The sequence below is a fragment of the Ambystoma mexicanum genome, chromosome 7q, assembly GCF_040938575.1.
Source record: "Ambystoma mexicanum isolate Mex_15411 chromosome 7q, UKY_AmexF1_1, whole genome shotgun sequence".
Lineage (NCBI taxonomy): Eukaryota > Metazoa > Chordata > Amphibia > Caudata > Ambystomatidae > Ambystoma > Ambystoma mexicanum.
Window position 1 is genome coordinate 973,215,040 of NC_090941.1, and position 283,641 is coordinate 973,498,680.

General features: G+C 46.4%; 1 protein-coding gene across 3 annotated transcripts; it reads left to right on the forward strand.

Annotated features, from left to right (window-relative positions):
• The first annotated feature begins 13,980 nt into the window (after nt 1-13,980).
• On the forward strand, nt 13,981-215,367 carry MAP6 (microtubule associated protein 6). Of its 3 annotated transcripts, none has more exons than XM_069640060.1 (4): nt 13,981-15,724; nt 148,506-148,719; nt 211,642-211,838; nt 213,740-215,367. In XM_069640060.1, exons 1-4 carry the CDS (start codon nt 14,424-14,426, stop codon nt 213,828-213,830), a joined length of 1,803 nt encoding a protein of 600 aa, XP_069496161.1. In that variant the 5' UTR covers nt 13,981-14,423; the 3' UTR covers nt 213,831-215,367. The 3 variants fall into 3 exon arrangements, 2 of the variants coding, with proteins under 2 accessions (XP_069496161.1, XP_069496160.1); XM_069640059.1 differs by lacking the exon at nt 13,981-15,724 and adding an exon at nt 45,042-46,790; XR_011284140.1 differs by lacking the exon at nt 13,981-15,724 and adding an exon at nt 45,043-46,790 and having other exon boundaries at nt 211,642-212,028.
• Nucleotides 215,368-283,641: the final 68,274 nt, after the last annotated feature.

The window sequence follows — 283,641 nt, forward strand, 5'->3', positions numbered from 1 at the left end:
AGAGGTGCGAGCCAGGCACATTCCGGGGGTGCAGAACACGGCAGCTGATGTTCTTTCTCATTTACAGTGGGAGAAATTTCGAGAGAGTTGCTCGGGAGCAGAGAAGGTGATGTCCCCGTTCAAAACTCAATGGTGGGACACGATTGGGGTAATTTGAGTACCCTCATTCAGACGGCACTGGCACCAGGCACAACAAGGAGGTATAAGGCATGCTGGGAGCGGTACCTGAATTTCAAACGAAAGGTGCTAGGAGAAAACCAGCAGGAGTCACCGGTGAGGGCCTTCGTGGGTTGGGGCTGGCGTGAGGGGAAAACCAGGTCATGGATGGCTCACCATCTAGCAGCTATCGCCCATTTCTGTAAACTGAAGGGGGAGAATGATCCTACTAAAGAGCACTATATTGGTATGGCAATGAAAGGGTGGGCCAAACAAGTAAAGTCTAGAGGGGATGAAAGGAGGCCCATTGAAGTGGTCAAGCTGCAGAAGGTGGTGTATTGCCTTGAACAAATCTGCCACAGGGATTATGAAGCGGCATTGTTCAGAGCTGCTTTCACGTTAGCTTTCTTTGGGGCATTCAGTGTGAGTGAACTGGTACCAGAGAACAAAGGTACAAAGTGGGCGAGATTTTTACAAATGCAGGATGTGCACTGTTCGGAGCTACAGGTGACATTGTGGCTGATAAGCTCAAAGACGGATCAGGAAGGCAAAGGGTGCACGGTGTCTTTACAGATCATCACAGGGAGCACGATATGTCCAGTCAGGGCGGTGTCAGGATACCTCAATTTGAGACCTCCTCCGGTAAAGGAGGCTCCGCTACTCATCCACCAGGATGGTTCGGCGCTCAATCGCTTCCAGTTTAGGAGAGTGATGGAGCTGGCGTTAGAAGGAATTGGGAGATGGAAGGGGTGTTTGGGACACACTCATTCCGGATTGGGGCTGCTACATCCGCAGCAGCTGTTGGCATGGGGGAGGTGGCAATCAGACAGATTGGAAGGTGGAAATCTGGTTGTTTCAAGAGATATATCAGGCCCGAAAAAATTTAAGGTTTACGTGTTTCCTTCTTTTTCCACCAGCCTGAAGAAGGAAGAGATCAGTATGGGTGTTAGGACGCTCTTTTGTGTCTAGGGCAGGGGCAAGCTGGACAGATGAACAAGAAAAGCTGACAGCGGGCAGGTTCAGGATGGGTTGGCACGGGCTGCTGGGGATGAAATGGGCGCAATTGCAGGGGCAGGTGCGCAGATTGTTGAACATTGAGCAAAAACCAGACATACTGGTTAACCACTTGGGGGGTAACGATTTGACAAGTTTGGGGAGGGGGGCTCCGATGCGTGAAATGATGTTCCCATTGCAGGAACTGGCAGGACAACTGGGGGAAACAGAAATTGTTTGGTCAGAGATCATCCCGAGGCCTGAATGGAGAGGTGCAGAGAATCACGCAGCAGTGGAGAAGTCCAGGCGGAAGCTAAACTGCGCAATGGCAAAGTTCTGCAGAGGCAGGGGCTTTGGGCAGATCAGGCACGGCCTGATTAATCTGAAATCTCCAGAGTACTTCCTCAAGGATGGGGTGCACTTATTCCCAGTGGGTATGGATCTGTTCTTTTGGAATATCTGCACAAAAATCCTGGAAATGTAAGAGGAGGAGCAAGGGGGGAGCCACGGTGGGTGATAACCCACTCGTGGCGTGGCGTTGTTTGGCCGAACAAACACATGAGACAGACTCTGGATGAGCCAGGAGAAAGCAAGAAGGGTCTTCGCTCTTCTCAGACCCAGCACCCCTTGGGAGCCTAAGCAGCAGGGGCGTCTGGGAGGAACAACTAGGGTTCAGCTTCCCCCAATGAAATGGCACTCTCCCTGCCCAGGAGCGCCTGCAGGGGCAGGAGAGGCTCGGACGCAAAGGTTGGGAGAGCTGGGCCTATTCTGGACGCTTGGGGAAGGAAAGGGGTAAGCAGGTTATTTTGGACACAGCGCAGTCGCCGCATTTTATGAGTATTTTTCCACAAATGTGTGCAGTGTGGTTTTGGTTTGGTGTTATTATGAAATAAATCTGCGGCCTTTTGTGCCAAAAAATAAACAGGTCTCATTCTACACTTTCCTGGGGGGAAAGGGGAATGAGCTATGGATATGTGTTGAATACAAATGGATGGATGCCAGGGTTATGAAGGTGACGACAAACACAAAAAGCACCGCAAAATGGAGGAGGCACTCCCCATAACCCGGGCAGTGTCCCCCTCCGGACCTTCCCTTCTCGGGAAAAAGGGGAGGCGCCACACTCAGCGCGGCAAAAGGCAAGGAAAGCCCGCGAAACAAGAAAGCGCAGCGAAACTTGGGGAAAGCCCGCGAAGGGCAGACAAAGGAAAGGGGAGGGGTTTCCCCCTTTATAACGGGCAGGGTCTGTAAGGAAGGCAGCATCCAGCTGCTGCGAAGGACGCCCGCCTAGGAGTCTCGGAAGGAGCTTTTCGTTTTTCCCACCCACCAACCCTATGAACAGACGACAAGGCGGTGTGGCAGTGTTTGGCCGAACAAACACATGAGACAGACTCCGGATGAGCCAGTAGAAAGCAAGAAGGGTCTTCGCTCTTCTCTGAACCAGCACCTCTTGGGAGCCTAAGCGGCAGGGGCGTCTGGGAGGAACAACTAGGGCTCAGTTTCCCCCAAGGAAACATCACTCTCCCAGCCCACGTGCGCCTGTAGCGGCAGGAGAGGCTCGGCTGCAAACCTTGGGAGAGTTGGGCCTATTCTGGACACTTGGGGAAGGAAAGGGGGAAGAAGGTTATTTTGGACACGGAGCAGTCGCCGCATCTTAAGAGTATTTTTCCACAAATGTGTGCAGTGTGGTTTTGGTTTGGTGTTGTCAGGTCGTCTCCTCTGCAAGGGCTTGCAGCCCGCCCACATCGTTGTGTGGGCAGACCGCCGTTGCGGTCTCATCTTCCCCTGTGACGGGAAGTGACGTTGGGCTAGGGTGGGGGCGAGGAGAAGTCCGGCAGTTACTGCCTGGTTAAATAAAGAGAAGGTTGAGAGTGGCCTGGCTCCCGCGTGATAAGTTCTTTACTTGGTTACGGGGTCCGAGCAAAACCCGACACTGGCGACGAAGGGGTACATGGTACCCGCTCGTGCCGACTGGAGGACCGCAGTCGAGCGGTGTCGGCGCACCTCCGCTCCCAGAACCCGGGAGACACGCAGAGGACCGCGGCCAAGCGGCACAGGTGCGTCGGCGCTCCTCTATAACCGGCAAGAACCCGCCGCTGAAGCCGGGCGCACCTGCAGAGGCCGCCGGCACCCGCGATTGATGCGGAAGGCCCACGGCGAGCACAGGCTGTACGCGTGTGCGCAACCAGCCGGCGGGGAGGGCTCAGCTGGCCCGCACGTGTCGCAGGCAGCGACCCCGCCATCTCTCTCTCCTCTCTCCACCCGGCAAGCCATGGGGGGCCATGCAAGGATCGTCTCAAGAAGACACAGGAGGCACGTTATACAGCACATTAACCCCCAAGGCCACCAGGACGTCAAGACAGGACGAGGCCTCGCAGAGACACATCAGGCCCCAACCAGAGCGTGCCTATCACCGAGGTCATGTCCGCCCCAACAAGCCCAGCAGCGTCCTCGTCCGGTGGATCGGGAGCCGCAGCAGTTGACCAGCAACAGGCACAAGGGTCAGGTACTGCTTCTCAAAACCTGCCCATACCTGGCCCGTTCGATGTCAGGGACACCTCCAACCTGGGACCCAGATGGGTCATATGGCTCAGAGATTTCAAATTTTACACGGGGGCAATCGGCCTCACCGATGACGCAATGTTAAAAAACACGCTCTTCATGACGGTAGGCTCGGCCGTCAGGGACATAGCTGGTGAACTGATGAATGTAGACACTGTCACGTATGGAGAACTTCATGGGAAGCTTTCGGAATACTTCACACCCCACACAAACATCGACTACGAGCGCCATGTGTTCCATACCACAAGACAAGAAAAAGGGGAGTCGCTAGACAACTTTGTGATGCGCCTACGCATCAAGCTCAAGTACTGTGAATTTCACAAATACTCCAACGGGGAAGCACTACGATCCCAGGTCATAGCTGGCTGCATATCGCAACAGTTCAGAAAGCAACTCCTACAAAAGCAAAGGTCCCTCGAGGAAATCCTCGCCCTTGCCAGAATGGAAGCAGCAGTTGAGTCGCAGCTGGACAGCCTCGGCAAGGTCACCATCCAACATCAGACGCCCAGTGCCGACACAATTAATAAACCATATGCCGCCCCTGTACAAGGCGTGAAACACTCGGACTCCACGTGCTACCGCTGTGGGTATGAGTATCCACACGTGGGCGAGTGCCCAGCAGTTGGACAGAAGTACGCCGCCTGTGGCGGAATGGACCACTATAGAGCAGTCTGCAAGAATGCACCCGGCCCAGGGCCCAGTAGAACGAGGCAAAAGGAAAGAAGAAGAAGCTCGCGGCACAGCTCACCCGCAGGGAGAGGAGCGGCAGACCAGACAGGTCCACAGAGAGAAGACAGGACCAGGAAGAGCTCATATGCAAGGGATGACCGGAAGATGTCGGACGGCTCTAGACGATCCCAAAGGAGGAGATTCGTCCGATACATCGAGATGCGCTCCCCATCAGGCAGCGAATTCCAGTCATTAGAGGACGACCAATGGAAAAAGGGGTATGTGTGGGCACTCAACAACGCCACAGCCACCCAACACAGTCCGACGCTCACACTACAAGTCAACAACACGCCCCTAGAATTTCTTATTGATACGGGGGCGACAGTCAACATAATAAGTGAACAAGCGTACGACTCACTCACCAACCCGCCAAAAATCCGAAAGGCAACAGTGGACATTTATCCATACAGGGCCACGACCCCACTACCCTGCAAAGGAACCATCTCTGCGTTGTGTGTACACAAATCGCACGCGGTAAAGATTCCCCTACACATTCTGAAGACAGAAGCCAACAGCGGATGTATCCTCAGCTTTAAGACCGCGGTCGAGATGGGCCTGGTGCACATCCTGTACCAACTGATGGCCCACAAGTATTTCGCCAGACCGGACGCAATAGAACAGACCTTCCCGAACTTATTCAAGGGTCTGGGAAAATTGAAACACAGAAAAGTACAGCTGCATATAAACACGGACATACCACCTGTCGCCCAACACTATCGCGGGATCCCCGTGAACATACAGCGCCAAGTCGAAGAAGAACTAGACAAGCTCATCAAACTCAACGTCATCGAACCAGTCTCAGGGCCCACTCCATGGGTATCCCCTATCGTCCCCGTCCCCAAAAAGTCACCCGACGGATCAATACGCCTGTGCGTAGACATGAGGAGAGCCAACGCAGCAATCGAAAGGGAGAGACATCAGGCTCCCAGGATCACTGACATGATCCACCTTCTCCATGGGGCGCAGGTGTTCTCTAAACTGGACCTCACAAAGGGATATCATCAGATCGAGATCGCCATCGAGTCCAGGTACATCACGACTTTCGTCACACACCTGGGTTTATTCCAGTATAAGAGACTCAGTTTCGGGATATCTTCCGTGGCTGAAATTTTCCAGGAGGAATTCACCGCGTAATCAGGCACGTGCCAAATTGTCTGAACTACTCGAATGATGTCCTGGTATTTGGCAAGACCAAGGAAGAGCATGACACAGCTCTTCACAGGGTGTCTGAAGCACTACAAGCAGCGGGACTAACCCTGAACAAGGCAAAATGCGAATTCGGAAAAGGCTCATTACGATTTTTCGGCCACATCTTCTCCAGCAAAGGAATGCGCCCGGACCCGGAGAAAGTAGCCGTGCTCAACTCAGCCACACCCCCGACAAACACGACAGAGCTCCGGTCTTTCCTGGGTCTGGCCAGCTACTGTTCCAGGTATCTGATGGACTACGCGACGATCAGTAACCCTCTGCGCTTGCTAACGCGCAAAGATCAACCCTATACTTGGTTCATGGACTGCCAGAGAGCATTCGAGGCAATTCGGGACGCCATCACGAACGCCGAGGACATGGCCTACTTCGACGCCAAGAGACACACCGAAGTGATCGTGGATGCTAGCCCTGTTGGCCTGGGCACCATATTGACGCAAGTGGACCCGCAAGACCCCACGAACGTGTACGTGGTGGCGTATGCCAGCAGGAGCCTGACCCCCACAGAACAAGCCTATTCCCAGGCTGAAAAGGAAAGCCTGGCAGTGGTGTGGGCATGCAAATACTTTCATTTGTTCTTATATGGCAAGGAGTTCACCATCATTACGGATCACCAGGCCCTACTCACAATCTACGGGGACCCCAAATCAAGGATGCCACCGAGAATAGCCCGCTGGCGTTTATGCCTGCAGGATTACAAGTTCGTCAACAAGCACCGCCCCGGAAAGGAAGACAACCCAGCAGACTACCTGTCCCGCCACCCCACCGGCCCGTCCAACACACAACCATCCATCGCCGATGAATACCTCAACTACCTTGTTCACCACTTGCAGCCACTGCCTGTGGGGTTGGCGGACATCATCACCCAGGATCCTGCACTGCGAATCGTATGTCACTGCATACAAGAAGACAGGAGAGCACTTATGCGTCAGCAAGCGAGACAGGAACCGGAGGAGATCCAAGAGGACATCAAGCACATAGATCAGATCCGAGACGAACTCTCCATAGTCGATGATCATGTCATACTAAAGGGGTGCAAGGTCCTCCTCCCCAAATCGCTATGCACCAGAACGATCCAAATTGCACATGAAAGCCACCGAGGAGTGGTCGCCACCAAGCGATTACTAAGGCAGAAGGTATGGTTCCCCAGACTAGATGCAATGGTGGAAGAAATGATAGGCCAATGCGTGACGTGTGCACAATTAGCACCCCCGCCGCACCCAAACCCTCTCCACATGTCACCACTACCAGGACACGTGTGGGAGGAGCTGGCGGTGAACTTCTTCGGACCCCTGAGAGATGGCACGTATGTGCTAGTGCTCATAGATGAACATTCCAGATTTCCCGAGGCACAAATCATTGACAGCACTGCAGCCTCCAGCGTCATCCCAGCATTGGACCGCATGCTGACTATATACGGAATACCCAAGGTCATTAAATCGGATAACGGAGCGCCGTTCATGAGTAAAGATTTCGAGAACTTCTCAAGATACATGGGGTTCCAGCACAGGAGAATAATGCCACGATGGCCACAGGCCAACGGCATGGTCGAGAGATTCATGGCCAACATCAAAAGGACACTACAAATAGCGGCTGTACTCAACAAACCTTTCAAACAAGCCCTCTATCAGTTCCTCAGAGATTATCGTCATACGCCCCACAGCACGATGGGCATATGCCCGGCTGACTTAATGTTCCGCAGACCGATCCAGACGCGACTGCCGGAAGACACGCACTCGGCAGAAGCAACGCCACTCGAACAGGAGGCAAGAGACAAGAACGAGGCTGCAAAAGCCAAAATGAAAGAGACAGCGACCACAAGAGGAAAGCGCAGGAGTCACACATTGAACTTGGAGACCAAGTGTGGTTGCGGCAACCCAAACAAAGAAAAGAGGACGCCACGTTCGCACAAGACCCCCTGACCGTCACGCAAAGGAAAGGGACAACGATCACGGCACAGCGGACGGACCAATCCTCAGTCACTCGTAACGTGTCGCACTTCAAGCCCTGGAGGAACCACACAGAGCAAATGCCAGTCAGATTTGGGTACAGAGATGAGGACCTCAGTCAAGACAACCCCTACCTGGGGGAGTGGGAGGCCTCGGAAAGTGACGACAATCAGGTGTCACAGGGACAGACAGAGAGGACACCGTGCAATCGTGGCCGACCCCAGAGAAGCCGCATAAAACCCCACAGACTCATAGAAGAGATGGAATGAGAAGGGACCAGTATCTTACTTGTTAAAAAGGAGGGAGATGTCAGGTCGTCTCCTCTGCAAGGGCTTGCAGCCCGCCCACATCGTTGTGTGGGCAGACCGCCGTTGCGGTCTCATCTTCCCCTGTGACCGGAAGTGACGTTGGGCTAGGGTGGGGGCGAGGGGAAGTTCGGCAGTTTCTGCCTGGTTGAATAAAGAGAAGGTTGAGAGTGGCCTGGCTCCCGCGTGATAAGTTCTTTACTCGGTTACGGGTTCCGAGCAAAACCCGACAGGTGTTATTGTGGAATAAATCTGCAGCCGTTTATGCCAAAAAACAAATAGGTCTCATTCTACACTTTCCTGGGGGGAAAGGGGAATGAGCTATGGATATGTGTTGGATACAAATGGACGGATGCCAGGGTTATGTTGGTGACAGTGTGCTATATAAATGCCTTTAACATTAACACGTTGATAACAGCCATTGTTCTTCAACTTGAAGAATCCCGCTATGCTCTGCCACTATGCTAGCATCTGCAAATTCTATGTCAAGACCGGAGGCTCTGATTATGCTTACTCTTCAACTTTACTGATCAGCAGCAAAGAAAATATTTCCAAAGAACATGAATACAAATTTGTAAAAACTACAATAACCATGTTTTTTGAACATTTGTAGTTCATTTCTATTGGTCTCTAACTGACCACGTGACAAACTTTAAACCAATAAGACAGTCCTCCTTGAACTAAATCTCTTGTCCTCTTTCCCTTCTCCCTCTTTCTTTGCTGCTCGGCAGCGAGTTAAGTACTTTCTTCTATATTCATTTCGAAAGCTATTATATGTATGTTTGTGTAATCTGGGTAACGCGTGGTGTTTACTTTAACAGGCGGAACATTTCCGCGACGGAAAGGCGGCTCTAGGGAGCAGCGACCGCGACGGGGCTGGTGCTCCGGCGGCCGCAACGCCGGCGATCCGTCATAGAGGGCACTATTATAACGGAAGAGAGAGCGCGACGGGACCGCGTAGTTCCGGCGCTCTTTCCTTCGTTATAATTCGTGTGAGTGGAGTCAATTCAAACCGACCATTGTGTGATCGCGGAGACTCTCGGATATATATACATTATCTGTAAGAGCAGCAACAACACGCATCGCTCGAGCGTAGCGTCCTGTTAACAGCTCTACAGCGCCCCTGCAGGCAATACGCCTTCACCGCACCAAAATCGGGCACAGTCCCAGGTAAAACCTGTAAATCTGAGATCTTACTCATATATATTTGGATAAGATATACCCAAGGGTATATATACTTATATATATTGATTATATATATATATATATTATATTTAGATATCATATCATATTTTTGCCCCAGGGCCTGGGAATCATGAGTTCCTCTAGTGATGAGGGAAAGGCTGGGGTCAGCCAAAAGAGGAATCATTCAGAAATGAATGTTGTCTTCCAGAAAGCCTTGGGGGCTTCTCTGGGACATAATCCGCAGCAGATAGCGCTGATGGAGGATTGGCTCAGACTATCCCAGGGCCTGGAGGCGGATAAGAGCATTAAGGCTCGAATGAAGACAAAAGGGGGCAGTAAATCAGCTCGCAGGGCAGATGAAGCCCATACCCCCCCGAGCACACCACCCAAAAAGAAAGGTGGCAAAAGAAAGAGAAAGGGTAAGACGGTGACTCGCAGGGGACGAGTATCATCCTCAGATTCCTCAGAAGAGGGCGAGAATGATTGGGAGGAGGAATACCCCGATGAAGAGGAAGTGTTATCTATATCCTCCTCAGACGATGATCAGGAAGCGTTAAAGAAAAAGAAGAAAGAGGAGGAGGAGATAGCAGAGGAAGGGGATTTCGATCCAGAAACCCTGATACATCCCAGATCCTCAGAATGGGAACCTCCCAAGAGGATTTCAGCATATCTGAAGAAGCGCCTGAGAGCGCCATTAGCCAAAGAGGCGAGAAGCAAGATGAGGGCGGAATGCCCCAGACCTCTTCTCCCTGAGGGAGCGGCGGACACGCCGGTTATAGATGAAAAAATGATAACCTTTATGAGTAAGTTTACCAAAGATGTGAGGAAGGGCCTAGACAGATCCTGGCGTTCGTGTCAGGACAAGATGTTAGATATGACGGGGCCCCTCACAAAAATTCTCCAGATGGGAGAAGAAGCGAAAACGAAAGGAGAGCCAATTGACCCGGCAATCCTTATCGGATGGACACAGAGGGCGATATGCATGTTAGGAAACGCTAATCATGCTATTACGACAGAAAGGAGGAGATCGTTACTAGTGAAGATCGATCCAAAATTGAGTGAATTGGCCTCCTCAGAATCTGCCACTTCGGCAAAAGGGAAATTGTTTGGAGATTCCTTCATCAAGGAGCTCACAAAATTCGTAAATTCATACGCAGCTTTAGACAAAGCTCAAGCTTCCCTTAAAAGAGTATTTGGGAGACAGATTTTTGGACGGGCCAGCAGAGGGAGGGGTCGTTCGGCTGGCCGGTTCCAATACAATCGATCCTATCACGACAGATCTCAATGGAGAGATTATGAGGAACGCAAACAAACACCGTTCTTCCCTTCGAGAGGTAGAGGAAGAGGCAGAAACTGGCGAGGTGAACGTCAGCAGAACAATCCAGGTGAGACCACCAATGCCAGGCGTAAATACCATAGAAGTGGGTGGGAGAACCGCCCAATTTTTACAGAATTGGTTGAACATATCAGGAGATACCTGGGTGATTCAAACTGCGCAGGGTTTTTATATAGATTTTCTAGACACACCCCAGCAGGAGAAACCACCAAAGGGAATAGTTTTGAACAGAGAGGACAAAATATCGTTAGAAAGAGAGTTGAGAGGTTTGGTAAACAAAAAAGCCATACGCCCAGTCTTAGATCAGTCAATAGGTTACATAAGCAATATGTTTCTAGTAAAAGGGAAACACAAGACAAGACCTATAATAAACCTGAGAGGTCTAAACAGTTACGTGGTATACAGACACTTCAAAATGGAAGGGATACACCTACTAAGGGATATTCTAATTCAGGGAGACTGGCTAGCCAGGATAGACTTGAAGGATGCATACCTGACTATTCCCATAGCAGAGGAACACTGCAGATTTCTGAGATTCATCTGGGGAGGAACGACATGGGAGTTTCGATGTCTCCCTTTCGGACTGGCATCAGCCCCATGGTGTTTCACCAAGATGATGAAACCAGTAGTATCGCACCTCAGAGCTCTAGGGATACGACTTATAATTTATCTAGACGATATATGTCTGATGAGCCAAGAGAAAGAAACACTGGTAGGACAAGTGCAATTAACAATAGAATTATTAGAGTCCCTGGGCTTCATTATAAATTGGGAGAAATCCAGCTTAATCCCAACACAGAAGATAGAATTCCTAGGGTTCATAGTGGACTCGGATCAGGGAACTCTCAGTCTACCCATTCACAAAGTGAACGAGATCAAGAAACAATTGAAACACACACTAGCAAAGGGTGAAATATCACTGAGGGACATAGCGAGATTGGTGGGACGCCTTGCGGCTTCGATTCAAGCAATCTTCCCGGGGCCATTACATTACAGGGCACTCCAGAGATTGAAGATATATCACCTCAGAAAGGGCGCTTCATACGAATTAAAAGTGAACATCTCAACAGAAGTGAGGGAAGAGTTGGAATGGTGGCTCATTCATATGGATGCATGGAACGGGAGAGCCATATTTGGCTCATCCCCGGACCTGATCATAGAATCAGACGCCAGCAGATGGGGCTGGGGAGCCCGTTGCGGGAATCTATCGACAGGGGGCAGATGGTCGGATCAGGAGACGAAGCTCCATATAAACTGTCTAGAATTACTGGCAGGATCGTTTGCAGTCAAATGCTGGACACAAGAGAGAGTACAATGTTGTGTCCTTCTAAAGATGGACAATATCTCAGCAGTCAGATACATCAACAGGCTGGGAGGGACAAAATCCAGAATTCTTGCGGAACTAGCGAAGGAATTTTGGGAACTTTGTCTGGAAAGAAGAGTTTCAGTAAGAGCAGAATATCTGCCGGGACAACAGAATGTAGTGGCCGACTGGAATTCCAGATACCTCAGAGACTCCAGCGATTGGAAACTGGACGAGAGGGTGTTCCAGGAACTAATGTCCCGGTGGGGTCCATGCCAGATCGATCTTTTTGCATCGAGGTTGAACAGACAATTACCCCGATTTTTCAGCTGGAGACCAGACCCGGAGGCAGAGGCGATAGATGCTTTCCTGCAAGTCTGGGGCCATCAGAGGAATTATGCATTTCCCCCGTTCTCCATGATAATGAGGACCCTTGCTCAGGTGAGACGTCAGAGGGCATCACTAATCCTAGTAACGCCAGATTGGAGAGGTCAAGTATGGTTTCCCAGTCTTCTGGAGATGTCTTATCAAAATCCACTGACTTTACCCAAGGGAGAACTAATAATACGAGATCCCAGAGGTCTCAGTCACCCTTTGGTGAGGTCAGGAGGAATCAACCTGGTAGCGTGGGCGATTTCAGGGGATCTTGGATTAGGCCAGGACTATCGAATGAGGCTGAGAACATTATCAACGAATCCTGGGCCCCCGGAACACACAAGGCTTATAGATCAGCATGGGCTAGATGGTGTAGCTGGTGTTTGGAGAGGAACATACATCCCGATGGAACGGATGTAGTACATGTAGCAAATTTTTTAGCTCAGATGGCAGCACAAGGTAAAGCTTATAGAACCATTAACACGGCCAGGACTGCGATATCGGCTGGACATCCTAGAGTTGATGGTCTAGCGATTGGGGAACACCCATTAGTTTGTAGACTATTAAGAGGAGTAAAAATGATTAAACCTCCTAACGAGAAATATAGTGAATTATGGGATGTTGATAAGGTCCTGAGACTATTTTTGACATGGCCAGATAATCAAGATTTGACACGTAAAGCAATTTCAGGTAAATTAGCTATGATTTTATGTCTGCTAGCATGTAAAAGATCGTCTGATATCAGAGCACTGGAGATTAATAGGCAGAGTATGTCCCCCAATGGAGTGACTTTCCTCATTTCAAAGAGGACTAAGACAGGTTTGAAATCTGTTTCATATGAAGCTTTTCCAAATCAACCAAAATTATGTCCAGTTAGATGCATAAAGGCATACGAAGATATGACGAGGGAAATAAGACCCCAGGGGGTAACTCAACTATTAATAGCGATTTGTAAACCTTTTAAAGCGGTTAGACCGGCGACCATAGCCAGATGGCTTAGGTGGGTGATGGCAGAAGCAGGCATAAATATTGAGAAATATGGCGCTCATTCAGTCAGAGGAGCGATAGCTACTAAGGCATATAACATAGGAGCTAGAGTAGAAGACATTATGAAATCGGCGGATTGGTCGAATGAATCGATTTTTAAGACTTTCTATTTTAAACCTTTAGAAAGTGCAACATCGTTAGTGGTAAGTAAGCTTTGAACAAGCATAATCAGAGCCTCCGGTCTTGACATAGAACTCATCCTCGCAGAATCAAAGAAAGAGGAAGAAGGGAAAGAGGACAAGAGATTTAGTTCAAGGAGGACTGTCTTATTGGTTTAAAGTTTGTCACGTGGTCAGTTAGAGACCAATAGAAATGAACTACAAATGTTCAAAAAACATGGTTATTGTAGTTTTTACAAATTTGTATTCATGTTCTTTGGAAATATTTTCTTTGCTGCTGATCAGTAAAGTTGAAGAGTAAGCATAATCCTTCGCCTCCGTGTCTTTAATAGAATTATGACTTTCTGTAACGAATGTGTGGAAAATCTGAATTCTACTGCATTTGAAAAGCTTAGCTTCCAGTGCAGATTTATGCTGTTTCCCGCATTCGTTTTTTTGTTCTCAAACTTAGAAACAAACCGAGCCACCCTGATGGGCAGAACGACTAAGAGTGCCGTCTAATTTCCTTCTGTATATGGAAAAAGTTCCACTATTTAAGTGGTTAACCCGTCCTGGGAAAATGTGTATCTTTCATCTGATTGAGTCGATGCTCATAGACTGGACACGTCCTTGCAAATCAAAGAAACAAAGGACGGACGACGTCCCATCCCACGTTCCCCCTCCTTCCTGTGGCCCCGCCCCCCTCACACCCTGTGCGCGCTGACGCAGGCTGGTGCTGGGTACCGCTCCTCAGCATCCCCCTCCCTCCCTGTGCCCGGGATGATGCTGCTGCTGCTGTAGCATTAGAGTGGGTGGGGTCTCTTCCTGCAGCAGCTGCGAAGCTCAACTCTCATCTTCCTTGCTCCGTTGGATTCTCCTGCAGCCAGTGAATCCTTTCCAGCGCCGGGGACGGAGCGGCAGACGCCCTTGCCTGTTATGGCTTAAAGCAGGGCTTCTGGCTCCTACGAACAGCAACAAATCCCCTGCCCGTCCTCTGGCGTTAATGATCTGGAACATTTTCAAGGGCAGTAAGATCGCATCCTTGCACAGGATTTCGTTGTATTTTTTGTTGTTGGGTTGCAGGATGTTTGAGCTTTTATTTTGATACGTTTATCCTGCATGCTGCTCCTTTATCTTGTTCATAACCTGGCTGGCTGACACTGCACCCTCACCCTGGAGAGCATGGCATGGCCCTGTATAACCAGGGCCTGCTGCATTGCCCGCTTTTGGAACCAACTCGACAAGGCGGACATTGCTGTGCCCCTGGTCTTCACCAAGTATTCAGAAGCAACTGATGTACAGCCGCTGGCATACCACCACCAGGTGCCCGTTCAGCACGGGCACCGTGCCACTGTAAGTGCCATTGAGACCCAGCCCTCCTTAGTGGGAGGAGGAGGGGAGCCAGATGTGGCAGCTGCAGGTCTACCCACAGAGTTTTCCAGCAGTCAGGGGGCAGTGAGGTCAGGAGGAGGGGCTGGCAGCGGCAATGCCCCCGCAACACCTGGCTCAGTAATGCGCCAGGACTACAAGCCCTGGAGGGTTAAACCAGAGCCCAGTTGCAAGCCCAAAAGTGAATACTCGCCCTCAGAAACTCCTTTTGAGAAGGAGACCCAGTACCAGAAGGATTTTAAAGCTTGGCCTATCCCCCGCCGTGGGGATCACCCATGGATCCCGAAGCCATCCCCTGCACCATCTACTGCAGGGGACCGGAGTACAGCTGAGGCTAAAAAGAAAGGGGTGGCCTATGAGAGGAAAGCCCCCGAGGAGGTCAAAGGGAATGAAAGGCCCGCCGCTGGCGAAAAGGGTGAGCGGGCAAAGGCAGAAGATAGGGATCCTCAGATGCCCACAAAGGGTAAGGGAGGTCCACATGAGGCCAAGGGTCTAGAAAAAGTGGCAGCAGGTGAAAGGATGGTGAGTGACAAAGATCCTCAGATGGCCAGCAAGGGTAAGGGAGGACCAGCGGAAAGTAAAGGGGCAGAGAAAGCAGCAGCTGTTGACAGAGCAGCTGTGGATGGCCGTGATCCACAAATGGACAGCAAGGGTAAGGGAGGGCCAGTAGAGAGTAAAGGGCTGGAAAAACCTGCTGCCGGTGAGAGGAACCCAGGAGGGGACAAGGATCCCCAGATGGACGCCAAGGGCAAGAGCCAACCCACAGAAGGAAAGGGTGGGGAAAAAGCAGCAGCTGGTGAGAGGGCTTGGGTTGATGACAAGGAACCACACCTATCGGCAAAAGGAAAAGGTGGACCGATCGAAAGCAAGGGTCAGGAGAAGCCGGCGGCAGGCGAGAGGACTGCCGCAAGTGACAAGGAACCCTTGCTGCCTTCCAAGGGCAAGGTTGCCATTTCAACACCTGGAGAGACAACAGAGAAGAAAACATCAGTGGTGGAGGCGACCACAGGCTCCCTTGAAAGAAGAGGCCGTGCTGTGGTTGATGCACTTAACAGGCAGATCAAGGAGGAAATTGGACCTGGCACCTCTTATAGGTAAAGATGCTTTACTCTCTTTCTTGTGAGCATTCACTTGTGGTTTCTTTGCACGTTGTCGCGTCACAACTTTTCATGTTATTCTGATAGGATGTGGTTTTCCTGATTACGTATGGATCAAGTTTACATGAAAAACCATGACAACGCAAATGCAATTCAATATTAATAAGCATAACCCCCGACCAAACAAATGGAAAGGGACAGGGGTCGTTGTAAGTTTAGTGCAGGTCGTAACGGGTGTGGCGTTGGAGTAAATAAGTGGCCTCTGGGAGAGCCCCGATTACAAGAAGAAAGAAATAACTTTTTCTAGAATAATTTTGCTGATCATTGTTTCATGTGTTTCCATTTGGCAGGAAGGCTGCAGTTCACTTGAGCCTCACAGGCTTCAACACTGTCATTATCATACAATATTTGATGCTCTAGAACAGGGGTCTCCACTGTTAATGCTAGCAAGAGCTACTTGTAGTTAATGGCCAAAAGGCGAGAGCTACTTGGGTGGTGATGTCCATGAGTACGAGAATTTGTACCAAGATTTCTTTGGACATTTGATTTGCTATTTATATAAACAAGGAATTATATGTGCATTAACCATGATATTAATAGCTTCAAAACATCGTTATTTCATTCTTTTGTATTCTCCTAAAAATTGTCAAGCATATCGAAATGTAGTAACCCAGTCGGAGCATTCATTGGGAAGGCTGACACTGCACTCAGTAATGTAGTGTGTAGCTTGAAACACAGCAATTGCACTCAGATGCTGTCAGATGGGATTAAAGTGAAAAAAGGCAGTTTCCCCGAGAGTGGCAATCCCGTTGGCCAAAACCCTCCTTGCCATAGTGTTTGCACCTAACTGCACACTTGACATGGAAGACATGAATTCAGGTCCGTTTTTAAAATCTCTTACAACAGACTCTGCCATCGGACGGGAGTCACTGCGCTCTTCACAATTGCACATCTGTAAAAGTACATTTGTTTTTCATCAAGTAATGAGTAACTTTAAAGGATGCTTCTGCAACAGCCTTTGCATTGCAGCATTAAGATGACCTACTTTTGAGGGTCACAGCTTCCTTTGGAAACCTTTTTTTCATAATGTGTGCGTAGTATTGCAAAATGCCTCTCAAAGTTACTCTTGTTCCCACTAAAACTTGGGCACTGTAGATGCACATTTGCTTTTTATGCTGCAAAAATAGATGTAAATCGTACATCTTTTGCTTTTGGATGGTTTGTGTATCTGCATCCAGGATTTCAGCAAGGGTAGTTTATTGGTTTCTTTTGGAGGCGCATGTGCAAAAGCAATCTGATGAGTATTTCAATCGATGTGTCATACAGTTTTTAAGAAATTCAGCATATACCATCTTCTGCTTTGTCAAAAAATGAAATCCACTTCCAGTTTATCAGATCCCCACGCCAAAGCCTACTTTGTTGACTGCTCTTAAAAGTTTTTGTGTCAAAATAATTGCCAAAGATGGAAACATTAACAATTGGAAACAATGTGATAAAGTTATATGAAAAAAGGTGTAAATCACAGAGCTAGAATAACATTCTGTTCTAAATCATATAACAACCCATCCAGTCAATTATATGAATCGTTATATTAACATTTTGAGCAAAGAGAGTATGGTTGTGGTGAGAGGCAACATATTCATAATGGGTGGCGAGCTGCCACCAGTTTTCCCTATATGGAGGCAGCATCAGAGAACAGCTCACAGTAGCGCTGCCTCTTCCTGCAGGAATCATGCAGGTCGTTCAAGGCCGATGGACCATAGCTGGCTTGCACGTACAGCTCTCTGACATACTGAGGGCTCCTGCATCACAAACATTGTTTAAAATGACAATGCTGGCATATTGTTTACAATGGCATCAACGTGTGTTTTACATTGGGAGTGCCAGCAAAGTGCTGGCATATCCTGTGTATTGTTGGTGACCAGGCATCTCTTTTTATTTTCTATGTGGTGGAGAATTACTTGTACATTTTATGGTTTTTTGCAGAATTTTTCGCTAAAACAGTGCTCGTAAATTGCACCACATTAACCCAGTATTGAAAGGCTGTATATTCCCTTCCAGAATTTGAACATCTGCATACAGGTTCCCCACCAATCTCTGCAGATCTCCCAGTTTGTGTACATGGGCAAAGAGGATCAACGCTATTGTTTTTCTAGCCCATGGCTCTCCTCAGTATTCTCTCCTTGTATTTTCTACTTTGTTTTGTACAGTGCTCTGTTACTTAGGTTCAGCTATATTAATCCTATACATATCAAAATATACACCACTGCTCACTTTTTTCCCTTAATTGCTTAATTCATAACCTTGTTTCATAAAACATATGCTGAAACAGAACTCTCAAATATTGTTCTTTAAGTCCTGGCATTGATAGCATATGTAATTTTCCATTCCCGTTTAATATAATAAATGTAAGTGGATAAGCACCAGAATGCAGTGCAGCTAGTAGTTTTCCACATTTACATAAATGTAAAATTGCCATTAGCGCTTGGATTCCTGCATTAGGTCAAGCAGAAAGGTGAGCTCCTCCATATCACAGCAAATTCCATCTCAACCTTAATACAATTGGGGTACTACTTGCTTTAAACGAAGGACTCATTATCTTCAAATAAAAAAAAAAAACAGCTTTACCATAAACAGCCACACACCGAAAACTGATTACTGCGGTAAAGCCTACAGTTCCTAGCATGCAAAGTAATGCTAGCCGAAATAAATCTAAAGAAATACATTGAGACTGAAACGATCACATCCCAGCTTTGTTTCACATGGCATGCAGATTTATGCACCCTTCCATTTCTAGTCAGCCAGCATTTTGAGTGTGGTCTGCTGGCTCTGTGGACTAATGCATCCACTACATGGGCCTGTGTTTGACCTCATGGTCACAGGTTCGAATCCAGGCTGGTCCACTTAGCCCTTCATACTTCCGAGGTCCATACAATGAGTACCATTAAGTTGGGTAACAATAAACATCTGTTATCCTGTTATCTGTCAATTGTGCCAAGATACCCCTTTGGTGGTGAACGTGCGCCACACAAATGCACCTGTTATGCTGTGTGACACCTCTTGTGATCATTTTTTTTGTTATTGATAGTTAACCCCTTGTTGGGACACTGCCTTGAGCCCTTCAAGACCAAATACAGCTTCTCCTCTTAACGTGTACACAGCTTTTGACTGTTTGCTTTGCAGGAAGAGGAGAGGGAGGGGAAGAAGCCCAGGGACTTCAGACCTCTAAATAAACAAACAGTCCTCATTTTGGTGTCTGACGTGAGGAGCTACTGGGAAGCCTCACGTGAGCTTCCAGTGGCCCCCCAATTTACTGGTTGGAGGCAATGGTCTCCCTTACTGCAAAGTAAGGTGCCACAATTTGAAGGCGAGAATGCATGGCAAGTGGCATCCTTCAAATCCCATGGCAAAGATCACTAAACCACTGTGCTGTCTAAAGTTATCTTTTTCGTTCTTATTCAGGCAATAGAAAGGTGTGCGTTGTGCTCGGTTGCGACAATTTCTGCATTCCCTCGCATGTTGTAAATGCATCGTCTGGGAGGGCGGGGAAGAGGTTTTGATGTTATCTAGAATGAAAAGCCATTACATTACATTAGATGGGGCAGATTCTCAAAACCTTTTTTGGTGAAAGTGAGATGTGCTTGCACCCAAAAAAAGATGCACCCAATCCACAATGGCATTTCAATGTACACATTCAGATACCCCTTTTCGCTCCCTTTGTGCTTTTATGCCAATATGGGGGTATTTTTGTGCATTTCAGTATGCATCATGAAACCACAAATAAGATGCCCATTGTAATGCATTAAAGCAAAGCCGTTCTCTGAGTCAGTCAGTTTATCTTTATTTTGGTCAACAGACCAAAAAAGTGTTAAAAATACAAAACACACAATTTCACAGTGCATTATCAAAAGGCAATTTGCAAAATACATTTCTCAACTTTACATTTTGTTAAAACATTAATTAAAAATGATCATCGCACAGTTTCATTTGTTTCCTATAAAGTTTGTAAGATACAAATTAAAAAAAAGTGCATGTCATTATAAAATGTGTATACCTAGTGGTAGCATAAAACTGGTGTGCTAGGAATCTTGTATACAGAAAAACGAGCAAATGCAAAACGGCCAAATATCGCCCCTATTTCCGAGCAAACGGCTAAATTCAAGTAAAACAGTGTGATCTTCCCCTCCATGCAATCATAAGGTAGTTCACCACCAAATGGACAGCTAAATTATCTTTTGAATTGACACATAGTGCTAGGGCATCACTCACAGTCCTAACTAATCTGGGTCTAAATAATGGCCCTTCCCTTGTGTCTGATTGGACCAGGCGCAGGGGAAGGTCCAATGCATGAGAGGTTCATGTCTGAACCTCTCATGCATTTCATTTTCTTTGATGTGGGGGTGCAGTGGTCTGGACCCCTGCCTTCACACTTGCATTTCTATCCCTCAAAGAAGGATAGAAAGGCATTTGTCTTCTTTACCGCATTTCCCATTGACAGGCCCTCTAAAGAAATTTCCAGGCCCTGTCATCATGAAATTCGCTCTTAGCAACCACTCGCTTGCTAGGATCCAGTCATACATTTTTGTTGGGACTACACTGCCGACACTAATTTGTGCAAGAAAGCTGGCCAGCTCTGCTTTACGATACTCTCCTGCCCCACTGAAATCCACAGGTTACATTTGAGAATAAGGTGACCTGCACATTTCTTCATTGAGCGTGAATTAAAAAGAAGCGCGTCATGGGCGCTTTTTTCTTTTGCGCTCGTTTTTGAGAATCTGCCCCATGATCTTTTTCCAAGCTGCGTGTGGTCGTCAGAAGCCCCCACGTTGTGTGATGGCTCTACTGTGATGAGGTGGAGTGCAACACAAGCCACATGATGGGAAATGCCTGCCCTAGACTGGGTGCACATCTCTTGGCTTCATCTGTGTATCACATCTCAAAAGCAATCATATTCTACCACGGGTGCAGGCATTACCTTCCAAGGCAAGTTTGAGTCTGAGAGGAGCATTTGTTTTGTTTCTAGGTGGACCCTCTTAACTTATAGGGAAACCTAATACACCTGAAGGCTCATCAATCTGGGTGGGCTGGTATAAGGCCAGAGAAGGCCAAAGTGACTCCCCGCTGTACACATCAGGGTTCGACATTTATAGGAGCTGGGAGCTATTTAGCTCCTGGTTATACCCTAGGAGATTCTGGATGGCAACGCCAACAGCTTCCAGGAGCTACATTTGGCTCCCCATGTCAAGTGGTAATATGGAAAAGTACCTATGTGACATTAACTCTTGTGTGTTTGTGAAAGTGTATAGATGAGCAATAGGACACACCATTTAAAGTACAGAAGGTCATATATAATGGACACAGTTCCAGTTTTCATCTTAGATCGCATTTAGGAATTACATTTGCGGGACGCTATATTGCAGCCCATGGTTCCCCAGAGTTAGCTCCTGCTTACTGTTTAATGCCAAACGCCAAGGAATTGCTTTCAGCTCCTGTTAGTCAAATCCTTATTTCGATCCCTAATACATTTTCACGACTTCAATCTAAAGACCAGAATTGTTCAACCCTTCCAATTCAAGTGAATGTGGATAATTTTCAAACCTTCAAAAATACTAAATTCGCTTCCCCATTATGGAGAACATACTGTTAAGACGTATAGTACGGGTAATTTATATTTTATAATTTGATGTTGGTTCTTTCACACTGCTGATAGCGTGGTACATTGAAAACCACAGACTGAGGTGTTAGTGTAGTGGGGCTAATTTTTTATAAGAAATGGTAATTGCACGCAGGCGACCACCACCGGTAGCATGTGCTGTTTGGTCCCTTGCATGCAATTTTCCACATTTACAAATGTGTGGAAAATTGAAGTGGAAAAAACAGGCGAAATCGCTTTACTCTTGCCTTTTACTGTATTTTCTGCAAAAAAAGTAAAGGCTCAGGTTCTTTTTACAAGAGGTGGAATTGCATGTTGGGGACTACCAACAGTAGCACCTATGTGTCGTTGGGGTCCCTGCATGCAATTTTAAAGTTCCATGAAGTGGAGTGGACAAGGAACGAGTTAAGTGAGGCAAACTCACTTTTACCCTTCCATTTTCTAGTCTGTGACATGGAAAAGCAAACGCTGCCTACAAATAGGCTTTGCCTGAAGTGTTTACTAATGGATTCCTATGGAATCCGCTGACCATGTGCAAAACTGAGGTGGATTCCATAGGAATGCATTCGTATTATGCCAGCATGAAAATCTTATGCAGGCGTGAAACAAAGTGCTCTCACGAGACAGAGGGGCTGAGCAGGGCAGAGATCTTATCGCCACTCCAGGTCGCTCCCTTGCCTTCTGTCAGCAGTAAAATGGAACTAGAAATGGAAGTTTAAATCCACTATTCCTCGCATTTACGCCTATATTTCCTGCTCTTCTCTCATTTAAAATGAGGGTGGCTTCAAATTGCACTTTGCAGACGGCATATGTATGGATTTCTATGTAATCCACCTGCTTTTAGAAGGTGCGTATTGCAGGCAGATTTCATAGGAATCCATTAGTTTTACGCAGTGGTCGAAGTGTATAAAAATAAGTAGTGGAACTATGTTCCCTGCTGGCCTGCCCCTGCTCCCCTCAAACCCCATTGATACGCACGCTCCCACACACAATACATACCTCCAAACAGATGTGCCTTCTATTTAAGGGAACATTGAGTTCGATGCACTGAAGTGCAAGTTTTAACTTCGTTCTACACTTTTATTTGAAAACAAAACCATTTCGGAACAGAGTCTTTTTAAAATAAAAGTATGGGCACAGTAAAACCTAATTTAAAAAAGTAGAGGAGCACCGCTCCGAACTGCTCCCGCCCACTTCGACCACTGGTTTTACGTTGTCATGAAAATATCATGTAGGCTTAAAACAGAGAGGATTTGCAGGCAGAGATGGAAATTCGAGGCAGGTGCGTAGATCCCCCTCCCCTCTCCAACTCCACCCGCAAAACGTTTGTAAAATCTAAAGAGCGGTACGGCAAGGCACAAACCGCTTTAAAAAGGACCAGGCCAGATGTTCAGATCTTCTAGTTTTAGTTCTATACCGACAATAGCAGGTGCTATTACAGCCCCCATATCTATGCAAGCCGTGGGCCAGGCTGAATTATTAAAGGAAGGGTCTGGGGCAAGGGTCAAACATGATATCGGACCCAGCATGGCATGCTCTCCCCCTTTGCTTCTCACACCTTCTACTTTGGACAACCTTTTAGCCCAGCAGGCTGGGGGTGATCCAGCAATGTTAAGCCACCCAGCTTCCATAGAGTCAAACCTAGTGGAGATTAAAGATCTACTGTGGCCCCTTATCATAGGGAAAAGTAAAGTAGATTCCCTGATTGGTGATATTATTGGATGTTCGGTTAATCCACCTGGCTTGGGGTCAGCAAAAGGAAGATATTTTGAATCATCTGAGGCAAGCCCAGCATATATCACCCAGGCGGTTCCCAGCCCTGCCCAGCAAGAAGAACACTATGGCTCCCAAAGATTCAAGCAGAATACACCAGGAGTGGCACGTGAAGCGTTAAAACAACAGGCTGCATGGTCCTACAAACCTTCTGGAGGACAAGCCCCTATGGAGAGTTTGGGGTATCAGCGGATCCCCTGGAAGGATGGAGAAAGACTAATTTAATTTGCACATTTAGGGGATTGTCTCATGGGAATAAGAACTCCTATAAGAGGGCTCTCTCAAATGCATTACATAAGATTTTGGGAATTAGTGACATATCTTTTAAAATGTTCTCCTCTGTATGAATTGTATCTGATATATATTTTTTTTATACTGTGGTGGGTGCAACGTACAGATTGGTTTAACAATCCGCATTTGAGGGCATGTCTTATCCATTGTAGAGAGGCGTTTGCATCAATGGGCATTGAAGTTTATCTGGATAGAAACGCTAAGATTTTTCATTTACATGATTCATGGCATGATTCCCTATTGTCTGTTAAGGTATTCAGAGACTAATGGCATTCTTTGGAGAAGAGTAATGATAGGGAAACCCTCAATAATGCTCCGATAGCCAGGGCCGGGTCCGTAGCAGAAGGGAGTAGAGATGCACAAAACTAGTGCAGATATTGAAGCCCTCATTGCGCACTCAAGAACCAGTTTATGGTTGCATGGCTTTTATCCCACCTCCTAGTCTCTAGTATGGAGAGATAAAGGAAAGACCTACCAGATAGAAGTGATATCCTGGAATGTGTCAGGAATTAAAGGGAAGCTAGAGGATGGGGAGTGGATATCCTTTTTAGAAACCCATGATATAATTTGTCGACAAGAGACATGATCCCAGGGTGAGCTTCCTCTTGGTGGCTATAACAGCTATTCTAACTATGCCAAGAAGGGGCACAGGGAAGGCCTACCGGGGTATCTCAACGTTGATATGAAGCTCCCGCCATCCTAAGCCAGAGAGAGTAAAAGTGGGGTCTATGTTGAATGTTTATTCCCCCCCCCCCTCCCCGAACAAGGGAAAATCGATTTTAGAAGTTTTAAAGAAATTGACTGAGGCCATTTCCAATTATAGGATGAGCCTTACTCTTATAATTATGGGGATTATTGCTAAGCTTGGAAATTTCAGTGGGGGACATGAGGAGAGATATTTAATTGAAAGTATATGTAATAGATCCCCCCCACCCCCCGGAATCCTAAAAACCAAAGACGAGATCGTAGGCCGGTCAAGCTTTTCACTCCTTTATGGTCTATCACTGTCTTATGAAGCTCAATGATAGAAGTAAAGGGGGTAATCCTCCTAGCCGTACAGTTGAGAGGGTGACATCTCACCTTTCATAGATTATAGCTTGGAAGTTTGCTGTTCCTTTCAGAGGATAAGGGATTTTAAGGTAATCAAACACCCTGACAGCCCTGACAATGACCACTTCCCCCTTAGCATTGCGATACATCTGCTACAAGGTTAGTTCCCACCCTCCCTCACCCCCCCCCAACCAGTGCAGTCACATTGGATGTCCAGAAACATAGAATCATCATTTTCTGAGAATATTAACCTCCAAGCTATGAGGGCTAAAGTTATGGGCCTTCCAGAAGATGAATACCAGGGTGCAGAAGTTCTTGTGCAATTCCAATCCCCGATGGAGGACATCCAGGGGAGTTGTCTAGCCCCTCAGGCTAATAAGGGGCAACCCTGGTCGAGGATGCAAACACGCTCCCCATGGTTTGACAAGGACTGTAGAGCATTTATGTCTCAGTTAAATCAGTTAAATAATATTGTAAGAAGGGTGTGGATGAGAGGTATGAAAAATTATAAACTTACAAAAAGAGTATAAAACTCCTTTGAAGGACAAGAAAAGATTGCATATCATTACATTATGGAACCTGCTGGAGGAGGCAGTTTTAAATAAAGATGGTAAAAGATTTTAGAAATTGGTGGGTGAATATTTTGGTGCACCACGGGGAGACCCAAGGGGGAATCATCTGATCGGACGCTTGGGTTAAACATTTCCAAAAAGTCTTTTTCCAACCTGAATAAGAAAAAGATGGACAAGTTAGTACTTCTAGGGGAGGGGATATCATTTCTGAGGGGGGGAGGTGCCCTTTCTAATAAAACCATGTCATTGGCAAAGCTGCTGGTCCCGATGGTTTTTGTTCAGATGTGTACAAATGGGGTTGGTAATGGTGGACAACCATTCTTACTCTGCTTTTTAATGCAATTTCTTTAGTTGGAGTCGCACCTAAATCCTGGAGGTGGAACCTAATTATCTCGATATTCAAGAAGGGTTTGACTGCTGACCCTAATTGTTATTGTCCAATATTCCTTCTAGATACAACTAATACACTTTTTAATGAATGTTTAATGTATAGGCTTCACGAGTGGGCCAAGAGTAACAATATATGAAGTGCCACTCAAGCGGGGAAAAGGATTTTCCACCCTAGATCAATGTTTTATTTTGAATGCTTTAATTGAGAAGTCTGCAAGGTTAGAGGCAGTAAGCTGAATATGTCATTCATGGACATTGAAAAGGCTGTCGATTCCATAGACAGGAACTCCTATGGAGGAAGTTGGAAGCACTCAAGGTCCCTACTGGCCTTTTAACCGCATACATGTCTGTTATTCTGATGCTTATGCAGTCGCTTATTCCTCTACAAGGGTGGTGTAACACAGAATTTTAGAACTAATAAGGGAGTTAAACAAGGATGCTCACTGGTTTCACTTTTATTCATTCTTTTTCGCTCTGATTTTATCCCTCAGGAAAGCGGGTCTAGAATAGTCCCTCCAATACTTCAAAAATTGTCCTATAAATCCCTTCTATTTGTGGATGATACTGCGTTATTAGATCTTACCCCGGGGAGGCGGGCTCCAGAGAAGCTTGGAGTATGCCGATAATTATTTTTGTATTAACGGCTTAAAACGTAACATGGGGCGGGGGGAAAGAAAATAATGGTATTTGGGAAAAGAAAAACCAACTATTGCTGAAGTCTAAACGGCCAAACAATTGAAGAGGTGAGGTCTCTTTGCTATTTGGGTCTCACCTTTGATAAGTTTGGAAATTTGGCCTCATATGTATAAAATACATAGCAAAATTAGATCAATGCTATGGTAGACAATAGACAATGCACCCGTTACACAGCTGCAATCATAAACAATGACAAAGATCTGTTCCCTGCTATTAACAATGATGTATGCATATGTAACCCGCTACATGTAACTTGCCATCTGCTATTAACAATGATGTATGTAGATGTTACTCGCTATATGTAACTTGCTGTCAACAAAGATGTATGTAACTGCAACCCTCAAACAAAGATGTATATATGTAACTACGCCGTGATACCCAAGGGTCTGGCCGTATAACCAAATGCAATAAATAAATAAAATAAATAATATATCAAAGTAGAAGCTGCAAAACTGTAGCCAAGGGTGGCAGGCCTGATGAGGTTCTATTATAAATATGGGACCCACTCTTCTGCACTCAACATAGGAGTGGTAATTGTAGCACACCAGAATGTACGACAGGGGAAGGGATATGGGCCACAGCAATTCGAAACATAGGGGGTAGGATAGGGCACTGCCACTATTTATTTATTTATTTATTTATTTATTTATTCATTTGTAAAGTATGCTAAATCCGCAGGCATCAATGCACTGGTTACAAACTAACCAACCATACTAAAAACTCATCCTTCTGCATTCACCACTCAAACTCTGAACTAAAAACAACCATACCTCTACAGCACAACAAAACGCACACATTTTACTACACCACAACATCGAAACAAACCTCGCATAGCCTCCCCCGACAGCACATGGCGTCTACCAACCAAAAAACACACCTACGCTCAGTGAATAGTGTCAACCGAAATGAAGCTGCCAACAATACATCACAGCTCTCTTGCTCCCACTCAGTCCTACTAACTTACCCCCACAGCTCTTGGCAGATCCACCAGAGCGCCAAGGCTGTGATGACGGTGCGCAGTATAAGAACCTTTAACATAAGATAGCCTATATAAGGCTATAGTGGGGACAATGCTCCATTATGGGAGCGAGATTTGGGGGTACACAAAGTGCGAAAAGTTGGGGGTGGCCCAGAATAAGAAGTTAACTGGCCTTCCCCCAGGTGCACCCAATAGTGCCGTTAGGTTGGATCTAGGGATCCCAAACATAGCCACTTTGGCAAAACCTAGAATGGCAGCTTTTCTATTAAAGAAGTATGTGTTGGGCCTGAGGAACCCCGATATACAGCGGAAAAAGTGGCTTAGGCTCTATTTCCGAAAGGTGAAAATTGGAACCTGTAAGGAGGCTCTAATTTTTATAATGAACTGCAATGAGATGATTTTATTTTTAATCTTTATTATTATGTACGTGAAGCCTTCCTTATTATTGATGTTCTAATGAAAATCTGTATTTATTAATTTTACTTGGTTTTAATCTTTTCAGGAACAGACCGTTTTAAGGATGTTTTTATTACTCTTTGATGGGTCAATTGGATTGTTGGGAGAGTCGGTTTATCTTATGTGCTGTATTGTGTAACCATTGTTTTAGATTTAATAGAGAATTCTGCATAAAGATATTCGCCTTTTAAGTCAAGCGTCACAGCACACAATGGTGTTACTGTATCAGTTACTTGGAAAGCTCCTGTTATAAGTACATTTTCTTCACAATTGTATTTTCCCTTTTTTGTCATGTGTGTATTATTGCAAAAACAATTGTTTAACATAGATGCATTGTAGTGCTACTTGGTGTGGTGCGTCGGTCCTGCACATATCAGCTGTGTCATACCCTGATGGGAATCTCGGGGTTCCATGGATGCTCTAGCATTTTCTAAGGGCGTTTCCCTTTGGGAAGGAGCAGACCATCTGTGTATTGTTCTCAGCAGCCGCTTTCGTGGTTAAACCTCGAAGCTTTGAAGTTGTAGGAAAGATTATACGTCTCTAATCAAACAATGTACTTGACATTGTGCTCTGATGATGAATTGTGGTGCATTAGAGATGATGCATTTAGCCATCCATTAATTAATTCACCCATCCATCTATGCCTTTCTTCCAGTGCCATACATCCATCCCCTGTTCACCAGGCGCCTCTCAACCTGCATCGAACAAACCCTCCCTTCTTCCATTCCTCCCTCCCTTCCTTCCTCCATTCCTCCCTCCCTTCCTCCCTTCTTCCCTCCTTCCCTCCCTCCCGCAAGGTTTTCCTACGTTACTCGTTCCTGATTTGGCAGATGCTACTTTGTGATACTGTAAATGCAGTTTAAAGCAAGCATTGCTGTCTCATTTACATGAAAATATGTTCACGCCGTCGCTGAAATGTGCATGATGCTGTGTTTATCGAATAAATGGCTTTGTGCAAAGTCGTCTTGGAACCCAGTTGGCTGCCCATTAGTGGCGCGTGCTTGTCAAAGGTCTCTCACCTAGGAAATCGTCCCCGCCCCCATTATTTAGACTGACTGCTCAAGCTTGACCTGCTTACTGTGTTGTGTGCAGGGAACGGCTAGTGCGGGCTATAGCCTTCACATGCATCCAGGCCCTTCAGTAGAAAGTACAAAATGTCTTTCTCTAAAAGACCTTGGGCCTGATTCTGAGGTGCGTGTAATAATGGAAAAGTGCTGTGAGTAGGGTGACCGGACGTGCCGGTTTTGCTGGGACTGTCCCAGAAATTGGTCCTCCTGGCCAGACGCATCAGAGTCTTCTTCATCCCCTTGATAAGGATCATCTGATATGTAGTCCTCGGGTATTTCCACTCTTCCACTGAGTCTCCTCGATCCCGGCAGGGGAACTCTCTTGAAATGTGAGGAATTTTGCGTGGTCGGTCCCTTGTCCCCTTGCACTGTCATCATGGAGCCTTTCTTTTCCCGGATAATCAGGGGTTGCTCTTGAAAAGCTCCTGTGTGCTTGTGAGTCTGCGGTTGCATTACCGCGACTACATCCCCTACCTCCATTTGTGGATCTCGGGCCTTCCGGCGATCATCCTCATATTCCTTCATGCGACTTTTAGCAGCCTGATCTTGTTCCCTTATCTCCTTGTCCATTGTCTGTCGGTCCTCAGGTGGACTGGCCTCTGGCAGCTGGGTCCTGATGTCTCTTCCAAACATTACCTCCACCATTATTTTCCCGGTGGAACTATGTGGCATACTTCGGTAGTCTCTCAGCATATGGTTGCCTGGTGAGCAGGGCCACCTCCAATGCTCTTTTCAGGTTGCCCATGAACCGTTCAATCATGACATTGGCCTGCAGCCATAATGGTGTGATTTTGTGATGGTAAATCCCCATGTACTCGATTAATTATGCAAAGCTTTGTCCATTGAACGGAGGGCTGTTATCTGTCTTCACTTTCTTGGGGATGCCGTATGCCGTGAATATGGGGTCCATCAACGGCATGACGTGGTGAGCTGCTGTTGATTATATGGTTTGAGCTTCTGGATACCTGGAATATTCATCCATGATGGCCAGTACTTCTTCTCCCCCCTTCAATAGGTCCAAAGAAGTCAGCTGCCACCGCCTCCCATATGCCTCCTAGCAACTCGGACATTCTCAACGGCTCTGGATGACGATTTGGTGTGAGGAGACAGCATGTGGGCTACTGCTTCAGGAGCTCCTGCACCATGGCATCTAGCTGTGGGAATCACACCTTCTGGCGCAGAATGCATTTTGTGGAGACCATTCCTCGATGCCCCTCATGGGCCAACTCTACCACCTTCTTTTTTAGAGATTCTGGAATCACCACTTTGTGACCCTTCAATAATAGGTTGTCCTCTGAGAGAGCTAGCTCCTCCTTCACCTGCAACAGCCTGTCCACCTCCTGCCGTACCTCTTCGATGCCAGGCGACCCCTTTCTTTGGCTCTCCTCCACTGACCTGATCTGAGCCCCTCGCACACTATTTGGCATGCCTGGTCTGATTCCATTTTGTGGGCTCGGTGAGTTGGTTCAATGCCTTTGGGTATAGCCTGCTGGATCAGGTATCAGAGGTACCTGTCTGCCACTGATGGTTCAGGGGTGCAGCCACTTCTTGGATGTCTAGATAATGTCAGCACGGTTTTCCTCCTTCCCCGGCCGGTCTATGCACAATCTCAAATGAATAGTCCTGCAGCCGAAGACCCCACCTCGCGATGCGGGGCGCCATTTTGGCCTGGGGATTTCCATAGAGGAATAAGAGTGCCTGATGGGCGGTCACTACTCGAAATGGCTTACCGTAGAGAAAGAGGTGAAAAGGCACACACCCCCACACCACTGCAAGACTTTCTTGCTCTGCCTGAGAATAAGCCTACTCTGTGGCTGAGAGACTTCTGCTTGCATATGGAACAATGAGGGTTTGCGTCGGGTCTTCCGAGTCAATTTGAGCAAAAATGGTGCCTAGTCCCACTGGGCTTGCATCAACGGTTAGCTATGTTTTGTGATCCGAGCCATAGTATGACATGTTTTCGGCTCGCGCCTCTCTTTCTCGAATAGTTTTGAAGGCACGTTGGCAGTCCTCCAACCAGTTGTATACCACATTCTGCTTAGTTAACGCTCTGAGTGGCTCGCTGACTGTGACAAAGTCCTTTATATACCTTGTGCAGTAACTGGCGAGGCCCAGGAAAGATCTATGTTCAGAGATGTTGGCCGGTGGTGGTGTCTCGTTGAGGGCGGCGACTTGGTCAGGGTCTGCATTCATTCTGTTTTCTGAAAACACGTGGCTGAAAATCTCAGTGTGCCTTTTCTAAACTCTAATTTTTCCTGGTTGAGCCTTAGGTTAGCAGCCACAAGTGCCATGCACACTTCTGCTAGTGTCTCATGTTTTCCCTCATCGGTCCCGAACACCAGGATATCATCGCTGTAGTTTATGCAGTTCGAGATGTGCTTAATCCCGTTGTGGTTTTCCACCTGAAACATCTCTGCCGCAGAAGAGACCCCAAAGCTCAACCTCTCATACCTGTACAGTCCCAGGTGTGTGATGAAAGTCGTGATGTTCCGGCTCTCAGGACTTAATACCGACTGGTGGTAGCCCTTTTTCAGGCCCAGTTTTCTGATCCATTTAGTAAGTGTATCATATCAGGGATCCGTGGTGCCATGTGCCTTTCTCTTCGAATGGCTTGATAGGGTCTCCTCTTGTCCACACATAGTCAGATGGCATTGGAGCCTTTCTTCGGCACTGTGGTGATGGGTGAAACCCACATGGTGGGGCCTGTGGCCGGTTCTATGACATCCTGTTCTATGAGTTTATGCAGCTCATACTCCACCTTCTTCTGAATATTCACCGGTATGCCTCTATAGTGTTGCGCTATTGGGCGCACCTCCTCGTCAATGTGCAGCTTGACTTGCCTGTTTCACGGTTTCCCTATGCCTCTAAATAGGTTGGGGTATAGGTCCTTTATAATGAGTTCTGGATCAATGTACTTGTGCACCATGATTTTATATAGCATGTGTATTAGACCCATGTCAATGGCTGTTTTAAAGCTGAGTACACAGCCACTTTCGCTCCCTGTTGCCGGCGCATGCAGCAGCACTCTTTTCTCTTGCCCCTTGTAGCGGCACAATCCCTCGAACTATCTCCGACACTTGAGGGGCGTTGTGGCTCTGTATGGATATATGTCGACACTTGCTGGGCTTAGCTTTGGGACTTGTGGCAGCTCCTTGAATACTTGCTCGCTGACCACGTTCACCGTAGCCCCGGTGTCTATGAGAAATTCGATGGGTCTTTCGTTCAATTTCATTATCGGTGTTGTGCTGTGCTCAGTGGCCGGCGAGTTGCCATGGGCGTATACGTAGCCCTTTTTTCGCTGTTCGCTCCCTGAGGAGCTGACTTCGGATACAGACGGGGACTGTTCCACCAGGTAGCGCACGTGGCGTCTGGATCTGCGTGGGTCTCATGCGAATGACATCTCTTCTCTCCCTCCAATCTCTCCTGTGTCTCTTCATCACCGGATTCTTGCTCCTTCGGCTCAAGGTCCTTGTGTCTCGGCAGGGGATGCGATGTTGCCCCCGATGGTTGCAGCGCTGGGGGAAGAGGTCTGTGTTTATATCTGGGAAATGATTCCTTGCCTCTGCCTCGCCCCCTCTCTGGTCAGTCGACATACCGCTTTAAAGTGTCCTTCTTCGCCACACGTGGTGCATCGTTGGCCAATGGCAGGGAATATTCCTTCATGTGGGTATTTGAATCCACATCTGAAACAGAATGGCTCTTCTTGTCTCCTATCCTGCTGTAGTCGATGCACTGCCTCTATGGGTTCTGTAGTGTTAAAGCTTTCCACCTGCGAGTCCACTGCTCTTTCTGCCCCGGCAAGAATCAATATTTTGTCCAAAGTGCAGGCTTTCTGTAGAAACTTCCACCTGAAAGTTTGGGACTCACATCCTGCAATAATTTGGCACTGCAGTGCCTCAATGTTGGAGTAGTTTGCGAAGTCACAGTGTTTCATTTTGATTCTTAACCTCATGACATAGGCTTCCGTGGTCTTCCTCTTCACCTGTTTGGTGCTGTGGAATAAGTGGCGCTCATAGTCCACGGTGTGCGGGGTGAAATATGCTGATAAAGCCCCTTTTAGATCTTGTATGGAATCAATAGTTGTCGCAGCCATCTCATCTGTAATGTCACGTGTTGCCGGGCCTACTGCCAGCTTGAGAAGACACTTATGTCTATCTTCATCGATGGGCCCCTTTGCCCCATGTACAAATCGAAATCCCTTATCCATCTGGCCCACCTCGGCCCCATGTTGCTCGTATCTGTTACATTAAAAGCTTCTGGCATCTGTACTGCCAGGGAATCTGGCAGTCTGTAAGGGGCTTGCTCTTGTTGAGCATTTGGCCCTTGAGCCTGTGAATCCTGGCCTGCATCCTGGGCAGACATTGCCTCTTGCTGATTTGTAGCCATTCACTGGGGAACTGGCCTCTTGTATTCCTGTTAGCCCACAGGACTGCCGGTTAGGCACGAGCACTGTGTTATTTTAAGTCTCTATGGGGTCTCAAAGGAGTGAGCAGATGCTCAGATGGCTTCCTCCTGGTACGAGCACCATGACGTGGCTCTTCTCCCCGCTCCCACTCATTGTGTCATTGTTCGTATCACCGCCGCGGCCCGGTAATCTCAGCCGCTCAATCACAAACATTTGACTGTGGGCGGGGCACTATTTTCACCATGTGGGACCCGGGTCAGTCTGAATCTGCCTTGCTGTGATGTCTCACCACTCTCCCGTTAGTGGACTGGGTGTGCCTCAGCCGTGCGGCTTGGCTTCCGCTCCTCACCCCGCCTCTATAGGGGTCCACGCGCCAACAGTGCAACCCCCTCATCGTAAGTGTCGTGGTCTTATGATTCTGGGTAGCCAGCGCACACGCACCTCGCTGCGCATCAAGAATTAGACAGACATGGAGGGTGCTATCTAACGTCTGTCTTTATTCTCATTCCAACTGAACCTAGCCCGCCCTCCCGCGTCACTTCCCTTCCTGCCTCCCGCCTCCCTGAAGCCCCAGAAGTGATGTGTCAACATGACATGGGGCCTCATTACGACCCTGGCGGAAAGGGGTTTGCGGCAGCGTTAGCTGCGCCAACCCCTTTCCGCCAATTACGAGTTCCCTTTCCGCCATGGCGGTTTTTACACCTGCTTTTAGCGGGTGTAAAAAACCATGGCGGTAAGGGAACTTGGTGTTAATTACGCCACCGTAAATTACGGTGGCGTAATTAACGCCTTCCCCACTCCCATTATGCCCTATGGGGCAAAAATGGGAATGGGGGAAGGGTAAATGGGGATTGGGGATTTACCGCCCCGCCAAGGTCGGAATGGGGCGGTAAATCCCCTTACCGCCATGGCGTAAATGTAGTTTGCGCCATGGCGGTAAAGTCACGGCCCTGGCGGTAACTTACCGCCAGGGTCGTGATGAGGCCCATGGTCTCCATCGCTGGCAGACACAGCTTGCACAGAAGAAGTGCTGCCTGTTACAGCTTAATATAGTGCTAGTTTGTGATAAATTAGTGATACATTAATTATAATATGTGTTTATTTGAACAGTAACACTTCAACCCCCTTTCTCCTCCAACCGCTACTAAAGTGTAGTGCCTTGACAGCCACTTTCAAGAGTTAGACCTACTTGTATTTTAGTTGCCCTGTCCCTTTTTTTTACTTTTTAAATCGGGTCACCCTAGCCATGAGACACTCTTCCATGAAGTCATGCATTGTGGTAGGGGCGGCAATAAGCAAAGTCTGCCACTCCTTCAAAGCCGTGATTTATGGCATTGCAACAGCCTTGGCAACCACCTTGCATGCAATGGGCTGGCAAGGATTGTATTCAGAGGCCAGAACACACTTCCTGAACCAGCCAAAAGAGGTGTACATTAACGGTACCCCGGGAGGTGCCATTAAACTCCACAGCACACTTTCTCCCATTATGTACATAGCATTTCTCAGACTACAGCACCACTTTTCTAGTTCAATGAAATTTTAAGAAAACGTCCTTGAATTGGAAAAGTGGCAGTCGTTTGAGAAATGGTAGCTCAGCTACTGGAGCACGTTTGCACGTTTCTCACACAAAAATAGATTTGAGCAACTTTTACTGCTTGAAAGGACCCCATTTTCCCTCCAATATATACACCCATCTCAGAATGATGGTGCTGGAACCTGCAAGGGAGAATGTCTGCTTTCCTCGCTATATTTAGAACTGCCTCTGAATCAGGCCCCTTGTCGCTGTGATCCCATTTCATTGTAAAGCACAGTACCCCTATGTGAAAGTGCTTTCTGCTTAATAGTTTAACATTTATTTAATTTAAACATGTCATGGCATACTTCCACCTAGGTGTCCTTCACATCAGTCATTAGCATTTAGCAGTCACTTATTTTTATTATTGATTTTGTCCTATACTTATAGATACATGCATAGTGAAATGTTTCGCTTTTTACACTTGATGTTTAGGTGGTTCATTTGTTAAGTTCCCTGCTGCATGCTAAATAAGTACCAGAGGCGTCATGTTCAGCCATGTGGGCGTCCTGTCCTTTGGTGCATAAGGGAATGGAGCCAACATTCTCGCGTGCAGTCATCGAGCTGACACGAGCAGTGTGTCCAGCCTCTGCAGTAGCAGCCAAATAGCCAGAAAGTAAAAGTGACCTTGGGAATAGTGTTAGCTGACCCTGTCTAGAGTCAAACGTTATGCTAATGTTCTGTATAGTGCATGTCATTATAAGTATTGTGGGGCCGGCTGTGGGCACACGGCCGGCCTCACAGGTTCTGGGGGGCACAGCACCCTGTTGTGTTGCCAGGGTCACCCGGATTTACAGTCAATGCAGGGCGGAAGCTTGATAGGCCATGGGGGCACGGCCTGGGTGCCGGGAGCCCCAGCCGAAGAAAAAGATCTACCACCAACTTGTTGCTTGGCGAAGCGACTGACCCTGAGGGAGTTGGAGGTGGAGGAGCGAAGAGCTTGAGTAGGAAGATATTTCCGTAGAGAAAGTTGGAGGTAAAGAGGCCCCAGGAAGGCCTTGTGGACAATGCAGAGGTTCTTGAACTTGATCCTTGCAGCCACTGGGAGCCAATGAAGAGATTTCAGGACTGAAGAGATACGATTCCCTGGGCTTGAGACCAAGGACAAGTCTTGCAGTCCTGCTCTGGATGAGGGCGGAGAGTAGAAGCAGGCAGATTTAAAAGAGGATGTTGCAGTAGTCCAGCCTATAGAGAAATGTTACTCTCTGTTTACCAGCAGCAGCTTCCAGCGGAAAACACAAACATACACAGGGCAAACGAAAGCTATGGAAAGCATGAATACTACACGCCACATAATAAACCAACCTGACAAATATATAGGTTCTCATGCAATATGTTAAGCAAAAAAATAGTCACTTTAAAGGTACCACAAACAGTGATAATGCAGAGTAATGTGAGAAGAATGCAAAGTAAAGTGGCACTAAACATTCTCTGGGTTTTGCAACTACTTTCACGACTTAAAGTGACACAACAAAATAAAGTGTGTTACGGGCATCTCCTTGCAGTCATTGTTTGACACAGATCTGCCGTCTATCACGCACGACGGAAAGCTTTCACCATGTATTTCCGGTGACAGTCCATGTTTCACTGAAATGTGGATCTTTCTATGTATGCATTTTCGGATCAATGCCAAACAAATGCGACCAGATTAAAACCTAGAAAAACTTTTTTTCTCGTGGGGTTGAGGATAGGTGAGCATTTGCAGTCGGTGCAAGTAAACTCTTCAGTGAAATGAAGACTTGACCCCTATGTCTTTGCCGTCTCGAGCACATCTGGCTGGAGTCAATTGCTGAGAGTGAGATGGGAGAAGGGGCTGCTAGCGCAGATGTGAAGTGATTGGAATTCAGCACCTGTCAGCCCCCGTCGCTGCGTCTTTTAAGAGGACTGTAAATGAGCCTGGGCTCGGCGGAAGGTTGGAGCAGAGGCCGCGTGTGAGATCCCTTGTAGAAATGCGCGCGACTCGGAGCTCTCCACGGCTTGTAGTGCTGAAAGCAGGCGGGAAGGTCTGGACACGCCCCATGAACAGGCCGAACTCCCGGTTAGAAATACCCTGGAGAAGGCCAGACGTGCCCTGCCGTGTGCTCTGGTGTGTCCATGGCTGCTAAGGCATCTACAATCGGTTATTGATTTCTCTTTGAGACCATCCATTTTTGGAGTAAAAAACGTGGTTTTACTTGCAATCGACGCTAGATCACACCATGGTCTGCCTCTCTCTCTTATTTGCGTGATGACGTCACACTGTACCATGGGCGAAATTGTAGGGGGCACAGGGGTATTTGTCCACCCATCTTTGGTGGCAGGCCAATGAATCCCCCTCATATCATGAGGCAAGGATGTGTGCCAGCCGCCCGGCCCAGTGCCCAGGCTCCAAGTCCCATGGGGCACAGGGTGCAGCACCAGCCTTTTCAGGTCCTGCACCTCGACACTCAGCATGACTGGCCTGACTGAAGTCAGAAGCCAGTTGCTGGAATTGGTGGTGGCAGGCCGGGCCCACTGCAGCCGACTGTGCCGCTGTGCTGCCACATGTGTGGCGGGCTCGCGGAATGTGACACTCCCTGGCTGCGCAGCAGCGCTGCAGCGCTTGTGGGCCAGGAACCAAGGAGCTCTCCTGCACATCATCATGGTTTGGTCTGCATGGAGCGCATACATTGCGGAACTGGGGAGAACAGGCCAAGAAAGACGGAGCCTTGAGGCGCCGGCACTGGAAACACAGGTATGTTTTTTATTTAAATGTGTAAAAATGTGTGTGTGTGTTAAAAAAATATATTTTTATGAATATAAATATGCATGTATTAAGTGCACAGTGCATGTGAATGGCGTGTATGGTCGTGAGTGTGTGGCACATATGTGTGTTGTGTCTGTGTGAATGAATGAGAATGCATTATGTTTGTTTGTATGTTCTGGGTGTGCAGACAGTGCATGGAAAATCTAGTGTGTGAATGCTATGTTGCAGCTTCTGGGTGCATATATGAGAGTCAGGAAATATCATACTTGGGTGTGACTGGGTGAATGGGTATGAATGGTGGTTGTGTGTGTGTGTATGCAAGCAGTGCTGGGGACTCGGGGGGGGGGGGGGGTGAGGGGTGGGCGTTCTACAGGCATGCCAATTTGTATGGGCATTATGATAAAGCAAGCATGATAAATGTTATTACATGGCTAGACTGGCACTTTGGTGCAGCCAGTCTCTAGCCAGTCTTATTTTGGCATGACATTTCATTCTAGGAATCAATGATAAAGCTAGACTGCCATTTTGGTGCAGCCAGCCCAGCAATACCTACTACCGCATGACATTTTATACTAGGCATCTATGATAAAGCGAGCATGATATGTGTTATGTGGCTTGATTGGTATTTTAGTGCAGTCCGTCAAGCAATTCTTACGGTCGCATAACATTTTATAATGGGCATCTGTGATAAAGCAAGCATGTTACATGTTATTATGTGGCTAGACTGGCATTTTGGTGCAGCCCGTCTGTAGCCATTCTTACTGTGGCGTGGTGACATTTTATAGAGTCATCTATGATAAAGCAAGCATGATACACATTATTATGTTGCTCGATTGGCATTTTGGTGCAGCCAGTCTAGTAATTCTTACTGTGGCAAGACATTTTATAGTGAGCATCTACAATAAAGCAAGCATGATGCATGTTTTTATGCAGCTGGACTGTCATTTTGTCGCAGCCAGTCTAGCCATTCTTACTGTGTCACTGTCTGTCATGACATTTTGTAGTGGGCATCATCAGTCAGCAACTCTTGGGAGCAAGGGGGTGCAGTGCTCTACCTTAAAGTGCTGGGTTGGGGGGACACTACTTCTTCAAAGTAGACCTCAGCATGGCAGCTCGCTCGTGGATTGTTAAAATTATCTCCTTGCAACTGATATCACTACATTAAGCAATATTATGTTACTGACAATCCTTTTCAGATCTTGATCGAAGTGTGTACTGACTGGCTGCACACTGCATGGTTCTTCTTGTTCAGTTTATTCTTTTTAAGTAGGAGTTCAAAGCGTAGCTATTTTATGTTTTCTTGTGCTCCTCTGTTCTCCCAAGACAGAGATTCTTTTTCACCAGATAATGGGCTTTCCCATTATCCGCATTCCACATAAAAAGGGTGCAGTAGCTTTTATTCAGCATCTGGGTTCATTTGGTTTGAAAATGCATTTCAAATTGCTTTTCTTACATAACCTATTCTTGTGACCTGAGCTTTGAGTCCCATGCAGAGACAAAGGAACTGAGGACACCTCCCACCTCCTGCTATCAGCATATATGTTCTGTTTAGCTGAATGCACGTAGCTATGCTGGACTGGTTTGTCATGTATAGCTGAATTTCTACTAAACTGGGCATATTTGCCGTGCCTTTAGAATTGAACTCTAAAGGCACAACGTTGTTATCATTTTCATAAGACTGGGTGCCGTCTTTTATGCCAGTCTTATGAAAGTTATAACTTGTGTGGTCTAGTGGTTAAGTGTTATCTCTCACAGCCACACTCCGCCCTTCCTCCACCCCGCCGCTTCCCTTCGTATGTCCTGTCCCCCAGCCCCAACATTTTCGTCAGTTACTGCACTGCAGGGCACCTTCCTGCAGCTGTTGCTTTCCCACTGTCATGTTGACGTCTCTGTGGTTAAGTGGGGGCGGGTGTTCAGTAAAGGGAAGTACATCAGGAGAATGGGAAGTGAAGGGCGGCGGGAGGCGGGACTAGTGCAGACTTTCTGTAATGTGAAATAAAGAGGACGTGTGAAGCATCGCTCCGTCTCATGTAATTCTTTGCTGCGCCACGCAAGTTCACCAGGCCTCACCCCAAGCCTTCACATTGGGGACAAGGCGGGTCCCCTTCCGACAGGGAAGGGAACAACGGAGCAGAGAGGCCGCTCGCGTGTGGCCCAGTGGAACGTTGCAACTCGACATGCAGAAGAGGATGCTCCGGACCGCAGCGATGGTACGTTGCATGCAGAAAGGACATCAGATCGGAGAGGCCGCTCGCGGAGGCGCCGGAGTGCCTAGCAGAATGTTGGAGGCTCCATGTGGGATGGAGGAGGATCGGGACCGCAGTGGGAAGACGTTGCTGAGTGCCTGGTTGAGAAGGCAGCACGGCAAGCACGGTGGTGAGGCAACTCGCGCCCCAGCACTCCGGAAGCAAGGCTATATACATATATCAAGGCAAGGCAAGAGCCCACCACCACGAGCCTTCCAATGTAGGAAGATCCAGGTACCCTGCTAATTCTATGGATGGTGCTCGTGCCCATGGGAGGCGGCCATCCAGGTCCACAAGGGGCAGAGGGACATCCAAAAGAGACACTGTCCAACGCTGATGGTGCTCGTGCCTAAGAAGGCGGCCATCAAGCGCAAAGGGACACCACTGATTATTTACATCACACCCATTGTAGGTATTAAAACAGCCAGGATCTGTTCAGGACAATGTCAGGCCAAGATAATGATCAAGGTGCGCAGGCACAGGCTCAAGGACAGCAAGGGCAGGGCCCCCAAGTGGTGGATCAGGCTCTATATAGGCTCCCGGACACACTAGCGGCACAAATGCCAGGGGCTTTTGATGTCTCGGACACGAGCCACATGGGTCCCAGATGGACCAAATGGATCAGAGACTTTGAACTGTTCATGGGGGCCACAGGGCCCGTAGAAGATGCACGTCAGAAATGCCTGTTGAAGTTGGCAGTGGGCTCCACGACATGTGACATCATCGACGAGTTGCCCCCCGACTCCATTGACTTCAAGACCTAAAAGATGTGCTGGCTGCATACTTCACTCCCCACACCAACATGGATTACAAGAGGCATCCCTTCCAAAGTACCAAGGAAAGTAAGGATGAGACCATGGACGCCTATGTCATGCCGCTCCGCACCATAATGAAACATTGCGACTTTGCCAACTACTCCAACACGGAGGTACTCTGATCCCAAATTATAGCAGGGTGCGAGTCGCAGACGTTTCGCAAGAAACTGCTCCAGAAACAACGCACTCTGGATGAAATCCTTGCATTAGCCAGGGCTGAAAGGGCCATAGACTCCCAGGTAGAGAGTTTCAACAACCTGACTCCAGGGGAGAACATCCCCAGGTTGCAGCAGGAGAGAAGGTCGGAGGAACTCTTTTGCTCCAAATGCGGGTTCGAATACCCCCATGAAGGGACCTGCCCAGCCATCGGCCAGCGTTGCGCCACGTGTGGTGAAGAGGACCACTTCAAAGCACTGTGCAGGCTATTCCGAGACAAAGGAGGGAACGGACCAGGGAGACACTGTCCCGACCCAAAACAAAAGCTAGCTCCTCCTCTGGGAACCACCCCAACATGGCTCCACAAGGGCCAGCTAACCAAACACTCCCGGATTCAGTGGAAAGGGATTCAGGGGAGGAGAGGCAAAAAAGGGATATGAGAGACAGAAGGAGATACGTGATGCTTGCGAGGCCCGAGCGCAGATCAAGATGCCATGTGCGCTATCTTGTTGAACAGTCGCCATCTGACTCCGATCGCAGCTCATCAGGGAGCGATCAAAAGAGGAAGGCCTACATATATGCCCTGGGCAATCCCATCGCTACGGCACACAGCCCTACCCTAATCATCAAACTAAATGAGCAGCCTATAGAGTTCCTCATTGACACTGGGGCCACGGTCAATGTTGTTAGTGAAACCATCTTCAAGGAACTGCCCACACCGCCAAAACTGTGCCCTGCCACAGTAGACATTTATGCTTATGGAGCCAAGACACCCCTCAAGTGCTTAGGACAGTTTGAGGGCACCTGCAGATACAAAGGGCATGTGAAAAAAATCCCCATTCATGTCCTAGCAACCGAAACTGACAGCGGGTGTGTTCTAAGTTTCAAGGCAGCAGCCGAATGGGACTCATTCACATCCTGTATAACATCATGGTCCACAAGTACATTGACCCGGTTGACATGATCAATAACCTCTATCCACGTATATTCAGAGGCATCGGAAAACTAAAGAATCGACCCATAAAGATGCACATTGACAACGCCATCCGTCCGGTAGCCCAACACTATCTGGGGATCCCAGTCAACATCCAAAAGAAGGTGGAGGATGAACTACAAAAGCTGCTCGAGCAACACATCATTGAGCTAGCCACCGGCCCCACCACGTGGGTGTCCCCTATAGTGCCAGTGCCAAAAAAAGGGTTGGAAGCCATTTGACTGTGTGTCGACATGAGGCGCCCCAACCAAGCCATACGGAGAGAAAGGCACCTGGCCCTACGTATCTCGGCCATGATTCATCTTCTAAATGGGGCCATGGTGTTCTCCAAGTTAGAACTGCAGAAAGGATACCATCAACTCGTACTGAGCCCAGAAAGCCGGAACATCGCCACCTTCGTCACGCATCTGGGCCTCTTTCGCTATAAAAGGCTGAGCTTCGGTGTGTCCTCGGCCGCTGAGATTTTCCAGGCTGAGGTGCACTATGTCATCAAGCACATACCGAACTGCCTCAATTACAGCAATGACATCCTGGTCTTCGGCTCGGATGTCAATAAGCACGATGAGGCTCTAATGAAAGTGTGCAAAGCGTTAGAGGCAGCAAATCTCACGCTCAATAGGGACAAGTGCGAGTTCTGGAAGAGTACGCTAAAGTTCTTCGGGCACATATTTTCAGAAGCTGGCATGACCCCTAATCTGGACAAGGTCGCTGCACTAAATGACACCACACCCCCAGCCAATGTCTCAGAGTTGAGGTCTTTTCTGGGGGCTCGCCAGCTACTGCACATGTTATATCAAGGACTTTGCAACGGTAGGTGAACCCCTAAGACTCCTCAGAAAACAAGATGCCACATTCTGTTGGACGGACGAGTGCCAAAAGGCCTTTGAGATCATCTGGGAAAGGGTCATCAAGGCAGAGAACATGTCATATTATGACCCGAATCGCCAAACTGAACTGACGGTAGATGCCAGTCCTGTAGGACTGGGAGCCATCCTAGCTCAGGTGGACCCGAGGGACCACGCGAGAACGCATGTCGTTGCGTATGCCAGCAGAAGCCTCTATGCCACCAAACAGGCATATTCACAGGCAGAGAAGGAAGGTCTTGCCGTGGCTTAGGCATGCAAACACTTTCACTTGTTCTTCTATGGCAAGCCGTTTCTCGTCATCGCAGACCATCATTGCTGTTCCTGTATGGGAACCCTCAGGCAAAGATGCCTCTGAGGATAGCCAGCTGGGTGCTACGGCTGCAAGACTATGCGTTCAAAGTTGTGCCCTGGCAAGGGAAAGGAGAAAATCCACCAGACTTTTTGTCCAGAAGGCCTCGAGAGGGGTGCACACCAGAACCCTCGGCAGCAGACAGATACCTCCAATACCTGATACACCAGACCACTCCAGAAGGGATCGACATTGGGACCATAGCCCGAGAGACAGAAAATGATCCAGCGTGTCAAATCATCTGTGAGGGCCTCGAATCGGGCATGTGGAGGAGAGCCCGAGAGGGGGGCGAGCAGCCGGGGACCAGGTGCAGGGTGAAGTAGATCGACTGATCCAGGTGAAGGACGAACTAGCCCTATCTGACGAACACCTTCTTCTAAAAGACTGCAAGCTAGTGATCCCACATCCCTACGGGCCAAAGTCATTGAGATCGCCCATGAGAACCACTGAGGGATGGTGTCAACTAAACGTATGCTACGCCAAAAACTTTGGTTTCCCGGCATGGACTCCCTAGTGGAGGAAGCCCTGAAGTCTTGTCTCACCTGCAGCCTCATCACACCCTACCACCATCCGGAACCCTTGAAGATGTCAGAGCTCCCACAAGGAATATGGGAAGCTGTTGCCGCCGATTTCTTTGGGCCCATTGAAGGAGGGAAATACGTACTGGCGGTGATGAATGAATACTCCCGTTACCCGGAAATACAAAGCATAACCTCCATCGCTGCCCATCATGTGGTGCCTGCCCTTGACTGCATATTCTCTGCCTACGGCATCCCAAGAGTGCTCAAGACACACAATGGGCCCCCATTCAGTGGACATCAGTTCGCACAATTTGCAAACTATCTCGGCTTCCATCACCGGAAGATAACATCTCTCTGGCCACAGGCGAATGGCATTATAAAATGATTTATGGGCAACCTGAAGCGGGCCATTCAAATCGCCAAGCTCACGGGGCAGCCCTTTGAGCAAGTACTAAATCAGCTGATGCGAGACTACCGGGGCACTCCTCACAGCGCCACGGGAAAACGCCTGCCGGACAATCTGAAGACTGTGGCAGACACATGAGGGAACGTGATGGCACCACCAAAGAGCGCATAAAAGAGTATGCGGGCCAACGTAGAGGGGCGAGAGAACCCCAGATCGAAGTGGCTGATATTGTCGCAGTGAAACAGCCTCAGACTCATAAACACACCTCAGTCTTTCAAGAAGAGCCGTTGTTAGCCATGCAGAAGAAGGGATCCATGATCACGGCGCAAGGTGTGGAAGGGTCCGTCACTCGGAACTCTTCACATTTCAAGAGAATTCCTTCTCTGGGATCTTGCCGACTGAGTGGCCGAGTGGTTGTTCCTCTTGACAATGACTCCGATGAACCATATCTGGGGGACCAAGGAAAAACTGAGGAATCGGACATGGAAGGTGCTCCGGAGACGAGGTTAGTGGAAGCCCACAAGGGTTTGCAAGTGCCCGTCCTCAAAGGGCTCGGAACAAGCCCCACCGGTGGATTGAGGAGATGGGTTAGCAAACCCCATCAGACACTCACCTGTTGTGAGGGATTAAAAAGGGGGGAGATGTCATGTTGACGTCTCTGTGGTTATGTGGGGGGCAAGTGTTCAGTAAAGGGAAGTACATCAGGAGAATGGGAAGTGAAGGGCGGCAGGAGGTGGAACTAGGGCAGACTTTCTGTAATGTGAAATAAAGAGGACGTGTGAAGCATCGCTCCAGCTCATAATTCTTTGCTGCGCCACGCGCGTTCACCAGGCCTCACCCCACGCCTTCGCACCCACGTGGACGTAATACCGTCACCCAAGAAGAGATGATCATCCGTCCATGTGTAAATAAAGGGAGTCAGACCCCCTCTTCATGACTAACACATGTATGCCGCTTTGGAAACTTCCAAAACGACCTTTTGTTAAATTGAAATGTTTCACTGCAAGCACTTTGGTTTGTTGCACTTCTGGGCAGAACATCCAATTTAATTCTGTAAATGGAAATGGCCCCTTTTATTAAGCTTGTCATTCACAAAAAAAGCGACCCTTCACCCCTCTACCATTGGATAAACCTGTCCAGGGAAAATACGTAGCTTTCATCTGATTACGTCAAAGAGCAAACACTCGATGCAGAAAGGCGAAAGGATAGCATCCTTGCAAATCAAAGAAACAAAGGACGGACGAGGTCCCATCCCACGTTCCCCCTCCTTCCTGTGGCCCCGCCCCCCCTCACACCCTGTGCGCGCTGACGCAGGCTGGTGCTGGGTACCGCTCCTCAGCATCCCCCTCCCTCCCTGTGCCCGGGATGATGATGATGATGCTGCTGCTGCTGCTGCTGTAGCATTAGAGTGGGTGGGGTCGATTCCTGCAGCAGCTGCGAAGCTCGACTCTCATCTTCCTTGCTCCGTTGGATTCTCCTGCAGCCAGTGAATCCTTTCCAGCGCCGGGGAAGGAGCGGCAGACGCCCTTCCCTGTTATGGCTTAAAGCAGGGCTTCTGGCTCCTACGAACAGCAACACATCCCCTGCCCGTCCTCTGGCGTTAATGATCTGGAACGTTTTCAAGAGCAGTAGGATCGCATCCTTGCACAGGATTTCGTTGTATTTTTTTTTGTTGTGCTGCAGGATGTTTGACGCGTTATTTTAATACGTTTATCCTGCATGCTGCTTCTTTAATCTTTTTCATAGGCTGGCTGACACTCCACCCTCACCCTGGAGAGCATGGCATGGCCCTGTATCACCAGGGCCTGCTGCGTCGATCGCTATTGGCAGCAACTCGACAAGGCGGATATCGCAGTGCCCCTGGTCTTCGCCAGGTATTCGGAAGCCACTGATGCACAGCCGCTGGCATACCACCACCACCAGCTGCCCGTTCAGCACGGGCCCCGTGCCACTTTAAGTGCCATTGAGACCCAGCCCTCCTTAATGGGAGGAGGGGAGCCAGATGTGGCAGCTGCAGGTCTACCCACAGAGTTTGCCAGCAGTCAGGGGGCAGCGAGGTCAGGAGGAGGGGCAGGCAGCGGCAATGCCCCCGCGACACCTGGCTCAGTAATGCGCCAGGACTTCAAGGTCTGGAGGGTTAAACCAGAGCCCAGTTGCAAGCCCAAAAGCGAATACTCGCCCTCAGAAACTCCTTTTGAGAAGGAGACCCAGTACCAGAAGGATTTTAAAGCTTGGCCTACTCCTGGTCGTGGGGATCACCCATGGATCCCGAAGCCATCCCCGGCGCCATCTACTGCAGGGGACCGCAGTACAGCTGAGGCTAAAAAGAAAGGGGAGGCCTATGAGAGAAAAGCCCCCGAGGAGGTCAAAGGGAATGAAAGGCCTGCTGCTGGCGAAAAGGGTGAGCGGGCCAAGGCAGAAGATGGGGATACACAGATGCCCACAAAGGGTAAGGGAGGTCCACATGAGGCCAAGGGTCTAGAAAAAGTGGCAGCAGGTGAAAGGATGCTGAGTGACAAAGATCCTCAGATGGCCAGCAAGGGTAAGGGTGGGCCAGCGGAAAGTAAAGGGGCAGAGAAAGCAGCAGCTGGTGACAGAGCAGCTGTGGAGGGCCGTGATCCCCAAATGGACAGCAAGGGTAAGGGAGGGCCAGTAGAGAGTAAAGGGCTGGAAAAACCTGCTGCCGGTGAGAGGAACCCAGCAGGGGACAAGGATCCCCAGATGGACGCCAAGGGCAAGAGCCAACCCACAGAAGGAAAGGGTGTGGAAAAGGCAGCAGCTGGTGAGAGGGCTTGGGCTGATGACAAAGAACCACAGATACTGGTCAAAGGAAAAGGTGGACCGATTGAAAGCAAGAGTCCGGACAAGCCGGCAGCAGGCGAGAGGACTGCCGCAAGTGACAAGGAGCCCATGCTGCCTTCCAAGGGCAAGGTTGCCATTTCAACACCTGGAGAGACAACAGAGAAGAAAACATCAGTGGTGGAGTCGACCACAGGCTTCCATGAAAGAAGAGGCCGTGCTGTGGTTGATGCCCTTAACATGCAGATCAAGGAGGAAATTGGACCTGGCACCTCTTATAGGTAAAGATGCTTTACTTTCTTTTTTGTGAGTATTCACTTGTGGTTTGTTTATATTTTATACATCACAACTTTTTGATGTTATCCTGGTAGGATGTAATTTTACCGATTTCGTGTGCACCAATTTTACATGAAAAGCCATGACAACGCAAATGCAATTCATTATTAATAAGGACAATTCCCCACCAAACAAAAGGAAAGGGACAGGGGTCGTTGTAGTTCAGTGCAGGTCGTAGGGGGTGTGGTGTGGTAATAAATAGGTGGCCTGAGGTGGTTTCCCCATTACAAGAAGAGAGAAACACCTAACCATTGTACCAAATGAGGGTATACAAAAATTGGTTAAGTGTACTTCTCGGGCCCACATATCTCCATTAATCAAGAATCATTTTGCTGAGGGTTGTTTCGTGTTTTTCAATTTGTCTGCAAGGCTGCAGTTCACTTGAGCCTCACAGGCTGTAACACTGTGATTATGCTCTAGAAATCTGCCACAAGTTGAAGGCGAGAATGCACGACAAGTGGCACCCTTCAAATCCCGTGCAAAGACCACCTTACTGGATCTACGTTGAAAAACCGAATCACAAAAGCTTGAGTTACGAAATTGCAAAGCCCCTCTTGTTCGCATGTTGTAACTCAAACTGATGATTTTGGTTGTTTATTCCCCACTGTGAATTTAATGTATGCGGGGCAGATCCCCGCAACCCCTGCTCCCCTTGTTTGGTATTATGGGCTTCAGTCTTTTTTACCATGCCGAATACTCACCAGATGTGCATTTGGCTTTTTTTCTGACTTTTTCGGCCGAAACATACTTGACCACTGTCCTGATTGCAAGTGAACTGTCAGAGAGTTTGACGATTTCTCTAGTGCGACAATCTCTACGTTCCATTGCAAGTTGTAAATGTATCATTGGGAGGGTGGGGCAGAGGTTTTGATGTTATCTGGAGTGAAAAGCCATACACGATTACATGGGGCAGAGTCTCAAAACCTTTTTTTGCACCACAAAAGGTGCACTCCAGTCCACAATGACATTTCAATGTACGCCTCTTATAGGTGCACATTCAGATGCCCCTTTTCTCCAATAAAGGGGCGTTTCTGCGCATTTCAATATGCATCCTGAATTCGCAAGTGAGACGCCCTTTGAAATCTGCAAAAATCCAAGCCCTTCGCTTGCGTCTGATTGGACTATGCGCAGGGGGAGGTGCAATGCATGAGAGGTTCATGTCTGAACCTTTAATTCATTTTCTTTGAAGTGGGAGTGCAGTGGTCTTAATCCCTGCTCTCCCCCTTGCATTTCTATCCCCCAAAGAAGGATAGAAATGCATTTTCCTCTTTACCACATTTCGAAATGACAGACCCTCTAAGGACCCTTTCATTGTGAAATGCACTCCTAGCAACCACTCGGTTGCTAGGAGCCAGTCATACATTCGTGTTGGGGCTGTACTTGCGACTCTAATTTATGCAAGAAGGCTGGCCACTCTGCTTTATGCTACTCTTCTGCCCCACTGAAATCCACAGGTTACTTTTTAGAATAAGGTGACCTGCACATTTCTTCATTGAGCGTGAATTAAAAAGAAGCGCGTCGTGGGCACTTTTTTCTTTTGTGCTCGTTTTTGAGAATCTGCCCCATGATCTTTTTCCAAGCTGCGTGTGGTCGTCAGAAGCCCCCACGTTGTGTGATGGCCCTACCGTGATGAGGTGGAGTGCAGCACAAGCCACATGATGGGAAATGCCTGCCCTAGACTGGGTGCACATCTCTTGGCTTCATCTGTGTATCACATCTCAAAAGCAATCACATTGCACCACGGGTGCAGGCAACCCTTCTCAAGGCCGGTTTGAGTCTGAGAGGAGAATTCGTTTTGTTGCCAGGTGGACCCTTTCAACTTAACATTGAATACGCCTGAGGCTCTTTGATCTGGGTGGGCTGCGGCCGGGGAAAGTCAGTGACCCACCTCTCCACACATGTGCACGACTTCAATACAAGGAACATAAATGTTCACCCCTTTACAAGCAATGTGAAGTTGGATGATTTTCAAACCTCAGAAAATACTGAATCGCTTCTCCATCATGGAGACCATACTGTTATGATGTAGACTATGTGCCATTATTATTTTATATATTGATGTTGGTTCTTGCACACTGCTGATAGCGTGGTACATTGAAAACCACAGACTGAGGTGTAAGTGGGGTTCATTTTTGATAAGAAATGGTAATTGCATGCAGGAGACCGCCAACAGTAGCACGTATGCATTATTGGGGTCACTGCATGCATTGTTAAAGGTCCACGAAGTGGAGTGGACAAGGAAAGAGTTAAGCGAGGCAAACTCGATTTTACCCTTCCATTTTGTACTCTGTGTCGTGGAAAAGTAAACGCTGCATGTAAATGGGCTTTTCTAGAAGTGTTTACTAATGGATTCCTATGGAATCCCACTGGTGTTGACCAGGTGCAAAGCTGAGTTGGATTCCATCGGAATGCATTTATATTATGCCAGCATGAAAATCCTTATGCTGTTGTAAAACAAAGTGCCCACAGGAGACAGAGGGGCTGATCAGGGCGGAGGTCTTATCTCCACTCGAGGCCCCTCCCTTGCCTTCTGTCGGCAGTAAAATGGCACAGAGCTGGAAATGGCAGCGTAAATCCACTGTGCCTCGCATTTACATCTTCATTTCCCGTTCTTCCCTCATTTAGAATGAGGGTGGCTTACTTCAAATTGCACTTTGCAGACGACATTTGTATGGATTCCTATGTAATCCACCTTCTTTTAGAAGGTGCGTATTGCAGGCAGATTTCCTAGGAATCCATTAGTTTTAGGCTGTCATGAAAATCTCATGTAGGCTTAAAACAGAGCGGTTTTGCAGGCGGACATGGAAATACGAGGCAGAAGCGTATATCCCCTCCCCTCTCCAACTCCACCCGCAAAACCTTTGTCAAATCTAACAGAGCGGTACAGCAAGGCATACAAGGCTTGACACCTTGTTTTTACGCCTTGCTTTGCCGCTCCACCTGATTTGAAAGTAACCTCGCTGAGTTGGGCAAGGCGATAAATGTGAACAGGGAGCATCCTTCTTGCCAAAGCATTCTTTGACTGTATTTCCAGTGGCTGCCTCTTTCTCCTTCCATGATTGGGCATTGTACTTTTTTCTCCTATGTGAAGATTTCAATAGCGCTGCCTGCAGCTTTCATGTGAAGCATTGACACCCCCGACTCTATAGTGATCACTTTATGTGACCATCTCAGGTGCACATTTTTTACGATTACTTATCCTTCTGATTAATTTTTCAGGGCAAATTTTCTTGAACACATTTTTTGATGTTACATTTTTCCTAATCATCTGTAAGTCAAGCTACCCAGCACATAAGCGAGCTACTTTATGAGTTACTTGGAAAGGTCCTATTATAAGTACATTTTCTTCAATATTGCATTTTCCCTTTTTTCATATGTATTATTGTAAAAACCATTGTTGTGTACCATAGAGGTGTTTGCGAATGCCAACGGCATTGTAGTGCCACTTGGTGCAGTGCATCGGTCCTGCACATATCAGCTGTGTCATATTCTGATGGCAATCTCGGGGAGATTGATCAGTCTCCTGGGGTTCTGCAGCTCGACTGGATGCTCTAGCATTTTCTAAGGGCGTTTCCCTTTGGGAAGGAGCAGACCATCTGTGTATTGTTCTCAGCAGCCCCTTTCTTTGTAAAACCTCAACGCTTTGAAGTTGTAGGAAAGAATACACGCCTCTAATCAAACAATTTACTTGACATTGTGCTCTGATGATAAATTGTGAAGTTAGTGGTGCATTAGAGATGATGCATTTAGCCGTCCATTAATTAATTCACCCATCCATCTATGCCTTTCTTCCAGTGTCATCTGTCTCCTGTCCATGAGGCGCCTCTCCATCTGCATCGAACGATTCCTTCCTTCCTTCCTTCCTTCCTTCCTTCCTTCCTTCCTTCCTTCCTTCCTTCCTTCCTTCCTTCCTTCCTTCCTTCCTTCCTTCCTTCCTTCCTTCCTTCCTTCCTTCCTTCCTTCCTTCCTTCCTTCCTTCCTTCCTTCCTTCCTTCCTTCCTTCCTTCCTTCCTTCCTTCCTTCCTTCCTTCCTTCCTTCCTTCCTTCCTTCCTTCCTTCCTTCCTTCCTTCCTTCCTTCCTTCCTTCCTTCCTTCCTTCCTTCCTTCCTTCCTTCCTTCCTTCCTTCCTTCCTTCCTTCCTTCCTTCCTTCCTTCCTTCCTTCCTTCCTTCCTTCCTTCCTTCCTTCCTTCCCTCCCTCCCTCCCTCCAATTTGCTTGTATCTGCCGATAGGGCGGTGAGCTAGGCACAATGCGTACGGGTTTCCTATGTTGTTCGTCCCAGATTTTGGCAGATGCTACTTTGTGATACTACACATGCAGGTTAAAGCAAGCATTGCTGCCTTATTACATGTTACGCGGTCGCTGAAATGTGCATAGTGCTGGTTTATCGTATAAATGGCTTTGTGCAAACTGATCTTGGAACCCAGTTGGCTGCCCTTTAGTGGCGCGTGCTTGTCAAAAGCCTCTCACCCAGGAAATCGACCCCTCCCCCATTATTTAGACAGACTGCTCAAGCTTGACCTGCTTACTCTGTTGTGTGCTGAGCCGGCTAGTGTGGTCTATAGCCTTCACATTAATTCCTTTAATTGTGCTCAATAGCTATATACACACAGCCTTGGTCCTATACTGGAATGCACAAAATGACTTTCTCTAAAGGGCCTTGCCCCTCTGATCCCGTTTCGTTGTGATGCACAGTGCCCTTATATGGAAGTGCTTTCTGCTTAATAGTTTAACATTTCTTTACTTTAGACATGCTATGGTATACTTACACCTAGGTGTCCTTCACATCAGTCATTAGCATTTAGCAATCACTTATTTGTATTATTGATTTTGTCCTATACTTATAGATACATGCATATTGAAATGTTTCGCTTTTTACACTTGATGTTTAGGTGGTTCATTTGTTAAGTTCCCCGCTGCATGCTAAATAAGTACCAGGGGCGTCATGTTCAGCCATGTGGGCTTCCTGTCCTTTGGTGCATAAGGGAATGGAGCCAACATTCTCGCGTGCAGTCATCGAGCTGACACGAGCAGTGTGTCCAGCCTCTGCAGTAGCAGCCAAATAGCCAGAAAGTAAAAGTGACCTTGGTAGTAGCGTTAGCTAACCTTGTATAGAGTCAAACATTATGCTAATTCCTCTACAGTGCATGTTTTATATGTATGCAAACCTTCCCATTTTCCAACCGCAATGATTTCGCCAGAGACTGGTGACAGCTGATCATGATAGGTGGGTGGCAAGTGTTATTTTTGGGAGGCAGATGAATACATCTGTAGCTTGTGCCCCTCTCCTGGTCAATTAGCGCATAGGTAAGAAACGTTACTCGCTGAAGCAGCCGTACCGCCCTTATCCCAGGCAGCTACAGTAGGACATAGAGACAATTTAGGCTGAAGATGGCAAAAGAGTCAAACTATTGTTGTAACAGTAAAAAGGGCATACATTTGACACAAAGCAGATGTGCACTTAACATGAAGTGCGATTTCTTGAAATTAGAAACATGAGTATTCCTAAATGTTGTGTTACCAAAAATACATAAATCTATGAGCAACCCACCTGGGCGTCCCATTGTTGCAGGTGTAGGCTTGATATTTGAACCACTCTGTAAATTCACTGATTTTCACCTGAAACCTTATGTTATGGAAATTACCTTTTTTTTTTTTTTAACAAGCCACTACAGAGGTCACTAATTTGACGGAGGATTATTCCTTTGATACGGATACACAACTATTAGTGGGACTTGATATCGTCTCCTACTCATATTCCACAGTTGGCAACCCTGAATATGTTTGAAGAATTGCTTCTAACTAGACAAAACGGTGGTGCTACTCCTAACAGCTTCATTCCTTGGTGTACCTAAATGGCAATGATTGAGAATTATTTTGTATTTAACAACAAAATGTTTCATCACATCCATGGCACTGCCATGGGGCCAGCTGTAGCCCTTACAGTTGCTAACCTGTATGTTGAATCTGTTGAAGTACAACAAATCTTGTCTGAATTTAATCCATTCTTTGGGAACATCAATTGTGGAAGCTATATATAGACAATATCCTTGTAGCGTGGAGGTGATGCAACCTCTTTTGAAGAATTTCTACTGTGGCTTAATGATCAGGAGCCATCCTTGGATTTCACTGCTAGTCATAGCTCCTTAGAAATTAATTTCCTCAACATAACTATTTGGGCAGACCAGGCAGATAAGACTTTAAAGGTGAAGCTGTATCATAAATCAACGGACAGGAACTCATTGTTAATGTTCTCTAGCTGTCACTCATGTCACACCAGGAAGAATTTACCTCTAGGACAGTTTTTAAGACTCAAGTGCAACAGTTGAACCAGATTGGTCTTTGAGATAGACGCTACCAACTTTAGTACCACATTGACAGCGAAGGTTATCCTAAACCTATTGTCAAGAAAGCATGCATGAGAGCAAGTAATAATCCCAGGGAAGCTCTCTTGAATACAAGGGTAAAACAGTTAAAAATGAAAACATTGTATGTGTGAGTATTTATAATCATCTGTCCAATAAGGTGAAGTCCCACCCACAGGCGTACCCACAACATACGGTCGTTGGGAAAGCTCCAGCCAGTCTGGTCGGCACTTCCCCCACACTACCATATATGGAACTTTCACCCAAAAGCCAGTCAGGGGGAGGGGACAGAGTCAGGGACCCGGAAGTATGCCTTTATGGGGTACACATATTGCTAGAATGGCTTCCCTGAATACGAGACAAATTATTGAAGTTACCCAAAGAATTCTTGTATTGACCTGAAGTACCCACAGACGTGGAAGAAGGACCGATAATTACAACTGAGCTAGAAGCAGCCATAGCAAGGGAAGATGTTATGTTATGTTATAAGTTCCTGTAAAGCGCAAGGTCACCCAAAGGCATCATGGCGCTGGGAGAGAGGGAGACAGCCTCATAATAATTAAAATAGGAACGTTTTGACCTGTCTTCTGAACTCCAGATAATTAGGAGTTTTGTTTATGATAAGTGGAAGATTATTCCACAGAACTGCTGCAGCAATAGAGAAGGCCCGACCACCAACCTGGTCTCTGTCGTGCTTTTGAACAACCAGTTGTTCGGAGGTGGCTGAGCGCAGATGACGAGTGGGGCAATAACGCATGAACTTAGCTTGAAGGTATTCTGCACCCTGACCATGAATGGCCCTGTGTACAATTCACAAGGTCTTAAATTCAACCCTTTGAGCCACAGGGAGCCAATGCAGGTTCTGTAATACGAGGGAGATGTGCGCTCCAATAGGGAAGCCAGTGGCGACCCTTGCGGCCAGATTTTGCAACTGCTGCAACCGTTTAATCAGGCCTATAGGTTGGGCCAGGTACAGCGAGTTGCAATAATCTATATGTGATAAAAACATAGCGACAAGCACGGGAGGGTGTAGCGAGGCCGGGATCAGAGGTAGTACTCTTCTCAAAATCTTCAACTGAAAATGACCAGCCTGACAGACCGCAGAGACTTGTTGGTCCGTAGAAAAGGATGCGGATAAAACCACACCCAAGTTTTTCACTTTTTTAACTGGAGTCGGTAAGGGCCCCAGGGAGGAAGGCCAGAAAGAGGACACCCAGAGTGTAGGATAAGGAGGATAGCCCACCACCATCACCTCAGTCTTGTCCCCATTCAGTTTGAGCCCATTGTGGTTCATCCAATATCCAACCGCAGTCAGGCATCCCCGCAAGCATGACGACACCTCAGCCTGATCCAGGTATAATCTGATAAGTATCTGGGTGTCGTCGGCATAGGAGTAACACCTGACGCCGAAGGAGCGTATAAGACGCACCAGGGCCCATACACAGATATTAAACAGAATAGGCGACATGGAGGAGCCTTGGGCCACTCCACAACTGAGGTGACAAGGAGCAGAAAGAAGAGGAGGCATCGAGAGGGTCCGAGTACGATCTGCAAGGAACAAACTGAACCAGGCAAGTACCTGTCCAGATGTGCCAAACTGGAAGAGATGAAACAGCAAGATGGAGTGGTCGACAGTGTTGAATGCCGCTGACAGATCTAACAAAATAAGGGCACCCACTCCACCTGCATCCACCAGTCTGGTCATATCGTCCAGAACGGCGACCAAGATACTCTCCATGCCACGACCAGGACGGAACCTGGACTGGACATGGTCAAGGAAATTAGAAGATTCTAGAAAGGTAGATAGAAGGGGGGGGTCACCAGTGATTCCAAAAGTTTAACCAAGAAAGGGAGGAGCGAGATTGGCCAGAAGTTAGATGGAATAGTAGGGTCCAAATTAGGTTTTTTCAGAAGGGGGATCACCCTGGCAGACTTCAACTCCTAAGGGACGGATCCTGTTTGAAATGAGTCGTTAATTGCTTTGGTAATTTCTGATTTCTGAAGATAGAGTGATTTTACATGGAGTAGACGATGAGGGGCAAGTTGGCGCACAGTAATAGCACTTGATGAAGCACAGGGACTGACTGACTTGACGGATGACAAATTCCTTACAGATGAGGACTCTGATGACAAAGTGATGTTTTCCATCAGTCTTACATATCGGCTAAACCTGAGAGCAGGGAAATGCCCCATATAATCTCATTAGTGAGGAAAGTAAAGTCCTTTCTCCAGGAGCATTTGGCACACATACCAAACACACTGTGGACCAACAGTCCATATGACGTCTGTCTACTAAAAGGAGTAGGGGCAGTTAAAATTAAACTAAAGAAGGGGCTATTTTACCACAAGTGAGACAGTATCCCATGGTTAAGGAAGCGGACAAGGGTATCTATGAAACCATTGCTGCCTTAGTGCAACAAGGGATATTAGTTCCTTCAGAATCCCCATGTAACACGGCTGTGTACTTGATAAAAAAAAAAGCAACAGGGTGTCGTGGGGAGTTATTCAGAATTCACACCCCTGAACAATATTGTTGAGGCAGAATTCCCATTAGTGCCAAAACCAGCCATGATATTGTGTAACATCCCATCCAAAGCTAAATATTTTATCGTGATTGTTTTAAATAATGCTTTCTTTTCAATCCCCTTGCATGTAGAGTCATAGGGGGTCATTCTGAGTTGGGCGGTAAGGTTTACCGGGCACCGGCAAAGAGACCAGTGCCGGTAAACCCTTACCGCCCAATTCCGAGGTCCCTTAGTCTGACCACACGTCCTTCGCGGGCCCGTAATTAGCGCCTTCCCCATTCCCATTGAGCCCTATGGGGGCTCAAATGGGAATGGGGAATGGTTGGCTGAATGGGGAATTACCGGGTCCTCACAGGTTGGAATGTCCCGGTAAGTCCCCGTTCAACCAGACCGGTGCCGGACCGGGTTTTGGAGGCAGCAAACTCAGAATGAGGCCCATAGTATTTGGCCTTGTTTACTTACTGCAGAATTAAGTTGAAACATACAAGTGTACCCCAGGGGTACTGTGAATCACCCTCGGTATTCAACTGAGTGTTGCAGATGGACTTGGAGAAAGTACAGCTTGACAGTGCAGTCATCCTATATGTAAACGACAAATTGGTGTGTAACGCCACGGAAGACAAGTGCAGGAGAGACTCAGTGAAACTAATGACAGTATTGGCAGAGAAGGAGTACAAAGTCGACAAAGAGAAAATGCAATATTTCCAAGAAGAAGTCCTATACATAGGTCAGCTGATATCGAAGGGACGAGACGCCTGAGAGAGCAGAAGCCTTAATGAAGACACACAGGCCAGAGGCAGTGAAGAAATTACAGCAATTTCTAGGCCTTTACAATTAGTGTAGGGAATGGGTCTTTAATTACAGCACATATGTCAGGCCGCTCTAAAAGGACTCGAGGAAGCACAGAAAGACAACAGTGATATGGCCTGGACAGGTGAAGTGATACATGCCTTTGATGAGCTGAAGTTAGCAATTAGCACAGCTCCAGTATTAGGGATCCCCAATTACAATGAAGAATTCTTTCTATTTTCCCATTCAAATGGAATAGTGATGAAGGCCCTCCTCGCACAGAAAACTAACATAGGACACAAACTATTAGCATTTTACAGTGGGATATTAGGCCATTAGCTATGTGAGAAAACATTGGCTGCAGCATCCTTTTCAATTGAGAAGTGAGCCAGCATAGCAATGGGCTGTTCACTCACGTTATACATTGAGCATGGTTTATTTGCCATCCTTGAAAAGCCCACAAAGACATTAACTACCCAGAGAGCATCAGGCTATGAGGTAATTATATCAAATCCAGCAATCAAAATTGTCAGGTGTCGAGTGGTAAACTGAGCCAGATGTGCACGATTGCACTAACCACACTGAATGTCATGATAAAATACCCCATGTCAAAGAAAATGACGTAGGAGGGGGATCATTCTCTTTATTGGCTGGTCATCATCAATATAACGGGTGAGAGGCATAGTGGCACCGCTGTGGTGAAGGCAGGAGAGTTACCGCTTTGAGACTGTGACAAGTGCGATATTGCCAGCACAAGCGGCAGAGTTGTTAGCATTGATATTGGAGCTGGAGGCGCTTGAAGATGAGGCGGTAACGGTGTACTCGGACTCCGCCTACGTAACTTCAATAGTACACGAAGGACTGTCACATTGGAAAAGGAGGGGCTTCCTGCATGCACACAGCACACCCATGCAGCATGCACCATTGTTAGACAGGCTCATAGAAGCACTCGAGTATCCATCGGCTATTGCCGTGGTGAAGTGTGCAGTGCACACCAGCGGTGCAGAATTGATTTCTCGCTGCAACAAAGCCGCTGAACTAAAAGCAAAAAGAGCAGCATATTTTCCAGAAGTATCTGACATACCGACTGCACCAAACAAACATACAGATGCACGCAACATGGTGATGATGAGGTTTTAATATGTTACCCATAGCACACATTTTCATATTAGAGGAGGGCACCGGAGGAAGAGCAGGAGCTATGGAAAAGAAGGGGGTGCTCATTGTCCCCACATATGCAATGTGGTTGCAGGACAGCACCAGGAAACCTGTGATGCCCATAGGGCTGCTCACAGGAGCATTACAGCAGCTGCACTACCCGGTACACACATCGAGAGAGTGTTGTGCAGTACTCGTTTTGGAGGACTGGTTTGTCCCTAATTTGGCAGAGCACATTGTTAAATTTGTTGTCAATTGTTTGATATGTCAGAAATTCACAGTGGGGCCTACTCAACAAACAGTGAAAGGAGCAATATCCTGTCCTATGGGACCTTTTAAGCATTTGTATATCGACTATGTTGATATGCTCAACATTTGTAATGGCTTCAGGCATATGCTAGTGGTTGTATTTCCCTTTTCCCGTTGGATCAAAGCAGGTCGAAGCACATATCAAGATGCCACATGTCCTGCAAAGTTCCTCGTACATGTGGTATTTCCAATGTGGTAAGTGTGCGATGTGCTATGTTCCGACAACAGACCACACTTTGTAAATGAGGTGTTCAAGCACATCACTATCCTTTTGGGTATAAAGCATAAATTCTCATCGGCCTACCACCCACAAGCAAACTACATTTGTGAGTGTCTCAACGGCATTTGAAAGAAAGAATTACCAAGCTGAAAGATATGTTGAAAAGGGGTGGTATAATTGCCTCCCTTTAGCCCTTTTTGCATTGTGTATTCAGCCAGGCCCTGACCATCAGCTGACTCGACATGAGCTGGTGATGGGACACTGAATGCATACGCCCGTTGCTCCTCCCACACAGGCTCATACTGATGCAGAGAATGCTGCTATTGTGGTAGTAAGGAAATGCACAACTGTTTGACAGCTATGACAGGACGGCCTCTGGTATCTCCGATACACAATGCAGGATTCTTTAGCCTGGTTTCCTGGCCTTACATTTTCTGATCTACAAGGTTTTTGAAAGTAACGGTTTCCTGTCACAAAGGTTAAGGGTATGTCCCTCCTTGCGAACCCTTCCTGGTTTGCCATCTTTCTCCCCTCGTTCAGTTGTCTTCTCGAAATTGCTGCTCCTTTGGGTGCTTTGCCTTGCTCAGAGTGTGCTCTTGTGCTCCGCCTTTTATCCATGTGGGGACGTTTAATGGAAGTCAGTTGTGAGTGATTGTCACTAGTTGCCTGACTTCACCTGACCATAGTAGCGGGACATGCTGGGTACACTGCTCCGGTATCAGTCTGTTTTCTCCCAGAGCAGGCTGTCAATGTGGAAGTGTTAGCAAAGGGAAAGGGGGTAAAGTTCCCATTTATCCTACCTGGTAGGATGGGGTAAAGGTGTTACAGGGGGAGGAATAGCTTGTCTCGCCATACGGTGTCCCACTCCTTGAAGACCCCTCACCGAGGGGATTCTCCTGCACTGTTCCACCCCCAGGGTCTGGATCCAAAGGCGTTGGCCGTGCCCTGGTCACCTGAGTGAGAGAGAGAGAACCCCAGGACTAGTGGGTGAGACAGCTTCTGGTTTCTCACATACACTTCCCCTATGCGATGTAGCTGCATCTGTTTAACTGGGAAAGGAAATCGACGTTCCCCTGGTCTTTGCCTTTTTGGTGTTCCACAGTGAAACAGTAGGGTTGCAGGTCTAAGAACCATTGCATGACTTAAGGGTTAGAATCCTTTCGTTGGCTTATCCATACTAAAGGTGAGTGGTCTGTGACAAGGGTGAACTTCCTTCCCAAAAGATAGTATCTTAGATGGGTGATTACCCATTTGATAGCAAGGGCCTCCAAGTCCAACACAGAGTAGCTCTTTTCATGTCGGAAGAGTTATCAACTAGTGAACAGGAAAGGGTGTTCTAATCCATCACAAATTTGTGATAGGACTGCTCATAATCCTATGAGAGAGGCGTCAGTTTGTAACCCAAACTCCTTTGAAAAGTCTACCACCTTTATGGTCGGTTCTGGCACAAGGTTATTTTTAAGTTGTTGTACCAGATATCGTCCTCATCAGTCCAATGAATCTTCTGGGGTTCAGCGTTCTTTAATTTGTCAGTTAACCTAGCTGTTTTATCCAAGAAATTAGGGATAAACCTATGGGATAAACCTATGGTAATAACCTATCAATCCTTGGAACGTCCTTAGGTCTCTCTTGGTTTTAGGCGTGGGGATATCTAGGACGGCTTTCACTTTTTCCCATTGGGGCTGGACACTGCCATTCCCTATAAAGAAGCCGAGGAATTTCACAGCTGATTAGGCCAGTTTACATTTGGATGGTTTCTCTGAGGGTTCTCATAATAGTAAAGAGATGGAAAAGATGGCCTTCCCAAGTCTTGCTATAAATTACTATGTTGTCAATATAAGCCCCACAGAAATCAGAATAGGGCTGTAATATCCTGTCCATGAGCCGTCGGAAAGTGGCTGGGACCCCATGTAGGCCAAAAGGGAGGAATTTAAACTGGAATAGTCACAGGGGCGTTGAGAAAGCTGTCTTTTCCTTATCAGGTCCATGTGCAGGGACCTGCCAATATCCCTTGGTGAAGTCTAGTGTCGATAGAAAGATGGCGCTTCGGAGTTTATCTATTAACCCATCGATGTGTGGAATAGGATAGGCATTGAAGGTGGAAATTGGATTAACCTGTCCGAAGTCTATGCAAAACCTCCAAGAATTATCAGGTTTTGTTACCAATACAATAGCAGAGGAGCATGGGCTGGAAGAAGGCCCGATAATGTTTGCTTTCAGCATTGTTTTCACTTCCTCTACCAATATTTGTTTTCGGCCTTGTGGGAGTCTTTAGGGTTTTAAATGGACCACTATTCCCTTTGGAGATCTGATATATTGATAATTACCATGTACTCTTCCTGCTTTTGCACAGATTACATCAGGAATGCCATGACCAGGTTGTTTAAATCTTCTTGCTTCTGTCCATATAGTTCTTGGGGAATAAGCTCTGAATTGTCCATCTCCTATGGTATCACACAAGACAATATTGAGGTTGAGGCAGCAGAAGGATTTTCTTTCCACTCCTTTAAGAGATGTACATGGTAAAGGTGGGTTATTTGCTTCTTATCAGGTTGGTCTCTTTAATGGGTACAGGTCCCTGTTTGCTCTAGTACCTCATATGGCTCATGCCACTTTGAAATAAGTTTATTTTTCAGAGATAGGTAAGAGGACTAATACATTTTGTCCTACTGAAAAAGGATCTTACATTTATTTTCTTGTCATAGGTGGACTTCTGTTGGGCTTGGTCTTTTTCCATGTGAGTGTAGACTAGATTTCGAACGAGGTTCCTATGCTCTCGTAATCAGGTAGCTGTTTGTGAAAGGAGAATAGGTGCCTCTTCCCTTTTTTCCCAGAGCATGTCTAAGACATCACTTGGTTCTTTACCGTAAAGTAGTTCAAAAGGAGGAAAAACAGTGGATGTTTGAGGGGTCTTTCTTACTGCATATGGGGCGCAGGGGATGAAGCTATTCTAGTCCTTTCCATCCTGATCTACCAATGTTCTCAAAATCATCTTGGGGTTTCATTACATTTCTCGATCAATCCACCCGTTTGGGGGTGGTAAACTGAGGTTCATAAGGTGGAGATAAGTAGTAATTCCTTAACTTGACCCATTAACTTGCTCATAAAATTGGATCCCTGATCCGTTAGAATTTCCTTGAGGAAACCAACCATAGGAAAGAATGGTAGTAGATATTTTAAGATCTGTTGGGTTGTATTGTTCCGCATGGGGAACGCCTCCGGTATCAGGTAGCGTAATCAGCGATTACAAGGACATATTTATTACCCAGTCTACAGGTTTCCAACAGCCCAATGATATCCATCCCAATTCGGGAGAAAAGGACTTCTTTGATTGGTAAGCGGTATAGAGGGACAGGTAAGGAATATGTGCACTGGGTCTTTGGCGCATTTCACATGTCTGGATGCAGTTCTTTATGTCTGCATGGATACCAGGCCAGTAGAATTTTCCAATGATGTGAGGTTGGGATTTAGATTGTCTTAAATGTTCCCCTGTCAAATGAGAATGTGCAATCTCTAACACGAATTTATGATGGGTTTTGGGATTACTAATTGAACTTTACTTAGGCCTTCTCTGGAGGTTTCCTTTCTATATAGTAATCTCTGTTTCTGGAAGAAAAAAGGGGTTCCCGTTTCTCATGCTTCTCCCTCAGGAATCACTTGTACGAAAGCCTCTGCGAGTGCTGGATCATTTCGCTGGGCAAAGGATAAATCGGGAAGGATGGTAGGTTCTTCTTCCCTCTTTGCCTCAATGATGGGTGGTTTGTCAGCCTCTCAAAAGGCTAAGCTACCTCTCTGCTTCTTCTGGTTCACTCTCTTCCTTAAAACAGGGAAATAGAGCCTTCTCAAGAATTCCCTGTGCGATTTTTGTCACTGCAACGTATTCTAAATGGAGTTTCGCCATGATTCTGCAGGAGAACCTTTATGGCTCCCCAGAAGTCAGACATCTATGATGCCTAGTAGGACATCCAGACCAAACTTCCAGCAGGTTAGGTCAGATTATGGGGCCAGTCTTATATAACAGCCCTCGGGGGTATTGGGACTAAGTCTGTTGGAACCATCCCTCTCTTCACTGGATGGATAGTAGTGTCTCTACTGCTACAAATGTCAAATCCTATGGATTGTTTTGTGGTGATCGAGGGATTTGATGCTCTGTGACTAAGTTTCTCCAGTTTTATGGCCCCCCAATTTGTCTCAGTTGAGTCACATACCACTCCTGACACCACATGTAAGGATGGTATGGTATCAAACAGTGAAGACGGATGCAAGTGATCACAGTTCAGGCTTGTTTATTAACCTTCAATGAGTTGGCTGAACGCCTATCTAAGCCCTAAGCTAAAAATGGGAGCAAGCTACGACAATCTAATAAAAATAACACAGTCCTAGTCACGTCTGTCAAAGTTAAAAGGGCCTATAATAATAAACCTATTGCCAACCCTTACTTCTGAATACAAAATGGTGTGAGACAATGGTGTATGCAAAAATAATTTGTCAGGATAGTTGAGCAGTTGGCTTCCCTTCCCCACGTTTTCAGGACGGGGCAAGGTGGCACGTTCGAGATTTGCACAAACTCTTGCTTCTCTGCCACAGGGATACAGTTCAAAGCAAAGGTATCATGACCTTTTGCCAAAAGCTTCTTTTCCAATAAGAGTCCCTTACTGTAGAGGGCCTGTCGCAACAAATAATCACAAAGTTCCTTTCTTATTAGGGCTTTCTCATGTACAAGTTCTCGTTTTCAATATTCATCATGGGTCTCTCTCCTTCAGGCTTAGACCCCTTTTTACCGCAGTGCTCCTAACTGGTCTCCCTCTTTCGGCCTCGGAAAATGGATCTCCCTTGTTATGGCTCGGATCCTTTTAACACAATATTTGCATTTGGTCTCCCTCGTTTCTGGCTCGGACCATGCAATCTCACTTTCTACGTTTTCCTCTTGATACCGAAATCAAAGACTTTCGAATGTGGGATGGGTTTTGCCTAACCTGTCGCAGTACCACTTCGATTCACTTCACACAAAGTTCTTTCTTTCGTTTCTGCCACCTCTTGGCAGGATACCTTTACAGAGACCTTTTGATTAAGTACCCACGTGGCGCCAGACCACTTTGTCACTGGAATTGTCAGTAACAGCCCAATTACAACATTTTGTGGAAGCAAGCTCAATCCTAGATGAACAACAGTCAGAATTTTGATCAAAATGTGGAATTGAAATCGCCTTATTAATGGTTCGGGTGACATCATTTCATCTTCTGAAAAGGGGACATTTTCACTATTGTTCTTGCTAGAACTCTCTTCTTCATTCCACAGGTTCTTTCTCACTCGCCTATTTGGCCTGTTAGCCATTTTTGACTCCGCTATTCAGTGGTTCCAATCTTTCTTGAAAGGGAGATTTCAACCAATGAGGCTGGGCCAATTTTTGCTAAAACAATGGTGAATTGCAGTGCCCTGCAACGGTTTCTGAAGCCCTCCTGCTTTTCAACATTTACATTTTTGATCACAGATGTCAAACTTTGTCAAATATGGTTTATAATCTTTTTTTTTTTTTTACTTAGCATTTTTAAAGTGCTCACACAGCCCACGGGCATCGAGGCGCTGTTAGAGGAATTGTTTGTTTTAGTTGCGTTTTTTTGTCTTAGTTGCGTATTTATAATGCGCTTAAATACCCAGAGGTTTCTAGGCGCGGACCTGGGGATCGAACCTGAGTTGCTTCGTGTCGTCTTGCTTCCAAGGCGAGCACTCTGCCGCTGAGCTATCCTCCCAGGAACACTCATTCCACAAATGTCCTCTTTTGCATGAATCAAGTTGAACACTGGATGTTTGAGAATGTCTCCAATGGACCCATAGCAAGATGGAATTCTTGTTTCTTGGTCGTAAACAACAACTGCAGAAACTTGTCCAAATTGCCCCCTTTCTTTACTTACTCTTTCCAAAACCTATTCCAAAAAGACAATTCCAAAAAGACAAAACAATCTTGGCTTCTTTGGACTAAGTGATTTAGATGTAAATAATCAAATGGAGGAAGTGATCAAATCTTTGTTCGATAAATTGCTACTTCAGTCTGCTCATTGATCAATTCTCAATTGGATTATGCCAATGTTCTGTCTACTGGGCTACCTGAGTATTAACTACAACACCTCCAAAATGTTCAGAATGCCTTGATTCCTGTTGCTTTTGGTGTACTGAAATATCAACCCATCTCCCCTCATCAACAGTCTTTCCATTGGCTTTAGAATTATTTGTATTCTTCCGATATTCAACTGCTTTCGCAGGCTTGCTTCTGCTTTTCTGAAGGCAAAGATCTGCTATTACAAACTTGGCCGACCATTACAATCAGTGAATAATTCCATTTCGGAGGTAACTCAATCGAGTTGCAAACCTAGTGGTGATTGTTGATTCTTTGTGGATATCCTTTGTATGTGGACCAAACTACCTATTGCTATCCGATGAAATGGAGGATTATAACACATGAAGATAGTTGATGGTTCTAATTTAATAATGTTGGGGTTGTGATTGGATGAGTGTTTGGGTTGTTCTAGAAAAATACATAATTAAAACTGAAAGTATTACAACGTGGCCTATTAGGTTAATAATGTACAGTTGCAAGTGTGTTTCTGATTGTAAGGGTCTTACTTTTAGCACTTTTCAGAGACTCACGTGTTCCTTGAGTGTATGGACTTTGTTGCACATGGTTGATGTTTTCCTTTTTATGTTTTGTAAGTAGGCACTTTAAACTGATGTGTTTCTATTAAGTTGTGATTGTTTAACTTGAAACTTTTAATATGCAATGCTTTTAATGTTAATATTTGTGTCTGGTTTTGATATATTTTTGGAAGTGGGAACGAATATTGATTTGAAAATGTTAAAATTGAAAGACGTATTTTGGACAGTGGAGGAGTGGTGTCGGAGTGGTGTCTGGGCATAATGGCAGTTAGGAAGGGTTACATATGTATAAATAAGAGTTGCATCCATTGCATGAGTAATAGTTTACATTTTCATAGTTGTATTATGTTGACATGGAATCCTTTGTGTTCCATTGTAATTGTATTGATTAAATATTTGTTCTGGGATCATTGCATCATTCTCTGTGCAGAATTGGATTGCTAACTTTACATCAATCCATGATTTCTGTTGATGGATCAATAGCTGGCTTGTTATCAATTATTATTCTCTTTCTGTAGTTCTGTGTGACTTGTTCTGAAGTTATTTTGGGGTACATTGTGGCTTTCTGTGTTGGAGGGTATAATTTACATTTAACAGGAACTATATTACTTATTTATTATTGTATTACATTTTATTTTGCCTGGCCATTTCAGAGAGCAGGCACTCGGATGGACTGATGATCTGTGTACAGCAAGATCAGTGTTTTAATTTGTTTATTGCCCGGTATATTTCACTCTGTGCTGTTTTGGATGTATTGATTTTCTTTCTGTTGTGCTTTAGGTGCAGGGTTCTGGGTTTTATCTTTCTGTTTTGGATAGCATTGCGTGTATAGCTTTCTTTCCTTTTTTCATTAGTAAATTTAACTTGAGGACATTAAAGTGGACTTGAAGCAGAGTCTCCAATCTATGCTGGCTCTTGTTCCTTTGAGAAACATGTCTATTTTACATTGTTATTAAGAACATCAAGAAGCCAAGCAGATGGAGAGAGATACAAAGTAACACACGGCTTGACTGGCACGCTTCTTTCTTTTTTCTGTTGGTTTGATTCTTTATCTTATGGTCTGGTCCTGTTTTAGGAGCTCTTTAAGCAAGTAAAGTAAACCTTTAATGTCTGAGAAGTTTCATAGTTGTTTTAAAATTATTGAACAGTGTGCCACTGGATTGCAAAGATCATTTTACATGGATAAGTGTCACCAACCAATGTATTTGTGGTGAACTGGCAAATAGCCATTCTTAAGGACCTCAATTTAAATATTTGTTTAATTTAGTTTTGTAGAGATTTTTTCCATTGTCCTTATGGAATGTTTAGGCATATTAGCCTATCATTTTAAAGCCTGCCTCTGTCCAAGAAATGGCCCAGTAGTTATTTAATAATTAAGTCTTTGTAATTGGGCACTTTCACAAATCCTCTAGCAGCGCGAAGTGTGGTGTGTATGGCCTTTTTCGCAGTGGAATTGTGAGGGGAGTCTGACCAGTGGTTTGTGCTCACCTGAGAAGCGGCTACTGCTTTGAGGGAAGCGTTTCCCCAATGCTGCACTTAGGAATGATGTGGCCTATGAATACATCACAGATAAGGCCCGTAATTCTCTGGCAAGATATGCAGTGAAGAGATTCTTTTTCACTAAAGGGGAAATTTGATAGATCAAAAGCACCTAGATCTTTCCCAACCACCCCGGTACTAAACAGCTTACGGCAGATGTATTCTGATTAGGCATATTCACACAATAGAAAACTCAGGTTGATCGATTCTGTGGGGATATTTTCACAAAATGTTTTATTTGATTTCTCTATCCACAGGGTATAAAAAAGGAGGTACAGCTAGATATATTTCTATTGTGTACTGATATTCCTTTGTTTATTTTTAAAAAAAGGATAGTATTTTAGATTTCCCGTGTTCCTCTTCTGTTCTGATCTTTCTCGTAATTAATTTTCAGAATCCAGGTTGGAGGTTATTAAATGATTCCCATCTTTTTTATGGGAAGTCATGAATCGGAGGGCCCAGATGAGTTTTGAATTCATTGTATACTCGTTTGAGACTCTTCCTGATATTTGAAGCCTACCGGTTTCAGTGGCACAAAGGCCACATTCATCAGGGCTGGACAGACACTTAAAGGTTAATGTGTCAATGTCTTGGTAACTGGTTGGATAGTACCGGGGAGTCCCACCTGCAGATAATAAGGAGAGGGGGACAAGAGGGGGGGGCAAAGAAGGAGAGTGAATAGCACCATGATGGTCTGAATTGTTTATCAGGGCTCTCATGTTATAAATTCAACCTAGGTCTTAACTAGTTATCGGGGTCCCCACGAGTATCCATGTGGTTGGAAAGAAAGAGTTTTTAAACTTCCCACAAGAAACATGAGAAAATTGTCATGTTCTGGAATCTGGAAAACAAAGGGGGAGTAATGTTTTAACCAGAGAGGGCGGACAGTAACATTTATTACAAATAGTTAAAAAATAGTGCTTATTTAAAGGGGTCATATTCAAATAACCCTCGGCAAGTTTCATTCAAAAGGGCTCCAAAGCTATGTGCTACATCTCAAAGAAGGCTTAAAATGTCTATGCTAGAAAAGTGCCATTAGGTATAGCATATATAAACTTATCCCTCATCATATTATGCCAGAATCCCCTGGGGTAAATGTACCAACGGGGGTTGCAGGCAAAAGGAGGGAGAAACTGGAAGGGAGCAAGGTCCACTCATCGATCTATTGCACTCCAGAGCCCATAGGAAACAAACGAGCAAGGACACAGGTCTATGCCTGCACGTCTGGTCGACTAAGCTTTTCCTAATGTTTGCACACAAAAATGGGCTTACCTTTACCGCTTGAAAACTTTCAGCACCGGGGAGATGGCCGGGGACACAGACAAGGCACTGATTCCTAGAACACGCCATCTTGGATGGGTATACAGGCACGTCTGAATCAATTAGTAAGACGTAAAAGGTCTGCACGTTACTGGACCTAGCCTAGTATAACTGTGGACGCTTAGTTAACACATCATTCAGACGCGGCTGCAACCACGTACAGCCACGGAAATAACAGCTCACGGACCGGCATCATCCTTGGTGAGCCGTCCCTCCCCGACCTGAAAGTTTTCAAGCGGTAAAGGTAAGCCCATTTTTGTGTGCAAACATTAGGAAAAGCTTAGTCGACCAGACGTGCAGCCGGCGACGGGTGCCCAACAGAAGGCAAAGCACCGCGAGTTCGCGGGCACCGGGAGCACCGAGCGGTCGGGCTCCTCGGCTGCCAGGCAGGGCGCATCTTCACCGACGCCATCAACCACGAACCAACGCTCTGGCTCGGGGAAGAGAAAATCCGAGAACCCGGCTAAGCTTCTGGAGAGGCCTGGGCGCCGGGCTCATATTCTTAAAGTGTGCAGTAGTGATTGGGTGGACTTACCTGTGGCAGACCATGCTGCATACTCACCTAGAACAATCCAAGCTGGGTGAAGTCCCAGCCACTGGCTGGGAGGGACCAATCCTCTGTTACAGGAACTCTTTTCTTACCTGGGTGGGGCTGATGCTAATCCTCTGACACTGGAACTCTTTTCTTACCTGGGTGAGGCTGGAGGAAGAATACGCACCAAAGCACTTCTCCACTATTTAAACCACGCCCGATAGAATTCACGTGCTTCGCGTTATTCTGCAACAGCAGCAGGACGCTCACCGAGTCGGCTCCTGCATTCCAGGTCCAGACACACCCTCAGCTTCTCGAGCAGCAACCTGTGGATGAAGAAAAGGCACAGGAACATCTACTCACCAGAATTCAGCCACAAGAGTCCAGCCTCCGACAACCTGCAAATAAAGACATAAGGTTAGAAAACGGGCAACACGCTCGCAGCTGGGCTCGCTTACCTTATCCATCCGTGATCACACCGGAGTTCACCGCGGCCTTCGCTTCGGCAGCATCCCAGCACCTGGAAGACAAAAGACATTGTTAGTGGTGTCTGAGCCAAAGGGTTCGCAACTCAGTTATACTTACGCGCTTCTTCACGCGCAGCAGCGGCAGCATCGCCCTCAGCATTTCGGCACCTGAAAGGAAGGAAAAGACATTATCAGAGGCGCCCATTTGGAAACGGCCACAATTCAGTTATACTTACGTGCCACGGCACGTGCAACAGCGGCGGCATCACCCACAGCATCTCGGCACCTGAAAGACAGAAAAGGACATTATAAAAGGGTGCTCCTTCAGAAGCGGCCTCAGATCTTCTATACTCACGAGCCTCTTCTTGCGCAGCAGTGGTGGTGTCGCCAACAGCTCCTCGGCACCTGAAGGACTATTACAAGCCACAAAAGGACACTGAGCCTAAACACTGAAATCATCCAGTGACGTAACTGGATTCCACGCGCCCCTGCACCAGAAGCAGAATGGAGAGCTCGGCTTTACTAAACCAAAGGTGAGAGTTCGTGGAGACCAGTCGAGAACCAAGAAGTGGGAAAAGCAGAAGATTGGTGGGAGAACTTATCCAACCAGCTTGTAATTACCCCTTTTTCTTCCACCTGCAGAAAACTCACCTTACAAGCCAGACAGTCAATATTCGGAGGTCCTGCCCAGAGCATCTTCTGAGTTCTACTCCTCATCATAGTCATAGAAGCAACTGTAGCAGTCCAGTTTGGGTCAGCGCCTCCGTGGGAATCAGGTGAGCGTTACAAGGCCCCGGTCGATCTTGAAGGAACCGGCCGAGGGGGAGCGAGGCTGGGACCCTCCCCCTAAGATGAAGGCCTCAAGCGCGCCCAAGGTGGTGAAGGCCTTGATTCACCCGGCTAAGGCCTCTATCGAGGGAGTCGCTGCGGCCCTGGCAAAGCCTGTGGAGGCTATCCCAGTCGAGGCGACCTCAGGACTCCAGTTTGGGTCAGCGCCTCCGTGGGAATCAGGTGAGCGTTACAGAACGCAAAGCCTACCCATAATCTCCTACCCAGGCGCTATGGAAACTTCCGACTCAGACCAATTGGCCCAGTTGTTAGGGGAATTAAGAGCTGAAGTCCATGCTGCTCGCCAGGAAACGAACGCCCTTAAGAGGGAATTGATAATGTCAAAAGAACGAACTGACGATCTCGCCAGACAGTTATTACAGAGTCAAGCGGGGCAAACTCCTCTACCTAACTCAGGGGGGAATTATACCCCAGTTACTTCAACCAATCCCGTTCAAATCAACCTACCTGGAAATGTGCCATTGGCACCACCTGAACGCTTTTCTGGTGACCCTAAAAGATTTGCAGTGTTTATAAATCAATGCCGACTGCACTTTCTTTGTAGACCCGCAGCCTTTCCAACTGACCAGACCAAGGTAGCCTTTGTACTTTCGTATCTTAGCGTGGAAATGTGCCATTGGCACCACCTGAATGCTTTTCTGGTGACCCTAAAAGATTTGCAGTGTTTATAAATCAATGCCGACTGCACTTTCTTTGTAGACCCGCAGCCTTTCCAACTGACCAGACCAAGGTAGCCTTTGTACTTTCGGATCTTAGCGGCAGCGCCGCTGATTGGTCGATCCCTCTGGTTACACAGGATGACCCAATTCTTCGGAACTTCTCAGCCTTCCAGGCGAGTATGGAGAGACTTTTTGCAAGACATTCCCAAGGGCAGGCCCTGGACAACGAACTCCTCTCCCTGCGACAGGGCAACCAGGACCTCTTAGCCTACATTGCATCTTTTAATAGGTTAATCGTGGAAACTAGATGGCCCGAGGATAAAAGGATCACGCTATTTCACAGAGGTCTGCGTGGTGAACTTAAAGACGTCCTTGCCCAGGTCGTGAATCCTCCTCAGGACTGTTCGGAATATATTGATTTGGTGGTCCAATTGGATCATAGGCTCCAAAACAGAAAGGCGGACCGATCCAGGTTTGAAACCCGAGTATTCACGAAAACACAAAGCAACGCCAAAGGGGTCGACACCGTTGAACCTATGCAGATTGGGGCCGTAAAGGGTCCCTTAACCCAGAAAGAGCGTGACAGAAGACGACAAATGCAATTGTGCCTCTATTGTGGAAACTCTGGACATTTTCTTCGAGATTGCCCGGTAAAACCACCTAAGAAGACAGTAGGAGCTTCTGACAAGAACTCTGAAAAGCCTGAGCCGGGAAACGACCTCGCCCGACAAGTGTAGAGGTCCGCTTGCCGAGCTTAAAAAACAGTTCTTTGACCTCGCACTTCATAATGCCTATGGTCCTCGTAAACCCAAAGCAACCAGAACGTTTGCATGCTATTAAGGCATACATTGATAGTGGAGCAATAGGAAATTACGTGGACCGCGAATTGGCTTCCAGGATCAACCTACCTCTTTGTCCAAAAGCGGTTAAAGACGTCATTACCACGGTGGATGGGACCGAAATCGCCTCCGGACCGGTAACCCATACCACTGCTGAAGTGACGTTACTAGGCCAAGACGGGCATCGGGAGGTAATTGTGTTCGACGTGATCAAGGCTCCTCAATTCCAAGTAATCCTAGGAATCCCTTGGTTGGAGAAACACAACCCTCAGATTGATTGGCGAGCAAAGACGATAATGTTCCCTGAGTGTGCACCAACCTGCTATCCACGACCCAGCATTGGCCTAGCGTCAGCAACGACTGACGGTCCACAATTACCTCAAAAGTATCGAGAGTTCCAAGATGTTTTTCAAAAGGAACAGGCTAACACCTTGCCACCTCACAGATCATACGATTGTCAGATAGATCTGCTACCCGGTGCAACTCCCCCTTGCAGTAGGATTTACGCCCTCACCGAGCCTGAGAACCTTCATCTGTGACAGTATTTAGACCAGTATCTGGCTAATGGCTTTATCTGTCCGTCAAAGTCTACTGCATCCTCGGCTCTGTTCTTCGTACCAAAAAAAGAAGGTGACCTCAGAACCTGTATTGATTACCGTGCTCTGAATCAGATAACAGTAAAAAACAGATACCCCTTACCTCTGATCCCAGAACTCCTCGACCAGGTGAAAAACGCCTGTATTTATACCAAGCTTGATCTCCGGGGAGCTCATCATTTGGTACGGATCAAGGAAGGTGATGAATGGAAGACGGCATTTCGCACTAAGTATGGGCTATTTGAATACCAAGTGATGCCCTTCGGACTATGCAATGCGCCGGCCGCCTTCCAATATTTCATGAATGACGTCCTCCGAGAGCTCATTGATGTCTGTGTTGTCGTCTACATAGACGACATTCTTGTGTACTCATCTTCGGAAGCTGATCATCGAAATCATGTTAGGGCGGTCCTTGAAAAACTTCGCCAACATAAACTCTTTGCCAAGCTCGAGAAATGTGCCTTTCATGTCACCGAGGTCGAATTTCTGGGATTTATTCTGACACCTAAAGGAGTCCACATGGACTCGAGAAAAGTTGACGCAATCCTCAAATGGCCATCTCTTACTTCCGTGAAAGGCGTTCAAAGCATGCTAGGCTTTGCCAATTTTTACCGCAGATTTATTCCAGAGTTTTCACGAGTGGTACAACCCATCACATCCCTCTTAAGAAAAAATAAGCGCTTTGAATGGTCTGCAGAAGCTGAACAAGCCTTCCAAGAGCTAAAGGCCAAGTTCACCTCGGCGCCAATACTGAAACACCCACGCCCGGATCTCCCTTACATCGTTGAAACCAACGCCTCCAGCTTAGCAATGGGAGCAGTTCTATCACAAAGGGATCCAGAGACTAACCAACTGCATCCTGTGGCGTTTTGGTCTCGAAAGTTCTCGGCGCCTGAGATTAATTACACCATCACGGACAAAGAGCTTTTAGCTATTAAATCCGCCTTTAAGGCCTGGCGGCATTATCTCCTCGGGGCCAAACACACCGTTACGGTGATCACCGATCATCAAAATCTACAGTATCTGAAAACCGCCAAAGCTCAATCCTCCAGGCAGCTTCGCTGGGCTCTATTCTTTGCTGAATTTGACTTCGTGATCACTTACCGCCCGGGCAACAAGAACGGCAAAGCGGATGCTCTTTCCCGAATTGGAATGGGAGATAACGTTGTCAATCCTGAACCCGTACCAATAATTCCTGAACAAAGGATCTTGGGTCTGATTTCTTCGCAATCCATCGAGGATATTGAGGCAAAAACTAAACAACTTGTGACCCCATCAGACTTACAGAGCTGGTTACAAAGAGGAGAGAACTTCACCGTAAACAATGACTTGCCTTATTTCCAAGGACGATTATTCCTACCACATGCCGATTTACAAAAACAGGTAATCTCCTGTTATCATGATTCATTAATGGAGGGTCACCCTGGCATCGCCAAAACCACAGAAAAAGTGAAGAGACACTTCTGGTGGCCTTCATGGAGAAAAGACATAAAAGAATTTGTGATGTCCTGTGGTGTGTGCGCTCAAAACAAGGGTCAAAAGAAAAGGCCGGCTGGTCTTCTGCAACCATTAGACATTCCACCGTGTCCCTGGCATACCCTTTCCATGGACTTCATCACAGACTTACCCTCTTGTTCCGGGTACAACACTATTCTCGTTATTGTGGATTTGTTTTCTAAAATGGCCCACTTCATTCCGCTAAAAGGCTTACCTTCAGCTTCAGTACTAGCCAGAGAATATCTTGAAAACATTGTCCGGTTACATGGCTTCCCGTCGGTACTAATCTCTGATAGAGGAAGCCAGTTTATTTCTCACTTTTGGCGTAGTTGTTGTCGGTCAGCTCAAATCGATGTAAGACGTTCAACCAGCCATCACCCCCAGACCGACGGGCAAACCGAGAGAACAAACCAGACTCTGGAACAATATTTACGATGCATGCTACAACAGTCTGAAAGCAACTGGAAGGACATCCTTTGGATAGCTGAATATGCATACAACAATTCAGTTCATTCGGGAACCGGGAAGAGTCCCTTCTACATCTTGTATGGAATTCCTCCTCGAACCTCCAACCTCGACCCACTTCAAGATCTTGGAACACCCGCCGTAGATCAGTTGCACTCTGTTATTACCCAAGCTTTCAAGGAAGCGACTGCACATCTACAACAAGCTAAAGAAAGGTACAAAAAAGGAGCAGACCAACACCGAAGCGATGCCCCTCAATACCAGTTTGGGGATCAAGTCTGGTTGTCCACCAAACATTTATCGCTAAAAGGACCTCACACCTTCAACCCCAAATACCTGGGACCATATTCAATTACGCCCATAATTAATCCAGTGGCCGTTAAATTAGATTTGCCAACCCATATGAGAATACATCCTGTGTTTCACGTATCTCTTTTGAAACCCATGCAACCTGGAACCAGACTGACCAGACCTCCAGAACCCATTCAGGTGAATGGAGAGCCCGAATTTGAAGTTAAAAACATTTTGGACTCCGGGGGGCGCTGTTGAGCAGCCTGCAAGATGGCCGCTTAATGCTCGAGCTCCACGCCTAGCCGCCTTCTATCCGGCTACATCTGCGGTTCCCTGCCTGTTCCTGGTACCCTGCCTCGCACAAACGACGGCTGCTGTGGGGGGCTCTCTCCACACCAACTCCCGAAGGAAATCGGTCTACGGGTGCCCGTAATCCGCCCGCGTACTGCGCGGGCGGCGTCTCTCGGGCCCGAGTTGGCACTTGCCGCCGCCCCCACTGCTGCCGGATCGTGCCTGCATCTCTGGCGCGGCTCCTCCACGCCACTGGGCCGGAGTTCCAGCTATCCCCGCTTGCCTGCCCCTCCGGGAAGAGGAACATTACTGCGCCGGCCGCCGGGCCGCGGCTGAGGGCGTGGGCTGAGCGGGCCCGCTGGTGATCGTTGCCCGCCCGGCGGCGGACTCCGGGTGCCCGCAAGCCGCCCGCGAACTGCGCGAGCGGCGACGCGGCCCTGTGCCATCGTACGCCTCCCGAGTCTCTCGGGCCGAGTTGGCCCCCATTGCTGCCGGATCGTGCCTGCAAATTGGGCGCGACTCCTCCACGCCGCTGGGCCGGAGTTCCAGCCATCTCCGCCTGCCCGCCCCTCCGGGAGGAGGAACATTACTGCGCCGGCCGCCGGGCCGCGGCTGCGGGCGTGGGCTGAGCGGGCCTGCTGGTGATCGTTGCCCGCCCGGCTGCGGACCCTGGAGGCGACCCACGGATCTGCGACCTCTCCCTCCGCTCCCGGGGGGTTGCTGGAAATCCAACGCGCCGCGGCGGCCCTGCCTGGACCTGATCGGCTGCGCGGCATACTACGAGGTGAGATCCGGGGGTGGCTGTGTTTTACGTCTTCCCGGCGGAATGGCCTGCTGAGGCCTGGATGTATGGATCGCGGCCCTCCTTGCTGGGTCTGGGGACCTCTCTCCGCTCCTGAACCTACGCTACACCTCACCTCCTCCGGGGCGGGTGACCTGCTCCACACCTAACGGACTCCCACTTCTCTGGTCCTGCTTGATCCTCGCCACATTAACCGGGCCCGCCACTGGCGGCGGACCTCACCGCACCGGGCCGTTCCCTCTGGCTCCAGGGCATCTCCTCTGCGCACCTCGCCTCCTCAGCGCCCCAACCTCTTGTGGACTGCGCGCTGCTCGCCTTGGTGGAGTCCGCCACTGGGTCTGTGCTGGGAGGGCAACCGGTCCCTCTGCTGAGCCCTGCATTGGCTTACTATTTTCATCTCCCACGCATATGGTCTTCTTCCCTCCTGACTCAGGGGCTTCACCGACCTAGGCCTACTTGGCCGCCTCCTACGTGCCCGTAGCAGCACGTGCCGCTGTATCTGGCTACCCTTCGCTCGGCATCTCCCTCTCATTCTCTACCACCGACCATGTCGAATCGCTCCAAGAGCGGCGCTAGAGGGGGTGCCATGGACAAATTTACTAAAGCGGTCCCTCGATCCGAGGGGGGCCTCACATCAACTACGCCGGAGGAACCTGTTATCGAGCAGAGCCCCGCGGCTCCATCCCCTGATCTTACGGCCATAATGGAATCGATGGCAAAAAATTTCGCCTCCTTTCATGAGAAGCTTGACGACATCAATGCTAATGTGGCTTCGCTCAAAACACGTGTCGATCAGGCTGGCTCCAGAATTACAGAGGCCGAGAATCGGATTTCGACCAACGAAGACGTAATACACACACTACAGGACACTGTGGCTGCCTTGTCGCGCGACATGAAGAACGTAAGGGCCAAATGTGATGACTTGGAATCCCGCTCCCGTAGGAACAACCTACGCATCATTGGGGTTCCTGAAACCGCCCTGAAGGGTCGAATGGAAGAGGCGGTCGAGCGCCTGCTTAAGGACTTGCTTGGCGACCCGGACTTCTCCCCTTATTTCACTGTTGAGCGAGCTCACCGGGCTTTGTCCCCGCGCCCCAAGCCTGGTGATATCCCCAGGCCCATTATAGCCAGGATCCTCAATTACCGGGACAGAGACCACATTCTCCGCCTGGCACGCGAGAAGGGTGAGCTGCGCTTGGAGTCTAACACTATTCGAATTTTCCCCGACTTCTCAGTGGCTGTGCAGCAGGAAAGGCGTCAGTTCCTTGGCGTCAAGAAGATGCTTCGGGAGCGCAAAGTCCCATATGCCATTTTATTTCCTGCCAGACTCAAAATCACCCACAGGGGCAAACTTTTTTTCTTTACCATCCCTGAAGAGGCGGCGAAGTTTATTGAAATGGAGATACCGCTCCAGGGCCTTGCGGATGAGAATTGAAGGAATGTTGGGGAGAGGGTTTATTCGCTACATTTGCTGTCTTTGTAATTACGATACCTCATTGTGATGGTCCATGCTCCCGTTATTGCCCGGGTTGGGATGCCCGAGCCCTACTCCTCCTCGGGTCTGGGTTGCCACTTTGCACAAGGCCAACATTGCAATGTTTTGCTGCCCAACTGTCATGTTTTCCTCCCTAAACGGCACCACTGCGAGACCCCCACTTCATTAAGACCGCTCCAGTTTCCCACTCAGGGGACACATGGGGTAGATGCTATTCGTTTGTTGACACTGGTCTGAGGGCTGCGGAGCCGCAGGGGCTTATGCGCGGTCCCCGCATTTCCGCTTGCGGGCGGGGACTTGCGCTGGGAGCCCGCTGATATTGTTTGTTTGGTAACAGAGCCGCTGGCTCTAAGCGTGCTAGTGCGTGGCAACGGCGCACCCCACTGCGATTGCACTGTTTTTCTCTGTTATGTTGGTATGGGTTGGCCCCTGTTGGGCCCCTGGGTGGTTCTGGCCAGGTTGGGGTTGGCCTATTTTCGGGCAGCTAAGGGTGGGCGATGGGTACACTGCTGATCCATGGTTAGCGGTGCGGGTGGGGGGTGGGAAGGGGGTTGTTTTCTCAAAAGGCACACGAGGTTTCACTGGGCGCATGCTGAAGGGGCGCAAGCGTGCATGCTGTCTTAACTACGGAGGCCCACACGGCCACTTGGGCTGGGATGTTCACTGAGGATGGATATTGTGGTTGAATATGGCTACAATTGAAATGCCTACTGTCATAATGTCCTGGAATGTTAGAGGATTGAGCAACCATACCAAGGCGCGCAAGATCATGGCGTATGCCAACAGGCATAACTCCAGGATCCTGCTACTGCAGGAGACACACTCCAATGGTCTGATACCAAGGGCACTTGCCCCATCCTGGGGTCCCGCCAGATTTTTCACTTCCTACTCCACGCAGTCCAGGGGGGTTCTCACGCTTATCCATAAATCAATTAAGTTTGGACTTCATAAAAGTTACATCGACCCCGAGGGTCGCTACGTTATATTACACTGCACATTGGTCAATAGGGAATACCTGCTCATTAACACCTACTGCCCCAATGTGGACTCACCGGAATTCTTTGACGCAATAGCCACCATACTTCTGGGTTATGTGGGAGTGCACATTATATGGGGAGGAGACCTAAACCTTATATTGGACACTGTCTTGGACAGAACATCCACGACTCCTAGGGCAGTCTCCCGCGCGGCGCGCAGGCTACAGTGCCACATGAAACCCCTCAACATTAGTGACGCCTGGAGGACTCTCCACCCGCAGAAACGCGAATACACCTATTATTCGTCTGTGCACGACAGCTCGTCCAGGATAGATCTGTTTCTTGTTTCCGGGGGGGTAATGGGCGGGGTGGAGGGCGCGGGCATTTTGGCCCGCACGCTCTCGGACCACGCCCCGATCACATTGTCCCTGAAGTTGGGCACTCCTGCTCCAACGGTCAGCACTTGGCGTTTTAAGTCGGAGGCCCTAAAGGACATCGTGTTTAAGGCCGAAATACTAGCGGATATCGAGTCGTTCTTTGATCTTAACTCTCTCCAGGTCACGACCGCAGCGGTTAGGTGGGAGGCCTTCAAGGTATACATAAGGGGCATGTCCATCTCTCGGGAGGCCGGGGTGCTGAAGGCCATTAGAACTGCCCTGGGGCAATCTGAGGCCAAATTGAAACAACTTGAGCAACGCGCCACTACCGACTCTGACCCCGCCATTCTTGCCCAGATTTCTAACGAACTTCAAGTATATAATACACTGGCCACCTCCGAAGTCCGCTATTTCAGTCGCCCACAGGCCGCCAGGAGATATGGGGAGGGCGATAGACCTGGGAAAACGCTTGCGACCCTGGTTAGGGGGGAATTGGGCCGTACACAGATATCCTCCATCAAAGATCGGAATGGGGACGCACAATGGGCGGACCCGAAAATACTAGAGACATTCACTGAGTTTTACAGCTCCCTCTACTCCCAGCCCGCAGAACACACCGAGCAGCATATGCGCGAACTCCTCGGGCAAATCCCCACTACGGAGATTTCCCAACAGACTAGGGACCAGTTAGACTCCCCGATTACATTAGACGAGATAGTGTCGTCCATCTCCGACTTGCCCAAAGGCAAGGCGCCTGGCCCTGACGGCCTCACCGCCGACTTTTATCTGGAACACATTGCTGTCCTGGCCCCTCGGCTGTTCGAGGTATGGAACGAGGCGCTACAAACCTCCATCCTTCCCCCCTCCATGCGGGAAGCGGTAATCACGGTGCTGCTCAAACCGGGCAAGCCGGTAGACGAATGTGGGTCTTACAGACCCCTCTCTCTCATGAACCTTGACACAAAGATCTTCGCTAAAATTATTGCCAACCGTTTCTTACCAATAATGACGCACCTTGTGCACGAGGACCAGGCGGGCTTCGTCCCGGGCAGGTCCACTTCCCACAATATCAGGAGACTGTTTAATGTCATGTCTCGCATAGACCAAGACGCCCAGGCTGCAGCGGTTACGCTAGACGCCCAGAAGGCCTTTGACATGGTCTCTTGGAAATATATGTGGCTGGTCCTCGAGACAATGGGTGTTGGCCCCAACATGATAGGATACATCAGACTCTTGTACACATCCCCCGTGGCGCGGGTTCGTGTTAATTCTCTTACATCTGAGATCTTCACGCTTTTCAGAGGCACCCGGCAGGGCTGCCCCTTCTCGCCGATTCTCTTCGCACTGGCGATTGAACCGATGGCGGACTATGTGCGTTCGAGAGATTCTCGCAAAGGTATAAGATTAATAGAGGAGCCTGAAATCATATCCCTATATGCAGATGACGTCCTACTCTACATCAGGGATCCCGCTACTCACCTCAACCCCATACTGAGAGACATCACTCGCATTGGTACACACTCCGGCTTTACGATCAATTACTCCAAGTCGGAGATCTTCCCGCTTACGAGAGTTACCACACACCCCGCTTCTGAATATCCCCTGCGCTGGGCCCCTAACGGTATTAGATACCTGGGAGTACATGTATCCCTCACTAAACCCACCCTACTCACCGATAATTACTCCGCTGTGGCGCGGACCGTTGAGACCAAAATTTCACGATGGCGCACTCTCCCGTTGTCCTTTGCTGGTCGACTGTCCCTGATCAAAATGATCCTCCTCCCCAAGCTCCTGTACACCTTTAGCAATGTGCCCCTGTGGCCTGGGAAGGCATACTTCACTAAGCTTCACACGCTCTGCGCACAGTTCCTCTGGCACTCTGGTGCGGTACGCAAAAAGTGGACTGACATGGCACTCTCGTACAGGCGGGGGGGTATGGCTGCCCCTGACCTGGCTACATATTGGTTCGCGGCCCAAGCCCAGTATGCCACCCACTGGTACCCTGGCGCCCCGGGACGCCCTCACGTCAAGCTGGAACGGCTGGCATCCTCGGGTATTAATCTGATGACCCTAGTGCTGCACCGACATTACGCACCGGACTCCCCCATTGACCCCTTAGCCGCGACATTATTCGCCTGGTCACACATACTAAGCCCATCGCCTGGGACTTCTCCGTATTACAAGTGGCTGCCTGTGTGGGCCTTCCCGGGCCTGGAACCCACGCACGATGTGGCCTTGACCCGCCACTGGGAGGCTTTGGGATATAGGGCGCTGTCTGACTTCTACCCAGAGGGCAAATTTATAGATCCCCAGACGTGGAGGCCGGGTCACACCAGATCCCCCTTAGAGACCCTTCAATACTTCAGGCTTCGCGCTTCGTTCCGCACTATGTGGCCCTCCTTCCCGAACGAACCCCCAGACGACCCTGCTTTAGCGTACATTGCCAATTCGGGCGGGGCACGGGGGGTTGTCTCATCACTGTATCACATCCTGCAGGATGCCTCCCCTGCCCCGATCCTTGGGGCGCGCAACAAATGGGCTGATGAGTTGGGGCTAGAGATACCGGATGGGTTATGGGATGGCATGTGCCTCCACACCAAAAGAGTCTCCTCCAACTTTCGCTTCCGGGCCATGCAGTATAAACTCCTCAACAGGCTATACTACACACCTCACAGGACTTCTGGGTTTGCTCGCTCCGAGGTGCGCCTCTGCCCGCGCTGCAGGGCCACAGAGGCTGATCACCTCCATATGTTCTGGTCCTGCCACAAGCTGTCCGATTTCTGGGGAGGGGTCATGAACACACTTAGTGCAGTAACTGAAACCACTGTTGATCCCGACCCTCTAGCAGTCCTATTTGGGGTTTGGGGCACCGAGGAAACTAAACGCCAAAAAAAGTTTCTAGACATAAGTTGCATGGTTGCCAAGAAATGTATACTTCAGGCCTGGCGGTGTTCCTCTCCCCCGACCCCCCAGAGATGGTTGGGCATGCTCACATGGTCACTGAACTGCGAGGAGGACTATCTGGCTACGCTGCCTGCTCGTTCTCGCCCTAAGAACATTTGGAGTGAATTCACCTCATATCTCAATAACCTGTCTGACGCCACTTCGGAGTCCTGCCCATCCCCGGCACCCACCCATGCATTGTGATTTTACCCAGCCTCCTCTTTTGTTTGTAAAATATTGCAGTCATTGTTGTAAAGATGTTAATGTGGCCCGTTGACAGCTCTACGAGCCACTCGATTCATATGCTTGTTGTCCTGATGTTTGTACCCTGTGAACCTCTGCCAACAAAAATAAAAGTTTTAAAGAAAAAACATTTTGGACTCCAAGATCATCAAATCAAAACTATTCTACCTAATCGACTGGAAAGGCTACGTCCATGCTCCTCGTCTAGTCAGGAAATTCCACCGAACCTTTCCCGATAAACCAAAACCCCCTGGGAGGACAAGTTTGGGAGGGGCCTTGAGGGGGTGCGTGCTGTCATGAGCGCTACTCCCGAGGAGCCAAGACTGGCCCAGCGTCCCCGGAAGCAGGCTCATCATCCACACCCCCGGTTCCAGCAGACCCCTACAGGGGCCCTTTGGACCATGTCCTGGCGCCTCTGGCGTCAGGCTCATAAGGAACCACAGTCCCGGCGCCATGGGCGCCGGGCTCATATTCTTAAAGTGTGCAGAAGTGATTGGGTGGACTTACCTGTGGCAGACCATGCTGCATACTCACCTAGAACAATCCAAGCTGGGTGAAGTCCCAGCCACTGGCTGGGAGGGACCAATCCTCTGTTACAGGAACTCTTTTCTTACCTGGGTGGGGCTGATGTTAATCCTCTGACACTGGAACTCTTTTCTTACCTGGGTGAGGCTGGAGGAAGAATACGCACCAAAGCACTTCTCCACTATTTAAACCACGCCCGATAGAATTCACGTGCTTCACGTTATTCTGCAACAGCAGCAGGACGCTCACCGAGTCGGCTCCTGCATTCCAGGTCCAGACACACCCTCAGCTTCTCGAGCAGCAACCTGTGGATGAAGAAAAGGCACAGGAACATCTACTCACCAGAATTCAGCCACAAGAGTCCAGCCTCCGACAACCTGCAAATAAAGACATAAGGTTAGAAAACGGGCAACACGCTCGCAGCTGCGCTCGCTTACCTTATCCATCCGTGATCACACCGGAGTTCACCGCGGCCTTTGCTTCGGCAGCATCCCAGCACCTGGAAGACAAAAGACATTGTTAGTGGTGTCTGAGCCGAAGGGTTCGCAACTCAGTTACATTTACGCGCTTCTTCACGCGCAGCAGCGGCAGCATCGCCCTCAGCATTTCGGCACCTGAAAGGAAGGAAAAGACATTATCAGAGGCGCCCACTTGGAAACGGCCACAATTCAGTTATACTTACGTGCCACCGCACGTGCAACAGCGGCGGCATCACCCACAGCATCTCGGCACCTGAAAGACAGAAAAGGACATTATAAAAGGGTGCTCCTTCAGAAGCGGCCTCAGATCTTCTATACTCACGAGCCTCTTCTTGCACAGCAGTGGTGGTGTCGCCAACAGCTCCTCGGCACCTGAAGGACTATTACAAGCCACAAAAGGACACTGAGCCTTAACACTGAAATCATCCAGTGACGTAACTGGATTCCACGCGCCCCTGCACCAGAAGCAGAATGGAGAGCTCGGCTTTACTAAACCAAAGGTGAGAGTTCGTGGAGACCAGTCGAGAACCAAGAAGTGGGAAAAGCAGAAGATTGGTGGGAGAACTTATCCAACCAGCTTGTAATTACCCCTTTTTCTTCCACCTGCAGAAAACTCACCTTACAAGCCAGACAGTCAATATTCAGAGGTCCTGCCCAGAGCGTCTTCCGAGTTCTACTCCTCATCATAGTCATAGAAGCAACTGTAGCAGTCCAGTTTGGGTCAGCGCCTCCGTGGGAATCAGGTGAGCGTTACAAGGCCCCGGTCGATCTTGAAGGAACCGGCCGAGGGGGAGCGAGGCTGGGACCCTCCCCCCTAAGATGAAGGCCTCAAGCGCGCCCAAGGTGGTGAAGGCCTTGATTCACCCGGCTAAGGCCTCTATCGAGGGAGTCGCTGCGGCCCTGGCAAAGCCTGTGGAGGCTATCCCAGTCGAGGCGACCTCAGGGCCCAGAGTTTCCCTGCCTCCCCGGAGGGAATCCTCTTTTAAGCCCATCGAGAAGACCCCCGTGAAGACCCCGGTGGAAAAAGAGGTTACGGACACAACCTCGGAGGAGGAACTGACCGAGAATTTGGAAGAGGCCCGTCCCACGGGAGGAATCCCAACGAGGGTGACGACGAGAGCGAGGGTGGCTACGACGATGAGGTTCCCGTGGATGAGGAGCAAACGTCGCGCCCGTCGCAGCCCGAGCCGCAGGACAACTCGGCGGCCATTTTGACGGCAATCCAAGCCTTATGCATGGAGATAAAAGACGAGACTGCCCCTACCCCCAAACAAGAGGAGGAGAATTCATGCAATGCCCCTTCAGCCCTCGCGGCCTTCTCAGCCTTTGTCGCCTTCCCCGGTCTCGAGGGACGAGGCAGGAACAGACACGGCCACGATGGGGACGGATGACGACGGCGGTGACGATGGGACTGACATCCCGTCTCCGATTCCTCGGGCATCCCCGCCCGAAGAGATTGGCTCCTTCCACGCCACGATTGCCAGGGCATCCAAGCTTTTTCAGCTCTGCCCCGAAGAGAAGAAGGAAGGCTTCCTCTACCAACGGCGCGAGGCCAAGAGGAAGACGTCCTCGCGGTGCCGTTGCTGGATGACATCTGGGACGAGGGACTTGCCCTCCTCAAGAACCCGTCCACGACAACTGCCAAGAGAGACCGGTACGAGAAGAAGTACCGGGTCCCCGACACCGCCCCATTGTGCCTTAGGGCACAGCCAACCCCAGATTCGGTCGCCTCTGCAGCGGCCAACAAGAAAGCGGGGGAGCGCATCGGCTTCATCTTCAACTTCCCCACCGGATGGCGAGGGAAAGAAGCTGGATGCCATGGGACTACGAGTCTTCCCGTCGGCGGCGATGACGATTAAGGTGGCCAACGCCCTAGCGATTGTGGCCCGCTACAACAGGGAATTGTGGTACAAGATCACCCCCCTGTTGGACTTCCTCCCGGACGACAAGAGGGCAGAGGCCGTGACGATCCTACAGGAGGGTGAGGTGGCGTCGGACCACGCCATAACTGTGGCCATGGGCATTGCCGACATAGGTTTCCGCGAGTTGGGCAACAGCGTTTGCGTTCGAAGGTGGGGATGGCTCAAGGCGACGATTTCCACCAGGACGTGCAAGCCAAGGTTTTGGACATGCCCTTCGACGGGAAAAATTGGTTTGGAAAGACAGAGGATGAGTCGCTGCAGGCCATCAAGACCGACACGGAGACAGCTCGGGCCTTGGGAGTTCTGCAGCAACGGCGGCCGCCTTTTCGGAACTCCGGAGGCAAGCAAGGTGCCTCTAAAGGATTCGGCGGCGGCTCCTCGACCTACCATCAGGCGGCCCGCTCATCGTTGCAAGAAGCCTACAGGGGACGAGGCAAGTCAGGTGGATCTCGCCATCGTCGCCAGGGAGGCCAAGGAGGCAAAGCTGCTTCCAAGCAAGACTGAACCGGCTGTTGCGGTGGGCCCCCACCGAAGCACCCCGGTGGGAGGCCGGCTGGCGAAGTTCGTCAGCGTGTGGGAGTCCATCTCCACCGACCATTGGGTGCTGGATGCCCCGGGCACACTCTGGAATTTCTAAAGAAGTGCCCCCGAATTCCTCCAGTGGCCAGGAAGGAAAACCATGTCCCTCAACTGCTGTTAGAGGTAAGGGCGATGCTCAAGAAAGGAGCCATCGAGCTCGTCCCAAAGAGGCTCCAGGGCTCCGGAGTATACTCCAGATACTTCCTCGTCAGGAAGAAGACAGGAGGTTGGCGTCCCATCCTGGGCTTGCGTCAGCTAAACAAATACATCAAGGCACAGAAGTTCTGGATGGTCACCCTCCAGCACGTGCTGGGCCAGCTGGAGGAAGGCGACTTCCTATCGTCGTTGGATTTGGAGGATGCGTAGTTTCACATCCCCATCCTAAAAGGACACCGAAGGTTTCTCAGGTTCGTGGTCCAAGGGCGGCACTACCAGTTCAAGGCCCTCCCGTTCGGATTGAAGTTGGCACTTAGGGTGTTCACCAAGTGCCTAGCACCAGTGGCGGTGCGGCTGCGCCTGCAGGGGATCCACGTCTACCCCTACCTGGACGACTGGCTCATCCGAGCAGGGACAAGGTAACTCGATGTCGAACACACAGCACAGACCGTCCGGCTGCTCATGGACTTGGGATTCTCCATCAACTTCCCCAAATCCCACCTGGTTCCGTCGCAGGTCGCGCTGTTTCTGGGAGCCAAGCTCGATACAGTGGCGCGATTGGCCTCGCCGTCGGAGGAAAGAAACGCAGGCCATCCTGGGCAAGGTACAGCATCTGCTGGCCACGGATGTGGCCAGAGAGAGGTCCATCAAGTCCCTTCTCGGGATGATGTCCTCTTGCATCTATCTGGTGCACCTGTGCGGACTTCGGATGCGCCCTCTGCATGAGTTCCTCAACGCCCGTTGGATGCAAGCGACGGACAGCTTCGATGACAAGATCTCGCTCAACAAAGTATTCCGCCAAGCAATTCGATGGAGGGGCACCCGCGCGCATCTCGCGGCGGGCACAGACTTTCAGACCCCAGCATACCAGGTGACGGTGACGACGGATGCCTCCCTGGAGGGGTGGGGAGCGCACACCGGAGATCTTCACGTGAGAGGCCTGTGGCACCCGGAGGAGAGGCCGCTCCACATCAACATACTGGAGCTCCGAGCAGTGTTCTGGGCCCTCAAGTTATTCCTCCCGTCCCTCAAGGGCAAGGTGGTGACGATCTTCCCCGACAACACCACCACGATGTTCTACATCCGGAAGCAGGGAGGAGCTAGATTCCCAGCCCTGTCCAAGGAGGCCCAGGATCTGTGGCATGGGGCCGTTGCCCAGGGGATGTTTCTGGTACCCTTTCATCTAGCAGGGATAAGAAACACCATCGCCGACTCACTAAGCAGGGAGCTACGCTCGCCACGAGTGGGAACTATGCCAGGATCAAGTGGATCAACTCTTCCGGCGATGGGGCAAACCCCAAATCGACCTGTTTGTGACGGCGACGAACTCCAAGTGCCAGAGGTTCGCCAGCAGGTTCCCCCAGCCGAGGAGCATGGGCGATGCTTTCTCGTTCCCCTGGGACGGCCTGTTCCTGTATGCGTTCCCTCCGTTGCCGTTGCTGCTCAGGCTCATCAACCAACTCAAGAGGTCCCGGTGCAGGATGATCCTCGTCGCACCGAGGTGGCCGAGACAAATATGGTTCCCGGACCTTCTGGACTTGTCAGCGTCCCCACCAGTCAAACTGTCGACGGATGCAGATCTTCTCTCCAGAGAAGGAGGCGCCATTCTTCATCACGACCCAGAGTCGCTGAACTTGCAGGCCTGGCTCCTGCAGCACTAGAGTTTGGAGGGTACGATATCCCGGCTGACTGCAGAGAGGTTCTTGCAAAGGCTAGGGCGTCCTCAACTCTCAAGTGCTACGGACACAAGTGGAAGAGATTCTTTGTCTGGTGCCATGCACAGAAGATTAACCCTCTATGGATTACAGCCCCTCAAGTGCTACCATACTTACTGTCGCTGGCCAAAGCTGGACTAGCTCATGCTTCCATCAAGATACATCTGGCAGCTGTTTCCCGATACACCAGAACTGCAGGACGGTCGTCCCTGTGATCTCATCGCCTGGTGAAGGAGTTTATGAAAGGACTGTTTCTATCGTTCCACCGGTGAAGGCTCCAGCCCCGGCGTGGGAGCACAACGTGGTGTTGACCAGGCTCATGGGGCCGCCATTCGAGCCCTTGCATTCAGCTCCGTTGAAGTTCCTGTCGTGGAAGACAGCGTTCCTTGTGGCCATCACCTCTGCACGACGTGTGGGAGAGATTCAGGCCCTATCCTGCAAGCCTCCATACTTGACTTTCCACGAGACGAGGGTAGTGCTGAGGACGCACCCCTCCTTCATGCCCAAGGGGGCGTCGGACTTCCATCTCAACGAGCCCTCGGTGTTACCAGTCTTTTTCCCGTCGCCTTCGTCGCCGGCCAAGAGGACTTTGCACTCGCTGGATGTAGCTAGAGCGCTGAAGTTCTACGTGGACCGAACGAAGAGTTTTCGGAAGACATCACAGCTGTTTGTGAACTTTGGACCTGTGAACCAAGGGAAGGCTCTCTCAAAGGCTTCTATTTCCAGATGGCTCTCTGGCTGCATCATGCACTGTCATCGGTTGGCAAACCGACCGTTGCCCAGCCGTCTGAAAGCCCATTCGACCAGAGCGATCGCTGCTATCACGGCGTTCTTGTCTGGTGTGCCCCTGCTGGACATCTGCAGGGCTGCTATGTGGAGGTCGACGCACACCTTCACGAGATTCTACTGCGTCGACTGGGATTCCAGGGAGGAGTCCAGAGTCGGCCAGGCAGTACTGAGCAACCTGTTCGCTTAAGGTGAGCCTGGTGAGGTAAGAGATGCTTAATGTTGAGTTTTATGTAATGCTTAATGCTGCTTAATGTTGAGCCTTGCCACCTCCCGTGGTTGTGCATGTGTGTACTGCTATGTATTCTTATATTCATGAGCATGTGAATCCATGCCATGCTGGAGAAGGAACAAGTTACTTACCTGTAACTGTTGTTCTCCAGCATGGGTCTGGCAATTGATTCACATGCGAACCCTCCCTCCTTCCCCTCTGCGGCTCTTCACTTGGTCATACTGCCACTTTACGTGCTACCAAATCTGAGGATGGCTGCCAGGGGCGGGGCTTAGGGAGAGGGCAGTCATTGGCTGGGGACAGTATGACCCAGAGACCAGTTATTGGTTACTACTAAGAAAGACAGATCAGAAACGAAACTGATAGCAATTTTTTTCTTTAACGAGGATTCCCAGCCTGACGGGGAATATTCATGAGCATGTGAATCCATGCCAAACCCATGCTGGAGAACAACAGTTCCAGGTAAGTAACTTGTTCCATGTTCCAACTTTTAATAATGCTTTCATGTATTTCCTGGTGGTTACCAGTAAGGATGAACAATGATGTAATGTTTGAGATTTCTTTTAGTGCTAAAGGAACAGCTAACGTATGTGTGTTTTCTGGCCTTTTGTGTTCTGCTTAGTGGATTCCCGATGCCCAGCTCCACATACTGAATATGGCATTTTGTTACATATCATTCATGGACTTTGGGTGGTGTGCGATTGAATGCTAGAAGATTGCCTATGGATTCCCTATCATTAAGGAACAAGTGCTATGTTTTGATTTGTTTTTTGATCATCTTTGTGATGAAGCCCCTTTCCTGACCCTGTAGACTTAGGGGGGTCTTCATAGCAATATTTCTTTCGGCCACACCCATTGCAAGGGAGAGAAAAATACCTTCTGGTCTAGACAGCGCTTCTGCTGAGCCCTCCCCAATAATATAAGTTTGGGGTCTGCCCCTGCAGTATTGCCACGGATCCTTGTTGGGAGATTCAAGTCAAGAACCCTTGCATTTTTGGGCGCTGCCATAACATATGAAAAAAGGTCCCCATCTCTGATTTGCATTTCAAGCATTGGCTCTCTGGCACTCTGCCCCACTTAAGAAGGAGGTCCCTCACGTAGTAAATTCTGTGAAGAATTACAAGTTGTATCAGCCTTATCTAAGCCAAAATAGCCACCTCCCAGGGGAACATTAGGGGCCCCTGTCACTCCTCAGGGCCCAGCCTTACCACCTCCCTTTCACACCTATTTTAAGTTAAGTGAGAGGTGAAGAGGTTCGAAATTGAGATTCGATGAGCAGGAGCTAAAACCAGCTTCTGGGTGTTGGGCATCACCCTGTAGGTAGGAGCTACCGCAGGGGAACCAGGAGCTACCGGAGATGCACTTTTAACGTTTTGTCCATATGAACCATTGTGTTTAAATGTATATTAGAGGGGTGCTAATTCATCTTTATTAACGTTCTCAAAGTTAATGTCACATTTTCATGTTCAGAAGCCACCAGTTGGCCCCAGTAGCCAAAAGTAGCTCCTCGTAGCTTTTGGTTTCAAGCTAACCAGGCTCTACTATGCTAGAAACATGAGCCAAACAGATCCCAGCTCCCCTCAATTTCGAACCCTGAAGAGGTGAAGGATAGAAAGGCTTGGTACAGAGTTGAGATTGTCCTGCTCAGTATCAGCCTTTCAGTGACCACCTCCTCTGGGGGATATTGCGAAGGTAAATTAAGGCAGTCGGGGAATTGTGCCTGCAATGAATGCAGTAATTGGATGTTGTAATATAGTTCATGCCATTGGAGTTAGAACATGTTCTTGCTCACTTTTACTGTTGAAATAGTGAAGCCACTGAGTTCGACTTGTCTGTCTTGACTTTTCCATTGCACATAGCAGTGATTATTCATATCATCAATGCACTTTTCCCTGTTGCGTTTATTTTTCTTTCTGCCTACTCACTTTGTATGATGTGCATAAAAGCACCAACCACATTCCTATGGAATATATAGCGAATGTGCTCTCAGTATTTGTTTAATGGGTGACAATGTATATATAGTGGTGGCAGCCATACAGTGGTTGTATACTTATTTGTATAATTTTCCTTTAAAACATGGATAATCACAGGCTTACAGATTTAATTCCTAAAGGTGACTAAAAGTTGTCTATCACTTGCATCAGTTCGTTTATAATTCCATGATGGGATTCTTCCAATTCTCTTGGCCTTTCTCTTTAAAGGTGTGTCTTTTCCTAGAGTTTCTTTCACTCTGACTTTATCACATAAACTTGAAAGTCTGTTTTCATCTGACATCCAACCTGTATCTTGAGTACTATGAGTAATATTTTCCTTCTCAGAGTTCTCAGTCCTTTATCACTCTGCTTTTCACTGGGATGAGTATGATGAACCCAATGATGATTTTCACTCCTCTGGTACTTGGCTTCTCATTAGGATGAGTATGATTGACCCAGTGATGATTCTCATTCTTCTGTTTCCTTTGCGTCTCACTGGGACGAGCTTGATTGACCCAGTGATGATCCTTTTTCTCCTGGTTACTGAGACAAGTATGAGTATAGTATTCATTATACTCACTACTTCCCCACCCCCCCAAACCCCAGGTCTCCCGCTCTTCTTGTTACCTTCTTGGATTCTTCTACATGGGTCAGGACGGCAACTTCAGCTGCCTCTTTCTCGCTTTCCGACACACTCTGCAGTGTCGCTTTGTGCGCTGCTTCTTGGTCAGTAATGGGTTTCCCAATATGTTTCCCCTCGCTCGTCTGGTTTGGGTGTCTCTTCCCTTCCCAGAGCCCTGTGCTCATTTGCTCAGTTCTCCAGAGCTTTGCTGCTTCTTGGTGCAAATAGGGCACCACAGTGTTCAGGCTTCCTCCCTTTGTAGGGAGCCACACATTCCTCTCCTCTCTTCTCGCTTCGCTGCCACAGCAGCTTTGAACTTCCCGGGTTTCTCTATCCCTGCCGTCTCTGCCTCCAATACATATGATGCTGTGCTGGGGCTTCCTCTGCATTACGTTATAGTCCATCTTTTGTGTTGGAATGGTGCTGACTATTGTTCCATTGGTTTTCTTCATCACAGCACCAAACATGTACTTTTTCTCAGATGGAATATCACAGTAGCAGATGTATTCCTGTTTTCTTCCAGCTGGCTTCACATGCGTTTGTTGCTGAGAGATCTCGGCATTGAGTTCCTCATTGGAACAGAAATCCTTGTCCCTTTGGGGGGCAGTGATGGAATCCTCTGATTAGTCACACTATACAATATTGTGTTAAGGTTAGAGTTGTTGGTAATCTCTTGAAAATGTGATTGAATGAGCCCCAGTTTAGCCACAGAACTACTTTGCCTTATCTAGGACTGGCAGACAATTGCCACAATTTAGCAGGGTGACGCAAATTCTTTTAGGAACTCAACATGCTTTTGCGTCTCTACACATTTACACTTTTAAAGTCATTCTTAGTTATTGGCTACTGGCCTGTAATAGCTTCCCGCCACTACCGTGTTTCTCTCTTTTTGTGTAGAGTGATACTATTTACGATATCTTCAGTTGTGGTTGAATCCTTCTTGTCTCTAGTGAGCAATTAAACAGGTTTGTGCACAGTTTTGTGCTCAGCCCAACTAGACATGTAATATTCATGATGCATCCTCTCCAGTCCCAATTCATCAACCGCCTTAGGCTTTGCATGCATAAGCAGAACCACTTGTAACAGACTGTTTTAATTTTATGTTATTTTGTACCATTTCAAATTGCAGCAGATCACTTTGATGTGCCATGTAAGTGTAGGAAGAGTGTGTCAAGGAAGAAGACTCGAAGATATGGGGGAAAAAGGGCACACGTATGTCAACCATTCACAGTACAGAGGTTTTTTTCCAGTTAGCAGAGAGTGAGCAGCATTATGTACATTACTGCATTAATGATACGTGCTGCCCTTGTTTAAACATAGGCCATGACATGATAGGAAAATGGTCAGGATTATGAAAGGGAGGCGGGGGCAGGTGTGTCCCACATTCTCAACACATAGATGTACATTTGCAGTACACCGACAATACATGATAGTCATTCTCCTCTTTAAAAGACTGAAACCGAGATCTGATCAATGAAATGAGTGAATCACCTCTCCCAAGTTGCAGACCTATCATGGATCAATACGCAGAAGACGGCTTCAATACTCTTGATAATCCAAGTTGACCACTGTTTCCAAAACCCCACTAAGGCAAATACTGTTTCTTATCTGGCTTGAGGCTTTCCTTAATGTGTAGATAAGAAAAATGAAGTTAAAGACATTTATTCTGTGCTTCTCAATGCTCCTATTTTGGCATCTCCCTTTCGTGTATTATTTTCTTCTGCAACAAATTGCAATCTCAATTATCCTAAAATAACTGAATTCCCAAAACAATGTTTCCTTGTTGTTTGACATTTTTATTCTTGAAATTCTCATTAGTTAATATCTGAAGCCTGACTGCTGTCTTTCACAGGTTTACCATGTTTCTTTTCAATGTTACAATACAACCCCTCGTCACCTTTCACCAGCCTATCATATCAACATTTCTCCATGTTATACAAACTATGCTGTATTTTTCTCTTGCTGTCCCCATTACATTTCCTGCCTCTCTTTTTTCACATAGTTCTCTGTCCACCTCTTGTGATCATTCCCCATAAAAGTATTTCTCTGTTCACCTATTATGTCTGTCCCTCAAAAACGTTTCACTGTCCACCTTATATTCATGCCCCATAAATATGTTTCTCTGTCCACCTTTTGTGTTTGTCCTCCAAAAATATATTCTGTGAACTTCTTGTGTGCATTCTCCTAAATATGTCTATTTTCACCTCTTGTGTTCATTCTCCTAAATATGTCTTATTTCTACCTCTTATGTTAATTCCCTGTAAATGTATTTCAATGTCCATCTCCTGTATTTTCTCCTTATTTTTATTTATTTATTTATTTTTTATAGTTAATTACAAACTTTTAAAATATTAAACATAATAAAACAAAAAAACATTTCCATACATTTACGAACTTGCAGAAATATTAAAACAGAATAAATGTGACCTTTCAACTGAAATCATCTTTTACTTCGTGTCTGCAATTTATCATGGCATCTGTAGACTCTTGTTAACTTAACAAAGGTATACTCAGTAATTTTCTGCCATGATACCTTCAAGTTTTTCTAGGTAGAATGTTAAAGCAAATGTTAATTTCATGTCAGATCCTTCTGAAATTACGTTCCACCAATCTTTGCCATTTAAATGTGGTCTCTTCAGAATTTCGGGTCCTAGATAGGTAGTTCTTACCTCACTTAGGTTTTTGCAATATAACACCAGATGTTTTAGTGTTTCGATTTCCATTTTACAAAATCTGCATTCTTATCTACGGTTTTCTCCTTACTTCTTATGTTTATGACAGATTTGGCTTGGAACAAATTCATATGAAATTTAAAAAAGGTATTCCTTTTTTTATTGCATGGAAAGTTTTGAAGATATTTCGGGAGGGTATTCACTGATCTTGCTTCCGGGGCTACTTGGGCCATACATCTATGAAGTGCTCTATGATCTATGTTTTCACGCCAATCCTGATTCCAGAGTTTCTTTTTCACTGCGTTTGGGTTCTGGATCAGCAATAATTGATCAGCATTTAGTTGTTTTAACGTGATCGTACAGATTTGTTTCCACATGCTCAATATTGACTCCTCAGGATGATTTACATCTGTGCGCAGGATTCGGTATTGTGGAAGGTCATCGGCTCCAAATACCTTCCTGTAGATTGCCAACATGTTCCACATCACCCATGCGTTGATCGAGGTTAGTCCAAGCTCGTATCTAATACAAGCAATTGGGGTCCCTCTGGCTAACGATAGAACTTTACTCCAAAAGGTGTTTTCGCACCAGGGCCATATCCTGGCCGGACAGCCTAGCATTGCTTCCCCGCCGAAAATCAATGTTGGAATAACTTTTGCTTTATAAAATTCTATTGTTGGCTTCAAAGTAAATCTCCCATACTTTTTTATTTATTACAAACCCCTGGGCTGCCAAGGCTTTACATTTCTGTCGAATTTTCTCTACCATTTGGTCGTCATTGATGCGCGAGTTGATCATCACTCCAAGGTACTGGGTCTCCATCGTGAGTCTAATTGTGTTTTTTTTTTAATTTTCCATTTGAATTTTTCAACCTTTCTTGAACCCCTTAAATTTTGAAGTACCAATATCTTGGTTTTTGTTGGATTAATCACCATACCATTTGTGTCCGTGTACTCTTTTAGTGCCATAAGTTTTCTCTGTAAACCAATCTGAGTTACATCAATTAAGACAATGGGGGTCATTCCAAGTTTGGAGGCAGCCATGGTGCTATTTGCTACATGGCTGCCTCCAAACTCGGGTCCGGGTCAGGGTAAGCGGAATGTGGATTTACCGGGACATTCCGACCCATACGGACCCGGTAAATCCCCATGCCGAATACCATTCCCTATTCGAGCCCCCATAGGGCTCAATGGGAATGTGGAAGGTGCTAATAACGGGCCCGCAAATAGCGGGCCCGTTATTTGCTCCCTGGTCCGCTAACGGGACCCGCTAAGGACGTCTGGTCTGACCAGACATTTTCAGCAGGTCCCATAAGGGATCCGAGGAATAGGTCAGTAAGGGGTTACCGCCACCAGCATCCTTACCGGTGCCGGTAAAACCTTACCGCCCACCTCGGAATGACCCCCAATGTCATCGCATATAAGATGTGTCCCAGTCTGTTTTCATTTATCTTAGGGGCGAAGGCTCTTGTTGACTCTAATGCTCTTCCTATATCTGAGATAAATGCACTAAATAGAGTTGCTCCAAGGGGACAGCCCTGTTTCACTCCTCTAGATGTTATGATAGCCGATGAAAGGGTTCCGTGCAGGTCCAGTGTAACTCTTAGTGTTGCCCGAGTAGAGTTCTTTAATTGCAGCAAGCAAACTACTAGGACATCCCCATTTGTTAAGTTTAGTCCATAGGAGCTTGCGATCGATGCTGTCGAACATGTGAGCTAAATCTATGAAGGCTAAGCATATTTTAGTTTTTTCTTCTTATAGCCTCCATTTTCAATAAGTTAATTAACAATAGATGTAGCCCACATGCAACACCTTTCACAAAATCAGTTTGACGATCATCAAATCCTGTCACTTTTATCCACTCTGTTAGTTGTAATAACAATTGGGATGCAAACCTTTTTCCCACAACGTCCAAAAGGGCAATCAGCCTGTAATTTTTTAGGTCCGTTCTTAGTCCTTTTTTAAATACAGGCACGATTTATTGCGCTTTTCCAAGAATCCGGCATCCTTTTTTCACTGATGTTTTTAAACAGGGTGTAACAGAATTCAGTCCACGTGTCGGGATGTAATATCAGTATATGATTTGTAAGGCCATCTGGCCCGGTGGCTCTCGACGAGCTCAACCTTTTGAGGTTTTCAAAGGTATCTGTCTTAGCAATGGTAATATCTCAAGTTGTGGTAGCTTTGTGTTCGTGATATTCACTATCAGTACTTTTAGTAAAAAGATTTGCAAAATGTTCTATCCATTGTGTTTTTGTCACCATGTTATTTTGGAGCGCTTGTTGTGGTGTTTCTAAATTGTTAATCACTTCCCAGAATGAGCAAGCATTTTTAGATGACAAGACCTGTAGCATTTTTTTCAGTGTCATTCTGGACCATAATACTTTTGTGCGAGCGCAGCCAGTTTTTATAGCTTATTTGAGCTTTACTTTTTTGTTTCAAATAGTCTATGGCCGGAATTTTCTGCAAGGCCATGATAGTTTTTCGTAGTTCATGGTTTTTTTCAATGACTTTTCTGTCGTACACGTGCTTCTTGGTAAAATTGTTTCGCTTGCTTTCCTTCGCTGTTTCAGTATATGCTTGTAATAGTGCCGGGTATTCTATCGGGTCCAAGGTTTCTTTGGTTTTTTCACCAGACAGCAATTTTGCCATTGTAATAATCTGACGCTCTTCCAGTTACAGATGATTTCTACCCGTGGTAATGGAAATCACATAGTTCCATGTCAACTCTTTCTTCGTATTCAAACCTTGCAAGTTGATTTGGACCAGATCATGATCGCTATATGGCATGTTAATTACATTTAGCTCTGTAATCTTTCCCAACAGATTTTCCGAAGCATAGAAATAATCCAAAATGAATTTGGATTTCTCATTTTGCCAGTTGGTTTCGGAGGAATATTCCCTTTAAGATTACCATTCTATATTGTCATTCCTCAGGCTTCCATCTCTTCTTCACATGCAACTATCAGACGATTTTTCATTGTATGCGGTTTTGTGGATGTCAAGATCATAATATGTACTTTTAAACATTCCATATTAAGGTCACCACAGAGTATAATATTGGCCTCCATCTCAGTGATCAATATTGAGTCTATTAGATCTCCTATTGAATCTAAGTATAGCCATTCGCCAGAGGCTTTGAGCTGCCAGTATAGGTTGATTACGTGCAATTTAACATTATCTTTGAATTTTTCTTTCTTGAGTTTGATCGTCACATGTTGCATGTATGGTGTTAGATTTACATCTTTTGTTATTCTCAACCCATGTTTTAATTTTACTAATGTCAATAGACCTGCCATCGGACTTTCCTTGGCCTGCTTTATAGCTGGGTTCCAGGCTATTTCGTAGCCTTCCACTATTGGTTGTGTCAAGAGCCACGTTTCTTGGAGGCTGATGATATGTAAAGTTTCTATCCCCCCAAGACTGTTGTTGAACAGATGGGTAAAGCCTCTTGTGCTCCAGGTACCCATCAACAAGACCTGCATTTCCTTACTAGGCTGGGAATATTTCTGATGTTGAGAGTCTAGTGAGCTGGACACCCAGCTCCAACTTTTTCCATCTTCCTCTTTGCTTGGTCTATTGTCGATGTTGCTTTGGCTCCCGTCATTCTTTTCTTTGCAGGCAAATGTAATTTTAATCTGTTTTATTGGTTCTGTTCTAACGTCATCACGAAAGTACAGAATGTGATCTTCTTGTATACAAATACTAGCTCTTTCAGATTGGACTTTTTGGTCTGAATCTTTTTCTTTTGTGTTGTTGATTTGATTGCATCTTTATTTTAATTTGTGAGGAGTCCCCCCATGGTTTGGTTATTCCCAATCCCAAGGCATGAAGCTCAGGAATGTTTTTCTACAATAATGTCCCCAATAGCTCTTGAATAGATATGTAATAGCACGCAATCAGTTATTGAATCTTGCATAAATTTCACTGTTTTTATATCGTTCGATGTTATGGATCGAAGTTGCGGAAGGTGATTGAAGAGTTGCAGGACATTGTACCTATTTAAGAATTGCCCATCTTCGGATTTGAAGTTCCTTTCCAGTAGTAGACAGGAATGTAAGGTTATAACCTGCTGTTTCTTTACTGAATGATTCGGTCTGTCAAGGGGCAATCTCTTACCCTCTCTCCAGTCGTCTTTGGCTTCTTCTTTCCTTATCATCTCTTTTACTTTATTATTAGGAGGACATTTACTGCTCACTGCATCGCCATTTCTCAACAGTCTACTTATAGGTTTTGAGTCCAGTAGTTTAGCCTGCAAGTGGTCTAAACTTCCAGAAGATTTTAGACTAACTGGCGGCCATCTGTCATCAAGCGTCACATTTTTTTTTCTATTGTTGGTTCTTTTTCTGTTTCTTTAAATTGGATGCTCTGTTTATTTTCCTTCCCCTTATCATCCTGTCTCTTCAGTTGAATGGAATCATTTTTGTGTGTCGCAGTCCTGACGCCAGAGTGTTGCTCTTGTATTTTTTTAAAAATCAGCTGCCAAACGCGCCTGTCATGGGGTTATTTTTCATCTGTAGGTCAATTTGATGGTAGTTGGAAAACTGAGATTTACTGCGGTGTGAGATTTGAAGTTCTACTGTTATAACAATGGTATGAATTGGGGTAGTATTAGGGGCAGGGAAGAGGAAATGAGGGGAGGTGTAAGAAGGGGCAATTGTGTGTATCTGATGGGTATGAGGTGAGGCAATAATGGGGTGAATAGTGTGAGGGGAGGAGGAATGGAAAGGATGAGAACAATGGAAGAGTTAAAATGTGTTACATTTCTTATTGTCTAATTTTAACTTGCATGATTGCATAATTTTCTTATAGAAGCTGTTCAGTTATCAAAGGCAGAACTAGGGAGTATGTGGGTGTTACAAGAAGACGGAGGAGCCAAAAAGCATACCACAGTGAAGTGACAGTGCTGGAACCACAGAGCTGTCAACATTGTGGAACCATACACACCATGGAATGCTTGGAATTATGTTGTGGTTCAGAGTCCTACATTGCAGTTCTGTATGGTAGTTATATCAAAGGTGCTAAGTTGTGTACATGTCAATAGTGCAATGGAGTTTGGGAGTGAAGACAAGGGAATAGAATGTATTGGTCCTCGAGTCTGAATGCTCCAAAAAGGAGTCAAACTTTGGCCTTTGGGTCTACATGTACATTCTAATTTGGGGGTTGGCGGGGGATTCGACATATGCCTCACACCCACGTCCAGGGGACTGGTTGAAAACCGTTGTTCTTCTGCAGCATTGGAACCCAGAGGAAGCGGCCACTCACATAGTTAAGTATAGATCCTGGGAATCTCTGGGCCGAAAGATGCCTCCTAACCTGTATCATCCTTCCTCAACAGTCTCAACTGGGATGTATCGCACAGGACGCAAGACCCGTGTTAGCTCTGCATCAGTTGCTCTGCCAAGTAGGGCTTTACAGACATTTTAAACTGAATGTCTTTTACAGGTGCCACTTGAGGTTTGTTTGTCACTCGAGTTGAAATGCAGAAGTGTCATTCAATGTATCCCTCTTCCAAAGGGCAGAATCTGAAAATGTTCTTAGGGATGATAAACAATATGGCAACATATGGCCCCTCATGATTGCTCCTTCCTATGTACACAGAATAGCAAAACAAAGAACCATATCCTTATGCCTGATGTGTTTTTCGATAAGATAAAGAAATGTGAATATTCTGCCCATTGTGGAAATTCCTTTCTGAAAGTTGCCTTGTACAGGGGATGGTGTTCATTATCCTCTGTTCACTCCTGTACTTTCATCTTGAGTAACTTAGGGAAGCTTTGCTGTCGATACCTAATAGACTCATTATCTGTACAATTTTAGGTTTATTCTTTTGAATCCCTTTTGTAAACGGGTGCAATGATGCTTCTGGTCCATGATTTGTTGGAAGCGTTCTCTTAGGTTATTAGGTCCTGGTGCAATATCAATGTCTAGGTTGCAGAATGCACATTCTTATATAAAGTTGTTTAGCCCAGCCTTCATTTCTTGTTCCTCATCCGGTCATTCTTTGTTCTTTCGATTTTTGACTTCACCAGTTGGCACCACAGGGTTGTAGAAGAATTCCACTTACTAGTTGAGACACAATACTTCAGTAATCCTGTTTTAATTTGGTAACTTGCAGCCCCTTTTGCTACCAACAACCAGCTTATTGTGTCCTTTAGTTCATCAATGAACTTACTACACTTTATATGTTTTTTAAAAAGTTATTGTTTCTTTTTTCTTATATTGATTTCTGCAAAGTTATTTCTGCCACCTGTCTTCATGTTTGATTGTAGCTCTTTTTTGAAGAATTCACATGCCTAGTTGAGATAACGCACATATATTTATCCATTCTTCCTGATTGCCTGTGTTCACCCCAGCCTACGCATTACCAGAGCCTATCTAAAGGTTCTTGTTCAAAGGTACATCATGTTTGGGTCTTTCCAGTAGATGGGGTTCCACGATTAGGTGACTGGATTGTGATCATTTTTCACTTGTGCTGGACCATAAACACACCTCAATAGCTTTTACCATTCACATTAGTTAGGAGAGAGGTCTGCACACTGCAACTCTCTAGATATTTTGAACCGCCACTCATATGGTCCCTCACCATTGACCATCAAAGCTTGCGCTTATGTCAGTTGCATTCCAAAACATCTCGAGAGACCATGGTTGAAGACCATGCATTAGGGTTTTGTCATTCACTGACTACATTTTCCCAATAGAATCTGGGTAGAGTTCTCGGGGGTATAGCTACATATATTATTAATAATGTTTAATTGGTTATTTATAACGCGCTTAGTAACCAGAGGTTTCTAAGCACAGACCCGGGGATCGAACCTGTGTTGCTCTGCATCGTCTTGCTTCCCTGAGCTATCCTCCTGAGAGTTGTAAACTTATTGCTTAATTTGTGAGGGTTTTTTCCAGGGCTGAGCACCGGGGTGTACTTCTGAGCACCCACACTTATTGACTAAGATGCATTTAAATTACTATGTTGTGTTTTGACAAGTTTATTTTTTAGCTATCAGTCAGTCTTGATCAAACATCAAGCACAACAGTGTGAGCCACACTAGCACTGCTGTGCTAGTTTTCCTGTTTCATGAATAACAATGAGGCAGAACGAGACAGCTATGTGTGCTCATGCTGGTCATGGCAGCACACTGCTCTAGTTAGCCTAAATTACATTGGTGCCACTCCACTGCTGCATAAACTGCAAGACTGGTGCAGCAGGGTCGGCGGCTTGGGCATGTGGTGCGGTCAGCCAAGGTACCATGTGCAGCTCACTAGTTTAGGGGGCAAGTGCGCACGATATGAATATGTGTCACAGTGTCAGTATGACATTGGCTTTGCTCTGCCTGTGAGGGAAGGTATACTCGGCAACCACATGGCTGGCCTTGTTAAGCTGGACACATCCCCTTTTCCTTCTAATATGCAGCCAGCTCGCGGTGAGCCAATATGCAGGTATTTGCCAGGCCATCAACTCACTGATTCCTAATTATACACGGGAACATTACAACAGTGCTGCACAGTTGCCAGTGCCATTAATGTCAGAGGGGAAAAGGCACAGGAAGGAAAACAGCATGACATCCACCAGCCATGAGACCCACCAAAGATGCAATTTAGGAGCCTCTGTGATGAGTGCTAATTAATAGAAAAAGTATTCATATATACAGGAAGGAAGAATGCTCTTTTGATCAAAAACAAACCGAAAATATATAAGAACTCCTATTTGATGGGAAACCGTGAGCTACTTACACTGGGTTGAGTTTGAGTGACATACTGACCAGGGAGTGGGAAGGGAGTAAATGGTACATTCACCAGGGACAATACATGGGTGGACTTGCAAAGATTAAGGACAATCAACATTAGACATTTTTAAGTGCAGGTAGGCGGCACAGCAGCTGTGTTAGGGATGTGACCATGATGGATGAAGTGTTAGAGTGGAGGCAGAGAAAGTGAGTGACAGAGGCAGTTTAGAGTCGAAGGAATAATGTCAGCTAGACGGCAGATAAGAGGAAGTTAAGAGGGTAACTCTGTGGCGAAGAGGTAGGCTTTTAGTTTGGTTTTGAACAATTCAGTGTGGGCTGTTTCTCAGAAGTCCTGGAAAGAGAGCATACAAGTGGAGCAAGAAGAGAGAAAGAGCAGAAGTGAGAGGAAGCACATCGAGGGCGAGGAGCGACAAGGGTAGTCGAGAATGCAGAGCAGAGATTACGAGAAGGCTGGTGGAGTTGGAGAGAGGAGGATAGTTAGTGGTGCCTTACCGTGGATAGACGTGTGATCCAGGAGAAGACATTTAAATCTGGTCCTGTTTTGTATCGTCAGACGTCCAGCTTGGTGACGGTACGAGGAAGTATCTTGGAGGAAGATGGCAGATGGTGTTGCTGAGGTGTTTGACAGGCAAGTTTGTCAGTTCAGTAATGTTGTTTTGCCTGAATCTGTATATACTTTACTATATGGAGAAAACGTGTCCGCTCTATTTTCTTTTAATAGACAGTCAACATGTTCCACTTGCCAGTTATGGAATCAGAAGCTATTGATAATGATCATGTGTTTAAAATGGCAGTTCGACATTTGGTGTCTCATTTGAAGTTACAACTACTGTGCAATGCTATTGTGATTGGTATCCATAGATTGCACATCTGCATGGGTGGTTTACACATCATCCCCAATGGGCCTGTGGGAGTTACAGAAGCAGCTGCAAGCATGTTGTCACTGTGGGGAGCAGAAGTGTGCAACGAACTGCTGCTCAATGTAACTCAGGGGTGTTACACATATTTTGGTTCCCAGAACAAATGTATTTTCCAATGAAGCATTGTGCTGCCGCTGCATGAACATTTTCGGCCCTTTGATCTAGCTCACTGCAAAAGCTCATGATGATGCATACTAGAGAGCGGATCTGGTGTCAGTCTGGTGCTCCATGGTGCAGATGAAATTCAGCCTGTTGAAAGCTTTGGTAGAGCAGCAGTCATTTTGGAAGATCAATGTTTTGTGCCCATGCTGCTTGGTATAATTGGGGTGTTTAAAAAGTTACACATGAAAAATGCATGAGTCGACAACCTCTGGCTCTCCAGATGCTCCCATCAACCCTAGCCCACAGTCTGTGGCTAGGGGATTATGGGCCCGAAACATCTACAAAGCCACCGGTTGCAGACTCCTTTACATATGGCTGGCCTAAAGTCCACACATTAATGAAGCACACAATATCATGACACGAGTTGTGCTAATAGTTACATTTGGTGATTTTAAACATTTTCCATATTACTTTATAGGCCTTCAAGGATGAAAAGTGGGTCTCAAATTGCTAAAATCCTGCAATGTTTTGCCCGGATTACCATTCTTCAAGTTGCCTATATTAAAAAAGACCTTTTTGTACAACGTTTTTTTTTTTAACTAAAAGACTAATTTAACAAAACTTGGGAAACAGAAACATTCCTAAATTATGCTTATTTAGCAGCAAGACATGAAATCATGAAGAGTGACGTAGCAATCACTGGAAAGAAGACCTGAAGGTAAACACACGTTATAAAACCATTTCTTGATGAAAGCTGATTCAGAGCTGATTCTTCGAGAGAGTCTGCAAACAACAAAGTGATCCCATTCTTCCATCTAAAATGTGTCTGTCTAAATACTCTGTCCAATCTCATAGTGGTTTTGAATGGGACCATTTTGCTTCAAAGCTATATATTTACATCAGCAAATTAATATGTCCTTGTACATTAAAGTTTTTTTAAGGGCAATGTGCATTTCATTTTGGATGGCATCGCCATGCAATCCGCCTGAGCACCTCAAAATATAAAGATACTAATGAGTCATTATCATAATTAAAAGGGTGGCCATTAATGAAATAACCATGTGAGGCAGGGCAGATAGCTCAAGCACGACAGCACTGGCTTTGAGAACAGGACCATGCCGTGCCGCATGGGTTTGATAAACCGGCCAGGGCCGACTCAGCCCTTCATCTATCCGAGGTTTATAAATTGAGCGCTATGAATGAGCGATCATGTTGACACCGGTTGCTACAGTGCTTAGAAACGGGAACATCCCGGTATGTATAATCCCTGGGTGCATCCCCTTTGCTCATTGCTCCACTGCTTTGGAGCGATGTCCATGCCTTATAAATCACATACAGACATATGAAGTAATGCACAAATCACAAACATGATATTATGCATTGTTACAGCCCTTGAGTATTGTAGGAGTCATGTCCTCTGCTGACCCTGTGGTTCTAGAAAAATAACCCTCCAATTTAGTTAAGGGCTTTAGGACAGATCATCATTTGGATGCAAATGCCTGGCGACGGCGGTGCGGGGAAGGGCGTAGAGTTCTTATGTAGCTCAGGTAATATGTTAAAGGAAGGGTATAAAGGATCGGGAATATTTCTTTAAAGGATGTTCATTATTAATAATTAAGGCTCTATAAGCACTGCTTTTGTCCAGCAGTCCTCTATGTCCTTGAGAGCCTGACTATAGATGATTGAACTTGGCTACAGGCCATTCAGGGTGTTTTTGGAGGAGAGTATGTGCATGGTGGAAGGCATTATCATGAATCCCTATAAATTCTGTTTGATTTTTAGGTGCAAAAAGCATGCAGAATCCGTAGAGGATGGGATTCCTTTTCATGCCTTCCACCATGCACATTAATGTTAGGTGACATTAAAGAATGTTTTTGGGAAGGGGTCTAACAAAACACGGAAACCCATGATCACCCAGATTTCCCAACAATAATCTAAATCACGGTAGTGGGGGGACAGTGGACAAATGCAAGTATATGTGGGTGAGATTCAGACATATTCACAGCATAACAGACTTGCCACTCATTCCCCAACCCCGATCGATACATTCACACATATGGCACGGATCATGATTCCTGGCCCCCTCCACCAAAGTACGATCTGTAGTCCCCTCTTGCTGCATCATAGTCACCCTCCTAGTTTTGCCCCTCCTATTCCTTAAAAACCCCATCCAACTGTGCTTGAGCATACCCTTGGAGCTGACTGGGAGTAGGTGTGGCAGGGGAAGGTTGCTGTAAGCAGGTCCTGTGAAGATGAATTTACACTGTACGCGTGGACACTTACCTCGCTTGGATTATGGATAGAAGAGCAAGAGCAGCGTTTACTAGAGTGCTTTTAAGGCAATGGATGTTGCTTGCTCTGGCCCATAGAGAGGCTTTGAGGAGACAGATTGTTTCTCTCATTGTGAGAGGAGGAGGTAGAAACAGTAGTACACTTTTTATTTTTCTCCCCCAGCTAGTCAAGGTAGAGGACTGTGTGGCTGTAGCTGATATTTTGAGGGGCGAAGAGGGGTGGGTTCATACAATTACTGGCAGCCTGACTGTTTTGCTTTTGGCTCTACTTTGTGGTAGTATTCACAACAGCACAGTTCCTGAACGGAGCTTAGAGCCAGAGAGTGTACCTATTGTGTGGGAAGGAGGCGACCCCAGTGGGACTTGCTTTTTAGTGTGGTTTTACTGCATTTCAGAGGATAATTGTGTTTTCATTTCTGTTGGATGTATTGAACACATTTATTATATTATAACAAGTCTCACTTCTAACATAAGCTAATGATGAGTTGTTCATAACTATGTGTTTTTGTCACATGTTTTCGCCTGAAAGTGCTTAATTGATGATCATTGTTTTGGGGAATGGGTGTTGATGATGCACAGAAATATGTGCGGCCCTGGCTGTTTGTGACTTAGTACACACCCTTCCAAAGACAATCATTCATGCCCTCTAGGATGTGCTCGGTGGGCAGCATTATAAATGAATGCATATGAATCCTGCCTGGTGTTCGTGAGGTTCCATGTGATAATATTGCCGCAAAAATATTGCTATACAAACTTTTTGCCATATTTTTGCGGCGATATTACCCCATGGAACCTGCGGGGGACACCCCCGCAACCCTGATATATTTTTAAAGGGAGCGGGGGACACCCCCGCAAACCCTCCCCACCCATCTACCCCATAAATTATCAAAGATATCGCCTATGGCCGTTCCCGACGACCATATGTACGGCGATATTTTTGGTGGCGATAATATTACCTGATACCGTTCATGATATCCATGGTGGGCTGATATGCAGGCAGATTCACAGTAATAGGCTGCTGGAACAGGCAGGAGTAGACTTTCCAATCAGTCCCCCAACTTTGTGCTATGCATCCCCAAATATTGCAGTGGATCCTGATTTACTGGCATGGGGTGTCAATGTCTCTGCCATCACATTAATGCATCACATGACTCTGCTAATCTCCCCCTCATTTTCACCACCCAGCTCTCTGTCACCATAGTTCTGCACCAACCTGGCAGAAACTGTATTGACAGTCTATGAACTGAAACCACCAAACGGATGCTTAAAGACTGGAGGGGGCTCTCGTTGAGCCATCTGTTGCGTAAAACACATGAGTAAAACGCATGCGTAAAGAAATGTATTTGTATAGTGAAGAAGGGGTGTGATGAATCAACTTCCGGGGCACCAGTGGTCCAGGGATGAATATCGATTTCTAAACCATCAATCAGTAAATTATAAACCTCCTTGTCCAATTTTGGTAACATGGACGGAATAGCAGCCTTATCTCCGCAAGGTTGTGGATCATTGGTTAGTTGCAACAAAGTGAAAATACAATTATTAACCAACGATAAAAGGGACTTTCCATGCAAGGTTGTATACAAATATATACTTTATTATTATTACCGCAGAGAGTTCTAGCACACTACAGCGTACAACACACCCTGTGAAGGAACACAGAGGACAGACCGTTTCACAAAGGAAAGGGATGCACTCTGAATACTGACAGGAGGGTAGTCGGCAAAGCAATCAGTCTTATGATATGATTGGTTATTTATAACAAGCTTATTACTCAGAGGTTTCTAAGCACGGACCCAAGAATCGAACCTGTGTTTCTCCGTGTCGTCTTGCTTTCAAGGCGAGCATGTTGCCCCTGAGCTATCCTCCCAGGACTAACTGTTAAAACATAAACTGTTAACTGTTCAAGGTTATTTGGTTTCAGCACCAAGGGAGCAAGGGGTTGTAAATATCACTAAGGGCCTTCAGGGAAGGACCATGGGGACAGAAACACAATGTACCTAGTGCTTGAGATGATCTTGATACTCAACACAATCGTGTCGGTTCCAGGACGCTTTGCAGCTCCTGCGACAGAGTTCAAGACAGGAGACAGCTGCGGTTATCCCGGCGGCAGGCAGTTCGGCAAGCGAGGCAGGCTTAACTCTCAGTATGTGCTACCACCAGCAGATTTAGACAATAGAGAGGGCAGATCCATGGAGCCTTTGATATTTTAATTAGGCTGGCCATCGCCAGAGGAAGGTGTCGCCTTCCCCCTTCCTGAGATGCTTTGAGGTGCCTGTGGCTGTCATATTCTAGCTGAACATGACAGGGTGGACTGCTCCTGTAGGCTGTGTCCCCCGGATAACATATGACTATGTGTTGTGCGGTGAGCAGAGGAAAATTTGTGCGGTTTAACCCCACACATTTTCTGAGGTTGATCTCCCATCACACTAATTATAAAACTTCAAAAAAGCCAAGGCATGCGCACACTCGCCTTGCAGATGGTCAAATTCCCCACAGAGGGCATGTAACGGAATATCCGTTTCCCTCTCCCCCATCCTTTCTGACATAGAAATGTGACAGAATTTTCAGCAGCATGTCATTTACAGGCTGGCATAAATGTTGAGGATTCCTCAAGAATCCACCTGCTTTTTTGACCAACAAAAAGCAGGCAGATTCCATTGTAATCTATTGTAATCGCTACCTACCCTGCACATATAGCGGGTGGCATTTACTCATTTTCCACTGCGAAGTGCAAATGGGAGGCATACAGGCAATTCGCGGACAGATGATTTTGCCTGCTTTTTACACCTCCCATTTGCAAATGGCAAAAATTGCACAGAGGGGACCTGTTTGCAGGTACATGCATATGTAGGTGTTCACCTCTGTGCAGTTTATGGGGGCTTCCAAAATGAGCCCCCAGGTGAGTAGGAACTCCATTAACTACTGTAGGGGCATGATGGAAAGAGAGGAGGGCTTCTTTGGCCTGTGGCTCTGTGTGGATGTGTTGGTGGGCATGTGTGTGTGTTGTGTGAGAGGGATTTATTTTGAGCGCAGCAGACATTGTATGCATATTTCTTTATTTTGTATTTACTGCAGAGAAAGGTGAGCCTTTCGATTAGGAACAATGTAAGGTAGCAAAATAATAGTGAGCGGAACTATCACTTTTATGGGGGATTTACGCAATATTTACTCGTAACCTCAGCGCAAGTGCATCACACTGTGCCATTCTCCTGGTCTCCCTCGCTTGCGCCTCCCATTCATTGTAGGGTCTGCCCAAGTGCCTCACACTGTCCCCTTCTGCTGGCCTCCCTCCCTCATGCCCCCCACTTGTTGCAACCTCAGCCCAAATGCATCACACTGTGCCCTTCTGCTGGCCACCCACCATCACGCCTCCCACTTGTTGCAACCTCAGCCCAAGTGTATTACACTGTGCCCTTCTGCTGGTCTCCCACCCTCACACGTCCCCCTCATCGTGACCTCGGCCGAAGTACATCACACTGTGCCCTTCTGCTAGTCTCACACCTTACACTCATGGCAACCTCAGCCCCAGTGCATCACGCTGTGCTCTTCTGCTGGTCTTCCACCCACACGCCTCCCACTCGTGGCAACCTCAGCCCAAGTGCATCACGCTGTGCCCTTCTGCTGGTCTTCCACCCACACGCCTCCCACTCGTGGCAACCTCAGCCCAAGTGCATCACACTGTGCCCCTCTGCTGGTCTCCCACCCCTACACGCCCCCCTCATCGTGACCTCGGCCCAAGTACATCACACTGTGCCCTTCTGCTGGTCTCACACCTTACACTCATTGTGACCTCGGCCCAAGTACATCACACTGTGCCCTTCTGCTGGAACTACGGCGTACTGCCGCAGCTGCGAGACAATCTGGAATTACGTTTTGGTTCATGATTTTTCATTATCTAGTAATCTTATATTGATTGCAATTTCCTTATTGGTTTATCAGATTGGTGAACCCTAAATCAGAGTAGATTGTTGCTTTTTTTGTGTTGTCTCCCGACAACCCCTGAAGAAGGGAGCCGACTGACGATACCTGTTGGGTTTTTGAAACTTAAAAGAAGATGTAAACTGTGAATATGATGCCTTTGCGTGGTTTATGAAAATGCTTTCACAAATGAACACTGGATTCTATCTAAGAGATGTCCTAATAGAAGCTGGTCTTAAATACTGCTTGCTGCTAACAAGATAAGTGTGCAGGGGACGGGTCTCTCCATTGGTTTGGATACTCATCCAATTTGTTTATTCCTTGTTCTGGTCCACGTGTCGAGACCCGTGTTACCCCCCTGCACCGTAACATTCCCACATATTATACATTATTACTATTTTTAGTGGTATACCAGGTGCGCATTGAGTTGTATATACCTTCTGGAGCCCTTCTGCTGGTCTCCCACTCATGGTAACCTCAGCCCCAGTGCATCAGGCTGTGCTCTTCTGCTGGTCTTCCACCCACATGCCTCCCACTCATGGCAACCGCAGCCCAAGTGCATCACGCTGTGCCCTTCTGCTGGTCTTCCACCCACACGCCTCCCACTCGTGGCAACCTCATCCCAAGTGCATCACACTGTGCCCTTCTGCTGGTCTTCCACCCACACGCCTCCCACTCGTGGCAACCTCATCCCAAGTGCATCACACTGTGCCCTTCTGCTGGTCTTCCACCCACACACCTCCCACTCATGGCAACCTCAGCCCAAGTGCATCATGCTGTGCCCTTCTGCTGGACTTCCACCCACATGCCTCCCACTCGTGGCAACCTCAGCCCAAGTGCATCGCTGTGCCCTTCTGCTGGTCTTCCTCCCACTTGTGGCAACCTCATCCCAAGTGCATCACACTGTGCCCTTCTGCTGGTCTCCCACCCACATGCCTCCCACTCATGGCAACCGCAGCCCAAGTGCATCGCGATGTGCCCTTCTGCTGGACTCCCACCTACACACCTCCCACTCATGGCAACCTCAGCCCAAGTGCATCAAATTGTGCCCTTCTGCTGGTCTTCCACCCACACGCCTCACACTTGTGGCAACCACAGCCAAAGTGCATCACGATGTGCCCTTCTGCTGGTCTTCCACCCACATGCCTCCCACTCATGGCAACCGCAGCCCAAGTGCATCACGCTGTGCCCTTCTGCTGGTCTTCCACCCACATGCATCCCACTAATGGCAACCGCAGCCCAAGTGCATCATGCTGTGCTCTTCTGCTGGTCTTCCACCCACATGCCTCCTACTCGTGGCAACCGCAGCCCAAGAGCATCATGCTGTGCCCTTCTGCTGGTCTTCCACCCACACGCCTCCCACTCGTGGCAACCGCAGCCCAAGTGCATCACGCTGTGCCCTTCTGCTGGTCTTCCACCCACGTTGCCTCCCACTCATGGCAACCGCAGCCCAAGTGCATCACGCTGTGCCCTTCTGCTGGTCTTCCACCCACACGCCTCCCACTCGTAGCAACCTCATCCCAAGTGCATCACACTGTGCCCTTCTGCTGGTCTCCCACCAATACGCAGAGGACCTTTCTGCACTGAAGGCCTTGGGGTCCTCAAGCTTGAACCTGTCTACTGTTGGACACACTTGGGCTGGTCTCTAGGCCAAATGACCCTGAAATGTGTCCACAACCACAATCGTCTGACCCTTGCCTGAAAAATGCCGTTCTTCACAGATGAGTGTTGACCACATCTCCAAGGGGCATGAGCGGGTGACATATGCAAAACGAACTGAAGCGCAACTGCACTGGGAGTAGAAAAACAACCATTGTGTGGGAATAAAAGTGAGGCCGGGGGAAAACGGAAAAAGAACAAATCTCTTATCCAGAGAAACATGTTAATAAAATAACAGGGAAATGAAGAGGCAGTGAACAGCAGGCAGCAGGGGCAAAACCAGCGAAAATAATCCCAGAGAAAAGTCGGACCAGCGTTGTTATCTCTAATTTATGGCGACCTTTCAGCGTGAGGGTGGAGCACAGGGACCCTGCTGCCTTTATTGGGCTTTGTTATCGAATGCTCTGAGTAGCAATTAAGAGACACAATGTGATGGTGCATTTACCAAGCGCTAGCCCGAGTGATTTGCGAGGGCTCGTCAGGGAGCGGCGGGGCCAGTAATTGACGTCTCTGCGTCAGTCGTCTCTTGTCCATTACCTCGGCCCACAATGCAAGCGGCCACCTGCTCCTGTCATCATAGGCTCCCAGGGGTCTTCTCTAGCACGTGTGAGCTAGCACCGTGTTCTGTGATAGGCCCATCCTAGCTTCAGCCATTTGAAAGACAGACCAACATTGCAAATAAAGGCTCTGTTCGGACAGTACCGCCTGCCCTCTAATTGCCCAACCTATAAAGGGAACACAATGGCAAGGATATATAATACATATTTTGGAAATTAAGGTGTGCATGTTATAAACTATTTCGACTCCTTCATGGCTCAGATATGTGGATGCCACAATCGCGACTAGGGTGTTACAAATGTGGGTATGGGAGAAATGGAATGTGTCATCACTTATGCAGCTGGTGAATGGCCGAGTATAATTGTTTATTCTTGGTCAAAGAACAAATGCAATAAAAAAAAAACAAAACCAAAGAAGAAAATGATGTCTGAACTTGCATAATTAAAAATATTTCAGTTTTAGCGCAAAACAAAATTGGGCAACCTGACTTTGACTTCATCACTTAATACATAAACGGACATCCGGAAAAAAACGTTTAAATTAATAATGTGTGTTTTAAACGCTTTGTTCCTAAGCAGGGCTCAAATCGAGGGTACACGCCTGAGGACGGAGTCCCACCCCCCCTTCGCCCCACTTTTTTCAAAGGGCCCTTTGATTTGCTAATTTCTGGTGACTCCACTTTCAATTGGTGTGTTAATGAGCTGCACACTTTTTTTAAGGACTTGACCCCCTGTTCCTTACCTTTTCAGTTTGTCTTGCCCATTTCATTTTGAAAGTTGCACCTATTGTCCTTGAGGAGGTAAGAGACTTTAATTGTTCTTGAACTAGTTACTGTGCCCATCCAAATCTGCAACCATTGGCTCGCTAGATATTCTAGACCACAACTCCCATGAACCTTTGACATTGACTCTGATGGATGGGTCTGATGGGAACTGTAGTCTAAAACATCTGAAGAGCCAAAATGTGCTGACCTGATCATTAGGCAGATCTTGGTCCAGACTATGCAATCCGCACTGCACCAATCCTCATGCAACATCCAACATCATAAACGTCAGGATCTCAACATCATCTGTGTCTTCTTACCTGTGTTGCTTTCTTTTTCATAGCAGCACACTTCCGGATTGTGAACTTGCTGAGCATAGCCGCATCTTTTAAGAACAGTGGTTTCACATGCCACTCGCCACTCTGGGGGTGGAGGAGGTGCTGGGGTGATGCTTTCGGCCATATTGAGGGCCTGAGGGCCACTCAAGTGTTTGACTGCACACACCCATTGTCGGGTCTTGGGATATCTGAAAGAATGGGAGCGAGAGCGTACCCAACATATCTCAATCGGGAGGCTGCAGCATTAAAGGCAGGCTATGTGCATGGCTTTAAGAGGGAGGCAGGGATGTCACATGAGAGCACAGTCTTTCCAGTGGCCTGCCTTACTTCCTCACTAGTAACATGCTGGCCTCCCATTAGGGATATATGTTCCTACTTTGTAATGGCAACATGAGTCGGACAATATACACATTCCTTGATGTTTATGGAATATGGCCCAGTGCAATTCAATGAATGTCCCTCGGCGAATGTGGGGGAACTTTAAAAACGTCTGTGTTTTTGTATAACCGGAGGGTCCCTGCTGCAGCCTCTCTAGTACCAATCAGCCAGCTATCATGGCGCACTACTTCATTTACGCTAGCTGCTTTGTTTTTAATAATGCAGCCCTTAATTTTCACATATCTGTTAGGAAAGATTTCTCTTTGGCAACTTTCCCCTACATAGTTCTATGGACCCCCCACACTGTTTGCTTTTGTTTTTGAAGCTTTACAGGGACGGTAAGCCTCCAGCGTCACTACCGCTGCCTTTTACTCATTTTGTTATTGACAAAACTGATCAGTCCTTCAGGCTATCAGTACTGGCAAACTGTTTCCCTCTTGCCTTTTCACTTTTACCTTTTTGGTAACTTTTTAACAGTGCACAGAGCATCTTACAATGAAATGCAGTGGGGATACTTCTGTTTTACGCTAGTCTTTTACATTTGGGGTATTTGGTTACTTTTATATGTGCCTAAAGACAAGCTGGTGGCATCAAACCTAACTTAACAATGTTTGTGTTGGTTCTACTGTGCACATTCACATTTACTGCCTATGGCTAGTGCCCTAAAATGGCCATACCCTGAGATTTCAACTTGTTCTTTGGCCGTATTGTTGTTTGACCTTCTTGCTGCCCTCTCAGGTCAGGAAATAAATCCCATATGAAGTCATGCACCTGCCTGGGAAACCTCCTGTTTTCACAGGCTATTAGTGAAGCCTTTGTATGCTTGGCCCAGGAAGTGAGTGGGACTGTCTGGTCCCATTCCACATCCATGGTGCCTGAAAGTCTAGGTGTGTGGCATGAGTGAAACCTACTGTGATCCTTCATTGGACCACTGCTGGCTGTTTGAATGGTGCAGATCCTTAACATTGGTGGGCTTGGACTTGCTTCCAGGAAGAATCTTGCATAAGAGTAGGACTCCTACAGTCATTAATTCAGATCAGCATTTGAGCCAAGTATCCTGTGTAGAAGAGCAGCTGATGTAAGATCCCATCTGCGAAGGCCCGGAGTTGTGCTTCAACACTTGAACTGGTGGGACTAACCAGCCTTGACGCATTCTCGAGCCTTCAGCCACCCTGAGCCTTCAGAAGTGTCTCTGGACCACCCGGTGGACTGACCACCTCTCTAGTGGGCTACCTCGCTAGAACTTTTGCCATTCTGCGTTCATCGCTGGAACTTTGGTAGTCGGCAACTTGTGTTAGAAGTGCCTTCCTGCTGAATTTCAGCCTCCCAGCTTCAAGGGATACTGCTATGGAAGGTCTTCTTCAACCCCAAAAGGAAGGATGCCTGCTGTCGCCTGTGTGCGATGGCCATCATTGGAATTCGCCTTTCCCCATCTGGTGAAGCGTCCTGAAGAGGTCTGCATTGGTGCCTTCTGCATTTCTTTATCAGCAAAGGTTGCATCCTGCTCCTGGAACTGGCTGGAAGAATCCTTGCACCCACAGCTCCTGGGCACCTCTCACTGGAACCAATGGCTGGAAAACCTACTACCAACAACCCCCAGTCGACCAATCTAGCCATCTGAGTCAATGGGGATACGTAATTGCAATGCATTTGTCTCCCCCTGTTCTCCTTAGAATTAACCATAGAATAAACTGGTTATTCCATTCCATCACTTTTTTTATTGTATCTAAAAGTAGCTGTAAGTGAAAGATAGGAACATAATTTTACACAACAGTAACTTTGTTGAATATCTCTCTAGAACATTTCACCAACACAAGAACTCTTCCTGCATCAGATCCAAAGAAGAAGCTTTGTAACTTTTGGGCACAAGGCCATACTCATCATAGCAATTGGACTTATTACGTTAGGGTATATTTCTTGTGACTTGTTTCCATTCTACTACACTACTACTTGCCTTCCTTTTTGTTGACTAGGTTATTGTATGCATTCCTAAGAACCTAAAGGTGACTGCATGTATGTGCATAATTGAGTGTTGTGCAATATTGTCACCTGCTTGTTTAATTTTCTAGTGTGTGTTTTTCGGCCTAGAATAAATAAAATATTTTTGTTCTTACCTTTCTAAATTTAATTATTGTGTGCTTCATGGTGTGAATTTATTTTGGACCCCTGATCCCACTCAGACACTCCCGAAAATAGCCCTGACTGCTCTCTATGCTTACCTTGATTGGGTTTTGGCTAACCTCTGAGTTACCCTCTTCTCCATAACTAGAGTGGCCTCCTAAATTCTGTCCACCAAGCCAGTTTCTAGAAATCCTTCTTAAAAATATCCATAGCTGGTGAGAGGACTGCATTGCAGCTATGATGCTTTTGGCAGAAGTAATAGTAGCGGTGTTAGTAGTAGTCATTTATATAACGCCTTTTGCCATTAATACGGTCTCAACGTGCTTGTGATGGGAGCGCCCTTATAAGTTCAGAGTTTGGCAAAGTTCTTAGAAAAGGCTTAGAATGCATGTGTGCATTTGGCCAAGATAAGGAATTGGGTGGGCTGTCTCCAGTACGCAACCCAAGAGGGCAGGCAGCTATTGTGCTATAGGTCTTTTGAACCATTTTCATATTCACCATGTAAAATCAAACCTATTGCGGTGAGCCAGGCGCAGTTCACTCTGGGCTATGTTTCTATGGACAGTCGGCTGAGTAATCCCAGATTTCCCTCTGTGGGGTCTGTCAGGTTATGGTAACATCTTAGACACAAATATGCCTCCACGCTTCAAGGGTTTGCTAAAGCACATCTCGAGCTCAACATACAACCACTCGCCAAGTTAAGTACTTCCCTGTGCGTTTTAGAAGCGGCTCACATGGGTATAAGCATTTGACCTTTTCCCTATCAATGCTATGCTTTCATCGTTCTACACTGACTCTACAGGCATGTTAACCTCAACAAACTCCATCCCTAACCCTCATTGCCTTTCCTACCTGTATACATCTTTCATGTGCATTAACACTTTCTCCTGCTTTGCCCTCTACCCTCCTCTCCTTACCTTTAGTATTCTTTAAAAAAAGAAGGCCTGGATAGCCCTATCTGGGCATAATACACCATGATCCAGTTAAGCCTCAGTGATGTAAGACCACTATGGTGGTGAATGGCAGGTTAGCACCCTGGGAGAGGGCAATGACCAATCAGGATGCTTGGGACGCTGGCTGTACTGTATGGTACAAGTCCACGTCCCGAGCAGCCTGGGTAGTCAGAGCCTCCTTCCCTTCCCCGCTCCCCCAAAACCATCACCACTTAGCAGCCACAAAGTTTCCTACGCGGGTGCTAAGAATGTGTTTTTTATTAAAAACTATATATATTTTTTAAATAAACATTTGCTGCGCGGCCCAGCACCGCGCAGTGCTGTCGTCTGCGAAGTCAGTTTTCAATATTGATGATGTCACAGGTGCTAAGGACAATATTAACCTCACCGGAGGGCCGACCCTGTGGTAAACAGCACCGCCGCCCGAGTTATGGGCCTGCTGTCTCGGTTAATATCACCTCAGTATAAACAACTCATAACCTGAGATCACATAGAAATAAAAGGGGATAGGGAGAAAAAAAGTCATGGGAACTCATACTATGAACGTTGCAAACATGATGAATAACAGTAAAGAAAATCACTCCATATCCCTTGACATGTTTTCCTTCCCTCGCCCTCTATATGTAACTTTATACAGATTGGACAAAATATTATTAATAACTCACAAATGTTAAAAGTAATATTATCCAAGGCAATCAGAAAATGTTTCTTTCGTTTTTCAGACAGAACAACACTCCTAAGTGAATGCCCTGTACAGGAAGAAGCTGTGCTCTAAGACTTGAAATGGATAGCTCACAAGTTACATGCTCGCCTCCGACATTTCTCAAGGTCGAATCCTGACGTGGCAGGCTAAGCCCTTCATCCATCCCTTCCTAACGTATATCCCCAGCCTGTAACCCTCTGAAGCCCCCTTTTCTACACCCTTGTAACTTAACCTTTAATGTTCCATCGTTTCAAATGGGTCCATATTGTTGCACAGCTCTCAATTTACATCAATATCCAGTAGGTTTGTGCTATATTAAGCCCATTAGATATATAAATCTAAGGCACATTACTAAAGTACCTTTAAATTGGGTGAGAATAACACCTGTTGTTAAAGCGCTTAGAAGTGCGAGGAATCGGGGCAGTTTCTAGTCCATTTGGTGCCCCGAGGCGAAATGGGCCTAGGAATGGGCCCCCCCACACCCCATCTTGCAAGCCACTCCTACTTCACCCTGTGCGCCACTCTCACCACACCCCGCACCACTCTCACCGCACTCGCGCGCCACTCCCACCGCGTGCCACTCCCAAACTACACCGTTGAAGGACTCCTACCCAAAGTCAAACAGTGCGTCACACAAGGAATGAATTGCCATTTGCAACGGTGGCACACTTTTTCATTGGTGCCCAAGACAATTGTATGCCCCAGTCCCACTTAGGCTGCAGATAATGAGGACTCGGGACACCAAGAGACCATGAATATGGAACAGAATGCAGTATATACAACCAACAAAGAACACAAGATGCTGAAGGGGGTTTGGAGGCAACCTAAGCCAAAGGGGCAATGTCAAGGAGACACCTGAACCCAAAAAACAACGGAGGAATCTAGCATAAAGTGCAGTTTAAAAACCCACAAGCCAGACTAGTCACTGTGACTATTTGTATTTCAGGCATCAAATGCAGCCTTGAATTGGTGAGTTGTCAGGAGACCTGTCTCTAGACTCTTCGAAGGAGACTGAGAACGGAATGCATGAACCCGAGGGCTGTCACAACATGGTCCCAGACATAGATGTCAGCTGTCTGATCTGACACGGAGTGTGCTCATCAAAAGCCGCCCCCATTAAGGACCGTCTGAAGTACACCCAGATTGCCTTAGCTCCCGAGCTGCTGGCACCCTCTAATTTCCCGAAGATGGTGATCTTTGGTAAAGGGTCAGGCTAGACGTTGTCATTCAGTGGCCCGGCTCGTCTGCCTCCACCAAGCAAGTTATTATCAGTATACAAGACCTGCAATCCGTGGCAGCTGCCACGTGTCAGGGACCGGCTCCTTCATCAAGCAGCTGCCTGATGACCTCGGGCCCGAAGGGGTCTGATTTATGGCACGGGTCTACATCCTGCTCCATGCCAGATTCTCTGGACTGCAAGTCCCATGATCCCATAGAATTCCTAATGCTGGCTGGCACTCAAGGGAGTTGTAGTCAAAAGGTTCCAGGCCCTTAATCTGTGCCTTCCATACAATTTACAGTAAAAAGACCCTTCGTAGCATGGTTTGTTTTTATAATCTCAGACCAAAGAAAAGCCACATTTTTACTCTTTTACAAATGCAACTCCTGGCTGGGCATAATAACTTTTAGCTATTTTTGATTTTCAGATCGTTGACAAAAGTTATTTAAATCTGGTGATTCTCAGAAGTGACCTTTGTTTTTGATAGTGTTATCTGTCAGTAGGTTAATTTGTGATGTGGGTTCCGATTGTCCATTAACTCTGTTAACCCAATTAAGTTATGTGGAAACACAATGGAGAATGTATTCGAGTGCTGGCTCGTGCAGTAAGAAGGGAGACAAGTCTGCTTTCAGTAAGAGTTCTGGCTGCACAGACACCCACATTATTCTTTGTAAACACAAGTGACAGGGCAGTGTTTCAAATCTGTGGTTTGCATGGTTGGAGATGTTTCATTTGTCCATCTCTCGTCATGTTCTCCTCGACCACTCCTCCATCAGGGGTCCTGGAGATGGGACACCGTTTTCATTTGATGGCATCGGTCCCTGAGATGACTCGGAGAAGAAAATGCTAACAAGCTACTCAAGAAAGACACTGCAGCATATCGTGAGCAGCGGGGTAGTTGCTATATCCTGTACCAAATTGCACCAAATACTAATTCCACAAGGTTTACGTGTGCTGTTGTACAAAGAGTGTTTTTATGAAAAGACAAATAAATTGGCTTTTGTACAAATGATGCAGACATTTCCTTTTTTAGCAATATTGGCCCTTTCATCAGAAAATGAAGGGACCTTTCATGGGCCATAAATAAGATCAGAGGAGAGATGACCCTCGCTAAAGAATTCTGTAAGTTGCCCTTGTACCAAACAGTTGCTCAAGCCCAACTTTAACTATTGTTTTTGAGCTTAGTAGATGTAGTTGTACTTACACTATTTTTTTAATCCTGGTGAATGAGCCCAATCCAAATATTTATGCGGAGCTGATTTACTAATATAAACAAATTGTGTAAATTACTCTTGAATCACAAAAGGGTTTATAGGAGCATAGCTCAGCGGCAACGTACTCGCCTCGGAAGCAAGACGACACAGAGCAACACAGGTTTGATCCCCGGGTCCGTGCTTGGAAACCTCTGGGTGTTAGGCACGTTATAAATCTTACATCCAACTTAGACTATTAGTTTTAGCTTAGTAAATTTAGTCTCACTTAAGCGATTTATTTAGCTTAGTAAATCAGCCCCAGATGAGTTGACATAGAAAAAATGTTTCCATGGGAGCTGTGTGGTTGATCTTTGGGCTGACTACTTTCCTAAAGTGGGTAGATGGGACTAGCACATCATTTGAAATATGCTCAAAGTGATCCTTTCTCCGCCACTTGGTAGATCATTCTCCAGAGGCTGATTGAATAAGTGACTTGCTGTACTAGCAATACATTTCTGGCTTATTCTTTTGGTTTATTCGAACGCAGTTATTAACAAAATGCAATAGAATACCATTTCTCCTCACATTGCACCACAGATATTAGACCATCATGGCGCATATAACGTCCCTTTGGCCAACCCTCCCTTCACCCCGCACACCCAACACTGCAAGGATAAGCAGTGTACATGCCCAGATGGCGCAGCGGATGATCCCGATGGATCCCGTGGTTGATCTACTGGAGCTACGTAAGAAATATACAAGCAACACTAATGATCCTTCTGAAAGCGTGCAACCTATGCATTGGCAACAGATATTGCACGGAGGCGAGAATTCCTGGCTCCTCCTCAGCAGCGGACTAACCTACCAGGAGCTAGGCAGATTTCCCGCTGGGCTTCTTTTATGTGGGGACCTTGTTTTGTTTTGCTCCTTTTACCCTCTCTGCCAGGCACCGGGCCCCCTTCCTTCCAACTCTCCTCATCCCCATCATCCATTTCAAATAATTTAAGAATGTGTACTAAATCCTCACTTTCAACAAATGTTGTTGGTTTTTGTTATGCTTCACTGCTTTTTAATCCCTATATAGGGACATATATGCGTTAAAAATTAAGTATATGGGCCCCTTGTTTCCAAATGTACTTGTGGGGGAACTCCCAAACCCTTAAGGGGTTAAGATTGCTCACACAGTGTAGAATGGGGCCACTTTAAAAGTGGCCCTGGAAATTGTTTTCAATCTATTAATGAATCTTTTATAACTCACTTAATACAGAGGGCCAGTGACAAAGTGCAGGACCAGGATTCAATCTTGTGTTATCTTGCTTCCAAGACAAACGCCTTGCCCCTGAGCTTTTCCTCCCGACCCTACTTTTAATCCCCAGCCAACCCCTGCTGCTCCTATTCTTCCTAGGGTGATATTTCGCACTCTGCCTAAAGACTGTGCTGGAGGGGAGGGGCTTCACTGTCCTTTGTTTGTGTTAGTCTTTTTAAAGGATCTGATTTTATGATGCTTGAACAGCACCACATAAAGCACCGATTGGATAATCGAGGAATAAGCATGATGTGTAATTTACTGCTAACCTCTCATTGTCTGTCAAACTGAGACTACAACCAGTCAGTGGGGGAACAGGATTTTTATAATATATGTTTTTATGTGTGTTTGAATGTTGTCGGCAGGCATTTCTGAAGAGCAGACTTTACCCATGTATAGGGGCAGAGCATCTGCATAGTTGCATTTGTGAAGGAGTGAGAGTCGTGCAAAAAGTGGGTATCCTCCCATTCAATTCCATCCATTTAAATGAAGTCCATTTCGATGCAACCCATTACACTGCAAATCCATTATATTGCAGGGCCAATTTACCGGAAATGCCCGGGTTTCAGAACTTTATTTGACGCATTTGACCGATACGCCCAAAAAATATGAATGCGCATCCCTAAATTGCGCAAAAAAAGAAATTAACAATTAAACATAACACACATTTGCAAGATGCAGAAGTGGAAGCAAAAACGTGCTTGAAAGGTGGAGTGCCCATTGAAAATGTGCGTCAAGGTGCAATACACCCGATTCACATCGACTTCCACCGGAGCAAATTAGAAGCTGACCACGATTTGCTTCTACCACCGTATACCTTATTCACCAAGCCTAAAACTGGTTGACACCTGGAGCTCCATGAACCATCTTTGAGATGCTTGTGCGCGAAGGCTATCCGGCACAGACTTGCTCCATGGCATCTGAGAGATGCTCCAGGCGGCTCCAGATTTGCTCCAGGGCATCTGAGAGATGCTCCAGGCAGCTCCATATTTGCTCCAGGGCATCTGAGAGATGCTCCAGGCAGCTCCATATTTGCTCCGTGGCATCTGAGAGATGCTCCAGGCAGCTCCATATTTGCTCCGTGGCATCTAAGAGATGCCCCAGGCGGCTCCAGATTTGCTCCGTGGCATCTGAGAGATGCCCCAGGCGGCTCCAGATTTGCTCCAGGGCATCTGAGAGATGCCCCAGGCAGCTCCAACATTGCTCCATGGCATCTGAGAGATGCCCAGGCAGCTCCAGCTTTGCTCCAGGGCATCTGAGAGATGCTCCAGGCAGCTCCATATTTGCTCCGTGGCATCTGAGAGATGCCCCAGGCGGCTCCAGATTTGCTCCAGGGCATCTGAGAGATGCCCCAGGCAGCTCCAACATTGCTCCAGGGCATCTGAGAGATGCCCCATGCAGCTCCAGCTTTGCTCCAGGGCATCTGAGAGATACTCCAGACGGCTCCAGATTTGCTCTACAGCAGTTTTAGGCTTTACTAATTGGGCATGAAGTACCAAGAGCAAGTCTGAGATGCTCCAGGCAGCTCTATATTTGCTCCTTGGCATCTGAGAGATGCTCCAGGCAGCTCCATATTTGCTCCGTGGCATCTGAGAGATGCCCCAGGCGGCTCCAGATTTGCTCCAGGGCATCTGAGAGATGCCCCAGGCAGCTCCAACATTGCTCCATGGCATCTGAGAGATGCCCAGGCAGCTCCAGCTTTGCTCCAGGGCATCTGAGAGATGCTCCAGGCAGCTCCATATTTGCTCCGTGGCATCTGAGAGATGCCCCAGGCGGCTCCAGATTTGCTCCAGGGCATCTGAGAGATGCCCCAGGCGGCTCCAGATTTGCTCCAGGGCATCTGAGAGATGCCCCAGGCAGCTCCAACATTGCTCCAGGGCACCTGAGAGATGCCCCATGCAGCTCCAGCTTTGCTCCAGGGCATCTGAGAGATACTCCAGACGGCTCCAGATTTGCTCTACAGCAGTTTTAGGCTTTACTAATTGGGCATGAAGTACTAAGAGCACGTCTGAGATGCTCCAGGCATCTCCTGATTTGCCCCAGCTTACATCTTTGTGATTCGTGCATTTCCCCCCAGTTTGGACACAAAAAGGCCAGCACAATCCTGTGGGTACACATACACAAACTGGCGGATCCAGTGATCATCATTCTGCTGTGCCAGCTCCTGAGGGCGAGTAGCAAGAAGTAAGAATAGGCAGGTGGAGAGTGTCCATTTCAATCTGGCAAATGACGAAGTCTTGTTGAAGTGTCACTGGCTACCTTAGGTAATGCTGGACATGTTTACACCGACTGGGTGGGAGGGGTTGACTGCGCCTACCATGCCAGGACATGCTACAGCACTGCTAGTGAAGTTGGTAGTAGCCTTGCATTTCTTTGGCAGTGGCTCATTTTAGAGGAAGAGTGGCATTGCAGCAGTGATATTGCAGTCCAAACAGTCGTGGGCTCCACTACCTAAGGTCCTCAGTGTGACTCTGCCATCTGCCGAGCACATATCAATGCCCCATGTTGCTATTTGCACCATGTGGTGCCCTGCAAAAGAACAGATTTGGGCATGCTGTTAACATCCAGATGGTGTGTGATGCCAGTAACACCACCCTGATCGTAAATGCCACTTACCTGGGAACCAGACAAAAGTGCTTCAGCAGTTGCCCACCAGGTTAAGGGAGGGTAGTAACAAAGAACATGGTTATTTGTGTTTGTATTTATTGGTTTATATAGCGATTTACACCAAAGCGCTGCACAAATGAACAACGTGATACATAAAAAACATAAAACAATGTAACGGTAGAAGCAAATTACAGTAATGAATCAGTCAACAAAACAGTAAGAAGAGCAATTAATCTGAAGGGAATAAGGAGAGTAGCGCAGTGGGACTCGGAGGGAGAGGTGGGGAGGAGAAGGAGAGAAGGGGAAGAATGAGGGTGGGATGGGCGGGGGTGGAGGGAGATGATCGAGGGGGAGATAAAGGGAGGAGGGGGAGTAAGAAGGGGAAGAGGATTCAAGGCGGGGGTGGAGAAGGAGAGATTTAAGGGAAGAGCGGAATGAGGAGAAGGTAGGAATAGAACAGATTGAGAGAGGTAGGGAGTTCCAGTGTAGGGAGTTCCAGAGTATTTGGTAAGTGAAGCCTAATTATTCCTGCCACATATCCCCCTGTACATTAGGCAAGCCACTTGACATAAAGAGTGTCTCCTCAACAGGCGACAGTGGGTAATGCAAAATGTCACATACGAGAGACTAGAGGATGAGACTAGGGTGAGTCTAGGGGCTGGGGTCCACCACCCACTTTAGGATGCAGGCCATGAAGAAAATGTATATGTGGATCCCGCAAGCCCACTGTCATAACCCTGGCCTTTTGTATAAGGCAGTTTGCCCTGCCATGAGTCCTAGTGTTGCTTGGAAAGCATAAGATCAATGGTGAAAATATAGATGTCATGAAGCAAACCTGCTGGTGTAGATGTACGTGGGCCCACCTGGTGCATTCTGGCTGAAAAATATGGGTAAACAGTGGGCGCTGGTCGGATCAGCGTGCGGGGTTCTGAAATTATCTGGTGGAAATCTGGAATTGTGCCATGCAGAGAATCCGAAGGAATGTGTTGTTGGGCTTTAAGGAGGGTTTTTGGAACACGAGCTGCTGTCAGATTGTTTCCAAAATGGCAGAGTTGAAAGGAGCGGAGAGAGAGAAGGAGGAGGAGATGATGAGGGAAAGAGCATGGGAAGGTAGAGGAGAGGCGAGAAAACAAAGAGGAGGAGGAAAGTCATGGAGTGGCTCAATGGCCAAGAGGCGAATAGTAGGCAAAGAGGACCCATAGGAGAGAGGAAGAGCAGAGAGTGGACGAGAGAGGGTGAAGAGAATAAAGGGAATTGAGGGGAGGAAGATGGGAGGAAGTGAGGTAACTGAGGAGAGGAGCACAGAGAATGCAGTAGAATAGCAGAGAAGAGTGAGAGAAAGGGCAAAAGAGGAGGGAGATAGTGAATGGAGGAGATGAGAAAACTTTGAGAAGATGATCAGAAGGGGAGTAAGAAAGATAATGACGGAGAGGAACAGGGGACAAGGCAGAGGGAAAGAGGAGGGAGGGGGTAAAGATTTAGAAAGAAGAAAGGATGGGAGGAAGGGCAGTTAAGAGTGATCAGTGGTGGAGTGGCCTGAGATCATAACCAAGTATCCTGGTGGCCACAAGGCAAGTTACACATAAATTCCTAGAGGGGAAACCTGATGAGCTGTAAGGTCCTAAAATCTGTGGATTTTCCCAGCACTCAATTGGTAGGTGCCCTCCTATGGGCCACCTTGTCCTTTGCATGGCACTCAGTGTCCCCCCAGCACTTTTTTATTTCATTTGGGTGCACTTGTGCACTATAGCACAGTTAACCCATTTGTTAATTCGAGACAGAATTGTGCTAATATGTTTGTATTTCCGAGCTCCTTCTTGAAGGTACGATGAGACTCACCTCAGCCTCTGTTGGGTTCCTTGCAGGGGGCTTTTTGTTGCCGTCCTTCCTCCCCTGGGCCGCCTTATCAGCCATTTTCACTCTCTTGCCTTTTCTAGCCAACAACATGACCCACAGGGGCTTTCTGAGGTCCAATTCCTGATTATTTTAGCCTGTGAGCATAAATGCACACTTTTTCACCACACACGTAAGATGCGCAAATGTTATATGCAACCTTAGGCGTGTGCTGGAATTTCAATGAAAAGCATGCACATCTGTCATGCCCATTTGTCCAAACGGATGCTTTTTTGTGCATCAGTTCACATTTGACCTCCTATGTGCATGTTTATAATTTGCATACACACGGAGTGTCATTCTGTGCATTATATGCTCAGATTTTTCTGAATTCCGGCAATGCAATAGGCCGTGTGATCGCACACATGCATCTTTGCGCATTACATTGTGATTTTTGTGAATTAGACCCATTAAGTTACATGTAAAACGCACTGGCATTTTTCCCAAAAAATAATTTTAAAAAGCCTGGTAAAATTAAAAAATGAAAGCACATATTAGTAAGAAGGAACAATGCAAAAATAAAGAAACATCAAGGAGAGGGAAAGACCTGTATGGAGTAATGGGGATGCCCCCATTCCGTATAAAAAAGTGAGAAAAATAATCTGTGAGATGGCTTGCGGTGAAAGGGACCACAAAATGTTTAATTAAAATGGTTTGATCTGAAATGGAATTGAGTTTGACATTTTGTGAAATTGCGTTTATTGATGTTTTTATTCCTTTTGGAAACAAGCATTGATCCAGGCAATGCATTTGCCTGCTGTACTGGCGTTTTCCAGCCGTGGTTCTCGGTAACATCTACTGTAACATGGGGCTCAATTTGTGTGATTCTCTCTGCACGTGTGTCATCTTTTTGCCACTTAGCGGGACAAGCACAGTGCCCCTCTTTTTTATTTAATTTATTTATTGTTTACTTGTTAGGCACTTATACAGGAAGTAAATACTGTTTCAACGCGCAGGTAGGGGACAAGGGCATGGGAAAAACAATTGAAAAACATAAAAATATTAATTATAGTGGGGGTGAGCCTTGTGAATGCTCAGAAGGGAGGGGGAATGGAATAGGTGCTGTGTTGCTCATGGGTGAGCAACAAGTGAAGTGCAATGTAAGGTATGTGCGAGCCTCCAGGGTGGAGGGGGGTGAGCTGAAGCAAGTGCTGAGGATAGACAGAAGCTGGGGACGATTCAGTGTTGGAAGTCAGGGCCCAGAGGATACATAAGGGCCCTGAACACCAAACGCGCAACTGTGAGATTATTAGAGGAGAGTGGGGGAGGGAGAAGGAGGTAAAGAGGAAAGTCTTGATGAGCTTCCGGAATTTAAGAAAGTCCTGCTCAAGAGGGAGAGGGAGGCTGTTCCAAAGAACGGAGCCAACTGAGGAAAGCGATCGACCTCCCGCCCTCTGTTTAGCGAAACACTTTACACACAAAGAGTTGGTGCCAGAGGAGCGCAGGGGTCTAGAGGGGGAACATTTAGTAAGAGTGAGTTGCAGATAGTGTTGCCCCAGACAGCCTTTTGGCTGATACAGAGGGATTTGAATGTAATCCTTGAAGCAACCGGAGCAAGTGAAGATTTTTTTTAGGGCAGGAGAGATGTGGTCCCTTGGCTTGAGGCCAAGGATAAGTATTTGCTGCCCTATTCTGGATTAGCCTGAGAGGTCACAGATTGTAAGAAGGAAGATTCAGGAGGATACTATTGCAATAGTCAACCCTAGAAAGAACCAGGGCTCTGGAGTAACATTGAGCTTCTGGGGGAAAGGTGAGAAAAGGTAGAATTCCTTTGAGAAGGATGAGCTGAAAGTGGGACTGCTTGGCAATGTCCTGAGTGTGAGGGAGGAAGGAGAGAGAGGAGTTCAAGATAACTCCAAGGTGTTTGGCTTCACAGGAGGGAGCAGGGGGAGAGCCTACAGAGAAAAGCCAGAGTGAAGGGAAGAAGTCAAGAGCAGGGGTCCCAATAGGAAGGATCTGCATTTTGCTGGCATTGAGACAGAGAAGATTGGAAGTGCACCAGGCATGAATGGCAGAAAGGCAGTCGGACATGGAGGGTGAAAGAGGGTCAGCAGGAAGTTTGAAGAACAGTTGAGTGTTGTCATCATAACACTGGATGGTTGGGGAGAATAAGGAGATGAGGTGTGCCAGCTGAGTAAGGTAGATGTTAAAGAGCCAGGGCGATAGGATGGATCCCTGGGGAACACCACAAGTGGAGAAGGAAGTAGGAGAGAAGAACGTGCCAATGTTGACTTGAGAGGAGCGGTCAGTAAGGAAGGAGGTCAGCCAGTCCGGTGCCCGCTCTGAGATATCAAGGGTGTTATGGAGTCTTCGTATGTGGATGGAGTGGTTGACCATGGCAAATGCAGAGGAGAGATCAAGATGGATGAGGACAGCTGGGGAGTTGAAATCCAGGGATGCAAGCAGTTCTTCACGGTTGTTCAGAGGAGCAGTTTCCGTGCCTCTGGATGCTCGGAATCCAGATTGATGATCATGGAGACCACCAACAAGTTCAGTGTGTGAGATGAGTTGGGTCAGGGTGAATTTCTCAAGCAGTTTCCCCAGGAAAGGGGGTGATGGATATAGGGCGGTAATTGGCTGGACAAGTAGGGTCTCCTGATGGTTTTTTAAGGAGGGGGCGAACAAGGTAGTGCTTAAGGGAGGAGGGAGGAAAAAGCAGTAGCAAACAAGTGGCTACAGAGATCAGTGAGTGCAGGGGCAAGACATCCAATGCTGTCTTTGATGGTTCTTGAAGAGCAAGGGGAAACCTGTTTGGAAGAGACCTTCATAGAGCAGACAACTCTGGTGACTTCATCAGGTGAGACCAGGGCAAAGGAGGAGAAGGAGGGGGAGTGGCCACAGGAGGCAATGGGGTGAGGGATGGTTTGGTCGAGTGTGTAACAAGGCTGTTCAGGATGTCCCGAGTTTTGGTGGTGAAGTGAGTTGTGAGTGCGTTGCAGAGGGCCTCAGTGGGAGTAGGGGAGGAGGATATTGCAGAAGGGTTGGCTAGTTCCCTGCAGATTTTGTTATGTTATGTTACTTTGCATTTATATAGCGCCTTACGTACCATTGGTATGGTCTGAAGGCGCTGGTAGGTTGAACGCCCTTGGGAACCGAAGTTCAAGTCAGTAGAGAGAGTAGAGAGAGTCAAAGGTGCATGTGAGCACCAGATGTGTGCAGCTGGTGTGGCATTTGTGTAATAGCTGCTTCTTAGTGGTAGGTGTGGTGGTTGAGAGATCAAGATTGTGTTCGTTCTGGCAGGGTTTCTCCAGACCGATTGTGGCTGTGTTAGGCCTGAGGAGAGCGACTGGCTGGGGGGTGTGTAACCAGCAGTGTTTAGTTAGAGTGATGGGGAGATTGAGGCAGATGTTGGTATGAGAACAGTTATACCAAATGGTGTCATAGTATCTCTGTGTTCTAGTTGAATGGTGGTGTAAAGAAGAGAGAAAGCGTGGGGATGTGATATGATGGGTTACGTGCTCTTCCAAACGTTCCATGCACTCCAAACCATTCCATGTAAGTCCCGCAATTCTATGGGCTCCAGTCCGCTCCACGCACTCCAGTCCGTTCCATGCACTCCAATCCGTTCCACGCACTTGAATCTGTTCCATGCATTCGAAACTGTTCCATGTACTCTGATCCGTTCTGTGTATTTCGAAGTCATTTTATGCACTCCATCCATGTATTTCACCCGTACCATTCACATATTTCCCCGTACCTTTCACATATTACACCAGTACCTTCCACATACTTCATCTGTTCAATCCACATATATCACCCGTTCCATCCACATATATCACCCGTTCCATCCACATACGTCACCCATTCCATCCACATACGTCACCCGTTCGATCCACATACATCACTCGTTCTATCCCATACGTCACCCATGCCATCCACATACTTCACCTGTTCCGTCCGCTCTACGCACTCAACGGCTCTACGTACTCATACAATCTGCACACTCATTCGCATTAGGCACTTATCCGCTCTAGGCATTCATCCGCTCGACATGCTCTACGCACTCATCCGCTCTACGCACTCATCCTCTCTATGCACTCATCCGCCCTACGCACTCGTCTGCTCTATGCACTCGTCCGCTCTACTCACTCACCCGCTCTCACACACCCCTCCGCTCTCACGCACCCCACCGCTCTCATGCACCCCTTTGCTCTTATGCACTCGTCTGCTCCATACACTCATCCGCTCTACCCACTAGTCTGTTTTTCGTATTCGTCCACTCTACACATTCCTCCGTTCTTACACACTCTTCCACTCTACACACTCTTCCGCTCTGGGCATTCTTCCGCTCTGGGCATTCTTCCGCTCTGGGCATTCTTCCGCTCTGGGCATTCTTCCGCTCTGGGCATTCTTCCACTCTGGGCATTCTTCCGCTCTGCTCACTCTTCCGCTCCATGCACTCATCCTCTCCCTGCACTCATCTGCTCTATGCACTCGTTCTTTCCACGCACTCATCTTCTACACAGTCGTTCGCTCATACGCACTCATCCGCTCTATACACTTATCTGCTCTATACACTCATCCGCTCTGCACATTCATCTGCTCTATGCACTCCTGCGTTCTACACACTCCTCCGCACTTACGCACTCATCCGCTCTACACCCCATCCGCTCTACACCCCATCCGCTCTACACCCCATCCGCTCTACACCCCATCCGCTCTACACCCCATCCGCTCTACACCCCATCCGCTCTACACCCCTTCCGCTCTACACCCCATCCGCTCTACACCCCATCCGCTCTACACCCCATCCGCTCAACACACTCATCCGTTCTAAACGCTCATCCGATCTACAAACCCATCTGCTCAACGCATTCATCTGCTCAGTGCACTCATCCGTTCCACGCGCTTCATCCATTCTAACGATTTCATCTGCTCCATTCACTTCGTTCATTCATCATGCATTATCGGTTCAGGCCATGTCACTTGGCATACACACTGGATCCGTTCAGTGCTCTCTATCTGTTTCATGGACTACACCCGTCTCATGTACTTGAATAGTCTATTCTGTACTTTCCATTTATGCCAGGCACTCATACAGTCGGTGTCATCTGTCTGTGTACTCATCGGTCTCTTGTATTCATCTTTCCATCCTCTTTTCTTTATTCATTTCACCCATTTTGTTCATTTTGTCCATTGCACTCATTACATCCATTTCATTAATTTAAACCTCATTACTGTTTTCGTACGATTTATTCTTTTTATCCACTTCACTGCTTTGATCTACTTTATTTGTTCTATTCTGTTTGTCCTCTTAGTTTACATTAGTGGTTATTAGTTGTCGATTTCTCGCTTGGATATTGATGTTGTATTGTTATTTGTCTTATTGTTATTCAAGATCTAGTAGTTTGTTGGGTTGGTGTCATTGAGATGCTGTTATTCAGTTTGGGTAAGTTTGCGTACGGGTTGGTTTTAGGGGAAGAGCCAAGTTTTCAGTAGTTTGCGGAAAGACATTAGATCTTCAGTTAGGCAGATGTGGGGTGGGAGTGCGCTCCACAGCGTGGGGGCCAAGGCTGAGAATGATGATCCGCCTAACCTGACTGAGTTTGTTTTAGGTATAACTAGGAGGCCGGCTGAGCTTGATCTTAGAGTACGTGGAGGGTGATGGGGTTTTAGCTTGTCTTGAAGATATTGAGGTCCGGTCTTATGCAATGCTCGATGAGAAAAGCATAAGGTGTTGAAAGTCACCCCTCGGGACACTGGAAGCCAGTGCAGAGTTTTAAGGGCTGGGGAGATGTGGTCTCTCGGGCCGAGCACCAGTAGCAGTTTGGCTGCAGCGTTTTCTGCTCTTTGAAGTTTATTCAGTTGGTAAGCATGGACTCCGAGGTAGAGGTAGAGGGGATTAGCGTAGTCCAGCCTTGATAGAACATTTGATTTTGAAAAGTTCTGCTGTGTTGTTCGATGCGCCAGATACCTGTGCCTGAATGTGGGCCCTTTTCTTGGCACGTATAGTCTGTATTTCCTTTGGAGCAGGCGGCAGGCCAGTTTGTCAGAGGGTGCGCCTGAGGTTTGCCACTTCCGTTCCGCAGCTCTGCACTTTCATTTCAGAGCTGCAAGTTCGGAGCCGTACCAGGTGTTGCGCTTAGAGGGGGGTTTGAAGCGGATCCTCATGACTGGGGCAAGAATGTCAAAGTTGTTGGTGATGGATAGGTGGAAGTTGCTGAGAGCAGTATCAGTGGTAGAGTCAGAGTTTGGGGGGAGGGAGGATAAAGGTGGAAGTGAAGGCAGCAGCTGACACTCGTTCATCGGGCGGATGTTCGTGAACAAGGTTGGCAGGTCTTTGGGAGGGGAGGTTGCAGGCCCATAGGGACCCAGGAGGGAGGAGAGAAGGGAGTGGTCTGACCAAGAGAGAAGGGTGACAATGGGAGAGGAGAGAGGGAGGATGTAGTGGATGAGGGCATCCAGAGTGTTGCCAGCAGAGTTGGTCGGACCAGAAGGGAGAATGGAGAGGGATAGAGAAGTGCAGAGATCAATGAAAAGAGAGGATGCTGTGCCAGGAGAGTCCAATTGAATGTTAAAGTCACCCAGGAGGAGCAGGTTGGAGGAGATAGAAAGTAAGGAGGATGGAGGTCATTCGTTTCCTCCTACCCTCATGGAGCACACACAGTATTCCGTGTTGTGTGTATCTTTTTGACAGAGTACCACAACTGTGAAATGTGTGCAATGCAGTACTTAATCCAGTTGATAGCCTAAGCCTTATTGCAGATGAAACAAATCATATGACTGAACTGCTCATCGGGCCTGATTGTTAGAGCACTTAGTCACCATGACCTTGGATCAAAGAATGGAAACTGTTTAGGATCACTTATTGAAAGGAGTAAATATTCAATTTACCTGAAAGCAGTGCTGGAAATGGAAATTATTAACTGTGGGATCCCACTAGAATTGGCAGACAGGGGAGGTGAGTGCGGGTGAATAGGATCACACGTTGGGTTTGGGGTTGTAAATTAAGGTGAGGGGGAAATTACGTGATTTTTCTCAAAACCCCACTCCCCCAAAAAATAAACATTTACCTTTCATGTGATTAGTTCATACATTATTCAAGAAAGGAGGAGTCTGTAATTACGAAAGATGCACATATTTTAAATTTACAAAGCTGTTCTTGAATACTTTCTGCAGAGTGCAAGTCTGACAGGAATATTCTCTAGTATTCAACCAGAATGTCCTTGGTTAAGTCGCTCGCTTTAGTCCTGGAGATCCAAGTTCGATTCCCTGTTGGGAACAAAAGCAGATCGGTTACATTAAGGAGCACAAATGGATTTGCCAGATCTGGAATCTGGGAAAATCCGGCCCAGTGTCCAGCACTGCCTAAAAGTATGAATCCCTGATCTATGCAAAATACAGATTACAAATCTCTGCTGTCCACTGGCCACCTTTGAGATTCAGTCTTTGTCCTTGGCTGTTCTGATTCACCAAAGAGGAATTATTGGAAGGCTACCAGTGAGGGAAATGGGGGTGTGGGGTTAGTAATTAAAATGTAGAAGCAAAGTAAAATACTCATATGCACTACTTGCGTAGCTCATTGACAGGTGATTATGACTTTGGATCCCAAGTTCCATGTCTTATCTTTGTCCCAGACCTTCTAGGTTTTTGATGTGTGTACATGTTGCAGATCCACCCCGTTCAGTAGTAAGCAAAAGAAGGGATCCAAATGTTATCTATATACGAGTCAATATTGAGTGAGAACGACGACTGAACCACTGCAAATGTGTATGCTGCCGCAGGTGAAGAGCCTTTTTGGCATTCCCGATCCTGCAACAAGGCAAGATTTTTTTTATTTTTTTTTTTACATCCTTAATAGCACCCAGGGCAGTGGTTGAAGTGGGCGGAAGCGATTGGGAGCGGTGCTCCTCTACTTTTTTAAATGATGTTTTACCATTTCTATACTTTTATTTGAAAAAGAAAGCATTCCGGAAATGCTTAGTTTTAAATGAAAAGTGTAGGAAGCAGTTGAACCTTGCACTTCAGTGCACTGCACTGAGCGTTCCCTTAAACAGCAGGTGCATTTGTTTGGGGGTTTGTATTGTGCATGGGAGGGAAGTGGCGATGCGGTTTGTGGGGAGCTGAGGCAGGCCAGCGGGGAACATAGTTCCACTACTCCTTTTCGTACACTTCGACCACTGAACCAGGGATGCCCACTTGTGGATTGTGTTCTAAGTATGTGCCTAGAATTGGCTTATGAGAGCCACGTAGAGTATAAAAGCTGAGATGGCAGTTTTAGGGCCTCATTATAAGATGTGCGGAATGGGTTTAACGGCGCCGGAAATGGTGCCGGTGCCGTTAAACCCACTCAGCACTATTACGAGGTTTGAGGTTCGCTCGCGGGACCCGCTGTGGACGTCTGGTTTATCCAGACGTCCATAGCGGGTCCCGCGAGGGAACCAGGGAGCTAACAACGGGCCCATTATGAGTGGGCCCGTTGTTAGCTCCCTCCCCATTCCCATTGAGCCCTATAGGAGCTCAATGGGAATGGGGAAGGACCGGGCCCACGTTCCCAGAAGGAGGAATTACCGGGCCCTCCATACTCGGAATGGCCCGGTAATTCCCCATTCAGGGAACCCGAACCCGGACCCTGACCCAATTTTGGAGGCAGCCATGGCGCTAAGAGCGCCATGAGGCCCTTAGACTCTTAGACGCTTATGCTTCCGACCTCACTTCTCTAGACATAACTTTGAAAAGGATGTGAGCAGTCCTTGCTGCAGCATAGAGAAGCTGCCCCATCGTGATTGTGTAAGATACTCGACGTGACCTGAGCTTTGAGATCTAGTGTTCACTTCCTGTTCTTCTTCTTGTACTCATTAGCACCAATTTGCAGGCGCTAATCAGATTTTGGCACATGTGTTTTTTGATAATTCACTAATAGATTCAATGCTGTGGTGGGGAATGAATGATTGTCAAACAGGAGTCAATTAACACGTTTAAATATAATACGAAGGTGCACATTTGATATCAGCAAACTGGAAGATGTCAGTGTAATTTCAACAATACAAGTAGTGTTTGACAGTACTAATGAAGGCTTCTCACAGCTGCCCAAAAGTCATTCGAATTTACAAGCAATAACACCTGCAGCAGCGCCGCTTCCTTCCCTTTATCTGCATCAGGCTCGCGCCTGTATCCACGATGGTGAGGGGTAAAGGGGCAGTGCTGGGGATCACCGCCATGACGTCCGTGCATGTACCACAGCCTCACTTCTCCTTCTTGTTGGGGTGGCTCCCAGAAAACGGGAGCCGGCAATTTCCATCTTAATAGATGATGCTCGCCAAACTTCCCACAAATGCAGATACAGACCAGCCACCCAAAAGATAACAACAAACCTCCACTGCCAGGAGACCCACACCATAATACAGCCACCACACCTCACACAATCCTCCTACTCAACACCTAATTCAAATACTCCCTCGTAAAGCCAACAATGCCCAAAAACGTCTCACCTGCCTTTACTATGATCATTTTCTCAGTCTTGCTCTGCGTTCGAAAATAACAATTAATAAGCTCAATCATAAACAACAAAAACTTCTCCTTTGCCATAACCAATAACTCACCCACCACCAGTGGCTGCACAACAGCAACCATAGGAACAACCGAAGGGGTCAAGAGCCCATCCCCAGCTAGACAAACCTTCCCCAGCTGATCCACACCAGCAGCTGGCAACCGCGCAACGCGGACTCCACATAAGGCAAATTGTGAGACACTCTCTCGGACTGCACCTGAACCTTACGTGCATACACGACAGCCCTTACACATAACACACATGATCCCCTCCACAGTTCCTACAAACAGGTACAGTCTCACTTAAACACACCTTGACATTGTGGCCACCCCCACACTTCGGACAACACTCCTCACCTCTAGAGATGCCAACCACATGACCAAACCTCTGACACCGTAACATTGCAAAGGAGGGGACACATACTTTGCCACCCAGGACCTCTCATAACCAATCCACAAAAACTGGGGCACTTCCACAGACTGAAACGGCACCAATACAGTAGTTAAAACCACTACCCCATACGCATTCCTAGGACCCAACCTACGCACCCCAACCACACTAACAACCCTAAGCTCAGATGCCAAAAAGCCCAAGTCGGTACTAGCCGGAACTCCATAGACCACCCCTTACCACAAGCCACACAAACAGGCGGTACAGATCACAACACCAGAATTCCCACCACCTTGCGCAAATGTAACATGATCTCCTGCTGCTGAATAGACTCGGAGCAAACCAAAAGTTTACCCTCACCCACGTTACAGATAGACCGAGGCTAACAAGCCCACTCCTCCACTGAAAGTGCAATCTCAATTGGGCACACCAGTCTGAAATCCCGACCCTCCACAGCACTGGCCATAAGAACCACAGAACCTTTTTCCTCCGGGGCACCGGCACCCTTACTCGGCACTCAAGACCCAACACCAGATACCACACCACCGCCCACATCTCCCACACCACTACCCGCATCTCCCACCACCTAAGAACAGAGAGGCTGTGCCTTGAAATGCTCCAACACAGAGTACCTTGAAGACACACTGACACATGTACAACCCCCATCCAATCCACAGGAGACCGGCTCCTTGACACTTCCCGTGACTTATCCCTCCTCTTAGCAGGAACCGACTGCCACTCAGATCCAGAATCACTAGATCATCATCAAAAACGAAAATCCGACCCAACCTCCACTGCTCCCTTCAAGTTCCTCTAACGTCCCCCGTCCGAAGCTGCCTCTCGCCCAGTCAGATCACCCCCCAATTACTACTCGCGGACTATAGCGCATCCAGTTCCTGTCCTGACGTGTCGGCTCCTGTCGCCTCCCACCTCGGTTGCCATCTAGTACGCATTCCCCATCCGAGTCCATCCCTTCCTCTGCAAAGCTCGTGTTTCACAAACTACCAGCTGCTCCCCCCCTACCCGATAGTGCCTTGTTGCCATCGAGAAATGCACCATGGCCAACCTGAGGCTTGTGAATTCCCACAGTGTCATGTACAACGTTTATGCGCCAAGGCTCAAGGGTTCTGTTGTAGCTGCAGCATTCCATAAAAAAGAGTTGGTGCTTAGGCACGGTGCGTTTTAAGGCTCCATTAGCCGGTCAGTTCCCAGCCATCTTTGCAGCGCCGTGTTTCCTCTCTTGGCCTGTTCAAACTCCTTCCTTGCTTCTGCCTTCTGCTCCCCCCTCTCATTGCTCCTTCTTTAGCCATTCTCCTTCCTTGCTCTCTGCCTGCTCCATTCTTGTTGTACTGAGTTCCCCATCTGCTCAGCCTTCTTCCTTATACCATTACCTGGCTCCTTTTGGGTATTCTTGCTGACTTCCATCCTTGGGGAGCCGGTCCCTGACCATCCCTGAGTACTAACCCTTCAGTGTGGTAAGGGTTTGGTTCCTCCCACTGCTTTGTCTTCAGGCACAACCTGGAACTACGTTGAGGAAACGCCATGAACAAGACCACAGGTACTCCATGCCCATGAGATAAGGTGCTTGACACATAATCATTTAAGCACTCCGTGAAGTGTAAAGGTACGTCCATGATGATGTCGGCAGTAGCTGAAGTAAGGGAAGCTTAATGCAAAGTCATAGGCACTTCCTTGACCTCCATCACCATCAGTAGGTAGCTTGATTCCCTGTGGCGGACATGAGTATTGTAATTCAGTTCCCACCTGTAGAGAAACAAGCTATTTTGCAATAGCAACCATAGGGCATTTGTCATGTGATTTTGCATGTATTAGTCACACCACAGTTGTGGTGCCCACACCTTGATAATGTTATTGGCTCCTCTCCACGTCTGCTCCAGGCCAGGTCTTGTTCGTAGCTTGTGCCCCATTAATGGGCAGTGTAAAAGAAGAGACTATCTTGATGGCTGTACATTAATACTGCCCTACAAAGGCACTGGGCACCCTTCCACACCCTCCGGTCACAATCTGGCACACAGACAGTTTACAGTTACACAGAGCCTAGAATGTGCCACCTATACGCCAAAACAATTGCATTAGGGTACAGCTAGGAAGAAATGGCATATGAAGAGGGACAAAAAGCTTGTAGGGGTTGTTTGGTTATTTATCCACCCATTGACTGTCAATGGCCGTGCTAATCCCTATGGCCATTCCCATTGACTTCTGCCCCTTCCCACCGAAAACACATCCTCCGGGGATCTCTTTGAGCTAATTGTATAAAGTGTTGGACATATTTTTTACCTTCCAGTGTGTTTTCAAAGCAGTCTTCTGAGAGTTAAATTGGAGCTGTTAACATACTTCTGGTGTAATAAACATTTCTTAACCAGGCCTGCCTTCAGCCACTCAATTTATAAGCACTATACCTGTCCTTCACTGAAGTTCTGTTAAACTGTTAAAAACAAGCACTGGCAAAACCAACAGTTTTAGTTTGTTTAAAAGCATTAGGCAGTTGCCAGACACTGCTATATTATTCCCAGTTACTCTGACCATTTTGCAACTGCTACCTTTGCTGGGCAGTTAATACCACTATTTTGCAACTGCTACCATTGATGGCTAGTGCCTGGTATATGCATTTTCCATGCCTACACAATAGACGAAACTGCTGGCATTACCAATGTTTTTCTTATGGTCTTGAGGCTGGAGCACAGCTCCTTGCTTTGCCTACATCTCCACACTCTAGCTTTAATAGTTTTGTGTGCCTTTTCTACCCGTTAGCCCAGTTTCAACATCCGTAAACCCGAGAAATCCCCAACACTGAAGCACAGTGTGCGTGAATGCCCGTAAACCTAAACTGTCACACTGTGGTATCAAGCAGTGCATTACAAATGTTTATTGATCCTGTTTTTCATGTCGGTCGCCACTCCAAAAATCCTAACCTGATCTTGTGCATTACAGTTTTATATTGTTCTCCTTAGCTAATGTCACCTCGTTGTGTGACATTTCTACATCTCCCTGCATGGTTATGCTGTCCTTCATTAAAGCTGCTGCCCGTCCTCTCCAAAATAATCCTGTTTCTTTTTTCTCGTGACATTCCACATGAGTATAATTCACCAGCCCTTTGACTTTGTCATCTCTGTTTATCAGCAATCATCTGGCCCACACAGTACCACAAGCCCTCACACTCAAGAGTATTGGCTAATACATTTAAACTTTGTTACACTATACAGACACTGCTCCTCATAACGAGGAGGCCGGTAAGGGGTTAACAGTGCCGGTAAAGGTGCCGGAGCCGTTAACCCCTTACCACCCTATTAAGAGGTCTGCCCGCTCGGTTTTACCAGGCGGCCTTAGCTGGTCCCGCGAGCAGCCCAGCATGCTAATAACGGGTCCGTTATTAACGGGCCCGTTGTTAGCATGCTCCCCATTCCCATTGAGCCCTATGGGGGCTCGAATGGGGATGTACTGGGTCCGGGTTCCTTAAATGAGGAATTACCGGACCCTCCAAGGTTGGAATGGCCCGGTAATTCCTCATTTAAGGAACCCTGACCCGGTACCCGGTAAGTGGGTAGCCATGCCGCTAATAGTGGCATGGCTACCTCCTAACTCGTAATGAATGTCTCAGTCTTTAACCAGAATCTAACCACTATCTATGCTTCAGACCTGCACCCATTTTTATTCTTGTACTAGTTCAGCATATTTCACCTTTCCATTCTTAACTCTAAAAATGAACTAGCCCATTCCCAGTGCAATTCCACTACTATTTTCCCTTTGGCTTCAGTTTTTTTGGTGTTGGCACATTTTGGTGGCACATCGAATATATCGCCAACACCATTGTTTCAGAGAAGAAAGAGTAAAGGGGTGCCAGAAAGCTATTGCTGTGGTTGGCTTGACAACTGGAAATGCTGTGGCATGATCGGTGACACACTAAATGTTATTTCTTTTTCCGTTATGAGCGAAGTAATCCAAGAGTGGCTTGGTTAATTAAGTTTCTCCCAATCAGGAGTACTGTGCCATGTGCAAGAAACCAAAGGGTGTCTCGCACGCTAGCCCTTGAGAACGTGTCATCCAGGTGGCCAGGTCACAGCCATCGCTTTTGGATCCAGTTCCTGGGGGTGGACCAGTGCGGGAGGATCTCCTGGGTGAGGGGTCTTCTTTAGGATTCACTGAGGTCCCAAGACCCCCAATCCCCTTTTTAAAACAAACACTGGGCTGAGGAACAGGGTGACTGAGAGTAACAACATTAACTTTCACAAATCGTACTGGGCATGTCCCGCTAATCGGGTCAGGCAAAGCCAGGCACTTAACTCTTAAGTGCATACATCTGATACCAATTAGCTCTTCTCACACAAAAAAAAGGCAGAACCCAAAGACAAACTCTGAGCAAGGCGGAACACGAGAACGAGCAAGGCTTCCGGGAGGAAGGCAAACCTATTGGAGCAGAGCGACGGACCAAGGGGCGAGAGCAGCAGGTCAGAAAACCCCAGAGTTCCCTACTAGAGTTTGTTGCCCCTGACAGTCTGCGTGAGATACGTGGATCCCTCAAGTGAAAACTGCATTGTGTTTCAAGGACAACACTGACCCTCCCTGATGAATGGCAGAGTTGGGGAGACGAGGCCAAGCCTGCGGTACTAACCTTGACTCGTGAATTGGAAATCGTAAAGTAAAGACGAACCGCACACAGCCGGTGAGTTGCCAATCGACCTGAAAGACCACAGTGTGTTTAAGTTTGAATTGGCAACATTTTATCACGTGAAGGCTGCACGCATGTGAATGAGACCCAAGGAAAGGCAGACCTGTGAATGAACTTTGAGGTAAATGTCAGCTTCAGGTTCAGCAATACTAAGTAATCAAGTGGTCCGGCGAAAGGAAGTAAGTAGCCCACTCGAAGGTCTCTGTGAAAGGTAAATTGTTAGAAGCGAGAAAGCGAATATACAGCAAAGGTGATATGGGAAAGTTTAACTCCTAGAAAGGGGAAAGTAAAAGTTGAACTATACATTTTGAGTCGAAGTGGTGCTGCAGTGGTCTGAAAAGTAAGCCACGCACATTTGAAAACCTTGGATATCCGAAAGTGGTCTGAGCCCGACAGATGGGGGCCCGAAGTGTAGTAAGCTTGGGGAATGGAGCCGCCCCCTTGCAAGTTTGTGTTAAACATTATCGTGAGAGGTCTGAGCCCGGCAAAGGGGGGGGGACCTACGAGAACTGTGTGGTGAAGTTCTGAGCTGGACAGAGGGGGAACTTTGTGATCTTTTTGGTTGAAACATTATTTTTGGAAGTCGAGAAAAGAGACTTAAACCTGGAAGGCCAGACGGGCCTTGATCAACGTTACGGAATTGTATTTGTGTTGGAAGCCGAGCAATAGTGTGTCATCCTGCCTACAGGGACAGCCTTATTCCATGAGGTCCAACGTGGGGAGGAGAGCTGGTTCAACCACATTTATTCATTTGAACACTGATCTTTCCATTTGCATACATTTCTCCTTTATTCACTTTTTTATACAGGAGATAGGGCAGGCATTAGGTTTTGTTAGCATAGGCCATTTTGATTTGACACATTACACTAGGACTGCGTTATTTATTATTTGATGGTCGGGGCTACTCCCATTTTAGTTATAGAGCAGACTGGGAGTTCCCCAACCATTTCAATAACAGTTTTACAAATTGTACCCATTGTGCAAGTGTCATACCTGTGATACCATGACTCCCCTACACATGTCAAGTGTCCGTCACTTTCAAAGCTGGGGGTGTTCAGTGATCTTCCTTTTAAGCAAGTATTTTATGTCTTACATTAACTTTACACCCTGGTGAACATGAGCTTCTATGTCTTTCAAAGGTCACAAATGATCAATCAGTCCTGGCGATATGGAAAAGAGCCCCTTCCACAAATTCAGGTTGTCAGACAGCACTTGTGAAAACTGCAAGGTTTCTTTTAATTGTCTCTGGATTTACAAAGTGATGCACATTGAGCAGAAATGCTCTCATTTATCATGTAAAACGAATCTGGCTTGTGTGAGGGGTCAGAAATGTAAAGCGGACAACTTTGTGGAAGTTTTTCAAAAGATGCCATTTTATTAACTTAAAAGGTTGGATAAATGCCTCACCATCACCACCCTGAGGATTTCCCTGACTAAAATAAACAAAAGGAAACACTCTTAACAAAAGGTTTCTGTCCTTCACACTATACATACACCAAGTTAACAATATAATATCTGGCAGTTCAACAGCAACAAATGTAACACTTACATTAACATCAAGATAACGGTGTTTCCTTATAATCTGGCTGAATTCCCCTTCCCCAAATTCAAGCAGGATTTTGTTTAATATTTCCAAAAGCATAGTGAAATCCTGGCTCATAACAAAACTTCCACTTCAGTTCTCTTTTTGTTCCAACTTAATAACACAGAGTTCCAACGTGTATTAAACCAACAGTACACAAGTGTTCAACAAAGTTTTCCTCTTTTCACTTGCAACAAAGATCTTGAAACCACTTCTTTTAATCAACAATGAATTGTTCTGTATTTCACTAGCTTCAACAAAAAGGTTGCTGTGGGTTTATTTTTGCAACAGTTCACAAAACCACTGGTTTATCAATGTCAGAGTTCTGCAGCAGTTTACAAAACACTTGCTTCAGTGATATTAATTTGTCAAGATGATTCTGCATTAATCCACAAAAACACTTAAGTGGTTTCTTAACGTCTTCTTCAAGATTTGTAACAACACCACAGTACTTCAATGGCCCCACCTGGTCCACTCACCTGCCAGGCCTAGTATGGCTCTTTGCAGATAAGGGAGTACTGAATTTATAAATTGTTCTATTGTTAGAATTTCTAATAACTCTTCTAATGGTATTTTCCCTAACCATAAGGACAACATATTTTGGATTTCAGAAGACAATTCTATAGGGGTTTCATGGTTCAATTTCTGTTTTCAGAAATGTTCAGTTTGCCCCACTTTCTTCAATAATCCTTAACAAAGGCTCCCAGGGCATTACCTGCCTCAGTAATGCCCCCACGGCGAGGGGCATATTGCTTTTAGTACCCCGGTCAGAAGACCGTGGTACTAATAGCCTTCTTTTCTGTTGCGAAACGCTGCAGCGTTTCGGAACAAAAAAGAAAAAAAAATGTCAAAGGAAATGGCCGACGAGAAAGGGAAAACCCCCAGAGGGGATCAAAGGCAGCCTCCAGCCATTTTGAGGCTCGGAGCGGGAATGGCCCCCCTTCAAGCCTCCTCATTGGCTGAGGGGGACAATGGCATGGAATCCCATCTGAGGGATTCCTGGCCGGGTAATGCCCCGGCGAGAGCCAATCGGAATGTTTCTTACATTCAGGTTGACTCTCACTGGGTACTAATACAAGTTCCACTTCAATTCTCTTTTTGTTCTAACTTGATAACACAAATGTCCAACTTGTATTCAACCAACAGTTCACAAGTGCTGAACAAAGTTTTCATCTTTTCACTTGCTACAAAGATCTTGAAACAACTTCTTTTCATCAACAATTAATTGTTCCATATTTCATTAGCTTAAACAAAAAGGTATTTGGCGGATTATTTCTGCAACAGTTCACAATATTAAATAGGTCTGCAGCAGCTTACACAACACTTGCCTAAGTGATATTAATTGGCCAGGATGATTCTGCATTAAATGAATGACGGGCCATGTATGTAGAACACATATATGGGTTGTGGCCCTTGTTGCCGATCAGGAGTAAAGCTCCCCCATCAAAGATCACAGTTGGATATCAGAAATGTCAGCAAGTACAGATTAAGCATTGGGAAAGCCGAATATGTTGGCTAATATCTAGGCACCTTTCAGGCACTGACCTCATGTACCCGGGTACTTGCATCATTGGCCAGCTCCTGATACCACATGCCCAGAGAGTAGCATAACTTGTCAGGTATTCCAGTGGTCTCGGATCATTTGGCAGGCGCTGCTATCATTTATCACATATTGGTATTAAAATCCCAGGTACTCCCATCATTTACATATTTTGTTGTCAAAGCCCCCGATAAATCCAATGCAAAGTTACTCACACTCTCATGGTGATGGCCAGTTAACACAGTAGTGACATAATCCATTCTGCCAAAGTAGAATAGAAATAGCAGATTCCATTATGCCCTCGGTGGTTCTGCTTAAAGGTTTCTGAACAAAAATAATGCTGGTACTGCAGACTTTTAATTCATGTCTTTTGGAAATGGTTGGTTTTGAAGAAATATCAAGTTTTGTGTCAATTAGCAATGGCTCTTATATCAATTCTGGACAGTAAATGTACTTTCCCGACCTCCCTTTAGTTGAAAAGTGTGGCTTGCACGCATCGACACATACCGTATTGTGAATTACTTCTACTGCTCAGTGTTGGCATGGAAGCCCAGAAGGGGTAATGGCGCACAAAGCTAAAGGGATGGTGGCAAAATCTGCTTCTGTGATGCACGTATGGTTGGCACCTGTTCTTCGGCGAGGACATAAATGCCTCGAAAGTATCCTTCCAACCAAGGGGCAGTGGTTAGTGATGAATAGAAGAATGTTCCTGATGATGTTATTGGGATGCAGGTTCCTCCATTTGTTGAACATTGTTTTGATACTAATTCTGTGGATCTATCCGACTGAGCGGCATTCACCCAGTGTGGCAGTCCGGGAGTACCGTTTTCTGCTTGTTGGGTGTGGTAGCTCCCGATCCACATTTGGAGAGAGTGTACCTGCATGTGGTAAGCTGTAGTATAGGATCCATATCGCATTGTGGAACCCAGCGTCGGGATGTGGAATGCTGATGAAAAAGACCCACAAGCCGATGTAATCGTGACCAGTTATAAGCATCCCACAAAGTAAATATTAATTGATGCTTAATGGGAAGAAAGAGTGAAAGAATAAAAAATCTAATGACAAGAGCACAGGGAAGAAGAACACAAGAAATAAAGTGCAACAAAGGGTTAATAAAAGAGAGTCAATGAGGGAAAGAAATAGTAAATTAAAAAGCAAAGGTGCAAAAGTGCATAAGAAAGAGCAAACGAAATAGAAAGAAAAAGCAAAACAAAGAGCAAAATAAAGTAAAAGAAAGTGAAAAAAGAGCAAATGAAATAAAGCAAATAAAGTAGTTTGAAAGAAAGAGTAAAAGAAAGGAACACTGAAACAGCAGATCAAATTCGCTTTCACTTTGTACTTTTTGTGAAAAGAGTAATTTTTTGTTAAATTTATCATTCCAATTCCGAGTTGAAAAATGTATTTTCTGCAGTAGAGCTTAGTGTTGTAAGTGTGGAAGGGTTTCCAGAAGCCTAATCTTTCTTTAGAAAAAAAAATGGGCAGTCGGAAAGATTAACCGTGAAATGCCACTAGAAAGGCTCATTAATGGGGCTAATTAAGATATTTGTACACATCGTTTGCTATTATTTAAGGTGCTTCTGATGATTTCTTCAGTGATTTTTTTAGATATGCATGTCAGTGCATCTTTAGGACTTATTGTCCAAATCAAATATGTTTGAAAAATGTGCCTATTTCTTCAACTCGCAACCACTAAAATGTTACAGAATACAAAATGAAATCAGGAAAGGAAATGAACTGGGTACAAAAACAGATTAATCATTTTTTAGTTTTGGCTATTAGGTGATGATTGAGTGTCACATACAAGTCAAAGCTATTGCAATGGCATACCGATAGGAGGGAAATGCAATGTGAGGAGGAGCACACAGTCGGTGTGTGCCGTTTGGTTATCTACTCTCCCCTGTAAGGAAGGCATGGTATCAAGAATAGACAGACACAAGGGATCACAGTTCAAGGGTGTTTATTAAACTTTATACGTAGGGTGGAAAAATGCCTAATCTTCACCTAAAGCTAAGATGGGAGCAAGCTACGACCATCAAATCAAAATAAGGCAGTGCCAGTGGCGTCTTGTCAAATAAAAGGGCCTATACTAAGAAAAACCTTTGTATCAGAAATCAAGTCCAGTACCACGGTAGCAGGAGTCTCACTCTGTCCTGCTTATCAGCTTAGGTACGCTCTGCTGCAATACACTTGGGCTATTGTTCGTGATCTTACGATTCCTTCTGCAGAGGTTTTGCGGGCCTGTGTTGGAAAGGGCAAGGTCGCTTCTCTCCTTGTCAGCCTTTCGGGTCTCGCCATCTTTCTCCTCCTCTTGAACTACCTTGTCTGGATAGCTGTCTCGTTGTGCGGTCTGCCTTGCTCGTATTGTGCTCTCATGCTCCACCTTTTATCCCTGTGCGGAAGGGAATGGGCCGTCAGATGTGTGTGATTCTAGTCAATTGCCTGATGGCTCTGGTGTTTGTCCGTCGTTATTCACGATGTGCGAAAGTGTTCGTGTCAGAAAAAAGGGGGGAGTAGAAGGTTTGAATATCCTACGGGGTAGGATGAGAAAAAGGTGTTATGAGAAGGGGAATACCGCGTCTCACCCGTTGGTGTCCGACTTCCACTCTGCGAAGGCCCCCCCATCCAGGTGATCCTCCCTCACTAGTCCAACCCCAGTAACTGGATCCAATAGTGATGGCCGTGTCCTGGCCACATGGATGAAGAGATCCCCGGTGACTAGTAAGTGAGACACCTTCAGGTTTCTCACCACCCCTCATCCCCCAATGACTGGCCTTGGACATGCTAATCCCTGTGGCCATTCCCACCGATTAGCTGCTCTTCACCATCCAAAACTCTATGGCCTACCTCCATCGGACAGTTCTGATTATTGATCTCATCAACAAAAGATCACACCTTGCCTCTTTCATTGACCTCTCTCTCTTCCTACCCTACGCAAATGGCTACTGTTGCAGTGCTATCCCTCCAACTCCTAAATTTCTAACATCCTGATCATCTAGTGACGATCCGGCCCGGCAAAGCTTTCAACAATACTTTGAAATCGTCACACAGCTCCTCATTTCATATTTCAACACCTGTGGGTTGACCAGCTCAACCTCGCACCTCCAGTACCTTCACACATAACATTGAAGATGTATGTTTTACACTGCTAGTCACTGGTAACACGCGTCACAAAGGTCACACTGTAGACTGTTGCTTACCCCAACACCTTTTTTTTTTCCTTAACCCAACCCATCCATGGCAATATCACTGTGCCATTTATTTTAGAATCCACCTCGCCCTTTCCAGTTCTTCCACTTTTCTCATGACCAGATCCTGGAGGAATATCTGTCTGACCCATATCACATTATTTTTCTAACTCCGTCGCCCTTCCTTATTCCAAGCCCACCTGGACCGATGATGCGAACAACATTCTCTGGTCGGCACTGTCCAAAAAAGTCCCTTGCGGAAAAAGTGCACCCCCAACACCAAGCCTAATAGTGCCCACTAGAGATTCTCCAATCCAAGCTCTAGGCTCACTCCCATAAATGCAAACTACATTGCTGCCCGCTGCTAACAATGCATATTCTCCCAGAGAGGAGAACATGAATAGTGCATGCCGTATGCTGACGAATCTGACTCTCCTAGTATCTGCTTCACCCTCAATACTCGTGTCTCTAGATTTATGTACACACCGAGCAAAACTATAGCGACCAAACAATCATATTGCAGGCTCGCACCTTTTGTAAATCAGCACAGCCAGGTTGCCATTCTTCACTCAAAGCTGCACACACTTTCGGATATAGACATATGCATGAAAAGCATCTTTAAGGATTTACAAAACATTCCTGGTTAGGTGTTGGGTGGGAGGTATTCTGGAAAGTGCAGTGCATTGCCTACACTGCCATTTCCTATGTGCAAAACAACGACAGGAAGGTTGTAGCACCTTTAAAAAGAATGTCCAGCTATTGCTACATTTAATGTATGTATTTGCATTCTGTTTTGTGACCTCCACTACCTCCCTGGAACTTGTCAAGGTCCTAGGTGAATCCTCCGAACCCTCTTCTGTTTTCATCAGTCACCTCCTTTTCACTTTTAACTTCTCCCTCCCATCTAGTGATACCCCTCTGCATCTACAAAAACACCATCCTGCACTTCCCTGCTAACATCTCTGAGGCCATTGCTGACTGCCAGCTCCAAACCTCGAAGGTCGTAACCTTGTTGAAGTTAACCAGGTCGGCTTTATCACTTCAGTCTTGAATGATCTGTGACTGCTGTGCTGATCCTTCTGGACTTATTTGCTTCTCTGGACACGGGTAGCCCATGCATTGTCCACTCCATTCTCTGGGCATCCAATCAGCTGTACTATCCTGAACCATCACCCTTTTATCTGACTGAAAGCAAGTGGTCTCTCGTTTCCCTTTATCAATGCAAAAAACAATCCCTTTGCTGTGGTATCCCTCGTGGTAGCACCCCCTCCCAGTCAATGGTGCACAAATTCCCTGATTCTAGGGACGACAGATTTTATGCGAAAATGTTGTCAATGTAATCCTGTTGTTAAAAATTCTCCTGCAGCATGCCTTTCTTCCTTGTTTTCCCCTTCATAGAGGGATGCCCCGTGTGCATAATTACCCTTCCCTCCCACCACTTGTACCCCCACAACTTAACTCTGAGTTCAGTGTGGTGAAAAGGAATGTTGCTATTGGTATTCTTGGTGCCTTCATTTAGTTGCCAGCCTATCCCGTATAATTATATTATGTTAATATACTTGTTCTTTTATAACGCGCCATGTGGTTTCTAAGCGCGGGGACGGAATTCGAACGTGTGTTCCGCTGTGTTGTTTTGTTTCCAAGACAAACACGTTGCCCCTGAGCTATCCTTCCTCCCCACAGATGATAACCTACATAGCTGCATAACTACCACACACCACTATGTGCTGAAGAATAGTGGCAAAACACCATCCCCACACTGTCCTTCTTCCATCTCCCCTTTGTCCTGAGCTTGCGCCGCTAGTCAAAAGTCTGGGTTTTTGTTCTGATAGTGAGCTACGAGTCAAGAACATTTGTGCTGTGAAATGCATTTGATCTGCAGGTCGCAGGTTCAAATCCAGCAAGGCCAACTCAGCCTTTCATCCTTCCGAGGTCGATAAATGAGTACCAATTTCGATTGGGTACAAACAATAATTTATGTAAATATGCCCCTGCGCAAAGCGCCTTTGATTAAAGCATTATATAAAAAATCAATTATACATTTTTTGTTCGATTAAGGGGCCTGGCAATTGCAATAAACCTGATTCTTTGGCCCTCGTGCAGTGGCAAATGTTGCGTTTTTCAAATTCTACTAATGAAGAAGGATATATCGACGTCAGGTAAAAGCACAGATCTGGATTCACACAGTGTAGATTGCAATAGACGCAAGAGTCTCATTCGCACATGCCTGGCATTGCAAATTCATGTTTTCTTTCATGGCACATTAAGACAGGCAAGGGCATGAAAAGACCAAAATAACCCTCTCTCCAATGTGCTTTCCTCTACATCTTGAACGGAGAATAGCACAGGGGCAACGTGCTGGGCTTGGGGAGGCTCGAATCCCGCATCTGCGCTTAGAAACGGAATTCGGGTATTAAACACGTTATAAACATTTTTTTTTAGAAATAAATAAAGAAATAAAAATCTTGAGTCTAGATGCTCTAGATGCAGTGGGGAAATGACCATAGGGAGCACATTAACTTTTCAACTGTTTGCAAAAGTCATTCAAGACAAGAGATTCCAATGATTGGAATTCATGTTGCTGCTAGGTGGATCATAATAATGATGTAGTCCAATTTAAAAGAAATCAATGAGCACGGGCCAGTAACGGGGCACAAGTCATAGGCTATTAGAACCCTGCGCTTACTTACTGGGGTGCGGATAGCTATGTATTTTCTCGAAAGAACGAAAAAAATTTGCTTGGAAAGTGGGGCTCCATGCAGAACCCAGCATTCATTTCTTGATTCCATGTTCCATGATTTCTTGGGCCTTGTTAGGTGCTGAGTGTTGTGGCTGTGCCAGAACTAACAGGTACTTGCTGGGGGGGGAACTGGGGTGGGCAGGGACAAGGGAATATGTAAGCAGCTGTGAGCTTTCTCTGAACATGGACCTGGCTCAAAAGATGCAACCCGCAATCCGAGCAACCTGATTGGCTGCCACGCCCATTCTGTGTGCTAATATTTGTGTATACTGACCACAAAATAAAACAGTCTTAAGGGGTGGATAATGACAATTGCACTTTTGGTATAACCAAAGAACTGACATAGTCAGATAAAGGGAGAGACGGTGCACCAAAGGAGAGGAATGGTGATGAGTAGATTAGTGATACAATCAATGCAAACCCTCCACAACCCTTGGAATATATGTACTTTACGTTCTTTATTCACCACAAAGATTGATTGATTGATTGATTGATCAAATTGATTGAAGGATTGCATGCCCACGCCTAGATGAAACTTGAATGTTAGCATGTGACACACTTAGAATTGTGAACACCAGCCTGCGTAGCATCCAGATAAAGTTCTGAATGTTAGCATGCCCACACCTAGACCGATTTCTAAACACTAGCCTGGCCACATCTAGAATAGACTGTGAATGTTGGCATGCCCACACCAAGATAGAATTCTAAACATTGGCATGCGCCGCATCTAGATGGGATTATGAAGGCCAACAAGTGCCACACTTAGACAAAACTGTGAATGTTAGCATGCTAAAGGTCAGGTAACCCATTAACCAATATAAGCTCAAACTCTGCATACTTATCTCACTCAAAAAACTCACACAACCATCTCTTGCACAACAAGCCGCACGCACTTCACAACACTGCAACAACACATAAGCCGGAGCAACAGCACACGCAGACTGATGATCCAATACCCGCACCAAAGCTCAGCACCCGGTGTATACCGAGTTGAAGCTTCCAACAGAACACCACTCCTCTCACTATCCTACTCCCTCTTCACCTTACTAACCCATCCCACCTTATCGTTTACAGATCGCCAGAGCGCCTGGAGACCAATTCCGTTGGTGACGGTGCGAGGTACAAATACCTTTAACATTTAACAACGGCTGAAAGCAAAGCTTGCATTTTCTCAATCAGCACCAATGTTTACAAAGTGCCATACACCTAAAAATCAATTACACATGGTGCTTTCAAGAGTAGGCAGCTGAACGACCCATTTTCAAAATTGCATCTGTACCACTGAATCCACAATTGTGTTTTTAAAATGGATGTCATACTTTTCCTGGATGCTAAACTTATGTATCAGCTGACTAGGCATAACCATTCTAGGTGTGCTTTAGGAAACTGTCTTGAAATTGAATCGATGATTAATGGACAGTGATGGACAGTCATGGGCCGTTTAGGCCTCTGCAGGGTACTCTCCAGGCTTGGGTGGACTGCATTTAAACGTGGACTCTTATTTATTGTTTTATTTGCAGGAACGAGTTCAGAGCATGGACAGATGTGAAGCCAGTCAAGGCTATAAGAGCCCAGCCCCAGTACAAGCCCCCAGAGGACAAGGTTATCCATGAAACCAGCTACAAGTCCACCTTCAAGGGAGAGTTCAACAAGCCAGCAGCGGGGGACAACAAACTAACTGAGCGCAGGAGAATACGCAGCCTCTACAGCGAGCCCTACAAAGAACCCTCCAAGGTGAGCGAAGCAGCGCATGTGTCAACAGGACTAATATTTGCATGTCAGTTACTGATATACAGCCCTTCCTTTCAGTCACACTAACTGATCGCTTCCTTTCGAGGGGATTGGGTCCTCCGACGTATTCCATATCTATGACATGTAATCACCACAACTGTGCTGCTTCGGAAACTTTTTTCGGCGTCTGCGTCCTACGTCGATGCGCCGTCGTCGAGGGCCTCCTCCGATGTCCGACGTCATCCGATGTGATAAGTAGGACGCACGACGCCCGTAGCCTCAGTTCCGTTTTTTCCGCGAACGTGTTGCTTCGTGAATCTCTGTTAACGCCTTGACTCTTTGGAGTTCTGTTCTTCTCGGTTCTTCGAACCTGTTCGTTTTGTGAAAATCCTTCGTGTGAAGATGTCTTCTACTTCGTCTTCGACCCCGCGTCCGGGTTTCAAGAAGTGCGGGGAGTGTGGGTCCGAGATGTCGGTGAGGGACTCGCACGACGCCTGCCTCTGGTGCCTCGGGGAGGCCCACGACACGGAGGACTGTATCGACTGCCAGTCGCTCACGTCCAAAGCCTTACGCGAACGTAAGAAGAAGTTGTCGGTAGGTCGGGTGTCCAAGCCCAGGAAGTCGAAGTCTGCGGGGCTTTCGACGGATGATTCGAGAGGTGACTCTCCGCGTCATCGTCGAAAGTCTCGTGGGTCTCCTTCTAGGAGTCGGTCTCGCCACTCCTCAGCCTCTTCGAGGCATTCTCGGAAGCGCCGACACCGGTCGTCTTCCAGGTCCTCTTCGGAGGACTCTGCGCGGCACGTCGCTTACCCCACCAGCCGTGCGACGCCGGAGGAATGGGCTTCCTTCGGGAAGAAAATGCTGGCGATTCTTGAGTCGCAGGGTACTAAGCCGTCCGCGCCCCCGAGTGGGGTCGGTCGTGAGAGGTCGAGAGACACCGCTCGCAAGAGTGGTCGGCACGAGTCACGGGAGAGGTCCCGTTCGGACAAGGAGACTCGTTCTCAACGTACCATTCCAGGTCCCGGTCCTCTACGCGTTCGAGACCGCATGCACCTGTGAGGTCTTCGAGGAAGACATCGACGTCTGAGGCGTCTAGGGCGTCGACAGGCTTTCTCGAGGCTTCGGCTCCGAGGAAGTCGTCGAAGCCGTCGACGCTCAGGTCGTCGAGGGACACGCTCGGGGCTCCGGCTTCGAGGGCTGTGTCGACGCCGCCGATGCTGGAGGCGCTGCATCTGACGTCGACGCCGATTTCCTCGACGCCGATCCTCTCGGCGCCGATGCCGATTCGCTCGACGCCATCGACGCCTTTCGTGTCGGAGGTACCCCGTGGCACGGGAGAACCCCCTAGGAAGGCTCTGGTTAAGAGCAAGCACTCTCGGGTGCCTTCTTTTCGCCACCTGGACTACATTTCAGAGGCGGATGAGGATTCTGATGGCCTGGTTCCTAGTAAGGTTCCAGATGAAATTGTCTTGGGCCATAGTCAGTTTGACGATTTGAGACAGTCACTGCATGATGCCAGTGGACTGGACACCTCTCCGGAGGTGGAGTTTTGTAGGCCTGAGCCTGGCTCTCATGCCGATTCCTCGTACCGGCGCCTTATGGCTAGGGTTTCTGAGTACTTGGGATGGTCTGCTCCCCCAGGGGAGTTTGTGCAGGATGATCTGACGGACATCCTTGATGTTGGTCCCCCAACCGATCCGGTACTGCCGTTCCATATGGCTTTACAGAGAAGGGTGGCGGCGGCTTGGACTGCTCCGGAGAGTCTCCCGGCGGTGGGCAGATCCTTGTCGCGAAAATACCGTCCAGCCAGTAGCGACCCCTGCTACTTGACCAGGCACCCCACTCCGAAGAGTTTGGTGGTGCAGGCGGCCACGGCCCCGGCAAAGCAGGCGTCGTACCCTACCATCCCTCCTGATAGGGACGACAAACGTTTTGATGGCTGGGTGAAGAAAGTGTTTTCTTCTGGTGGTATGGCGCTTCAGGCGGCCAACTCCATTTGTGCCTTATCTCATTTCACACACACTCTGTGGAACTGTGTTGCATTGGCGGCTGAACATATTCCCGAAGGGGACTAACGGGATGGTTTCCTTGCTATGGTCCAGGATGGTAAGGATGCCATGTGTGAGTCCGTTCAGTCGGGTTTGGACTTAGCTGAATGCGTCAGTAGGTCCATGGCGGCGAGCACCGTAATACGCAGGTTTGCCTGGTTGCGGAAGTCGGGGTTTGCTCCTGATGTGCAGTCCCGGCTCCTCAACATGCCCTTTGACGGTGAACACCTTTTTGGCAGCAAGGCTGACGAGAGCCTTGAGAGGTTGCAGACCTCAAAAGCTGCAGCGAAGTCGTTGGGCGCTGCAGTTCGCCAACCTCTGCCTTTTCGTCCTAGGGGACAGCAGTGGAGGGGTGGTTCCTTTCGCTATTACTCCTTCAGTAAAGCGAGAGGAGCTGGCGGTCAAAGAGGCCAACGCAGTGGTACCAGAGGTGGACGACAGGGTACCCGTGGTGCCAAGGCCGCTCGGGCAGTTGCCTCTTTGCCCTCAGGTAACGCCGCAGCCGCTCCCATTCAGTCATGAGGCCATGTCCCATGGTTCGCCGGTTGGGGGAAGGCTGGCGCAGCATCTTGTAGAGTGGCAAGCCATTACTTCAGATGTGTGGGTTCTGGAGATCATAACCCACGGCTACTGTCTTCCCTTTCGGCACAGGCCTCGCGACAATCCACCGGGGAACCTCTCTTTGCAGAGTCCGGATCCGCTCCTTGCGCAGGAACTTCAAGCCCTGCTGGAGAAAGGCGCCATAGAACTGGTGCCTGTAGCGGAGAGGAACAAGGAATGGTATTCCCCTTATTTTTTGATTTCGAAGAAAGACGGGGGATTGAGACCCATCAGGGACTTGCGCGGTTTGAACAAACTCCTCAGGAAGAACAAGTTCAAGATGGTTACTCTCTCTCAAGTCCTCCAGGCCCTTCAGCTTCAGGACTGGTTGGTGTCACTCGACCTCAAGGATGCTTACTTCCATGTGCCGATCCATCCCAAGCACAAGAAGTACCTGAGGTTCACGGTTGGCGACTCGCACTTTTAGTTTCGGGTCCTGCCGTTCGGATTGACCTCCGCCCCGAGGGTTTTCACCAAGCTCATGGTGGTGGTGGCAGCGCATCTCAGGCAAGGGGGGATTCACGTCTACCCCTACCTGGACGATTGGTTGATCAGGGGGAGCTCTCCCGAGCAAGTCCTGGATCATCTGTCCGTCACCTGCCACTCCCTTCACAGGCTGGGCTTCTGCCTCAATTTAAAGAAGTCCCATTTGACGCCAACACAGCGGCTCCAGTACATCGGAGCGGTGCTCAACACTTCCCTGGGGCAGTGTTTTCCTCCCCAGGTGAGGGTTCTTCACATTCAGCAGATGGTGCACAAGTTTCAGCATGCCCAGACGCTCCCAGCGTTCGAGTTCTTGAGGTTGCTCGGCCTCATGGCATCCTGCATTCTTCTGGTGCCAGAGGCTCGCCTGCGGATGAGATCTTTGCAGTGGGCGCTCAAGACGCAATGGTCGCAGTCCTCCGGCAGGATGTCGGACCTGGTTCAGGTGCCGCCCTCGGTCGCCCGGGACCTTCTGTGGTGGGCCGTCGAAGGCAACTTGATGAAGGGGGCTCCATTTTTTGCTTCCCTGGCCGGAGGTGACGATCGTGACGGATGCATCCCTCACGGGTTGGGGAGCTCATGCCAACGGGCTGACAGTCAGCGGTCGTTGGTCTCCGTCGGAGTCCAGACTCCATATCAACCTGTTGGAGCTGAGGGCCGTCAGGCTAGCCCTGAAGGCTTTTCTGCCGACTGTGCGAGGAAAGAGTGTCCTGATCCTGACGGACAACACAGTGGCCATGCACTACCTAAACAAAAAGGGGGGGCAGGGTCACTTCCTCTGTGCAGGGAGGCGATGCAGCTCAAGTTCTGGGCCATCCAGCAGGTAGTTTTGATCTCGGCAGTTCATCTGGCCGGAGACGAAAACGTGACGGCGGAAGCTCTGAGCAGGCAGAGCACGATCTCTCACGAGTGGGAGTTGGCTCAGGAGATTCTCCTGGAGATCTTCGCCCTTTGGGGGACCCCTCAAGTGGATCTCTTCGCCTCCAGTGTCAAACGGAAGTGCGAAAGGTTTTGCTCGCGGGAATTTCCTCCAAAAGGAGCCTTAGGAGACGCGTTCGTGGTGGAGTGGTCATTCCCGCTGCTGTACGCGTTTCCTCCAGTCCCCGTCATCCCGCAAGTGCTGCGGAGGTTACAGAAGTTCGGTTCCCGGATGATCCTCATTGCTCCGGCGTGGGCTCGGAGGACGTGGTACCCGGACCTTCTCGACTTGTCCATCTGCCCTCCGCGTCGTCTTCCCTACCGAGACGATCTGCTCGCACGGGAGGGGGGTCAGGTTCTCCATCCAGAGGTCAGATCCCTCAACCTTCACGCTTGACTTCTGAAAGGTTGAGGTATAGGGATTGGGACCTCCCTGAAGACGTGATGGAGGTGTTGCTTTCGGCCCGAAGGCCAGCAACAAAGTCTCTGTACCATTGGCGTAAGTTCTGCGACTGGTGCAGAGTTCAGAATGTGGATCCTTTTGCATGTGACTTCCCATGGTTCTGTCCTTTTTACTTTCTTTGGCCCACAGGGGCTTGCAAGTGGGTACCATTAAAGGTTACCTGGCGGCGCTGTCCATCTTTAAGCGCTCGTCTGAAGAGTGTTCTTACTTTAAAATCCCTTTAATTTCACAGTTTCTGAAAGGGCTCACTAATGTGTTCCCTCCGTCACCTTTCCTGGTGCCCGGTTGGGATTTAAACCTTGTTCTTAAGTTTCTTATGGGTGCTCCGTTTGAGCCTTTACATTCTTGCCCTTTGAGGCTGTTAACTCTGAAAACTGTGTTTTTAGTTGCGGTTACTTCCGCTCACAGAGTGAGTGAGTTACAGGCACTTTCAGTTAAGCCACCCTTCACTGTATTTTACAAGGACAGGGTTGTCCTTAGAGTTCGTCCTTCTTTTCTTCCGAAGGTAGTGATGGAATTTCATTTGGCCCAGAAGGTTGTTCTTCCGGCATTCTATCCTCCTCCGCATCCTGGTAAGGAAGAGGAGAGGCTCCATAGGCTTGATCCTAGGAGAGCTTTAAGCTTTTATGTTTCACGCATGTCCCGGGTCAGAGTGGACGATCAACTCTTTATTGGTTACGCTGGAAAGCGTTTGGGGCAAGCTGTGACGAAACAGACTTTGTCTCGCTGGATTATTTTGGCCATCTCGGAGTGCTACCGCTTGGCGGGTCAGGACCCACCGGCTGGCTTGCGGGCCCATTCTACCAGGGGTATGGCTGCGTCTACTGCCCTGCAGAGGGGTGTTCCTATTCGCAACATCTGTGATGCAGCCACCTGGGCTTCAGTACATACATTTGTACGTCACTATTCCCTCGATTCCATCCGAGCACAGGATCTGGCCTTTGGCAAGGCGGTATTTTGCTCTGCTATTTGATTGGCTATTCTAAATTTTGATTCTAAATTCTTTCCCTCCTCCTTGCTCTGTTACTGCTTTGGGAGTCGGTCATAGATATGGAATACGTCGGAGGACCCAATCCCCTCGAAGAACAAGTTACTTTCTTACCTGGTAACGTTCTTTCGATGGGATGGTCCGACGACGTATTCCATATCGCTCCCGCCCTGCCTTCCCCACTGCAGAATTTCTTTTGCGATTGCAGCTTACGTTCCGCAAGGCTTTGTGTCTGACTGGCAGTTGACTAGTGTCACACGTTCTGGGGGAAAAAACTACAACTGAGGCTACGGGCGTCGTGCGTCCTACTTATCACATCGGATGACGTCAGACGTCGGAGGAGGCCCTCGACGACGGCGCATCAACGTCATTGACGCAGGACACAGACGCCGAAAAAAGTTTCCGAAGCAGCACAGCTGTGGTGATTACATGTCATAGATATGGAATACGTCGTCGGACCATCCCATCGAAAGAACGTTACCAGGTAAGAAAGTAACTTGTTCTTCTAATGCTTAGGTAGGCCATTCCAAACCTAACAAACTAACGATATATAGTGGTGCCTTTCTTCTGGGGGGTGTTCTCTAAGACCCAGTTAATAAGATTTGTGACTATTAGAAGTACTATACAGGTGTATTATGGAGATCTAAATTTAGTTGTCCTTTTAAAGCAGTGAGACAACAACGATGATATCAATGTATTTCATATATTCATTTTGAACATTTTTAAGGCAGCCACAAAGCCCTCAGGAACATACGTAGATTGTTGGGTCAAAATGGTGGCCAATGGTAGACGTTAGATTGGGCCTCATTACGAAGTCAGTTATAGATTGATTATGCACGTTTACCTTACCTATTCAAAAGGATACATCCTAGAAGCAAGAAGAAGGCCAGTGTGTTTTCCATGATGCATTGATACAGGGAATTCTGCAGGGTCACTCCATGAGCTGATAATCTTCATCCCTCAGTGGAGAAGGATCTAAAGTGGAGGCATTGGCTTTTTTGTATAACAAGCAACTCATTTCCCAAATTTTGCTTGCGGGACATTTGTATGGTGCCTATACACAGGTGTTTCCAGGTGCCACAAGACAAGGAGGGTTGGGGGTGGAAAATGGGAATCATAAGATTACAACAACAAAGAACATATTATATCATCCAGTTTAGTCTCGGGAGGATCGGTAACAGAAGGGATAGCTCTAGTTATGTGGAAGGAAGTAGAGCTAAAGTAACATAGGAAACAAAATGGGGGGCTCCAACCACATGTCAAATATTGTATGCTCCCTTCCTAGTTGGAGTCATTACTGTACTGTACCAGTAATGATTTAAGAACTATAGTGCTTCACACGTAAGCTAAGTATCCAATACAAGGGTTAATTTATTCTGGAATTGAATTCCATACACACATCTTGAAGCACCACTTATTTGTGATCAGAAAAAACTGATTTTATTTAGCAGGTCCAGCAGTCCTCTGGCTGGATTTACACCAGTTGTATTCATGTTTCAACAGATGGACACAATATCAATGTATCTTGGCACAATACTAATCCACATCATAACGTATAAATCAAAAGGTGTGTTAGTACTGTGTGTGAAAAATATTACATCATATTCACAATTATATGAGTCAGTGGTTTGGAACTCTGTGGGAACTTTTTAACCCACTCAAAAGCTGGTTACTTGAATTACCCCCAGCTTTATAATTAACCTAGACTTCTCAAACGAGCCTGCATTTCTTGTTTGGCTTCTTTTCTTCCCTGAAGACAAGGTTGACAATTAGATTCCAACTTTGATCAACATAAGGTTACTTGTATGTATGATTACTGTGGAAAGTATGTAGGTTAATGCACTGAAATGTGTGAACACTGCTGTTTTGTCTTAAAAGTTTTTTTTTATTTTTTTTGTGTTTTCATATAATTGTGAATATGATGTAATATTTTTCACACTCAGTACTAACACACCTTTTGATTTATACATTATGATGTGGATTCGTATTGTGCCAAGATATATTGATATTGTGTCCATCTGTTGAAACATGAATACAACTGGTGTAAATCCAGCCAGAGGACTGGACCTGCTAAATAAAAGCAGGTTTCTGATCACAAATAAGTGGTGCTTCAAGATGTGTGTATGGAATTCAATTCCAGAATAAATTAACCCTTGTATTGGACACTTAGCTTACGTGTGAAGCACTATAGTTCTTAAATGATTACTGATACAGTACAGTAATGACTCCAACTAGGAAGGGAGCATACAATATTTGACATGTGGTTGGACCCCCCATTTTGTTTCCTATGGTACTTTGGTCTCGGGAGGATAGCTTAGGGGCAACGTGCTCGCCTTGGAAGCAAGACAACAGGAGCAAAACAGGTTCGATCCCCGGGTCCACGCTTCGAAACCTCTGGATATTAAGTGCGTTATAAATAACCTATCATATCATATCAAAGAAAAGGTTATGTTGGCTTTGTGACAATCCTACTGTGCAAGGGGGTGGGAAGTAGAGGGAGAAGTGCAAGCGTGAGGTACCCCTCGGGTGGGGGTGGGCAAGCGCTGGCCAAGGCCAGCAAGTACCAAGGGAAAGAGGGGGGGGGAGAGTGCAGTGGACAGGGGTTAGAATAGTTCGGGAAAGGGAGCCGGAGAGCAACTGCTGGCAAAGGATGCTGGGAGGGACTAGTGGGGGAAGGGTGGTCTGGCCCCTGTATGACTATGAAGGGACCATGCCCCAGTCTCAGCAGCAGGTGGAGAGTTTAGCACGGGAGGGAGAGAGGAAAGGAAGATGAGAAAAGGAAGGGTTTGAGATGTTTCTGGAACTTAAGAAGATCTGGCTCAAGTCTGAGGGGGGGGGGAGCTGTACCAGAGGGAGGCACCAGCCAAGGAGAGGGATCTACCTCCCACTCTCTGCTTGGAGAAACATTTGACCTACATAGAGTTGGATCCAGAAGACTGAAGGATTCTGGCTGGCAAGTATTTTGGGATAGAAAGCTCGATGTAGAGAGGTCCCAGGGCCCAGACAGCCTTGTAGATGATGCAAAATGTTTTGAATTTGATCCTTCAGTTCCTCGGGAGCCAGTTGAGTGATTTGAGGCTGGGGAGATGCAGTCCCCGGGCTTGAGGCCCAAGGATAAGTCTTACAATCCTATTCTGGATTATTTGGAGGGGGCGAAGGGAGGAAAGAGGAAGGTTGAAAAAGAGGCTATTGCAGCAGTCAAGCCTAGAGAGGACCCGGGCTCCGGAGACATTGAACATCTGGGGGAAGGTGAGGAAAGGTAGAATACACCTGAGGAGATGAAGCTGAACATTTGACTTCTTGGCAAGGCCCGTAATGTTTGGAGAGAAGGAGGGAGAGGAGTCAAAGATGATCCCAAGGGTTTTTGCCTCACAAGTGGGTGAGGGTAGGGGAACCAAGGAGTCAGGCCAGAGAGTGAGAGGCAAACTAGGAGCAGGCATCCCAATGAGAAGGATATGTCTTTGAAATACATGGAATTGTTGTGCGCTCCATCGTATCTCGTATTTAGTGAATTATCTACTGGAAGATGAGTGCAAAGAGGCCCTGTATGTGGCAGCTCCCAACACCAAACGTCTATGGCTCCCATGCCATTTGACCTGGAGAACAACAGCCAGTGGCAGATTGATGCACCCTGAATGTCCTTCTGGCTAAGAGCATTTAAGTAGATATATAAGCAGGTTTGACGCATAAGGGATATGTAGATAAGGCAAAGATCTAACATAATGTGTAGTGCCACTGGGAAGCAGTGAAGACTACAAAGTGAGGTGGAAATAAGAATGCTAATTTGTATGCTCACCTTAGTCAATAGGCTAAATTGGGCACGCCAGTTAGGGCTGTGTTTGGTTGGATTGCAGTACTTGACTTCCATGCTACTACCTTCCACGAATGTGTGGCAAAATACATTTTTAAGGTCATCACATCTGGAAGTAGTTTGATTTGAAAAGCAGATTCTAGAGTCAAACATCTGCACACATTTCCCTTTTTTCTGAGCAAAATATATGAAAGAAAATGGTGGAAGGAGAACATGATTAAATATGGGGGGGTCAGACAATCTGCCTGAATATCAATTGTGGGGATCTAGGAGTATTTTGAGACTGGGCTTGAAATTAGAGGGCACGACTAAAGCTCAAGCTAATTAAACAAAATAGAGGCCAGGACCCTGCGTTAGAGGAACATGTTCACAGTCAAACCCATGCAATTGGAGAAAAAAATACCATGCATAGTTCATGCCTCCCCAACATTAGCAGCGACTTCAAACAAGCATCAACAAGCTGCATTCAGCAGCAAATACATAAATATCACCCCACATGGCCATCACGATGATGTCAATGACAGGATGTAATTGGCATGTAGTTTGTTCTTTCATGGAGCATTGGAAACGGAGACCAGTTCCTTCCTTCATGCTTATTGTTAGATTGCACAAAGCCCTAGAAGAAATCGGAAATTGCTGAAACCATTTCCGGATTCAAAATACTAGGATGGGGTGCTAGCCAGGAAGTAACCTCTGCAACAAAGTGGAAGGAGAATCTTGAAGCCAACAGAGGTTGGATCCTGTAGCCTGCAGAAACATAAGGTGGAACACAGTCAGAATAAAGTACTAAGTAGAACTACTTGATTAAACGGATGCTCCGTATTAGCCAGAGGACTGCATCAGGGATTATCAAGATGTCTTTTATAGAGCTAAATAGCCCAACCTAAGCCGGACGTTGACGTTGGTCACCAGGAATTGAAAGGCGTACTCTGGAGACCAATGGGAGCTAAAGTCAATGTGACCGGTTTCTCATTTTACTGTAAAATGACATGCAGAATAATGTGTACCCTATCACCTAAAATAGCCTTTTCTCAAGTAAAGTCGTAAGAGTGTTATGCTGCTCCTTAACACTGTTACATCAGCGGTAAGAGCAGCACAGAAGGGCAAATACGAGTCTTTGGTTTACTGCAGTCTTTGAACTTGTCCAAGGAAGTGGGGGTGCAGGTTACATGGGTGACAATGTCCCCTGTGTGATGCTTAAGATAAGTGTCTAGGGGTGACTGAAGTGGTTAGATTCCACCACGCCATGTGATGTAGGGCCTGGGGGTGATTTGAGGAGGATCTCCTGGTCACCCTTCCAAATCTGCGTCCCAGAGCAGGGGACCACCAAATTGTGGATAACACTGCTACTGTCTCTTTAAGAGAAACAAAACTAAATGAAACTGAGGAACCCACAGACCTGGTATTTGTTCTATTTCTGGAACGATCATAAGATTACCAGAGAAATACAGAGTGCCCCTACAAAGGGAGAACAGGCACAACTTGTTTGAAGGCACAGTCCATTGCCATGAGCTGATGAAATCTGAAAAACCAGAAAACATGTGTGACCGCCTAGACACAGTAACCCCACCCGTCCCAAGGACAGGGAAATATTTCTCACCATGGTCAATCGTTAGAGAGAAGCCTGCTCTGGGAGAGGACTAAACTCATATGGAGAAGAGCAAGGTGAGTGCATTTGGAGTGGCAGAGCAGTGGAAAGGTGGAGATGTTGAAGATTTAGAAGGATGAGAAGGTGCAGACCGAGTTGTGGGTGTCAGAGGAGGAGGGAGCTCAGAAAGAGTCATAGGTACACGAGTAGGAGTAGGTGCAGAAGGAGGTGCGGAAAAATTGAAAGGTACAGAATGGGGCACATAGAGTACAGAAAGGTTTGGAGGATGACAACCTCAAGAAGAAGGCAGAGGTAAAGACTAAGGCGGAAGGCAGAGAGCAGAAGAGGTTTGAGGAGGTGAAGGTGTAGAGAGTGAAACATGGTTAAACTTTCACAGCAGGGCAAGAAGGAGAGATTACATTGAGTAGTGGAGAAGACGTCAGAAGTAGGAGCGGAGGAAGGTGTGAGGCCCCTCGGAGGAATAGGGACAGAAATAGCCAAAGAGTAAAACAACAACAGCCATACCACTGTCTGGCATATGTGGAAGAGGTTTTTTTCCATCTTAGGGCACCTGGCTAGGTCCCGATTTACCCAGGTGGGTATACGTAGTATACACAAAATAATCGGGATGGGGAGATCCAAAACAACGATACAGAAGTGCTAAGTGTGTGGGTTTATTATGTATTCACACAGGACGTGGTAGATAACTTCACAATTTAATTTACATTACTTCCGATAAGCACGAAAGTTAAGTTGAAGAAGACGGACAGGGTTGGTTTATGCAGTAGTGACACAGGTGGGTGTAGGCCTCTGAAGTATAGAGGTCGGCACTACACTGGGATACATGTAGCCTCATAAATCGAGGGGGTATAGGAACCTGCAGTTACACAAAACACAAAATGCACACAACAATCTTTGAATTTTAACGGGTGCAAGTAATGATACAGTTGTGATAGGAAGTTCGACACAGGGAGTGACACAGGGAGTGTTTCGGCCAAAAAAAGTGGCTTGGTTGTAGCCGTCTTTGTGCTGGCCTTCGTCAGGAAAAAGGGGCACCAGTGGTGGTGCTGTCCGTGCTGTCTGTGGGTAAAACAGAGTTATTAGGATCTCGGATAGTTGTTCGTTAAGTACTATAAGTATTAAATACGGGCCTAATTGTTGCCCACGTTGTACACCATGTGGTGTTTCTAAAAGACAGCTTACCTGCCGTGCAGGGAATCGGGTGGATGCTGTCAGGGAAGCCGCGAAAAGTGCGGAACGTCCGGTGCTGGGATTAGCACTTGGTGAAAGGTTTTAGTTTCCTAAGGGCTGGCGTGGTTCAAAGTCTCACGAAGCCGGAGTTGGGCGTAATTGGACCCAAGTCTGAAATGAAAATTAAAATTAAAAACCGGTATAGGTAAGTCAAGTGCGCCGGGGAGTGTGTCCGCGTAGGAGTCAAGGGGAACTTACTGTTGTCTGGGTGGTACGCTGCCGTGCTGGACGTGGACTGCTGGGAGCCGGATGAGTCGGACAGCGAGAGAGCCGTGTTGGACTGTATAAAGGACAGCCAGTGGCTGCGGACAGGCGAATGGGAACCCACGATTCAAGGGCGACGCCCAGCTTGAGCCAATCAAATGGCTATGCGCCGTGTCCCAATGAAAAGGCGGTACTCCGTGTGTGATGTTGGGTAATGTAGTCCGGTGCGGTGTATGGGGACTCCTGCTCTTGGATACTTGCACAACATAACAGGTAGGATACATAATTGCAAACAAAGGTCATTTACGTGCGCCATGTGGATGGGCGAATGTCGACCACCACTACAGATGGTGAAACAAACTAGACTCTCGTATACAATAGTGTTCACAAGGTGGAGGATAGATGTCCAGTGTGTACAAGAGAAGTTAGTGCCAGTACAATAATGTTCACAAGGTAAACAACATTGGTTTCTAATGTGTGTCAGGACACAAGTTCATACTAAACGGTCGAGCGTGGTGGCCACTTGGAGGAGTAGTCTAGAAGTGTTTCCATTCGACGGTTACATTTAGGCCGTCTTGCACAGAGTTCAATTTGTGGACCCTTTTTTGTTCGAGTTTGGTGAGGGCAATGTTTATGTCACCTCCTCGTCTTTGTGGCTGGAGTTGTTGGACCACGGTCCATGTGAATTGTTCGTGGGTATGCTTCTTCTTAGTGAAGTGTTCGACCAAGGGTTTGTCCTCGACTTGGTTTTTAATGCATGATCTGTGTTCATTAATCCTTTGTTTGACAGGTCTAATGGTTTTGCCAATATAGATCAGATCACAGGGACACTTAATGGCGTAGATCACGTGTTTGCTCTCGCAGTTGGTATGGCTGTTCTGTTTCCATACCAAGTTCTTGTGGATGAAAGTTTTGCTGTTCGTGGTAAAACGGCAGGCTACGCATTTACCACAGCTGAAGTGGCCAACTACTGGTGGAAGGTTCCATAGTGTGGTGGCTGGTTTGGTAGGTTCTAGGAAGGTGTGGACTAGGGAATCTCTTAGATTTCTGTTCTTTTTGAAGGCAAACAGTGGTTTCTTGGCGAGGGTGCCTTCATTTTTAATCAGATGCCAGTGTTTGTTGATGGTATTTTTGATGAGGTTGCTGACTGGGTTGTATGTGGTGACGCAAACAGTTCTATTGTTCGGGTCTCTTTCTTTGGTCGTTAGACAAATTGATCGGTCGGTGTTGGCTGCTCTTTTCTTGGCTGTCTTGATGGACTTCCTGGGGTAGCCTCTCTCTCCAAGACGTGTTTGTAGTAGTTGTGCATGGTGGTTGAATTTTTCTCTGTCTGAACAGTTTCTCCGGATACGTAGAAACTGACCATATGGGAGATTATATTTTAATCCTTGTGGATGGTAACTGGTGAAGTGGAGAAGGGTGTTCCTGTCGGTGGGTTTCCTGAAGAGTTCCGTCTTCAGTGTCTCTCCGGACCGATAGATGTGTAGGTCGAGGAAATTGATCTTTTGATGGTCCCATTCAATGGTGAACTTGATGTGTTCGTTCCGTGCATTGAGCCATTGGTGGAAGGCTAGTAATCCTTCAGCGCTTCCTTCCCAAATGAGTAATACGTCATCGATGTATCGACGCCAGACTTTGATGTGTGGTCTGTATGGGTTATCATCGTGGTAGATATGATCTTCTTCATATTGTGCCATGTAGAGATTGGCGACGTCTGGGGCGAACGTGGCGCCCATACTGACGCCTTTGATTTGCTGGTATATCTGTTGGCCGAATAGAAAGAAATTCTCGCCCATGGCAATCCGGATGCACTCGACCAGAAAGTTGGTGGGTATGGTGGAGGTGTTGGCTCGTTTTTCAAGGCATGTGGCCAAAGCCTGTAGGCCCTCTGTCTGGGGGATGGAGGTATACAGTGCCTCAACGTCCATGGTGACCAAAATGGACTCATCAGTCAGATGTATGGAGTCTAAGATCTTAATGGTTTCTGTGCTATCTCTTAGGTAAGAGGCCATCTTACCCACGAAAGGCTTCATGAAAAAGTCTGTGTACAAGGAGAGGGGTTCCAACTGGCACTAACTTCTCTTGTACACACTGGACATCTATCCTCCACCTTGTGAACACTATTGTATACGAGAGTCTAGTTTGTTTCACCATCTGTAGTGGTGGTCGACATTCGCCCATCCACATGGCGCACGTAAATGACCTTTGTTTGCAACTATGTATCCTACCTGTTATGTTGTGCAAGTATCCAAGAGCAGGAGTCCCCATACACCGCACCGGACTACATTACCCAACATCACACACGGAGTACCGCCTTTTCATTGGGACACGGCGCATAGCCATTTGATTGGCTCAAGCTGGGCGTCGCCCTTGAATCGTGGGTTCCCATTCGCCTGTCCGCAGCCACTGGCTGTCCTTTATACAGTCCAACACGGCTCTCTCGCTGTCCGACTCATCCGGCTCCCAGCAGTCCACGTCCAGCACGGCAGCGTACCACCCAGACAACAGTAAGTTCCCCTTGACTCCTACGCGGACACACTCCCCGGCGCACTTGACTTACCTATACCGGTTTTTAATTTTAATTTTCATTTCAGACTTGGGTCCAATTACGCCCAACTCCGGCTTCGTGAGACTTTGAACCACGCCAGCCCTTAGGAAACTAAAACCTTTCACCAAGTGCTAATCCCAGCACCGGACGTTCCGCACTTTTCGCGGCTTCCCTGACAGCATCCACCTGATTCCCTGCACGGCAGGTAAGCTGTCTTTTAGAAACACCACATGGTGTACAACGTGGGCAACAATTAGGCCCGTATTTAATACTTATAGTACTTAACGAACAACTATCCGAGATCCTAATAACTCTGTTTTACCCACAGACAGCACGGACAGCACCACCACTGGTGCCCCTTTTTCCTGACGAAGGCCAGCACAAAGACGGCTACAACCAAGCCACTTTTTTTGGCCGAAACACTCCCTGTGTCACTCCCTGTGTCGAACTTCCTATCACAACTGTATCATTACTTGCACCCGTTAAAATTCAAAGATTGTTGTGTGCATTTTGTGTTTTGTGTAACTGCGGGTTCCTATACCCCCTCGATTTATGAGGCTACATGTATCCCAGTGTAGTGCCGACCTCTATACTTCAGAGGCCTACACCCACCTGTGTCACTACTGCATAAACCAACCCTGTCCGTCTTCTTCAACTTAACTTTCGTGCTTATCGGAAGTAATGTAAATTAAATTGTGAAGTTATCTACCACGTCCTGTGTGAATACATAATAAACCCACACACTTAGCACTTCTGTATCGTTGTTTTGGATCTCCCCATCCCGATTATTTTGTGTATACTATATGTGGAAGAGGAACAAGAACGTGGCAAGACGTTGAGTTGGTTAGAAGTCCGAATATGAGGGTTAGTGGCAAGATCTAGTGACGGACCCCAATTCATGAGTGAGTGAGGAGGAAATAAGGTTGGTTTGGACAGTATGTTTAGGTCCTTAAAACAGAGGTAGCCAAACTATGACAAGGCACCTAGAGCCTCTCCTTTCCTCCCTAACCCTCAGGGAGATGCTCTGTAACGTGTTGCAACACACCCTGGAGCTTCAACACGAATACTTGCACCACCTGTGGACCCCTGAGCTACCTGTGGCCCACCGGGAGGACAGCCAGTGACCAGGACATTTTGTAGCAGAGCACTCCGTGCATCTGAAGCTGAGTGGTGCTGGAGAAATTCTGTAGAGACTTTGTGGCAAACCCATTCAAAAGAGGAACAGTTTTTTGAATTTGTAGCTTTTGGCCCATTTTTAAGTTGCCCTGTGCAAAGACCTGACAAACCTTTCTGAAGTATACCAATGAGGTGCGTCCTCTCTGCTGCCTACTTGGCTTCGTGACTCGTGATTTGACCCATATGATACAATGGGAGTGCAGCTTACTGTCAAGTGTCTGGTGCTTGAGCACAAGTTTGGCGCTGCATGTCAGGGCAGAGTATCAGGAGCAGATACAGGAGTAGCTACAACCCAGTGTGCAGTTTAGAAGCACACATGCAGTGCAGGATGTCAGTGATCGGTTCAATGGTTCATCTCTGTACCGTGAACCTGAGAGAATCCTGAATAAACACCATCCAGGAGAGATTTTCAAATGTTCAGAACTTGTTTGGACATCCTTTGCAAAACATTCAAAACTTACTATAGGTTTACCATTGATGCAAATAAATACTCCCCGAGTTCGGAAAGAGTCAGTGAACACAGTTCTTAGTGATTAATAGGGAGAACAAATGTGCACATTTGGCTGACGGGAGAGGGTCATCAAGTAGTGAGGACAGTGGCAAATAGGCTAGTTGGTTTGTTTCTGATAATGCTTCTGATAAAGTTCCTATGGTTCAAAATAAATTGAGCGTGGGTTCAAAGTAGAGAGAACCTGAGACCTCTAAAAGCAGCCAGATGTATCACTGCTGGCAACAAAGGTCGAGACCAGATGTGATCGCATTCATCGGCTTGGATGCTGTTTTCAATATTGCTGATTTTGGTTGAAAAGGCATCGAAGCTAGTTACAGTGCAATGTCCGGTAAGGCACTGAAGGAGTGCAAGGACCCCTGAACTAGTCTAAAAAGATCGAAGAATTGCTACCAACAAAGGTCAATATACGTTTTTTTTTTTTAAAAGTGCATTTTGCTGCAGAAAATGGCTTCATGGTAAGTGTCGATAGGCCTCCATTATTGTCTTTTACTATAAGATATTTTGTGTCTCTACCTGGCTGTCGTAAGTCATCTATAGTCCTGCTCATAACTGTGTTACACGGCACAGGCTCCATTGCAGTAACAGCCTTCCTCTATCATAGGGGAGGGTGGGAGGGGGTGCAGATGTCCTCTACAACCCACCAGGCCAAACTGGTGAGACCATGCAGATGCTCGTGCCAACAGGGAAAAGTACATTGGCTGTCACCTGTACCTATTGAGGAGGAGGTGCTCATTAGTATGGGGGCATGAATTACGCTAATCCTGCCTAGGGCTAGTCCCTGAATGATTATTCAGTTTTGCAGAGCCTGTAGTGCAAGGAGGTAATCCACCAAATGTTTAATGAGTTGAGCACTGATATGAAACTTGGTAGATTTCAATGAGATCGTGTCTGTGGGGCTCGCAGAACCCTACAACATGAGTGGTGTGTGCCAGAGAGCCATTAATCCTTGTTGGCGGTGGGCATACATCATCCGAATCCAAATTGGACCCAAACTGGATTACTGTAATGTCCTATTTGCTGGGACTTCTGCTCGAAACATTAGCAATTTTCAGGTGATAAAGAACAATGCACTTAGGGCGGCCGTGAACATTCCTAGATGAGAGCATATCTCTGCCACCAGAAGGAGTGCACACTGGCTGTCTATTTGCGAGCAGATTATATTCAAAACGCTTGCCATTACCCACAAATGCCTTTAAAACTCTTCCCCAAGATACCTCTTGTGAATGTTTATAAAAGCATCCTCAGCAAGACCTACCCGCATCTCTAACACCTATCTCCTTGCCACCCCACGATTAGACTAAAAAGATCGGGTGGATTAAGTTTCCCAGTCATTGCCACGAAGAATTGAAGCGATCTACTGATGACTCTAAGATTGAAGCAATCATATGGGGTCTTCCGGAAGCACCTTAAGACTTTGCTATTCGCTCATGACGCGACCCTTGCGGAACATCTGCCTTAAGAAACTTGTCACATCGTAAAGATTTGCCCTAATTGTTAGCTCATGTTGTTGTAACACTTGTAACCAGTGCCTTGATGCCCACAGGTTTAGTGTTAAAATAAATACATAAATAAATCTGCGCCCTAATTCGAGGAATCCACTGCATGGCCCTTGCAGTTATTTGCCCTTTTTTAGAGTCACTCACGGAGAGTGACATCACTTTAATGCCACTGTGTCAGGAATGTTCTGTCCAGTTAAGATCCATTATAAATTCTCCAATTGAGAATTTTAAGAGAGGATCAGCTATGAGCACAGTCACAGTGCATTCCATCTGAAATTCACTATAATATATTTTGCCTGGGTTTGCTATCAGGATGCTCTTTTTATTCTAAGAAACTTTGAGATTTCACAAGAGATCAGGGCACATTTAGCTTGTTGACATGTGCCAAAAGAAGGGCAATTAGCACTGAAGGGAAAATAACATAAAGATACACATCAGAGATATTCTACTGCTCTTCGATTCCCTCGTTAATCATTCCTACGTCGGAGCTCATTTGCAGTCATAGCAGAACTTACAAACTGGGATACATTTTAGAATGAATCAAAGCCACATGAAAAGTCTAGACTGCCATGAAATAATGTCAGTAATTTGGGGTACTCTGATGATATGCTAGAATCCCTTCTGCACTAAACGAGTGTATTGCTTCTTACGGGCTATTGATAGGCAGGAGAGGGCTTTGCCAACAATCATCTCCAGAGTATGTTAAAGTTAACACACGACTATTGAGACACCCTTTCTTTCAACATTAGCAAATCAGGAAACAATTACCGATCTATCCATGAACATTAACCAATTATATGTGCCCACCCATTAAGCAATCTATTAGTTGTTCCAATACATGAACTACGTTTGACTTAACACTCACTTAGCATTTCAGCAGAAGGAAATGGCTAAAGCTCAGTATTAATATTTCATGAAATCTCAACTGCACTCCCTCACTGGGAACATGTCATGTCGTAGTGCTACTTTGAAGGTGTTCAAAGACGTGATTACACCAGTTAGTCTTGTAGGTATGATTTAATCGAACAACCTGCAAAGCCTTAGAAGTGCCAGCTTCCTCTAATGAGTCTTTCATCACAAAGACGTATTGAACATTCATAACATTTTATGCAATAGATAGTTTTTTTCCCAAACATGCCCATCAGTGGTGTAAAGACTGCGACTACTGTGCAGCAACTGAATATTTTTAAAGCCAGCCAAGGCTCTGCGGTCTGGATGGCAGCAGCTCAAAACGCCATAGTGAATGCCTTAATGGTCAGGTTTCAGGGAAATGTAACTGAAGGTATCCCTATGGATGCACACATACTTGCTAATAATAGGAAAATGATTGTAGATTCAGGGTGCAGGGGGGAGTAAATGCAGCCCTGGCACAAGGCTGACCAATATATAACAGGGAAAAAAAGGGTCCTAAAAGTAAAGACCCTCGCGCCCTCTGCACACCATTCAACTGTTGCCAATCAATAACTTGTAGATGTTCTCAGTCTAACTTAATTGGAAGAAAAACAAATGTATAGAAGGTTGACACTATAATACGTAACAAAGTACACATTTTAATAAAAACATAAATGAACAATCCATATGAATTCATCCATTCATTAATGTTGAGCTTTACGCGTTTCATCTAGAAATCCTTAATCGGGAGCGAAAACTTGTTTAACATAGTTCCAGATTCTTCTAATAAGAGCCTATGAATCATAGAAACATAACGCAGTAAATATTGTGTCTATAGGATAATTTATGAAAGTCATAAAAGTCTATCCTCACAAGTCTAGGGGCAATCATTGATATGATATGGCATTTATAACACGCTTATACACAAGTGTTTCAAGACGCGACGAGGCAAGGGAGGGGAACAAAGGGAAAAACTGACACCGATCTTACTAGGCTATGTGAAGTTGAGATCGTGCAGTGGAGGTGGGGAAGGAGAAAAGTGCAAGGGGAGGGGAAGTGCAGTTCATAGGATAGACAGTAAATATGTAGAACAATAAATAGGAACAATAAATAAGAAGTGGGGCCAGCTGGGGGTAGGTGCAAGGGTAAGTGCAGACATCAGGTGTCAAGTGCTGGTAGGGGCCTATAGAGATTCAGAAACAGCCCTACAGTGCAAGGGATGCCAGGGGGGCAGTGCAGGTGTGCAACTGGCAGGGAGGGGATCTGGACCCATGAACAGAGGGTAGCCAGGAGACCAGTGCAGTTTTCAGTCAGGAGTTCAACAGGGGAGAGGAGGAGAGAAAGCAGAAGCAAAGAGGAAGGTCTTGAGGTGCTTCCGGAACTGGAGATGGTTCTCAATTTTGAGAGAGGCAGGGAGGCTGTTCCAGAAGGAGGCCCCAGCTGAAGAATCTACCACCAACTCGTTGCTTGGAGAAGCGGCTGACCCCGAGGGAGTTGGAGGCAGATGAGCGAAGAGCTCAAGAAGGAAGATATTTAGGAAGATAGGGTGTAAGGTATTGAGACCCCAGGCCCCAGAAGGCCTTGTGGACAATGCAGAGAGTTTTGAACTTAATCATCACAGCCACTGGGAGCCAGCGCAAAGATTTCAGTCCTGGAGAGATACTATCCCTGGGCTTGGAGCCAAAGACAAGTCTCGCAGTCCTGTTCTGGATGAGTTGCAGAGGGCGTAGAGTAGAAGCGGGCAGATTTAGAAAGAGGCTGTTGCAGTAGTCAAGCCTCGAGAGAACCAGAGCTCTGGAGACAGTGAGCTTCTGGGGGAAGGAGAGGAAAGGAAGAATACTTCTGAGGAGGTGCAGCTGGTAGTGTGACGTCTTAGAGATGTGAGGGGGGAAGGAGAGTGTGGAGTCGAAGATGACCCCGAGGTTTTTAGCCTCACAGGTGGAAGAAGGAAGAGGGCCAAGAGGCCGGCCAGGGAGGGACAGGAAAGGAGGGAGTGGGTGTACCGATGAGGACAATCTCAGTTCTACTGGCATTAAGGCAGAGATCATTGGCGGAACACCACTCCTGGAGAGCAGACACAGTCGGAGATGAGAGAAGGAGAAGAGATTGATGAAGGGAGCCTGAAAATGAGCTGAGTCATCCGCATAGCACTGAAAGTTGGAGTAGAGAGCGGCAATGCAGTGGGAAAGAAGTGCCAGGTATTGGTTGAACAGCCAGGGAGAGAGGTTAGACCCCTGGGGAACACCACAGGAAGAGATAGAGATAGAGGAGAGGAAGGACCTAAGTTGGACCTGGTGGTGTCGATCAGAGAGGAAAGAATTCAGTCAAGCCAGGGCCTGATCAGTGATGCCCAGGTTATCACAGAGACAGTTGAGCAGGATGGCATGGTTGACCATGTCAAAGGCAGAAGAGAGATCAAGTAAGATGAGGACACAGGGGGTGTTGGAATCAAGGTTGGCGAGCAGGTCTTCGCGGATGTTCAGGAGAGCAGATTCCGTGCTTCTGGCAGCTCTGAAGCCAGATTGATGGTCACGGAAACAACCAACAGATTCAGTGTGAATATCACCTGGATTTTGGGACAGTGAAGGTCCACATGTCCAACTGGACTAATTTCCCAAATTTCGGGGAAGCCATGGCACTTTCTGCTTTCCGTTTAGTCATTCCACACTAGATCAAGTGAGACAACAGACTGTTCAGATAGTTCCAACCTAAAGCTTAGTCAAGCTCAAAGGATAATAGTAATGGGTCAACGACCATACCTTTCTTACATGAGTAGGAGGTAGGCCATTTTGCTCTTGTTAGATCTATCTGCTGCCTTCGATCTGGTTGACCACCAGATCCTCACTCAACACCTCTCCTCGGCTGCTGCATTCTCTCAGAATGCCACTAAGTGGATCCAGTCATTTTTATCTGACAGGTCGACTAGGGTCTTTGCCCCCACCGCGGCTGCGGACCCTATCCCAATCACATGCGGAGTACCCCAAGGCTCCTGCATTTCCCCCACACTTTACAATATCTTCACGAAGCTCCTCTTTGACCGTCTTGACGATCTGGGTGTCAGCTACACTAATTATGCAGACGACACCCAGGTCCTCATCACGCTCACTGGCAGCTATGAAGAGGATGCTGCAAAGCTTAATGAAATCTACTTAGAAATCCAAGCCTGGATGGCCACACAGTCTTTGCCTCAACGACGATAAGACAGAATTGCTTATCGTAGGCTCCCAGGCTCGCCTCAACAAACTAGACCAAAGGTATCAATCCTTTACCATTGACGGCAACATCATAACAGTCTCCAAAGAGGTCAAAACACTAGGTGTGTACCTCGACTCAACCTTGTCACTAAAAAAACAAATAAACTCCACCATCTCAGCCACCACCTACACCAATAAATTGATCAATGCCTGTAGGCCTTTTCTCTCCACCTCTAGTTGCCTCACCTTATCTAGAGCGTTGATATTGTCTAAATTAGACTATTGCAACACACTCTACCTAGGCACTACCACAAAAAACTTGAACAGGCTCCAGATCCTGCAAAATAATGCACTATGATGTGCCCTTAACCTCCCGCGCAAGGCTCACATATCCACGGCCAGCAAAGAAGTCCACTGGCTCCCGATCCGCGACAGAATCAAGCTAAGAACCCTGGTCATCACCCATAAGTGCCTGTCACGCAACGCCCCTCGTTACCTCTCAGACAAATTCGCTAGAAATTGCTCCACTAGACCCACCAGAACCCCTTACTTGCACCAACTAAAGATCCCCAACTATAACCTAAAACAGCAGGAGGTTCAAGCTTCCCAGTGCTCGCAGCACAATGCTGGAATACCCTCCCTCTTGCAATTAGATCGGAAGCCGCATTCTGGCCATTCAGAGCCATGGTGAAATCATGGTTACTAGCCTAAACATCCAATCTCTCAATGACCCGTTCGGCCAGCCGCCGTTCGCCGCCATGTAGTAATGTTCACCCTGGCTTTATCCGATTCAGGACCACCCTGTAACCCGGTCCTCACTCTCCACCGTAACTATCTTGTACACTGTTCTCTATATACTTTATTCTTGTATGTAACTACTCAGAGCCTGGACTAATGTATGCTCTGACTGGTGTATTAAGGTGTTTGTGTAACGATATGTAACTGCTGTGCACATGATTATGCGCCCAGCTACCTGAGGGTTCGGACGCTATTTATAAATAACTAAACTAGGCAGAACTTGCTTCACAATTGAAGATCTTGCTGGTATGAGACAAACAGCCTAGTGCAGTTCAGAGATTCGGGACTCTAGAGAAAAATTAGATAAGGGATACCCGGAGTCAGGCTCTAATATCAAAACCAATGTGTAAAACTGGGTTGTAATGTGAGTCTATAATCCTCAGTGGCCGCTGCATCCTTTTTGCCCCTCCTAGAACCATGTGAAGGTGTCTAATTGGACTTGGTGGACATGTTTGGGGTTAACCCACTTTGGGCGTCCTTTACTATTTCTGGTATAATTTGGTTCGGCTGATTCGCTGAGGCCTTTGCTTGGATTTTGTTTTCAATATTTATGAGAGATATGGGTCTATAGGAACCACATTGCTCCCTTGGTTTTCCCTCTTTGGGTATCACCACTATCATAGCTTCCCTAATTTCCAGCGGCAGCTCTCCTTTACCCCTACTCTCATGGAGCATTTCCCACAGTGGCAGCAATATCTTCTCCCTCAACTTCAACCAGAGTTCCATGGGGAAACCGTTATTCCCTGCCGTTTTGCATCCCTAGCTCTCTTGCACTTCCCCCTCCAGGGCTTTTTTGTTTGGATCTTACGACAATCATGTCACTGGTAGTCACCCCAGGAAATCCTGCATCTCTGCTTATCTCCGACCCACCCCACCACCCCCACTCCCCGCACCACCAATGAGTTGCATTGTGTATAAGTTCTGATGGTATGTGGCAAAAGCCCTCCCAATTTCCTGGGTTCCTTCACTATCTCATCCCTGTCTCCGCCTTCGATCTCATATACCAGTCTGTTAGTCTCCTCCCTCTGCGCCAGCCAAGCTAAAAGCTTCCCTGTCTTGTCCCCCCACTCGTAGATGTAGGCCCACCGTTACCACCATCCCACTCTCGCTCTTTCTAGGGCCCCAATTCTGACCTCATCTTTCATCTTCTGGAGCTCCCTTGCTACCTCCTCTAATAGGGATTGCCTCACCCGTCCCTCAAGGTCTTAACACCGTGGCTTCTTTCTCCACAAGTGTTCTCTCCCCTTCCCTCCATTTGGCTGTAATCACAACCATAGTCTTCCCCCTTACAACCGCTTTGTATGCGTCCCAGAACACCTGTTTTGACCTAACATTTATCCCGGAATTACTGCTCTCTTACCCCCTTCAGTTCTCGCAAAACAACCTCATCCTGGAGATGGTGGACTCCCAGTCTCCACCCACCCTCTGAGGAGTATTTCCTGGCTCACCATGTCAATGGTATGTAATCCGAGTCACCCCAGGGCAAATAACCCACCTCTTCAATCCTACGTGCATGAACTTTTGCAGCAAATACATAGTCTATCATGGAGAAGGATTTATGGGGTGCTGAAAAGAATGAAAATTCCCTTTCGCCAGGGAACTCCTACCACCAAGGATCTTCCATCCCACAGCGTCCAGGAAAGCCCTCAATTTGGTGGCCTTATCCCCCACCCCATGCATCTCATTTCCACTGGTCCCGTGATGGAACAACCACCTCATTAAAGTTTCCTGCCACCATCGTCATGCCCAGTTATACCCCCAGAAACCTCCTCTTCACCTCATCCAACGTATCCTGCAACAATGCTGCCGGGGAATACACATTAAGAAAGGAAATAGCGTTGTCTCCAATGTGGTCCTCCCCATTCCTACTACTCTGCTCCCTCTATCCTGTAATGTGTTAGTAACTTGGCAGGGTAGAGATTTTCTCATGAGAATCCCCACACCTCTGGAATGCCTCATGAATCCTGCATGAACCATACATTTGTACTGTCCCTGACCCAATATCTTACAGGTTTCTCCCAAGAGGTGGTATTCCTGGAGAAGTACCATGTCCAGTTCAAACGTGTCAAACACTGAAACGCAACACTCTTTTTAAGTTTGTTTTTATCCTGTTCACATTCCAAGAGATATACTGTTATCCATGACCACTCTTGCAACTTCTGGACCAATGTCTCAGATCATCTTTCCGAACCCACAATGTCTCTTTAATGAACAACCTGCATAACTCCCTGTAGTTCTCAACATAACGCTCAACAATGTTAGCCCTCCCCTCATCCTTGCTCCCATTTTGTCCCCCCTTACTCTCCCCATACATCTCCGTCAACTGTGAAGTGTCTGTCGTCCTTCAACAAAAAACAACCAATCAAATTCCCAAACCTTTGTTTCTCCCCAAGTTTCACTCTATGGACCACCCATCCCTCATCCCCCTTACACCTTCCTCCCCATCCCCCCAACCACACATTCACCTCCCCTCCGCCGTTATTGACCACCACAGTACCAACACCTGGAGTCCCTTTAAGGTGGTTTAGGATCCATCACTGCGGCTCGGCATGAGAGTCATGAGAAATGTCCACTGGCCCTGCCACCGCTCTGTCTCCCACTCCTTCTCCAATGCACCCCGTTGGGGAGGTATACAAATGCTGCTCTCGGCTGGCCTCAGTTATGCATAGCGTCCCATCCGCAGCTACTCCTATTCTGTGTGTGTCACGCCCCTCTGACAGGGACCCACCGCCCACTCTTCATCATTCGCCGTGGAACCCACCCCTCCTTCTTTGCATCAAATGCGGTGCCAGCCTGTCTTCCTCCCTGGTGGGCCTGAAATCTGTAACCCCCAACTTTTAATCCACTCCCCGTCTTCTTGTGGTTCCTGAAAGACCCAGGACTTCTCCCCCATCATGATTCTCAGTTTGCAGGGAACACGAGTATGTATTTCACGTGGTAATTGTGCAAGACCCTTTTGACCTCATCAATGGAGTGCCTCGTTATCTACACCTCCAGGGTTTATTCCGGGGTAAATCATCACATTTGCTTCCTCCATTCTAACCGCCCCTTTGTTCCTGATCGTCTGAAGTATAATGTGCCGGTCCCTATAATTAAATAGCTTGGCCACCACTGGCCTTGGAAGAGGTCTGGGCGGGGGGTGTAGGGGTCTATCCAAGACTCTGAGTCCTCTCAATTGCAAAGAAATTGTTAAGCACATCGGCTGCAGGGTCTCCTTAATCCATTAATCCATTTTTATCAAGAAGAGATCCATCGCAGGTCCCTCAACTCTCTCAGGAAGGCCCACTATCCTGATGTTGGCTCTGCGGGCTCTCCCCTCTGCATCCTCTGCCCTCTCCTCCATGTTCTGTGTCTTTGCCTGCAGCCCCTGGACCTGCATGTGAAGCGATTTCACGGTCTCTTCCAGGTGGCTAATTCTCTCCTCAGCCTCCCCCTTTTGTTCAGATACTGCTCTTGGTTCTGTTTAGAGTAAATTCACCTCCACTCCCATTTGACCAATCTTGTCTTCCATGCTCCTTCTGGAATCTGTGACCACCTTCAGCACCTGCGTCATTGTAGGCTCTGCCTCTCCTCCGTCAGGTACTCCTTCAGAATTATGGCTTGAGGTACTTGGTGGGGTTGAATTCCCCTGTGCCCTGCTCGCTGTACCCAGAACATAGCACTCCATTTTGCTCTGCATGGCTTTGATGGGTTTCTCCTTGGCCATTTTTATGCGTGCTTTTCATCACTACTGCCGGTCCTTCTCTTGCTGACTCCCTGCACCTACCCCAGGGTATATTTCTCACCGGTCTCTTTAGGCAGGCTTTGGTGGGCCCTTTCTGTTCAAGGCCCCTGTGGTTGTATGTGAGAACCATTGGGAGTCCTGCCTGTCCATCAGTTCAGACACCTAGACATACCACACTCCCCCTGGAGGATCAGTCTCTCAACCGGAAATTGTCCACTTGGACCAGTTTCCATTTGGACCTTCTCCTTCCACCAACTTCACGGGCTCACCCAGGTTCTCGGCCACCCACCTGGCATTGCGGCCCGTCCAACCTGATGTTATGCATCTGTCGGCTCACCTGACCTGCTGCTATGAGCCTCCGTGCCAGAGAAGCCACCCGCCGCTCCAGTGATCACTCCTGGGTCTGGCTCAAGGTCTGCATCTTCACTGGGAGCCCTCGTCTAGCCCTGCTTCCTGCCCAAATCCGCTCTCTTCCTTCAGGTGGAAACCGCCCTCTCCCTGTCTGTGAGTTGCTCCTTTGCCCTCACTCGCATGACAGGGTGCTTCACTCCCAGCCCCGGCGGCTGACCAGGCATGGGATGCGCTGATCCTGCCGCTCCAGTCCACACTCCTCACCACCAGCACCCCTTTGCTGGGGAGGGGGAAGAGGAGAAACAGCTGCGATGCACCCTGGTGCCCCATGCAGGAGGATCTATCATTCCACTCCTCCGCCGGGTCACTCTGCTCACACCTGGCACAGCCTGGTGTATGCCCTGCTCTCCCTCAGCCTTTCCGCCGGTTCTCACAACGGCCCAAACGTCCTCCGTAATGCAGCGGGAAGTGTCTCTCGCCATACAGCACCAATCGCCTCACGCTCTGCCCACGACAGACCCGGGGAAGCGGATCAATTTTAGGATTTGCACTGGGGGAGAGCAGGAGCCTTGGCTTAAACTGTCATCTTGCTCTGCACTCTGTAGTGCTCTCTGTGAAATGTTAGAGTTGGAAGAGAGACATTTCTGAGAAGCTACTTTCTGGGAAACCAAGAAAAAAAAAACAAGCATCCCAGAAATTGAGAAAGAGAACATTGAACCATTAGACCTCAGAAGCTAAGATTCCCAGTAGAAGACAGATGCACATAAGATACTGCATTCTGGAAAACAGACCAACCCTAAGTTTCATGGCATCCTTCAGGTCACCCTGTCATAATACCTTCTTAAAAGCCTTATACGCATAGTATTAACTTTTCATCCTTTGGATTTACTGACTTCATCTATCAATTATTTGCTACTCACCACCCATATAGTTATACCTATATCTTGTAACTCTTTTGATACATCAATGTTTTCCTTTGCAAATGTTTTATTAAACAGTGTCTTCAATAATTAATCGTCTTCATTGATCCTCCTCCATTCGCTTTTCTCCTTCTCCTTGTCCACGTTTCTACCATCAACTAGCTCTATTATTCCAACCCGCTCCCCTCTACACTTGTCTGATTTCCTCATCCGCAGTGTGAAGAGGGTCGAGCAGCACAAGCACATGTGCGGCTATGCCCATGCCTAGCCTTCACCTACTTCTAAACCTACTCCGCTTTTCCACACTTCAGTCCACTGGCTTCGTTTGTTTCAGTTCTTTTTTTCTTTCATGTTTCTTTGTCTCTTCTATTGCGCTGAATTCTGTTTTCTCTTTCCTGGGTCTGTGCCTGTGCTGCATCCGCTTTAAAAGATCAAGTTCCTGGAGGTATTGTTATCTCTTCCTCACTGGATCACTAAGCAGTGCAAGGATTCTCAGTATGTTATTCATACTTGCAGTATATTACATTTTCTTTTAGGTATGACTGTGAAACGTCAACAGTAGTTGGATAATTTCATAGTGCCCATCTCCCCGGAGTTCTTGGTTTGAGGGTCTTCATAGCAAGGGTGTGGCCGGTGAACATGTGGCTTTGCTCACAGGCCTCCATTCCTGATAATCCTTTCTTTCCATGTAGGCTGCCAGCTTGGCATAATACTGGCATTCTCCTGAGATGGCCTTGCAGCTCATCAAAGGGGGCTTACCAAAACTGCCAGAGTGGTTTTGAACTAGGTACCTTGCCCACGTGTTCACATGGCATATGCCATCCCCTGGTCATTTATTTAATTTGCATTTTTAACGCGCTCACACTGCCCAGGGGCATCGAATCGCTATTACCGGAATATGTCTTAGTTGCATATTTATAACGCGCTTCGTACCCAGAGGTTTCTAAGCACGGATCCGGGGATCGAACCTGTGTTGCTTCGTATCGTCTTGTTTCCAAGGTGAGCACGTTGCCGCTGAGTGATCATCCTGGGTCATCGTACTTGATCACAGCATCCTTGGTCAATTTCCTTGATACTGTTCTGTGAAGATCTTCAATAGGTCCACTATGATTTCACATTTAGGTGGTCAGGAGTTGTGGGTGGGGGCGTATGTCATATCACCACGCTAACACATTTAGCCAAGAAGGGATTCATTTAGGCCTAACTGAACTCAGAGAATTACTTTTGGTTATAATTTCTGGATGACTATTTCCCTACTTCTTCCCAATTTCAGGATTGTCGCTTTACGAAGACTTTGGCATCAGGAAACACAGCACTTGGTCACTTATCCTTGTGTTGCATAAGGGTGGAAAGCACTAGCAAAATGGAACACATTCCCAGCACTCAGTCTACATGCTCCACTACTGACTCTAGATTGGCTGAGCCACATTCATGGACATGTAGCTGACGTGAACTTTGTAGGCTGCAATTATTCTGTACTTCTAATACATTGTACTCATACTTGCCATCTGGTGCATTTCTTCTCAGCCTTCTACGTTTCTGTGTTCTGGATACATGGGAGGTTGTGGTTTGACCTATGTGTTGCTCTTTTGAACCCCTTTTACGATTCTAATTTGTGTTGCGGCTCAGGATTGGCAGACGCTACCACAACCTGACATTTCTTTGATTACTCCATGATCGCAACTTACCCCCAGAATAAGCGTGTATTAGGTGCATTTATTTATAGCCATCACATTCACTGAATGTCGTCAAATACATATAGTTTTTTAAGGGGTTAAAATGCATAGGGGAAGGAAACAAGTCCAAATATCATTAATCTGGTCACACAAAACCTTACTAGTACGTCAATAGTTAACACCAATTTTTGGTCTAGCTTGAGAGACTTTTAGCCCTTAGACTGAGGTCTTGAACATCCCCATTAGAGGGGCCCTGTCGCCAATCAGCTGCTCCATGATGTGATCTCGGTTACTGCAGCAGCCATTTTGTAGACCGATGTGGAACTGTTGACTGTTGACAGTGCATTATAATATGAGCGATTGACCGAAAATGCAAAATAAGCATAACACTATAATAAGAAGAGGGAGCAGATGAAAGAACATAGTCTAAGTAGATAACAAAAAATAGCGAAGGCTCGCGCAGTCCAAATGTGAAGAGGCATAGCATTCCAATGTTTAGGTGTCAAGAGAGAGAACAAAAACAGAATAGAGCAGATGGGGGGGATGAGGAACAGATAAAAGATACTGAGAGACTAAGATCAGATATACATAGAGATAAGACATGAAAAGTAAAGAGGAGCCTGACCTATATTACTTTGGAATCAATTAAAATAAAGTAAAAACGTATACAAGAGTTAAATGTAAGCCAGTGTAAAAAAGCAAGCCAGGAGGATATTCAGGACCGGGGAAGTAGGAGAAAGAAAACACTAATAAAGGTGCAAACGCATAAGCCGGGGGCCTACAAGGAGGGCCATGCCATAAAAAATGACAGAAGTGAGAAGAATTTTCATGGCTTGGAATGTTAAAAACAGACACATTTTAGTAAGAAAAAGAAAAAGAAACGACTTGGCCTTGCGGTTTGAGAAATATGCACTGGAAAAGCAAAAAGGATCAACAATAACACAGACATTTCGCAGTGATGTTGAAAAAGGGAGCTCAGATGGAGGAAAAAAAACTGAAGTGGGGAGATATAGGTGAAGAAACCAAAAAAGGAAAGTAAAGAATTGCAGTTTTCAAACGATTAAGATAGAGGTAGTGGTAGAATAACCGAGATTGAAGAGCTAGAAGACCGGAACAGAAAGGGGAATGAAGAGATTTAGGAAGAAAAAGAAATGAAAGAAAAACTCTCTATGTCATCCACATAGAAGTGACAAGCCTCATTGAAGGAGGTGATGATGTCGGAGAGGGATAAAGTGTAGAGAGAAAAGAGTAAAAGACCTATCACAGACCTGTAAGAACACCATAATGAAGAAGGAGGGAGAGAAACTGAAGATTGACATGCTCAAGAGATAGAGTAGTTTCAGTGGCAGAAAGATCGAATAGCGCAGGAAATGATAAGAGTTTGGCGTGTCGAGCTGATGGCAAAGAATCAGTGACAGGAGAGACTTCAGTTTCAGTTGAATGAAGATGAAATTCAGACTGAATTGTATGGAGAAGGCAGTATGTGCAATTTGATGTAATGTAAAGTAGTCTAGTAGCACCCTACATTTTGGCGACTTTGCTGTGAGTGGCTCTGTAAGAAAAGAGAGGGCTTGAGGGGGTTAGGGGGCGAGGGGACCGTTATTGGGATGATGGGAGTGGTACATGGAAAACCAGTGGCGCTGATTAGTGCAAGTCAGAAGTACCCAACTCTTGAGTGGCAGTGTGGCTCTATGTGTATGGTGGAGACACTTGGACATATGTTCTTGGATATATGTTTATCTGGAAGCGGGATCCCAAGATGTGATACATTACATTGCTGCACATCTAGGACAGTCACTGATGTGGATGTGTGGGCTAGAGCTAAAGAAATGATCTTTGTCATAGCTTAATTGAATCTAATGCTTTGAAGTAGAATTAAGAGTTGTAGAATGTGTTTCTTTTAAGAGCTTATCTCATATCCATGTTGTTTGCTCCGTTGATATTCTTTCCACGTTTGTGCTATTTGTTAATTTTTCTTGTCATCATTATTATTGCTAATGTCTGACTGCCTCACCTTTTGTGGCTAAACAAAGCTGACAAGATGGATAAGGAGTTTTGTATTTAAGCCTCTATACTGCTCCCAATGAAGATTATCCCAGCTAATAGCGCAGGGAGTCTTGATTCTATTAAAGACAAGGAGGCAAACACTATGCTTAAACTTCTATTTTATTCCTTTCTACAGCAGTTTCAACAAAATCAACTTTTCTCCGAATTCTTTTTTTCTTTTTTTAAAACTACATTTGCCTTCAATTCTAGTCCTTTCTGTTCCTTCCTTCCTCCTCTTCTTTGAGTGCTCTGATCTGCGCTCTGCTCTATAAATTAACTTTTCAACTTGTAGAACTACAGAGGCTTGACCCTTCCTTTTGGACTACTCTGCCTTTCTCAGTTCCTCAATGGTCGATCTCGGCGATCTCCTCAATCTGTGCCCTTTCTATGCTGGTTCAATTGTTCTTCTGGTCATCTCCTACCAAGATACAAAGAACATGTTAGGGAGGGGGATATGTTACCCTATTCGACACTGGAAGTAAGAGTTATTACACTTTACTAACATTTCCACTCTCCCGTGTATCCCGGGTAGGAAAGTAATGCTTGCCTCCTTGTCTTTAATAGAATCAACACTCTCTGCGCTATTGCAAGGGGTAATCTCCATTCTATGTCAAGACCGGAGGCGAGCATTATGCTTGTTCATGGCTCCCCATTGCTGTAGCCGTAATTGACTCGATGGGTTCAAAATAAAACGTCCTAAATTTATTATGGCTGTCCTAGTCCGCCACTTCCATGATGTCCTGCAACTTCGCTCCTTGCACTAGCGTCTTCGAATCCATTGCCCCTCTCAGAGAATGTGCATCGAATATAAGCATGTCTATCCCTGCCAATTGCATCATTTTGCACACCCATCTGGCTATGGTAGCTGACGCGATTGATTTGTGCAGTTTCCTGCACGATATTAGTAATTGCTTGGTAGCTGCCGCCTGCATCTCTGCTCTTCTGTTCTCGTATTCCTGCTACACACCATTTGGGGTGCTCGCGCTGATAGGGATTTGATATAGAGGTGGAACACGTCTTTGTCCACCTAGCTAGGGTAAAGGTCACCTCTTCGTGCCCATATGTCTTTCTGTTGACGTCTAATGCCTTAACGTCTGATACCCTCCTGCATGATATTAGGCATAGTAACATAGCGAGTCTCCCTGACAACTGTTTCAGTGACAGGTACTTGTTGCTTGGACAACTGGCAAGTAGTTATAGCACTACCCTCATGTCCCATAAATGTACATATCTCGGTTCTGGAGGTTTCTGAATCCGTCGATGGGCAGGTGCCCCGCTGAAATGGCATATCTGTATACTCCTGTTGTCCGAAAAGCCTTCCCGTCCTGCAGCCGTTCTGCTAGGAAGTTTAGGACTTGCACTATAGGGGCAGAAACGGGATGAAAATCTCTCCTCTTGCACCTCTGGGACCATCTACTCCAAGCTGTGTCGTAGCTCCGTCTAGTGGACGGGGCCCATGATTCTGCCAAAAGTCACGCAGCTTGTACCGAAATGCCTGGGAACGCCCAGCGTCTCCGGCTATCTTGCACGCCATCAGTGGGAGAGCCCCTTTCACTCTCAGAGGATGAAATGACCCAATTGGGTCCGTGAGCAGGTGTTCTACTGCTGGTAGTACTCTTGGGTGGTCTATCAGTAACTCCATCAGAGTCGGAAACCACACTTGTGATTTCCATATCGGAGCCACTAGGATCAGGCTTGCTGTCGCCCTACAAACATTTGCTAGAACTCTGCTCAACATTATGAACAAGGGAAAGGCGTCTGTGTGTGTAGGGCCCCATAGCTTCTCTATTCGCTGAAATACTCTCCTATCTAGTCTCCGGTAGCTGGAATTGAATAAGTGTCTGCAGTTCCAGTCTGCCACTACAGTGAGCGATCCTGGAAGATACTCTGCAGTGACTGACGTCCCTGATTGTAGGCAATAGTGGCAGAAATCCTTGGCTAGTTCAGCTAGGAGTCTGGATTTTAGGTGGTTGATGTATCTGACTGCCGAGATGTTGTACATCTTCAGTAGGATACCCGAGTTCACTTTCTCTTTGGAGAAAGCCTTGATCGTGAAGGATCCTGCCAGCAGCTCTAGACAATTTATATGAAGACAGAGTTCTTCTGTGCTCCATTTGCCTCCTGTTTCCATTCCACCGCAGCGGGCTCTCCAGCCCGCTCTGCTGGCGTCTCACTCTATGATTAGATCGGGTTGGTCCCCAAATATGGCTTTCCCATTCCAGGCATCCATGTTCTTCAACCACCATACTAGCTCTGTCCTGGATTCTGTGTCCAGGGGTACCATCTGCTGATATTTTAACCACTGCTGCAGGTGTTTTATCTTTATTTGTCTTTTCAGGGCCCGGTAGTGTAAGGGCCCTGGGAATATCGCCTGGATCGATGCCGCTAGTAGCCCTACGATCCTCGCTATCGCCCTCAGTCATACGGTACTCTTGTCCAGGGAATTCCTGATCTCTCTCTTGATATCTCTTACTTTCCTGGCTGGTAGCTCCAGCTACAGCGCAGCCTTCTTGGTGTCTATGATGAAACCGAGAAAGTCTCTTTGTCTCGTCGGGACTGTGTCTGAATTTTCCACATTCATTAGGAACCCTAGCTTTGAGAGGAGGTTCTTCACACACTTCGTCTGATAACGTAGCGTTTATCTGCTGCTTGACATGGGAAGGATATCGTCTAGATAAATAATCATGCAAATTCCTATCTCCCCGACCGCTGCTGCTATCCATCTCATGAGTTTCGTGAAGGCCCACAGCGCTGATGCTAGACCAAATGGCATTGTAGTGAATTGCCAGTATCATTCGTCCCAAATGAAAGCTAGGAAGGGCCGGTATTGTTCTTGGACTGGGATCGATAGATATGCATCTTTCAAGTCTATTCTCGTGAGCCAGTCTCCCTTCCTTAGCGTGTCTCGCAGATTGTGGATCCCTTCCATCTTGGAATGGTGGCAAACCACCCAGCTGTTTAGTTCACTTTGGTTTATTACAGCCCTGACCTTCTCTTTCCTGTGTACCAGGAACATGTTGCTGACAAATCTCAGTGACTCTGTGCACGGCTCTATAGCCCTCTTCTGTGCTAGCTGTTGAAGTTCGCTGTGTAGACTTACTCTCTCCGCTTGTGCCATGTGTAAGGGGGGGGCGGTCTGTGCCTGACGTGGCTGCTGTAAAAATTCTAGCTGCAGCCCTTTGGCTGTCTGCCGTACCCAGGCGTTGCTGGAAAGTGTGTGCCCATTTTGCCAACATTGTTGCGTCTTCCCCCTACAGGCGGATATGTATGGCTCACCTGTGTGGAAGTTTTGTCCTTTTCCCTGTCTTCTACCTTAGCATCCTCTCAGGAACTGTCCTCTTGCGGGGAAGAAGGTATCTTATTGTCTGTTGTCCCAGTAATGGGCCCTGCTCGTTTGATGTCTTCGTAATCCCTTGTAGCGACTGGGCACTCAACCTCTGCAGGGCCCGGTCCCAGTGAAAACTTGCCCAGGAAACATCTTCCGGGTGGATGCTTGAGGTTTCTCCAGTGAGGTATATGTCTCCACACATTTTCCCATTTCTTTCCTGAAAGTTTCACCAATTAAAAGACCCTGGGCTGCCTCGCCTGCCTCATAAAATGCTAGGTCTCCTAGCTTCGGGTTGATTTTCAGTAGCAGCCCTCGTCTCCTCTCTGAGGAGATAGCGCAGTTGGCGTTACCTAAGAGGCACACTGCTCTCTGCGCCCAGTTTGCTGATAGGTCCGGGTCTACCTCTTCCCCCGTATCTCGGGACTGTTCCACTAGGTCCATTATTTTGGCCGGAGGCCCTGCTAGGTCGAGGACTTTCTCCTGGCAGCTTCTCCAGCACCTATCTATACCTTTCCTGGGGTCCCTGGAGGTTTTTGATACAAAGGCTAGCATTTTGGGATCTAGCTCTGTTGCTTTTGCTACTTTCCCTGGTAACTCTAGTCTGGGGCAATCTGCCCTCATATGCTGCCTTGCTTCTTTATCCAGCGCTTCGCTTTCCGCAGCCTCTGAGTCATATACTTGGTCCCTCGTGGTGATGACTGCCAATCTGAATACTTGGCATTCTTAATGTATTCGGGCTCGAACATATTTGCTATCTCGTCGGTGTCTTTGATGATCTTCTCTTTCCTCATTCCATTTCTCATGGGGCGGCTGTATGTCATCCTCCTACGTGCCTTCTTCCTCTCCTTGAGAGTGAGATGGTGATTCTGGTGGCTCTTCTCGCCCTTCTGTTCCCATATTGTCCTCCCCTGAGTTGGGGGCCATGAGGCTTTGCACCACCGTCCTACGCATAAATGCGTCTCTGAACTTCATGAAAGCGTCAGCAGCCTCTGGGTCTGCCCCTTCAGGTTGAGGCCTTCCTCTTCCGGGTCTCATTACACCCCTGTGGGCCCACTAACGTGGCCTTAGTGGATGCGCTTTTCTGTTTCTCTGTGGTAGACTTTTGGCTAAAAAATCTTTTGATCGTAGACAGTCTCTCTTGGAGGGTTTTTCCCAGCATCTCCTTGAAGCTGTGAGCCAGGTCTTCTGCCTGCTCCTCTTCACTCCATTCGAATTCTGCCGTAGTCCTGGAATGCTTGTGCCTTGTTTACCTGGTCACAGTTGTCCGTGGCATGTCCACTCTGTGCTGTGGTTAATGCTATGTGGCTCTGCACATGATATGTTGCTGTGTGCAATTCTTGCTGAGCAACTTCTTTTGCAGCAGCCTGTTATTGCTAGGGTCATGTATAGTGTGGCCGCGAGTTTATATGCCTTATTTTGGCTGTGTGACCTCTCCCTGCATGTGTAAATGCAGTTTGTGCTCCAGCACGCTAAGCATTCTTTCCCCGCCCTGGGAGGGATTTCTGTGTGCCGTCGTGGCTTGTGGGCTTTATATCTCGCTTCGTTGCGGTCTGGACTGTGTGTCGGCATTTGTCTATTCCTTCTGCCGAACGCCTGAGTGTCTGGGGGGGGTTAGCTCATTCGGTCGTGAATCAGTTGGGAGGCTCCACTCCCGTGAGGATGAGGGCCGCCAAGCTCCGCCAATAAGCCAATGCTCGAACTTGGCATTGTGAGGTGGCTTTCACTCTCATTGGCCTGTTTCTGGCATGATTGCTCTGCCCCCCAAGTGTGAGGGAGCCGATCAGCTCCACCTCCTTGTTGGAGCGGACCTTTGCTGTTGCACGAGGACCGCTGGGCGTGCTGATAGTGCGGCATGGGGCCGCTCTACCCCTGGCTATGTAGCATGAGGATTTCTCCGTACTCTACTGTGCTATTGCCTCTAGAGGTCTGCTTATTAATTCCTTTAGCACTCTCTCAGCTGTGCTCGCCACGTGTGTTAGTTTCACATATAGTATAATAGCAACCCTGTAATCCCTGCGCATCGCGCAGCTAAAATGTAAGATACTTATTTGCTTGAAGAGTACAAAAAGAAGAGGAGGAAGGAAGGAACAGGAAGGACTATGAGCAAGTGACAAGGCTCAGAAAAGACTACAGAAAGGACCAGATTTGAAGGGAAATGTAGTTTTTCAAAAAGAAAAAAAAAAGTTGTTTAAATTTGGCGAAAAGCTGATTTTGTTGAAACTGCTGGAGACAGGAATAAAATAATAGAAGTTAAAGCCTAATGCTTGCCTCTGGTCTTGACATAGAATCCAACATGGCTGCCATTATAACATGTATTGGTAAAGCCAAAAGGTCTGACTGCAAATGAAAAGTGTATGATTCAGTATTGGCAATGCCTATGTGCACAGCCAGATGTATGAGTTTTTTAGCTCAGCAATTTTTTGACTGCCTCAGCTGTTGGACCTTCCTTTTGAAGGGTTTTAGCCATACTGGTAATTTTAGTTGTTTGATCCACGGACACACCAGTATCCCCTCCACCAGCAAGGGGAATTTGAGCTGACTTTTGATTAGCCGGCGATACTTGATTTTGTATCACATTGTCTAGTTTTTTGGGGTTTTAATTGAAAAGAAAGTCTTTCACTGTCATATGAAGCTTAGCATTTTCGAATTTGAATAACAAGGACTCAATGAGAATTGAGCTAGATTTAATTTCAAGCTTCAGACCTTCATACAGGTTGACTAATGTACATTGTACCTGATTTATTTCAATTAATGAGTTGGCAACTGGAATATCAACACCAGTATTAGATGAGAATGGAATATCTGTTTTCCTCGCTTGTTTGACGGTGATGAATCAAATGAGGACATAGAGGAATTGAGTTCGAGCATATAACACTGTTGGGGATCAGGTAGAGTATCGTCCCAACTGTGGGCCTCGGGAAGACTATTATGATCCTCGCGCACTACATGGGGCCTTAATGTATATTCAGTTGCAGCTCATAAAACGGACACTTCTTCGATCTCACTTAATCCTGTTCCCAGATAAGCTCTAATAGTCTGTTTCTCCCTTGAATGGAAAAAAAGGCTTTTATTGTGGTAGATCATGGTCCTGTATGTTTGGATGGCAAGTATCTTGACTTCAGCCCTGACTGGCTCACCATTGGATTGACAATTTTGGGCTCCACCGAAGCGAGCGCTCGGTATGGACACAGGCGAGGGCGTGAGCGGAAGATTCATGACGGCAAGCATTTCCTCATTGGATACCAGATTCAGTGGAGGCACACGAGGCATTATTATTTTGCCACTCTCTAAAACAGTCATACGAAGTGGTCACGAACAAGCAAATAATAGCTATATTTTCTGATGCTTGTTAATCTGCTTAGAATGACATGCTGTGCATATGGTCCGACATCCATTGGTAACCGCGGAGTATTGCATCTTGTCTTTCGGGGACCGAAAGGGGACGTCGGCATAGGCGTGTCTGTAACACTATCCATATTGTGACGTGCGCTGAGGTCCCTCAGATTGGTTTTTTTCCGCCCAGATAACTGGTTGCCCTATAGCAGAGCTCTTACATAAGAGACATTGTTTATCTTTAACCGACTTGTTGGCTTTTCCCCGTTAAGTCACTTTGACGCCAAGAACAACTTTGACGAAGACGGCGGGGGAATTGTCTACGGTGGTGGATTTCGGCGCCTAAGATCCGGCGGCCGCAGCTTCCACGTGGTCGGGCCCTCTGGCCGACCTTTACAGTAGGGAGAGTGGGGTCGGGGTAGCCATATTTTCTGTATGTCTTTCCTCTCTCACCCTTATTACCCTTTAGGTCTGGTCATCTTCCCCTTTTGCTATGGAAAGGACTCATTTTAGGTTTTGCCCTAAGTGTAGGGTCAGATATCCTTGGAAGGACGAGCACAGTACGTGCAACGCCTTTCTCCCCTTACATCACGATGAGAAGCGGTGTGCGGCGTGTAAACTCCTTCGGCCTAAAGTGACGGGGGTACTTCTGATGACCAAGCATCCGTTGCGGATGTGATAGACCTCGAGGCGGACACTTCTAGGTCTGCCACGCTCATCCCCGACCCTTCAAGGCCTGACTCTGGTCCTGCTTAAGGGACAACACCCGGCGACAGGGGCGTACAATCGCATTTCACCAAGCACACAACCCCTATACCTATTTCGACGGGTATGTCGATTAAAAAGGTGAAAGTGCCATCAGGACCGTCGAAGATTTCGCCGGATTCCTCGGATCGTACAGATCCAAAGCCTTCCCCGCATCCGCAGCAGCGTTTTACGACTGGGCATTTTAAAACAAACAAGGGCACTACACCATAATCAGGTTCTCATATCGAAGCGTGGAAATTCGAGGCTACGACGATCCCGAAGGCCGCGGTAGGCCCAAAAATCACGGCTAGGCCTCAAGTCGAAAAACCGACCACTATCCCTCTAACGCCGCAGAAGGCAATAAATCTACCGATAGACCTTCGGAGCCATTGTCTCACGCCGATTCAGCGATAATCGAAGAAAGCATTGAGAGAATGACTTCGGCAGTTGGGCTTACTCCTGTTCCGTCGAAAAACATGGGGCAGGCCGCGGACAGATCTTTGGATATGCCATGGCATCCCGATTCTCACGATAACTATGATGGCAGTCAAGAGCCTCTTTCTACCACCCTAAGAGACAATTTTTTACGCCGTAGGGCGGAAGATGACATTTTCCCACCCGTAAGCCCTTCTGGGTCCTCTAAATGGACCAGGGAGAAATTTGAAGGGTGTATGGACCGCCTTGAAATAATTATTAGTTTTTCTGAGCATCCTTCCCCGAAAAGATCGTGTGGAGAGCCTAATCTTCAATCTACTACACACTTTCAAGAAGATCAGCCTTCTGTCCCCATCAAGCATGAAGAGATTGTCCAGATGCACACTTATAGAGACATTTATAGTGAAGATGAAGAAACCTCCTTCCTACGGAAGTATGATGAGGACCAGGCGGATGCCACTGACAATTGGGAAGAAAGCTAGCATGTGGGGACGGACCCATGGACGCTCCCCCATCATGATCAGGACACTGATGTATTGTGCCTGGATTCCCCTGCGTCCACCCCGGCTCGCCAGGCCTCACCTGTAGACCACTAATTAACCTTCAATACCATGTTAAAGAATGCAGCTGAGCAAGAGGCAGTGCCTGAGCAGGAGTTTGTAGAGGATATTCTTAAAGAGAAACCTCCGTCTAGCCCGGCCATTCCTCTCCTTAATTCTATTAAGAGAAGATTGGCTCTGTCTCTTGTGTCACCAGCGCAGCAGTGAACCCTAGAGTTGAAAAGATATTTCGCCCAGCTCTTTCGGACCCACAATACATAAAAGGGCACTCTAACCCCGATTCTCTCGTAGTGACTACCACCCGGAAACGGGCAAGAGTGCCCCTTGCCACGGGGGAGGCACCTCCGAATAGGGAATCCAAGAGGCTGTATGCCTTAGGCAAGCGAGTCACCTTGGCTGCCACATATACCACGCGTATAGCAAATAATACTACGCTGCTGGCGAGTTATGCTGACGCTCAATGAAACCTACTTCAGGTCTCAAGGAGGCCCCAGAACCTGTCAAGTCCAAGCTTCTCTCAATAGTGGGAAGGAAGGCAGGTGAACCAGAATGTGATAAAGAACACTCTGTACACGGCTGAAACAGCAGGCAGGCCCCTGGCCGAAGGAACCTTGCTTGGCTGCGTACCTCAGGGTTTAAGCCCGAAACACAGGCCTCACTCATCAATAAAACAATGGAAGAAGCTAACCTCTTCGGAAAGGCGGTCGATGAGGCCCTAGAAACAGGCCAAAAAAGAGCATGAGACTCTTAAGACCCTGCAACAAATCACTCCGAGACCTTACCCCCCCCCCCCAGAGAGGAAGTAACTCTCGTCGGTCCTTTCGAGGGAAGTCCCGTGCAAGCCAGAACAACTATGACACAGGAAATTTCAATAGCGGACAAACATCAGGAAGCCCTGCATACTCCCCTCCAAGGGGTCAGAGACATGGCAAAGCCAGAGGTAGATGCCCTAATCCTAGAGGAGCTGCGGCCTCCGGTCAGAACTGACCATCAGATCCAGGTCTCCTCCCATGTCACCCCGGTCGGGGGCGATTAACATCTTTCCTCACAGCATGGGAGGGGATAACTTCAGACCAGTGAGTCATAAAGACGGTCGCCCATGGGCACTGCGTGGAATTCGCCAAACCTCCACAATTCAGACCACCGCGCTCATGGTGCCTTTCATCGGACCATCTGGAGATCCTGAATCAAGAGGTGGAAGCGCTGCTGGGAAAGGACGCCATAGAAGCCGCCCCTATTCTTCAGGTAAACAAGGGTATTTACTCAATGTACTTCCTTGTACCCAAAAAGGACCTAACCATATGCCCTGTTCTAGACCTGCGCCCAGCGACAAGTTCATAAAACCTCAAAAGTTTTGCATGGTAATGCTACAGGAGGTGATCCCACTGTTGAAACAGGGGGACTACATGGCAACATTGGACATGAAAGATGCATACTTTCATATTTAAATGTTGCCAGCACAGAGAAAATATCTAAGGTTCATGATAGAGGACAGGCATTACCAGTTCAAGGTACTCCCTTCGGTATCGCCTCGGCGCCAAGGGTTTTAACGAAGGTCCTGGCGGTAGCGGCAGCACACCTGCGCAGGTTGTCCGTCCCGATATACCCTTACCTCGACGACTGGCTCATAACGGGGGACTCTTACGACACATGTTTTTTGAATACCCAAAAAACCGTGGACCTTCTCTTCAGTCTAGGGTTCTCTATCAACGAGAAGAAATCCAGTTTAGTCCCTAGTCAAATAAAACCATTTCTGGGAGCTGTGATCAGGACGAAAGACGGCCTCGTCTTCCCCTCCAACGAGAGGGTTCAGAACTTGTTTTTTCAGATCCCTCAATATGTAGCCAGTCAGAGGGCGACGGTGCGCAAAGCCATGCACTTGCTAGGAATGATGGCGTCTTGCATATACTTAGTTCCCTACGGCAGAAGACCTTCACCACCCCTGCAGTGGAAGCCACTCTCACGACAGAGTCATCTCTCACGGGGTTGGGGATCACCTGCTTCAACAGACAGCACATGGAGTGTGGTCCCCTCAGGTAGCTTCCAACCATATAAATTTACTGGAGCTATTAGCGGTGTTCAAGACGCTAAAGGCTTTTCAGATGCAACTACAAGGGAAGACAGTGCTGATTCTAACGGACAGTACTACAGCCATGTATTACCTGAACAAACAGGAGGGCACTCACTCTCCAGGGCTATCCAAGCTGTCTCAAAACATTTGGATATGGGCTCTCAAACACAAGATGTTTCTGTTGTCCCAACATGTTCCAGGGGAACTCAATCTTCTGGCAGACTTGCTCAGCAGAGATTTTCCTCTGCCCAAAGAATACAAAAGGCGTCTGCACGAAGACATCGTGTCCAACGTCTTCGCAGAATGGAGCTTCCTAGAGATCGACTTGTTCGCAACTCAGGAGAACGCCCAATGTCAAGACTTCTCCTCCAGGTACCCCCAGAACTGCTCCAAGGGGAACGGTCTCTGGATAAAATAGTCAGGGAGATTTGTCTACGCTTTTCCCCTGACTCCCCTTCTCAACAAAATAGTGCACAAGATACACCAGGAACCAGTTACCATGATACTGGTGGCCCCTATGTGGGTCTGCCAACCCTGGTTCACTCATCTGATGGAAATGTCCCTCTCCTGCCAGTAAAACTGCCCTGCCCGTTAGGGTTGTAACGGTACACAGGTGTAAATATTGTGCGCTTCCTCATTTAACTGTCAAAACCGTCACTTTGTTAAAACCGGTTTACCGTATTGCTCCAAGCTGCTGTTGCCAACTTGTGTGCTTTTCAATTTGTATGGGGCTGCAGAGAGTAAGAGCAGCATGGCTTGCTCTCACACCCTGGGAGGGCTGTGGGAGGGCGTATGCTTGGGCTGCCTCGTTTGGCAGAGGTGTGTGAAGCCACTGTTCAAAGCAGCTTCTAACGTTGTTGAGTCCCTCCACCTCACACTTGGATAAAGATCAGTCTGCTTTGCCCGAATCGTGCTCGGGCTGCTGCCACTGCTACATTATTAGTGCCCTACCTAGAACAACAAACAGAGCAAAGCTGGCGAACTGCTGGTGGAGGGGGCTCTGCCTGAATGCACGAGACACCAGTACAGGGAAGGCCCGCGCCAAACTGGACTTGTATGGCAAATCTACCAGCAAGGTATTTTGATTTTAACTCCTTCATTTGAAAGCATAAACACTTTCGTTTGTAATCTTCCAGACACTTATCTGATCGTCTATTCAGCCCGTTTTATAATGTGCATTTGTCAAGGCCTTGTCTGTCACGAGGAGGAGGAGAGGGGGTTAGGTGGATTGGAGCTCACACTTATTCATGGCAGGCCGTTGTAAAACATTTTATTTTTTTTCACCCTTTTGTTTGCATGAAGTGTAGAAAAGAGTTGCGAGAGACAGAGGTCTGGAGCCAGCCAGCCTGTTGCTAACAATCTCCAATTAGCAGGCGCCTAAATGTATTGATTTTGCCCGGGAACACTAGACATGCTAGTAGTACACAACATTAAAGGTCCTGCAGCACTGGGCACAGAGCGCACTTTACAAGAGCTCTCCTCGAGTGACACGTGCAGGGCTGAGGTGCTAGGAAAAGTGGCCAGTGGAGTCTCCCGAAGGGTTCTCTCCAAGGCATGCCTGTCGGTAGTAAGTAAATCGCCCCCTGCCATGCTCTGCGTGAGGATTTGCAGAGTGCAACTAGGGTCCTCTCCGTGGTAAACCGAAGAGGAGTTGTGCTTTCCATCCGCCCTTATCCTCACCTCAGCACACAGCACTTGACTCCTGTCAATTGGACAGGACAAAGGCTGGACTCACTAGGTATCCTGGATGGGGTGAGAGGGCTTTGCTCTGTGCTATTGTAATTTGTGTGGCACCTCCAAGTCCATTGGCACAAGCTCAAATCTCATAGTAGAAACACTTCCACTTTACTTTAGATTAAAGACAAAAAGTTATTTTGGCTTTTAATCTGTGTTTGGTAGACTGGAAATTCTTTTATTTCTTACTTGGCTCTAAATGCACATTGAATGTTCTTTTATTTTCACCTCTCACTCTCATACTCTCATTGGCTGCATTATGAGCAGCAATTCTCTATTCAACCACGGGGTTGACTTCCGTGTTCGTTTCCTTTGGGGTTTCCATTGAGGTGACTTTGCTATAGCTTATGCATTGGTAGAAATATTTCCTCTTGTTAATCGGTCGGGTTTGTGAAGAGTTGTAGTTTGTGTTAAAATTATCTTTTTTGATCAGCTCATGTAAGAATTCATCCGATATTACTGGGCTAAGGCTTGAACTCGTGTTGTCATTTCACATGGTGGGAAGTGCATATTTATGAAAGGAGCGTATGGTTCTAATTCAATAAAACTGCTTCACAATCACTGATAGAGCACCGCACAAAGTGACAACCCGTACAAGGTCATTAACACAGAATGGATGATGCGAGAATTCATGCAACTTGTGAGTGTTCCTTTCATAAGGGTATCTAGTGCGTTCACCAGCCTTGGTAGTGTTAGGGCGGTGCTGTGGGTCAATCAGTGTGAGGCCATCACATCCAGGCTGCTAGATGGGTTGCCAGCCCAAGAAACCACCTCACAAAAGTGCCAAGTCTGAGGGGCGTGTATATTTATTGGCAAATTATAGATGCTTCTTGGCATGAAGGGCAACTGTTGGATGTTCGAATATGTTTAGGTAAAGTGCTTAAAATAAATAGTATACATTTGCTTAATGGGTTTTATTTGGTGTAATGCAAACGTGCGTTTCACACGTCGATTATTTACTTATGTATTTCCAGGCACATTTGAATCTGTTTTTGCTCGGGTCGCTGCACCCATACCAAACTGGCAGTCACTGCTAAATCTTTGATGCCAATTACCTACCTTTTAATTCAACAATAGATTCTGTATACAGCATTGAATACGTGCTTATTGCCTGCATGCTGAGTGTCTCGTTTGTCAAGTGATCTTATCAAAAATGCTTAGCATGTATTTAAGGTTTTACGTCATTGAACTTCTATATTGCTTGCTGATTTCTATTTTAAACCATCATATTTTTACATTTAATGTTACCCTCGACCTTAGAATTTCAGTTTTTAGTTTAAAAAAACACAAGCATATTTCTGCTAAGGATTTCTCTAAAGAGCTTGCTTCTGCAGACAGTTCCAGACATTAAGGCACGTGACACGCTGTTAGTGACATACATCTGATGAGAGGCAGCAATACTTAAACGAAAGCCTTTCTGAATCGTACAAGTGGGGGTATAGGGCAAGCAGCTTCTGTTCTGGTGTCCCAAGACCCCATCCTTTTCAAAACCAGCCCAGGATGAAAATGATTGGGACTGAGCAGCAAGCACACAGCGCTGCTCCTGTTCACACTTATAAGCCCCTCTTCAACTCGAGATAAGGCAGTGTTAACCTGCAAAGATCAGTCCATTGTAAAAAGTGCCCTTGGTTACAGCTGCAAAACCTTACTCCATAAGCATATGCGAACAGCGAAAATGCACTGATGTGGTGGTGTAGTTTTAAGGTTTTCAAATGCAAAAGACCAGTGGAAAAATAGTATTTTATGTGGTACAAGTTGTTTCATTTAAAGTAGTTTTGTATCCCGGTTCTCCGAGCCATACATGTGATCACGCAATCCATTGTAAGGAATAAGACACATGAGTTCAGTGCAACATAGGAAAAGCCTCCTGTTAGGGAAGGTTGCTGTGTAGTAGATAACGGAACATGTTTCCTAATGCATACGGTAATGGGATATTTCCCTGGATGAGCATTATATGTGCTTAATATGAGCCACATTGTGTATGAATGCCACTAATCTCTGTGTGTTGTTCACTGTCCCCACCACACCAAATGGTAGAATATGTGCATATTTATTCACCATCAACCTCCTTCAATCTGTAGCTTGCAGATCATCAAGGCAGGAACATGTTTTTGTACCACCACCGGGCCCCATACATGTGTCACAGTTTTTCAGTTTAAAGTGTTTTGAAATGCCCTGTGTGCTGGGGCAGCTTGAACACAGGGTCCTTGATACGGCAAATAAAACACATGCTTTTTGACCAAATCCACTATTACAGGGGCTAACTGAAGTCGGACTTCAACTTTCCTGCCCTTGTATAACTTTTCATAACTGTTAGGACAAACTTTGTATTTTGTATGACAAAGTCAAAAGGGACCAACCAGATTCCGTCCAAATTTGGCTTAGCAGAGTTAAATTAGATGGAATTGATATAAAAATATAACCTGACGGTGCTGTATTGTTATTGTTGTGAGTCTTTCAGATAAGTAACCTTTTTTCCAAGATAATATTCATAAGTGCAGTTAAATACATGTTTAATACCGTGATAACCACGGTATACCGTTATTTGGCAAAAAGGTGATCATATCGTCAAAAAAGCCATACAGTGACACCCCTACTGCCCGTACAACATGTTGTCTCAGGACAGGGGGGAGACCCTACGTCCATGCCCACAAACTCTGAACTTAGCAGTGTGGCTCCTGAGGTCATAGAATTTGGACACCACTACTCCCTCAGAGGTGCATGGACATACTCAGGTAAGCTAGAAAACCTAACACACGTTATTGCTATGCCAGTAAATGGAAACGTTTTGTCATCTGGTGTAATACCAAGGGCGTCAATCCCATCGATTGCTCACCCACACACATTGTGCTGTACCTAACCCATCTGTTAGACACGGGGTTGGTCTTCAACTCCCGACAGGTTCATCTGGCTGCTCTTTCAGCCTACACTACATCACATCAAAAGGTGGTGTGGTGGAAGACACTGGTCATTAAGGCCTTTATGGAAGGGGTTAAGAGGATTTATCCTCCCATTTTTCACCCAGCTCCTGGATGGGGCCTGAATGTGGTTTTGACCAGGCTCATGGGATCTCCCTTTGAGCCAATGCATAAAGCAAGTCTAAAAAACCTGACTTACAAGACGGACTTCCTTGTAACTATAACTTCTATTAGAAGGGTTAGCGAACTACAGGCTATTTCTCTTCTTTCTGTTCTAGACCCCTTTGTTACAGTCCACAAGGATAAGGTAGATCTGCGCACTCACCCCTGCAGCTTTTGTCCTTCACTCTTCACCAAAACACACTGCAAACACTGGGCGCTACGCATGTGTTGCAGTATTTGAGCACCACCTACAGGCAATGAGTAGAATAGAAATGGTTAACTGACTCCAAAGGTCCACCCACAGAGGAGCCTGTAGCCTTTGTCCTTCACTCTTCACCAAAACACACTGCGCACACTGCACGCTCCGCGTGTGTTGAAGTATTTGAGCACCACCCCCAGGCAGTGAGTAGAATAGAAATGGTTAACAGACTCCAAAAGTCCATGCACTGAGGAGCCTGCAGCGTTTGTCCTTCACTCTTCACTTTTCACCAAAACACACTGCGCACTGCTAGTTAGAGCTTTGTGCTCTCCCCCCTGGGTAGGGGAGAACTCCTGAGTACCTTGCAGGTTATTCCCAGGGAACCTCTTAATGTTGGTCTGCCCAGATTGTCTAGTAGACTAGGGGTGACTGAAACCCTGTACGGGCCTCTGAAGGAGCTGTTACTTTCCTGTGCCAGGTGCTGTGAAGGTAAGGTGACCAGGGGACGGCCATACTGCCATCCCGCCCACCATCTACTGGCTTGGGGGTGGTACCAGACCCTCTGAGTCACTCGTCCCCAGACCTTGTCACAGTTCTTATCTACTTACCTCAACTACCTGCTGTAACATCTGACTGTAATTAAGCACCTGCAACAGCTTCCTCTGAATCGTTCCTATTCTCCAGTCCACAATTATAACACTGGCAACAAGCTGGTCAAACAAACCCATACATCAGCAAAGAAGTGGTGGCGGAAATTAAGGCCAGCTGTGTGAGGTTGTCCTGCAGATATTCAGCTCCCCTCCAACATTATCCCCACCCCTTTCAGCTTATGGGTAAACGAAGAGAAGGGTGCATCTCAAACACACACCACCCCACAATCAAGCAACCAGCAAGACCTTTCTGGTTCAGAAGCTTTTGCAAGAGAGAGGGGTCTTGCTCAAAGCCCTCCACTCCACTTGCACTGCACTGCTCACCTGAAGGTATCAAGCACATGCGGATACAGACAGTCATCCCATACATGGGGATACAGACAGTCATCCCCTAATTTAGCACCCTGGTCCTCTTGCTACAAGGCCATCGCCCACACTACAGTTGTTTGCAGCAACAAGTGCCTATCAGTATACATGCTCCTGTGGCAGTATCTACAGCACAGCCTTTTCCCAGGCACACAAACATGTAAGGTGCGTGCCTCAAAAAAGCTGGACGATGACCTTGGAAACACTTCCGGTTCCCTCACAATCATATAAGGCTCCTTCTAGCAAACAGCTGCATCCAAAGGGTGTTTTCAAGGGAAGCTACTAATAACTCATATGAGACCTCCATGCGTTTGGAATTGTGACCTCACTACTACTCGCCCTGGTTGGCTGTCTGGGACTCTCTCCGTTAAGATTGAGCCTGGGGTATCTCCAGAACTAGCAGGGCGTGTATAAATCATTCAAGTGCTTTGTCTGCTCTGACCCGCACCTTTACTGCTCCAAAAGATGTTCTTCCCTTCTGAAAGGGAAGAGGGGCTCTTCTCTACTGGCATCAGGCAAGCAAACGTCTCTCCAGGAAATGCCCTCACACTGCACTGTTCAAGTACCGAGGCTGCTCTGCGGCCTTTATTACTGTATCACTTCCAACGGGAAAAAAAGCCTACATTCATCATTCTGCAGCAGTTTCATCTTCGTGCTTGTCATCTTTCTAGTTTCCTTGGCAACCAGAGATTTAATATAATGCTAAACTGTACTGCATGGAGACCCAGTGAGGTTCACGTCAAAGACACACTGGCCTGTATCTTAATCTTTGTGTACATGTAGCCGGATGCATAAGCATTTTTGTCACTTTCTTTACTGGTGTTAAGCTGTTTGTGTTACATGCTTGTGCTGCATTTTTACGTATTTGAGGCCAGTTATTGCAATTTGTTTTGCATGAATATTTCTGACTTCCACACCTGGTACTCCTATTATATGTTTGCTGCCATGTAACCAAAGTTGCTGATAGTGTTTCTCCTTCCAGGCCTGTAGCTCCACACCAGATTGCATTTATTCTCTTCACAAAGGCCTCAAGCACGTACATTTATTATAGCTATCACCCCGGCATTCGGGGGCATACAGGGCCGGTAATGGCCTGCTGGTCTCCCAGGCCTCTCCGAAGGCTCAGGGCCATCCCCATCCCTGCAGAAGGGGGTGATGGCCATTCACACCCTGCAGCTCCTGTGGTGTTAATAGTAGACAAATCGTCGTTTGGATGTGAGCTGGGCCCTCATGTTTTCTGCTTGCTCAATCTCCCTTTCCTAAATGAACAAATATGGCCACCGGCACAGAAAAAATGAAGAGCGTCCTCAGTGAAAAACGTAGGTGTTCCACTTTGTCTCACTTTTTATGAGTGTTGTTGTTGCCATACTGTTTTAGGAGATACTTTTGCAGTGAGTAATTGCAGTGACTTACAGTTTGGTTAGTCCCAGCATTACTTTTGCATTTTTGAGAATAGTGGGTAGTTTTACTGTGCATGGAGGATGGATATACTTCATTAGGATGTTCTATAGTATTTGTAGTGTGTTTATTTGTTTGCATTTCTGCCTGGTTTAGCTTTGTAGAACTATCTTTACATGTTTTATTGCTGGTTAGGATGAATGAGAGGGTTTCCGATCATGAATGAATGTGTGTTGGTGTGCATGTTATCAACAAACTGTTGGGATATACGTTATGAGGTACACAGTTGTTGCATGAATGTTGTGGGTGCCATTGTAGCATTGTGTGTTGGTTACATGCTTGTGTGGCAGGTGAGTGCATTGTACATTGTGAGAAACTAAAATGTGTCTCACTTGCTAGTCCCCAGGGATCTATCTCTCAGGTGTCCAGGGCACGGCCATCACCTTTGGATCCAGACCCTGGCGGTGGACCAATGCGGGAGGATCACCTGGGTGAGGGATCTTTGGAGAGTGGGGGTGAGGCAACTAATGGTGGGGCGTGGTATTTCTCCCTTTTCCCAAACCCATACCCATCCTATTTTATTGGATTCTCCAACGTTCCGACTCCCCACCCCTTTCTACACAAACACTGGGCAGAGGAAGAGGACGACTGAGAGTAAAGAGGCTAACACATATCTCATTGGACATGTCCTGTTAATCAGGGCAGGTAAAGTCAGGCACTTGACCTTAATCACATATATCTGATACCCATTAGATCCCCCCACATGAATAAAAGGTGGAACATAGAGACACACTCTGAGCAAGGTGAGACATGAGAAGGAGCAGATTTTCCGGTGCAAAGGTGAACCCGCTTGAGCGGGACAACTGATTGAGGCACCAGAGTGAAGCGTAGGGAAACCCAAGATCCCTGCAGGAGGTTGTTGCCTCCTGGAAACCGTGAAGGATACACAGAGAAAGCCAAATCCCAGACAAAAGAAGCCTGCATTGTATGTCAAGGATGCCAGTGACTCTTCTGGGTGAACGACAGAGTTGGGTAGGCGTGGCCAAGTCTGTGGTATCAATCTTGACTCATGAATCAAAGCCACAGAGACAAGAAAGGAATGCACACACCCAGTGAGTTAGCGAAAGACAAGAAAGGGCAGTTTGTTTAAAGGAGAGATTGAAGCAAACCAGTAGTAAACTTTAAAGTTACAGATAACTGTGAAGCCAGTGATACAGAGTAGCAGAGTGGTCCAATAAAAGGAATTAGCCCACTCGAAAGTCTCTGTGAAATGTTTGATGTCTTGTTATAAAGCAGCAAGTAAAATAACTCTGAAATGCGCAATGGGTAAGATTAATACCATCAAAAGGGGAAGTTAAAGATGTGCTTTAGGAGAAAGATCTCTTAACTTTGCTGCTTGTGTTATAGAACTACCAAGACCAAAAGACACTGGGGAAAATACCATAGGGGAGAGATAAAGTGAAATTCGAAGTGGTCCTGCGGAGGTCTATGGAAAAAGCCTTGCACACTTGAAAGTCTTCGACATCAATGAAAGGTCCCAGCCCGAGTGAGGGAGTTCAGTAACATGAAATAAGTTAGGGGAAAGGAACCCCTAACGAATGAGAATTTGCTTTGGGAAGGGTACCCCTGCAAGTGCTGTGATTGCGAGGTCCGAGTCTGGCTGAGGGAGATCTACGTGGAATCAGGTACTTTATTTTTAGAGGTCCGAGCCCAACCGAGGGAGACCTATGTGAGCTGTTGATGCTTTGAGAGGTCAAGCCCGACAGAGGGAGACCTGTGTCAACCTTTGTTGAACTCTAAAAGAACGTTTGGGAAACTGTGATAAGTGCCTTTAACGTGGAAGGCCAAGCAGGCCTTGACCCACGTTTTGAACTGCCTTTTTTTGATAACCTGAGCCAGAGTGTGTAATCCTGTTTACATGGGCCGCCTTTCTCTGTGCTGTCCAATGTGGGGAGGAGAGCTGACTCAGCCACCTTGATTGTTTATGTTATAACACAGACTTTCCTTTGCATACACATTCCCCTCTGCACACTTTTTGTATAAGAGATAGGGCAGGCTTTAGGTTTTGTTAGTTTAGGCCATTTTGATTTGACATAGACTGACTAGGACTGTGTTTTCTTTATTATTTGATGATAAAGACTACTCCCATCATAGCGATAGGGCAAAGTAGGAGTGTTTCCAAACCCTAAGAATTGAATAATGGTTTTGAAACCATAGCTCTTGTGTCAGTGTCATACTTGTGATACCATGCCTCCCTTACAAAATGCTGATGTGGTTGCCGTATGCATTGAACTTGTGCACTTGCGGTTGAGGCACGCGTTTGTGTTTTTGCATGCTTGCGGGTCATAAGGGTTTGTCAGTTAATGGTATTCATGGGAAATTGCTTCTGTTCTGCTCATGATGGAGATATAGCTAACTCCCACTGATGCTTTTTAGCAAGTCTCAACCATGGTTTGTTGGATGTAAGAAATGTTAGTGGTTACTGTGTGGTATGTTGCCAATGCGGGTGTGTCTCTGCTGTTGTCGTTATAAATATATTATTTTCGTTTTTCTATTTTTTTTATTCACATCCCAGTGCTGGTCTGTTCCTCAAAACAGAAGGGGGCTTCCTGCCTGCCTGAGTTTTCCGCGTTGGCCTTGGGTCAGTGCGGTCATTGCCTTATTATGCAAAAAGCTGCACAGTGGCTCCTTTGCCGCCTTAGACCACATTGTGCTAAATTTCAGTTATGACAGTTTTGTTATAAATCCTGTTGTGTCTAGATTTGCTTTGAACTCCATTATTCACAGATCTGCAGCTTCAAACTTATCTTTAAGGACAGTTAAACTTGCCATATCATTTTTAACACATGTGCATACATTTCCCTGAACAATATGAACACTGGTGAAAATTAACTTATTCAACAAATTCTCATTTGGCAATCATCCACATTGGGTGCCCTAAATTGGGCAGAGCAATACAAACGGAGCTGTGTCAGATTATGATGACACAAAACAAAACCTTGAACTGGACACCTCTGTATGGCTGTAGCTTAATACTTGAATCCTACATCGACTGTCTCAGAAAATGTATACAATTAGAAACATCTGGCTAGGAAGAACCTCACCCCCCAAACCCATACCCCAATAGAAAAGGACAATGAGAACACTCCAAACAAACGGGGAAATCACAAAACTACCTGAAAAAGGTGGCACTGTTGTGGTCATGGGTACACATAAATACAAAAGGAAAGCATACATAGATTTCCTTGATACAAAATATTACCAGAAACTTAGTGAAAACCACACCATGGAGTACAAAAAATGATTGGAACAAATAATCAAATCCATGCCAAGCAATATTGACAAACGCCTCCAACATCTGATACCAAAGAAACTCCTAGGATTTTGAATATGCTCTCAAAGATCCAGAATCTGGGAAATTAGGGCAGTCAGATCATCCCTGACATAAATACATGACCAGAAGCCACTTCTGGATATAATGAATCCATCCTAAAGCCTCTGGTGGTGGACACAGAAGCCTTTGTAAAGGATACAACACACTTCCTCAGAAAGGTTCAAGAGATAGACCATATACTACCACGTCCACTCTTGGCCACATTAGATGTGACGTCACTTTATTTCAACATTCCACATGAATATGGAACTTCTGCATGTCAGAGATTCCTACAAAAACTCAACGCCAAGACAGACACCCAAACAATGGCCATGCAGATGTCATACTCAAACACAGCAATGTTTGCTTCATTGTAAGACACTTTCTACAAAAGTCTTCAACAATCATAGACCTAAAATTGGCACCTCACTATATTAATCTCTTTGTGGCAGACTTCAAACAAGAGTTCTTATAGCAACAATCACTGAAACCACAAACATACCTTCAATAAATAAACAATACCATGTATATACATAGATGACATCTTCTTGATTTGGACAGAAGGCTAAGATTCCACGAATCAGTAAATGGCTTCTCGCAAGGAATCGCATGTGAAGGTATGCTGGAAAACCCCAGTACAAACTGAACAGATATGCCAGGAAATCCTGCCCCCAATAACAGAAATAGTCAAAGTAAATGGAAAGACCGCTTTATTGACATCCCACATAAAACAAGGACAGAATCCGTGGCATAGCCAGGTTTGCCTAACAATTGGGGCCGGAAGCTATCTGTAAATGCCCACTTAGCAAGGCTGAGTGGGCATTTACAGATTTTGGGTGAGCCTTGCCCACTCAGACCCTACCCTGTCTATGCCTCTGGACAGAATGTAAGCACACAAGTCTCATGAGCTCTCAAAGGTTTAAATACAGAACAAAACATTATTAATGAAAAACACTTCATAGCTAATGTTATAACAATCTTCGTTGCAAAACCTACAGGGACGGGGGATTGGTTAGGGGAATTGTATACATATATAAAATATAAGGGATAGCCTTTCCATTGGGTATATATATCTGATGGCCCCACCTTAGACCATCCCTAAATTGATAAAGGTAAAAAAGACATCTCAACAATAGGTAATGGCTAATGCAACATGTACTGGGCTGCATCACATTGAGAGTTTTGATTGGTTAGGATCTGACTAACCAATCTTGAGCACTTGGCAGGTCATCGGCACATGAGCAGAAATGGCTGTAGGGGGAGAAAAATACAGGAACTGCTTCTTCTAATTAAATAAGACAGCATCCATTGTTTCTAGGCCACTAGCCAAGGCATCTAGCTTTGTACATGGCCTTGTTGGGCGCCTCTGTTGTGGGAATTTGTGGTGAGTCGGTGCAGGTGCCTATCAATGTATGGAGCTAATGAATAGACAATGGGCCTCATTACAAGTACTCCGGTCCGGATTTAACGCCGTATAACCATACCGGCACCGTTTCCGCGACCGCCCAATTATGACCCACGGACCAGGAAATAGCACCACCACAAACCGCCACCGTGGAGTGAAAGCGCCCGTAAACTTCACCTGCATGGAAAACCCCCCGTTACCAGCAACACGAAACACAGCGCGCATCACAAGTAGCGGGGACATGGAAACACTGCCACAAAAATGGCGCTAAAACCGTGACCACGGTGGCGGTATCGCCGCCACCGCCAACATGACGTTAAACAGTGCCTGGTACAATCACCGCCATGATAGCGGACGACATCAGCAGCCACATTGACATCACCACCGCCACCCCCCCCCCTCCTAAAGGTGGTGTCAGTACTGCATTTTCTTGGCACCGGAACCTATCAGCACACAGTTGGTGAGCTGCACAGGCTATCACAACCCTGTTTCTCTAAAATCTTGGTTCAGGTACTGGATGCCCGGTTGCGCCATGTGTCCGGACACATTGCCCTACCCCGTACCCTTCCTGAGGTCATTGCCACCAAGTTGGCCTTCCATGCCATTGCAGGCATGTCAAATTGCATTGGTGCAGTCGACTGCACCCACATCGAGCTCATAGTACCACGTGCCATCGAGATGGTGTTCCGCAATAGGAAACAGTACCACTCACTGAATGTACAGATGGTATGTGACGCCGCACAAGTGATAACACATTGTTGCGCACGTTTCCCGGGCTCAACACATGACTCGATGGTTCTGCGGAATTTGACACTGCGACGGTACATGGAACGCTATGCTGGACACAGCACATGGCTACTGGGTGAGTACAGCTGCCAATGGCCAGGCCATGTTGAAGGGGGTGTGTGTCCAGGGCAATGAACAATGTGAGTGGGCTGCTGCGACTGCACATGCATTACCCCCCGCCCATCCACTGATTACACAGCACAACCCAAACATCTCCAAACCTACACATGACAGGTTACCAGTGTGCCCGTACACACCCTGCCACATGACACACAAAGCCGATAGTATCATTAGCCCATTCACCTGGAGCCACTGCATACATCCATCCACAATATGCACCACTGCCCCCCCAATGCACATGATGCCTGCACATGAGACTCCCTGCATTGACAACATCATCACAGTGAACTGATTGACTCTGCCATGTGTGTACATCACTGCACAATTCCATACTTACCAACCAATGTCACCCGCAGGGAAAAGTAAACATGCACACCAATGCGTTGGCCAATGTCCAGATGCCAACGTCCACTACTATGACCCAGGAATGGTAATCAACCACCAGTCCAACCACTGCATGTCACATATGCATGAATGAACAATGACACAACATTGCAATGCATCTGATGAAGCCATGATACGACAAACACTGACATGACCCCCACATCTACATCCCATGTAGGTGATGGTGGATATGCACTCACGCCATGGCTGATGACGCCTGTACGGAGGCCAAGGAACAGACATGAGGAGGCATACAACAGGGCACACGTCCGCACACGATTGAGAGGACATTTGGACTACTGAAGGCCCGGTTCTGCTGTTTGAGCAGATCTGGTGGATCACTGCTGTACAGCCCAGTGAAGACGGGTAAAATTACCCTTGTTTGTGCCATGCTGCCCAATGTGTGGCTGCGCAGGAACATTCCGATGCCCCCCAGACGCAGAGGATGGAGATGGGGATGGAGATGGAGATGGAGATGGAGATGGAGATGGAGATGGGATGGCTCCACCTCCTCCCGGGGGTGCACTAAATGGACAAAGAGCACGGGATGCACTGATTCGCATTTACTTTTGAGAGACTGCACATTAACAGCATTGCATGGATATGACGATGCCAGTAAATGAATTTATGTACTGCAAATGAAATGATGGATGTCCACTCATTTGATCAATGATATATTGATAACATTACAACAGGGAAGGAGGGGCAATGGGTAGGGAAGCTGTACACCCGTGAGCACCCACCACCCAAACGTACCCTCCCCCAACCAGGCCCCAATTCACTAACCCCCTAATGGACCTCCGCCACCACCCAAACGTACCCACCCCCAACCAGGCCCCAATTCACTAACCCCCTAATGGACCGTCCCACCACCCAAACGTACCCACCCCCAACCAGGCCCCAATTCACTAACCCCTAATGGAACTTCCCCACCACCCAAACATACCCTTACACCCTTATTGTCCCCATGTGTCCTGCAGTGCCAAACACACATGCCATCATTTGCGTGTGCACTTCGGCGCTTGTGCTTCCTTGCCCGAGGGCCCTGCTAGGCGACTTAAGCGCCTCTGTGGACTGGCAGAGGTTGAGCTGGAGGGAGTGGTGCTAGTGGATGGTACTGTTGCTGGCATTGGTGGCAAACCTCCAAGATATGCCTGGTGGGCTAGCAACATTGACTCTGCAATACTCGAAGTGTTGTTATTGCCCTCCCGCACATGGTGTGCCAGGGTCACTATTGTGTTGGCGAAGCGTCCAATTGACCTTGAGAGCCGACGCACAGATGTGCTGTAGCTCTCCCTCTGCAGCCAGGATTCCTCAAGCTGCCTTTCCACCAGCTGGGTGAGGGTAACCTGCTGCTCCTCCATCCGTTCATGCGGGCATTGAGCTCAGCCATTGAGGGGGTAGGCGATCTCATTGGACTGTGGAGTGATGTTGGACTGAACTCCAGGTTATGAAACAATGCCAAGTCATCCAAGTTGGGCACCTCCCCCTGTGGCCCTAAATCAGACTTCAGTGCTGGGCCACTGTTGTCGCTACCTGCTGCCTCCTCTGCAGTGCAGATACTATCTGTGGTCGGTTGTGTGGGCATGATGGCTACCCGTGGCACCTGTGTTGCAGCAGGTGGCGTGGGGATGGTGGTGCTGGTGGCCGGAACATGTGTACCAGATGCTACTGGGGGCAGGGTTGCAGAACTGCTAGCGGCATCCTCCTGGGCAGGGACGCTGGCTTGCACATGTGCAGGAGCCGATTGCCTGGGCTGTTGTGCAGTGTCACTGTCACTTGATATGGCTGTGGGGACACAGAGGGCATGCAATTAGTTGTGTGGTGGTGCCTGATGGGTGCATCACATACATCAGACAGGTTGATCGGTGAACAGTTGCATTCACACTCATATGCTTGTTAACGGTCACGTGTTGTAGTGATGTGGATCGTCATCTGGATCATGATTGTGTTCTTTGGGGCACTCATGCACGGGGTGGGAGTTGTTAATGGGTCCTTTGTGGGAAATCATGCACTGGCTTGGGGGGGTTGTTAATGGCTCCTTTGTGGGAAATCATGCACTGACTGGGGGGGGGGGGTTGTTAATGGGTCCTTTGTGGGAAATCATGCACTAGCTGGGGGGGTGGGGTTGTTAATGGGTCATTTGTGGGAAATCATGCACTGGCTGGGGGGGGGGGTTGTTAATGGGTCCTTTGTGGGAAATCATGCACTGGCTGGGGGGGGGTTGTTAATGGATCCTTTGGGGCACTCCTGGCCTACACATGTACTCATATTGCATTCATATTTGTGCACTTACCAGCATCTGCAGGTGGGCTTGCTCCTGCCTCAGCACCCCCAATCCCATGGATGGCCTCAAGGTGGAGGACACTGCTGAAGTGCTCCTCCCATGTCTGCAGCCTCAGTGGGGAAGGGGGGCCTCCACCAGTCCAACTGTTGCATTGCAGGTGTGTTGAGATCCGGTTCCGCACCCTCGGTCTGAGGTCGTCCCAGCTCTTACGGCAGTTCTTGACGCTCCTCGTAGTCACCCCCACAGCAGTGCACTTGCGTGCAGCTTCCGCCCACACTTCCTTCCTGCGCTGCTGTGTTGCACGCCGTTGGTCTGCACTAAACAGCATCTCAGCATGCTGCACTATATGGTCGACCAATACAGTGAGCTCTGCCTCACTAAAGCGCTGTTTGCGTTGCCTCTGGGCAGGGATCCTGGCAGACATGCTGGTGGTCCTTTTTGCCTTCTCACTGTGTTGATTTAGCTTGTGCTGACTGTGGATGGCAGTGGATTGTGAGTTATATGATGGCTGCCTCTCTGTTTCCGGTTTTCGCGGTCATGGTATTTCCGCTTCCGTGTCCGTGGCGATGGCGGCGGACACGGTTTTTACACTGCTTATGGGACCGCTATGTCCATTTCCATGGGTGTTTACGTGGCACCGGTGACACCGTTTCTGCGCCGTGTGGTGCGTATGACCGACAGCCTGTGATCAGCCGGTCTTTCCGCAACCTTGCGATGTGGAAACTTTGTTTCCGTCGCCACGGAATCACCGCATTCCGGACCGGGAAACTTGTAATGAGGCCCAGTGTTTTCCAATGATACGTCTCGTGTGAGAAGACCATGTTTTGAATTAGTTTACCCTGCTTTTACTGTGATTTTAGCTAATATTAATGCAATAGTTGTTACCCTCTCTGGCCACCGTAGACTTAGTTGATCCTTTCCTTATACAGTATTAAGCTTCTAATTAACCAGAACCTGGCATTCAAGAGCTATTTGTTCTTTACTTAATCTAAAAAAAATATGTCTTGCGCTTTGGGAATCACTCTCTTTGGAGCCATCCAAACCTCAGTAACCTTGGAAGGGGGGCGCGCAGCCACTGTCTGCCCTGCACGGGTCTGTATTTCAGTGAATTCAGAAAGTCGAATCTCCTTGCAGCCTCAAAGCTTCTCATTCACTCTCATGCGGCTTTGCCGTCCATTTTTTTACAAGATGGCCGCTCATTACTGTTACATTTCCACGGTTAGCAAGTTATATCGTTCCTGTTGCATTTCAGCATATACATTGGTTATGTTATATTCTTACTGTATATATGGTGCAAGCAACATTCTTCATGTCTAAAAGCACGTTTGACCAAGTGTTCGTCTTTCTTCATGGTGAATGCATATTTGCTTTGTGCCTATTGTACTTGCGTGTGTCAGTTAGCAGTGAGTTCACTCACTCTTGCCATCTGGTTAATTTTTTTTTGTATTCGTCTAGGATAAGGCTGGTATGGTTGCCTTTGTGCATAGCATTTCTCACCCTTACGGTATTGGGGTGGAGCAGTCACCATGAATGACATATTCATCTGTCTCTCGACAAGTTCACCTTGGAATATGGCAAGAAAAGTATACACTTCCTGGATAGAACTAACTCTGTTGGAAGGAATGGTCATCTAGAAACAGCTGTTCACAAGAATCCCAATGACAGGAACAAATATATGAATAGGGCAAGTTTTCATCCAAGCCACACAAAGCTGACCATTATCTATAGCCAGGCCATGCATCACCAGTGCATATGTTCCAACAGGAAGTCGAGGGACAATCAACTTGTACATCCTTTCTTTCAAAAGCGTCCCTTGGCCAGACAATCTGACAGAGAATTTGTGCATTGGGAGTACCCAAATACTACCTGCTACAATACATCGTGTCCTTTATGGATTTAGGTACTGAAAATAATTTACTGCAAAAAAATGGTGAAGTGAGGCAAAGAGTTTAAAACAGACCAGCAATGACCAAAGAAGGTTATAATCTTACCAAGGCTGTCTGTGAATTTAGGGTCATATATGGCAATACGGTAAGAGTCAGATAACCAAGTTATTTATGTTAGGGATGTATAAAGCATGAGCCCACCTGGAAAGCAGTGCAGCATTTTACAAAGGGAACATAACCAGGGGGTTACAAGTATCCTGCAGGGGTATCAGAGGAGTTTGTATAAGCAAAGGGATCAGGGGAGGTAGGGAGCGTATGCAAATGTGCTATACAATTTCTATTATCTACTGAAAATGGTGAATGCAATTGTGAATTGTGCTCTGCTGAGCGATTATGAGGTTTTTGTGTGTGTGTGTGTGTGTGTGTTTGTGTGTGTGTGTGTACACGTGTGTGTACACTGCGTGTACTGCTGCTAGTATTGTGACACCTTAATCTTCCACAAGCAGGCATCTGGGAATTACATGTTTGCAGTTGGAACACAGAAATGTAGATTCAAAGATGCGTAGGTCATTACCACTCATTTAAACAAATAATAAACACTTCTGATGTCTCTACTCTCATCTTTGTTAGAAAAGGTACAACTTTGGGCTTGCCTTTGCTGGGTTAATGTTCTCTGTTTGGAAGAGGCTATTCAATAGGACCATTCACTGTTTAATATGCAATTATTTTGGGTGAGACCTTTACATATAATCGAACACATTTACCCTGTTTAGGAAGCCCCCCTAATCCTGATTGGTGTTGGTGGGATTTGCCTATAAAGTGATCAAGTGAAACCTACATGCTCTGCCGCCATACCTCCTACCTTTCAAACAGTCCAGCTGAGGCCAATCCCAGGAGGGATGCCTTCCTCCCTTCTGACATATCATGTCCCAGTTCCACGCAAGGAAACATGACTGACTACAAAACCTTCTGGGAATATGCATGGCAGCCTCTTTCCCTTCTTGTCATGGAATAACAAGGACCTTTGACAACTGTGTGTGGAGGGATAGCCAGCTGGCACCAAGAATGACGTGTTCTGAGATGAGACTTTCTAGTAGAAAGATATGCATTCTCCCCTCTTCAGTGAGTGGTCCGTAAGAACAAAGCCTTGTTCTCTTTAAATAATGACCGTGTTTACTGGGCCTGCCCTGTGATGCCAGACGAACCAATTCACAAGACCACCATAACCTCATTTTAGAAAAAGTTACTAAAATGTTCCAGTGTGTCTAATGACTCATTGCAAGACACAACTGTACATATGCATACATATAATTCATATTAGCACCCTGATAGGGGATCCAGCCATCAGGTGGCTTGGAACGCAGTCTTGAACTGCCTGTGAAAGGCTGTGTTCCATCTCACCTGACGGCCGACTCCCCCGCTGCCATCTTCTCCCACGCTCTGTCCCCTTATTATTATAATTTTTTTAATTCCACCACCTCCACACTTACCTTATTTCGGCTGCGGTGGCCCTCGCCACCGCACCTTCTGCTCTTCTCCCGACGTCCATCATGGAAAGGGAAGAGGGACTCTTTACGGAGCCCCGCCTTCCCTTTCCATTGTGGCCATCTTTAGACAGTATTTTCAGTCACTGAACTGGACACGCGAGGTGTCCCGTTCAATGACTGAAAATACTTTTTTTTTTTTTGCACCCCGTGTTACCTCTTTGCCCAGAGTGCTAATGGCCTTAAACCCTGTTGCAAGTATTGGAATGGGGGTAATGACCCAGAGCCCTCGTAAATGACCCTCTCTTCGACTGCCCATTAAATTGGGCTGCCGGATTGTAATGCCACATAGTTGGCTACCATCATGCAATATTTGAAAAAAGCAAGCTGGTGGATGAACAGAGCATCCATTGAATACTTGTACTGCTTTACAGAGCAGTGAAAACCTTATGTACTTTGCTAAAGAGAATGTTAGAGTTTAGAGAATGTTACAGTTTATCCCGTATTATGTCATAACTGGCTTTCATGTGCTGCCAGGAGGGCGGACATGGCGTTTAACGGCCGCCAGCCAGAGCTAAGGCAGGCCCGAGTGAAGCGAGGCTGTGGACCGTTAAAGGCAATGTCCGCCTGACTGGCAGGGTATGAAAGCCATTCACACCCCGGGGTTCATCCGGGGTGCAAAGGGCTTTCAGAATTTTTCATCTGGAGATCCGCGCTGCTAGTGCAGCCGATCTCCTGATGAAAGATGGAAGAGAAAAAAAAAAGATGCCCGCCGCCACCTTGTCTCGATCTGGAATTAAATTAAGCATTGGTGCATATTCACTGCAAAGGTATTTCCTTGCCATTCATTTTCAACCTATTGGAGATCTTTTGCTTGCCACTTTAAATGTTTTTGTTTATACATATTATACATATACATTGTACATCAAATCAGTTTGACAAGTGTTCAGAAATCACAACATTTTGAAATTAATATATGATTGCATTTCTTGCTTTACTGAGAGAGGATATGATAATTACATATGTTGCTACTCTGCAGAGGGCATGCTGATGGAATTTTACTAGAAGCATGAGGCAAGAGAAAGATCTTGAAGGTAAGCTTGAGAAAGGTTCTGATGAAGGAAGGGGTACAAGATGGATATTTGGGCAGCTGGCTCTGGGGGCTAATCCCTCAAGCAGGCTAGTTGTTCACCTAGGCATCATGGGTATGGCTAGATGGACGGAGTGTTGGAAATGTGACATTGGATAGGTGGGGACAGAGAACTTTCTGGGAGAGGATATTTGCGGAGAACATCATATAAGAGAGAGACTAAATATTGACCATGTTTTCAAGAAGAAAACGAATTTAAGAGAATGAAAGGAGCTACTTCACGTGGTTGTGAAAGAGGATAAGCAGTTGTAAAGGAGAATGCTCAGAGATGAGGATATGACAGGCTTATTCACGTGTCAATGTTCTGATAACCCTTAAAAGCATATTATAAAAGGTTTTTTATATATTCTGTGTTAAGATTTGCTCACCTTGTAGTTCTCCACATGCTTCATTTCTAAACCTGTTTTCCAACCTTTCTTGTTTATTGTCTGTGTCTGTGGTCTGTGTGCGTATCTGTCTAGGTGGAGAAGCCTAGCGTTCAGACTTCCAAACCGAAAAAGACGACAACAAGCCATAAACCTCTGAAAAAGGCCAAAGAAAAGCTCATCGTATCTGGCCGGTCTACCAAGAAAAAGAGCACTGACAGTGCCACCGCAACAAAACCTGAGGACAAGGAGAAAAGCAAAGAGATAAACAATAAATTGGCAGAGGCTAAAGAGTAATTTCACTGCACTTTTTTTGGTTTGTTTGTTTTTTAAATTAAGGCCACGAAATCCATTAGAGGCTTCAAACCTGCCGCTGCTCTGATTGTATTGAGAGATTTATTTTTTCCAAAGGGGAATGGAGTTCCTCATTTTAGAGGACTACAGAATGATTTCACAACACCATGCTACACAGTAAATGCAGAGGTAAATGCCTTAGAGCATCAAAGGAGGGTATTTTAATGGTATATCCTTCAATTCCTTGTGAATTAAGAGCATGTGTACAGAAAGAAGAAATCTAAATCAGATCTAGAGATGACAGTAGAGCAAGTATCTCCTGTGGATGAAGTTCAATTTTCATACTGTACATTTTCTGCAAAATTGTTCTTCTCTGTAATTTCTTTTTAAATATGATACCATCGCTTATTCTTTAAATGTTCCTTTCTGTTGAGTTAGTTTCGAATTCTTGACACTGTGGGTATGAATCTTGTTCTGTTACTAAATTATTGTGTTAGAATAGAATGAACTGAGTTTATTAGAAAAAATATTCTTAAATCAAATTTTCCTTTTGTACATCAAAGTGGTAGTCAATGCTTTTTTGTTATTTTGTTTACAGTGTGTGTGTCTATCACTTCAGTTATTGGTCTGTGTTCAGCACTATCTATTTTTGCAACTTAAGCATTCAACCCCTAATTTGTGTTTCTCTTTTTGAGGTGAGATGAGGACCATCTTTCACGTAGTTTCTTAGAAAAAGGACATGCTCATAGTTTGTCTAATATCGTAGTCATTATCAAAATGCACTTGTATTTTGAAGAAGCTGGCACCGTACATAAGGGATTTTAGACCCAGCATACATATTGTAATTGTTTGAAGAAAAAGGCCACTGAAAACAACAATTATTTATTCAGTGCATTTTAAATGTAATAGAAGCACATCTAAACTGGACAAATGCAACAGCTCAATTTTCAACATTTTTAAAAAAAACAGAGTACTTGTTAATTATAGGACCAAAAATAAAATTACATTAAAATGTGTTACTGTTCTGAAAGAGTGATGCTACAGCAGACATTTTTGGTGGATATAGTGAAGAAAGGTGTGTCCTAAAGGTAGATGAGACAGTTGCAGAATTTAGGAACTGCATTTCTTGCAACAAGATATAAGCTGCATATCTGAGATCTACACAACCATTGAAATATCCGGATATACTGGCTTATAAATGCGTGACTTTTACAAAACCGTTTTGTTGAAGCTTTTTTCAGTTCAAAATTGAGAGAACAATGTATAATTATAATCCCTACATATTGATATGCAATCTTTGAAAATGTGCAAATGTTTTTGACCTGGGCAAAGAAAGCGTGCAAAGCATGGTTTGTTGTGTAATGTAGATTTGTGGTATTTGCTGGGAATTACAGTGGCTTTTGGAATGTAATTATTTGAATTCAGAGCTTTCCTCCTGAGAGCTGGTTGTGTCTGTGGTAGAGCCGTGTACAGTAGTATGGGGTAGTGGGAATACCTCTGTGATGATAAATTAAGTATTTGCCAGTTCGTTTTCTGTATGCCACAGCAAGGTAGCCAATACACAGGCTGATTTCTAGGGTCCTATATATTAAATCTACGAAAGCATGCTTTCCGGTCACACCCTCATTGATCAATTGACAGCAGTCATTCCAATTCAGCGCATGCCTGAATCCAGTACTGACATTTGATCTTACATGCTCTGCACTTGGGTATCAGTTCATTGCATGCTCCTATGTTTTAAACACCCTGCTTCCAGATGATTTGCTGAAGCCAATTGAATGCGGCAGGTGCCCCCTTTCTGCAATGAAGGAACACAGCATTGCATCCCGCATGAGGACATAAAGTTGCATTCGCCATATGTTGCCGGTAACAATATTCATTATATTCTGTTTTTTTCCAGAGTACACATGCCGCCTCGGAATCGGACAGATCTAGTATTGAATGAAATGGACTTAAATGCACCCCCTGATGCCACTGTCCTCCTACAATAAACAGTGCCCAGAGACTCGTGCATGATTTTACAAGCTGAAATCAACATTGATTTTTTTTTTATTTCACCAGCTTCCTGATTTTACATGTCAATGTAAAGATTTCCTTTAATAATAATTCATGTTCAGATGTTTCAGAAGTTCTTGATTCTGAAATATTTGTGTGTTTTTCCATCAATTTTCCAGAGTCTCTATAGATGGGCATTTAATCTGAAGCAGGGCTGTGACACCTAAGAAGGGGTTGTGGAATGCACACCAATGAAATACAATGTCCAAGGGATTTTTGAATAACCCAGGATGATTGATCCTCTGAACTATTTAACATCATCATATTTGTATTGCTTCTATCCGCCCGTCCCCCACATGGATATTTGTTACAAAAAACAATGATTCCACAAATAGATGAGAGAAAAATAAATACAAAAGGTGGTAATGTTCACGGGAATTCAGAATATTTTGTTTCTGTATAATGATGTACTTTAAAATTTGGATTTTACACTGGACCCCGCTATCACTTCCTTGATGTAACAATTTGGTAAAAAGAAAAACAATTCAATTAAATTGAAGTAAATATTGGGAAGTACTATTTCATTTTAAATAGTACTGGCTTTAGTCTACTGTTTGTTAGTGGCAGAGTTGATTTATTGTATTTGATGGCAACAATGGTATTGGCATTCAGATGTTTTGGAATTGATTAAATAATTATGTCATTTTTAGTTAGCCCTATCTTTAACATAAAACAGTCTATGTTATGTTTTGGATATGCACATGCACTCATGGCATTCCAATGAAGAATAAGTATTGTACATTCATTTATAAATACACATTAATCACATGGAAAAAAAGTGTAAATACTGAGCCATTTGTTCCAAAGTACACTCATGGGTAGGCAGTTATCCCAGAAGTTTACGTGTGCGAGTGTTTTTTGTTCACATTATTTATTTACCTAGGGAATTGCTATTAATGCCAATGTTCTGGATGTAGTCGTGCAACTATTTGTGTACCTTGCTTTTTTATTACACGGCACCTAGACCTTGTTACACGTAAAGAGCCTGTACTTAACAAATTCATTTACACACTGAATGAGGTGGAGCTAGTACCAATAATGAACACTTCATACCAAGTGTTACAGCTGCTACAGATTTTTTACATGCATTCTATTTATTGTATTTTTTATTTATTTAAATGATGCTGCACTTTTTATATTTAAAAAAGCTCTCATTTTTATCACATCCCTTTCTTTTTATACCGAATCCATATGGCCTTTAAATTGGAGCCCATCCGTGTTTTCCTCTCTGGTCCCTCGTGGTGGCAGATTATGAAGTACCTAATTGTTCTTTTGTGGCCTAGGTTTGGTGGCATATCACAGATTGTCTATGTAATGTGTTCGGCACACCACTAAATGGTGCTATTTCATTCTTGTACGTATGAGAATGGCAGACGATGTTAATGTATAACCAATTGATTGTGATGTGCTTGTGATATTTGCTTGCTGAAAATCCTTTCAGTTATAAATAAACGCTCAAGAAGAAAATCTGAATTTCAATCGTATTTTGTGGGTGGAAGAACTATGTAGATCTCTCTATCCTCTGGCAATTTTGATTTTGTCATGTTTGTCCTTTCTTTTCTGAGAACTGTAAAAGGGCAGCCTGACCTGTTCAAAAGGGTCTGAAATAACAAGCAATATTAATGTGTCTAAGCAACCAGGATGCAGCAGTAAATACAGAAATGATAAAACATTACAAAGGGCAGAAAGTCTTCTATACGGATTAGCATAAGATAAGCAGATCAGGATCCCTGTCCAGTTGTCAAAATCCTGTTATCATATCTTTTTCTTACTGGCTGCATACTTTTTAAATTTCTAATTAATATTAATTTTACAGTTGGACTTTGCAGTTAATGTGTTCTCTGGTGTAGCCACAGCATGCAGTGATCTAAAACACTATTGTATCTTGGGCCTAACACAGCATCATAGCCAACGTTTGGCAGACAATATAGATGATTTAATAAGAAAATACTGTAGTGGTTCACATACACTCACTGAGCAGTTAGACTATGCAATGATTACTCTTTTCTTTCCAGCTGTTTAGGTACTCTTCTATCGTCTGAGGTACCTGTGTGCATTAATTAATTGCTGAGTGTGATAGGCCTCCAGGTCAACATCTGTGTTTCAATAACTGCCCCACCTCACTTCCTGTTTATTCCCTTAGCTGTCGGGTAAGAGGGTGTTCTGTGTTTTCTCCTGAAGGTATGGACAACTTGTACTTGGCTGCAGCTGTATAACGTGTCGCTTGCAACACAGGTTGCATCAGATGTACTGTGTTGGATATGGGAGGGTGGCATGCTGGAGGGACATGTTGCAAGGGTTAGAGATGGATAGATGAGGGGAACCTATGAGATACAAGAAGACCTGTTTCACAGCTCAATAAATATCACAGTTCAGGTCTTTTCACTGTTTTCCCGAATCCATAACATTGATGGGGCAGAGTGGCACTTTTTCATTATCTTCTGTCTTTCTGAATTTTAGGTGGTTATTCTCAAATCTAATATTTTATGTAACAAATTGTTCCAGTGTTTTGTGACAATCCACAAATTCACTTTCTTTTACCTGCTGGAACATACCCTTTAAAAACACAAATCTTTTTTGTGTTTAAAGTTCTTGCAAAACCACCCATTTGCTTCCACATCATAATCCATTTAAATGGCATAGGTGTTATTTTGTAAATGATAACTATAACATCAAGCTGCCAGTCTTTATTCTAGACATGCTGCATAGAGATTTGTGCTAATGTTATTTTGTATATAACTATAACATCAAATAAAAAAACATACAAGCAAGGCTAGGAGAAAACACCCTTCTAAGCATCCTTCCTCATACAGAAGCTATTCAGTGGTTCAATTGGCTCCTGTGGAGCTAAAATAAGGGTAAGCATCTCCGACATACTCTGAAATACTCAGATGAACCCTTAAAACACAGACCACTCAGTAATATTTTAATTAATTTAAGGTTTCTGCCAATATTTCCGATGAGTAACCCGGGAACAGCAAGACAACATTTGCAAAAATGTTTATCATATGTTCCTGTGTGCCAAATGTACTGCCAGTGACCTTCCGATTTTCTTAGCAAATGTTTCTATAGTCTTGGGAAGCAATAGGGGTGTTCCATCTAAAGCAAATGCTGAGATCGTTTAGAGCCAGATTACTTTCATGAGAATGTTTTATTTTACAGCGCTGCCGGAGACACTAAAAAACGCAAGCTTGACCCTTCAAACTGGTAGAATCTGAAGGCATTATCAGTATGTATTATTCTTAAATTCATACCATGCACGCAGTCTACAACTAATTCTACAACAACCATCAGTTTCAATTCTTCAGTTTGGTGCTTCCCAGCCAGCAGAAAAGAGTGATAATGTAGAGCAATGAAAAACACGCTTATAGGGCAGAAGTAAAAACATGCAGTGAATATATTTATTTCTCTTTTCTTCTTTCCCTTAATGTGTATCAGTTCATGATGGTTTACAACTCGGCTGGGCGTTGTGCATTTAGGAGTTCACGTTATATTATATGCCAAATTCTGTTTTTAGCCCACAGATAGAATCTCTGCCTGGAGCCCATACCTAACCATATCAGCTTTCATTAAGGCCCATTAGATTGTCTATGGGGACTGTGATAACTTGCTCAGTATCCCTCCATCACCTCGCTCATGCAATCCCATTTAGCCCTGCCAAAGGCCTTTTCAGTCTACAATGACAATATTAGAGCTGGAATATTCTATTGTTTTTATAACCTATCCTAAATCTACCAGCATATGCAACAATGGATATCCTTACCATTCCAACCTTGAATGCAAACTAAGATATGGACAATTAATTGTATCCATCTAATTAACTTGCCAGGCAACAAAGACTCTTGATTGTTGAACATCTTCAAAGAAGGTAATTCCCACAACCTGCATTCAAACCTCCTCTTATCACGATCTTAGCTTAAGTGGATGTTAAGAGTGGTCTTTTACTCGGTCCTTTGGAATTCTTTCAGTTAATGAGAGGGTGCAGGGGTGTTATTACTCTATAATTCAACATAACAGTGGGTCTAAGACTCATTCTCCATTCTTTTGTAGCTTCAGATATACAATATTGTCAAGTGTATTGCTTCAGCTGTTCAAATGCTTTAAACTAAATATCAATTAACTAGAAATGCATCTAAAACAGCATAGATTTGTATAAAACATGGAGATACACGGTACAAAAGAAGAAATGTCTTTACTGTCAAAACCTGAACTCTTCCCTGAATTGTGCCCCATGGTGTTTCCATTGCTAGTAGTCCACCAGTGCCCTTTTAAGACTTCATAATTACCCTTGATTGAATGTCTGGAATGTCAGGGTTCAATCATTTTCTGAGGCAATGTCCAGAGTCCACAGTCAGTGATTCCCTATTAAACATTCCTGGTTTCAATCTCTCTCATTGCAAGTGTGTGCATTGTATTGTAGCTGATCTGAAAAACCTCTTGGGCATTGCATTTCAGGTACACAGTGATTACCATCACTCCAGGAGACAGCATCCAGTACTGTTTACAGAACACCACCTTCTGCTTTGTGGTTCCAGAGAATTCTATGGATGAAGTCATCAAGCATTCATTTATTTGAGAAGGAGAGTAACGCAACCCAATAGCACATCCTTTAGACATGAAAATTCACATTTTACTATTTTCCATTTACAACTTTGTTCTATCTGATCACTTAGTATTTTTGGTGTGTAAATGAAGGCCTTTTAACCTTGAGACCAAGTTCTCTGTTGATCTCTCGGCTGTAACAAAATGCTGGTATCTGCCAACTATGTACCGTGATGTCTCCTGCTCTCCAGTCAGCATTTCTGGGACACAGAAGTCCTTCCCCAGTGTTGATCACCAGGAGACCATTCATTAATTACTCTTCTTACATTGCCTTTCATGTCTGTAAACTGCAGCTTGAATGACATGCACTGCTTCATAAAAATAAAAAAAACATTATGTATCAAATTCAATCAACAGCGAACAAAGCAGCCAAGACATATGTGGATGACTTACTCACATCATTGTTAAGTACGTTTGCTATGCAGTCCATCAATTGATGCCTATACAACCAAGACTACTGCGATCTAAGAACATACATACATTCTGAGGGTTGCAAATGACTCTGTTTGCTAGGGTGTGGGTATACGGGGCATGTGTAACCTTCTTCCCTTTTGGTACATCAACACTTTCCTCCTGAGCAATTGACTTAGAGGTCCTGCATGACTACCAAACTATGACATTATGCGTTGGTTCCTTATTACTATACACATTGGAAGTTTTGTATTGTATTCTTTTTTCTTTGTGCTGATAGTATAATGCTGAATAAAGCAAAATAACTGACTGACATTATGATAATGATTGGCTAATTTTGATAAATATGTTTTAAATTCTTACCAAAGCAGACAACCCCCAAGGATATCTAGTATTTTTGCACCAATTTCTCCCCGTAATGCATGCTCATATCACATGTGTCATCCATGGGAACAGGAAGGTATACCCCAAGGAATCTCTGACCTTAGAAATAGTGGGAGGCATTATACCCATAAAAACCTATGTCATATATTCTTTATTAAAATGTGTATTTCCCCATTAATAACACTGTATATATAATCACACATGAACATTACAGTGTACACATTAAAATGGTGCACTTACGAGGGCTTTAGAGACATAATTATATAGATTGTACAATAAATCATCATTACAGACCATTATTAAGCAAATTGCATCTAAATAAGATCTAACATTTTCAGCTTTAAAACAGTGTTTTAAAAATACCCTGCGAAGAACTAAACAAGTACAATGAAGTAAAAAAATGACCCAAATCCTTCACCTTGCCAGTATTACAATGGCAATTCCTGCTCATCACATTTTTATCCTACTTCATCCTGTCTTTCAAAGGTAGCAAATTCAGCCTGGTCACAAGAACCAGCCTCTACATGCCCCAGATCGAATAGAACGTATTTAGCCACCCCAAAGCATGGGATCATGTGAAGCGGTAAAGAGGGTAATTAAAAATATCTTGTCACCATCCAGCGGTTCGTCTCCAGATCCCACTGCTTTACTTTCTGCTTCTCCAGCATGGGGTCTGGCATGGATTCACATGCTCATGAATATTCCCCGTCGTCAGGCTGGGAATCCTCGGTAAAGAAAAAAAATCAGTATCAGTTTCGTTTCTGATCTGTCTTTCTTAGTAGTAACCAATCACTGGTCTCTGGGTTATACTGTCCCCAGCCAATGACTGCCCTCTCCTTAAGCCCCGCCCTTGGCAGCCATCCTCAGATTTTACCGCACGCTCAAGTGTTGGGAGTCCTCGTGCTATAGCTCTCGAGTTTTTACTGCGTTTTGCGCTTTTTCAAAGAGATTTATCAAATTTTTCAGTTGAATCGAGCTTCAAGCTCCACCGTTTCTACTTCGTATTTATCTACGCCTCTCTAGGGTGAAGTTTTGGTCGAGTTATGCATCTTGGAGGATTCCAGAAGTTTCTGAGGCCTACCTCGTGGACGAGAAGAACATGGCCCAGGAGAAGGGAAGCTCGACTCCCGGCAAACTGTTCAGGATCTGCCCTGGATGCAACCTACAAAGTGTGTTCAAGGAGGACGAGCATTCGAAATGCCTTTATTGCCTCCACGAGGACAAAATGCACGTGGAGAAGGACTGTGCGTTTTGCATGAACATGTCGGACCGGACTATGAGGGATCGCCGGACCCGCCTCTCCAACTGGCTGGAAGGCAAGAGCCCAGCAGGTGAGAAGAAGAAGTCCGAGCGGTCTTCTAAGTCCTGTGAGGGTGACCCGGCAACGGGGGCCCAACAGAAGGCAAAGCACTGTGAGTCCGTGGGCATCAGGAGCGCGGAACGGTCGGCTCCTCGGCTGCCAGGCAGGGTGCACCTTCACCAACGCCATCAACTGCGAGCCAACGCTCTGGCACGGGAAGAGAAAATCCGAGAACCCGGCTAAGCTTCTGGAGAGGCCCCGGCTGATCTCGGAGGAACCGGCCGAGGGGGAGCGAGGCGATGACCCTCCCCCTTAAATTGAAGGCCTCATGCGTGCCCAAGGTGATGAAGGCCTTGATCCACCCGGCTAGGGCCTCTATCGAGGGAGTTGCTGTGGCCCTGGCGAAGCCTGTGGAGGCTATCACAGTGGAGGCGACCTCGGGCCCAGAGTTTCCCTGCCTCCGCAGAGGGAATCCTCTTTTAAGCCCATCGAGAAGACCCCCGTGAAGACCCCGGTGGAAAAAGAGGGGCGGCGGTGACTGTTACGGACACGGACACAACCTCCGAGGAGGAGCTGGCCGAGAATTTGTAAGAGGCCCAGCCCCACGGGAGGAATCCTGAGGAGGGGGGACGACGAGAGCGAGGGTGGCAACGACGACGAGGTTCCCGTGGAGGAACAACCATCGCTCCCGGCACGCCCGTCACAACCCGAGCCTCAGGACAACTCGGCGGCCATTTTGATGGCAATCCAAGCCTTATGCACAGAGATAAGGACGAGACTGCCCCTACCCCCGACAGACGACCCAGCTGTACCAGGTCCGTAGGTAAGCCCTCCGAACTAGAGGAGGAGAATTCATCCAGTGCCCCTTCAGCCCTCACGGCCTTCTCAGCCTTTGTCGACTTCCCTGATCCCAAGGGACGACACGGCCACGACAGGGACGGATGACGACGGTGGTGATGATGGGACTGGCCTCCCGTCTCCGATTCCTCGGGCGTTCCCGCCCGACGAGATTGGCTCCTTCCACGTTATGATTGCCAGGGCATCCAAACTTTTTCAGCTCTGCCCTGAGGAGAAGAAGAAGGAAGGCTTCCTCTACCAACGGCGCAAGGCTAAGAGGAAGACGGTCCTTGTGGTGCCGTTGCTGGATGACATCTGGGACGAGGGACTTGCCATCCTCAAGAACCCATCCACGACACCTGCCAAAAGGGACCGGTATGAGAAGAAGTACCGGGTCCCCGACGCTGCCCCGTTGTGCCTTATGGCGCAGCCGACCCTGGACTCAGTCGTCTCAGCAGCGGCCAAGAAGAAAGCGGGGGGCATCGGCTTCATCCTCAACTTCCCCAGTCCTTCTGGACTTGTCAGCGTCCCCACCAGTCAAACTGTTGATGGACGCAGATCTTCTCTCCAGAGACGGAGGCGCCATTCTTCATCTCCTGCAGCACTAGAGTTTGGAGTGTACGATATCCCGGCTGACTGCACAGAGGTTCTTGCAAAGGCCAGGGCGTCCTCAACTCTCAAGTGCTACGGACACAAGTGGAAGAGGTTCTCTGTCTGCTGCTGTGCACAGAAGATTAACCCTCGATGGATTACAGCCCCTCAAGTGCTACCGTACTTACTGTTGCTGGCCAAAGCTGGACTAGCTCACGCTTCCATCAAGATACATCTGACAGCGATTTCCCGATACACCAGAACTGCAGGACGGTCATCCCTGTGGTCTCATCGCCTGGTGAAGGAGTTTATGAAAGGACTGTTCCGATCGTTCCTGCCGGTGAAGGCTCCAGCCCCGGCGTGGGGACTCAACGTGGTGCTGACCAGGCTCATGGGCCCGCCATTCGAGCCCTTGCATTCGGCTCCGTTGATGTTTCTGTCATGGAAGACAGCGTTCCTTGTGGCCATCACCTCTGCATGACGCTTGGGAGAGATTCAGGCCCTTTCCTGCAAGCCTCCATACTTGACTTTCCACGTGATGAGGATGGTGCTGTAGACGCACCCCTCCTTCAGGCCCAAGGTGCTGTCGGACTTCAGTCTCAACGAGCCCTTGGAGTTACCAGTCTTTTTCCCGTGACTTTCGTCGCCGGCCGAGAGCACTCGCTGGATGTAGCTAGAACGCTGAAGTTCTACGTGGACCGAACCAAGAGTTTTCGGAAGACATCACAGCTGTTTGTGAACTTTGGATCTGTGAACCAAGGGAAGGCTCTCTCGAAGGCTTACATTTCCAGATGGCTCTCCGGCTGCATTATGCACTGTCATCGGTTGGCAAACCGACCGTTGCCCGGCCGTCCGAGAGCCCATTCGACCAGAGCGATCACTGCTACCACAGCGTTCTTGTCTGGTGTGCCGCTGCTGGACATCTGCAGGGCTGCTACGTGGAGGTCGACGCACACCTTCACGAGATTCTACTGCGTCAACCGGGATTCCAGGGAGGAGTCCAGAGTCGGCCATGCAGTGTTGCGCAACCTGTTCGCTTAAGGTGAGCCTGGTGAGGAGCTAAGAGATGCTTAATGTTGAGTTTTATGTAATGCTTAATGTTGAGCCTTGCCACCTCCCGTGGTTGTGCACGTGTGCACTGCTATGTATTCTTATATTCATGAGCATGTGAATCCATGTCAGACCCCATGCTGGAGAAGGAACAAGTTACTTAACTTTAACTGTTGTTCCCCAGCATGGGTCTGGCATGGATTCACATGCGAACCCTCCCTCTGTGGCTCTTCACTTGGTCATACTGCCACTTTGCGTGCTACCAAATCTGAGGATGGCTGCCAAGGGCGGGGTTTAAGGAGAGGGCAGTCATTGGCTGGGGGCAGTATGACCCAGAGACCAGTGATTGGTTACTACTAAGAAAGACAGATCAGAAATGAAACTGATACTGATTTCTTTTCTTTACCGAGGGTTCCCAGCCTGACGACGGGGAATATTCATGAGCATGTGAATCCATGCCAGACCCATGCTGGAGAATAACAGTTACAGGGAAGTAGCTTGTTTCTTCAGCATAGTGACAATATTAGGCAATCAGAAGTAAAGAGGGCGGTCATTGTATGGGATACTCCACATGGGCAATAATTTGCACCCCTCATTATACCATAAGTATTTTTACATTGCAGCGCATCCCCCGATTTCCCCAACCACCTTCTTTAAATTAGGTTTGATTGACGGGCAAGAACAAACTTTAAGAAAATGATCTGCCATATCTTATTTGCCCTGCACCTCAGTGGTTGAAATGCCCAATTCTAGTTTCAGGGCACTATTGGGAGTGCCTTGAAGAAGACTCACTAGTTTCTTTAGGATCCTGTTTTGGATCTTCCCTAAAGCTGTGCAATTGGTGCAGTCCCAAATCTCGCTCCCATATATCATCGAAGTGCAGACCTTAGCTTTAAACACCCCCAAGCATTTATCTAACATGCGACCACCAAAACATTTAATAAAATCTGGGTAAGACGCCCAGTCTTGCCGCAGCCTTCTCTGCAATCGCCGAGATATGCACTGATAATTTTGTGTTCTTAGTGAAAAGAAGTCTGAGGTAGCAGTATGATTGTGCTACCTCAATCCTTTCACTGTCCATGGCCCAATAGGAGAGATTTTTTCCGATGCCAAAATCCAGAACTTTGGTTTTAGTATTATTCAATTTAAGGCCATGGGCAGAGAAATATTCTTTGGCATAAAAAAGGCTCTGTTGCAGCCCACCAGGCGTCAAGTCAATCAGGGCAGTGTCGTCAGCATACAGAAGGGATACAAAGGGAGTGCCATCTAAAGAAGGTGGGTTAACACTAGTTCCCATAGTTTCTGGGTAAAAAACAAACGGATACAAAATAAATAGCATTGGAGCTAGGTCACATCCATGCTTCACACCCTTGCTAGTTTGGAATTGGTTCATCAACCGTCTGTCGGAGGATACCCGGACTGAAGCATTTGTGTCTCTATAACAAAGTTAAAGCATATTCAGGAGACCAACCAGCATTTTTAAGGCAGCTGACTTCCCCCGTAGCTATTGAATCATATTCAGGAGACCAACCAGCATTTTTAAGGCAGCTGACTTCCCCCATAGCTGTTGAATCATATTCACGAGACCAACCAGTATGTTTAAGATTGCTAACTTCCCCCAGAGCTTATGCCTTGGGATCAAGTCAAAGGCCTTTTTCAGGTCAATAAAAGCCACGTATAGCTTTCCACCTCTGACTGAATAGTATTTATCAGTGTGGAATAACCTCTTCTGAAATCTGCCTACAGTGGCTTCAAGACGTTCAAACAATCAGCCCCATCCTCGACCCTGGATAATAGGCATTTAGCAAATACCAGGCCCGGGATGTCGAGCAATGAAATAGGTCTGTGACAATTAGGATCATCGTGGTCCCCTGATGGGGGCTATAATGCTCTGAGACCATGAACAAGGAATTAACCCAGAGAGACTCACTGCATTCAAAAGTTTAAATAAGATCGGGTCCCATCAGGGCCTGCTGCTTTACCCAAGGGTAAAGTTTCCACAACCAAGACAATCTCAGCGCTGAACTTTACTTCTTCAGTGCTCAGGTCAGCACTTGTTACCCAAGGCACCTTGTCTGCATCCTAGAAGACACCCCTGGAAGTGCACTCTCCACTTCTTGGCCGAGATATACTCTACCCTATTTTCACAGGATGCCTCAAAGCCTCTAGCCACCAACTTCCAAAACTGTTCGCTATTATTCGTCTGGACCGCCAGCTCTAGTTGGTCCCACTGTTTTACAGTGTGTTCTAGTTTTTTTCTTTTTAAACTGTTTCTTATAGCCCCTTTTGAGTTCATGCAGAGAGTGAGTGCATATTCTTCTCCCCGTTTAGTGTATAGATTTTGCTCTTCAACATCCTACACTCTCTATCGTACCATGGTGCATCCTTTATTCTATTCTTGTTCGGATGTGCTTGATGGTTATAAAGAGTGTGCATATAGCATATTGTGAGAAACCAAAGGGTATCTCACCCGCTAGTCCTCAGGGCCTTGTCATCCAGTTGGCCAGGACACGGCCATCGTTTTTGGATCCAGTTCCTGGGGGTGGAGCAGTGCGGGAGGATCACCTGGGTGAGGGGTCTTTGGGAAGTGGGGGTGAGGCAGCCGATGGTGAGACACAGTATTCCCCCCTTTTTTTTTCAATCTACATCATCGTATTTTTTAGGATACTCCGAGGTCCCAACTCCCCCCTCCCTTTTTACACAAACAGTGGGCCGAGGAAGAGGGTGACTGAGAGTAACAAGACTAACTCTCATACATCGTACTTGGCATGTGCTGTTAGTCGGGTCAGACGAAGTCAGGCACTTAAATTCAAGTGTATACACCTGATACGAATTAGTTCTCCTCACACAGATAAAAGGCAACACCTAAAGACACACTCGGAGCAAGGTGGAACACGAGTACGAGCAGAACTTCTGGGACAAAGGCAAACCTACTGGATTAGAGTGACGAACCAAGGGACGAGAGCTGCGGATAGAAAATCCTGAGAGTACCCTATTGGAGGTCGTTGCCTCTGACAGCTTGCGATAGACACGTGGAGAAGGCAGATCTCACAAGTGAAGACTGCATTGTGTTTCAAGTACACCAGTGACCCTCCTGGGTGAACGGCAGAGTTGAGGAGGCAAGGCCAAGCCTGTGGTTCTAACCTTGACTCGTGAATTAGACATCGCAAAACCCAGAAAAAGACGCACACAGCCAGTGAGTTGGCAAGGAACCTGAGAGACCATTGTGTGTTGATGTTTGAAATAGAAACATTATATCACAAGTGAAGGCTACACGCAAACTGATGAGATGCGAAGAAAGGCAGACCTGGGAGTGAACTTTGATGTAAAGGACAGCTGTCAAATCGGCGATACTAAGTAACGGATTGGTCAGATGAAAGGAAGTAGCCTGCTCGAAAGTCTCCATGAAAGGTACTTTCTTTAAAGCGAAGAAGCAAATTAACAGTAAAAGTGAAATAACAAAGATTTATTCCTAGAGAAGGGAAGAGTGCAAGTTAAACCGTGAACTTTAAGTTAAAGTGTGCCTGCAGTGGTCTGTAAAGAAAGCCACGCACATTCAAAAATATTCGACATCGGAAAGTGGTCTGAGCCCGACCGAGGGAGACCCGAAGTATAATAAGCTTGGGAAAGGGAGCCCCCTTGCAAGTTTTTGTTGAACTGTAGCGTGAGAGGTCTGAGCCCACAGAAGGGGACCTACGAGAACGGTGTGGGGGATCTTTGTGAACGTTTTGGTTAAAAACTTATTTTGGAAGTCAGAGAAAGAGACTTTAACGTGGAAGGCCAGGCGGGCCCCGATCCAGGATTGTGAACTGTATATTGTGTTGTAAACCGAGCCAGAGTGTGTCATTCTGCCTACAGGGACCGCCTTACTCTGTGTGGAATAACGTGGGGAGGAGAGCTTGTTCAACCACATTATCATTTGAACAGTGATTTTCCCTTTTGCATACATTTCTGGTTTTTCCACTTTTTTTTTACAAGAGATGGGGCAGGCATTAGGTTTTGTCAGCATAGGCCATTTTGATTGGACAGACTCCACTAGGACTGCGTTATTTATTATTTGATGGTCGAGACTATTCCCATCTTAGTTATAGGGCACAGTAGGAGTTGCTCCAGTCCCAACATTTTCAATAAAGATTTAACAAATTGTACCCATTGTGTCAGTGTCATTCTTGTGATACCATGCCTTCCCTACCACATGGTCTTGATGAGTCCTACGGTATCCCATAATTTTTTCGACAGGAATTCTGCTGAAGTACTTTACTTCGACAGAATTCTGCTGAAAAAAAAGAAATTGAATTATACGGGGTTTGGGGTAGGGGTTACAACGGGCGGGAGGGGACTGGGTTAGGACGATTGGTGTAGAGAAAGGAGGTTTTGGTGAGTCATACATAAATACTAATCCAGCACCAGAAGGGATTTATGCCAAAATAAGATCTCTAACACTGCTGGCTGGGGCAGAATGGATAATTTCATCAAATTCAACTATATAGAGTCGTTGCAATTGCAAGTAGTGTTTCCCACTGCTAATGAATCTAGAGCAGAATTTGACAGGTGTGCATACTGCACCAACTTAGTTATTGGCAGATGATCAATTTCTTCACTGTCTAGTATGGTGAAGCTAACTATCTTACACAATGAATGACAATCCACAATACTATAATCAATAGTTTAAGCACACCCTTTTCTAATAAATGTGGGTCCCAATGGGCGACCACCTGGAAACCTGTTTAATTCTTTAGGGCATGGTCCATACAGAGGGATTGTGGAGTTCGTCCACGATCATCGGGTTTAGAGATGGAAGGTAAGCATCTTGGGATCTCACTTATTTCCTCCAATAGGCTACACTCCTCATCTAGCTCAGATAATGCTCCTAATTTGGCATCGAGATCACCTATAATGACAAGATGCTCCCTGAGGTTTAGGAATAAAAACTGCTCAATGGAATCTAATAAACTTGGTCAATCACAGAGCTAATCTTTGGCAGCAAATGTGTTAATTACCCTTAGGTTTAGATCATTACCCTGCCCCTTAAGTGAGAAAGCCATTATACAATCCTGGTTAGTCGAGAGCTTCACAATGTCAAAGGGTGACTGTGTGCGAAACCATGTAGTCAGGCTACACTTTGAATGTCCCATACCATTCTTCTTTGCTGGTATTGAGAAAGAAATATAGCCAGGTAGTGTTGGAGCCACCAGCAACCAGATTTCCTACAGGCTGATAATATCGTATTGTCTAATACAAGTTAGCCAATCGCCACCTAACAATTTGTCTCTCAGAAACGCAATATTCCATGATATAATACTCAAGCTAGGAATAAGTCGATCTCCGGGGGTTACCGCTGGATCAGCGGGACATGATTTATGCAGCTAAAAATATATTTGCTAGCTTTCTTACAGAGATTCAGAGCGTTTCTATAAGATTGGAGAAATGGATTTAACAGAGCCGGTGGTAACTCAAAATGGAAGATGTGGGGTGAGAAATTAGGCTGTTTGCTCCCATGGGTTCAGACTGATTTATACAAGTTAAAGCCTCCAACCAGGCGTCATGCCGCTGGCACTGCCTGGCCCTAACGTCCAGCAACATCTCAATGCCTCTGTCCACTAATGCATCCCTACATTGTATTATGCACAAACTTAGATAAGAGTTCTTGAATCCAAATTGCACATTTCACCCCTGCAAATCATACAATCACTGAGAATATGCACAGAGGAAAAAACTTTAAAAGAAATATCCAACACCCCCAAAATTGTGTGCATTGCACTAATTAGAGAGCACTTATAAGAGTTTTTATTCCCATGTTTTTCCCCCTGAAAGGTGCATATAAAATGATGCGGTCTCCAGTCTTCAAGCACGTCAGGGGAAGCGGTTTCACTAGTCTTACATGGGCCTTGCACTCTTCTCTGGGTGGCCGTTCTACAGGAACCCTTACTGCCGGTAGCAACTCTGGGTCCACTGATGGTTGTTTGGGGACAAAAGGGTCTTTCCCCATCTCAACAGAGGGTTTATAGTGTACAGGCCCCTGCATTGGTTGGACAAATATCTAAGGATTTGGGGCTCCCTCATTTGCCAAAAGCGGGCCTTCTTGGGTCAGAATAATTTGTGGTGGTCCCAGCCAATTACATTGGCGGCGAACCTTCAAAGATTGAAAAATTGCATGGAGCCATTGCACAACCGGCTGACAGGCTAATAGCAGTGCCGCAAACATGGTTAGGTTCAGGAATTGACCCAAAGGGGCATGCGCCATTGGAACAGATGGGAGCACCATATCCTGCAGACCCTCCAGTAGCATTGCCAGCAATAGGCACAGGCGCAGGCCCAGAGTTAATAGCTGGCTTTAAACCAGCTGATCTTCTTAGCTGAGGACCGGCTGGCATTACATTTCTATCGTCCTGCCTTGTATTGTGGCCCATATTTTCCAGCTCCTTAGGCCTTATAGGAGTTATCTTGCATATGTCTTGCATTTGACTAGATTCATGTGGAGGCGGTGGATTAGTGCCCACACCAGGTGGGAAGATGCCCAGTGCCTTCTTCACAATTCTAACTGTATGGTCCAATAAAGACTGATGGTTGGCTTTGCCCATAGTTTCAGCAGGGTCTAATGCCCCAAGTAAAGTTGTGATTTGAACCAGGTTTGCTTCCAAAAGGGCAATATGTGCCATGATAGCATCAGAAAAGTGTATCTGCTGACAGGGCAGGCAAAACTGATGCAACAGATGCTGGAGACTTGTTAGGGCTACGCGTATCCACCAGCAAGTAGCTGTGGTCCAATTGGCTCTGGGCCATCCTCTTTTGCTGCTGTGAGTTCCTCTCCATGGAGGCCTCGGCCATAGTAAATGCTGGGTCAGGAGAAAAGCCCTGAGCCAGCCCGTAACTCATGCCCCCTGGAGCCTCAGGGGCAACAACGGCTTCCTTAATTACTGACGCTATTTCAGGAATACGTACATAACCATTATATACTTTTGTCCTATGTCTCTCCTTGGGACTAGTCTGACTCATTCGCTGCTCCGGTGACATGGGTATATGATTCAAACTGAGTGTTCGTGGGAGCAAAGGCATGAGGGACAAACATGGACTTTCTACTGTCACCATATCTACTTCTGCAAAGGCATCCACTCTTGCCATTCCACCCTGGGGACCCAGACATCTCTCATTATACATGTGGTCGATACATCTCTCCATTGCCTCCAATATCGATCTATTGGAGGAACAATGGAAACAAGAGGCTCAAACATCTGAGAACAGGAGGCAAGGCAAGACCCAAGATCCACGTTAACTGGGCCCTTACTTGCAGAATCCACATCTGTGGCCATGCTAGTATCCAAAGGACCCTCTTCCATGTTACCAGTCATGGCCACATCTGCAAGCTGTGAAAGAGGGCTATTATGAAGGTCAACAGAAAATCCGGCCAAAGTCTTTGGGGCCGTATCCAAAGATAGAAGTGTAGAAGCCGATGATAAGCAAAGGGGTCGCCTCTCGTCATGTTGAGGTTGATGGTGGTTTTGTTGCGAGAGTGACAAAGCACAACATATGAGAGATCTTTCATGGGATGAGAGCCCATAGCATTAGGTTCCATAGATCCTTCAACATCTCTCTGTCCTGAAAGGCTCTCACTATAGGAAAACTGGTCCCCTAGTGATGGTTTCCGAACAAATGGCTTGACTTCTGAAGGCCCACTTAATGGAAGATTTTGATCTCCAGTGTTTTGATGCCCTACTTCTATTTCATTGTTGCACCCATCGGATCTGTGCAGGTTGTCATTACCAGTTGGTACAGGCTGATAACACCCAGTACTCGCAATCAGTCCTGTCTCCAGCCCCCTCTCAGTGTGGAGTGCTCAAACGTTCAACCAGTAGCTTGGCGCAATCAAAGTCACCTCCAAATCCAGCCATTGGCAACCACTCGCAGTGCCTGGGCAGTAACACAACTGGGCAGGAAAGAGTAGAAGCACAATCACCTGGGGTCACACTTGGAACCGGCCACATCACAGAGCACAACATAAACTGTAGCAGGCACAAGCGGGGAAAAGAGCCAAGCTATGCCCCTACTGCCAACACCAGGCAGCAACACAAGGGTGCAGGGGCAGTCTATCAGAACAGAAAATAGCAATCTGTGGAGTACTCACAATAAACGATTTTATATGACCCACAGCCTGTAATTAATTCGAATGCAACAAAGACACTAATGAATAAAAACAATCATAATTTGCATCATTGATGGTACAAAGTCACAAATATATTACAAATGCTGCTTAAAAGCAAAAATGTGAAGGCTTCAACATAATTTCATAATCATAAGCACCAACTTATATTCTCTGTAGTCAATAGAACATTATTGATGCAATTCGCTGCACCCACACCAACATCCACAATGTGCTCAGTGGTGAAAAAAGGCTATATTATAATCTAAAAAAATCTTTGCTCTGCAAAACCCATCTAACAATGTATCCTGACCCATCTGATATCTTGTGGGACTGTCAACCCAGATAGTTGCATCTTTCATCTGTCCTATAAACCTAACATGCACATGTTTCAGTACTTCTTGGATGATAATACTTGGATATTCACCAGGGGTTGTCTTGATATTGGGCAAAATCTTCCTCGGGGCCAGCCCTTTGAGAGCAAAAATACCCAATTCAGCCCAAAATACAGGTTCTATTGTGCTGAGCAGTGATCTCATGCAAGTGACAAATGACACCCTCAAAGTGTTATTAGCATATTTATTCTAAGCAGTGAATTTCATATACATTTGGGATTCAAGTTACAGAATATTAGAAAGCATAACACTTAGAGCAATGCAAAATATAGTGAAACATGGAACTTAGATAAACATAGAGAAACATAGAGAAATATAGAGAAACATAGAGAAACACAGTCTTACGTCCCTTAATCTCAGCCCTGGGAGACCTGGGTTTCTCATAGAAAAACAAGGCTGGAGGACACCGTGAGAGCCAATTCCGGGCACCTGACTGTACACGAATCAAGTCCACAGGCGATCTCCCCCTGATCCATGTGTGCATGGATATTTTATAACTTCTTGCTGTCAGTCACCATGACGCACAGTTCCAGAACTTTCCCTGTGCAACTGGCTCATGGAAAAAACCCAGCTCTCTCTGAGATGCTCCCTGCTCGCTCCTACCCCCTCCCTTGTTCCCATCTGCGCTGGCTGAGGAATGTCTTATCAGTACCTTCCCAGAGAAAAGGAAGATTAGCTTGGGGCCAGGGCTAACGTTAGTGAGGCTGAATATTCTAAGGGAAGCAGGGATGTATTAACCCCATCTGCAAGCTCTAAAAGGCATGCACTCATAGCTTAGTGTTTATAGCGCTTAAGACTGGCTATCTAAGCGCTATATAGGTGCCATGATGTTCCAAACACTCCAAAAACCTATTAGCTACATGGCTAGCGGCCCTCCCTGCCTGTCTATCAACAATGTTTAATTTGACCTATCTCATACTAGGCCTGCATATTCCTTGTAGCTCACTACTGCATAATGGAAGTGCTACAACAGACTACTGTCAGCATTTTTAGCACATACTTTGAATACACTATTGGCTTTCAGCGGCTAATGCTGTCATCTAAAGCCCTGATTGGCAAGGTTGCAATTTCGTGTATCACTACATTCCACCCCTATTCAACGTTTGTGCGACAAATGCTGACTAATACCTATCAACATAGTATTTAGTGCAGTGATAAAGACCTAGGGGCTTTGCAAGAGGTTTAAGCAAACTATCTTCTAGCGGTTAGTTAGCGTGGCATGCAAGGTAAAACACTACCTAAACAAAAATGTACACAAAGTGAACAGTGACATATACCCTTGCCAGAACCTGGCCTACACAAAAATACCTACGCCAAGTGAACATGGACATTTACTCTAGCCAAAACCTGGCCTACACAAAAATACCTAAATCAATTTTGTATAACTGATTGTCAGTTAAAAAGCAGCATGCAGTTAAAATGTCAAGGCAATCCAGTGTAGTCTAATCTACAATGCACTATTGCATTTATGTATGGTTACCAATTCTAAAACCTGGCAGCCTTTCACCCTAAGGGCCTACCCTCCCCCTGATCCCAGGGCATTCAAGCGTGACTATGGGCTGTGTGACTAGACACTTCCCCCAGGTAGGTGGAACCCAACCAGAAACCATCTAATTTCTTGAACAAGGTGAACCCATGGGCACCAGGTTGTCTAAATAAAAACAATTCTACTAATTTACATCAAAGCATGGCATGTGTTATTCATGCAATCAAAAGCAAGCAATTCAATCCATATGTATGCTGGTAACTGTAGCTCTGCGTGCCAGTGTGTGGAGGATGGTCGCCCCCACCCAATAAAAAGCCAACACCTGCTGATTTAACAATGTTTGCCATATAATGCATTGTGTGTATTTAGCAGTCTTGTTGACCTGCCCTATGGCAGACAAAAATGTACTGTTATCTTCAATTGGCTGTCAATACTTGTAGCAGTGCTGGGCATATCAATGGGCCCCACTAGGCCAGAAGTTCTATAGCAGAGCTGGCATCAGAACCCATAGTGGCTAGCTTATTGTGCACAGTTTCTATGTCACAAGCATATAAAGCTCCTGCAATTAATGAATCTAGCACCCTAGCTACGCGCACTCTAGTGATGGGCCATAGAAATGGACTCCATTTGTAGCAGCTTGGTAGTACCAAGGAAACATTGCCTCATGATAAATCTATGTCTAAGTGTAGCACTGTAATAATGAAGGTGTGCATTACCAGTCTACAATTTACATGTTGTCTTACTACTGGAAAATCTAACAGGTTTACAGTGTCTACCTTCTGTGACTTGGAGAATACCCTTCTTCAAGTGGGATATCTACCATATACAATATTAACTTTAGCCACAAACACCATACTACTATCCGGCAGTGGCTGTTTCATCACACCATGGAAAAAATTCATTTAGTCAAGTTATAGTTCATTAAATCTTGGCGAGAACACTCGCTGCAGTTCTTGGTCAGAAAAACATCACATTAGACAAATTAAACAAATGGTATCCATTCAGTGACAAAAGATGCCTGACAATGTGCCAGGCCAGTACTCTAGCAATTCCATGTGGATACTCATTTGCAGCGCTTTTCCAAAGAATTATTCCAAATGTTTACAATCAAAAGGTGACTCTTTGCATTAGTGTGCTGGAGACAGCTGTCCCCACAAAAACATGAAACTGGTTGGTTTAACAAAAAACCGTGTCACACTCTGTGTCATAAAATCAAACATCAAGTCAGTCATGGTTTCATTTACCTGCCTTAAGCTGGCTGTAAAAGTATCCAGTGTTTCAAAGATTACCATTTCAAATTATAGCTCATACACTTGGCAGCATTACTTCAATTAAGAATCTTAACCTACGCACAGGTGACTTTGATGTGCGCACCCATCTTATCTCAAAATAAATTACGCTCCTGCTTGCATAATTCTGCTGCCCCAACAGTTCATAAATCATTCTCCTGCCTACGTGCAATGTAGAATATTTTTTTTTTTCAAAAAACAAAACATCTCTGGTTAAAGCCATTCAGTTGGAAGAGTAAAACCATTTGGTTTTTTCAGATTCATCTCAACAGTGCATTTAGAAACCATTTTTCAATGTGTTAGCATTCAATTGCTGTGTCACACAGCTGTATGTGGTGCCTGATGTTACAGTCCACAATTCATTGTCCATAGTCCTTTAAACAAGAAAGGGCAAAACATGTCATTTAAATGTGTAGCATCAAATACTTGATAATTAGCCAAGTCTGCATCGTGCCAGTTCAGCAAAGTTATTACTCTGTTGGACACTATTCGCAGGTTACAGCATTGAGTGCGGTGCAGGGCACGTTAAAGTTGAAATAGCATGTCGCAGTGGCTCGCTTTCTCTGAGAATGCGTCTGACCCTTCTTTGATCAGTGTCACCCACAAACTGCACATTATCTTCCTATATTATGAAATGTCTTGTCGTGCTTTGCCTAGGCAAAATACAAACAGAAATGTTAGGATGTCATCAAAACTTCAATATCAGCGTTATCCACCCCTTCCCATAATACCACCCCCATCTTCAAAAAGTCTCATCAGGTAACTACACACTTTGTCATTGCTACTGCAATTATTTATCACCTTTCTGCATGTTTCTGGGGGCTTATTTACACTCAACCATACGGGGTGTAACTGCCTAATCACAAACTCATTTGTGCAATGCAATCATAGCTGGTCAATGGTACCTCAGACTGATCTGTGCTTTTACAAAGCCATATAGTAAGTACCCAGGTCGCACAATGCTTTTCTTTTTTCACCAAAGCGAGCACCAATGCCAGGCGCCAACTTGCTTCCAGTGTCCCATGATCTTGGTTTAGGTTGCCCTGCTGGCATCACTCCATTTTTCAAAGGTAAAGTCTTTCAGTATTTATCTTTCTTTTCTTAGCAGTGTCTTTTCAAGCCTCTGGTTTTTTCACTTGTCATCATTTTTTTTTCAAAGGGCGTTTGCTGTTTTTGAACCACTCCTTTGAGTGCGATAGTCTGAGTCAGTTTCTTTTGTTGCTTCAACAAATCATTCATTCTTGCACTAAGCCGTGTGGCTTCTGGATCATGGCTAATGTGCAGTGTTCATGTTTTACCTCAAAGCCCCGCTCTGCATGTTGTCTCTTGCAAAACGGCTAAGCACTTTTGTCAGTTTTGCTTCCATCTGGAAGGCCATAATGTCTTTGTCAGTTACTCCATCCCCTGGCAATGTAGCTTGCAGTTTGCCAGATGTGTATTTTCTCTTCTCAAAGCGCCTAGAGGTTTCTTCTCCAGTGCACAGCGCTTTACTTCAGTTCACATCACATGGAGCATTGGAATGCAGCTTGCACAGCAATAGCGCTTTACTTCACTTCACATCACATCACATGGGAATGCGGTTTGCACAGTAATATCTGTTGGAATGGGCAGCTGTCTTTTCTTGGCCCATTCACAGATGCATAGGTAAATGTTCAGATGTGATGTGCCCGTCTGCCATCCTGCATAAAGCCTTTGCTCCGTACCACAGTTTACTAGGCAAATTCTTTACTTTTTTGAACAGCTCTCTGTTTTTGCCCCCCCTTCCTCAGGAATGTAGGCATGTTTATCTTTCGTGTGCACCTGGCAGCGCCATTAGCACGCAGCTTATCTCTTTTGCCTATAACTCTTATACTGTGGCGGCTTCACTCGTTTCAGACAATTCATCCAGATTAACTCTTTCTTGTACTGTTTCTGCTTTTGTTTGCCTTCACGCACCTCGCCCAAGACAGCTTCAAGGCACAAGCTCTGCACACACAGCAAGACTCTTGTTTTCAAAAGCGGCACTTTTCTTGTCATTTTTCTACTCCATGTAATTTTGCAAAATGTCAAAGCGTCTTTTTTTTCTTGTAATGTGCGATCTTTCAAGAGAACTCACAACCCATTAAATCTTTGTGCTATCTTATCACACACAGATGTTTCATTCTGTTGTACCATTGCCAAACTATAACCACTCAGTTCAGTGCATTTAAAAAATAAAAATGCCATATTTAGTGCAGCTCCCTGCACGTTTTTTTTCTGCAAGAACAACCCACACTCTATTGCTTGTGGGCTGTTTAATGTGTCAACAACATTTTTCCCCATGTATCACAGTCAACAGGTCACTATTTTCAAAGCATACATCACTTTTGAGGCAACAGCACAAATCCATGGCATAGCATGGGGACAGTCAAAAATACTCCAGGGGCAATTTAGAAAAATATAAATTGTTTTTCCCCCCAACCATTGCAAGCTGGTTCTGCAATTTCAAATCAGTACACAAAAATCGAAAATCCAAATAACATTCACTCACTTCCCTTTAAGTGAGTCTCTCACCCAATAAAAGCATGGCACAGCCTAAAATGCAATATAACCATTTTAGTGTGTTTCCTTTATACAGAATTTGCCACCATTAGCACATGGAATTTTACAGTTGCCAAAAGAAAGAAAAAAAAACTCTTTAGGCTCTCAGCACAGATGTTACTCATTCTCCTAAGCATGGCTCATTCCCCTTCCTCATTATTCAGGAATGCCAACCCTTCAAAAGCATACATCAAAAAAGACGAACCTTCGCCTCCGAACATTACAGCCCCCACTCGCTAGCACACTGGGGCTGAGTCAATGGTTAAATCACTATTCACAATTTGCATGTCAAATCCCTGCAATTATTATTTTTTTTCCTGCCCTCATGACAGAATAGAGATGAGAACTCCGTCTCACTATGCATTCCAAATTACAACTTTAAACTTGGGAAACCACATGATAAAATTCTTTTTCTAATTGAGCATACATCTTTCTTAACCATTCATCGGAGTGCTTTAAACAAAGCCATTTCCCGCTTGTTTATTGCCTTGTACTCCCTGGCACCAATCCCATGCAACTGAAGGGAGTCTTAACCACACAAGCTATCGGCCACGGCAAGCCGACACAACATTGCTGCCTTTTGAAGTCTCAGAGCTGCAGTGAGACCATCAAGGAAATGCGACAGCCTGCTCCCCACTCTACACTGTGTTCTCTCACACCATTTGTCATGTCAGCATGGCACTGCTCTTCACAATCCCACAAAGCTGCCACCAAACGTCTTGATATTGGGCAAAATCTTCCTCGGGGCCAGCCCTTTGAGAGCAAAAATACCCAATTCAGCCCAAAATACAGGTTCTATTGTGCTGAGCAGTGATCTCATGCAAGTGACAAATGACACCCTCAAAGTGTTATTAGCATATTTATTCTAAGCAGTGAATTTCATATACATTTGGGATTCAAGTTACAGAATATTAGAAAGCATAACACTTAGAGCAATGCAAAATATAGTGAAACATGGAACTTAGATAAACATAGAGAAACATAGAGAAATATAGAGAAACATAGAGAAACACAGTCTTACGTCCCTTAATCTCAGCCCTGGGAGACCTGGGTTTCTCATAGAAAAACAAGGCTGGAGGACACCGTGAGAGCCAATTCCGGGCACCTGACTGTACACGAATCAAGTCCACAGGCGATCTCCCCCTGATCCATGTGTGCATGGATATTTTATAACTTCTTGCTGTCAGTCACCATGACGCACAGTTCCAGAACTTTCCCTGTGCAACTGGCTCATGGAAAAAACCCAGCTCTCTCTGAGATGCTCCCTGCTCGCTCCTACCCCCTCCCTTGTTCCCATCTGCGCTGGCTGAGGAATGTCTTATCAGTACCTTCCCAGAGAAAAGGAAGATTAGCTTGGGGCCAGGGCTAACGTTAGTGAGGCTGAATATTCTAAGGGAAGCAGGGATGTATTAACCCCATCTGCAAGCTCTAAAAGGCATGCACTCATAGCTTAGTGTTTATAGCGCTTAAGACTGGCTATCTAAGCGCTATATAGGTGCCATGATGTTCCAAACACTCCAAAAACCTATTAGCTACATGGCTAGCGGCCCTCCCTGCCTGTCTATCAACAATGTTTAATTTGACCTATCTCATACTAGGCCTGCATATTCCTTGTAGCTCACTACTGCATAATGGAAGTGCTACAACAGACTACTGTCAGCATTTTTAGCACATACTTTGAATACACTATTGGCTTTCAGCGGCTAATGCTGTCATCTAAAGCCCTGATTGGCAAGGTTGCAATTTCGTGTATCACTACAGGGGTAACTCCTTGAATTGCTGACATGTAAAAAGAATTTTAATCCATCCCTCTTATAGCTGTTGTAAAATAAATGTAATTCATATACAGGCTGCAGGGACAAATAAGAATGTATACATTCACTCTGTTCTCTTTTCCAATGATACCAATATTAGTCTATAATTTATAGCAAAGGCATACAAAAGTCCAATTTGTCTCTCTTCTGAATTATTTTCCAATTTATTGAAAAACTGTATATATATATCCCGTGGGCAGCATTAGAATTAATTACAGGATGCGGGTCATATACGATTGTGTATGGTGAGTAATCCACAGTTTGGGATATTCTGTTCTGCCTTTCATTGGCCTTCAGAGATACTATGTCTCCCTCATTAGGCAATTTGACTGAGGTTTCATCACACACCTCCCTTTTGGGCTGCCCCCTCCCTTAATTTCTTGCACCTAAATCTTCAGGCTCCTCTCATCAGAGGAAATTTCATTGCATTGGTTAAGCACATGGAAGTGTTTTCTGTTTAGGGGTTTAGGGGTCAGTTGGTTTTTGGCTGTGCCAACTGGTATTAAAATCATACACCAATAAAGAAAAGTGCATCGATCGGTCGTTTGTGTTCAGAGCAAGGATAATGACAGCGGGAAAATAAATTCACTTGCGAACAGGGAAGCTGCCATGAGACTGGTGTCTCATCCCAACATTGTGACAGGACTTTTGTAATTCCAAACTACGCGGCTGGCGCATGTGCCAATCCCAATCAAAACAAACACATTTAGAATGAGGTTGAATTCCCTATCACTGCCAAGCTCAATAATTCAAAAACAATGACTTTAGCAACTGCAATTGGGAATTGTTTCCATGCGACACTGTGGCCTCACAAGGGCCACATCAGCGATGCTCCTGAGGAGGAATTGTGATGTTACTTTCAGGCCAGCGTGGGGGAAGAGCATACAGCATTCTAAAGGCTACACACAGAGAGATACACCCCCATCTGTTACGGTTGTTCCACTCATTTAAGGGGGATGACTCAGTCTGCATTATCACACTTGGGCACAGGGTGGGCCCCAGGCAGTGCGCGTGGAGCACCCACACACAAAGTACTGTATGCTATGTGGTTATCAAGTGCACGACAGCTTGTATCGGCTCCTCAGCAGGTGATGGGATTATACACTGATCGCAACATTGGCATGGCCCTTGCGCGAACACTGCACATAGCAATGCTGCACATTGTCCCAAAACGTCCCCCAAAGTGCAGAAGCAGTGTGTCTTCCTAACGATGCAGTGGACGCTACAGACGATCCTAAAGGGAGGGGAAAGAGCCACTTTCTGGAATAAGTGGTGTGACAAATCTTTGGATGTCATCCCTTCTTCCCTAGGGGGAGCCCCTTCCCATATGGCCAGCTAGGTGAGGCCGCTACCCGATAGTCCCCCCTCAGTGAGAGGATCACATGGGTGGGAGGACTCTCTGTGTAATTAGGAACGACTATCAGGAGTGAACACGCTATCCCTGCCCATCACCGGACTCTAGACCCCCTTCCTACAAACCTAAGAACAAACCCTTCCCTAATAGGCTCATGAGTTGTGGCCACCCTGCCATTACCCTAGTAGGTACTTGGCCAAGGAAGATTAGGAGTTATCTAAGTGAAGATCCTCTTCCTAGTACTGTGACAAGGAGGCACTCCATTGACCCACATGGAAGCCGAAAGATCAGAACTGTGATGAGGGAGAAGCGGGGAGGCATGAGGATCCCATTTGAAACCCACAAGGAACAGTCTAGTGGTTACTAATTTCAAGAATGGTCCATCTAGAGTAGAAATAGAGGAGGGAAACAAGGAAGTGTTGTCAAACCTTCCCTGGTGAAGCAGGATTTCTGTGCTGGAATAGAAGGGGCTGTGGACCACTGCATTACCCCCAACAGTCTATGGGGAACTGAAGGAAGCTGGAATCTCCCCTACTGGTTAAACCAAGAAGATGAGCGTACTTCTCAAGAAGGGGGAAACCCTTGTGCACCAGCAGTGTACAAAGGACTAAGAGAAACAGGTGACTCCCTCACAAGAAGAGATCAGGTGGGGAGCTTCCAAGATAATACTGCAAGAGCCCAGGGGAAGTAGCAGAAGCTTACCGGTGTTGCAGAGGACCGGAACCCTTGCGTACCAAGTGCAAAGGTACATGGCGAGACCCCAGAGGCTGTGGTTGGGAGGGGGTGAAAGAGCACACAAAAAAGAGAGAGTGATAAACCGGGCCTAGTCAAGAGTGATTACAAGGTTGTTCAAGGGGTCAGGGACCCCGACATTAAGAAACCAAGAGAATTATACACACAAGAGACTGCCTGGCAGGCTAAGAGAAGCATGCTACAAACCTGAGAAAGGGGTCTGGGACACATATGTCAAGAGCCAAAGTAAAGGGGTCTGGGACCCAAGGCAGTCCCTGGCAGGGGAGTTTACCATGGCTGCCAGCTGAACTGTGCAGCAGTCTTCCAAGACACAGTACCTGGGTGAAGGGCGAACCAGGTTGGGTGTGCCAGGAAGAGCAAATACGGGGAAGAGAAAATCTTACCCATGACCAATTTGGAGGAAGGAACACTGACCTAGCACCTGGCGGGAGAGTATACCAGGCAGGCTGGGAGTGATAAGAAGCTGGTGAACTGTATATTGTGAATACTGTGAACATTGGAACCAGGGGAAGAATCTCATTCTGCCTGGTGCTGTTTGTAAGAATCCTGGGAATCCAAGAGAGGAGAGATATCCTCTTAGCGCTCTGAACATTGTAACCAGAGGAAGGGGGATGGGGGCAATTTGCCCTTGGTATTTGTTAGAATCCTTAGAAGCCAAGAGAGGAGAGGTGTCCTCTTGCTACTGTGAACTTTGTGGAGAGCCAGAAGAGGGAAAACACCTCTTGGCATTGCAAATTATGTGACCAGGGGAAGGGAGTCATTCCCCTGGTGTTGCCTAGAGTTCTTTGTGTTGGAACTTTGAATTTTTACTTTGATTGAACCTGACACTTTATATTGGCCTTTTTGAGGAGAACTGAAACCTGGAGAACTGAGCCATTCTCACAGACGAGGTTCCCACGTGCAATTGGACATTGTCCAGAGGAAGAGAGTAATTCCTCTGGACCAGGAAGTCCCTTTACCATGTATAGTTACAAGTGTGAGGGTTGGAAATAGGCATTTTGACACATGATGGTGGACTATTTCGATTTTGACTGGACATTCTGACAGAGTCCTTAGTCTTTTTGTTAAGGGAGGGCAACCTCTCTTAGGGACAGTTATGGTTTTTTCTTAATTCCTTTTTAATAAAAGTGTATACCAGCACGTATGCCCCTCCTGTGTCCATATCATGCTTCTGCACCCTTACAGTGGGTATGGCTCCCCATAAAACAGCTTGACAATACAGTGCAGTGCCTCACACGGTCAGGGTATATTATGAGGTTGTGGCTCTGGCAAGAGTGCTTGTGAGCCTCAATCTCAATGGGCTGCACATTAAAAAGAAATAATCAAAGTACAGTATATGATTGTGTATACATCTATAGGACAGCATATTTTTGTTCATGCTCAAGCCCTACCAAATTGGAGCAGTGACCAACCAGTTCACACAATAAAACAATGGCTGATGGTACAAGGGCAACACAGAGGTCAGCTATGATACCTCGGCAGCATGACACTGATGCTCTCAAGTGTGGAGCAGTCAAGGATTTAGGTGGGCATTCTTCTTGGAAACACTGTAGATTTATTTAAATGCCATCAGAGAAGACTCTGTGATCCACTCTACTTTATATGGCTGGTAGCAGTTCATTATATATTTAAAACACTGACTCCCATAGATGGCCTGTATCAGGCTGCCGAAACTGCTCTAGAGAAATATTTCATCCCCATGATTAATCTTTTGATATGATATGGCATTTATAACGCGCCTATACACAAGTGTTTCAAGGCGCGCAAGGGAGGGGGAACAAAGGGAGGACAGACAACAATCCTACTAGGCCAGGTGTCATTCTGATCGCGCAAGTGCATAGGATGGCGGAAGGGACAGTGCAATACATGGGAATAGATAATAACAATAAGTAAAATTGACGGCCAGCAAGTGGCATGTGCAAGGGTAAGAGCAGACATCAGGTGTCAAGTGCTGGTAGGGGGACTGTAAGGATACAGAAACAGTCCCCAAGTGCAGGGGTTGCCAGGCAGGCAGTGCAGGCATGTGAGACTGGCGGGGGAGGAACCTGGGCCCGAGATCAGATGTTCAGGTAACCAGTGCAGTTCCGGTTACAGCCAGGAGGTCAGCAGGGGAGAGGAGAAAAAGCAGAAGCAACTTGACTATGAAGGGTTTTTATTACATGATGCTAAGAAGGGTAAGGACGAAATGTTGAAAGCTTTTCATGCACATCTATCTGTCATACCAGTGAAGCCGAGGGATCTTAACACAAGAGAGCCCCCACACTAATACACCAGCAACATCTTTGTGGCAGTCATGGACGTGTTTACTTAGATGGCGGGAAGGAGGAGCTGACAACAATTCCCTGCAAGCCCGGTCATCTCACGAGAACAACCTAGCGGCCATGATGGGAAACTGATGCTGTTTACGCCACGCCTATCCAATCAGCCTTGCTTAGTGATTTTATTTGCACATGCTTACATGTTTCGCCTCATATATGCTGTGTTTGTTCCCACTGCCCTTCTGCCTTTGGGATCTGATGCGCATCCTTTGACACCTGTCAGAGGTGGAAGAAAGCAAATCCCTGTTTACCTGGACTTACTGGATCGTATCCTCCTTTTTTCTGCCACAACCGTTGGAGGAGTCCTCCACTCTTCCCCCAGCACTTATTGAAGAAAGATCAAGAACGAACGGTTGGTGATACTTATAGGTAGATGATTCACTCCCTGCTTGTTATTCCGCTGCTCACACACTGCATTCTTGTGCCAACTTTCCTTCTGTTTTCAGACCGATACAAAATACGCACTTACCTCAACCTGCTTGGTGTTCTGCATGCTCGCTCCGTGACGCACCACATCTCTGCATCGTTACACACCACTGGGAACAAAAAAAGATACAAAAGACATTGTTGAAAGGAAACAAAAGACATTGGTGAAGTAATCGGTTCCTACTTTTGAACATTCCAACAGACCATAATCCATTGGTGTAACTGGACCTACTAAGTGATCCACAGAGTAAACAAAACTGCGCAACTCAAGTCCTCCCACCCATCCTGAAGCAGCAGGTCTCTTCACCCTAAACCAGTGTGGTAACTGGTTAGCATTGCTGATGGAAAACACCTTCAGGATCTAGGTAAGCCAGGTTAAGGGTCGTAGTGAAGAGAAGAGAAGTAGGGAAGGGAGTACAATTGAGTATCATATGTAATCTGGGTCATCTGTCCAGAGAGGTTGGAGGGAAGACCATAAACACACAATTCCATTCCCTTCACCACTCCTCCTGATTGTGGTATCACTAGTGCTACAGGCGACCCAGTGGAGGAGGTGTTGGGTCAACAACACACCTGTTGGATAATCCAGGTAAGGCTTGACAACATCTGAGGCGTTTGGCTTTTGCTTGTGTGCTGATAATTGAGTGGAATGAAATAAGAGCCCAAATTATTTAAGGATGCTTTTCCTTCAAGCTCAGAAAACTAATCCAGGCATCACATTAACAACAATTCTTGAACTGGGAAGATCCCATCAGCGAGGGGAGGAAAGAGCCAATCAAACGGATTCTGCCCTGAAATTGGTCAAGTTCGAAGAAGCCTGTGCTGTTACGTAAAATCATCTGAAAATGGACACAGCTGCAAATGCTCCAAAATGTGAGCTTCCAAGTAGTATGGCTGGGATCTTTGCACTGATTATGAATTTTTACAGACAACATTTGAGTTCTTTGGCTACATATTGCAAGGGGAAGGAATTTCTGCAGATATGAAGAAGGTCAAAGAAAAATATGTCTCCTCTTTTTTTTTATTTTGGTAACCTACTGTGGGAGGTTCATTAACTTGCCAACCTTCTCTGAGCCACTGAAACTACTCGTGAAGCGAGAGACTCCCTGGCATTGGACAGCTCTAGAAGAATCTACATTACAGGATATTAAGCTTGTCCTGACATCTGATGTCGCCATTGCATTTTTCAACCCTAACAGTCAGCCTGAGATAGTGGTGGGTGGTAGTCTATTTCGCCTTGGTGCAAGGTGAATCACCCTTTGCAATGTGATTCCAAAGTTCAAGCCGGCACTGTCCGCAATGGAACAAAGGTATTCCCAGATCAAACGGGAAGCTTTTACCGTGCTGTGCTGATGTCAACACTACTCGGTATATTGTGTGTGTGTATATATATATATATATATATATATATATATATATATATATATATATATATGGTTTATAGTGAAAAGGTCGAATGAAAAAAAGTCGAATGTAAAAATCTCGAAAAAAAAATGTTGGAATTTTTTTTTTTTATGACGTTTTTTATTCAAAATGGGGGGTTTCCCCCAACCCCCTTTTTTTTGTTTTGTTTTTTGTTTTACCCATTTTTTTTATTCCCGGGCCCCAAAATAAATATATAATTAAAAGAGAGAGAATTCGACTTTTTTTTTTTTAGAGATTTATTTTTCGAGATTATTGTCATTCGACTTTTTTTTCGAGATTTTGACTGGCCACTTATATATATATATATATATATATATATATATATATGGTCATCCAATTTCTACTGTCATAGATCACCAATCATGACCCTGGTTTCCCATAAGCACCACCAGCTGAGACACAGCACTTCATATCTTTTTCCAACTTTGAAATGTCATAGGCTTGATTAATCACTGCACCTGGCAGGTACGGGAAAACAGGCAGATCACACTCAAAGTGGTTGTGATAGAATTCCACAATCGCAATTGGACAGATTGAGATACACTGCAGGGAATTGTCATGTGAGGAATTGTGCCAAAAGGCCAGGTGGGGGTTTCTGGTACATTACTCCAGGAATGCAACCAAGAACTAGCCCCGGAATCGCATTGGTATAACTTGAGGAATGGGCAGGCATTGCGCATGAACTATAGGATGGACGTCCCATGGTAAAGGTAACAATTGTGAAGGTTCCATAAGCGCTCCATATCTGGATAGACTTGCCACGCTATCCGACTAGAAGAACCTGAAAGTACAACACGTTCTCTTCTAGTTGCAAATAGTTGGAGCATAGACTGTCTCTGTTGCTAACCATTTTATCGCAGCTACAAGAATTGACAGAAGAAGCCAATACCTCATTGGGAGCACATTCAACAAATCACCAACAAATCTGCTAGGCACATATAACGCACCACTCTGGTGGACACTGGCTGCAGGCATGGCTACCCGCACACATCAGAATACAGCAATGAGTATGGTATGATAATTTATTTGTATCGTGCTCATACCCACGGGTTTCAGAGCGCGACAAGGCAAGGGAGGGGAACAAGGGAGGACAAAACGATCTTACTAGGCCCAGTGACATTGGGAATGCGCAAGTGCAGGGGAGAGGGAAGGGGGAAAGTGAAAGGGAGAGGGGAGTTCGAAAGTGCTGAGCAAGGGTTAAAAACAACAACAACTGGTAGTGTAGCCAGCAAGGTGGCAAGTGCAAGTTTTAAAGTGCAGACAAGAGGTGTCTGATAAGTGCAGGTAAGGGGACAGTAGGGTTACAGATACAGATCCAAGTGCAAGGGTTGCTAGGAGGTAAGGCAGCTGTGTGGCTGGGTGGGTAGGGACATGGGCCCGAAATCAGAGGGTAACCAGGACACAGAGCCGAAGCAGAAAGATCAGCAGGGGAGAGCAAAGCCAAAGGCAGAAGCAAAGAGAAAGGTCTTGAGGTGCTTCCAGAACCAGAGATGATTCTCCTCAAGTTTCAGAGTGGCAGGGAGGCTGTTCCAGAGGAAGGCCCCAGCCGAGGAAAGAGATCTACCCCCAACTCGTTGCTTGGAGAAGTGACTGACCCTGAGAGAGTTGGAGGGGGAGGAGCGAAGAGCTTGAGTGGGAAGGTATTTACAGAGGGAGAGTTGAATGTATTTTGGACCCAGGCCCCAGAAAGCCTTGTGGACAATGTAGAGGGGTTTGAATTTAATCCTTGCATCCACTGGGAGCCAATGAATAGCTTTCAGGGCAAGAGAGATATGATCCCAGGGCTTGAGGCCAAGGACAAGTCTCGCAGTCGTGTTCTGCATGAGTTGCAGAGGGCAGAGAGTAGAAGCAGGCAGATTTAGAAAGAGGCTGTTGCAGTAGTCAAGCTTAGAGAGAACCATAGCTCTAAAGACAGTAAGCTTCTGGGGGAAGGAGAGGAAAGGAAGAATACCTCTGAGGAGGTGCAGTTGGTAGTTTGACTTCTTAGAGATGTCAGAGATGTGAGGGGGAAAAGGAGAATGTGGAGTCGAAGATGACCCAGAGGTTCTTAGAGAGCAGGAAAAAGGCCAAGGTAGGCCGGCCAGAGAGTGACAGGGAAGAAGGGTGCAGGTGTGCCGATGAGGAGAATCTCTGTCTTACTGGCATTAAGGCAGAGATCATTGGAGGCCCACCAGTCCTGGATAGCAGACAGACAGTCTGAGATGAGAGAGGGAGAAGAGATGGCTGAGGGAAGCCTGAAAACAAGCTGAGTGTCATCTGCATAGCACTGAAAGTTGGAGCACAGAGCAGCAATGCGGTGGGCAAGGGGTACCAGGTATTGGTTGAAAAGCCTGGTAGAGAGGTTAGACTCCTGGGGAACACTACAGGTAAAGAGGGAGGTAGAGGAAAGGAAGGACCCAAGTTGAACTTCGGAGGGTCGATCAGAGAGGAAATAGGTCAGCCAGGCCAGGGCCTGATCGGTGATACGCAGGTTATCATGGAGACAGTTGAGCAGGATGGCATGGTTGACCATGTCAAAGGCAGAAGAGAGATTGAGTAGGATGAGGACAGAAGGGATGCTAGAATCAAGGTTGGAGAGCAGGTCTACACAGAAGTTCAGGAGAGCAGATTCCGTGCTTCTGGCAGCTCTGAAGCGAGACTGAGGGTCATGGTGACAACCAACAGAGTCGGTGTGAAGATTAAGCTGGGAGCTGGCCAGCTTTTCCAAGAGTTTCCCCAGGAAAGGAGTCATAGAAATCGGACCATAGTTAGCCGGGTAAGAGGGGTCGGCTGTGGGTTTTTTGAGAAAAGAGAGCACAAGAGAGTGCTTCAGAGGGGAGGGGAAGGCTCCAGAGGCAAAGGAGTGGTTACAGAAGTCGGCTGAGCCGGAGCAAGGGTGTCAATGTGGTTCTTGATGGTTTTGGACGAACAGGGAAGAAGATGTTTTGATGAGACTTTCATAGATCGGACATTTTTGGAAATCGCATCAGGGGAGAACAGAGGAAAAGATGAGCAGGAGGGAGGAGAGGCGGCTGCAGGGGGGGCCAGAGGTGTAAGAGAGAGAAGGGGGACAAGGAGGAGAGGACGAGAGAATGGACAGGATGTCCTGGGTTTTTGAGATGAAATGAGAGGCCAGGACTGTGCAGAGGGCCGGGGAGGCGACAGGAGAGGTAGAGACTGCAGCAGTGTTGGCCAGCTCCTTGCAGATTTTAAAGAGTTTGGCCGAGTTGTTAGATGCCGCAGAGATGCAGGCTTGGATATGGGCTCACTTCTTAGTGCCGACAAGGAGCCGGTATTGTCTTTGGAGCAGGCGGCAGGCCAGTTTGTCAGAGGATGCCCAAGAAGCCTGCCATTTCAGCTAAGCCACCCTACACTATGACAAAATGTGGTTGTGCTGGTCACATAATTCTCTGCCTACTAAAACCAGACTATGCCTCAACACCTCTGACATCAGAATACAGGGAAGACCTATGACAAATTTGGGCATGCTGAACACATAGCGAGTCTCTAGCACTCACCCCATCCCCTGACTGAACTCAGCACCCATCCACATTCCTGACTGCATGGGCTTCTCTCTGCCGGAGCCTGGCCAGCCCTGCTAAGCCTTATTTGGCCAAATGGACTCATGCATTCTAATCTTACTCCATGACCTCCAACACTCTGGACTTCCGTCCGCCAAGTGCATTGAGACTATAATAATGGTAAAAGGCGCCACATAAATGACTAGTACAATACAATACAATACAAGCCTTTAATTCCCATTATGACGGGTGCTTCTTTGCATTCTCTTGCGAGGATTAAAGAAATTGATGTTTCAGGTGCAGGAATATAATGTAACACTCTCATAACCACCTGGAGGTGATAACTGCGATGAATCCTGCAGAATCCTCACATAATCTGTACCTAAAGTCTCCTCCCCAGGTTGCCAGGGGATGGCAGATGCTTACTGCTACTAACCTGGGAGGAGAAGGTCACCAAGAGACCAGGATTTTCTGCTAGGAGAGATGCAGTACTCATCGTCTCTGAATGATGAGATACCAGAATATCTAATGGCTTGTTGTAAGAATGAATCTCCCTTTCCTAAAGGTAACCAACCTATTTGTTAGAAAGCCATTATGGTCAATATAAGGATCAGAACAATGATATCCTTCCTTTGGAGAAGTATAATCTCTGCTCTGGTTTAAACTGTGAAAAAAAGACACAAATATCAATATCTTCAAGTCCCTTATCTAGAGACATATTGTACAGACAAAGTAAGTTGACTAAAACTGAAAAATATGATAAAATAAAGAATGAAGATGTTGGTGACTTAAAGTCCCATAATCCCACAGGTACTGGGATGAGGAAGAGGAGCTTGGAGACACAGAACTGCAATGCGCAGTCTAGTGTCCTAAACAATTTCCACCTGAGTGGGAATTTTGATTATTTAATTCCTCCTCGGGTGCAGATACAGAGGATGGAGAGGAGTAGCAGAAGTGGTTTTATGTGGCCGCCCATGCAGCAGGGGCAGAGCGAAGATGATGGGACCACCGCCGTCTCTCTGCCGGTTAATGGTGCTGAGAGGGTGGTTATAGGCAGAAAGAGCACAGACTGCAGAGGACACGCAGGCTGCCTTGTGGGAGAGAGGAGCTCTCTGCACAGCGTGCTTGTCTCTGGTGGCTGGCGAGCACCAAACACAACAGAAGCAACAGAAGATCCTGTCGAGGAAGGTGTGAGACATTCAGCAGCAACCAGAGTGGTCAGATTCTCCAAGTCTGGTGGGAGAAGCAGAAGTGGCAGCAGCGGGCCACGTGGACACGCAATGAGAGACCAGTGAGTTCGCCTGGCAGAGGTGACCCCGGGGTGCTTCGTTGTGAATCGTTATCCGCATACTTATCTTTTGAATAGCAAAGTAATAATAAAAAGCAATTTTGGCGCAATACACAATACACATGCTAAGAGAAACTGAAACAAGAACGTTAGTAACTGTCATCTTCTAAGTAAAGAAGGAGTAATATTTAACGAAGGCTGTCATTAAAATTCCCCAAGAAAGACATGGGCAATTATAAACCCTCAAAAGGACCACCATTTGCAAAGTAAAGAGGAGGCTGAATTTGAACAAAACTGTAACCAGTTTTGCCAAAGCAAAGAGGAAGCAATAAGGAAATCAGATAACAACCAGCATTGCCTCAGCCAAGGCAACGCCTTTAGAAGAAGGGGAAACAGCTTTCATGGAAAGAGACACTTGAATTATTTGTTACCAGATGTGACAGTGGAAACCCAGAATGGCCAGGAATGTTATTCTCCTGTATAGGCAATTTCAGAGGAGATTGACGATTCTGCGAATTTTCCAAAAATAGGAACTTAGGACACAAGGTCGGCTTACCACTCGTGGGTGTACTGGCGATGTGAAATTTGACCAACCTCACCCATGCGCCTTGCACAGGGGTGGAGAGGGGTCTGGCCCTGTGCTATCAGTATAGGCGATTTTGGGAGATTGATGATTTTGCGATTTTTCAAAGATAGGACGTTATGACACAATAAAACATACACAAGACTATAGCAGACCCCCACATGCATGTAAACTACAGACCCGGGCAACGTCGGGTGGTACCGCTATTTGGATATATAATGAACTCTACTTGCTTCTAAGACAATCACGATTCCAAGTGAAATATACAGAAGTGAAGAAACTTTGTGTTGGAAACAGAACTTGACTTTTGAGAGAAACCTTTGTGTGTTACCTTTTGAAGTAGAATCTGACTATTGGAATGAACTTTATTCATTGGAACTTTCATTTAGGAATTCTACCTTAATTCTCTGGAAGGGGGATCTGATCCTGCTTACAAGAATATTTGGTTATAATTATTGTTTTATTTAACTTGAACAGCCATACGAATACCTGAATTGCTTTTGTTGTAGGTATAAGTGTGAGGCACAGATACTCTGGTATATTAGAGTGTTTTCCTTTAGCCTTATTTTCATAGGCAGGCAAAATCCACGTTAGGTTTGGGAAAGCGAGGCGTTTATCACACCCTTTTCTTTTAATAAAATAGCTTCTTTTGAAAAGCCTTTTCCAAGTCGTCTAGCTAGCATTTCTGGCCCACATAACCCAGCTGATTACCTGTCCCAGCACCGATCATCAAGTGCTGGGCAGCGCATCACGGAAGAACGTGAAACTGAACCACATGTGAACATGGTTACCAAAGCTGCAGTCCTGAAATCAATGTCATTGGCCCTCATTACGACCCAGGCGGTAAGGGGTTTACGCCGGCGTAAACATCGCCGACCCTTACCGCCTGAGTACGAGTTCCCTTTGCGCCATGGTGAGTTTAACGCCTGCTTTTAGCAGGCGTTAAAATCCATGGCGCTAAGGGACCTTGTTGTTAATTACGCCACCGTAATTTACGGTGGCGTAATTAACGCCTTCCCCACTCCCATTATGCCCTATGGGGCAAAAATGGGAATGGGGAAGGGTAAAATGGGGATTGGGGACTTACCGCCCCGCCAAGGTCGGAATGGGGCGGTAAGTCCGCCAACCACCATGGCGGAGTTGGCAACTTAGCGCCATGGACCATGGTGCTAATAGCGCCATGGTCCTCCACCAAGGTCCTAATGAGGGCCATTGTCAGAAACTGCTGAGGTCTTGACAGTGGATGAGTGTTTTCAAATTATCATCCAAGCAATCCAAAGTGGAGAGTGGAAACAAGTACTTTAATCGCTTGATCCCAGAACTCTAGAAGCTAAAGCAGTGCTATAGAAGCTATGGTTAGTAAGCCACAAGCTAATCATAGCCCTTGATAGATTAGTTTTGAGAGATTCATGAATTGTGACCTCGATGACACTGATAGCCAAAGTAGTTCAGTTTCATCAACAAGTTCACCAAGGGAAAGCCAAGAGAAAAGCGAGATTGTGCCAAAAGGTGTGGTTTCCACTTGAGTTGATGAGCACATCCAGAAGCGTGTATGATGTCAAACATCAGATCCAGAAATGCGAGACTCTCCCGTCCGTTTAGCACCAAGGAGTTGTAGCCCTTGGCAGTGTGTGAGCATTGACATTGGATCTACGAGTGCAGAGACAATTCCTGGTGGTCAGGACTCAGTAGTCTAGGTACCCAGAAGTCAAGCTTGTTTTGCTCACGGCAGTGTGTGTCATCAATAGTCGGGAGTATAGCTGAGGGGCAACATGCTCATCTTGGAAGCAAGACAATGTGGAGCAACACATGTTAGATCCCCGGATCTGCCCTGCCGATGCACTCATGCGAAGATATTCGAGGGGGCTGATCTCACACCATTTCTCCAGGAACATTGGAAAGATTGATGATCCAGCAAACGGGGCTGTGGGAGAGGCCGGAGAAGAGTGAACGTATTTGCAGTGGATTTCAGGATCAAATTGGAGACACTGTTCTTGTAAAGAATCGCAAATCTTCAGGGCAGATGAGCCTCACCTATGAACCCCCATCTATTAAAATGCATAGGACAAAAGGGCTCTAGGATCACTGCCTCTGTTGGGAGACTGGGCGATTGTTTAAGAACCTAATATTAGGTGATGATCAGCTAAACATTGGTTCTAACCAGAATACAAATGACGATTCCTGAGGAGATCCAGTGGACTTGCTGTGCATGAACCAGTACCTTTGCAGCAGGAAGAGTTGGTGGAAGTAGAGGGAAGGGGAATCCGTGACAATTAGTTGGATATAACACTGTCTAGAACAAATGATCCTAGCCAAGAGTTGCACACCCGAAGAGAACACTGCACACCAGACTCAAACATTTGGAAGAATACATAGTATATGAATCATTAGATTCATGTATTGAAAGTGAACGCATTGTTGTATGATGTACAGTGGTGTTTATAAAAAAAAATGTTTTGTTTGTTATGGTAACAAAGGAATGTTACTGTTATTCCACTGTTCCTTTAAGCAGATTCACTCTGCACTATCCCACAGTAGTATCAAAAGGGAGTGTAGAGGGAGCCCTGGGCAGTCCGTGTGGAGCATCCACACACAAAGTAGCGAGTGGTGTGTGATTTGTCTTTAAAGGCGCCATGGCTTGGAATATCAGCTACTCAGCCGCTGATTGATTTATACACTGATCACAACACCACACCTGTCTCTGCACTAATGGAACAGCGGACAGGTAGGATTGCAGAGAGTACCTGACCTGGAGCAGTTCATAGCAAATTAAATAAAACTTCTAGAACTACTTTTGAGGGTCCTGAAATTTTTTTGATGGAATTGCATACCTCATGTGACAATCATACATTCCCATTGGCATCCCCATACAGGGCAAGCAACAGCCTTCAAACAAAGGAACGCTCCAGCTTCTGAGAGTCCTGCCAGTACACAGCCACTGCTCAACTGTGCCAATGTGTGAAGATCCATTCGCTTGAGGTCCTTGTAGGGTAACAGCATAATGGAGATGTAGCAGTCTCCTTCTCATTTTCAAAAATAATTCCGGGTGGTATTCGAGGCAAAGCCAACATATCTGTGGGCAGAGGCTGTGTAATGATACAGCCCAGCACAACAACTGCAGTCAGCTCAATTCATTCTCTAAGGGGCACGTCCTGATACTATGCAGGGTCATGTGCTCTTCTTCGCCATTCCTCCACAAAAGTAAGGGTCCAGACTGTATCAGCAATTTCCCAAAGCAAGTGGATGGTGCAGAGAGTAACGGAATGGAAAGTTGCCCAAGAGCAATCCATGTGGGAATGAAAGTGTTGCATTCATCGGTTTTTGGTGCATCCACAAACTTTATCCTTCAATTTCATTTTACAAATGATGTCAACACCTCCAAATGTCAAAAAACGGGTGGCCGGTGTCACATCAGAATGATCAAAAATCTGTAGAAGTGTGTCATGCTGTCAAATCTGTCCGAACCCTCTGGGAAAGAGTTGGATCCAGTAGTAGGAGTAATGTAAGCAGTACCTTAATAGTGATTACGGTTCCGTGAATATGTGTTCTCTCTCATCACACATTATTCACAGTCATACGGAATGTCGATTCTGCAGCCAGGTACATTTTGTGACTCCGTGATAATGAGCAACATTACTGATTTATTTTATCTCGATTTTCTTAATATGGGGCACTAACACCCATAACCCTCTTTGCCGCCACTTCCCTCCTCTTCGCACCTTTTTTCTTTCTTTTTTCCTTACTTTTATGTGCCTTTCCATACAAAGCTTATATGTGCATATAATTGGTAAGGAAATTCGTCAGAATGAGACTGAGAAATTGGGTTCACAATTTCTTTTCGATTTCCTAACTATAAGCCATGGAATACTATCACTGTGTCATGACAACAATCCTAAGGGGAATCAGGTGCTATGGTAAGCGGCAGATATAAGGATATGGGTTTATGGTGCAACCAAGGAGGTGTGAGCACAAGCAAGTTTTTCCTGAAGGTATTTAAAAAAAAAACATTTTATGCAAATATGTGCTCCTTCATTTGCATGGATATAGCAGTACACCTTTACTTTCTTAATGATGCCTTGTCTTTCTTGCTGATGTGTGTTGCTAGCCTTTGGCTGCATAGAAAAAGTAGAGAAAAGTGATTTATCGACAAGAAAGTTGGAAAAATGAGCTTGTAGCAAGCCTCACTGAACAAACCGTTGTGTGTTAAAGCAAAAACACTTTGTTCGCTATGGTGTTTGTCTATGAAAGTGATGGTGTTCTGAACTGTGGCTAATAAAGTTGTGTCGTGATTAATGTGCTATTCATGAGTTATTAAACACGCCAGCTTGTGTTTAATGGCTGCCATTAGATCACAGTGTTTCTGTGCTGATTATCTGTAGAATATTTCGCAAGCCTTTGCAATATAGCGGAAGAAAACAATTCCTGAAGTATGACTTCAAGGAGGCATTTTTAAGTCCAGAAAAAAATTAGGAATATGGATTTCTTAACAGCCTTCATTTTTATGGTTTGGGCTTCCAAGATGTATACTTAGTGACACATCTGAAGATTTTTTTAAACTTGTCTTTCGTTATTATTTTCATCAATATAATAGATCAAACCAATTCTAACTTTGGTTTTATGTAGTGAGGTGTGAGAGGGGGTCCACGACGTGTTTCCTACTGCTTGCTAGCTGGAAGGAAAGGTGTTAGAGTACATTTTCAGGGAATCTGGACTCTATTGGTTGCATGGAAATACTCATCCCAGTATGCTCACATATTTTATTTAGTCTCCAATGCTTGGCAGCACTGAGGTCCCATTCACCCTCTACATGGTGAGGAGCAGCTAGATTGTGGTACACGCAGGCCATATCTGAGATCCTCTAAAGACTTTAGCCAGAGCATCTCACTAGCATTATCCAGGCAACGCTCTACATTGGTGCAGAGTACTGATTCACTAGAGCACAGAGAATCATCTCACTAGCACTATTGTGAGTACAATCTACATAGGGACAGAGTACTCATTCACTATAGGCCTGAGGATCACCTCACTAGCAATCTGAATACATGTTTTTGACTGTTTGTATACATAACCTCAAAACAAAACAGACAACAAACTAAAAACAGCACAGTGTCACATTTCATCAGGCATTTGGGACCATTTTCCTCCCTTAACTATTAATGGTCCGTATGTTTCCCAACTCCTTCTCTCCTAGGACTCATCAAGGTCCCCTCACTCCCCTTTTCCTTGGGATCAACCTGATCTCCTCAACTTATGTTCCCCACCCTTGCTCTTCTGCTCTGGAGCTCCTCACCTTTGGGGGTAAATCTGTGTACTTGGGAGCGACCGCTCTACGGAGCTGTTCACCTATCGTTTGGTCTTCTGTGATCCCTAGTATCTAAATATCATATAATTGGGCTCCAAATGTCCCTTGGTCTATTCCTAGTCGGTAGTGTCATGGCATACTAGGCATCATTTCATTCACAACCGTTCATCATTCAGCCCGTGATTAAGTGAGGGGGCGGGACCATTGAACCAAGATTTGGCAATTAGTGATCTCGCTATCACTGACACCATTCCCAGGAGCATGTCAGTGGTTCTGCTCTCACCCTCAAATATCCCCAGTCGCCAATTCAGGGGGGCTCCCGAGAAATGACCATCCACCATCTCCCACATGGCCCCTATAATCTGTTCCCAGAAGTTCTGTACGCCTTGACAATGCCACGCTAGGTGTATGAAGTCAGCTTGTTGCACGTGACATTTAGCACATTCATTTGATCGCTCGGGATAGTAGGAATGGTGTCTGAGTGGAGTGTAGTACATCCCATGTAGGTATTTGTAATGGGTCAGTTTGTATTTATTATTCAAGGCTATTTTCCGAGTCTGCATACACGCGTTTGTCCATTAGTGGTCAGAGATTACCCTACCCAGGTCTCCTTTCCACTTGTCCAGCACTTTATCCTGTGTGTCCATCCTTTGGGCTTTGATCAGTTTTTAAATGGACAATACCCATTTCGTGTATCTGAGCGGTTCAAAAATGTATTGTCATATGGGCAACGGGAAAGGCTCCCCTGGGATGCACGGAATATGCTGCAAGCATATCGCGTGTTTAAATGTATTGTATAGGAATATGGTGATTGCATTCCTTGTCCCCCACTCTTTAAGTTGCTCCAGTGAGAGAAAACTCACTTTGTGGAAAATATCTTGTACTGTATGCAGATTCAATCCTGTAAAATGTGACCTGAATCCACCTTTCGTGTGATAGATCTATCCCTCTCACATTGCATATAGAGAATTTAAGGGAGTAAAGAGAGTGTTCACTCCTACTTTTGCTATTTGATCCCAGGCGTGACAGGTTGTATCTACCGGTTGAATCTCCTTCCTACTGTTCTTACGCCCCCCCCGCCCCCCCAGAGTATGGATTACAAATTGTTTGGGTGTGTTGTCACTCGTTCAGTCCCAACGTGGGGATACTCTGTGGTCTCAGTGTACCACCATGTTGCTTATTGTACTTATGCCCATAGGTAGTATATGTACAGAACTGGAGAGTCTAGATCACCTCTTTCATAAGGATTTGCTAGTATATCATAGGCAAACCTAGGTTGTTTGACTGACTAAATCAATCTCATCATCAAGCTCTTAAGCCTCTGCCAAAAGATCGCAGGGGATGATGGGGACATTATTAAAAATACATAACTTTGGTAAATTGACCCAGGCATTCACCTTGGCTTCTATATGTCTAGTATTTTGAGGTATTCTGTGTATAAGGCGGTTGTATCTGTTGGGATCAGTATGCCTAGATACTTAATGCCTCCCGGGCACCATTTAAAGTTGTCTGGCGTGTTCTCTTGGTTAGTTTTAGGTGTCAACGGTAGTATATCGGAATCAACCAATTGATCTTCAGACCCAACAATTCACCATACCGGTGTACGTCACACATTATTACTGGGAGGTTTTCCTTAGGCTCCTTAACGTACAGCAGCATCTCGTCTGCATATAGTGAAATAATGCTCACCCTCAAGTAGATTTTAACCCCCGTATGGCTATGGAATTCCCTAATATAACACGCCATGGACTCTATTTCCAAGGCAAAGAGTAATGGGGATAGGGTGTAGCCCTGTCCTGTTCCACACAAGGGGAATATATCTCCTGATTGGATTTTATTTTTTAACACTTCTTCTCAATCTTCACTTCTCTGCTGTTGTAACAGCACTACCTCTTCTGCTAGCCTCAGCGCTTCTTCCAGTTTTTTCCGCTCCTATGTATCTACTCCCATTCGCAGCCAATCCTCTATTTTAGCGGTAAAAGGCATAGGGCCTCATTACACGTTGTGCGGTAAAAATCGGAATTTTACGGCATGGCGCTATAAGCGTCTCCGCCCTCACAAAAGACCGCTAATAGCGTCCTATTATGAGTTTCCGGACACGAGCATAGCGCCATGCCGTAAATGACATTACTGCCATGCCGCAAAAGTCCACAAAATGCCAATTACCGGCCTCGACCACAGTGCTGATAGCACCTCCTCCCTCACGCAACATGCAAATAGCGGTCACCGGTAAGGGTGCATTTAGGTTGTGTTGGGGTGTTGCACTTCTTATCACATTCTGTTCAATACCCACTGTTATGAAGTTGAAACCCAAGCGTGGTCTCCATCATTGCGTATGTGTCATTTATCTTGAACAGGGTCCTTTGTGGGACTCCAAACATGCACCAGGGCAACAACATCCATCTCCGTCCATGCTATTTCACCTTTGTGCCTGATGGGATTTCAGAATCAGATGCTGACGCACATCGTGTGCCTCCTTGGCATTGCCTCTTGCATGTCCTGCCGGGCCATTCCACCTGTACTCATCCCCATCCCCATCATGCTCTTCTGGTGGTTGCATGTCAATTTCAGGTGGCATTGGCACATTCCATCATATGCACATTTTTTGATGCTCTACACATGCCATGGTTATCTTTGCCACTTTGACACGGCTGTACAGGAGTGCCTCACACAGGCTGCTTAGGCAGCGGAGCACTGTCATCAGAAGGCTGACTGCCAGCTCTATCACGACGCAGGTATGGGGATGTGCAATATTTTTGTCCTCTTCCTGCTGGTTCTGTGGGTTACGTACAGGGGTTGGGAGCCACCTCCTCAGTGGATAGCTGGCATCGCCTGTATGAATGGGTACCTGTTACGGGTCACCTCTGGTGCGGCCTGTTGTTGTTGGTGCTGCACTGCTATCATGTAGTCAAGCCTGTCATGTCATGCTGCTGCTATTGGGACCATCTTGGTGTGGGAAGGGATGTGGGTAGGGGTGTGGTGTGCTCTTTTGTGCTGCCTGTCTCCATTGCATGCACCTGTGCTGATTGTGTCCACCTGTGGTAGATGGGTACACTGCTCAGGTCTCTTAACGGGTGCTTTTCAATGCCGTTATTGGCGTCATGCCGGTAAGGGGTATTTGGGTGTTTTTCATGCCGCTAATGCGATGTGAGCATGGTTTGTGATGGCCGGGTATTAGCGCGATGACGCGAATTCCGGCCTGGGGGTCGTGCGCCCGCGGCCTTGCCGCTATTAGTGGCACCGTAATTAACGGGTGCGCTGATAGCGGTGGGTCCGGGTCGTGATTGGCTTAGGAAATTAACGGTACCGGTAAATCTTTACCAGTACCGGTATTCCGTTACCGCACAACGTGTAATGAGGCCCAAAGTCTCCCTTTGTTCACTCCTTCTCAACCCTTCATCTACTCCTCTGGCTGCCAGCCTTCCTCTTGCTCGTTAATCTCTCTGCTAACCTAGCAGTCGGGTGAGCTATTCCCTTTCGGCTCTCCGTTCTCAAACTTTCTACAGCCCTAACCATTGAAGGAGTTACCCTTCCACTTTGCTCAATATCCCATGTTTGGGGAATCATAGCTGATGGAGACGCTACCTGTGTCCTTCTCACAACCACTGGAGTGGCTACTGGAGAAAACGGAGGTTCAAACTTAGGTCCGGTATAACCTTCTGTGGGTGATAAAGGATGGCACCCATATGTGGGTTGTGCAGAAGGAATTCCTGCACCCTCCTTTTCTTCGGCCCTTCCTTTGAGACTTTATCATTATGGCCCTTCCTGCCTTTCTCATACATCCGCAATAGCGCTAAGATATTTAACTGCTTCTCTAACTTCAAAACCTTGTGCTTTGAAACTAAAAAAGTGTACATGTTTTCCAACATCCCTTTATCATAGGTCAAGAATTGAGCATTCTACCCTCAGTTTCCATCAGCCATTCTGATGGTACCTTACAATCTTCACCTAATAGCCAGGATGTGACACAAATGATACAGTGGAGTCTCCATACTCCAATCCAACTTAACCAAACAATTTCACTCCAAAATAAATCACTTAAAACACCTGCGGCACAATATTTCAACACAAGGAACCCCTTTTCCCCCCTTCCCAGTTTCTTAATCTTCCCCAAAAATCACTTATCTCACTCAGTTTTCACTGCAATCCCCTCGCTTAGTTATTCACTTTAATTACACTTCCAACTCTTAAACAAAAGACAGCATCTTTATACAAAAAACCCATGCCAACCTATATATCTGAGATATCTCCTTCGCTCGAGCATAGAAGGAGCGCAATGTTTTCTGCTACAACACCGCTGTTGTCGTTCTCTTCATTACTAGTATGGTATTTTCTACTGCAACACAGTCTTACCCTGACTACAGGAAGATTCTTTCACTACTTCGACTAACCAAGAAAAGCGAGGCAAGGACTCAGTCCGCACATTCAATACAAAATGAAGGGTTCCAAGGGTATACTTCAGAAAGGTATCTACGGGTGGACTTACAATAAGATTACACCTCACCCCTAGGTGAGGGCACCAGCCAACCAGACAAGCAAACTGTAGGGTATCAGGGCAAACCTCACAATAGACATGCTCATGGGTATACCACCTCACACCTCTAAAGTAACAAACTAAGTAAAAATATATACAAAGGACAACATGAACCAGTTCACTCACTCCTTCAAAGCATTCACCGCCATAACCTTGTCTAACTCCACACATGCACCCTGATTCCATCCGCACCAATCCCCTTAAATCAAAGAAAAAAACCTTTTCATCCCCTATTGACCTTTTGCTTTAATTGCTAAAAATGCACTCATGTGAACCTGAAGCGCTCCAAAGTGGTGCTCCTTCAATTTGCCACTGTACCATGCCTCCGGGGAATAGACAAGCTTCTAACCAATGTGGCGCCTTTGGACCTCTCCTTTTATCATGCACGAACGACTGGTGTCTGCAGAGAAGTGCTGCAGCTGAGTTGTGTAGAACAGGAAACCCCCACCATCTCGGAACAGCCTGGGCTCCTACCTGGCTCGCCAAATGTGCAGATGGGCCACTGTTCAATCACTGATACTATCCCACATGGATGGGCAATGCACTCCTCGAAGGCCTCCCATCATTCTCACTTGAGCCCCTGAGAAGTGTCCTATACACGGCTGCATGTCTTATCAAAGGTCTATGCAGATACAACATCGCACCGACCCTCATCGACTTTCACTGGCTCCCACTGCACACACAATTCACCTTCAGGTCTTGCTGCATCATCTATAAGGCAGTCACCCTCTAGTCACCCAGCTACCACCTGGAGAAATCCAGCATCTCTGGCGGACAGCAGACCACCGGAAGAGCACAATTCGTTTAGTGGCACACCTAATTCTAGAAAAGGTTTTTGAAATATGTTAATCAGCTAATGATGAATTTGGGTGCGGGGAGGTAACGCAAGCCTGACACGGAGTTGGACAATACATGAGAACCAAAGTGATGTCCGAAACTTATCAGACCCTCCCATCCCCTGCCCCCGTTTGTGCTGTATGACAGCCAATATAGTGTTAAATGGATATTAATACATAGGGCCTCATTACGAGGTGGGCAGTAAGGGATTACCGCCACTGGTAAGGGCACCGGTGCCGGTAATCCCTTACCGCCCTACTACGAGTTCCTTTTGCGGGTCATCCCTTAACGCCTGGTTTTTCCAGGCGTTAAGGACGGGACCCGCAAAGGGACTCTGGAGCTAATAACTGTACCACAATTTGCGGTACCGTTATTAGCACCTTCCCCATTCCCATTGAGCCCTCTGGGGGCTCAAATGGGAATGGGGAATGGCCCTGGTGAATGGGGAATTACCGGTCCCGCCAACCTTGGAATGGACCGGTAATTGCTCCATTCACCAGGGCGGAGTCGGAACCAGTTTGGAGGCAGCCATGGAGCTAATAGCGCCATGGCTACCACCAACCTCGTAATGAGGCCCATAGTATATATAAACATCAGTGGTTGAACATAAAAAAACAGACCAGTTTCTTTGTCCAATTCTTCTTTATACTTAGAAATGAAAAGCACAACGCGTTTCGGGATTGGAGATTCCCTTCATCAGGTTCAGTATAGCAGGTCTGCAGAGTAACAGATATATACAAATTCATATTCGTTTTTTTTGTTTTTTTTTAAAAAAAGTTTATTGTTGCACACAGGTACAACACATAAACATTATGTAACAGTAACAGAACTTATACATTTCTTTTAGATGCTAGGGCATGTAATTGCGTTTCCTCGTCCTCAGCTTTGTCATCTAGGTATTGTTTGTATCTGGTCCATATATTTCTGGGTCTGGTGGCTACTTGCAGCGAGTCAATGTATATTTCTTCATTGTCGTTTGTCCAGATCATGTCTCTGTTCCAGTCTCCCTTCATTGGTGGGCTGCCGCTTTTCCATTTCAACAGTATCGCCCTCTTAGCTAGTAATAAACTCACATTCAGTAGTTTCCGCCAAGTTGAGTTCATCTCACCTATGGTCCCCAGTAAACACAGCATCAGTGACCATTCAATAGGCTGTTCAGCCATCTCGTCTAATGCTTTACAGATCTCTGCCCAATAGTCTTTAAATTGTATACATGACCAAAACATGTGGAAGGTATCTGCATCCTCGGAGCGACATCTCGGGCATGTACTTTATGCTGTGGGATATATGCGTTTCAGTTTGGCAGGAGTGTAATGTGCCCTGTGAACAATTTTATAATGAATTCATTTATATCTTGTGTTGCATGATATGTGTTTGGTCAGGGCATATTTGTACCCATTGATTATTACCGATCGAGTGTCCCAGGTCCTGCTCCCTCTTAATTTTGGCATTATGTGTCACTGGCGGGCGGGTATGAGTGATGGTCTTGTATATTGTTGATGCCGATATCTTCCCTTTTCCCGCTGTGAGCATATAATCCAGTCCCAGGTTTATCGTTGGTTCTGCTGGGAATTCACTCCATAGGTTTGCGATGGCGGACCTTATACGCATGTAGTGCATCTTGTGTTTAGACGTGTCACCTACTATATCTTTAAGGATTTCCCATGTCATAAAGCGTTTGTCAGGGAACAGTAGGCCACATTGGACAATTCCCTTAGCGCTCCATTGTGTGGCTGCCTCTTCATCCAGAGTAGGTGGTATATGGTGGGTGCCCCAGATTGGCATGCTCGGGTGATATAGCGTATCTGTACCGTATATATCAGCAATTCTGGCCCAAGCTGTGGCTGTGACCAGTGTGGGGGTCAATGGTATTGTGCCGTTTAAGGCATGACGTCGTCAAGCTGTGGAGTAGTGTGGCGGATTTCGGTATGGGGTTTCATTTGGTGTTTCCTTGGGACTGAGGAAGTCTGTTGCCCATTGAGCGGTGTAGTGTGCTTGTGCTGCCAGGTAGAGTTCAAAGTTCAAAATCTGGAGTGACCCCCCCAGGTGAATGCAGCGCAAGCACTTCTTATTTTTGCAAATAGTGCCCAACCCGGCCATATCGGGACGGTGTTAAATAGGTAGAAGAGTTTAGGAAGAATTATTTTAATGAGGGTGGTTCTCCCCATCAATGATTTTGGCACACAGGGCGTCAGCTAGGCGTCATAGTTCAGTTCGCGGGACAATTGGGCTATCCTAGCCACATTCACCCCCGATATTTAATGTGTACCAGACTCCAAATAAGGCCATGAAAGTCAGTCGGTTCAACTGTCGCCTCTGTAAGTGGAAAAACTTCGGATTTTTTAGCATTGAGTTTTAGGCTGGAGTACTCGCCAAAAGTCTTGACATCTGATAGGACCTTCTCAAGCATGCGCTAAGGGTTCTTTAAATATAATAGAATGTCGTCGGCATACAATGTAATAATTTCCAGCTTGCCCTCGAGCCACAATCCATGTGTGCCGTAACGGGCCCTTAGTATGTCCGCCAGGGGTTCTATCACTAGTGCGAATAGGAGAGAGGAGAGTGGGCAGCCTTGACAGGTGCCCCCTAATAACTCCAGTAATTCAGATAATGTGCCATTGATACTTATCCTAGCACAGGGGCCGTTTATACTTTATTTTGACCCATTTAACAAAGTTGGGGCCGAACCCGTAATTCTGGAGGACCCTGAATAGGAATGGCCAGTATACTGGGCCTCATTACGACCCAGGCGGTAAGTTACCGCCTGGGTCGTACCTTTACCACCATGGCGTAAACTACGTTTACGCCATGTTGGTTGGCGGACTTACCGCCCCATTCCGAGGTTGGCGGGGCAGTAAGTCCCCAATCCCCATTTACCCTTCCCCATTCCCATTTTTGCCCCATAGGGCATAATGGGAGTGGGGAAGGCGTTAATTACGCCACCGTAAATTACGGTGGCGTAATTAACAACAAGGTCCCTTAGATCCATGGATTTTAACACCTGCTAAAAGCAGGTGTTAAATCCTCCATGGCGCTAAGGGACCTCGGAATCAGGCGGTAAGGGTCGGCGCAGTTTACGCCGCCGTAAACCCCTTACCGCCTGGGTCCTAATGAGGCCCACTGTGTCAAAAGCTTTTTGCATGTCTAATGAGACTGCCACGCCTTGTGTTTCTTCTGGTATTGCCATTAGAATCTTGTGGCAGCGCTTGATATTCGTTGCTGTGGACCTACCCATTATGAATCCTGCTTGGTCCTCGTGGACCATATAGGGCATTAATGGGGTTAGCCGAGTGGCCAGGATTTTTGCAAAGATCTTGACTTCAGTATTTATTAACGATAGCGGTCTGTAGGAGCCGCAGTCTTCTGGCGGTTTCCCCGGCTTAAGCAGCAGAGTAATGACCGCTTCTCTAGTGGTTTCGGGTAGTTCCCTTTTTCTAAGGCTTCTGTCCATACAGCATATAGCTTGGGTACGAGGCGCTGGTTGTATTCTTTATAGAACTCAGCCCTGAGGCCATTGGTGCCTGGTGCTTTCCCATTGGATAGTGCTTTTATGGCTTCAGATATCTCGGCTTCAGTGATCAGGGTTTCGAAGGTCTCCCTGGTGGCGTCTGCTAACAGTGTCGTTGGTATGGGGGATATGTATTGATCTATTTCCGCATCAGTGGCATTGTTCTGTGGAGATTATAGATGTTTATAGAAGTCACAAAATGCCCCCATAACCTCTTGAATGTCTGTGGTCACAGTACTGTCGTTTCACTTTATGCATGAAATGCTGATCGGTCCGCGTTCCCCTTGCACCATCCTGGCCAGCAGTCTCCCAGGGTGCTCGCGCTCCCCATATCGCTGTGCTGCGCAGGCCTGTCAAAGTAGCGGAACTCTCGATCAGCTGCTTCTTTGAATTCGTCGAGCTTGGTCTTAATGTCCAGCCCCAGCTGTGCAGATGGTGTTTGTGCATACAGGTACTGTTTATTGGCAATGTCTGTTTCACGGCGCGCAAGATCCCATTCAGTGGAAATTCAGTGGAAATCGCGGTGCCTCTAATGCACACATTGAATGCTTGCCATAATACCGCTTGGCTTGTCACTGAACCTTCATTGATGTCAAAGTATTCCCAAATGTGTTGAGCTAACGCTGTCTTATAGACCAGATCTTGTAGTGCTGCTGATTTAAACCTCCAAGGAGGTCTGCTTATTTTGATCTCAGGGATTTGTAATGATAACTGTATAGGTGAGTGGTCGGAATATGTCCTGGGGTAAATATGAGTATCAGTAACCCAGCTTAATGCATCGTGTGATAATAGCCAGACGTTTATTCTGGAGTGCATATCGTGCACCGAAGAGTAGAATGTTTATGCCATTTTGGTGGTGTTTAAGGAGCGCCATGCGTCCCTGAGGCTCAAGTCAGCTATGTGGGTGAGTATCTTTTGGGCTGCTTTGGTCAATGCCCTCGGCTGATCCAATGTGTGGTCTAGATGTATGTCAAGGATAGTGTTTATATCACCACCGCATATCAGATGCGCCGTGGGATATTTTTCAAGTTTCCTGAATAATGTGGAGTAGAAGCCGGGGTCATCTATATTAGGGTTGTATATATTGAGAAGTACCACCTCCCTGTCATGGAGGGTGACATGCACCATGACATATCTGCCCTCGGGGTCACATTCTGTGTCGAGACATGCAAATGGTATAGTTTTGTGTATTAGGGTTGCTATCCCCCTTGCACGGCTGGAGTATGATGTGTAGTATTGATGTGGTCCCCAATTTGGGGCAAGCTTTTCGGCTTGGTGTTGTAATAGATGAGTTTCCTGCAGAAATACTATTTTAGGGCCTAGTCTAGTAATATATGGCATAATTTTCCTTCTCTTAATCTGGAATCCCAAACCTCGGACATTCAAGCTCAACATTTTGATATCCTCTTCTCTCGTTTTAGCCATCCTCTCGATTGTTTGTATGATTGTGCTTAGTATGTTCTGTCTTTGCCATGACTGTGCCTGTGTTAGTTCTCGGTACCGGTGTGCTTTTTGTTGTAACTCCCTCTTTTCCCAATATGTACCCCAACAAACTTGTCCTGTTCACCTCCCCATCCCTCATAGTTCCCTGAACTTTAACTATGCCCCTTGATCCCTTCCCTTTCCCTCCCATAACTTGTTGTGCACCTGCTACAGGGGGTTCTGCGGCGACATTGCAGGCCGCGGTTGCTAGTATTCTTTTCCACCATGGCCAGTTCTGCGTGTTGTTGCTCAAACCCATTATGAACAGTGGACGTGCGCTCATCACTAATATCAATAGTTCAACTCTGTAACATTAGACCTTATGGAGCACCCATGTGGGGGAACCCTCGTCCCCTCGCCATTGTTCCTTCATCTTGCTTTTTGTCGTTGTGTGCACTCGACACTTCTGGAGTCCTTGTCATTTATTGGCGGATGAGTTGGTAATGGGATATTAGCTTCTACGAAGTGTGCTGCCTCCTGGGGGAAAGTAAAGAAGTGGGTTTTATTCTGGTATTGTAGCCTTAACCTGGCCGGGTGTAACATTGTCGTTCGCGCAGTAGCTTTTTAACCCCGTTAAATAAACGGTAAATAAATGTCGTCGTTGACGTACTGCCAGTGTGTAGTCTGGAAAAATACAGATAGTATTGGCACCCCATCTCAGTTCTTGTTTTTCCCAAGCTGCTTCCAAATCTTCACACTTTAATTTGACTGTTCCCAGTTCCTTCGCCATTGTTGTCACAGTGTTTTTTAACGCTTCCAGTGTGTCCTCCGTATTGCAGATTCGGGTCTCAGCTTCCGTGATGCGGTTTGTGGTCTTATCCAGTTGAGTTTTAATGGAAGCAACGGTGGCAGTTATCCCGTCCAATTTCTCATTGAGAGTGGAGAATCCTTGTTGCATAGCCATGAAGACTGCTTGCGCGTCCAGCGCTGGTGCAGTTGTGGCTGGTTGTGTTTGGGGTATTGATTCTGTGGACATTGTGGCCTCAGTGCCCTTCTTTGTTGCTGTTGTGTATTTTTCTATAGCTCCTTTCCCCTTCTTTGGACTGAGGCCCTTGGGAGTCGTCTTTTTGATTGTCCTGGGCTAGTCTTTGCAAGTGTTTCCTTGCGGTGGTTCGTTGCAATTCACCAGGGTCTCGCTGACTGTTTTGGATCCCACCATGTGCTTGCTGAGATCGGGTGTTCGGGTTGAGGGGGGTGATACTCCGATCAATACGGTGTAACTTTGTGTTTACTACTTCCCCAGCCGAGTCTGTGTTGCCTATTCTTACTCGTCGTCCGTTGTAGCCTTCTGTTGCACATCGAGTGCTTATGGTGTATTGTGGGTGGAGATCAATGAACTGTGGGTCTTGGCTGATTCTAGGATAGTCCCCTCTTAGACCCCGCGGATTGACCGCTGTTCGTCCTGGTGGTAGCGTGGGTGTATCAGGGCCCAGTGGTATAAGGAGGTGATTAACTGTGCCTTGGTGTTTTCCCCTTTCCCCGTGTTTGTGATCTGTCCTGAGGATGTAACTACCAATACTGAAGGCGTGGGCACCTTTGGTTGCCCCAGTTCTATGAGGCCGATATGCTTGTTTGGCCTTTGCTGCTTCTGAGTTGACTCTATAAAGGTTTGTCCCCGGTGCTTCAGTAGGTGAGCCTGACCTTATAGTATGTACTGTGTGTGAAGAGTGGGGTTATATGTGGGGTCCTCTTTGTTGTTATTGATAGACTCCTCTTGTAGCCTTGAGGTACTCCAGGTGGTAGATGTTGTAGGTGTGCTTTGAGCTACATAGGTACTGGATTCGAGGGCTGGTCGCAGCGGGTTCTGCTTGAGGAGCGGCGCCTAATTCATATTAGTTTAACAAATTGTGGAATATATTTCCATTAACTGAAACAAAAAATATTATTTAGTATAATTATAATTGTGTAGAGAAAGCCATTAGAGACCATTTAGTAAATTCCAACAGGCTAATAATGAGTCAGTCAAAATAAGACCCAAGATGGAGAATGCTAGAAAATAATTCATATGAGTGAGCAAATCAGGACATGCTCATAAGGAAGCCAATAAGTGTATCTCCGTGAGATAGTCCGGAATAGAATCCTGCAGTGTTGATGTATATCGATAGACCTATCATCCATAGTTAAGGAGAGAAATACATGAAAGGTTAGCACTAGGTACCTGGATAATATCAAAAAGCATGAAGAGCACAGCATGGAAACCGGCGTTGTATCAGTATGGCAAGAATCTGTGTCTGAAGGAACAGATGCGTACGGTAAGTCTAGTGAACCTCTTGGGGGAAGTTAGAAAGAAGTGAAAAACAAGAAAGGAACAGAGTTAACTTTCAGGACACTAAACGTAGTAGTCCTGATTTTGTCCGCATACGACGAGTTGAATATTCAGGTCAGGCAAACCTTGTTAAAGTAAAGGCTTCTATGTAGTTTCACTTGGCACTAAAGTCAATGGAGGGCGCTCAATGGCTGTAAGAAAGGAAAGCCGTGATGGATATAACGTCAAGTAGAAATTACGATCTAAAAGACCTAAGTGGACATGCTGCTTATAAGTGCACTCAGAAAGAAAGGTTTGTAGCCGCAGCAGGAGATGCAATGCGGGCGCGATCTATTCTGCTGTATTTAGATGTAACCATAACGACGTGGTGTAAACATAAAGAAAGGACTACATGAAAAAAAGAGTGCTGAGCATGTACAAGTATAGAGAGAGGACTAGGTGGGGAATATGTGTGTCAAGAGTAGACGAAAGGGAGAAAAACCAAAGAAGCAATAGGGAAGTCCATAAAGGAGAAAGTTGATTTGTTCAAAGATATGCTAAATGCAGAAGCCATTCAACATCGAGTCAACAAAGTATTGAAAATACACAATAGGATATATCTTAAAAGATATATGTCACTGTTATGGTTGGCTTAATTGAAATGATTCAATATAAGATATTAAGAAAGATCGATCTGCAATCTGATAGTTTTCACAAATGTATACCAAATATTATTGTAATTGTAAATATGTCATCAAAGAATGTCTTACACTTTCAAGGTTCACAAAAGGGGAACCAAACAGGTTAACAAGTTAACAGAGCTGCAGGCATTATGAGAGAAATTAAGTGTGTACACTAGTGAGTGTGTTGGTGACATACAGCATCAGTGTATATTTAATGCATTGTGAGTCAACAAAAAGAGATAGGTTGATTGACCAGTTCAATTTTCAGATACTGTTATACCAATGAGTTACAGCAACGGGTGAAACACTAATGATAAAATGACATTTGTGGAGCGATTTAATGGCTAAACAAGACAAATTCACAACTAAAAATGAACACCAAGAAATTATATGATGCAATATACGGCAAAACTATTAGAACATAGGGTTTGATGAGTTTAGAGAATCCTATGTAGGCACATATTGGATCTTAACGTGGTATTAACAAAAATGTACATCATCCAATTTGAAATCCTAAGAAATAGTGTAGACTGAACTCTTTGTTCATTCCTCTTGGATGCACCGTGCCTAACAAGTGGATCTAGTGCATCTCTCTCTGGGCTTGTTTCTTGAGTTTGTCCCCTCCCCTAGAGCGAGTATGGACTACTTCTAATATAATGAATCTACTCTGTGCTAGATTGTGTCTACATTCCATGAAGTGTCTAGCTACTGGAGACTTTAGATTCTGGGTCCGGATGTTCGATTTGTGCTCAACCCATCCTTCACAAGCTGATCTGTTGGTTTGTCCTATGTAGAGTAAGTCACATGGTCATTTTAGGGCGTAGATCAATCCAGTACTGTTGCAAGCAGCATAGTCTTTAAGTGCAATTTTCTGTCCAGTGTGTGGATGTTGAACAGTGTTCCCTTTGATTACATGACTGCAGTTACTACACTGTAGGCATGGAAATGTTCCCTTTTTACATGTCAATGTTCTTTGTGAGTCTGGAGTTCAATCTACGCTATGATCTAAATGACTACCAATTCAACCCGCATGGTCTCCAGACACAATCTGAGAAAATAATCGAAACCATGAAGTATCAGTCAACTCAGCCCTTAGGTGTCCCTTCACCATAGGTTTATTACTCAGCCACAAACATATGGCTGGATTCCTGTGGACAATAAATAGCAAGCTCCCATACACTTACACAGATTGCATCTCCTTTCTGTAATACTGCAAAATCATACAAAACCCAGTCTGGCTGTATGTACCTTATCATATGTTAATGGGGTGGCTACTCATTGCCATGTCTCTGCCTCCAACCTTGAAAACAACCGTTTTCCCAGTCACAGAGCATTAACCCCACAAACCCTGATTGCAGGACATGGCCAAACTATGAAAAGCACACAGCAGATTTGTACATTCCCCATGTACCCCAAACTGTCCTCAACATATATACCTTGAGACCCCCATTTATGTATGTTGGTGCATGCATGTTTTAAAACTACCACTTCCGCTTCACAGTGGTTCCTTCATGACAAAATCTCCTTTCTCGCATGTACATTATGAAGCCCCTTGTTGTCCAGTTTCTAGGTGCTTGGTGACACACCATACCTATATTGCATTTATATTTCATCTGCGGTTTTGACAGTTATTTTGCTGCATCCAAGCAGATCTTAAGGTATCAACTTAAATACAAAGAAACACTAAAGTAACACATCCCATTCTCGTTAACTACGTTAGATACATGTAAAATTGCAACATCATGCCAACTTCAGTGCTCCCCCAGTTACCAATATGACACGTGCAACGTGAACCCCTTTTTCTCATTGGGACCTTTCCTGACTACCCCAACACAGCCCACTGCATATATGCAAAGTAAATTGTTGGAGGTGCCTGGCAGACAAAGGGATATCTCTCCAGAAAAATCACAAAAGCAGGGCAGCCTTTCTGTGAAATCGAAACTGTTTTGAAAAGGTCTCTGCAAAAATACAAAAAATATATATCCTGTTGAGCACTGCCTAAAATCACCCTCCCCAAGTTATCTCTTATAATATAAAATGTGCAACATGCAACAATGTTTTGTTTCATAATCCAAAAAGCTCTTTCCTAGAAATGAAAGTGAAATGCTCCATTCCTTAACAGCATCAGACACCTAAAACGTATTTTACTTTCAAATGATCTTTCTTTCTGTCTCAGCCTATAAAGATATCAAATGCACAAGCCCAAAAAGCCCAACCTAAAAAAAGTCATGCTACAGCTTTCAAACACCAACAGACACTAGTCCCACAACCCTCCTCCCTCTCTGTCTGAAAGATTTCTAGTGACTGCTGAAGGTCTTCAGCAGGCTTTCCCATGTATAGCCCAGTGTATCTGCCTGCCTGAACTTGTTTAACTTAATCCTTTGGCAAATCCCCAACATAGTAAATATTTCTGAGATTCAGGATTCGGATGAATCATTCGGCACAGGCATAATCATGAACACTCGGAGCAGTGCAGGCACACTCTTCCATCAAGGCCTCACTGTTCACCCCAACTTCAGTGATAGGCCTCTCACTGTTTACCCCAAATTCAGTGATAGGCCTCCTACCTTGACCATTACCCTTCTAACTGAAATCTCTCCTCACCCACAACTCCTGAATAACCGACCCTTCTCTTAGTCTGAGAACCTCCCAACCAGACCTCTGCCAACCTTCATGACACCTTGCCCACCGTAGGACACTTTATAAACCATGCTCCATGCAGGCAGCATACCCTTCTTCGCCTCACTCTCACCATGCCAGTGTCTCATCTGGTGAGCAGGCTAGGGGAGCGGTCTGACCCTGGGCTCTTTCAGATCCCAATGTGCCCCATTGGCCGCCCAGAAAATAATGCCATTTTATTAGCCGCTGCCCCATGAGAAGCATTTCACCCAAATGTGACTCACTAAAATGTTAAAAGGTACAGCACAAAGGCCCAGCTTCACTGAACATGCGAGTGTCACCGGAAGCCTTGAGGGGCTGTTCTTGAGGAGTGGCTTGAGGGAGTGACACAAGAAAGTCTTAACAAAATGTTTGGAACATATTATGCAGGTATGTATGTGGGGGAGTCACTAAACAATGGAGTTCAAATAATGCCTTTACATAGTAGGACTCAGCTATGCATTTAAAATGCACGCAGTAAGGGGACTATATTTCCCCATAACATTTTCTGCAGAGAACAACATATAAGGTGGGGGGGCATGCAATGGGGATATTGGGAGGTCTCACGACAGACCATTGCCTATGATAGCCATAAGAACTGGGTCAGTGTCGCTCACATGTCCGAAATGTCTGACATATGACGTACTTTGCAGAGCTGTTTTTTTCAGAGGCAATTGTTGGTCTCAAAACCTCCACATTTCCCTACAATACAGACCGCCTATGGCAAAATCATTGCCCAGTCATTTAAACCAGTTACTGTAAAAGATCCAACTTACAGGCTTCTACTTCTAACCCTCTGGCTTGAAGGGGCTATAATATAGGTAGAGAGCCTGGAATGGTAGTGCAATACTTATTTATTTAATTCTGTGTATTTAGTTAATTAAGAACTTTTACAATTTCATTGACTTACAATACATCAAACATTCACAACTAACACATAAATAAGTAATCTTATGCCACTAAATATCAAAACAACCACAGTAAAACATTAAAACAATGGTAAAGCACCCGTCGATACCAATCATAGTAGGCATTTCATTATAGTTGAGACAAAGTCAGTTCGCCGTTAATTCATATTGATTTGGATCATATTGCTACCATTTCAATCAATTTCAATTGTAGCATTTTCCATATCCAATACAATGCCAAGTGCGTTGTTGAGGATTGTGTATTTGAGCAGTATATCCAGAATTCGTCTTAATGGTGTCATAGTCGTACACCAGGTTACGCAGTGTGGTCACATGGAGAGGCCCTAAACACAGGTGTTCTGTAAGGAAATGTTTTGCGGTTTCTAAGTTCTCCGGTATCTTACAGAGTACCTTGCACCTATTGGTAAATTCCATTTTGCTCTGCATACGGAGCGCACCGGAAGCTAATTAGTGCGCATCAGTCGGCAGAATTTGTGAACCTCTGGGTCAATGCAAAGAGACAGATACCGTTGGGGCTTCAAGAATCTGAGTGTCACAATGCTCATGTGCGGATATCCATGTAGCCGTGAGAGATGTTCATAGTTACGAGCCAATCCCACTTCTTAACTCTCCTAATGAAGACCCCCTTGAGTACCGGGAACTCATCCCAGCGATCGAAATTCAGTTCCCAGTTTATTAGGTGGCAGGTTTCCTTAAAAAGACTCACAAAGGAGGCCCCAGTTCCTACTTTTTGTGTCAGGTCATAATGTTCACCCAATTTTGCTAAGAGCGGACATGACGGGGAAAACTGTACCTTCAGAAATAAGACACCCCTACGTATCAACAACATAGCTCGCAAAGAAACCAGACCCAGTTCCAAGCGAACCTATTCAATGGAAGTGAAGTGAGTCAATCGCAGCACTATGCTCCAAAAGTTCCAGCCATTTTAAATTAGTTAGCACTGAGGCCTCCAAGCCATAAATGATCGCTGAGCAGAACCACTGCTTATGAAGAGAAAGTACACCTTCTAATGAAAACCCCACATAATTAGTTGTACATTTGCTTATTAAATGTGTAATTTGACTAGCCCGTCTAATTTTAATTTTTACATTATTATGATTACAGCTGTTTGACTTTTCAACTCCCAAATATTTGTAGGAGTCAATATAGTCAATTTTACCCAAGCTGGTATTCAAGCAGGTTTTGTTGACTTTCCTTGCAGAGACTGACATGGTTTTGGTCTTATTTAAGTTGAATGATATTCCAGACGCTCTAGCATAGCACCCCAGCTCGTTCATGATTGCGTTCATGCCAGTCAACAGCTGGTCAAAAACCACCAGCGTAAAGCATAGCAGCAACAATTAATTTCCCATATTTTGGGGGGCATTTACCACTTTTCACCATACTGGGCAAAAGGTATGCTAAGTAAATGTTAAACAATGGTGCTAACAAGCACCCCTATTTTACTCCTTTGTTGATTCGTAAAGGCCTAGACAAATTACCCTTGTTACTCAACCAAATCTGAGCCATAGTCTCAGTGTGGAGTGCCACAATGATCTCGAGTAACCAACTAGGGCAACCCCACACCCTATGTTTACTACATAACAGATCTTGTTTTACCTGGTCAAATGCCAACCTAAAGGCAACCAATGTAATCTATACCAAAGGGGGCTTGCTGACTTTTGACCATACTGATTATAGTTTGCAGTAACCGGATATTATGCATCGTGCTCGACCCAGGTCTATAACCTGTTGGACAAGGATGTAAAATATTATTGTTGGTGATCCAGTTTTGCAGATGTTCAAGTACATGCTATGCAAATATTTTACTGGTAACATCTAGTAAGGACAGTAGGCGATAGTTCTTGGGGAAAAGACGGTCTCCTGATTTAAACACTGCAACCAATATAGATTTTCTCCCCCACAAATTATTTGAAATTGGAAACACAAGCAATTGGCCCATAATTGACCATCCCCCTTCAGTACCGCTGCAGATAACACAATAGGTCTTGGGGCCCTAGAATTCTTCAAGTTCAAAATATGACGGTGTACATTATCTGGGGTAAAATGGAGATTCCAGATAAGCTTACCCTTAAGTGTCCTTTTCCCACTGTGTGCAAAGTCATACATGTTATTTTCCACAAAATTAGACCAGGTTTCAGCAGGGATAGGATTTGAGGCTAGCAAGTCCGCTGACCCTTTGGCCACCAACAGCACTGTCCACATATTCCTTGGGTTGCCACTATTTAAGGCTACCAACATTTGTTGCCACTTAGCAGTGAGTCCCCTAAGACGTCTGCACGTAATCCAATTTCTATATTGGTTTTTGAACAAACAGAATTTCCACTGGTACTTAGACAAGGAATTTGGCTTCCTCTTTAATTCTTTTAACTCCTTGTGTAGCACACATTTGCCCTTATTCATTTCGATGTCATACGGTTGTATCTTTTTTCCCACTCACAGTAATGCGCCTCGCACTCACCCTACCTGGTTGTTTAGCCAGTAGGAATAACCATGCTTCACACTCATCGGGTGAAGCCCACTGTGCGACAGAATATGCAGAGCCGGTTTGCAAACAAAGTGTCGAGCAGGCCCTGTCAATGTTAGGCTCCGACCACACAACCCTCCTACCCAAGTGGTTCAGACTAAGACCCTCTGGCCCTTTAGATAGCACTTCAGACTCCTCCAAGTCCCACTGTTGGAATTGAAATGATATTTTGCCTCCTATCGCAGTATTTGAATGTGTGTTGGCCTACGCCAAGTTGTCTAAAATATCATGTAAAAAGACTCCGCGGCAAGGTCTTGACCTTAACGAAAAATTGTGTAAGTCGCCATCTTGGATTTAGCCGCCATTTTAGGTTCTCTTGTAATGTGGAAGTCACCCTGAACATCAAAATGGAGGCCGAATGACATTCTGAGTGAGATTCTGGCCGTTGTGACCTCCGCACTCATGAATAATTAATATGCCTGCAGGCCACTTGTCGGGGTCGCGAACTAAGACCTTGTCCTATACCTGACCTATGTGTAAATGTACAACTATATCGGGAAACTGATCAAATTGCATAAATTATAGGATTGACCTGGCAAGGAACCCTAGGCCTGGTCTTAAGAATGGTTAACCGGCGAGGGGGTTGGCCAGGGCTGGATAAAGAGTTTAAAAAGCCCAAATATTCCAATGTACGGTCTCTCTACTAATGCATCGAACCTTCGTTGAAGTTTGTTACGTTACTCTGAGAGCCGAATAGCTATCCGTTTGTCAATTGACTTTTTGGTAACTGTTGTAGCTTTTAAATAAAGCACTTTGTATGTCCTTTGTAACCTGTGTTGGTGTGTTTCCTTTGGGCTTCCCAGCCTCATATCAATTTCTTTGTTTTCACAGTTGGCGCCCGAATAGGGATCCTCAAGATTGATGCCGGATCATTGAAGGTTGACGCAGACTATCGAACCGGGATCGGACGGTGTGATTCTGCGGGCCCGATCGATCGAGACGCGATACCTTGGCAGCGCTGCACGATCGACCCTTGGATGATAGTCGTGTGGTCTGACACGGCATCTTGACGAGGGTCCATTTTTGAGGCAGGCAGATTTGTCGAAACCACCAAACACAAGGTAAAATTCGTTAGGTAAGTTCTTTGATAATCCGTACGGTCCTCCTTAGGTTTGGTCAGGTGCAGTCGTGACCCGGCTTTTAATTTAACCCTGACAGTTTGAATTTGGCGTATTGTATCTGCAGACACAATTATTGACCAGGTAACACCAATTTTTTGTGAAATGCCTGGGAAATTGTCTAGCTGCTTTAGGGCTCTGTTCCGCAGCGATCGACAATCTGTGGAATTTAGCCGCCCGGCACCACAGGAGGGGTCGCCGGCATGTGCTATGTACTGTAAGTATGGCATTGGTAGTATAGTATTTAATGATATTTGGCACAGACAGACCAGACATGCCTCTGAATTTCAGTGGCCAATCAACGGTAGTTTTGAGATCTCCCGTATTGAATACTTAGAATCAATCTTGCTAAAAAAGAAGGCTAGACCTGCAGCCTTTGATGTTTTACAGAATTGGAAAAAAGAAGCGTTACAGCAGCTTAAAAGTAGGGACAAACATGCACGCCGTCATAAAACAAACGCCGAAAAAGCGTTGTTATATGATAAAGAAAAACATTCAGAATCAGTTAAAAATATGGATAGGGCTTTTTCACTTGGAATCCAGAAAATGTACCCCTCTAGAGATTTCCATGTTTCTGAAGAATTTATTGAGAAATTGTTAAACGAATGCAGGCCTGATGCCTCAGCGCCACCTCCGTATGTTCCTATTTTGGGCACTCTGCCCATTCCTGCTGTTGTTCCTGCTGTTATTCCTGTTCCCCCTGTACAACCTATTGTTCCTAGTCCCATAGTTGTTGTTCCTCCACCTATCGCACCGCCCCTTCCTTCTGCACCGATAGTTGCACCTTTATTAAATTTACCTACACCTCCGCTCCCGAGTGGCCCCGTATTGACTGAAGTTGATCCAGGTGCAGGATCAAAGATCGTCACTCGTAATAATGTTTCTGCAGATAAGAAACAGGAATTGTTTGCATGGGCTAAGCATTGTATGGAGAAAGGTGATCAAGTTAATGTTTTTCCACATTATCTAATTTGAATAGTTTTCCCGAGAAAAATGTTTTTATCAAAGGTTTGGGGACTCATTTATGTGTGATGTGGGGTAAATTACGAAATTCGGATCTTCCACAAGGAGTGAGAGATCTGAATGCTTTGGCACTTTCGAGGGACACAGAGCAGAAAGTATATGGGCATGTTGAAAAATTGTTTGAGTTTAGGAAAGACTTTGAAAAGTCATGAGATGAGGACGACAAAGACGATAGAATATATGTACAGAAACGGTTCCTTCCGTGCCGTAGATCGGCACCTGAGGAAATACGAATTTGTACCAAAGATGCGGTTCGATGGATCTCGGATTCATCGATTCCGCTAGATGAAGTATATGACACGTATAGTCAGTATACAGTAGAAATGCAAAGAAAGGTAATTCAGGTAATGGTACAGTACCTGCAAGAAGAATGTGTAAGAAAGAAGGTTAGTTGCCCCATAGAATTATTGGAGATTTGTAAAAGGGCTTTTTCGCCCGACACTTCTTCAGCTGCCTTAGCGCTCGACCTGGCTCTGTTGCTTAGTAAGCGGCCGGAGGTACCTATATCTCAGTTGCCTATGAGAGAGGTTCCTCCGACCTTTGTCCCAAAAGTTGAGATCCCCGCCAACGCTGGGACTGGTGCCCCCGCTGTGGATATCCCTGCACATTATGTATCACAATTCGTTCATGTCCCGTTTTCACGACAGGAAGTGAACACTATTAGATAATCAGTTCCCGATATCAGGAAAAACCCGACGGGGTTTTACAAAGAAATAGAGTCCGTCTTGCAGTCCTCTGTGTTCACCTTGAGTGATATTGACTTGCTATTTCCTGTACTCCTACCCGTAGATGTATGGAAACAGGTTCGGACAGTAGACGATGTGCCAGGTTTGGGAGATATGTGGGCTAATATGATTAGGATTGATGGGGAAAGACCAGCTGGTGAGAAACCACCACAGGTAATACTTACTTTGCCTGATAGAATTGTCGCAAAATTAAAAACTATAATTCCAGAGAAAATAATTATTTGGGACAAGCTTACGGCCTGTGTTCAAGGGAAAACTGAAGGCGCCACTGAATTTTTTAACAGATTCGAGCAGGTATTTTCTGACTTCAGTGGACAGGATTTAGGTACAGAGTCTGGGAAAAGGTTGTTTGTGGACAAATTCATACGTGGATTGTTGCCTGACATCCAGTTACAGATTATGTCCTCTGAGAGCGCTTGGCAGGCAAAATCTCAATCTGAGGTTTTGCACATGGCTCAGTATTATGAGAACCGTGTTAATAATGAGAAGGAACAAATTGAAAAGAGGAAAGGAGATTTGAAAACCAAAGTATTGTTACAGCAAATTGTTAGAAACCCCAGAGGAGGCACGACACAGACCAGAGGTCAGTATGTCCCAAAAGGAAATGCTCCTTTGGGTCCTGTGACTATTAATCAATGTGCTTATTGCCGCCAGGAAGGTCATTGGCGAGCACAGTGCCCCGTCCTTCGCCAAAGGTCAAACAATGCGTTTGGGAGTATGGGTAGACGACCTAGGGGCCGCCCTGGAGCAGGGGGCCCTGATAGAGGTCAGTTTTTACAAGATCCTCAGCAACCTTTTTCACGGGAAAATCAGACCTCGAGTGTGGACTCGAGGAACATATTTGATCACCCTTCTGCTGCCTACCTTTCTGAAGAGCTTCCTTCCGACGATACTCTATTTCATTAGGATTGCCCGAAGCAGGGTTTGGAACCTTCACCTATTCCCGTCAATCAGAAAGGCCCCTACGTTGAATTATTAGTAGGGAATAGAAAACACCAGTTTTTGATAGACACTGGAGCGCAGAAGTGCTCCATTGATCATTCTCGGGTTCCAAACGTTTCCGTAGGGTTTTCTGGTATACCAACTGTCTGTCCGGTTTCTGCACCGGTGTCTGTTTCTTTGGGATCTTTACGGACCATTGCCCTTTTCTTCTCACTTCAAACTCTGGAGAGAATTTGCTGGGGTTGAATTTGTTAAAGAAATTGAATGCAGTAATTCATTGTTCTTCTGATGGAGTACGGCTGATGGTTTCACCACAGCAACTTCCAAATTCTCAGTTCTTGATTCGACCTTTACCTCGTGAGTTTAGCATTGTCCCGGAATGTTTATGGGCGGTAGACGACAATGATGTCGGGGTATTACAGATTGAGCCCGTTAAAATAGTTTTGAAACATGGAGTGAAACTACCACGCATTCCGCAGTATAAAATATCAGTTGAGGGCGAGCGTGCTTTGAAATGCATTGTCTCCGATTTTGTGCATCGTGGGGTGATCGAGGAGATTACAGGTAGTTTGTGTAACAGTCCGATCTTGCCTGTATATAAGAAAGGCGACAATGCAATTCCATACCGGTTCATAATTGATCTTCGTGCTATTAACAGAGTCGTCGCCCCACAATTTCCAATTGTGCCTGATGTGACGACGATATTGACAATGATCCCTGGTACGGCTACGCACTTCAGCGTAGTGGATTTAAAAAACGCTTTCTTTAGCATTCCTATACATGAGGAAAGTAGATATCTGTTTGCGTTCACCTTGGGGGAACGCTCATTTACATTTACCAGGGCACCTCAAGGGTATACTGAAAGTCCTAGCATTTATAGTACAGCTTTGAAAGAGCAGCTCGACACCCTTGAATTGCCACCTACTTGTACGCTGCTTCAATATGTTGATGATTTGCTTTTGGCTGCAGACTCTGAGAGTGCTTGTAAAGAAGGCACTGTACTGTTGCTTGTTCATTTAGCCAAAAATGGTCATAAAGGTTCGCTTAAAAAATGTCAATATTGTTGTCAGGAGGTCGCCTATTTAGGCTACCTCCTGTCAAAGGAGGGGAGAAGGTTGACACCTGAAAGAATAAAACACATTTCTGACATGTCTGTTCCAAATACACAGAAGGAAGTCAGAGCCTTAATAGGTATGGCTTCTTACTGTAGGTTGTGGATCCCGAACTTTTCGCTAGTGGTAAAACCGATGTTGGCTTTGACGAAGAAGGGCATTTCTCTGCCACTGCCATGGAAATCTGAACATCAACGATCATTTGAGCTTCTCAAAACCGCGTTATGCTCTGCACCAGTTCTGGGTACTCCAAATTATGACAAGGCCTTTGTGTTGTTTGTGCATGAATGTGATGGATGTGCTTTGGCTGTGTTAACACAGGAACACGGAGGGAAGAATAGGCCGTGCGGCTACTACTCCTCCGCCCTTGATCCTGTTGCATGCGCTTTGCCAAGATGTTTGCGCGCTGTCGCTGCTGCTGCCGCGTCTGTAAAACAGAGTGAGGGAATGGTTCTAGGCCATGATTTGATTTTGATGGTACCTCACTCTGTTGATATTCTATTGAACAAAACCCAAACGCAACACCTCACCTCTGCGCGGTTAACAAGGTATGAATTAATTCTGTTCACCCCTCACATCCAAATTAAGAGGTGTTGTGTTCTTAATCCGGCTGAACTCTTACCTTTCCCGCAAAACACTGTTTGCGGAGACGAAGAATTACATGACTGCCTGTATACCACTGAACAAGAAACGAAGGGCAGGATATATCTCATAGATACTCCTTTGGATAATGCAGAAGGGGAGCTGTTTTGTGATGGCTCCTGCTTCAAACTTTCAGATGGTACATCTACAGCTGCTTATGCAGTTACTACATTGAGTAAAGTTGTTGAAACTAAGAGAATTTCGCATAACTCCGCGCAAGCCGCAGAGATTATAGCGTTGACCCGAGCTTGTGAACTCTCCCAAGGGCGTATAGTAAATATATATACTGATAGCCAGTACGCATTTGGGGTGGCTCACAACTTTGGAAGGCTCTGGTCGGAAAGAGGGTTCCTGACCTCACATGGGACCAAGATCCAGCATGGCCCCTTGATAGTGCAATTACTCTCGGCACTCTCACTCCCTAAACAGTTAGCGATCATGAAATGTGCAGCACATCGTAAGGTCATAGATGATGTGGGCAAAAGGAACGGTTTTGCGGACCTGATAGCCAGACAAACGGCCACAGACCTTAGCACGGACATGTATGCCTTGAGGTAAATGAGAGATGCTTACATAATGAATGAAGGTATTGGGTCAGTGCGAGATATTCAAACTGATGCCACAATAGAAGAATCTAAAAGGTGGGCTGAAGGAATGGGGAAACTGGATGATGAAGGGTGTTGGGTGGATACATCCGAAGGAAAATGGTTGCTCCCTGATTCATATGTATTGGCAATGGTTACGATGGCACACGGTATGATATGATATGATATGGCATTTGTAACGCGCCTATACACAAGTGTTTCAAGGCGCGACGAGGCAGGGAGGGGGGAACAGGGGGAGGACAGACAACGATCCTACTAGGCCAGGTGTCATTCAGACCGCGCAAGTGCAGGGGTAGGGGGAAGGGAAAAGTGCAGTACAAGGTAAGTAGAATAGAAATAAATAGATAAATAATTAAATAGGGCCAGCTGGTGGCAAGTGCAAGGTAAGTGCAGACAAGTGCTGGGAAGGGGGGGCTGTAGGGATACAGAGACAGTCCCGCAGTGCAGGGGTTGCCAGGGAGGCAGTGCAAGTGGAGAGTGGCTGGGCCCAGGACCGAGGTCGGTGAGAGTGGCCAAGTTTCAGATTCAGTGCAGAATTTAGTGAAGAATTTAGCAGGGGAGAAGGAGAGAGAAAGCAGAAGCAAAGAGAAAGGTTTTGAGGTGCTTCCGGAACCGGAGATGGTTCTCCTCAAGTTTCAGGGAGGCAGGAAGGCTGTTTCAGAGGGAGGCTCCTGCCGCGGAGAGAGATCTACCCCCAGCTCGTTGCTTCGAGAAGCGGCTGACCCTGAGGGAGTTGGAGACGGATGAGCGAAGGGCTCGGGAAGGAAGATATTTAGGAAGAGAGAGTTGCAGGTATTTAGGCCCCAGGCCCCAGAAGGCCTTGTGGACAATGCAGAGGGTTTTGAACTTAATCCTCGCAGCCACTGGGAGCCAGTGTAGAAATTTCAGTCCTGGAGAGATACGGTCCCTGGGCTTGAGGCCAAGGACAAGTCTCGCAGTTCTGTTCTGGATGAGTTGCAGAGGGCGGAGAGTGGAGGCAGGCAGATTAAGATAGAGACTGTTACAGTAGTCCAGCTTCGAGAGAACCAGGGCTCGGGAGACAGTGAGCTTCTGGGGGAAGGAGAGGAAGGGAAGAATACCTCTGAGGAGGTGCAGTTGGTAGTTTGACTTCTTAGAGATGTCAGAGATGTGAGGGGGAAAAGGAGAATGTGGAGTCGAAGATGACCCAGAGGTTCTTAGAGAGCAGGAAAAAGGCCAAGGTAGGCCGGCCAGAGAGTGACAGGGAAGAAGGGTGCAGGTGTGCCGATGAGGAGAATCTCTGTCTTACTGGCATTAAGGCAGAGACCATTGGAGGCCCATCAGTCCTGGATAGCAGACAGACAGTCTGAGATGAGAGAGGGAGAAGAGATGGCTGAGGGAAGCCTGAAAACAAGCTGAGTGTCATCTGCATAGCACTGTAGTGTGACTTCTTAGAGACGTCAGATATATGAGGAGAGAAGGAGAGTGTCCTACACATGTGTGTGCCCAGCAGATCACGAAAATGTTAGAACAAGTTTGGGTGAATAACAAGATTCTGGAGACTGCGAAGAGGCATGTCCAGAACTGTATGATCTGCTTACAGCACAATGTGGGTAAGGGGACAGTAACTCCAAGGGGAAGCTTTGGGCCCCCTTCTGTTCCCTTCGAGGTCATTCATTTTGATTTTATTGAGTAGAAAGATGTAACAATCTGAAATATGTTCTTGTAAATATTTGTGCCTTTAGTAAATGGGTCGAGGCTTTCCCCATTAAAGATGCTACCGCCATGACCACTGCAAAGATTATGGTAAAAGAATTCTTTCCTCGATTTGGGCTCCCGAGGGTAATTTGGTCGGATAATGGTCCCCGCTTTATTGCAGCAGTAATTTTGCAGATATGCACAGCCTTACGTATTGAAAAACGATTTCACTCAGCTAGACATCCTCAAAGTGCTGGGTTGGTGGAAAGACATAATGGTATCTTAAAGAATAAGCTTGCGAAAACATGTGCCGATACCAAACTGAAATGGCCAGATGCCTTACCTATTGTATTATTAGCTATGCGTACCACACCTCAGATCAAGATTTGCCATTTCTCCATTTGAGGTAGTGATGGGGAGACCTGCTAACATTTGGGGTCTCCCAAAACCTAAAGCCCTGAGAGAGGTGGAAAATGTATTGCTTGTAGACTACTGTAACCAGTTAACTAAAAACTTGTATTTCATTTATCACCAGGTGCACTCAGCTTTACCTGTACGGTTCATGGGCCCAGGACACGATATACAGCCTGGAAGGTGGGTCCTAGTGAAGGCCTACGAGAGGTCTTCCTGTCTCGCGCCTTGCTGGCGGGGACCCTGCCAGGTGTTACTGGTCACCAGGACAGCAGTGCGGGTGGC

What these genes read in the sequence shown, in the direction of transcription:
- MAP6 (XM_069640060.1), top strand. Translation starts at nt 14,424, where the DNA reads ATGGCATGGCCCTGTATAACCAGGGCCTGCTGCATTGCCCGCTTTTGG. An exon ending in CCTACAAAGAACCCTCCAAG is followed by an intron (nt 148,720 to 211,641) that starts GTGAGCGAAGCA and finishes GTATCTGTCTAG; the next exon opens with GTGGAGAAGCCTAGCGTTCA. An exon ending in AAATTGGCAGAGGCTAAAGA is followed by an intron (nt 211,839 to 213,739) that starts GTAATTTCACTG and finishes GTTTTTTTCCAG; the next exon opens with AGTACACATGCCGCCTCGGA.